A 247,793-nucleotide genomic window follows, 5' to 3' on the forward strand; every position below is an offset into this window, starting at 1 on the left:
AGTTGATTTAATAAATGTTTTTTGCCAATGGATGGGGGGCTGTGAGGATAATTCAGTAGGGAGAAAGTTGGGGGGAGGGAAGGCTTATTAGCATCAAGGCAGAAAGTTAATGATAGCAGCAGTTGTGATCACCAGAAGGGCCTCCTTGGGTGTTTTGGAAAGCTATACTGGGGAGCTAAAAGCCCAAGAAAGGATTCCCAGAGGGTTCTGGCTACCCAGTGGTGAACTGGTCCACTGGAATTTCAAATTATTCCAATCTGATTCCCAGAAAGAGGAGGAGAGGGATGAAGAGAGAGGGAGACAGAGAGACAGTGAGAGAGACTAAAAGAGAGAGAGAGTGAGTGAGAAATCAAATCAGAGAAACAAAAAGACAGAATGTCTATAAAGGAATGGATATGCTTAATTATCAATAGATATATATTCGTATATATTTGTGTTCTGTATCATCACACTCCATTTGGAGACCACCTGATCCCCCCTAGGGGGAAGGGAGATTCTATACCAACAGGTATGTCTCTACATGTAAATAGACAGATGAATAGATAGATAGATATTCACATACCCTCCTGTGGGAAGTAGGATAGGGCAATGGAAAGAATACTAGAGTTTGACTTAGAAGATCTGAGTATGAATTGCATCTTTTTTCAAATCTTGGTTTTTCCACTAATAACCTGACATTGAGCAAAACAGTTTACCTTTGTCTTTAAAAATGAGGGACTTACTTTTTTTTTTCCTTTTTGATCTGATTTTTCTTGTGCAGCATGGTAAATGTAGAAATATGTTTAGAAGAATTGCACATTTAACCTATATTGAATTATTTGCTGTCTAGGGGAAGGGGGAAGAGGAGAGGGGGAAAAGGGGAGGAAGGGAGAAAAATATGGAACACAAGATTTTTCAAGAGTGGATGTTGAAAATTATCTTTGCATGTACTTTGAAAAATAAAAAAGCTATTATTTTTTAAAATGAGGGAGTTAAATGATATGATTACTAAGATTCTTCCCTTTCAATTTCTATGAATCTATCAGCTAATAATTCCAGAGGTTATCTTGGGCTTTTAGTGATTTAGATTCAAACTCATACAATTCAATTCAAGAAACAAATATACAAGTGTCTACTATATACAAGACTCTTCTGGGCAAAGTGCTTGACATCCCAAGGCTAAATTAAAAATGGTCCCTACCTTCAAAGAGTTTACATTACATACTGTTCGCAAGGGTAACCAGCTAGATGAACTCATAGGCATTAAGTCTGTATTTCTGAGTTCCTTTGATCTGCCTAAATACTGTACCTGAACACACAGGTAATAAATTGCTGGAATTCAAACCTAGTCCTGCACCAAATTTTGCACTATCCTTTCTCTAATCCTCCCCCAGAGGGAGAAAGTATGTAAAGCAGCTGAGGAGCATCAGAGAGCAGCAGAGGACCCACAGAGAATTAGCACATGGCAGTGCATCAAAGAAAATAAGCCAGATCATCCCAGCACAGTAGACCCTCGCAGACAGCATCAGTAATTCCAAATAGGCAGCCCAAGTAGACTCAGAGAGATGTTCCAATCAGGATGTAAACCTAAGAACATGAGTTTCCCTGGCTTCTCTTATCCACGTGTGATTCCCTAGACATAATATATATTTTTTCCCGTGCATGTTCCTTCTCCCACATAATGCACCTCTGTGTATGGGGAACTTGTCTTAATAATTTAATTGATTATGTAAATTTGTTAATTAAATTGCTTTTGTTTTGAATTTATGTATCCTCTGGGCTTGGCAAAAAAAAAAAAAAAAAAAAATACTGGTAGAAATTTGAGAACTATACCCAAAATATACCTTAAATCTATGTTAACTCTTCTAGGGTCCTCTCATGTTAGGAGGCTCAGAGAGAGTCACAAGACATAAACAATAACCAATAGCCCTTCCTTTGCTCATAGGTTGTTGACAAGAGTCAGCCACAGACCTGAGGACTTTGCCTCAAGCATTAAGCCTCTCCAGTAAGGAGCATACTCAGTGAGGCCGGTTAGTGACTGTCCAAGATTTTGGACATAAGATACAAACTTAATGTATGGGACTCCTGACCTTTTTGGTGTCATAGGCCCCCTTGGCAGAATGGTGAAGACTATGAACCCTTTCTCAGAATTATGTTTTTAAAACATAAAACAAAATACATAGAAATCAATTATAGTGAAGTGGTTATCAAAATATATGGTTTTTTTTTTTAAGTTTCTGGAGCCCAGATTAAGAACCTTAGGATAGTGACAAAGGCAGTGGACTGGGATAACTCCATTTTCCACCAGCAATCCATGAAACATCCTTTCTCTGCTCTAGATAGACCCTGTTAATGGCCCCATTTTCAGCTTCCTTTTCTCATTGGCTTCCCCCATTGGATCATGAACTCCTTGAGGGGAAATAGTATTGTTTTTTCTGTTTCCCTATAACATAACAGACTTGTTACATATAACAGACACTTACTATTCTTCCCTGGCTATCAGGAATCTCTTATTGGATCCAGCTAACCTGGAGTTGCTCAGTGCACACAATAAGCCTTCCATAAATATTTGTTAAATTGTTAAATAGATAAATGGACACATGGGTGAGTGGATGCAAGCCAGGTTCCTTAATGGGCATCTATTCTCTTGCACATACTAAGTGCATCATAAAAGTTTGTTGAGAAATTCTATTCAAGGTGCCAGGGATCAGAGTTATCTTTTATCAGGTGCCTCCCAGATAGGACATACTTAACAAATGCTTACCGATGGATTCATGGTTTCCCATACTCCCCATCATCACTGGTCCCGTTCTCAGACTGCACAGCAGGTTGTTGAGTTTGCCAAGTACACAAACTCTGCAACTTCTTCACTTGTCCTTGTAACATCATTTACATGTCATGCCCAATCTACCAGCCTGCCCAAGTATATAGCTTCCTGCTTCCCCAATGGATGCTATCTTCAATTACCAGCAGTGGAAATGTTTATTAGGCTCACTACTGGGACCAAATGATTTCCCTTTCAATGGTGGCAGTAGAAGAGCTAAAATGGGCCTCCATCTGGGGTTGCCAGTCTTGCTGATTCTTCCCCTAGGAGCTGCAGGAAAGCAGTGTTGAAAGGACTTTCCTTACTTAAAAGAAAGAATATTTACAGATGCCTTCTGACCACATAGATCTGCATCATATCCGGGAGATTGATAGGGAAGTGAGGATGTTAAGTGAGTTGACAACGTGACTCAACAGCCAAAAAAGTCAATTCAATCTTAAACTACATTTTAATGTATAGTGTTCATATATATATATATATATATATATATATATATATAATGCATTCAATAGATAATATGCATATAATGTATAGTGTTTAGAAGAAGAGAAATGTTTGCCTCATTGTATTCTGCCATGGTTATATCTAAGACTATTTCTGGGAATCAGTGTCTCATACCTGGAGCCAGTTCTTGATGTAATAAATCCAGAGCCAATTCTAAATGTGATAAAGCAACCATTCTCCAGGGTAGAAGATACAAGCATGAAAGCCCTCTGGGCTTTGGTTTCTGGTTTGATCTGGTGAGAAGCTGGTGAGATGGCTGGGGAGTAAAACAAGACTTGGAATTTAATTGAATAGAAGGCTGAGGGACAAAGAAGTGCCGAGTGTACTCTCAAGATTATAATCCTGGATGACAGGAGGAAGAAAGCTGGGGATGGAAGAAAGGGTTTGGAGGTGGGGATGAAGGGGAATAAGCATTTATTGTTGTTTATCTTTTGTTCTCAAAGAGGATCAATGACATCAGGAGAATGATATCTTGACTTACAAGTGAATTGAATTTAAGTGAGACAGAGCTGTGCAAAGTCATCAGCCTCCTTCTCTCCTCCAAAGCCATCAAAGTTCAGTGATAAAACATAGGTCAAGATGAATGGTGATGACCCCAGATGCAGTGACAGACCTTGGCCTTTGTAAGCTAAGGTCTTATCCAGGTCTCAGCTTTTTTGAGGTAGCGTCCATTCAATAACTAAAACAAAAGATGGCCCAGTTTGCCTTAACCAAAGAGTCAGTCTCAGAGGGAAAGACCGTGGGAGTTTCTGGCTAGAACATAAATTACTGCTTATTCTGTGCCAGGCACAAATCTGAGAGGTAGGTGCTAGTATTATTAATAGTATTAATAATAGTATTATTAATTATTAGTATTAGTAATAATAGTATTATTATGCCATTGTTGAGTAAACTGAGGCAGACAGAGATTAAGGGGCTTGTCCAAGAGTCACTCAACTTTTAAGTGTCTGAGAAAGGATTTGAACAAGTCTTTCTGACTCCAGACTCGACACTCTGGCTATCCACTTGGCAACCTCACTCCCTCTAGTTATGCAGAGGGAAATAGGAGCATCAAAGAAGTAATAGGACTGCTGCTCACAATCAACAGCAATAAAGCAGAACTGTCAGTTCTTAGCTTACTTGTGTTTACCCTGCCAAGGAGAACAATCTTTGGATTTGAAAGAATGGAACAAAAATGATTAATCAATTGAGATCCAAAGTATGCAGGGAGATAATGAAAGAATAACTAACTGGCCTTGATAAATTCAAGTCAGCAGCCAACAAAACTGTCTCAGAGTTCTTTCAGCACTCTGAATAGGATGGGATAGGAATGCTAAACCAATATTAACAATCTTTGAAAAATCATGGAGAATGGGCAACATCTCTCAAAACTGAAAAGAAGACAAATAATTGGATTTTCCAAAAAGGAAAGACAATAGAACTTGCAAATTATAAGCTAGTAAGTTTGATTTCAATTCCTATAAAAATTCACATTATTAAAGAGATGATTAGTGGATATGTAGAAAAAATAATGATCATAAAGAGAAAACACTGCTTCATCAAGAATAGGTCAATGCCAGACTTCCCCTATTTCCTTTTTTTCACTGCCAGATCAGAGAAATACTGTAGATATGTTTATCTAGATTTTAGCAAAGCATTTACCAAGCCTTAACTTCTATTCTTGTAAACAAAATAGAGAAATGCAATGTAGACAATGCTATACTTACGTTGGTTCAGAGATATTTGAATGGAAGAACCTAAAAAGTAGTTATTAATATTTCATTTTCATTTTTTATTTTATTTTATTCTCAGTTTTAAATTCTTTCCCATTCTCTTTCCCCTCCCTCACCCACTAAAAAAAACTTTTAATGATTTTTTGATAACTTGGAGGAAAGTTTCTAGAAGAACACCCCAGTGGTTTTACACGTGGCCCTGTGTTATTTAACATTTTAATAAATTATTTAGATAAAGACACAAATGGCACGCTTATCAAATTTTCAGGTGACAAAATGATAAAAGGAATAGTTAATATGTTATTGATTGTCGTGACTCAAAAAAGATCTCAGCAAGATAGAATGATAGACCAAATCTAATAAGATGAGATTTAGCAAGGATGTAATAATGATTAATGACAACTGATATATAGTGCTTTAAGGTTTGCAAAATGTTTCACATGTATTATCTAATTCAGGGCTTCTTAAACTTCTTCACTCATGACCCCTTTTTGCCTGAGAAATTTTTATGTGACCCCATCTCAAAATGAGCCAATTTGTTTCTGGCACCATTCATGCATGCACATTGCTAAGTGTGCATGTTGTATATTCAAAACCAAAACTGCAGTTAAGTCACGTGAAACAATATGAGCACACAGTACCAGAACACTTCCAATTCAATATGTGTTTTATTTTTAATTAATTTTTGGTCAATACATTCAGAAACTTTTTACCGTTGCCAAATTTTTCATGACCTTTCCTTTTCGTGACCCTTTTCATGACCATAAAGGATCACAATCCATAATTTAAGGAGCTTTGATCTAATCTGAGCTTCACAACAATGCTATGAGATATTTAGGTTCCAACGGTCAATTTTTCCAAGTACAAGGTGGGGGAGATGTAATTACACAGCAGTTTTCTAAAAAAGATCTGGGGATTTGAGTGGACTGCAAGCTCAATATGAGTCAAAAGAATTATATAGAAGACAAAAGAATTAATATGATCTTAAACTACATTAAAAGAAGAATCCAAAACTTGGAAGGCAATATTATTGTACCATGGTTGTCTGATCACTCCATACTTGGAATACTGCAATCAGATCTGGGCACCATAGTTTTATCAGAATATTGACAGACTAGAGAGGCAACCAGGAAATGAAGGATCTCTAGAACATCTTATATGAGAGAGAGTTGCAAATACTGAGAATGAATACCTGAAGAAGATAAGAATTTTAAAAGAGAGGTACTCAGCATCTGGCTTCAAGCATTCAAAAGGTCCACATCACTGAAGGGATAATCAATTTGATCTGGTCAACCCCCATGGATAGAACTTGGAGCAATTGGCAGAAGTCCAAGAGATTTAATCTTCACAGGTGGAAAATTTTCTAAAAATTAGAGCTATCCAAAAGAAATGGGCTCCTTCAGGAGGTAGTGAGTCCTCTGTTTCCAGAAATCTTCAAGCAAAGGCAGATTTTTTTTCAGGTATCCAAAAAACCTTTTTTAAGGTTTTTTTTCAGGTATGAGGAAAAACCTTTTTAAGGTTTCTTTCAGCTTTGGACATCTGTAATATTTTGGTGTGTTAGATGTTTACAAGTTTAGAGCAGTGGTCAGGTTAGGAAAGAAAATTAGTTGCTTCTAAGATTTATTGAATTCAAGATGTCAATGAGAAAGTCAGGTAAAGATGTTGAACAGACACCTTTCAATATGGACTGCATTTATGGTAAGAAACTTGGGATGAATACTAAAACTTGGGAATCAATTGTATAAAGATCAATCAATAGTCAAAAAATATTTATTAAGCACTTATTGTGTATCAGTCAGTGAGATGGCACAGTGATTGAGTGCCAAACCTGAAATTGGAGGAGATTAAGTTCCATTTCTCTCTGAATCTACTTCTGATCCTCTGCATTTATTTCTTCATTGTGACCCAACATCCTTCTGACCCTAGAATTTCTCTCCACCTCATACATCCTCCCAGGTTCTCTCTTCCAATTGGGCAGTTTCCCAGTACTTTCATTTTAAGGAAAATTACCTAAGCTTGATATGTTCATTCTTCCTTCATAAAGGGCATTTAACTCTGCCCTTCTTTTTCCATCTTTCTCTACCCCCACCCTCCATGTAGGTACTTCTCCATGTACTTCTCTCATTTTTCAACTCCTTTGTATATATTATCTTCTCCCAAGGATTAGAATGCAAGCTCCTTGAAGAAATGGACTGTGTTTATTTTTTATTTATAATTATATTCCCAATGCCTGATGCTTATTAACTTGACTTGAATATACTGATCATCTCTCCTGGAGGCAATAACTGAGTTTATGGGAGTGGATGAGATCACCAAGAGATAAAGTACATATAGAGAAAAGCAAAAAAGGGGACCAAGGATAGGCATCAGAGAGCAGCTGCTTCTTAGGAGACAAAAAGAGTGACTGAATCTGAAAAGGAGACAGAAGGATTAGTCTGCCAGAAGGAGAGCCAAGAGAGAACAGTATCCCAGAAGCCAAAGGAAGAGGATCCAAGACTAAGCAGTCAAGGTTGCCAAATGCTGTCAAGAGATCAAGGAGAATGAGGACTTAAAAAAAGATCACAAGATTTGATAGTTGAAAAGTCATTGGTGTCCTTGGCAAGAATCTAGCAGAGTTATGAGGATAGAAAACATATTCCAGAGGATTAAGGAGTAGGTGGGTGGTAAGGAAATGGGGGCAATGAATGTAGACTACTTAAATTTCACAGAGTGAGGAAATTTTTTTTTTTTTTATTATTTTAAGGCAATGACAAGGTCACCGAAGGATTTGTTTGTTTAGGATGAATAAGAAGATCTGGACATTTTTGTAGGCAATGGAGAAGGAGACACTGGAAAAAGGAACATAGAAAATGAAAGGAGGAGAGGAGAATCAGTGATACAACATCCTAGAAAATAGTAAGGGATAAAAACATGGCCTGAGAATAAAGAAAAAAGGAGGAGAAGATGGCTAAAATCATGGAAAGATTTTGAGATGTGAAAGGAAGATAATTGAGAGAACTCACTTTGGTCTCTTCTAAGACCTCCCCTCTCACTTTAGTCACTTTTTCTTTACTAACACTTTAACAAACAATGAGCTCAGGTCTCTTCTATCCTCAAAACAAAACAAAACAAAACAAAAACCAACCAACTTTCCATTGTTCCTGCTAGTTCCTCAAGCTATTGTCATAGTTCTCTTTTTTCTTCCCCACAAAACTCTTAGGAAGCATAATCTATGTTCATTATCCACTCCTTCTTCACCCCCTCCAATCCAGCCTCCCACCCATCTACTGAAACTTCTTTTTTCACATTCACCAATGAGTAAGATTGCCAAATCCAATGACCTTTTCCTAGCTTTCTTCCTCAATGTTTTTTCTATAGCATTTGACAAGGTTCTTCTTGACCCTTTAACCTTCCTTGAATTCTAGGACACTGATCTCTCCTACTTCTTCTCCTATCTTTCTCCTTCCACTATTCTAAGTGGAAGTATTCCTAAAGTGTGGGTATTTCCCAAAACTCTGTCTTTGGCCCTCTTCTGTTAATATTCTCTCTCACCCAAACTATTGTAATGGCTTCCTACTTGGTCCTTGTGCCTCCAGGCTCTTCCCCCTCCAATCCATCCCTTACTCAATTACCAAAACGATTTTTCGACAAAGCTGGAAAAATAATGCACACATACACCTATGGCATTTCCTTGCTCAGAAATCTCCAGTGACTACCTATTGCCTATATGATAAAAAGCCTAACATCTAAGGCCCTTTATAATTGACTCCAACTTTGCTTTCTGGCCTAACTTCACAAGATTCTCTTTCACATATTACAACTTAAAATCAAACAGTTTCCTGGTCTTGTCCCATCTTCTCTCATCACTCTGCAATCTCAAAAGATGACCTCCATGACTAGAAGGCCTCCATATTTTTACCTGTTGAAATTCTTCCCTTAGGGAAGGGTATGGTACAGTGAAAATATTACTGGGTTTGGAGTCAAAGAACCCAAATCTAAATTCTGGTTCTGACACATAGGACCTTGAAACGGCCATTTAATTTCTCTGGGTCTCCATTTTCTCAACTGAAAATGAGGGGGTTGGACTCAATGACCCAAAAAGTCCCAACTCTAACCTTCTGATCTTATGAAAAGATAGGTACCACTTCTTCCTTGAAGTCTTTCCTATCTCCTAGCCAAAAGCCATCTTTCCTCAAATTTTTAAAAGTACTTCATAGCACAAAGGAATGGAAATTATGAAATATTAAGTGAAAGAATTAAAAAGATCAACCAAACAATCCTATGGGATGAAATATCTTCTTTGACAAATAAAAAACAGATATCTTATCCTTTGAGATATATTTTTATTTATATAAAGATGGAAATAGAATTTAAGCCTGTAGTTTTAGAGATTACAGGGAATATCCAGATGAGGAAATGTGTTCTACCAGTTCAAGTCAGCACTATCCCTGTAATTAATAGCCTTAGAGAATTGACTTACCCAGGGTCATAGACCTGGTATGTTTCAGAAGATGTGTTTGAACTCAGGTAGCCTTTTGAATAGAGATTGTTAACATTCATCATATTCATATATTCAATACCTAACACAGTATTCCTACTGTTCAGCACTTTCAGTCATGCCTTTGTGGCCCCTTTTGGGGTTTTCTTAACAAAGATACTAGGGTGGTTTGCCATTTCCTTTTCCAGCTCATTTTATAGATGAGGAAACTGAGATAAATGATTTACCCAGAGTCACATAACTAGAAAGTATCTGATGTCAAATTTGAACTCAGGAAGATGAGTCTTCTAACTTCAAACCTGGTATTCTATGAACTATTCCCTGATACAGTACATAATAGGAACTTAATAAACGTGTTGAAGACTAGATGTGGATCAAAGCACCCTTTTCATCTTTTTTTTTGTTTGTTTGCTTTTCTTTATTATGGCTTTTTTTTTTCTTTTGGTTTTATTTTTCATGCATAACATGACAAATCTAGAAATATATTCAGAAGGATTATACGTGTATAGCCTATGTCAAATTGCTTGCTCTTTGGGGAAAGGGGAAGATAAAGGGAAAAGGAAGAAACAATTTGGAACACAAAGTCTTATAAAAAATGTTGAAAATTGTCTTTTTGTTTATTTGGAAAAATAAAATACTATTGAGAAAAATAAATAAACAAATATTTGTTGAGTTATTGGTTGATTCCTGAATTTGAGGATAGCTCTTTAGCTGTTATGGTGCATTATCTTTCATTTACATGCAAGTATGGATAAATATAGGTATATATGCAAACATATATATTCCAGTGTCCATGGGATATATGTCAATTGATTCTTTTGCATCAGTTAATATATCTGCTAATCATTATCTTATAAAACTGTCAACATGCCCTGAATTGCTTAATGAAAAACCAAAAAACAAGAGCACTAAAGATAATTATATTTCTGTATATCAGAGGTTCTTCTTTGCCTTTCTTTCTTTCTACCTTTTGTTACTTTCATACCTTTTATCGCTCTATTACAATGGTGTCCTTTTTGAAATAAGATGTTTTGCAAACTGTGGAACATGGACATAACAAAATATTATTATTCCATAAAAATGATGAATATGAAAAATTAAGAGAAACATGGGAAGATTATATGAACTGATAAAAGGTGAGATAAGCAGAAGCATGAAAATAATAATTTACAATGACTATAACAATGTAAGTGGAGAATATGAAAAAAAAAGAAACAATATAGTGTGATTTACAATCAAGCTTGGTCCTGAAGAAGTGAGAAAATGCATTTCTTACCTTTTCTAATCAAAAGCCTATGTGTATGGAAGAATGTATATACTATTATATAGTTGGTGTGTTGGTAAAAAAAAAAAAAAGTTTGTTTAATATCTTTCTTTTTTTATTATTTGTTACAAAGGATGGCTCTATGGTTGGGGAGCAGGAATATATCTGGATAGAAAAGTAACATAAAAACAAAATGTCATTTTTAAAGTTTAAAAATAAAATGTTTTGGTTTTAATCTTTTTATACACATTATTTAGAATGGTAAACTGGTCATCATAGGTAATGAATAAAAGTCTACTGAATTTAATTAGTTATTCTTTTATTTATTCATTTAATCACTAAAATTGTGTTGTAGTTTTTAGGGTATTTGAACTTTAACAAGTCCTATGATTCATACAAAATCATATAAAATGCAGAAGTTTATTTTCATATATTTTAGGCTGCTAATTTGCAGGCCTGTATCTGTTCTGCTATGATCTAAACATTGTACCAAGTTTTCTTAAAAGTGATTCCAGGGAAATGTCAGCAGGGCACAAAACCAGAACACATTTTGATAGAATATAGCATCAGGTCCAGGCACCTGAGTTCATCATGATACAACATATAGGGTGGCCACTGAAGCTTGTTCATTGGCAGGCATGCTAAACAAAGACCAGAGATATTGTTGTTGGCAGGTATCCATAGTAAAGGCAGGAATTAGAACAAAATACCCTAGGCTTTACTTAACATTTTTGTTCTGTGCCCCAGGCTCAATTCCTTTTCAACCAGAAGGATGGTGGTTGACTGTTGAGCATCTTTATACCAACTTCACATCTCTAGAGCTGACTTTTTAAAAAACTGATTTTGTTGGGTAGGATCTCTGAAATGAGTTAAAGGGATACCAATAATTGGGATTTTCCAGGAATTAAAAGGAATTCTCTAAACATATGTCAGTTAATGGCCTGAGGCCAAGGAACTTTGATGAAAGCTGCAAAGAAATAGTCAAAAGACTAAAAAGAATTTTGAACTGAAGCTATCTGTTGGATTTTGCTGACTGTTTGTCTGGATACCACTGTTATGATCTTTTATACAGAATAAAAGAACTTTAATACTCCTTATCCAAGGAAAGGCTTACTATTCTATATCATTCCCCCACCCACAGTCTACTTTCCTCCAAGATCAAAAAATCAATGAAACAACTAGTATTTATTAAGTGCTTATTATGCTCTATGCACTATGATAAGGATTCAAGTTACAAGAGAAGGAGAGAGGGGAGAGAGGGGAGAGAGGGAAGAGAAGGGAGGGAGGGAGGGAGAGAGAGAGAGAGAGAGAGAGACAGAGAGAGACAGAGAGACAGAGAGATAGAGACAGAGAGAGAGAAAGAGAGACAGAGAGACAGAGACAAAGAAACAGAGCAATAGAGAGAGAGAGAAACAAGGAGACAGAGATAGAGACAGAGAGAGAGAGACACAGAAAGAAAGAGGGAGAGGAAAGAGAGAGACAGAAAGACAGAGAGAGAGAGAGAGAGAGAGAGAGAGAGAGAGAGAGAGAGAGAGAGAGAGAGAAGGAGAGGGAAAGAACACTCAGATTTGTAGCAGAGAGCTACAAATGGCCTGAAATGGACAAAAAAATCAAAAGATGGCATAAGGCAGTAATGCTGTGAACACTAAAGACTGGGGCAGATACCTAACAAGAAGAAGAAACATAATACTTCTCAGAGAGCAACATAATTACACTCCTAGAAGATCATGAGCTCTGAATCAGTGGAGATATAAACTACACATATGTCCTGGTCACATTTGTTCCTGTGTGTGTGCTTCTATACATACGCCCAGGCTATACACATTCCCTGAATCAAAAGTGATCACTGCAGATGTCCCTTCGTGGTATTCTCTGACCATTATGGTCCCTGCATGACCCCTTCGCTCCTGTGCTTTGACTAAGCTCTCTGCCATACATGTACTCTTTCCATGCAGGGAATCTATTGGAGAAGGCACACCTGTGTGTATGGGAGGAGGGGATCTTTGCTTGTCACTTAATCAGTCAAAATATTTAATTGAATGTCTTTTGTTTTGAGCTAATGTGTTCTTTTTTATCGGTTTACTAAAAATATACATTTTTCTGGGAGCTTATGTGTTGACTGAAAGCCAACTAATATTATATATATATATATATATATATATATATATATATATATACACACACATATTGTGTGTGTGTGTGTGTGTTCAGGGACCCCATAAGTGTCAAGAGGACTACTCCAGGAGCTAAAGCCACAAAGCCACAAGAATATAGCATCAAGGCTTAATCTCAGAATATACTGCTGAGATTAAACTCCAGTACATGAAAGGCTACATGATATAAAGAAGAGATCTGGCTTTGGAGTTAGACCTGTTGTTCAGTCATATCCAACTCTCCATGACCCCATCTGGGATTTTCTTGGCAGAGATACTAGAGTGGTTGGCCATTTCCTTCTCCAGTTCATTTTACAGTTGGGGAAACTGAGGCAGACAGGGTTATGTCACTTATCCAGTGACACACAGCTGAGATCACATTTAAACTCAGGACTTCCTAATTCCAGGCCCTGTACTCTCTCCACCAAGGCACCTATTCTGCCACTTACCACCTGTATGACTGAAAGAAAAATAGTTCATCTTTGGACCTCAGTTCTCTCAACTATAAAATGCTGTTGGAGGAGATGACCTCAAAGCCCCTTTCTGGTTCTAAATTTGGTAACAGCAGGACACAGCTCCAAGACTCTACACTAAGATCCAGTATTACAGCCCTGGGACTCAGCCCCAGGACAAAGTGCCAGGTTACAGTGATGGGGCACATTGCCAGGAGGCAACACTGGAACACAGCAACAGTATCCAGAGCCAGGACACAAAGCCAGGGCAAAGCACCAAAACACAGGTCTGAGACACAACATGAGGAAACAACACCAGGATAAAACACCAGAAAACAGGGGAAGAATATGGCAGCAGGACTTCAAATGAAACATTCCCAAGACAGGACACTGGGATATAATAACCTTCATATAGCATTGTAAAAATTGCTTTATAACTGTTTTCTTATTTTACCCTAGCAATAACCCTTGGGGAAGTAAATACTTATTTTCCCATTTCACAGATATGAAAAGTGAGGCAGAGGTGAGCAGCTCATCCAGAATCACACCACTATTAAGTGTCTTGAGACAGGATTTGCACTCGAGTCCCCTGATTCCAAGGTGTCTTGCTCTATTCATTGTACTAATTGGCCAGGATACAATACAAGAGAACAACACAGCATTAGCACTGGAATACTGCACCATAATACAACAAAGGTACTGAACCAGGATAGGAAGGCATAATATAAGCATTCCTTTATAATGATGTCCCATTATTTTGTTGATTCTCCCAATTTTCTCAGTCTACTATCCTCCACCTCTTTGCACCCATTTCACTCCATGATATCTTCTCCCGCCTCCCCCAATTTGAAACAGAAAGAAAAATCAAAAAACAGGGAGGGGAAATTCATAAATTAAGTAAACACACACACACACACACACACACACACACACACACACACAGTAGGAGTCCTGATCTTCCGTGTGAGTCTTAGGGGGTAGGTGATGGGATGAGAAAGGGCAGGCAGCAGCTTGGAGGCAGAGTCCTCCGGGTTTAGATCTGGTTTTATGGATCTGCAGTAGCTAGCTTCTGAATGCATGTTCATGAAGTTGTGATGGCCGCTTTTTCCTGGACCAAATCTCCAAGCAGCTGTTGAGCCCCCAGTAATTTCTACCATGATCCAACACTGGCCCCTTCTGGACTTTGGTGGGACTACCACCTGGACTGATGTCCAGTGGAAATCCCTAGGATAACATCTTCAACTGGAAGCCACAAGGAAGAACCCAGGAAAAAGCGAAAGGGTCCCATACTAGGGGGCGAGGGCACTTGGCAAAGCATAAACCCACCTGCTCTCTATCGATCAATCCACAAATATTAATTAAGCACATACTAGGTGAGAGATGCTGTACCAAACACTGGAGATAAAAAGGAAAAATGTAAATCAGCCCTTGCCCTCAAGAAACTTAGATTCTAATGGGAGAGATTACATATACATAAATAGATATATACAGGGAACCTAAAAAATAACCTTGGATGGGAGGGAACTGTCAGTGGGGAAACTGGGAAAGCTTTCAGTAGGAACTATTGCTTGAGGTGAATTTGGAAGGAGCCAAAGGTGAAAAGAGAGTATTCTTGGGATATGGAAGATAGGCAGAGTGAAGGGAAATGGGGTATTTTATGGGAGGAATAGCAAGTAAACTGGTATGATTAAACCAGAGAGTGCACAGACAGAAATAATGTGTACAAAAACTGGAAAGATAGGAAGGGATCATATTGCAAAGAGCTTTTAAAGACAGAAGGAAATATTTTCTCCTAGGAAGGTACTGGAGTTTGTCGAGTTGGAGAGGAAGGTCACCTGTTCTGACCTATACTTTTGGGAAATCACTTTGGCAACTGAATGGAAGACAGACTGGAGTAGGAAGACTTAGGGAGACCAATTAGAAGCCTGTTGTATCATCTAAAGGAGAGGTAGTGAGGATGTACACTAAAGTGGCAGAAAGGTGACATACTAAACTAGATCTGAAGAGTGTCAATCATGATTGGCTTATTATGGGCAAAATAAATAGCTGGCTAATGATATGGTTCAGGAATCTGGAGAGAGCCACAATCCTTACCTATTGAGTTCATATCTGAAATTGCTTTCATGTCAATTCAGTCCACTGTTAGAGAGGAGGAGTAAAAGATTACTGACCCTTGGAGAAAAACCTAATGACTTCAATCAAATCTTTTCATACTAGTAGAATCACAGTGTGTTGGAGATGGAAAAGCTCTTAGAGATCATATTATCCAACACTTCTAATTTTTACAGATGAGAAAACTGAGACCCAGAAAGGGAAAGCAACTCATCAAAGTTCATAGATAAGGTAACAGCAGAAGCAGAACCAAAACCCAAGTTTCCCAAGTCCTGATCCAGTGTTGATAGATTCGTAATTAGGCATCCATGCATCCTGGATCAATTTTGGGAGGAGAGTAGGTCTATGAACTTAGATGAGAAAAGAAAATTACTTCTTTATTTTCACTAACTTCTAATTGAAATTTAGCATTTCCTTTAATCATTTAAAAAATAATTCTAAGAAAAGATTCATAGGCTTTACTAGACTGTTCAAAGGGTCCAAGACATAAAAATGGTTAAAAAAAAAAAAAAAAAAAGTTCTGCACTACACAACATTTTGCCTAGAAATAACTCTGATGTTTGCAGAGTGACCAGAACACTTAGACTCTTTTCTGTTGTTTCAATTCTGTGGCCTTCTGGAGCCTCAGGATACTGAGTCATTCACGGAAGACTTAAGAATTCATACTGATCAACTGATTTAGAGCTAGAAGGCACATGAGAAGCTATCTAATCTAACTACCTCATTTTACACTGGAGGACACTGAGGAGTTTAAATGATATAACTAGGGTCACACAGACAGTAAGAGACATCAGGGGTAGGAATGGAACTGGGCCCTCGGATGCCAAGGTCAGAAGAGCACTTAATCATGCTTCCTTTCCTAGGGAGAACCTTGAGGGAACTCTCAGCAGCAAATACTTTCCTTGACAGAACTATACCTCTTACCTTCCCCACAGTACTCATGCCACACACAGACATTTCAGAGATAGGTTTTATTACTAGAGAAATGTCCAAGAATCACAGAAAAATGTAGTCATCTTCCTCATTACCGAGGAAGGGGCTGACCATGAGACTCCTACAATGCAAGAGGCCCCCCCCCCACTATTTGCAGGAAGTGGGTACAAACTAAGAGATAAGGGAAGGAAGAAAAACCCTGTTTTAGGGTGACAGTTCCTGGGGGAGGGGAGGAAAGAGGAAGAGGAGGAGGAGGAGGAGGAGAGTAACTGGGTGTGGCTCTTTCCATGGTACCCTTCTTGCTTCAGGATGTTGAGTCATCCTGAAAATGCTGGATGATCGGAGCCTAAAGAGGAATTTTCTGTTCTCCTAGGGTGGGAGGAGGGTCTTTCTGCATCCAGGAGGGGCCACAAGACAAGACTGGAAGAGAAAGAACCAACTGGACCCATTCTTCCCCTTTCCCACCCCTCAGTTACTGCTGCCACCATGATCAAGGCCCATGAGCATCCTGAGGGCCAGACTCACTGGGTTCTCTGTCTTCCATCACTTTAGGTTCCTTTTGAGGATCACATTGTCATACTCGGCTCCCTTAGACCATCCAGACAGGGCAGCCCCCAAGAAGTCACCCAGACCAGCCTGATAGGGCCGTGAGGGACCATCGTCGGCCATGGCCTGTGTCCTCCAGGCCTCACCCTGGGGTTCCTGGGGGCTGTCATAGAGGGAGAGGGCAGCCACTCCTTCAGGTTCATCGTAGATGTGATCGGGGTGATGCGACAACCGCTCCTCAATGCAGTCATAGAGTGGGTCCCCCGAGGGATGAGATGGGGGAGCCAGTGCTTCTCTGGAGCTTTTCCCCAGCAGGGCCCTGGCCACGGAATCAAAGGGAACAGCATACTCCCCTTCTGGGGCTCTGGGATAACGGGAGGAAGATGGAATGGTTGGGGATGGTGGGGGGATAGAGTCATGAGGCCGGGAATATGGGCTTTCAAGTAGTGGTAAGGATGATACTGCTAAAGTGGGTTGAGCAGAGGTTCCAAAAGAGGCAGAGTTCTTCTGGGCAGAAATAGCATCCTCCAGAGCCAGAAAGATCTCATTGCCCTTACGGGTTTCAAATTCAAAGTTCCCTTCTCCTGAGGCACAGCGCCGGCCTGCCTCGAAGGAAAATGTGACCTAGAGTTTAAGGTGGGAGCAAGAGCACAGTTATTGGTTTGCCTCTCCAATCTGCCATTTCTCATCTCCCTATAAGATCTGATCTCCTTTTGTTTTGCATGCCCAGAGCAGTTACTAGGGTAAATTGGAAGATGAGGTATTTTTTCCAGCTTAGGGTAGAAATTTAGAGTAGTATAGAAACAACAGGGTTTAGGTCAGTGGTTCTCAAAGTATGGTCTAGAGAAACCTGGGGATCTCCGAAACCCTTTTAGAGGGTCTACAAATTCAAAAATAGTTTTTATTTCCAATATGGTAAATGCCTATAAATATAATCCAGATAAACAAAACCACTTTGGAGAGATCCTCAATAATTTTTAATAGGATAAAGATACTGAAAACAAAAGTTTGAGAACCACTGGTTTAGATGGTTCAGTGGACAGAGCACCAGCCCAGAGGTCAGGAGGACCCGAGTTCAAATCTGACCTCAGACATTTAACACTTCCTGGCTGTGTGATCCTGGGCAAGTCACTTAACCTTAATTGCCTCAGCAAAGAAAAAAAAAAGAATAAAATAGCTCATTAAAAGAAAAGACTGCCAGATGGACCAGGATGAGCTTCTGCCTTCATCCCCTTTGCAGCCTTGCTTAGAATGGTCTCATACATGGGTCTGGGGTGTCTGTTTTCCCCATACCAGGCAGTGTCCTGGTTTCATCCTTAACTGAGGATGCTATTTGTCCCAAGTGGTTTGTAGTGGTTGGCCCAGAACAAAAATGACTACTTTTTGTTCTGCCCATACCCCCAACATGTGTACTCTCTTCCCTGAACTCCCCATTCTTCTATAATAGTCAAAGACTTCCTTCTTTCCAATTTTCTCTCCCTTTACCTCCTCTATCAGTCCTAACTTTCTACCTCTCCCTCACTTTCTTGTCCTCATCTTCCTTTCCTTATTGCTTTCCATACATCTGCCTCTTCACATTCTCACTTCTGCTCTCTTGCTTATTCATTCTACTCTTCTCACTCTAGTACTTAATTTCCTGCCTCTTTTTCCTCCTTCCTTTTTTCCTTCTCCAATATATTTTTATTTCCCTCACATCTTTGCCCATCCTTCCTATTTCTCTAATCCTCCTCTTCCTTAAATTTTCTGTAATCCTCAATCAATTCTCTTCTCTCACTTTACGTCCTTCCTCCCCAAAATTTCTCATCATGTCCCATCCCCCTTCAGAGAGAGAGAAAGAGATCCTTCTATTACCTTATCCCTCCCAAATCGTCGAAGGAATCTATAGGGCCAAGTATACAGTACGTTGCCTGGTTCGGGGCCACTCCGAAGCTCTAGGGCAGTTTCTCCTGTCCGAAGTTTATAAGACCCCTGAAGTCGGCACCGCTCACTTGCTTCTGTGCGTCTCACAGTCACAACAAAATCCTTCTTTGAGGTCACTACTGAGAGTAAAGAGGCCATAGTGGAAATGCTACAAAAAATGCTACTAATCATCCTTAGCCCTAGAGAAGAAATATGACAGGTGCAGAGGAAGTGGGAATCGCGAATGTGGAAAACTACACTTAATATTAGATGTGCGAGATGTGTTGGGTTAGTTTTGCTGAATCACTTTTTAAATGTTTTTTTCTCTTATTTTGCTCTGTTATAATGAATCACTCCCAAACAAGGAGATAGATATATTGATAAATGCAGATGTTGTTAAAAAAAAAAAAACAACAAAAAAAAAAAACAGAAGAGAGGACCAAATTTCTTTTAAAATAAAGGTGGTATAAAAACAAATGATATCAAAAAATGATGAAAAAAGAGGATATTGGGGATAAACTAGTCTTAGTCACCTCTACTCTAAGGGACACAGAAGGTCCTTCGAGCAACGGTCTTCCCCCAACTCTCCTGAAAGAAGAATCTCTCTGAACAAGTCCACATTTCCCGGCTCTTCCAGAAGAGTCCCTCTTCTCAGACTGACACATCCACCCCAGCAAGCATCAAGCCCAGCCACATCCACTCTAAACTTCAAGCCCACATCCTTCCTGCAGCTGCTGCCACTGATGCTGCCAGAACCCCCAGTGGTTTAAAGCCTTCCAACTCCCATCCCTGGGGCCCAGCTGCAAGTACAGCCCTTGTCCCGAGCTCTGCTCATTATAGGTACAAGCTGGTGCCTCCCTGGGGAAAGCCTGCCACAGGGAAGGTGGAGAAGGGGTCTCCACCTGTCCGCTTCCAAGTGCCCTCATTTACTGGGTGAGAGAGGGTGTGTGCATTGGGGAAAGGGAAGAAGAAAGAGGGCTTGGGCTTTCATAGACACTTCAGGGGTAATACAACCCCCCCAAATCAGGAAAAGGCAGGGTTTCAGAATGACCCCTCCACCCTCCCCGTGACCTTCCCACTAGGCTGGGACTAGCAGAGCCCGGTGGAGAGGGCCTGGGCCAAGGTGGAGGGACTGCACCTTGGACTGATCTTGCTTCTGGTCCCCACCCCCACCCCTCCTCTGGACCACACCCGGATGTGATGGGGAGCTAAAGATAAGTGGGGCGAAGGGGAGGGTGACAGAGAGGCCAAGCAGAGGGCCAAGCCGGAGAACCACAGGGCCGGAAGCCTGCCCCGCCCCTCCCCCAATCCTTTGACCCTTGGTCCTCACACTCGGGGAGCATTCTAGCCCTCAGAACTCCTGGGGGTCTCCCTCTCACCTGAGGGTGCACTGCTATACAGGACATTCTCTTCCATGCATGGCAAGGCATGCTGCTTTGAAGCCGCGTCTTCCTGCCCTACTGGCTCCCTCCGCTCTGTTCTCTGCAACTGCAGAAAAGGGGCAAAAGTTCACCAAGAGCCACTTCAACCTGGACCCAAACCGCCAAATAATCTCAATTTCTCTTATTTGGGCCCATTTCTCCCCACCCAAGCTACCCACACTAGCTATCCCTCTAATCTCCCAGACTGTCCCCGATTTAATCCGCTACCTCCCAGGGCATCCTAGTCCCGTCTCCTCCTCCCCAGTGTTCCTGGGTGGGACACCGAAATCGCCCTCCTGTAGCTCCGAGCCCAGCGCACTCAGGACCCAACCTCGGTGCTCCTCACCGGAAAAGCCAGCTGACAAATGGCTTGGAGCCATTCGCTGCGCTCGAGAGTGGGAGCAGCCAGAAGGCAGAGGCGCTCGGTGGTCTCCAGCAAGAAGGGGCTGGTGTCCTTGGGGCTGCCGGCCTCCCCGCCAGCCTCCGCTGCCCGCAAGCAGTCGCTGAGTCGGATGACTTTCCGAGCAGCCTCCCCTCGCCGGGGTTTCTCTGGGCCTTCCTGAAGCTCCAGCCGGGCTAAGGAACAGCTGGACTCTCCATACAGCACGGCCCAGAAACGCCGCCACTTCTGAGGTCGGGGTGAGACAAAGAGGGACAGGTGAGGTAGGACGCAGGAAACAGAACCACGGAAGCCAGGCCCGCCGCGGTGATAGCAGGACTAAGACTAAGGGACAATTTTCCGAAAAGAGGCAGAGGAGAAATAACTCCCCCAGCAGCCGCAGCCGCCACCAATAAAAGAGATGAACAACAGGGGCTGTGAGAAAGACACACACAGAGATCAGTGGGTTGAGGGCAAAACCAACTGAGAGGCAAAAGTCAGCTTGAGACACAGTGAGGAAAGCAAATGGAAAAATCTTCAGACACACACCGAAAGAGAACCCACACAGATAGATCATGGCTCAGACACAGAGAGAGATCAGAACCGCAGCAAAAAAATCCGGAGCCATTCGGGCCCCAAGCTCCAAGGAAGAAAGGAAGAAGCGGAGGGAGAACCTAGAGTCGAACCCTCCAGTTCTGGGCAGACTCCCACAAAAGCATGCAGGTTCAGGGAACTTTCCTCAACTCTCCTGGATCCATCTCTCTCTTCTTTCCTCAATAATCACTGAAAAAAGGAACTTCTGGGAATCCAGGCACCAAGAGGAGAATCAAGATAGAAATTCCTCTCCAAGGTAGTGAAGCCCCAAGCAAGACTAGTTGGTTCTAGGGAGAGAGATGCTATCCCTAATCCCAATTACCCCTGAGGCAGCCTGTCCCCCCACCTTCCAGCAGAATAATTGACTAAGAGGAGGAGGGATCCTTGGATTTACCCTTTTTCTCTCCACTAAGGTAGCTGGCACTCACACCACAACAAAGGAGACGAACTGGGTCAGAAGACTTGAGAGAAGAAAGTGACCAACTCCCTAAGAACTCCATTCTGGACGCTAAGACCCGGCTGTGCACATGGGGTCTGGGGCACCCAGGGAGGCCCCCTGTAGCAATCCTGCACCCAAACCATTCCGGGACCCCTCCTTACCTTCCCAAAAGTCTGCTGCTGCTGAAAGTACAGGAAACCTTGCTTGACTATCACCTCACCCATCTCTCCACCATTGCGATGTCTCTGTCTACCGCTTACTTCTTTTATTACAATTCCTTCTTGTCTCTCCTTCTGGTTCCCCCTTTTCTCTCGAATTTGTTTCCTCTCTGGAGTCCCTGGCCCTTCACTGGTCTAACTCGATGACGACAGGCCGTGTGGTATTTTCGATGACTTGGGTTTCACACTTGAGCTTCCTGTATTCTTAGCTTAGAAAGAAAAAGTGCATGAAAGAAGATTCAGCTGTACTAAGCCCCAGCTCATACATCCTTTGGGACTCAGAGACAGATAGTAAGAGACTCAAACCTATACAGAAACCAGGAGACGGATGTAGACTCCCTCCCATGCTGACATACAGACCCACAGTAGCTGACTTGTAGAAACAAGGAGACCCAAGGCCAGCAAGGAAATTCAGCAGTGAAAGCAGGAAAAAAACACCCCCAAAAACATTCCCAAATAAAACCAGAGAATGCTGGCCTAAAGGGGAACTTGGAGAACCTCTCATGACATTTTGCAGAAGAGGAACTGAAGAACTCCAATGAGAAATTGCTGGCCTGAAGTAACATGAGGAGTTGAGTATCAGTCTTGGAGATACAGAAGGGGCCTCCTAAGGGCATTGAATCCAATCTATTCAATTTATCAATGAGCAAACTGAGACTCCATGGGAATTAACTTGTTGCTTCTATGATCAGGGATACTTAAGTCAATGATAGGAATTGACTTGTCACTTCCATCACAAGGGACACTTCAGATTTGAACCCAGACAGCACACTTAGACCTTCCTGCACAAACATATAAAGATAGTGATCAAGGATTTTTTTTTGATATTTAAATTATTTCCTGGACCTCTCCTACCCAAGACAAGAATATACAAATATGTAAAATATATGTGAATATAATAATATATGAATAATATTCATATATTCATATAAATTCATATAAAAATACATGTGAATTGAAATCTTGGAAAGAGCTAACTGCAGGTTACTTTAGAAGGAAGCAGATAAGGTGATGGGCTTTAGAAGGAAAAGGGTCTTTAGATATCATCCCATCCCATCCCTTTATTTTACAGAAGATTAAAACATTAAAAAAACACTACCTGACTTGCCTATTGTTACAAAAGTAGTAAGTAATGAAGCTAGGAATCAAACCTAGGTACTGTGACTCAATCCAGCAAGCCTTCCTAGAATAGTTTTCTCCAATGAAGCAGAAAAAATCCTTTGAGTCCCAGGCCCTCTGCTACAGATGGGATTTACTTGTATAAGAGGAAAACTAAACTGAGGTTTTTTGATAGTGAAATTAGGCCATTAATCCCAAAGCAATTCCACAGAATTCCCTATCTAGATCCTATATTGAAAGAAATTGTGAGTGCTGTTGTGGGTAAACTATATCTAGAAGTGGGTCAGAGTACAGAATTGTGTTGTGGACTACTTTTTTTTTCTCCCTGTCTCCACTACTTCCAATTTTTAAATAACCCAAGGAGAATGGAGCTCATGTGAGAAGTTTCAAATTCTTTCCCAATCCTTAGCATGTGCTCTCAGATCAAAAATAGAAGGGTCATTGAATGATAAATATAATAATAGTAATAACAATAGTAATGATAATAGCTAGCATTTGTACATACTGGCTTTTTTTCCTGTCTCCTCCCTACTCCCAATTTTTAAATAACCCAAGGAAGATGGGTCTCATGTAACAAGTTTCATGTTCTCTCAAATCAAAAAGGGAAGGGTTATTGAATGATAATTATAATAATAGCAACAATAGTAGTAATGATAGTAGCTAGCATATGTATATACTTTAAGGTTTGAAAAGTGCTTTAACAATATTATCTTTTTTTTGGTCTTCAAAACAACCCTGCAAGGTAGGTATTCTTTTTATGCCCATTTTTTTCAGTTGAATGGAGTGTGGCTTTTAAATGTGGAAATATAAACTATATGTCTTAGAATTGTCATTAGTAATTCAGTAGCTCTAAAGACAGACTGAGGTAGAGCGACTATGATGTGATTCTAAAAAGCAAAAAACTAAAAAGAGTAGTTACACTAAAGAGGAGTGAGAGTAAGAACTGACACACAAGAATTAGATGGGGCAGGAGGGCTGGTAGTCCTGGAACCCTGTTCTCATTGGAAAGAGGGAACTATATCTGGAAGGGTATAAAAGTCTAAATTCAAGAAGAAATAAGAGGCTAAGGAATTAGGGAGGAGGAGGGGATAAGGGAGGGATTTTTAGAGGGACCCTCTAGAAGGTTAAGGAAAGAAAAAATAAACATTTGGAAGAGAAACTTAGGCAGATAGGAGGTAAGGGACTTGTCCTAAGTAGTAAACTAGTAAGTGTCTGAAGCTGGATTTGAACTATGATTATCCTGACTTCAGACCCAGTCTCCTATCCTCTGAGAGAAGAATCCCAGTGAATCACCATCACCCACTCACACGCGCGCGGACACACACGCACAGAGCATCTCCCTCCCTGCCTTATCACTGCCTCTGCCCCAAGCTGTCAGCTAGAACCATTCCACTCAGAACCACAGGAGGGCATCTGAGCTTACCCTTTTCCTAAATGGAGAGCCGCTGGGAGCCCAAAATGACCCTGAAATTCCAGACGCCCTTCCCACTTAGAAAGGCAGGTGGAAGATTCTTCCGTCTGGCTGGAGGGGGCTGGGAGGACAAGGACCTGCCCTCCTTCTAAACCTTTCTGGGAAATGCCCAACTGGCGGGCGTGTTGCCTCTGGAGACAAGGACCTTGCCCAGGTGCCCCCACAGATAATGAAACCCACCGGCAAAGAACTTAAACGATTCCAGGCTTCCCCAGCTCAATATATTTTATACATTGCCTCGTCCATAATATATGATTGGAGACAAGAAGCAGGTCTTAACCTGGATTCCACAGATCCTCAAAGCATTTATGGATACGTGTCATGGAATCCCTGGATTTGGATAGTAAAAATAATTACAATTTTATTTCTACTTAATTGATTTCCTTTTGCTATCCTATATATTTTAGGAAAGAAATAAGTATCTATTAAATGTGGCAGGTGCCTATTATGTGCCAGGAATTGTGCTAAGTGAATTCCAAATAATCTCATTTGATCCTCACAGGACCTTCAAAGGAAGGTGCTATTGTTATTCCCATTTTGCAGTTGAGGAAACTGAGACACAAAGGTTAAGTTATTGCCCAGAGTCACCCAGCTTGTTTGTGAGGCTGCAGTTGAGCTCAGCTCTATCCACTGCACCACTTAACTGCCTTTTATTTTGTGCATTCAAAAACAAAATTCTGAGAAAGGACATACAGACTTCACCCAATAACGAAAGAGAGCCATGATTTAAAAAAATAATAATAATAATAATAATAAAAAGGTTCAGGACCCCCGCTTTAGAGGATAACATCCCATCAAGCAGGAGTAGTAGTGGGAGCTGTTAGGGAAATGACAATGAAGACGATAGTGAAGGATGCTATCCACCTCTAGCCGGAGGACTCGTGGAGTCTGAATGCTGATCAAAGCATACTTTTTAAAAACTTTATTTTTCTTGATTCTTGTCTATATTTTCCTTTGCAACATGGCTAATATGGAAATATTTTACACAATTAAGATTGCTTTCTTTAAAAAGGGATAGGGAAAGAAGGGAGAGAGAATTTGGAACTCAAAGTTGTTGTTTTTTAATTAAAAATGAATGTTAAAATTCTTCTTACATATAATTGGAAAAAATACAATTTAAAAAAAATTTTAAATACTAATAATAAGCTAGCGTGTATACAGGTTGTCCTAAAGTCAGTGCAATTTTAAGTTATTAAATCTTTTTTAAGATCTTAAATGTTTAATATTGGATTATTTGCCATCTAAGGAAGTGGGTAGGGGGAAAGGAGGGGAATTTGGAACACAAAGTTCTGCAAGGATCATTGTTGAAAAAATTTCCATGCATATGTTTTGAAAATAAAAAGCTTTAATTAAAAAAAAAAAAAGATCTTAAATGTTTAATTTTTTAATCATTAAGATATCTTATATCTTAAATCATTTTTAAAAAATCTTTTTATGGTATCTTAAAAGATTAAATAGCTTAAAAATACACCAAGACCTTTGGAATGTCCTGTATAGGACTTTATAAATATTATCTCATTTTGCTTTCCCAACTCTGGGAGGTAGGTGCTATAATTATCTTAATTTTACAGATGAGCAAAATACAACACAGAAGGGTTAAGTGATTTACTCAGGCTCACACAGCTAGTGTCTGAGGTAAAATTTTAACTTAGATCTTCATAGCATGTTCAATGTTCTATCCATTTTGCCACTTCTCTACCTTTTAGTTCACTCTTGTTCATTACAATCTTATTTTCTACCTATTGTGTCTTTTTCTTATTTTCTCAGCCAGACTAGGGGAAATTCTTTTTTGTTATTGTTGTCATCTCAAGTGTTTTATTCCCATCACAGTTTAACTTACACTGAATAGTTTTAAAATATTGTACATGAAACATAATAAAATTCCAAAGACAGTATACTTTGCCCAGTGAATGCAATATCACATAGTAATTTAGTGTCTTAATTTCCTACCCATTTTGCTTACTTTTCCATTTGTTTTATGGTGTCCCTCTCTATTCAAAGGACTTAAATGTGTGTCAGCTTGACTCTATTAATCTGGAGCATTAAGACAAGTCTTAGGAAGATCACATTTTTGAAGGGGTCTTTGCATACTGGTTGTATTTTCTGGAGGAAGTTCCTTGAGACAGGTGACTTTTGTATTTCCTAGTCTGCAGAAAGCATCCTGCACAATCTTGAGAATAGAAAGCAGGTATTATTGATCCCATTTTGTATATGAGAAACTGAGGTCCAAATAGGTGAAGGAGAAATATGCTTCAATTAACTGATAGATGATCTGAGCTTAAAAATAAAAAATCTCACACATATAAGTGAAATTTTAATTCAATAATATATTAGGCCTCCAACTGTGTGCTCAGAAGTGAGGATTGAAGGACGAAATATATATTGATTGAGTTTCAGAGTGGAAGATAAAAAATATTAACGCTGATTCCTAGAACTCCAGTGTTCAGAAAAGCTTGAGTTTTAGTGCACTTGCTTCTACTTTCTCCTGCCATCCTTCACTTCAGTGAGAAGCAGGACAGTGTCCTGGACTGGGCCAGAGCATTTTAGTTAAAACCTTTGTTCTTATATTTAACAGCTGGGTGACTGGAGGTAAATCATTTCATCTTTCTGATCCTCAGTTTCTTTATCTGTAAAGTGCAGATGATAACATTCAAATCACTTTACAGAAAGTGTTCTTTAAACTATGAAAAATTATAGAATGCAAATAGTCATTTTTAGTGCCTAGGTCTGGCTGAAAATAATAAAAAAATTCCAGAGTCAATTTTGTGGGCTACCTTCCTTCCCACCATGTTCTTCCTTGCTTCTACTATTTGCTAAAAGATAATTTCCAATTTCCCCGAAATTCAATTTTTTATTCAATAAAACTGGAAGAGATATATCTGACCACCACATTTCCATCACTGGTAGCAATCTAAAGCCAGTTTATAAACTGCAAACAAACTGTAGAGATTTTGTAAAATCTAATTTTTAAAGTCCTAAATTGGAATTAAGAGCCAGATCTTATGAAAAAAATAGCAGTATTACCCATATATGAAATATATATATATATACAGTTTAACCTAGCAAACAGTATATTGTAAGAGAAATAAGAATTCAGAGGATTTCACAGCATATCAAGAGTTGGAAGAAATCTCGGTGACTATCTACACCAAATCAGACCTGAAAAAGAATATCCCATAATTTAACAAGGATGACAAGTAGCTATCTAATCTTGGTTTGAAGACATCTAATGAAAGGGAACTCGCTGCCTTTCAAAGCAGTTCATTCCAATTTGAATTATTTAAAAATTTGATTACCAATTTGTTTGGAGATTTTTTTCCCCTTATATAAAACTTACATTTAAGGCTTTTCAATTTCCGTCTCTTTTTCCTCTACTTTAGCTTAGTCAATGCTGTCAAACTCAAATAAGAGACTTAGAAAACCACTTATTAACATCATTTATCTAATCTAATATTATCTGTCTATATCATTTAAGTTTCATTGTATTTTTTGGTTTTTAAATATTTTACATTTACATTTTAACATGGTTGAAGCCACATAGGAGTGTTGCAGGCCATAATAGATTCTTCTGCTTGCCTCTTTTAACATTTTGGTTTTAGAGCCAAAAAGAAGAGAAATCTGCTTCTACCTAACAATCCTACCAATACTAGCAATCAGAGCTAAACACTCTCTGTTCCTTCAACGAACCCTCACATGCCACCCATTATCCTGATTGCTCTCCTTTGGATGCAATCCAGTTTATCAATATTCTTTCTATAATGGGGTGCCTGATAGTAAACTTAATACTCCAGAAGTGCTCTAAGATAGCATGTAGCAAGACTATCATGACTTTATCCCTGGAAGCCTTGGTTGCTATATAACACTGTTGACTCATGTTAAGTTGGCAATTCAACTAAAAGTCCTAGATCTTCTGCAGATGAATTCCTCTTCATCAGTCCTCTCCCTTCTTAACTTGTAAATTTGATTTCTTTTAACCCATTTGAATTCAAATAGAAGATTTTATGTTTATCTCATTAAATTTCTAATTATTAGATTTGATCAAAAATTCTAGCCTGTGGGGTAGCTAGGTGGTGCAGTGGATAGGGCACCAGCCTTGAAGTCAGGAGGCCCCAAATTCAAATGTGGTGTCAGAAACTTAAGACTTCCTAGCTGTGTGGCCCTGGGTAAGTCACTTAACCCCAATTGTCTCAGCAAAAAAAAAAAAAAGGAGGAAGAAGGAGGAGGAGGAGAACTATCCCTCCCATTTTTGCATAATCTGCAAGTCTGCTTAAACCCCTGATTAAAGTTTTTATAAGGAACAAAGGCTTTTTCTTAGTCTTCATTCTTTGTAGCATTTGACCCTGGTGATATACTTTACCTCCTAAATAATCTGATTTGTTAATGATTTTACTTTCTTTAGGATCTAACTACTCATTCTCATTCTTTAGATAAAGGAATTATACCTTCTAAATATAGGTATGCCCCTAAGGTTTTGTCCTAAAGCCTCTTCTCACCTCACTCTTTCTTGGTGAACTTATTGGCTCAATTTTTACCACTATGAAATTATTTCCCCATATAATATACATGTGCAAATACATTATATATTTATGTATGTATATTTCTCCAAAATATATAACCAGCCCTCTTCTGAGGTCCAGTTACACGTACCCAATTACTCTGTAGACATTATAAGCTAGATGGCCTCTTGCTGTCTCCAACTCAAAGCACCCAATGAGAATAGAACTCATTATCTTCACCAAAAAACTACTTTTCCTGTCAAGAGAACTACAGTTTTTCCAATCAGGTTCTTAACCTCAGTCATTTTCAACTTCTTCACTCTCCCTCATTCCACATATCCAATCAGTTGCTAATTTATGTCATCTCTACATCCCCAACATCTTTCACATCTGTTCTTTTCTTTCTACTCACAGACACCTATTCTGGTCCCTCCTCCTGTTTCCCTGAACCTATTGTCCTGTTCATTGACTCAAGCCCCTCCCCTCTCCAATCCATCTTTCTCAAAGCTTCTAAATTGATATTCCTAAATCATAGTTAAGACCATTTCATACCTTTGCCCAACAACATCCAGTGGTTCCCTGGCACAAATTTCTCTATTTGGTATTTAAAGCTCTTAACAGATAGCCTCCAACCCACCTTTTCAGGCTTACTATACATATATATACCTTCATTAACTCTACAATCCAGTAAAACTGACTCTTTGGCTGTTCTTCCTCACATAGTACTTTTCTCTGTAATTTTATACTGGCTATTCCTCTATGCCTGAAATATATATTTTCTCACTTATGCTTCTTAACAGCTCTACTTTCCTTTAAGTCTCACATGCCAACTTCTCTGCCCCTTCCTCAGTTGTTATCACCTTTTCCAAACCTTTGTATATATTCAGCATATATTTCTATATATACTATCTCTTGTTTTTGTATCTCCAGCAACTAGCAGAGTATCTGATGTGTTTTAGGGTTTAGAAACCCTCATGGTCCCTCCCTTCCCTGAGAGAGACCTCTGAAGATTAAATCAGATTATTAATGTTTTAAGCCCAGGGTATGAACTAAGTGCTTAGGAATACACATACAAGCAAAAACAAATATACTCTCTTTATTCAAGGAGTTTGCACTCTGATCCAGAAAATAAAATGTAAAAGGAACTGAAAAAGAGGGAAAAGGAAGAGTCAGGAAGGAAGATACTGAGAGCAAGATACAAAAGGCCACAGAAGGGAAGGATTCTGGGCAAATAAATCAGAAAATTCCAAGATCTCCAGATTTCCCCCACATCAAAACAAAATTGCACCTCAGAGCAAAAGTAAACTATGAAAAATAAATAAAACATGGGACAAAACAAGGGTGCTACAGAGACACAGGAGAAGAACCAAAGAACAATAAGGGATCCCAGGTTGGGCCAGGGTGAAGGGCACACACCACACACCAAGCTGGGCCTCCTGGGGAGAGCTGTGCTTGGCTGGAGCCTCAGCAGTCTCCTCCCTGACAGTGTGGAGAAGGGGTAGGGTGGGGTCTGAGTCTCAAAAGATTGAGGTAGCCCCAGGCCTGCCTGTGCCACAGAGACCTGGGTGAGGAGCCAGCACCCCTGAATTCAGAGAAGTGGGGCAGAGAGACTGGAAGAGAGCTCTAGGTTTAGGGTTCAGAGGGGAGAGCTGAGGTGAAGCCAGAGGCCCCATCCTCTCACCCTACAATGAGAGGAGTTCACACGAATGCTTCTCATTTTAAAAAAAAGTGAATTGGCAAAGAGCTTGGCATAGAAACTTACTAAGGAATAAGGGAAGACCAGGGGATCATCTTCCCTAAAGAGTCTTAAAAAAGAAAATGGTTCTTTGGAAATTAGAATTGGGCAAGGAGAAGCCAGTGAAACTATGAGACCAAGAAATAACAAAACAAAATATAAAGAATGGAAAAATAGAAGAGAATGTGAGACATAAAAAAAGCAACAGAACGGGACAACTAGATGGCACAATGCATAGAGTACCGACCCTGAAATCAGGGACCCGAGTTCAAATCTGATCTCAGACACTTAATACTTCCTATCTGTGTGACACTGGGCAAGTCACTTTACCCCAATTGCCTTAGCAAAAAGAAAAGAAAAGCAACAACTCAAGAAGAGAAAACATAAGAATAATTGACTTATCTGAATACTGTGACCAAAAAAGAACCTTGAATCAATAATACAAAAAATAACCAAAGAAAATCAAACTGAAGTGATAGAACAAGAGGAGAAAGTGGAATTAGAAAAAAAAAAAAAATCAACTGATCATCCACCTCAAAGCAATCCTACATGGAAAACACATAGGAATATTATTACTAAATTTTGAAAGCCCAAAAACTCCTATTCAAATATGTTGGAGTTACAGTGAAAATTGTACAGGATTTATCAGCAAATATAATAAAAGATGGCAGTTCTAAAATAATATATATTGACAATCAAAATAACTAGGCCTGTGACCAAAAATATTATATCCTGCAAAATTAAGCATAAAGTTGATTGGAAAAAAATGGATATTCAACGAACTCACAAATTTTAAGGATCTTGTCTCAACCAAACCTAAACTCAATAGAAAAATTATAAGAGCCAATATCAAAGACTAATTTCAAGGGACTTAATAATGACAAATTGTTTGTTTTACATATGTCTAAGATTAATATTAGTAATTTGGTAATCCAAAAGGAAGGCTAGGGCAGAACTGAGTATGATCTGACTCTAAAATGCAAAACTATCTAGGAAAAGGTAAAAATAGCACTTATTCTATATGAATAAGGTATAGAAGAAGAACTGATACGGACATTAGGTGGGGGAGGAAGGTTGGAAGTTCTGAAAACCTACTCACATAAGGATTGGTTAAATAAGGAACTATATACATTATAGGAAGGAAATTTATAGATATAAAATATATGTATATATGTGGGTGTGTACACATACACAGATATACCATGAAGGTATAGCATCCTTCAGAAATCTATAAAGAAATAAGGGGAAAGAGAATAGGATAGGGTGGGATATAGAAGGGTGTATAGATTCATAGCAATAGGACATGGTGTGTAGATTAATGGGAATGGGGACATAGAGGTAGGAAACAGGAAAGGATGCATGGGGCAGGCGGAGGTTAAGTGATAGCCAAACAAGTTAAGGAGTAGATCTAAAGTAGAAGAGTTAGCAGGGATAGGAAATAAGAGATATACACAAACATAATAACAAGGGTCAAGAGTAAAATTTATTAGGAGAAAAAAAAATGGGTTGTAATCCTTGAACTCAAAGTCAAACAAAGATTCAATCAAGAAAGAAATATATATTATATGTCATTCATATTAATATTATTTTAGATGCATGTTTATGTATAAATGCATATATACATGTGTGTATGTGTCTGTGGATATGTATATAGGTATGCATGTAGGTGTATGTATGTATACATAAATATATCTGTGTTTTACTGTAACCTGCTTAAGGAAGGGGATGAAAGGGAAAAAAAGAAAAGTAAAAAATGTACAGCAGAGAACAAAAGAATAAGGAAGCAAAGAAAAGAGATAATCGTGTAACGTCTTCTATTATTATTATATATGCTTTCTTAACGTAGAATTTGTTACCTATTTTGAATCCTCCCTGATGTTTTACTGAGGACATGACAATGTTTTGTTTGGTTTTGTTTATTTTTTTTCCTTTTTCAGTCTATCTTTTTCTATTCGATTTTTCTTATTTTGTATTTAGTTTTACATAAATTTTAAAAAAGGTTACAGAGTCAATGGTTCAATTCCTTACAAGTAACAATACTAACAATAGCATAAAAGCCTCTAGTGATGGATTTTTGATAATCAGCCAGAGGACACAATTATTTCAATACAAAGGTATTAATTATGTAGCAAAAATCAGAAACTTTGCAATCTAATGTAATTTAGAGAGTGCTCTTCCTGAGAGGGAAGGGAGGATCAAAATTAAAACAGTATTCTAAGTAAATGGCCTACATGCTTTTTCAATTTCCTATGGGTTTAACTAACATCTTTCTACAGATGACTTTTAGATTTTATCCAATCTCAGTGTCTTCCTTGAGCTTCAGCCCCACCTTATCAATTGCCTATCAAACAATTCAAATTGAATTTCCTAGAGATCTTTTAAATTCAAAAAATTCAAAATCGAATTCATTTTCTCAACACACATCTCCAAGCTCTTCTAAACTTTCCTATTTCTGTCAAAGGCAGCACCATCCTTCCATTCTCCCAGGTTTATAACGTCATTACTATCATCAATTCCTAATTCTCCCTCACTCTAAATATTCATTCTGTTGCCAAATCTTGACATTTCTACATTTAAAACAGCATCCATATCTGAGCTCTACTTTCTACTTACAAAGGTACCACTTTAGTTCAGGACTCCATCACCTCTTGTCTAGATTATTACCACAGGCTTCCTAACTCAAGACTCTCAGTATTCTACTACATTCTTTTGTTGACAATTTAATTTTCCTTAATCAAAGGCCCTGATGTCAGTTAATTTGAGGGCCTTTATATTGGCTCTAGCATAAATTATAAACTCCTCTTTTTTTAGCGTTTACACTTTATAAAAGAGCTGGACAGATAGGAAGAGAACCAAGAGTAGCTTCATGGAAATCAAAGGAAAGGAAAATATCCAAGAGGAGCTAGAATGTGGCTGGCAGTGTCAAAACGTGTAGAAAGAGATCAAGCTAAATTTAAAAGGTCATTGGATTAGTAATTGAAAGATCATTAGTAACTCTGATGATAATAGTTCCCGTCTAGATATGGAAGCCAAAATCCACAGGACTGAGAAATGTGTAGGAGAGATAGAGAAATAATGATAGTTCATTGTGACTAATTTTTCCTAGGATTTGAGCAAAAAGAGCTATTAAATGAAGCTTGAGAGTTTGCAGCTTAGTGACTAGTGTTGAACCTTGGGTCAAGATGACTTGAATGTATTCAAACCCTGCTTCAAGTATTTAATAATTGTATGACTCTGGGCAAGTAATTTAATTTAACCTTACATTTTTTTAATCAGTAAAATGGGAATGATAATAGCACCTACATCATAGGGCTTTTGTAGAGATGAAATGAGATAAAAGCACTTTGCAAACTTTAATGTACTACATAAATGTTAATAAACACTGCTTTCCTTCCTTTCTTTCCAGCTAAAATCTCATCTTCTTCAAAAACCCTTTCCCATTCTTCTTTAATGCACAGCCTTTTATCAAGGCCCATAAAATGATATCCAGCATATACTGTTTGCTTATAATTTGTTTATATTGTTTGCATAATATTTTTCCTATCAGTGAGTGTTTAGAGAACAAGAAGAGTTAATTTTTTTTGCTTTTTTTTTTTGGTTATCCCTAGCACTTAGGAAAGTGTCTTTCAGTAGTAGATGCTTAATAAAAACTTGTTTATTTGATTTGATTTGACACATTCTCCAATTAGTTCAGATGGAGAACAAGAGAAAAGTGGATTCAAAGGTAGTAACTCATAATTCTAAGTTTCTCAAAGTCCTTTTTTTCTCTTAGAGTTTATTTAGGAAATTCCCCTTAGATGTGTTGTAGCTTTTGGCTAAAGTCTCAGAAAAGAAAACAGATCTAATTGTAAAGGATTTATCCAAGGAAAATAATTCCTGAACCTAGAATTCATAGAATTTTTGTTTTTTTGCTAAGGCAATTGCGGTTAAGTGACTTGCCTAGGGTCACATAGGAATTCATAGAATTTACAAAACTTTTAAAGAAATTAGTATCCTTAGTTCACCAATTATTCTGAAAAAATATATATGAGAGAAAGAACCCTATCAGAATTTTTTTGACTAGTATAGTCCTAATAACAAAAACAGGGAACAATAAAACATTAAAAAAAAAAAAAAAAACAGAGCAATATCATTAATGAACACAAACTCAAAATATTTAAACAGAATACCATTAAAACAATTACACTGATTTATCCAAGAAATTGTGACCAAGTAAGACTTTTATGCAAGTCAGGTTCCACATCAGGAAAACAACCAACCTAATTAATTATATTAAAAACCTCATGATTATCTCAATAGATTAAAAAAAGACTTTGACAAAATATCACACTTGTGTGTTAAAAAACATACAAAATATAGACCTAGAGATATATTTTTAAAAACATCAAAAACAAGTATCATATACAATGAATATATATTAGAACCTTTTCCAATAAATATGAGACATAAGTGAGGATGCTCACTTTTCCCATTATTATTTGGTAGAAGTCTGGAAATGCTATCAAGAGCAATGAAAAAAGAAAAAAGAATTAAAGAAACAAAAATAAGTAAAGAGGAAATAAACTAAACCTGTTTGCTTATAATATCATGGCTTATTTGGAAAATTCCAGAGAATCAGCAAAAAATATTGAGATTATAACTTTAATAAAGTTGTAGACTAGGAAAATAAATCCTCAAAAGTCAATATCATTATGATATAAAAATAATAAAACATAAGAAGCAATAAGAGAAAGGGAAATTCCATTCCACAGAACTAAAAACTGCATAAAATATTTGGGGAAGAATCTCCAAAGCACACTAAAGACTTATATGGATCCAATTACAAAATTCTCCATAAAGAAATAAAGAACAATCTAAATAAGTAAGAAAGTATTCTGTGTTCATAGCTAGGCTGTGCCAATATAATAAAAATGACAACACAGCCAAAATTAACTTATAATTTTAATACTATGCCAATCAAAAAACAAGGGGATACTTAAAAGAGCTTGATAAAATAATAACAAAATTTATCTAGAAAAATAAAACATCTAGAATGTCAATGGAATGATGAAAATAAATAAGGATGAAAGAGGAAACAATACTTCCAGACTTCAAACTATCTTATGAAGCAACAGTCATCAAAACCATTTGGTACTGGTTAAAGAAAAGAGAGATAAATGTGTAAAATAGACTAGACAAGGAAGATTCAGTAAAAAAGAGAACTCAGTAATCTAGTGATTGATAAAATGGAGAATACAAATTAGCTGGGGGAAACTCCCTATTTGATGAAAACTGATGAAAAACTGGAAAGTATGCTGGCAGAAATTAGGCTTAGATAAACATCTTAAACATGTATGTGGCTATGTTTCCTTAATATTAAAGATCATACTATTAAAAAAAAAAAAACTAGAACAGAAACAAATCATTTACAGCTATGGGTAAAAAATGTATTAACTAAATAAGAGAGATTACATAACTCTGATTACTTAAAACTAAAAAGCTGCAATTCATATTAATGCACTTAAGAAGGAAAGTGGTAGAAAGGGAAAAAAGCTTTGCATAAAATTTCTCTGAAAAGGTTTTGGTATCCAAGATATGATATTTTAAAACATACACATACACATAAATATATACACATACACCCATATGTGTGTGTATTGTATATCTGGATACATGCGGGTACATATATGTGTGTGTGCATACACAAACACATATATGACTAGCTATTCCATAATAAATAAGGCAGCTAAGAGGACAGTAGATAGAATGCTGATCCTGAAGAGAGGAAGACTCATCTTCCCCAACCTTCAGACATTTACTAACTGTGGCTCTGGACAAGTCACTTAGCCCTATTTGCCTCAGTTTCCTCATCTATTAAATAGGCTGGAGAAGGAAATAGCAAACCACTGCAGGATGTTTGCCAAGAAAACTCCAAATAGAGTCATGAAGAACTGATCACAAATGAAAAATAACAAATCAATAAGTGGGTCAAAGGATAGGAACAAAGAATTCTCCAAATGCTCAATGGTAAGAGAAATGCAAATCCAAAAAACCCTAAGGTTTTACCTTGCACTCTGAAAATTGACAAAAATGACCCCAAAATATCAATAGTTGACATTGGAAAGGTTGTCCAAAGATAGGTATTCTATAATACACTGCTGATGGAGAAATATGTGACGTGCTACAATCATTTTGGAAAGCAAGTTGGAATTAGGAAAAAAAATGTGACCAAAAGGTTCATAACCTTTGAAGCAGAGACTCCACTACTGGGTTTATAGCCCAAGGAAGCCATCATTGGGAAAAAAGCCCCCATATACTCCAAAACATTTACAACAGCATTTTTGTGATAGCTAAGAATTGTAAACAAAGTGGAAGCCTGTCAAGTGGAGAATGATATGTATGATGAATGAAGAGAAACATGGAAAGATCTATATAAAAGGATGTAGAGTGAAGTAAGCAAAGCCGAGAAAATAACAGACACAGTAACTATAGCAATGTAAAATTAAAAAAAAAAAAAAAAAAGAAATACCAAAAAATCAAAATATAAGTGAAACAAAATTATAAAGATCAAGCAGGTCTCAAAAGAGATATGAGAAGATACCCTTCCAATTATGTCCTTTTGTCAAGACGGGAGATCCATAGGAATTATAAACACTGCACATGTTTTCAGACTTGTTTCAATGTATTTATCAGTTGTGCTGAATTTTTTTTCCCCTCTCTTAAAAAATACTATTTGTCATATGAGGTAATGCTTCAGGAAAGAGAAGGGAAGGGATACACGAAATGGTATGATGATATAAGAAACAAAAAAAATCAATAAAATTATTTTTAAAAAATAAAAGAATAGATTTAGTGATCTATAGGCCAGTGAAATTGACTTTTTTTTTTTCTGGGCAAAATTATAGTATATATTATTTAAAGGCTGATTAATAAATACTTAGAAAAAGTAGTGATCACTAAGTGTCTGCATGACTTCTTCAAGAACAGATAATGCAAAAGCCATTCCCTAAGAGATAAAAGAATAAAAGTTCTCAAAAGAATTAGAAATCATTAACAGCCATATGAAAGAATGCTCCAAATCCCTATATAATAAGAAAAATGAAACCCAAACACTATCCAGGTTTTACTTCACATCCTCCAAATTGACAAAAATGATCAATGATGAGAGTAGTCAATGCTGGAAAGATTGTGGGAAGATAGGTACCCTGATGCTTTGTTGATAGAACTATGAAACAAAGTGATCAAAATTTGGAATTATGTAAATATTAAAATGTCCATATCTTTAGATCCTGAGGCAATACTACTAATAGACTTTTATTCCAAAGGGAAATCACTGATTAGAATAAAGTCCCATATGCAACATAATGTTTATGGCAATACTTTTTGTGACAGTAAAGAATTTGAAACAAAGTAGATATCAATCAGCTAGGGAATGGCTAAACAAAATATGATAACTAAATGCAGTGGAATATCACTGTGCTTTAAGAAATCTCAAACTAAATGAATATAAAGATACAAGGTAAGATCTGCATAGAATGTTGCAGAGCTAAGTGAACAGAATGAGAAAACAGTCAACATAATGACTACAACAATGTAACAATTACAGAAAACCCAAAAAGTAAATTTTGTAAAATAATAGAACAGACATGACCCCAGTAAAGAGATAACAAGAAGGTATTCATTCATACATAAAACAAGGGACATCAATAATTTTTTTAAAGAAATGATACTAGATTAATCTTTTTTTCTTTTTCTTTTTTCTTTTTCTTTTTTCTTTTTCTTTTTCTTTTTTTTTTTTTTTTTTTGACAGTGTTACCAGCTTGGTGAAGAAAGAACATGCTGTGAGTTTGAGAATGCTTCTCATATTATTTTTTTGAAAAAATATGGAGAGATATAGCTAAAAAATGGCATAATGAAATGCACTAAGAGCTCAATGATTAGCCCTATCCAAAGAATAGTTACTAATGGTTCAATATCAATTTGTCTAAGATGTAGCCAAGATAGAGTAATAGAATAGAAGTCATGGAATGGAATGAAAGACATGTGCCAAAATCCCATAAAATGCCCATGGCATTTGGAATAAATGGAAAAGGATTTATTAATCCCTTAGTTTATACCAAGTATCATGCTCAGCGATGCAAAGGGTAAAAGCAAGATAGTTCCTGCTCTCAAATAGCATGGAGTTATGCAGGTTGGTGAAATGTGAGAACAGGATATTCAAAGGATCATCCACATGAATAATAAAGCCACAAAGAAGAAGTAAAAAAGAAAACTGAAGGAGATACTATCCTTGAAGAGAAAAAATGATGGCTCTCATGAGTCTAACCTGGATTGCCCAGAGGTATTTCACCACTGCTCCAAGGCATGGTTTTGGACTGGTGGAATGATTACTTTCTGAATGTCTTTGTGAAAGATGAAGTTAGGTTTGAGAGTTTGAAAGAGGACAGACTTCTTCATTCCTGTGCTGAGAAAGGTCACATGTAGTTCTAGACTCTTCAAGTAAAGACCACAGAAAGAGATAACCAATTTTAGGAAACAGTTGACTTTTCAATATGGTTGATTTCCAGTTCACCTTCCTAGAAAATTTAGGAAAAGATTCCTTGAAATTTAGAATAGACCAAATAAAAGCCAATGACTCTTTAAAATAAGAAATATTTAAAACAGTTCAAATAACTGAAAAAAATGTATAATAAAGTATCTTTTACCTAAAATAATCAACCTAGAAAATAGATGAATGAATAGATGAATAATTTAAAAATCACTGGACCACCTGAAAGACATGACCAAAAAAAAATTATGCCAGACACCATACATCAAAAAATGATAAAAGGAAACTACTCTGATTTGTTAAAGTCAGACAGCAAAGTGAAAATAGAAAGAATCTACCAGTTATTTCCTGAAGAAAAAAAACTTTAAAACTCCTGGGAACATTAGAGACCAAATCCAGAGTCTTCAAGTGAAATAAAAACACGGGAAATAACTAGAAGGAAATAATTCAAGTATCTGAGTCAGAGTAGCAATCATATAAGAGTTAGCAATTCCAATTTTAATGAAGTGAAAAGCTTGGACTATAATATTCTAGAAAGCAAAAAATAAAAGCTTACAGTCAAAAATAGCTTACCAAATAAAACAATATAATTCTACAAGGGAAAAATGGATCTTTAATAAAAAAAAAAAAAAAAAAAATTAGAGGGCTTCCAGGCATTCCTGATTAGGACCAGAATTGCTGTATTGAAACTTTGAAATACAAATGTAGGAATTAAATAAGATAAATATGAGCAAAACACTGTAAGAAGCTAATTAAGAATGAACTTTTAATATTCTAATATGAGGAAACGATGCTGTATGGGAACTCTCAGAACCCTATTATCATCAGAGGTCATAAAAATAACCTAATAAGACAAATAACCTTGGAGTTTTGTTTTTAACATTTTGATGATCTAAAAGAAGAAAGAAAAGGGAGATTTAAAAACAAAATAAATCCCAAGAGGGAAAAATGAGAGAAAGAGTGAATGAAATTACCTCATATAATCTGGGTGTGAAAGCAGAAGATGCCCCTCAAAAAAGAAGAGAGAGATGGTAGCAGCCAACACTTGAACCTCACTTTCATCTGAATTGGACAAAGAAAGGAAGACTAAACCCATACACACATACAGTGGGTATAGAACTGCATTACAATCCACAGTGAATAAGGAGGAACAAGGAAGAAAGGAGAGAGATGAATAAGTGGAAAGGTATATTAAAGAAGGGAAGATTCAAAAGCAAAATCAACTCTAACATGGAAGTTGGTCTCAACAAGAAAATTAAAAGGAAAGGAAAAAAAGGCTAAAAATCTGTAATAGAGCTCTGGGTGAGAGAAAGAAAAAAAAGCAGAAGAGCAAAAATAGACTACATCAAACATAAAGCACTGATTTTAAATATACTCTTTCAGTCTAGCCATCTTCTTTTTTATACAGAGGGAACATTTTTATCAATATAGTGATTAACCATTTCAGAGACTCATAATGAAATGTGTTATTTACCTCCTGACACAGAGGTGATGGACTCAAAGTATAGAAACATATTTTGGGGGGACATAGACAATGAGGAAATTATCCTTGAGAGTACATTTTTTTCTTTTAATATTTTTCCCAATTGCAGATAAAAAACATTTTTAGCATAATTTTTTTTAAATTTTGAGTTCCAAATTCTCTCTCCCTCCTTCCTTTCCCACTTTATTGAAAAGGCAAACAATTTGATATAGGTTATATATTTGCAGTCATGCAAAATATCTTTCAACATTAGTCATACTGTGAAAAAAAAAAACACAAACAAAAAATAAACAAATGAGAAAGCAAGAAAAATAAAGTTTAAAAAACTATATGCTTTGATCTGCATTTAGACTCTATCAATTCTTTCATTGGAGCTGAACAGCATTTTTCTACATAAATCCTTTGGAAGTCTCTTGAATCATTGTATTGATGAGCATAGCTAAGTCATCACAATGGATCATCATACCGTGTTGTTATTACTATTATAATGAATGTCTTGGTTCTGCTCATTTTACTTTATATCAGTTCATCTAAGTCTTTCCAAGTTTTTCTGAGAGCATCATTTTTATAGTACTATGCATATACTATATATATAGTATATGTATATGTATATATGTAGGATATATATACTATATGTAGTATATATATATAGTAATTATATATAAATATATGTATGCATATATATATATTTAGTACAATAGTATTCCATTCCAGTCATATACCATATGTTCAGCCATTTCCCAACTGACAGGCATCTCATAATTTCTAATTCTTTGCCACCACATAAAGAGCTACTATAAATACTTATGTATATATAAGTCCTTTTCCTTTTTTAAAAAATCTTTTTGAGTTCCAGACCTAGAAGTAGTATTGCTGGGTAAAAGGTATATACATGGTTTTATAAGCCCTCTGGAAGAGTTAGATAAATTCACAACTCCACATTAATGCCTCAATTTTCTCAATCCCCTCCAATATTTTTCATTTTCCTTTTCTGTCATATTAGTGGGGTGTACCTTAGTGTTGTTTTAATTTGTTTTAATTTTCAATTCTCTAATCAATAATGATTGGGAGAATTTTTTCTTGTGACAATATTATTTTAATTTCTTTATCTGAACACTGACCAATTATCATGACTTAGGACAATGCATATTTATTACAGAAGGTTTGGTGGGGTTTTTTCTCTTTAAATGGGGGTAGAAGTGTAAAAAGAAATGAGAAAAATATTAACAGTAATAATATAGTTAACATTTATAAAGCACCTACTCTATGCCAGTCACTGTTCTAATTGCTCTACAGATATTATGTCATTTGACCCTCACAACAATCCTGGTCAGTAGGTGTGATATTATACTCATTTTACAGGTGAGAAAACTGAGGCAAACATTGATTAAATGATTTGCCTAGTCATATAGCTAATGAATGTCTGAAACTAGATTTGAACTCAGGTCAGAACAGAAAAATAAGCTTCAGATTGGAAAATAAATGCTTGTTAATTGAAAAAAAAAAGATTTAAGCACTATGAAAAGAATGCACTATTGAAAAAAGAAAGAAAAAAAGATTTAAACACAATGATTAATCACGATATCATCAGACTAATGATCAATCATACTTCCTACTTCTTGACAAAGAGGTAATTATCTAGAGGTACATAATGATATACATTTTTAATAATGAGCAATTGGGATATTTGTTTTATTTGAGTATACTTATTTGTTGAAGCAACTAGGTGGTACAGAATAGTGGCAGACCTGGACTCAGAAAGACTCATCTTCCTGAGTTCAGATGTAGCTTCAGATACTTCCCAGCTGTCTGAAACTGAACAAGTCATTTAATTCTGTCTGCCTTGCTTTCCTCATCTGTAAAATGAGCTGGAGAAGGAGATGGCTAACCATTCCAATATCTTTTCCCAGAAAATCCCAATTGGGGTCATAAAGAGTCAGACATGACTGAAAAATGACTAAACAACAACAAAGAGTTATTTGTTACTTGGAAAGGCTTTTTGGGAATAAGGGGGTAGGGTACTGAGTTATGGCAGAACAGCATTTCCTTCCCCCCCCCCAAAAAAAAAAAAAAGTGTAGATGAAGAATTAAAGAATACACAGAAAAGAAAAACAGGATATTTGAAAGTTAACATTCATAAACAGGATAGTATTGTGAAGAATTGAGCAAAATTTAATATGTCCTTTTATAAACCAAGCAGTATGCAATAGAGATATTGTCATATACAATCCTCTTTCGTTATTCTTTTTATGAGGAAATGTTCTTGTTTATTTGTTCTTGTTTCTCAAGTTCATAATAAAAAAAAAAAACAATTTTGAAACTTAAAAAAATATAGAATTGCACTGTTAAAAGAAAAATTCTTTATTGGGATATACTTATATAAGTATTTTTTTTAATACTCTAGGGTTTGTTTGCTTGTTTTTTAATATCCAAAACCTCCTGGGTTGTCCCTATCAGTAAATTCCTTTTTTTCTTTGGTAATTTCCCCATTGTTTGGTAAGAGCCATTATATCATAGATAAGGCACCTCATCCTGCACCTGGGTAGATAAAAAAATCTTTTTATAGATCCAGATTTAAGGAATGCTAAATTTGGCCTCTGACTTCATAAGTCCATGTGGTATATGCTGTAGAAAGGAAAAAAAGATGATAGGAACTTCATAGTGAAATGAGGAAGCAAGTCTCCTTCCTCATATAAGGGAAATCCAAAGACTTGCCAAAGTTGTCCCAAATTGTGTGTCTGAACCCAAAGTTAGAAATCTACCTCCCATATCTATAATGCAAATCTGGAAAAGCATACCCTGAACAGGAAGTGTTCTGAAATCCCCCTGAAAATTAGTGTTCCCAATCATTTGAAATCAAGGATCAGCTAATGATACCTCAAAATTCCATCCAAAAAATTTAGTTTTAAATGTACATTTTGTGTGCAAAATTTTTATTTTTCACTTTGGGATATGGCTATCAACTATCCATAAAAGGTAACAATTTCTAAAACAATTGCTAACAGATGGAGGAAATCAATAAAATTAAGAACCCCTCTGAATCTCAGTTCAACTTAGTAGGTAAAGGTCTGTTTTCTTCTTTACAGTCTCTCCCTTGGTAATCTCCTTTACTCCCATAGGTTCAACTATCATTTCTATACTTGTCAGTCATTTTTCAGTCACATTTTACTCTCCATGACCCTATCTGGTGTTTTCTTGGCAAAGATACTAGAGTGGTTTGCCATTTCCTTCTCCAGATCAGTTTACAACTGAAGAATTGAGACAAATAGGGTTAAGTGACTTATCCAGAGTCACACAGCTCGTATCTGAGGCAGGTTTTGAAAGCATGAAGATAAATCTTCCTTTTTCCAAGGTCAGTGTTCTATCTACTGCTCCACCTAGCTGCCCCACTTCTATACAATTGGCTCCTAAATCTGTATCTCCAGCCTTGATCTTTCTTTTGAGCTACAAGAGTCACATGCACTTGTCTGCAGGCTATCTCTATCTTGACCCCAGATAGACATAGGAATTACGCCTCCAGTAATAGTGTCCCTAACAAAGATGCAGGAACTTTATATTTAGAAACCATCTAGTGTAAACTCCTCCTTTTACAAAAGAGGAAAGCTTTATCTTACATTACAGGAAGCTCTATCTTACATTAGTCATACCTAGCAGCGGGTATCTAATTCCAGATTATTCTTTTCACTGTGGTTGATAGGAATTTATTAACCTGGAACCTTTAAACTAAAAAGGAAGAGATAAGAAGAAAAGTACTTATATGTATCCACTAAACTAGATATCATAAAGTAGCTATAGTATAAGATAGAATAGCAGTAGAAATGTCCAGAAATTCACTTGAAACAATATCCATGAAAGGAATCAGAAATGAAATGAATGGCCTCAGATGCCTACACAGAAAGTTTGGTAACAAGCCAGATGAACCAAGGAGCATAAGGAAATTTGAATTCACAAATATCAACAGTACTTTACAGGGAGAGAATCATGATTAAAATATGACTCCAGAAGGTTATATCATATATATATTTTAAAAAGGATATATAAATGAATATGCAGTAGAAAATAATATTGTGTACTAAGACAAGATTTTTTTGGGCACGTGAAAAACATTTGTGGGGATTTCCAGCAAAGTGAGCAATATAAAAAGTAGCAGCCAAGCCCAGCTCACCCAAAAAAGCATTTGTATGATGATCATCAGAGGCAAAAATAGAAGGGATATCTGCAGATTAAATGAAAGAAAGAAAAAATAGATTAGGAATTCAGGAAGCAAGTCACAAACTTGAGTCATTGATTCATGATAGTCACATATATGCAGACATATAGCATTCATATATATAGCATTGTCATGATATAGTAGTGATGAGAAATTTCAATTACCCAGATATATGCTACAGCACTTTCTCTTTGCCAAATGTAGTTAGTATTTTCTTCATTTGCAATATTTTTTTTCTTCAAAAAGTAAAGGAACTATTAAGTTAAAATTATATTCTGAATTGAATTCTCAGTCAACAAGAAGGACCTAGTTGATGGGATGAAATCATAGGAACTTTGGAGGAAGTGAACATACCATTTTAAAATTGGTGACACATGATAATAATAATAATAATAATAAAGTAAAATTGTTGGTGGTTGGGGAAGAAAGAATATTCTGATTGTTTTTTAATAATAGCTTTTTATTTTCAAAATACAGTCAGATAGTTTTCAACATTTACCCTTGCAAAAAAATGTTCCAAGTTTTTTTCCCTTCTTTCCCCTAGATAGCAAGTAATCCAATATAGGTTAAGCATGTGCAGTTCTTCTAAACATATTTAAACATTTATCGTGCTGTACAAGAAAAATCAGATCAAAAAGAAAAAAATGAGAAAGAAAAAAAGCAAGCAAACAACAACACAAAAGGTGAAAATATTATGTTGTGATCCACATTCATTCCCCATAGTCCTGAAACAGATTTCAAAAAAAATTTTAATTAAATTTTATTATTTTCAATCAATAAAAATCTTCCTCCCCCCACATTGAGAATGAAAGATAAACAAAACCTCTTTAACAAATATTAATACAAGCAAAGCAAATCTCCACATTGGCTACATCTAAAAAAAGAGTTATATACACACATAAATATATATATATATCATCTCTATCACAAGGTGGGTAGCATGTTTCATCATTAGTCTTCTTGAATCATGGTTAGTCATGGCAATGATTAGAATTTCAAAATCTTTCTTAGTTATTTTCTTTACAATATTATTGTCATTGTATAGATTATTCTTTTAGTGCCGTTCACTCTACATTATTTCATAAAGTTTCTTCAGGTTTCTCTGAAACAATCCCCTTCATCATTTTTTAAGACACTGTAATATTCCATCACATTTATTATTCAGCCATTCCCCCAACCCTGGATTCCAATTCTTTGCCATTTCAAAAAAAGCTATAAATATTTTTGTACATCCTCAGTAAGAGTTGCTTTTGTTTAGAACTAATCCCTCCATTTATCAGTAGTCTCTAATTTTTCCTTCTTCCTCTCCCCCTTTCTTCCTAGTTCCCTATTGAGTGAAATGTAATTTTATACCCAATTCTAAGTATATGCATTCTTCCCTCCTTTGACCAGTTCATATGAAAATGAGATTTAATGTTGGTCATTCCCCATCCCTCCCTCTTTATGTTTGTAGCTTTCTACTTATACAACCTGATTATATAATATACATGTATCTCCTATATTGAATTGCTTACATTCTCCATGGAGGGGATGAGGAGGGATAAAGAGAGAAAATCTGAAACTCAATGTCTTAAATACAAATGTTAAAGATTGGTTTTACTATAACTAGGGAAAAATAAAATACTAAAAAAAAGAAAGAAAAGAAGAAAAAGAAAGAAAGAAAGAAAGAAAGAAAGAGTCATATAGAAGAGGAACTAGATTGATGCTTCCTCCTACCCCTAAGAAAACAGAACTAGTAGTAATGAATGGAAGAAACTGAGAGGTTGATTTCAATTCTGTCAGGACAATTCTATTAACAAGTAGAATTATTTAAAGAAGACCTGGCTAGTTCAGGACATTTCCTGAGACTAGACATATTCAAGCAAATGATGGATGACCAGTAATTGGTTATGTTTAAATAATTTTTTACTTACAAGTTAGATGAAATGTTTCTTCCGTTCCTTCCAACTCTTTCATTCTGAGATGTCTTCCCACACCTCCAAATCAACAAAGTCTCAGAGTGAACAATCAATAATTTTTCCTTAGCTTGGCCTTAAGTTGCCATTTCTTTCTGTGTTACATTCTGTATCCTTTCTCCTATTTTGTGCTATTTTTGGCTCTTCTCTCTCCCTCCCCTTTCATATATAATTCATTATCAATTTTTGTTGATTCCTCTTCCATGACATATCCTGAATCTGTCCCCTTCTCTCTGTTTGCATTGCTATCATCTCTTACCAAATCTTTATTGCAAACACTAACCTCCCAAAAAAATCTTCCCAGAAACAGTGTTTCATACTGCTTTCAGAATAATCTTTCATTAGAAATAGACCTAGTAGACTACCTGCCATCTAGGGGAGGGGGTGGGGGGAAGGAGGGGAAAAGTTGGAACAAAAAGGTTTTGCAAGGGTCAGTGTTGAAAAATTGCCCATGCATATGTTTTGTATATAAAAAACTATAATAAAAAATAAAATTAAAAAAAGAAATAGACCCAGTAATATCACTCTTCTGTTTTTAAAAAAAAAAACAATAACAAAAAGAATCACAACCACAACCACCCTCACTGGTTTTGGTGTACCATCTCCTGAAGAGAATTTAAACTCTTTTGGTCAAACATTTAAAACCCTATCCAATCTCATGCCATACTATTTTTCTAGCCTTAACTCAAAATAAACGTTATTCTGTTAATACTATTATCTATATCTGGAAGACCTTCCCTTGCTTTCTTCACCTAGCAAAATTCTTTAAAGTTCAATTCAACATCTACCTATTTCAGAAAGCCTCATCATCAGTTTAAAAAAAAAAAATCCCCATTCCTTAGACTTCAAATAACACAAATAACTATTTAACCCAATTTAATTTTAGTATTAGAAATTATAGTTAGTTGAGACATGATGTTTTTTGTTTGTTTTTATTTCATTTTTAAATTATAGCTTTTTATTTACAAGTTATATGCATGGATAATTTTACAGCATTGACAACTGCCAAACCTTTTGTTCCAATTTTTCCCCTCCTTCCCCCCAGCCCCTCCCACGGATAGCAAGTTGACCAATACATGTTAAGTACGTTAAAGCATATATGTCCTAACAGTTATTTTGCTGTACAAAAAGAATCAGGATTTGAAATAGTGTACTATTAGCCTGTGAAGGAAGTCAAAAATGCACGCAGACAAAAATAGAGGGATTGGGAATTCCATATAATGGTTCCTAGTCATCTCCCAGAGTTCTTTTGCTGGGTGTAGCTGGTTCAACACTAGATGTTTTGCCCATCCTCACTCCATGGCAGCAGGATAATATTATTTAAACTTTATCTGCTTTGGAGCCTAGTATAGTGTTTACCCAGGTGAATTTCTAACAAATCAATGTTTTTTAATGAATGACTAAGACAAACCAAACTGGTAAGATGGAAATTATCTTTCCTAATTGTTTTATTATAGGCAATAACAATGAATTAAAAAAACTCAAATAAATATATAAAACAAATGATAAAAAAAAATCACAAAATTCTTAGCAGTTAATATATTGAAACCAAAGGAATTCACAAATAAGATAAGTGCTTTATATTAACATATTATATATTAAATATAAATCATTTTAATTTCTGCTATTTAAGATCAAATTTGAGAAGACCTCAAAGCCACATAGGTCCTCTTTCACAGATCAGAAAGCTGAGTCAGTCATAAAGGTAGCAAACACTAGAACCCAAATCTTCCCAAAGCCAATGTTCTTTCCACTATCCCTACCACTCTGCCTCTTAATCAATAAATACGGTGCTATACTAAATATGAGAAGCCACCTAGTTTACCTCTTCTTGTCCTAAGAAAACAGCTTGTAGAATTTCAATGATTTGATCAAGGTTACATAGTTTAAAAGTGACAAAGCCAGAACCTGTGATGGACATGGTTCTTTTCAGTTTCAATGGACTTGTGATAGAGAGAGCCATCTGTATCCAGAGAGAGGACTAGGGGGACTGAATGTGGATCACGACATAGTATTTTCATCTTTTTGTTGTTGTTGTTTGCTTGCTTTTTTTCTTTCTCATTTATTTTCTTTTTGATCTGCTTTTTCTTGTGCAGCATGATAATTGTAGAAATATGTTTAGAAGAATTGCACATATTTAGCTTATATCAGATTACTACTTGCTGTCTAGGAGAGAGTAGAAGTGGGGAGGAAGAGAGAAAAATTTGGAACACTATGTTTTGCAAGGGTGAGTGTTGAAAACTATCTTTGCATGTATTTTGAACAAACAGAAATTTATTATTATAAAATAAAAATATAAAATTAAAAAAAAGAACAAACTCATCTGTCAGTCAACAAGGACTATGGGATAGGCAATATGCTAAGTCCCACATAAACTGAAAAAGCAAAAACATGGTTCTTGTAAAGAATTCACTTTACAATAGAGAAGAGTATCATGCAAATGCCTATGATCCATACAAGATAGAGACAGTATAAGTGGAATGTAATATGAGAGGAAAGGCACTAGCATTGAGGAGGACCAGGGGAAAAAATGTCTTGTAGAAGATAGAACTAGAACTGAGTCTTGAAAGAAACCAAGTGATACTAGATGTATGACTGTAAACAAATCACTTAACCTCTTCCAGGCTCAGTTACTTCATCTCTTAAAAATAGAATTAATGATAGGTGCAATAAAGAAAGAAAAGAAGATCAACAAGATACAAAAAATACACAGAAAGAGAGCAGAAGGAAGTTCAGAAGGGAATACAGAAAAACTAAATTTAATTCTCACTTCAAAAAACCCCAGAACCAAGCTGTACATAATACTCACAATTAGAAACAGCTAAGTGATGCAGAATACCTTAAAGACAGAAAAACCTGTATTCAAATCTAATCTCAGAAATTGTGTGAAAGAAGAAATCAAATGATCCAACTGGAACCTTATGGGAACTAATCAAAGGAAAAAGGAACTTTTAGCCTAGAGAAGGGAAGATTTAAGTGGAAGATGCTAACTGCTTTGAAATGTTGGAATGGCTGGCACGTGGAAGAGGAATTAGCTTTGTTTTATTTGGACAATGAATGGTAGATGTAGCAAGAAGATATTTTTGGCTTAATGTAAAACGGCCTGGAGGAGGAGATGGCAGAAGGGCATGTGGCATATGAGAATTACAGCAAATCCATGCTTGCACCTATACTAAAACTGGAAAGATACAGAGAAGATTACCATGGCCCCTGCGCAAGAAGGACATGCAAATTCATGAAGTGTCCCATATTTTTTGCCTCCACAAAAAAAAAAAAAAAAAAAAAAAAAAAAAAAAAAAAGATCAAATCCAAAGTAGAATGATCTACTTTGAGAAAAAATGAGATGAGAGGCACACAGATATGGAACTAAAAACATTAGTGATCTTAATCTAGTCCAACTGTCTCATTGGAAAATGGGACCTAGACAAGTTAAACCACCTGCCCAAGTTCACATAAGGATTAAGTGACAGAGCTGGGATTGGAATCTAGTTCCTCTGATTCTAACAAATACTTATTAAGCATCTACTATTTGTCAATCACTGTGCTAGGCTGTGGGAAGAGACACAAAAGACAAGGTCATGGTAGTCCCTGCAAAAGACAAGGTCATAGTAGTCCCTGCAAAAGACAAGGTCAAGGTAGTCCCTGCAAGAGACAAGGTCATGGTAAGACTTGCAAAAGACAAGGTCAAGGTAGTCCCTGCAAAAGACAAGGTCATAGTAGTCCCTGCAAGAGACAAGGTCAAGGTAGAACCTGCAAAAGACAAGTCAAGGTAGTCCCTGCAAGGTCAAGGTAGTCCCTGCAAAAGACAAGTCAAGGTAGTCCCTGCAAGAGACAAGGTCAAGGTAGTCCCTGCAAAAGACAAGGTCAAGGTAGAACCTGCAAAAGACAAGTCAAGGTAGTCCCTGCAAGGTCAAGGTAGTCCCTGCAAAAGACAAGTCAAGGTAGTCCCTGCAAGAGACAAGGTCAAGGTAGTCCCTGCAAAAGACAAGTCAAGGTAGTCCCTGCAAGAGACAAGGTCAAGGTAGTCCCTGCAAGAGACAAGGTCAAGGTAGTCCCTGCAAAAGACAAGGTCATAGTAGTCCCTGCAAAAGACAAGGTCAAGGTAGTCCCTGCAAAAGACAAGGTCATAGTAGTCCCTGCAAAAGACAAGGTCAAGGTAGTCCCTGCAAGAGACAAGGTCATGGTAAGACTTGCAAAAGACAAGTCAAGCTAGTCCCTGCAAAAGACAAGGTCATAGTAGTCCCTGCAAGAGACAAGGTCAAGGTAGAACCTGCAAAAGACAAGTCAAGGTAGTCCCTGCAAGGTCAAGGTAGTCCCTGCAAAAGACAAGTCAAGGTAGTCCCTGCAAGAGACAAGGTCAAGGTAGTCCCTGCAAAAGACAAGGTCATAGTAGTCCCTGCTTTCAAAGGGCTTACAGTATTTTTTTTGTGGGTAGGGAGAAGTAAGTAATCAACAAGCAAATATAAAACATATGACAAGTAAATCAAAAGTAACTTAAGGTTGGAGGATCCTAATATCTGGGTGGATCAGGATTGGCCTTATCTGTTAGTCAACAAGCATGATAGGCCCTGCAATATGCCTACAGATACAAAGAAAGCAACAACATGTAAATAATGATGTGCATACAAGATACAGATGATATACAAAGGGGAGAGTGCCAGCAGTAAGGAGGAGCAAGAAAAAGACTTCTTGTAGAAGAAGTTGGATTAGAACTAAATCTTGAAGGAGCCAGGGGAGCCATAGTAAGGTGAAAAAGCAGAACATTCTAGACATGGAAAACAGTAAAAAGGCATGGTCCTGGGGGGAGGGCGGGGTGGAGCACTGCCTGTGAGGAACCGAGTCCCGTGGAAGGGAGTAAAGCAAACCTGGAGAAAGAGAAAGGTCAGATCGTAAAGGGTTTTAAATAGCAAATAGCATGTTATATCAATCCTGGAGATAGAACATTCTGGGTTTGAATGGGGGGAAGGAGAGAATGACACGATCAGACCTGCGCTCCCAGACAACTGAGTAACGTGGGGAGAGAGTGGAGGCCAGAAGAGCAAGCGCTGGTTACTGCAAAGGGCCGAGAGCTGCATCCCAGGTGGGGGAAAGGAGGTGGTGGGAGGGGAGAGGTGACAAGATTGGGTAGGTGAAGTAAGTTCTGGTGAGGAGCTGTGTTTTCCAGCCTCAATAACTGAGGGGGCCCTGGAAAACTAGAGAGAGTGAAAGGCTCAGGGAGAAAAAAGAATTCTGAATGTGTGGAGTTTGAGGTGCTGAGGAGTTAGACCACGGGTAATGTAAGGCAAGAGCGCAGGAGACAGACCAGTGCTGGACAGAGAGAGCTAGTAATCACTGGCTTAGAGATGATCCACTCATGAAAGTTGATGAGACTACTAAAAAAAGATAGTTTAGAGGGGAAAAAGAAGTGGAGCACATCCATGGTTAATGAGTGCAACCTGGAGAGAAAGTCATCAAAAGAGACTGAAAATTAATGAGAAACAAGAGAGAGCGGTATCTTGAAAACCCAGGGAAGAGAGAGTATTGATGAAGAGAAGGTGATTAACAGTGTCAAAAAATGGACAAAGATTGAGGATTTAGGAAAACCCATTTATTAAGAGATCACTGGTAACTTTACAGAGACTGCAGTGAATGAGGAGATATGGGAAACATCATCCAGGTAATATGAAATAAGGGACAAAGAAGCATAGGGCATTGTCAGTAAATGGTCTAAATGTTTTCTTTGAATCACAAAAGGAGGTCTTCAACTGAAAGACGGGTAGAAGGAGTGCTATGGAAGGCTTGAGGGAGGATGAGAATGTCTGAAATACATATTTTGCTGAGAGGGAGAGTGAATTGATTAGGGTTTCATGTAGGAAGTAACACAAGCTGAGATATGAAAGAAGCTAGGGATTTCAGAAGTCATAAATTCTAGATACAAAAGAAAACCTATGCAAAATGATGGAAATTAGGAGATGGAATGCTGTGTAAGAAATAAAAGGGAAAGCACTTTGGCTGGATTGCAGAGTACATGAAGGAGAATCCTCTACAATAATTTGGGAAAGAAGGCTGGGGTCAGCTTGTGAAGGGTTTTAAATGACAAATAAAGGGGCTTGTATTTGTTTTTAGAAACAATGAAAGTTTCTTGAGCAGAGAACTTGGTCAGACCTGAGTTTTAGTGGGGTTTCTAATTAGACAACAGTGTGAAGGGTGGAGGAAGAGTGGAGATAATTGTTAACTGGGAGACCAATTAGGATGCTATTATAATAGCCCAGATAAGAGGTGATAACTGATTGGAGAACAGGGAACTAAAGAAAGAGATGTTGTAGAGAAATAATTCTTAAGTTTTGGTAATTGATGAGATATGAAGAAGAATAAAGAACAGAAGATGACTTCAATGGTGCAAACTTAAGTCATTCAGTCAATAAGTTTTATTAAAGGTTAACTGCATCGGGCACTGTGCTAAATACTGAGGGTACAAAGAAAGCCAAAAAACATAGAACACACCTGCCTCAAGGAGTTCAGATGACTGGTGAAGACAACATATAAACAACACATATATACATACATATATATGTATAGTGAGGATCATCCCCTCACATATAACATGGGATATTGTTTTAGAGCTTAAGGGGAAACAGAATAGATATCTTCTTTCCCCATCCTCTTATCCAAAAAGTCTTTAATTCCTACTAGGAGAAAAGCAAGAGATTTGGGACAGATACTGGGGCACTCTTTTTTGTTTGTTTGTTTCACTATTTCTCTTTTTTATTAAAGCTTTTTAATTTCTAAAACATATGAATAATTTTCAACATTCATCCTTGCAAAACCTTGTTTTTCCTCTTTCCCCTATCCCCTCCCCTAGACGGCAAGTAATATAATATATATTAAACATGGGGCACTCTGCTTTTCTTAAAAGAGGAGTATCAAAGAAGGATAGAATTATATCTATCTGCTCCCTCAAATATTACTAGTCTAGGGCATGTCATTTTCAGATTCAAGCTAACTTCTAGTGGTTATTTCATTAATGAAGGAAGCAAGACTTTAAGTACTCTACCTAAGGTTTAACCTCCTTTCCCACCAAATAACCAGTCCACAATAAACACATACATCAAATAGTAAAGAAACACATTTATTCAAATTGGTGTAAATATAAATCAGAGAAAGTGTACAAAGGAGAGTTATATATCACACAACACAGAGTGAAGGAACTCTACCATTTGGGGCAAGATAATTCAATCAAGACAGATTCCTAGATCTCATCTGAGGGGAAGTTTCCCAAAGTCAAGTGCAGTAAAGCTGGGGAGAGGGACATGATGGAAACTGTGAGTTCCTCTCATGACAGCTTTTAATTGGAGGTTTTTCCTTTAGTAACTTATGGGGTTGGTATCATCCATCTTCTTTCTCAAAACTGGAAAAGAGAAATACCTCAGAGTCTATTGAATCCCAGGAGACTTGAAAAGACTGGAACGCTCATTTTTTATTTTTTATTTTTTTTTTTATTTTGGAACGCTCATTTTTTATGTTCTAGCCAACTTTGTCCTGCCCCATACACAGGCACTGGCTATTGATCTCACCAACAAGAAGAGGGTACCATACTAATAAGCTTGGGGACTTCATATTAAAAAATACGTGTAAGACAAATGAGAAGTACTTTTAGAAGAAAAGTACTAGCAGGAAGACCTTTCTGAAAAGGTCTTTTGCATAAGATGAGATTTGAGCTGAATCATGAGGGAAGGAAAAGGATCTAAGAGGTAAAGACAAAAACAAACAATAGTCTAACCATGAGGAACCGTAATGGAAAAGCCATGCAACTGAGATGTGGAGTAATCTCTGAAAGAAGCAGCAAGATGGGATTGTAGAGATGTAGAGGAGAATAAATTTTAAGAATATAGGAACTGAATAGGTAGGAAGCAGCTAAGTTGTGATAGACTTTAAAAGAAGGATTTTAGATTAGGCCCAGGAGGTGATAGCGAGTCATTCATTAGTGTTTAAATAGGGAGGTAACAAAGTTAGACCCACATTTTTGGTATATTTCAGCAACAATTGATTACAAATAGGATTAGGGAAGAGATGAGGCAGGGAGACAGTTTGGGTGGCTAGTAGTAATATTTCAGAGATGGGGCAAAGGCCCACGAGGGAAAGAACAGGACTTATACAAGAGATGCTGGGAAAGTAGAAATGAAAAAATTTGACAGTGGATTGGATATGTGGAATAAGTTTAAGTGAGGAATTAAGGAGAACATAAAGGTTGCAAGGCTGGGTGATTCAAGAGGACAGTGATATACTTGTCCAGTTAATAAAGAAGTTAAGAAGAAAGGAAGGTTTTGGGGGAAAGAAGTCCTGTTTTGGACTTGTTGAGCATGAGATGTCTATAGGACATTCAATTTGAGATATTCAAAAGGCAATTGATAGTCTGAGAGTAGAGGTCAGTAGACAGATTAAGGCTAGATAAATAAATCTGAGAATCTCCATAGAAATTACAGTTAAATGCCCTGACTGATGAGATCATTAGACATAGAGAAGAGGGCCCCAGGACAAAAGCTTGCAGGATTCCCAGGATATGAATAGTGTGACTCATATCATAATCCAAGAAAAGAAACTAAGAAGCAACTGACAGGTGGGATGAGAATGGGGAGAAAGCAGCATCCTAAAAAACTACTGAAGAGAACTATCCAGGAAGAGAAAATGATAAACAACAGTTATTAAATGCTTCCTGTGTGTTAGACACATGCTAAACACTGGGGATACAAAAGAAGACAAAAGAAAGTTCTTGTCCAATCTTGTTAGATTGTAAACTCTAATGGCAGATACACACACACACACACACACACACACACACACACATATATAGATTGTATATATACGCCAAAATGTTTGTGGCAGCCCTGTTTGTAGTGGCTAGAAACTGGAAAATGAAGGGATGCCCATCAATTGGAGAATGGTTGGGTAAATTGTGGTATATGAATGTTATGGAATAGTATTGTTCTGTAAGAAATGACCAGCAGGATGAATACAGAGAGGCTTGGAGAGACTTTCATGAACTGATGCTGAGTGAAATGAGCAGAACCAAGAGATCATTATATACGTCAACAACGATACTGTATGAAGATGTAATCTGATGGAAGTGGATTTCTTTGACAAAGAGACCTAATTCAGTTTCAATTGATCAATGATGGACAGAAGCAGCTACACCCAAAGAAAATACACTGGAAAATGAATGTAAACTTCTTGCATTTTTGTTTTTCTTCCCAGGTTATTTTTACCTTCTGAATCCAATTCTCCCTGTGCAACAAGAAAACTGTTTGGTTCTGCACACATATATTGTATCCAAGATCTACTGTAACCTATTTAACATATATAGGACTGCTTGCCATCTAGGGGAGGCAGTGGAGGGAGGGAGGGGAAAAATCGGGACAGAAGTGAGTGCAAGGGATAATGTTGTAAAAAAATTAACCTGGCATGGGTTCTGTCGATAAAGTTATTATAGTAAATAAAAAGAAATAAAAAAAAAAGAATATAGACATGCATGCACACACAAATATATATGTGTATATATGTATACACACACTATATATATATACATATATATATGTATATATATATATATATACATATATATATGTATATATATATATAAATAAAGTGAGCTATATACAGGATAAATAGGAAATGTTTAAATGTTGGAATTAAGAAAAGTTAGATAAGACTTCTTATAGAAGGTGGGATCTTAGTTGGGTCTTAAAGGAAGCCAGGAAGGTTGGTAGTCAGAGCAGAGGGAGAGTATTTCAAGAATGGGAGAGAATCAGAGAAAATGTGCTCTGTAGTTCTGCTCAGATGTTGCTTCTGTACATGCTTCTTGGAGTCATATGGGAGAACTGGGTGAAGGAGGACAAGCAGCCCTAAAAGGGGCTCAGCAAACCCTAACATCAGAGGTTATCCTCCCTGGATACTCCTATATACCCTCTATAGTAATAGGGAAGGTAGGAAGAGGATTTAGGGGAAAAGTAAATTAGTTCTATTTTGGTCATATCAAATTTAAGAAGTCTACTAGACATCTAGTGTAAGATGTTTAGAAGGCATTTGGAGATGTGAGATTAGAAGTTAGCAGAGAGATTGGATCAAGAAAGGGAGATTTAAGAATCAACAGCATGGAGGTGGTAATTAAGTCCATGGGAGATATATAGATATATGGCAAATGAAAGAGTATAGAGGGAGAAAGGGGCCCAGAATAAAACAAAAAAAGGATACCTATCATTAGGGGGAGTAATCTGGAGGAGGATTCAGCAAAGGAGACAGGAATGGTCAGATAGGTACAAGGAGAAGTAGAAGGAATGGTGTCCCAAAACCTAGGGAGAAAAAGAGCAGCAAGAAGAGAGTGATCATCATTGTTAAAGGGATGCAAAGGTCAAAGAGAATGAGGATGGAAAAAAGGCCATTGGATTTGGCAACTAAGAAATCACAAGTATCTTTGAAGAGAACAGTTTTGGTACAATGATAAGATTGGAATACAGACTGTAAGGTGTTAAAAAAGACAATGGATGAAGAGAAATTGGAGGCATCTATTGTAGAAGGCCTTTTCAAAGTGGTTTAGTTACAAAAGGCAGGAGATTTATAGGAAGAGAATAGGGATGAAAGGATCAAGTGAGGGTGTTTGTTTTTTTTCAGGACAGAAGAGACATTGGATTGTTTGTAGGCATGTTGTAAGAAATGAGGGTCTGAAAATTAGTAAAAAGATAGGGGTGACAGAGGCAGGCAATCTATTGGAGGAAATGGGATGGAATGGGAACCCTTGAAGAAATAGAGAAAGGTCATTTCATTATGTAAAACAGGGATGAAGGAGATCATGGCAGAACATGAGTGGTAGGGAGAAGAGAAAAGAGGGTGGTCACAGAGAATGGCCTCTACTTTATTTCTGTAAAATATGAAGTAAGGATCTCAGCAGGGGGTGGGGAAGGAGAGGAAGGTAAGACATGGGAGATTTGAGGTGAGAGAAAAAGATTTGAAGAGTCACTGAATAGTGGGATAGAGAGTTGATAAGGGAGGTATAGTAGGATTTCCTAGCAGCAGTGAGGGACCATTGAGATTCTGTAACATAAATTTGTGTACCAGTCAGAATAGTCCCTGGTAGGAAAATTCCAAGGCTGAGGTTTAGCTGGGTACAATTGGTGATATGATAAAGCAGCTAGAGATTCAAGAGAAGATAGTGTAGAATTAAAATGATTTATCAACAGGTTAAGATGGGGAGAAGAGAAGGGAGAGGCCAGTGTAAGAGAGATGAACTGGGAGAGAGTTGAGGGGTCTAGGGATTGGAGATCATGGTTGGGACAAAGTGTAAATTTATGTAATGGAAGGCAGGAGGAGTGAAAAGCCAGTTGATTATGGTTAGATAGGAGATTTCAGATTTTTTTTTTAACATGGGAGGTGGTATATTTGTTGGTGATGACAAGTAGAGGATATGACCACTTTAAGGTGTAGTTGAAGTGAAGTGGAAGAGAGTAGGTGGAAGACTGAGTGGTTAAAGTATTTGAGAGAGAATTAATATGTTAGTGCCAATAGAAAAAAGTCAAGAAAGATGAAGAGTGATAAGACCATTGGATTTGGCAATTAAAATATCAATGGTAACTAAGTAATATTTTATTTTTCCCAATTACTTATAAAAATAATTTAGAACATTCATTTTTTTTAAATTTTGAGTCCCAAATTATCTCTTTTCCTCCCCACTCCTTGATATGGTAGGTAAGCAAGTCTATATAGATTATACATGTGCAATGATGCACATCACAAATGATGACATTTCCATATTAGTCATATGAAAGAAGACACAATTCCCACCCCAAAAAAAACCCTCACCCACCCCATCAAAATAGTAGGCTTTGATTTGCATTCACATTCCATCAATTCTTTTTTCTAGAGATAGAATTTTTCATCATGAGTCCTTTAGAATTGCTTTGAATCGCTGCATTAATTAGAATAACTAAGTCATTCACAGTTAATTATTATACAACTCCTAGTTGTTTTTTTCACTTTATATTAGCTCATATAAATCTTCCCAGGTTTTTCTGAAAGCATTCTGTTTATCATTTCTTATAGCATAATAGTATTCCGTTGTAATCTATACTACAACTTGTTCAAACATTCCCCATTTTATAGGTATCTCCTCAGTTTCCAAATCTTTGATACCACAAAAAGAGCTTCTTTAAAGTTTTGTAAAAATAGGTCCTCCCTCATCTCCTTTTTAAAAATCTCTTTGGGATACAGACTGAGTTGTGGTATTGCTAGATCAAAGGGTATGCACAGTTTCATAGCCTTTGGGAACAGTTCTAATGGTTGAATCAGTTCACAACTCCATCAACAATACATAGCATCCTAATTTTCCCACATCTCAGCATGTGGCTAATATGACAGAAAAGGAAAAATGACAATCTGATAAGTGTGAGGTACTCAGTTGTTTTGATTTCCATTTCTTTAATCAATTTAGATGATTCAGAACATTTTTCATATGACTACAGATAGTAATTTTGATTTGCCTGAAAAATCGCTGTTCATGTCCTCCCACCATATTATCAATTGGGGGATGACTCCTTGTAAATTTGCCTCAATTCTCAAATGACAAATGGTATCTATACCAAAGATACTTGCTGTAAAAAAAAAAAAAAAAAAAAAAAAAATTCCCCACCTTTCTGCTTTCCTTCTAATCTTGGTTGCAGTGTAATTTTAGAGAAAAAAAAAAAGTTTCATTTGAAGCCATCAGTTTGGAAGCCAGATTATGGAAGCGTTTAGAATTTCCTGACAAAAGAGAACCTGAAGCGGCTAGTGAAAATAGCTTTCTCAAGAGGTTTAACCGGATGATAGGATTTTTTGAGAATTGGGGGGGGGGGTCTGAAGGGGGAGAGAAACACCTATTCATAAGCAATAAGGAAGCAGGCAGTAGACAAGGAGAGTTGGAAGATTTCGTGAGAGTGGGGTTGATAAAGGGGACATTCTGCTAGGGAAAATGGGGGAAAAAATGGTAGATATAGGGGGATTTTGCCTTGACAAGGAAAAGGGTCATCTCTTCATGTAAAACAGGTGTCAAGAAGGAGATTAATGGTTGAAGGCATCTGAGGGGTGTGAAATAAGAACAGGGCAATGAAGGAGCTCTCTGCAAATGATCCTAGTTTTTTCCCCATGAAATCTTAGTACAATTCTCACCTTGGGGGGGAGATACGAGGAAAAGCCCGAAGCGAGTTTCCCTATGCCCTCTAAGGTGCCATTCCCCACAAATGACTTTTTCCTGTCTGCCATCCTTACTGCATTACAGTAAGCCAAACGATGTTCGGGGGCTCCTATCTCAATTAGTGTCGATGCTTTCTTTCCCCATTCCCAACCCCCCAAATGTGGCACCTTGAGCTATATACAGTAGGCGCTTAATATTTGAATGAAATGGTAGATTATTCCTTTATTCCCTGTGGGAATTTTTTGGTAACTACTGAATGCCTGCAGAGAGGGCTACCTCTCCAACCCCACACCTTCCCCCACACACAGACACACACCGGCAGTCAGGAGGTTGGTCTGACTGTTGGCCCAGAAGGGGATGCTAAGTGGGTGCAGACCCCCCCTTGGCTCGGGGACACACAGACAAACCAAGAGGAAGGCACCAGGGAGACGCTTTGCAAAGAGAGAGCGCGCCAAAGAGGCTGGATGGGGAGGGGGTCTCTAATTTCGGGTTCACAGAGAAGAGCCGCTCCTCCCACGCTGGATGCTGGGCGCAGCGCAGGCGGCTCCATCCAGTAGCCTACACTTGTCCGCCCGCCCGCTGCGGCGTACGCTCGGTCCCTTTAAGAACCATGTAAACAATGCTTTGTTTCCCCCTCCCCCTCTCTCGCTCTTTCCTCCTCCCGGGGCCCTCCCTCCCTCTCAACGCTTTCTCCGGGTAGCTGACGTTGCGCGCGTTTACGCCGTCCCACCAGCGCTGCGTATTCTGCAACGGGGTTGGCGGCCGCGGTGGCTCTCACAGTTCGGGGTGGGCTACGCTACAGGCGTAGGGGGGGGTGCGCCCAGTGCGCAGGCGCGTCGGTGGTGGTATCGGCGGCTACGGCGGCGGCGGCAGCCCCGGCCGAGGTGCGCGAGGAGGGGGGGAAAGGGGGGACCACAGAGGAGCATGAATGGAGCAAAATGGCGGATCATGTGCAGGTGAGAGGAGCCGCGGGGGGGCGGACCCGGGGAGCCGAGGTGGAGGTGGAGTGGAGGAGAAGGAAGGAGATGGAGGCGCGCGCGGCCCTGGGGGCTCGTGCCGGCGCCGGGGCCCGCGCGGCCTCCGGAGCCTTACCCCCCCTTGGCGGGCCGGGGCCCTCGGCCGGTCGGCCGGGGCCTCCACCGTCCCAATCCCTTCCAATCCGTCCCGCGCCCTGCCTGAACTCGGCTCTCCCTTCCCGGGGGACCCGAGGCGCAGGAAGCGGCGGTCAGCTTTAGCTCGAACCCGATCGATCCTTCGTCAGGCCTGGCCTCCCCCTCCTTTCCCTTTTCTCTTCTCCCCTGCCCTCCGCGCTGAGGAGGGAGGGGGGCGAGAAGCAGCCTCCCCCGAGGGGGCGCGCGTGGGGTGGCCCCCTCGCCCACCCCCCATCCCCGCGGGGCCTCCTCCTCGCCCGCCCCCCGCCCCCAAGGGGCATCGGGCTGGCGGACTGGCGGGCTAGCCTGCCTCCGCCTCGCGAGAGAGGACGCGCCAACCCTTCCCGCGCGCCCCCGCCCCCACTCGAGAAGACCCCCTCCCCCTTCCCCACCCTGCACGGCCTCTTCTTCTTTCGCCTCCAAAATGGGCGCCAAGCCCCGAGGCCCCCGCGAGCTCAGGTTCAGCACCCACACCCCCCTGGAAACGAGGGGTGTGTCTGACTCCAGTGGTGCAGTGCGAGCTTCCGAGGCGCTCATTCTGGAGCAATGGGAGGGGGGAGCGAATAGCGTCCTTTTCTTGGCCGGGGAAGGGGGCGGGGGTCTTGGATCTGCCCCAGGTGTGGCTCCCTCCCCCTCCCCCTCCCCCAACCCCGCCTCTCATTGAGTACCTGGGCCTAGGCTACCTTGCCTCCCGGCTTCCCTGCCTCCCGGCCCTCGGGTCCATCCCAGAGTCGGGGGGGAGGGGCGGGGGGGGAGTTTGCCTTTTCCCCTTTTGATGTGGGCATAAAAATGGTGCCCGGAGCGTGGAAGGCGGGAGGGATTGTGCTCCCAGAGCGGGCTCTAGGTAAGGCCTAAATCGGCCGTAGCGGTGCGGAACTTGATGGTCGAGTAAACCCGGCGCTCAAAGCCCATTTCCCAGAAGCTCCTGTGGGGAGCCCACGCCGGCGGTGGCCGGAGGAAAGGGCAAAGGAGCGCGACCTGGACTGCTTAGCCGGCGGGGAGGGCCGGCCGGTGCCTTCACCTCGCTGACCTTCAGTGTCCTCATCTGTGGAATGGGCATGAAATGGGACTTTTAACTGCTTGTCTTGTGGGAAATGCAGCCATCACGTTTCTTAAAGAAATCTTGACCAAATCTGGCAGGAGCACGTTCAAAAATTTTTCTCTTTTAAGCCGATGGGACTCCTGTAAAGAGTGTGGAAGTCTCTTGACTTTGAGCCCAGTACCAAGTCACTGGAAAATAGTAATGATGTCCAAAAGGCAAAGAACCAAAGTGCTTTTCTAAATGTATTATACACATACACACATCCTCTCTTTTTACAACAACAACAACAACAACAAAAAAATATATATATATATATATATGAAATGCCTTCATTGTTAGAGATTCAAAGATAAAATCAGCATCTTTGCCCTTCCGAATTTGTGCTGAAGGATTACACTTCTATAGGAGAAATGAAATCAAACTGATTTGTGGAGGGAGAATTAACCAACCAGCATTTATAGTGAGCAGCTTTCTGCTTACTATGTGCTAGTTATTATTAGCTGTGCATTTTAAATGTTGGGTTACTAGACAAAAAAGTAAGTCTTTTAACTGCAAGGGTTGGAAAGCAGAAATTTGTGACCACTCATTTATGTTAAGTAACTAAGCACTCCAGTAGCTTGCTCTGTACAAACAAGGCACTATTGCCAGTACCCACAATTAGTTTACATGCTCCCACAGTTTAAACCAAAAGAGAATCCTGGATGGATGAATGTCAAAGAATCATTAAAATGTCTTCTATAGTATTGTTGGCTTAGAAAATTTACTATTTATTTATTTATTTACAATTTACTTTTTACTAAATAAGGCTTTTTTTACTCTGGTAATTTAGTTTTGAAAGCAAAGATAGATGCATCCAATACTTCTGCTCTTTACTTTTTAAAGGTTTTTTGGTATGTTATTCCAAAATAGTGCGTGGTATTTAGTATTTATCAACAGAATTTGAGTTTTACAGATTACTGCTTTTTTTTCTTTGAACCTTTTAAGTGATTATGTAGTATGTATTCTTAACAAACGTTTAGGTAAGGTCAAAGAATAATTTTTGATAATGTTGAAGCTTTTTCAGGAAAGACACACGACACTATACTCAAATGATAGCAATAGATTAATATTACTTAATGAAAATTAAGTCTGAAACAGCCTGGTGTATTAGAGAGCTGCCTTCACAACCAGAAACACTGAAGTTCAAGTCCCATTTCTATCATTGTGTTGGTTCAGTGACACTAGGGAATCACTTTACCTCATAGTGGTTAGGCCACTTTCAAGACTATAAATTGAGGAAAGCCGTAAAAGGAGAGGGCCTGGGAGGAGGAGGAGGTGTATAGATGAAAGGAGTTTCCTCATTTGGATGTTCTCTCTAATCTTCAGTCTTAAATGCAGTGTGATGAAGAACTTTTACCATAATATTGTTGGAGTTGTCATCATAGAGTCATGATTATTAGTATTTGAAAGTTGAAGATGTAGTACTATAATTCTTGGTTCATCATATATTTGGTACCTCTATGGGCCACCAGGGTGAGCAGTTTATTAAAACTAAGCATATTCCATGAATTCTGGTGATTCTTGAGTTAGCTCTAGGATAAAGTCAGGGAAAGTGTTTTCTAGGTTTCCTTTTAGAATAATAGGTATTATGGAAGATTTTAAGTGCTACAAAAATTATAATATTTAATTTGGCATAGTGCTGTCATATTTAACATTACTAAAGAAGTAACTTAAGTTTGTCATTTCCTCACTGTAAAAGTAGTGATTAAAGAATATGATTGCAAAAAAATAAACCAGTGTAAGATTCTATATACTTATTTTCATTTGCTTTCTTTTTTTTAATATTTAGATATGAATAATGTACTGTTTAAGAAATTTTTCTCAAGTTGGAATTCAATTTTTTTTTTTTTAGATTAAATTACTATTAAGCATAAATGCATTGTCCTAAATAAGGGCAGAGATGAAAAAAATCACATAATCCCTACCCTTAAAAGTTAAGTTGTGAGAATGACATTTAATGAATAATAGTAGTAAGAAATTAGAGATTAGATGTTAGACTTGAAATTGTGTCCATGGGGGGGGGGGAGGGGGGGTTGATTTAGGGTAGTTGAGAGGAAGAGGTGAAAGATTGTTGTTTTTCATTGTTCTAAACCTGGACCATATACACTTTTCTAGAACATTATTTGCAAACAAGACTTTAATCCTTAATGAAGGAGACACTCAAATTATTTTAAAGTTTTCAGTACAGAAATTAAATATTGACTCTTAGTATAACTGGGGAATCGTGAAGAATATTTAAAACAGGAAGGTTAAAATTTAACAGGATGTAAAAATGTAAGCCTAATAACTAAAGCAGTCAGAATTGAAAGACGTATAATTGGCTTTAAAAATATGAAAAGATAATGAAAGTGGGAAGCCATGGGGGAGGGGGGTCCATTTATGAAATCATCTAACTAGAGGGTATATATAAAACTTGCATATATTTTGTTAATAAAGAAAACTATAACTTTAGTAATTCGTTCCTACCTAAAGCAAGATTACTAAGTACAATTTCCTGATGCTATTATCCAAATAGCATGTCAGAACTATCATTAAAAGTATATGAAAGAATGGGATAGTAAGAGATGGCAGTTGGGGGAAATGCTAAATTTTTTGTTATGTGTTTGAATTTAGAGAACTTGGAATGGGTTCACTTTTCCACCTCTCTTCCTCTTCTGTGGGTGTACCTGGATCTCTGAACCATATTTATATCCTAGGATATCTAAATTCAGTTTCCCACTTGTAAGAATGAGCTTCCTAAGTGTGGAGAAGAGAGTACCTTTACGCTCACACAAATTATGATTCAAGGTTTTGGGAACAGAATACCCAAGAAATTACATAGAATTAAATTTCTAAAGATATTAAGATTCCTTTTCTTTGTTTCATTAAGTGCTCTTTGCCTTTTTTTTTTTTTTTTAATGATTCAAAAAATTACATTGCTACTCACCAGCTTTATTTTCTTAGTAGTTTTAAAAGGAATATTGTACCGCAGCCCTGAAATTTTTTTAAAGTCATTATAACCAACCAATAAAACCAACTTCAACATCTAACTCCTAAGACAGATTTTCCTCCTTTTAGGAGTAGTAAGATCAAGAACTACATGTTTTGTTAGGAATCACTTAGAAATCACTGTAGTGGGCTGTGTCTGTGTGTGTGTGTCTAACATTTTCATTGACTTTTAAATATGATTGTGGTAATTCACCTGAAAAAAGCATGCTGTTACGTAAAATTTTTAAGCCATAAGAAGAGGAACAATACAAAGATGGAGGAGGAGGAGCATCTTTTTAGATGCATAAGCAGCGATATACATTAACATAACCAACTTAATGTAATAGCATTATGGTGTTAAGTAATCTCACTCCCATATCTCCTTCCTCTATCTCTATTGTCATTTCATTTTTACTTACTTGCCTAATTTATTCAGCTATTTGCATTTAGAATTATGTTCAATTATGATTAATTTAATAAACTCATAATCACAGTTTTATAAAAGATTATCTAGATTTATTTTCTATAGCTCCAAGTCTTGGGGATTTGATATTTTGCTTTAGAACTTCAGAAGCTGAGAACATTGTACTGCCCCCAACAAAGGAGAAAAATGTATGTTTTCATTCGTTGCACTATTAACATAAAAAGCATTCTTTAAATCAACTATGCCTAGCTGATTGATTAATTAATCAATATGTTAATAATTGATATTGATATTTAGGGAACTAGACATACTGGGAAAATACCTACTTCTTCAGTGAGAGAGTTTGAAGTCCATTTACCATATAACTATGGTGGATTTAAAAGAAGGCTATAACTCTGTGATTGTATGCAAACTATGTAATGGGCTTCTTGTATGATCAGGTGACTTAAATTGAGTGGTTTGAAGTGTGTCATAGTATAGTGGAAAAGATTTTGGAGTTAAACCAAGCATATCTGCAGAAAAATTTAAGTCTGGAGCTGAATATTTGATTAATATTTGAGGGTTATGAAAAAAGGAACAGGATTTTCTCAGAAGCTTTACAAATTATTTAAAAAATAATCGTCATGTCCTTAAAATAAGTATAATATCATTTTATCTTAATAGTAAGAAAAGGGCCCTATTTTCCTTATTAATTAAAAAAAAATTCTATATATTTCTCCTAATTCTTAAAAAAAGTATCTTGTTTGACTAGTAGTTTTTCATTCAACTCTTCTCAGTGGCTCCTAACTTTTAAAAATTTTTGCATTCCAAAAGGATGTTTATATTCAGATACAAAATTTAGTTTACTTAAGAACCTACAACAGTGTTTACCCAGAAGCCAGATAAGTGGATCATACTTGCTATAGTGTTCAGCCAAAAGTTACTTAGAATACTATTTTGGGGTTTTTTTAAGTAATATTTTTACCTTATACTGTTCTTAGCTAATTTTTTTTTAACAAAAACTTTGAAAAATTTTAGAAATTGAATGTTGGCTTCCACATAGGGTGGAGAGGGTGCTAATTGAGGTTTTGTCATTCATTACCTTTTTGCTATTGTTCATTTTTTGACTTATTTATAAAATGGATTGTGAGGAGTTTTAAGATCCCTTCTAACTCAACATCTGGGATCTTAGGAGCCCTTTTATTCTTTTGTCTGCTGGTAACTGTTTTAAACTCGAAGTAAATTTATACTATCAGAAAAGCATAGAATCACTGATTTAAAACATGCTTTAAAACCTCTTAATCAGATCCTATAATCCCATACCTCTTTTCTTTCTCAATCAAAAACTCAAAACATATGTGATGTGTTCCAAGCCTTTGCTAAATGCTGGGGAGACAAAAAAGGGTAAAAGACAGTCCCTGATCTGTGAGAGCTCGGAGTCTACTAGGAGAACAACATACAAACAGTGATGTACAAATTAGCTATAGAGGGGGTTAATCAAGTACTAAAATTAAGGGGAATCAGGAGACTGGGGATTTGCTTCCTGGAGAACAGTATTATCAGACCCATATAGAAATGGAAGCAACTAAACTAAATATAAAGATCTCTGGGGGTATATAGAAAATCACACATTAACAATTTCTATGCTTTAGAAGTTTTAATTTATTTTGTTAAACAATTTCCAGGTAAATTTTAATCTCGGTTAGGCCTACATTATTGAGAATGTTGGCCCTATGTTTGATGTCTTTTATAGAAGATGAGATTTTAGCTGAGAATTGAAGGAAGCTAGGGAAAGCAGAAAATAGAAATAGGGGGAACATAACAGATATGAGTGGACAGCTAATGAAAGGGAGAGAAATATTTTGTGTAGGGAATAGTAGAAAGGTCAGCTATCTATACTACTTCCCCTTTTTCTCCTCTCATAAGTTTCTTTATTCTTTGCAATCTGGTTTCCAAACTCATTCAACTGAAACTACTAACTAAAAAGTTACCAATGATGATGTGATCACTAAATCTGAAGTTCTTTTCAGGCCTCTTCTTGATTTGATAGTAATCACCCTTTTGTCCTGGACAGTACTCTCTCCTATTTCTCTTGATCAATCCTCAGATTCCTGTGATGGCTTTTCAGTCACATCAATCTCATCTCCTAAATGTGGATTTTCATCAAGGTTGTATTCAAAGCCCTCTTCTCCCTTCTCCCCTTCCCTCCCATCATCTCTTCTCTTTTACTGTTGTCTCCATGTAGATAACTCCCAGATATATCTCTATATATGTATATAGATATATAGAGCGCACCAGCCTCTTCCCTGAGCTCTAGTTCCATGTTACTAATTACATATTGGACATTTCAGACTTTTGTGTCCAGAACCAAGCTCATCATCTTCCCCTCCAAAAATCCCTTCTTTCAGACTTCCCTATTTCTAATCAAATGCACCATTATCCTTCCAGTTTCCCAGGATTTTAACTTGGACTCCTTGACTTCTCACCAATCTTGGCCATTCCCTTTCCTCTCATTCCACAAATTCAGTCATTTGTTAGATCTTGTGAAATTTCTGTCTTAATAACATCTTCCCATCCTTTTCTCTACTCACACTGTTACTGCCTTAATTCAGGCCCTCATTACTTATTCAGCAACCTCCTAATTGGTCTCCAGGTTTCAAATCTCTTTCCCACGCTGGTTCATCCTACAAACTGCTATCTTTACTGCCAAAGAAATTTTCCATAAGTGCAGATCTGACAAACATGACTCCCTTCCTCATTTATATCCAGTGGTTTCCTCTAGATATTTTAAAGCTCTACATACCTAATCCCAAGCTATCTTTCCAACCTCATTGGATGTTACACTCCCTCTGATACACTTGGAATCAGCCACACTTAGGTTTACCTAATTCCTCACATAGGTATTTGCATTGGTTGTCTTCCATATCGGGAGTACACTACTTCCTTACCCCTGCCCTTTGAGATTCCAGTCTTTTAAGATAGCTCAAGCAACATCTTTTGCATGATTGTTTCATTCTTTGTACTTATATTCTTAGAACTTAATACTTTTTGATTGATTCATTGACTTAGAAGGGACCTTAGAGATCTTAAAAATAGGAAATTCATTAACATAAATGAAAACCAAAGTTTATCTGACTTGAGTTTTGTGGTTTTAGAATCGTGATTTGAATTTTTCTCATTTGAGTCTTCATTTTTCAATTTTTATTTTAGTTCCAAATTCTCTCACCCACCTATTGAGAAGGCAAGAAAAAACCCATTTCAAATTTGGATGATCATGCAAAACAAATTTCTTTATTAGTATATCTGTTTAGGGGGAGTAAAAGGGGTTGGTGAGCACTGACAGAGGGAGGATGTGTTAAGGATTTTCTAGTTCATCTTGAGAGGTGATTTTGAGGAGTATTTTTCTAGGCTTCTAACAAGTAGATTAAAAGCATATCTTAAATCAGACTTCTAAAAAGAAGGTTGCCATCTTTGGTCACCCCAATTCAAGAACTTCAAGAAGATTAAAACAGCACAAACACATATTTATGCATTTTTAGACCAGAGGAAGCAACTCTCTTTTAAAAAGAGCACCCAAGTTATCTCATGCTAATCCAAGAAGTAACTGATGATACTATGAATAGAGTGCTAGGTCTGGAATTAGGAAGGCCCAAGTTCCAATCCAAGCTTTTAAACACTTAAATTAGCTATATGACTGGGCAAAACACTTGCTTAAGCTTCCTCAATTGTAAAATGAAGATATTACTAGTACCTACCTCCCAGAATTCTTGTGAAGAACAAATGAGGTAATATTTGTAAAAAGCATTTGGCACATAGTAGGCATTATATAAGTTGTCTATTTCCCCTCCCCAAGTCTAGGTATGCTTTAATGAAAAGAAGCTGATAAATCACCTTATGTGGCCCTGGCTCTACAAAACTCTTTTGGAGTCATGTGCTGGCATTAGCTGTGTGTAGGATTATTCACCTTCAGTGGTGTTGACCTTGGGCAAGTGACTTCACTTAAGTTGTTGTAAAGGAGAATAATAATAGCTGACTACCTGGTGGGGTTGTTGTGATAATCTTACTTTATAAAATATAAAGCATTTTGTAAATAAGTCATTTTTATTGCTTGTAAACAGATCCTAAGAATTATTTGATGTATTTGATTGATCTTGGTAATCCAACCATAGCAGATACTTCAATCAATTTGATAATGATGGTTTAATAAATAAAATCCACAAGAATGTTGGATCTCCCTCTCCTCCCCCTCTTTAGAATCTTAGAATTTGGAAAGAAACCTTAAGATTTATTTATCTAATCTATATTGTAATTTTTCTGACAAATGGTTATTAAGGCTCTGATTGAACTCCTGATATAAAGAATCCATTATCAAGTATAGCATCCCATTTCATGTTTGAAAATTGTTAAATTCTTTTCAAGTTAAATCTTCCTGTCCTGATAGTGGTCCTTGTTCTCCTATGGCTAAACAGAATAAATATGATCCTTTTTCCATAAGAAAATTCCTAAGATATTTGATGCTAAAGAAAAAATCTTCACCTCTCGATTTTCATTTTCTTCCTCTCTATCCTCTATGAAGGGGATATAGACTGCATAGGACTTGATTTTGAATCTTCTGATTGTCACAAATCTTTTCACATTGTGGGGATCTTCTTTAGGTTATCACTGTTCCTAAAAGGTCAGAATTGAAATCTCAGATTCTGAATAGGGCAAAGAACACATCTCCTTCCAGCCTTAAATAAAATCAAATTGCTTTTTTTCCCTTTTTTTTTTTTTTAACTATACAGTCACTTCTGCTATAACACGTTTTGAAAGTGCGAATTTGTTCTAATACAACTGATGTATTAGAGAACATTTTAAGCATAACTAATTTGGAGTTTACTTCTTGAAGATTTCTTATACAAGAACAGTAAGAATGCAGAAAAATGCACTATACAATAACTTGAAAACTGCAAACTTTACGACACTCATTTTCTTTTCTTTTTTTCTTTTCTTTTTTTTTTAATAATTATAACTTTTTATTGACCTATGCCTGGGTAATTTTTTACAACATTATCCCTTGCACTCACTTCTGTTCCGACTTTTCCCCTCTCTCCCAGATGGCAAGCAGTCCTATACATGTTAAATGTCACAGTATTTCCTAGATACAATATATGTGTGCAGAACCGAGCAGTACAAGACTCATTTTCATAAGCATACTTCAGGAGTTTTTCAAAGTAAAGTGCCATATGTGTTGTTTGTCTTGTGATGTAGCAGGAAGATTGAAAAGAGTAGAGTACCAGCTCCACTCCTATCCTTTTCACTTTAGACCATGGACTCGGGCCTCCAAGTCTTAAGTTGCTGAGACCTGCCATTATTTAATGTAGAATTTAGTTAGTTATTAGCTATTCAACATGTCTAAAATTGTGTTCCTGGTTTTTATTAATTAGATTCTTTGGTTTGTGCGATCACTAATGACACAAAGTTTTTGAGCCTTTTCTCCCAGCCCCATTTTTCTTTAAGCTCTCTGGTTTTAATTGTGCAATTTTGTGTAAGTTGGCACTTTGGGAGAATACATATGTTGAATTATAGCAGAACTGAGCTATACTTTTTCTTTCATATTATACTTAGTTTACCAAAACTCTGATTTTTTTTCTCTCTCCCATCCTGTTCTTGTACGGCAGTGTTTAAATTTCATCTCCTTAGATTCCCACCATTTTTCTAGTTTCAGAATTTATTCTCTAATATATTAAGTGTCCCTTTCAGCTTCATGCTAGCTTCTGTTTCAATAAGAATGCTCATGACTTTATTGAAGTTGTTGATAAAAGTTTTTGAATAGGATAAGCCTAAAGGCCAAGTTTTGTACCATTCCATTAAAGATTTCTCTTTAGGTAAATGTTTATTTATTTATTTTTGATAGCTTTTTATTTACAAGTTATATGCATAGGTAATTTTACAGCATTGACAATTGCCAAACCTTTTGTTCCGATTTTTCCCCTCCTTCCCCCCATCCCCTCTCCCAGATGGCAAGTTGACCAATACATGTTAAATATGTTAAAGTGTAATTTAAATACAATGTAAGTATACATGTCCAAACAGATATTTTGCTGTACAAAAAGAATCGGACTTTGAAATAATGTACTATTAGCCTGTGAAGGAAATAAAAAAATCCAGGCAGACAAAAATAGAGGGATTAGGAATTCTACGTAATGGTTCATAGTCATCTCCCCGAGTTGTTTCGCTGGGTGTAGCTGGTTCAATTCATTACTGCTCTATTGGAACTGATTTGTTTCATCTCATTGTTGAAGATAGCCAGGTCCATCAGAATTGATCATCATATAGTATTATTGTTGAAGTATATAATGGTCCTGCTCATTTCACTCAGCATCAGTTCTAAATGTTTATTGTTAATCACCATTCTTTGGATTCTGTGTTAAACCAATTCTTAATTCTACCATTATTCCCTCTATCTCTTTCTCCACATGGTGCTATAGAAAAGGTTTGGAGTCATGAGAACCTCTGGATGATGGTAGGCAAGTCACTGAATCTCTCTGGATATGCTGCCTTATCTGTGAAGATTCATTCTAGCTTTAAATTAGTTATCTACAAGAATATTATCAGATTTTGTCAAATACCTTGTTGAAATCCATGTGTATTATAGTTGACAGTATTTCCCTACTCTGTTCCTCCCATAACATCAAAAAAGAAAATGAGGTCAGCTCAACATGACCTGTCACTATTGTTAGTGCCTGTCTTCAGTGCTCTCAAGCTATATTTTTAAGCATTCATTTTAGAATTTACCCAGAATAACAATCAGGTTCACCCTGTGTATACAATTTGAAGAAGTTATTTTGCTTTCCTAAAGAAATTGAGAAATTAGGGTTACCAGTCATCATTTATTATTTATTATTATTAGTCATCATATCTACAACTTCAGGATCCTGAGTGGATAGTTCATCTAGATGACCAGGTGACTTGGAACTCTCTCTCTCACTTAACTCTCTTCCTTAAGTTCTCAGTCTGAAGACTTATATTCAGTAAAGAAAACAGATGCAAAATTAATTTTTTATTAAAGCTTTTTATTTTTCAAAACATATGCATGGACAATTCTTCAACATTAGTCCTTGCAAAACCCTATGTTCCAATCCCCCCCTTTCCCACAACCTCCCCTAGATGGCAAAAACCTGTGTTCCAATCCCTCTCCTTTCCTACACCTTTCCCTAGATGGCAAGTAGTCCAGTATATGTTAAACATGGTAGAAATATATGTTAAATCCAAAAATGTATACATATTTATACAATTATTGTGCTGCATAAAGGAAAAAAAGCAAAATAAAATGTAAGCAAACAACAAGAGTGAAATGCTAAGTTGTGAACCACATTCAGTTCTCACAGTTCTTTCTCTGGGTGCAGATGTCTCTCTTCATCACTGAACAATTGTTACTGGTTTGGATCATCTCTTTGTTGAAGAGAGCCATGTCCATCAGAATTGATCATCATATAGTCTTCTTGTTCCCATGTATAATGATCTGGTTCTGTTTGTTTCACTTCATGTAAGTCTCTCTGAAATCATCCTGCTGATTGTTTCTTACAGAACAATAATATTCTATAACATTCATATGTCATAATTTATTCAGCTGTTCAACTGGTGGGCATCCATTTAGTTTCCAGTTTCTTACAAGATTCATTTGTTCTGATACTTTTCTTACAGGATTGCAAATTTTGTTTTTATTCTTTTAAAAAATTTTTTATATTTTTTAAATATTTTCTTCAATCTTCGATATTTTGCTTTTCTTTTTGTAAATAACATTGTGAACTTAAACTAAAACCTTTAAATTTACAACTATTTAAACTTAAAATAACTTCAATATATGAATATTTACATTAATTTAATATCTGGCTTTACTGATATTACGTGTCCATCCCCTTTTTAACTGAATCATTTGCAAAATAGATATTCAGAATTTGTCCTGAAATCATTCCCGTCTTGATCCCTTCAGCCATAGAATTCAGGCCATAGAATTCTATCTTTTTATTCAGTCTCTTCAAATTCTACTTTCTCAACATCTTAGATACATGGCAGATGATATAAGTAATTCCCTTTTTATCTGTCATAGAGGTTTCTATCATTTTCAATTCACTGATTCATCTTCTTTTAGTGATTAAAGTGAGATTCAGAATAATCGTTTCTTTCATCTCTTCCTCTACTTTGTGAGGGATAAAATTCTTGGCAGTGTACAATCAAGAATTTATCATGGTAAACTTTGGTGGTACGATGACAGGGCTTAAAACCAGACAACTTGATCTTAGACTCTAGATGTGTGAACCCCTGAACAAGCTGTTTGACCATTTGAAATTACCTCAGTTTTCACCTGTAAAAAGGAGGATAACAACACCATGCTCACAGGGTTGTTGTAAGTTAACATATATAAAGTACCTTGCAAGCCTTAACATGCATTATAGATGTTAGCTATAATTGTATTGTCCAGAGAAATTTTTAGCAGATGTTTGTATATTTGAAGTTCCCTAATAGAATGATATCCTGCCTTTGGTGACAGCTTTGTGTTTTATAGCAGACATTTTTTGTCATTTTCTTCATTTGATCTTTTTGTGTGTGTGTGTATGTATATGTGTGTAGATAGATAGATATAGATATATTTGACCTTTCTCCAAATGTTCTTCACCATGCTTTTCCTCCACAGGTTAGAGGATTTCTGCACAGGTACATTCTATCTTACCTAGTCTGTACTTTATGAAGGAGGTATGAAAAATTAACCTCATAACAAGTACGTTAGTGTCCCAATTTCCCCCCATCCCCTCCAGCATTTGTCATTGTTTTTTTGTTTTGTTTTGTTTTGTTATATTAGCCAATCTGATAAGTGTGAAGTGGTACCTCAGTTGCCAAAACCCCTTATTTTTAAAATGAGATAACTTGGTCCTAAAAAGGTCAAATTATTTGTTCACTGAACTAAATGAGTGTACTTAAGACCTGACTATGTTTGTTGGAGTGGTGATCGAGGTGGGGGTGGGGAGAACTTCCTATTGCCTCCAGGAACAAAAACAAAATGCTCTGTTTGGCATTCAAAACCCTTCACAAATGTAGCCCCCTCTTAGCTTTCTGGTTTTCTTATATCTATCTCCCAGTCATAAAGTTGTTACAGTGGCCCTCCTGCTCCTGGCTGTTGGACAAACAAAGATACTAAAGATACTCCATATTTCCCAGCTTAGCATTTCCTGGTAGCTGTCTCCCGACACCTTCTACATGCCTCACCTTTTCTATGAAGACTGCTGAGCCTCCTGGCTTCCTTTAAATCCCGTTTTCTTTTGGAAGCCTTTCCTAACCCCTCTTAATCTCAGTGCTTTCTCCTTTATTTTGACTTATTTTATACGCAATTTGCTTTGTATCTATTTGTTTGCATGTTCTCACCCCCATTAGATTACAAGCTTTTTTTTTTTTTTTTTTTTTTTTAAGTTAGTGCATGTACATTCATTTATGTATTTCCATATGTATTATGTTGGGAGAGAAAAATCAGAACAAATGGGGAAGAAAAGTGGTGAAAATAGTATCTGGAGTTCTCTCTCTGTATGCAGATGACATTTTCCATTCAATGTTTATTGGAATTGCCCTTGGATCAATGAATTGCTGAAAAGAACCAAGTCTATCATAGTTAATTATCGCATATAGATTGTCAGCTTCTTTGAGGGTAGGGGACTTTTGCCCTTTTTTGTATTGCCAGAATTTAGCATAATGCCTGGCACATAGACACTTTACAAATATTGCTTCTTTGAAAGTTTTATTTAAGAATAAACTCCAAATTAATCAATAGTCTTCCTCTATATTAGAAGCAGTAGGAAACTGCTACCAATGCAAGTTGTCATAAGGGAATTTCCAGGAACTCTTGATAAGTTATTTGTCTAGTTTTACTGAGCCAGTATGTGCCCAGGGTCAAGACTTGAATCCAGTTCTTCCTGACTTTAAAAGTAGTTTTCTCTCTACTACTTCATGTTGCTCTTCTTTCAATTTCTGCCTCTGATTTATAAGATGGTTGGTGAATTTGGGCCAGTCAGTGCCATAGGCAACTCAGAAAGTGTTATAAAAGAATTGCTAATCTATCTGCTTTAAAAAGAGAATTTCCATTCTGAGAATTCTCTAGGCTTGTGAAATCACAGATCCAACCTCTCCCCCCTCCCCCCAAAATTAATAGTATATCATTGTTTTCTGTACATCCCAGTTGTTGCTTGGTTTGTCATAATCATTGATCATCACATATTTATGACTGATGTGACTGAATGACAGTTACTTAGTTATAAATAATTTTGGAATTTGTAAATGTTGCCAGAATTCCTGTGGCTTCCAAAACCTGTTTGAAATAATTTACTCACATGTGCCATCATAGCTGAGATTCTCAATTAGAGGTCCCTGAACTTTTGTGTGTGTTTACATATATGTGTGTGTATGCATATATACACATGTTAATATTTTTCAGTATAATTGGTTTACTTTTTTCTTTTTGTATTTAAAAGCATTTTGAAGAAATCATAGGCTTCACCCAGACTATCAGAGGTGGTCCATGATCCAAATGTTACAAACTCTTGCTTTAATGGCGTTTTCTGTGTTCTTGTTAGCAACTCCCCGAAGAGAACCCTTTACCAGAGTACTCTTACAGTTTATAGTCAGCATCAAGAGAAAATATTTCAGTCAGCTTCTTAAATTGAAATTCAAGTCAATTGACTAAACACATTTTGTGGGATTAATGACATGTCCTTAATATAAGGAGGAAGGAGTATATTCTTGGGGATTTTTTAATTAAACTGGTAATTTTGAAGACTTTAAGACCATAAACATCTTTGAACAACAGTTGTAAAATTCTGAAGTTTTGCCTCATGGTTTAAGATTAATTGAATGATTCTGCATAATCATTATCCCTGGTTATTACATTTTAATTCTTTCATTCTATATGTTGTCAAAAATAACTCCAATTATGAACTGTCTGAAAACAGGAAGCATGTTTTCTAAAATATTTTTTATGCTCTATCACCTGTCACAGTGCTAGTTAGTTAGAATCAATATTTAATAAACTTTTAATGAATGTTAATGAAATGTTCTATAGGTAATTATTGCTTCATAGAGTCCTTTTTCATTGCTTTTGTTTCATGAAGGAGCCTTATTAAGGGCCGATAGTTTAGATTGTGAGACATGTGAGCACTTTTTGAAACCATAGAGGATAGTTTGCACCTAAGGGGCAGAATTCTGGGCTTGGAATCTGAGTTCAAATTTAAACTCTGACACTTCTTTGCTAACTGACTCTGGACAAGTCACTTAACCACTGTTGCCTTAGTTTCCTCAATTGTAAAATGGGGATAATAACGGCACCTCCCTTGAAGAGTTGTGAGGATCAAACAAGATGTAGTAGTATTAAGGAATCAATTATAAGGCAGGTGTTTCACTCCTCTGATTCTGTCTGAGGTTCTACCTTTGCTTCTTTTTTTTTTTTTTTTTTTTGGCTATAAATACTTGATGAAACTTGTAAAAACACTTCGAATAGTGCCTGGCATATAGTAGGTGCCATATAAATGAATTTTCCCTTCCCCCCACTTTAGAATCCCAGAGAATCTGAGAACCACTTCTGGAGGAGAAGGGGATGTCTTGGCAGCAAAATTTTGGGTTGAACAGAATTCACTTATTTAATAGAGGTCGAATGTAGTAGTATTAAGGAATCACTTGTAAGGCAGATGTTTGACTCCTGTGATTCTGTCTGAGGTTCTACCTTTTTTTTTTTTTTTTTTTTTTTTTTCCTAAAAATACTTTATTTATGAAACTTAACAAGTTTGTGGTTCAGTCTAATAAAAGAGTGCAGCACTTGGGATTTTCTCCTTTTGGATACTTTTTCTGAGTTTTCATCGCATTACTTTTTCTTGATTCTTGTACTTGTCCTCTCTTCAGTCTCCTTTGATAGATTTTCTTTTGTGTAACAGCTCTATTGTCCTCTTCTCTTTCTATACCTTACTTAACTCAGTGACCTCATCAGTTTTCCTAGATTTAGTTATCTCAAAGCAGATAAACTCTCAAATTTTTCCAAACTGTCAAATCAAAAATAAATCCATACATCTGTTAAGCTCCAACTCTTTATCTTCAATTGCCAATTGTGTATTTACCAACAAATCTGCCATAGACATCTCCAACTGTATATGTGGAAAATAGAAGTTAATTTCTTTCCCTAAAACTTTACCCTTCATTCTAATTTCCCTCATTTTTTTGGTGATACCATCATCCTTCCAAATTTAGATATGCAATGTTATTCTCAACTTCAACATTCACTCTCCTTTACTCTCCCATTCAGTGCCACGTCTTGTTGAGTGTGCCTCCAACAGCTCTTGGATCTAGCCCCTTATCTCTATTTAGATAGCTACCATACTTTTGTCTCCTAATTGATCATCTTGCCTCAAATCTCTAAACTCTCTTCCATCCATTCCCTATACAAAAGATCTACAAATTACAGTCATAGAACTAAGAATGTTTCTTCCTTTTTTAAAAACAGCTTTTTATTGACAAAATATATGCATGGGTAATTTTTCAACATTGACCCTTGCAAAAACTTCTGTTTCAACTTTTCTCCTCCTTATGTCTCTCCAAGCCTCTCTGTATTCATCCTGCTGGTCATTTCTTGCAAAACAATAATATTCCATAACAAAGAACGTTTCTTAATGCAATAAAACTTGACTTTCTTTTTTAAATTTAATTTTATTTTTATTATAGCTTTCTATTTACAAGACATATGCATGGATAATTTTTCAGCATTGACCCTTGCAAAATTTTCTGTTCCAACATTTCCCCTCTTTCCCCCTACCCTCTCCCTAGATGGCAGGCAGACCAATACATGTTAAATATGTTAAATGCAGTATATGTATACATATTTATACAGTTATCTTGTTGCACAAGAAAAATCAGATTTAGGAATAAGGTAAAAATAACCTGAGAAGGAAAATAAAAAAATGCAAGCAGATAAAAATAGGAGTGGAAATGCTATGTTGTGGTCCACACTCATTTCCCATAGTTCTTTCGCTGGGTTCTCTTCATTATTGAATAATTGGAACCAATTTGCTTCATCGCATTGAAGAGAGCTATGTCCATCAGAATTGATCATCATATAGTATTGTTGAAGTAAATATTGATCTCCTGGTTCTGCTCATCTCATTCAGCGTCAGTTCTCTCTCCAAGCCTTTCTGAAATCATCTTGCTGGTCATTTCTTATAGAACAATAATATTCATTCATATACCACAATTTATTCAGCCATTCTCCAATTGATGGGCATCTATTCAATTTCCAGTTTCTAACCACTACAAAAAGGGCTGCCACAAACATTTTTGTACATACGGGTCCCTTTCTCTTCTTTAAGATCTCTTTGGGATATAAGCCCAGTAGTAACAATGCTGGATCAAAGAGTATGCACAAAAACTTGACTTTCAAATGTAAAATCCATTCTTACTGTATTTTACTGGCCCAACAAAAACAGGAAGTAGATCAGATTTGGCCAATTTTACACAGCTGTTAAATGAGTGTCTCTAAATCAGGGTTCTGAATTGGCTCAAGAAGTTCTAGGATAAAAGTTTGCATTTGACTCCAGCCTCTCTTTCCAGGTTTATTAAATAATAGGTCTTGGGAGGGAGAGTATCACTTTAAAGTTTATAAGGTAATTACATATGTTATCTCACTTGATTCTCAAGGAAAATGAGACACCAAGAGGTTGTAACTTGCCCAGGATCATTTAGGATAATAAATATCTGAGGCAGAATTGAACTCTGTAGTGTCTGTCCACTATATTTTATTTACTAGCTAAACTGACTTAGTTGTCCTTCATGTATAACTCTCTGCCTTCTTGGTTGGAATTCACTTTTACCTTTGCATAAATTGTTAGCTTCCTTTTGCCTGGTGTTCTTTCTTGTGCTGTAGATTTCCTTTAGCAGTCCGATTAGCCTTCGCTCAGAATATTATTTAAATGTGTAAAATAAAATACATAGGATTACATGTGAAACCAATTATATCAAAATAGTTATAAGTTCACAGATTAAAGTTAAGAAACTACCTTAGAACTTTTTCACATGCTATTTTATAGCTTATATGCTATCTTGAGCCCATCAATTAGTTGCTAATATACATAGCCCAATTTGTATTGATTTTAAATATTGTGTGTGTGCTCTCCAGGGTGCTCTCTAGCTGTTCTCCTATCTCCTTCCCTCAGGGGAATTAAATGCAAGGATTTTGTTTTTGCTCTTTTATCCCTAGCTCCTAGTACCAGGACTAGAACATCATATCTTAATAAAAGCATCTAGACTTCAACGTGAAGGGAGGGGGGGGGGAGGCTTTAGACCCTTCATTTTGAATCTTTACAACACAAATGGATCTTTTATTTCCTAGAATCACAGAAATAAGGATTAAAAGGATACTTAGAGATTATCTAGACCAATCCTCTTATTTTACAAATTAGAAAACTGAAACCCTGAGAAGTTAATTTGCCCAAGATCACGGCAGAATCCAGCCAGTTCTCTTGTTTCCAAGTCTAATGCTTATTTGTAAAATATTCTACAAAATTTTAAGATATTGAGAGTTGGAGGGAACATGTAGAGGTCACAGTGCCATCCACTTTCCCACAGAATGAGTCATTTGCATAAAAGAAGTATATCTTTTATCTTGATATCAAAAAGTGATAATCATTGTCAGTTTTCTCTTAGTTTCCAGCAACATTTTCTTTGTGTGGACAAGAATAATATTTTTTTTAAAAAAAAATTTTATTAAGGCTTTTTATTTTCAAAACATGTATGGGTAATTTTTTCAACATTAACTCTTGCAAAATCTTGGTTTTCAGTTTTCCCTCCCTTAGATGGCAAATATTCCAATATTGTTAGACATGATAGAAGTATATGCATATGTGTGTATGTAGTTATCTTGCACAAGAAAAATAAGATCAAACAAACAAAAAAAGAAAAGAAAATGCAAGCAAACAACAAAAAGAGTGAAAATGCTATATTATGAGCCACGTTCAGTTCCTACCCTCCTCTCTGTGGGTGTAGATGGCTCTCTTCCTCACAAGATCATTGCAACTGATCTGAATCATTGCATTGTTGAAGAGAACTGCGCCCATCAGAATTGATCATCCTATAATCTTGTTGCCTTGTACAATTATCTCCTGGTTCTGCTCATTTCACTTAGCATCAATTCATATAATCTCTTCAGGCCTTTCTGAAATCATCCTGTTGGTTGTAAGAATAGTATTTTAAAAACCAGTTACTGTTTATCTAGTATCAATTTGTTTAACCATTAACTAAATATTTTGGCTACCCTTTTAAATTTTTTTTTTTAACAATATCATTTTCATGTTAAAATAATAGCTATTAGAATAAAAACTGTATCTGGGCTTAGAAATATAGCTTAGAAACATAAAATTTCTAGAGAACTAGATAAGAATAGTTAATCTAATGATACATTTCAGTAATTTTCTCCCTTTTCTGGAAGATTTTTTTTTTAAACTAATTTTCCTTTGCTATATAGCTTGCTGTCCAATTTAACATTTCATTTTTGTAAGAAACTGAACTTTTGTGTTTCTTGTGCTTGCAGCATAAACAATTCTTAAAATTTTTTTCTTTCCACTATTAGAAACAAATATTCCAAAATCCTGTTTTATAAATTAGCAGTCAAGTAATGTGCATGGTAAGATTCAAAGTTATGAAAGGACATTTAAATTTGAAAAACCAATGACTGCCTATAAAGTTGCCATAATAAGAATAAGCCCTTGTTTCTAGATCTGTCATCTTAAAGTGAGGGAGATAAAGATTTTGAGTTTCCTTCCAACTTTAAAATTTTGTGATTTTGGCTTAAAGCATTGACATACTTGAAGATTCAACTTCAATGAACAAAATTTTGTTCCAATAACCTCCATTTCCTGAAAGAATTTTACCATTTAGGCATACATTTGTGTACGCGCGTACGCATGTGTGGATACAATCCCATTCAGAATTCCTAGTGCCTTTCCTTTTAAAAATTAATATTTTTTATATTTGCTGTTTCTTATATCATCACACAATTCCATGAATCTCTTTCCCTTCCCCTCCCAGATATCCATCCGGTATGACTAATGGTGTTTTTTTTTTTTTTTTAGAGAGGAAATAAAAAGTCTGCACAACTGAAAGATCAAATTAAAAAAATTCAAGAACACAGGCAATATATAAGCCTATGGACCTCCTACCTCCACAGAGGCTTTGGGTTGAGGGTGTTTCTCATATCTTTTCATTTAAATCCTACTTGATTTTTATGATTTTATTACATTTACTTTTGATTTTTTTGGTGTCTCTCTTCTACTTACATTTGTTATAATTTCTATTGTTGTTTTCTTGCCTCTGTTTACCTTACTCTGCATCAGTCAATATAAATCCTGCCATGGCTTCTTTGTAGTCACACACTTGATTTCTTATAGCACAGTAGTATTCTATTCCATTGACATATCACAGTTTGTGTAGCCATTCCCCAGTTGATGGGCAACTACTTTGTTTCCAATTCTTAGCTATCAGAAAAAAGTGATTATTTTGAAAAACATGAGGACTGTTTTCTTATGGATGGCTTCTTTGAGGTATAAAATCAGGATTTAAATCTCTGATTCAGAAGCCGGGGACATTTTTGTTTATTTGCATAAATCCAAATGACTTTCCAAAACGTTATTACATCTCCAAGAATGTATTAGCATGCTTCTTTTTTTTTCCAGCCTCTCCAATATTAAGTTGCCATTTTTGGTCATTTTTACTAATTATCAGGATGTGGTGTGAAACCTCAGAGTTGTTTTGATTTGCTTTTCTCTTAATGATTTAGAACATTTTTCAGTGTGGTTGTGAATAGCTTGCAATTCTTATTTTGAGAACTGTTTGTTCTTATCCTTTGACCATTTTCCTATTGGGGAAAAGATTAGTTTTAATTATATTTATTAATTGTTTATATATCTTAGTAAACTCTTATCAGAGAAATTTGATGCAAAAGTTTTCTGCCCCCACCCTTACCCCATTTCCACCACTTCTACTTATCCTAGATGCATTAATTTCTGTGCAAAAGCTTTTTAGTTCAGTTGCCTATTTTATCTTTTCTAAATGCCCCTATCTTGTTTAGTTAAGACTGTAAAAAAGAGCAGGTTAAGTGGCATTGTAGAAAGAGCACTGATCCTAGAGTGAGGAGGACCTGAATTCAAAATCCTAAGAAGTGCTTAGTATTTTAATCTATACAGGGTTTTTTTTTTTTTGTTTGTTTGTTTTGTTTTGTATCTACTGCCTTCCCTTTTGACAGGGTTCTGTCCTATTTGAATTACTGACAATATGTTTCCATGTGGTGATGATATAGAATATTACTATGAGATTAGATTCTCTTTTGTGGAAATTTTTTTTACCATTTATATGGAACAAAAACCATTATCCTGCTACTATAGAGAACAAACTGACACTGATTATTGAGGAAATGGCAAAAAGCCTCTTGCTCCTTGGCATTTCACAATATATTTTTTTTTAATGACACTTCATATAGTATTAAAGGATATAAGACTATACATATGTGATTTGTCATTCAATCTGTCATCTTGAAACAAAATGACTGTTGCTGGCAGTATACAAATGAGCAGATCTTTGTAATTTAAAAAATGTTTTTAATTTTAAAAAAAGTATGCCTAGAATCAGCAGCAACATATCATAGTAAGTAGATCATGCAGGGTTTGCAATCTAGACACCTTGATTTAGATCATACCTTTGATACTTGATCTGTAGTCCTAACATCATGTCAGATGATTCCCTGAGCTAGATCTAGACTGGTAGTAATCCATATAGGTGGAATGGGAAGCCTTACTGAAAATTCTCCATCCCAGAGAAATCTCAGCTTCTTCACAGATTTGTGTACCAGTCATAGAGGTTAGAGAAATATATTATATTTGCCGTCAAAAAACAGCAAATGTTTTAAATGCTTCTGTGTTCCCGGCACTTGTTAGTTAAGTCCCTCAGAATGTAAAGAAAGGCAAATTACAGTGAGACCTCCACTTCATAAAATCACTAGTATTTATTAGGAAGTTACTATAATGGGTTGTATATTGCCTGAATTTGAAATTTACCAAACATAAAATAATACAAGCTTGTCTGTAAACTATAAAATAGTTTAATTTATTAACTAAATATCAAGCAGTAAACATTTATTATGCACCTACTGTGTACCAGGCATTCTGCTGATATTCTTGATGTCCAAAAGAAATAAAGTTTCTTAAAATTATGTTTTAAGATGACTGCTTAATTAAAACAAACACACACATACACACAACTACAGTTATGATATTGTGAACTGAGTCCTTTTGGATAGCTCTTCCCAGTGCCATTTTTTAAAAAATGAAGTAGCAGTATTCAGATAACTAGAAAAACTTTTTGTTGCTAGGCTTGCTTTTCTTCATTCATTAGGGTACAAGATTCAATAACTGTCGATTTCCATGAGTGTTTGAAATGTCTTTTAATCACTGTGACCCAGCTTTGAGCTGCTGCTGAAAAAAGTATTTTTTGTGAGCTTATTTAACTGGAAAGACCATTACCTAACCCTGCCTGGAAATTAGTAGCTTAACAGATCTCTCACCTTTGGTATAGTTGGTGAAGCATTGAAGAATTGGCTTGGCTTTTGCATGTTTTGTCCCATATTAAATTGTAAACTTCTTGAGAGCAGGCAATGTTTTTGTCTTTCTTTTGCCAGGACTAAGCACATTGCCTGGCACATATTACTTAATAAATGCTTATTGAAGTGACAGGACTTTTGTGATGAAAAGATGTTCTTCAGTACCAATATCTCTACTCACTTTTCTAGCAGATTGCTCCCAATATCATTCCCTCTCTAATTTTTAATCTCTTCTTATATACTGACTCCTTTTCTGCTGTTTTACAAAACATCCATGTCTAAAAAAAACACACTATCCTTAAAAAATCTTCACTTGCTCTATCTCCCCACTAAATATTTCTTTTATTCCTCTTTCCCATCTACATTTAGAGGTCCAGCTTTCAGCCTCAGCATTCAACTGAAACTGTTCTCTCCAAAGTTACCAGTTATCCGCATCCATCTTGGCCTCTCTGCATCATTTGACACAATTTATCACTTCCTGAATAGTTTCTGTTCAGTTTCCTCAACCATCTCAACTCATTTCTCTAGGTTCATTATTTCTTCTACATAGATGATTCATTCATCCTGCTCTTGGACGTTTAAAACTGGACATCTTATAGACATCTCAAAATTAATATATCCAGAAAAGAACTTGGAATCTTTTCCTGCCAAGCCTTCCATTTTTCCAGACTACAGTTGAACTGGGCTTGTTCGGTTTGTAATTGTGGACAAGTATCCAGAATGGACAACAAACTGATTTGAGAGCAGATTGGATTCAACTTTGCCATGTTACCAGTTATTTGATAATCACAGAACCTATTTAGGATCAGTATACATTGGTGTATTTTTTCCTTACATGGGAAGGATATCATTTCCAGAATAAAACAGCCCTTATGGAGAAATTGACTAGCCTTCCATAGCAGAAAATATAATATAGATCACAATACAGAACTCCAGCCTCTCTCCTCCCCCTCTCAACCCCCCAGCTATGTATGCTCAGCAAATTCTGAGAGAGAGCTAAAAGTTGAGGAAAGACCACATCAAATAGAAGGGCTGCAGTAATAACTATGTTCAGGCTACTAGTGCCCAATTTTGGCTGACCTCCTTCCCAAAGTGTCCTTTTCTTTATTTCCTTATCTTCCTTATATTATCATATTTCCTCCTCTTATTTACCTCCTTAAATCACTGCAAATAGCATTCACAAGACTGTAATTCTTAGATGGGCGGGACCCATTCGGGGTAAATGAAAATGTTATTTAAAAAAACAAACAAAAAAAAAAAAACTTTCCCAATACTGTGGACGTTACCGCCATTCTTTCACTCACCCTGGCCTTCAACCTCATTGTCATTCTTGATTGCTCCATTTTACTTTATCCTTTTTATTTAATATGTTTACCATGTACTTCTTGGTTTTTAATGTTTGAATGTAAATTCCTTGAGAGATTGTTTTCATTGTTGGTTGGGGGACATTAAATTTCATTGAGAATGCCTACAAAAGGTGGAAAGAACATTCACATCCAAAGAGAGAACTATGGAGACTGAATATGGATCAAAGCATAGTTTTTTCACTTTTTTTTTCCTCTTTTGATCTGATTTTTCTTATGTAGCATGACAAATGTGGAAATACGTTTATAAGAATTCATGTTTAACCTATTTGTTTGCTTTCTGGGGGATGGAGGGAGAAAAATTTGGAACACAAGGTTTTGTAAAGGTGAATATTGAAAACTATTTTTGCATGTATTTGGGAAAATAAGGCTATTTAAGAATTTTTAAAAATAGCTCTAAAGTACATGGAAGTCAACCTGTCATCTAGTCTAAGATCCCTCCATTTAATAGTTTTTTTGATACCCCATTATGTAGTTCATTTGAGTCAGGTAATGGTCAGGTGTTTTTGTTATACTGTCTCTCTATATTAGTTATCAATTCCCTATTCATCATTTTTTATTTTGACCTTTACAGTCCAGAGACACTACTGGGAGAAGTTTTATAAGAACTGCTGACAAAACTGGACAGCAATTTGGGAAAAATAAGATTGAAGACTAGTTTTTGTTTAGTTGTATCTAACTTTGTGATCCCATTTAGGGTTTTCTTGGCAAAGATACTGGAGTGGCTTGCTATTTCTTTCTCCAGATCATCTTACAGAGAAGGAAAACAGGTTCACACAGAGGAAGTGTCTGAGGCCGAATTTGAACTCAGGTCACTGACTCCAGGCCTAGCACCCTTATCTGCTGTGTACATAGCTATTCTAGGACTACAAGTTTGCACCTTGTGCCATAATATTTGCAAATGGTTATATGATCAAAGTATCAAAGGTCACATGAATATCAGAAAATGAGTTTTCTTCCACAAAATGATTATTGATTTAACCTGAGTCACACTAGTGTCTTAGGCTAGATTTGAACTCGGGAAGATAAACCTTCCTGACTCCAGGCCCATCACTTTGTTCACTGCATAACCTAGCTGCCTTTAGCTGCCTTTAAGATGACTATAAGACATAACTTTAATGACACATTTTTGGTCCATGACAACCAATAAATAAAATATAATTTCATTTTTTTTTCCAGGCAGAACTCTGTGTGTCTTTTTTTAAATAGCTTTTTAATGATAAAACATGTGCATGGGTAATTTTTCAACATTGATCCTTCTCTTCCAACTTTTCTCCTTTCCTCCACTCCTCCTAGATGGCAGGTCGTCCCATACATGTTAAATATGTTAAAGTATATGTCAAATACAATATATGTATACATATTTTATACAGTTATCTTGCTGCACAAGAAAAATCAGATTTAGAAATAAGGTAAAAATAACCTGGGAAGAAAAGCAAAAATCAAGCAAACAATAACAGAAAGTGTAAATGTGGTCCATACTCATTTCCCAGTGTTCTTTCGCTGGGTGTAGCTGGTTCTGTTCTTTACCGATCAATTGGAACTGATTTGGATCCTCTCATTGCCAAAGATAGCCACTTGCATCAGAATTGATCCTCATATAGTATTGTTAAAGTGTGTATAATGATCTCCTGGTTCTGCTGATTTCACTTAGCATCAGTTCATGTAAGTCTCTCCAAGACTCTCTGTATTAATCCTGCTGGTCATTTCTTACAAAACAATAATATTCCATAACATTCATAAACTACAATTTGCTCAGCCATTCTCCAATTAATGGGCATCCATTCAAGTTCCAGTTTTTAGCCACTACGATAAAGGTTGCCACAAACATTTAACAAAATATAATTTCAATAGAGAGGATATGTCACTGCCCCTTGGTTTGCTTATTTTTTTGTTGTTGTTGCTTGGAAGGATTCAATGGGAATATAGAATAAGTTAAAAGAAAAGATATTTATAAAACTTATAAAGAAGAAAATGGACAAAAATAGACTTTTTTCCATTTTTTTGGTATAAGGCGTTCCTAGGTTAAAAAAACAAAAATAAAAACGCCTTCTATAATTAGGCACTTGATTTTCACCTAAGTCTTAGAATTGTCTGGAGCATTGATGACTTGCTCTAGGTCATACAGTTTCTCTGTGTCAGAGAGACCTCTTGGACCTCAATCTTCTTGACTCTGAGCCTGGGTTTCCATCCACAACACCTTGCTGCTTTTTCAACATTGCTTAAATCAGTTTCTCCCAGTCATTAGAACAAGGAAGAAAACTTCAGAAACTGCGTGCCAGCTATACCCCAATCCTCAATCTCTTTGTCAATGAAGATACATATAAACAAGTGTTTGTAGTACAAGCTTGTTTGCAAAATATTACAAAGAATAATAGAGATTTAACAGTATCATTTCAGAAGAGTGAAAAGTAATTAATGAATAATAGACATCTTGTTCTGAGAGACTGCTAAGCCAGATCATCTTCAAATCATTTTTGAATATAACTAGAACAACTTTGATGTGAAATGCAACATATGATTATTAGAATCCCACAACGTTTGGACTTTTGTCACCTGGACAAAGTGAATTTAAAAGAAAAGAATGAGCAAATACAGAGAAAATAAAATTTTAAATGTACTCTGAAAAAAGTTCAAAATCACTAAAAATGGGAAGATTTTCCTGCACATAGCAAAGGTCTATGATGGCAATTAAAAAAGGTACAACAATTATCAGTTACTGTGCCTCTTTTTTCACCTCTGTAATCTTTATGAGATCTACATGCTAAAAATAGTAAACCAAATATAAATTGTGAAAAATAAAATTAAAAATTTTACATAAGTAACAGAGTAGAATTATATTCTTTAAACCATGGTCAGAGTATGAAAATGTAATTCTACTCTGTTAATTTCCCAAAAGGTAGTGCTTGATTTGGTAGAACAAAATTAATTCTTATGGTCTTTCCTCAAATAAATTGTTTCCTCTCATCTGTTACAATTTTATGAGATCCTGTCACATGCAACCACAGAGATAACTTCACTAATTTGATTTTCACCATAAAATAGGGAACAGAGACTTTTGAGCTAAATTATTTATCAGAATATCCATATAGTATACAAATATGAAAGATTTTCTTATTGATGGAAGTTGCTGCTTCACTAAAGTCCTCATCTCAATACTTTGTTATGGCATAAAGATGACCTTAGATTTCCCCAAAATTGTGTTACTAGACTACAAGGTCTTTGAAGGTCCTACTAATCTAGGACAACTTTGAAACTGGCCCAGCAACATACTGTGTTGTCTTAGAACCTAGTTAGCTAAAGTTAGCTTTTATCTGATGATTCTTCTGGCAACAGCAGGCTCTCTTGAGATTTTCTATTCATTTATACAGGGGTTTATATTTGGCCAAAGGAAGCATCCACATTGGTAAGATTGAAAATCTTTTCAATGTTGAAGACAGTTTTCAACCAGATCTTTAATTCCCAAATAATTTAGAAAGAAAATATACTTTAGATTCCTTGAAAGGAAGTTAAAGGTTTAAAAGCTTTTGTCACTGATGTGTTAGATATTTATGATTTACTTAAAGCCTTGTTAACATGTTATTTAAGTACTTCATTTTATTTTTGGTGTTAATGGAGAGAGTACTGAATAAACATAGCAAATTATTGTCAGTAATTGAAACATGATAATTATATGTAAAGTATTTATACCAATAATATATTTGCTTTCTATTACACCCTAAATAGCTTATATCTTAAGTAGTATAAAATAATTCCTCTCTTCCAAAAAATTCTTTTTTACCTACCCTGAATTCTGATAATTTAGCAAATAAATAATTCTTTTTCTTATAGAAGATTTCAGTAAGCAGTATAATCAAATCATACTCTCACTGTTTTTAAAAGTAAATATAAGGTAAACCTAATATAAAATTGAGCTTCAGGTGGCCAGGAGTGAATTGTTGGAGAATTGGACAGTCTAAGAAATTGTTAATCCATCAAGTTTTGTACTTGAAAACTGTCAAAAATGAAATACTCTGGAAGTCATCCTTAATAAATTGGAACACTTTGCAAACTAGGCAGTGTCTGCAGTTTTATAGATAAAGAAAAACTGATCAAATCAACTTTTATATTTTGCATTAGATCTTTAGCAGTTCTAGAATAAATAGACTTAAGTAGAACATTAAGTAGAATATTCTGTACTATTATATTTTGGGAATTTCGGTTGACTTGTTTTGTTTTATGCCTTGAATTTTGATTGACATTATGTTTTTAACAATGTTGACTGTTTTAATTTCTGTTAAATTGGGAGTAGAAATATTTGTGGTGGTTGAATTGGCATATCCAGAAATTCTGTCATAGCAGTGTTCTGAATTAGTTTTTTAGATAGGTAGGGGCTTTTTCCTTTTAATAAAAGTTTGAAGTTTTAAAAGCTACCTTGTTTGGTTAATGGCCATGATAAAGATTGACTAGTTAATTTTATTTACCAATTTTGTAAATACCAGGTTTTAAAGAAAAAGCTTATTTTCTGAAGAAGACCTCTATTGTTTCATGGGTTAAAAGCTAGAGACGGATGATATTAAGAGCATATTAAGGATTTGTAGAAGGATATGAACAGGCTAGACAAAATGAGATAATGTCAATGCTTTGCAATTTGTACTTCTGAGAGAATGCCTACTTTGATTGATTGCTATTGTTCATACTCAAAGTGGACCAAATGGCATCACTGTGCAGGAGTCAGTGTACCTAACTATAGCTAATCTAACCATAGGATAAGCACAAGTAGTCCATATAAACATTTAAAATGGAGATATCTCTAAATTTGCACATCTGAATCACAGTAATCACAAATCCACTATGGTGTAAAAAAAAGTGGCAAAAAAGTTCTTTTCTTTCCATTCATAGCCACTTCCCATATTATCCTTATTACATCTCACCTGGACTATTGCAATAAATTTTTCCTTTGTTTCACTGCCTTAAGTAAGCATAGATCTGCCCTTGTGTCTCACACACACGAGAGAGATTCCAGTGGCTCCATATGACTTCCCAGATAAATACTGTCTTTTTCTTTTTTTTCAAGCTCTACTATAACTTGACCCTGACCCTTTCCTCCCATTCCACTCTTACATTTTACTCCTTTCTATCTATTCTGCAATCCAGCAATACCAGGCTACTTATAGTTCCTTCCCAACATTTAAATCCTCTATGTCCTATCAGTTGGAATTCTTGTTATAATTCTACTTCCACATTTCTAATTCCACATTTCTAACATTTGTCTTTTTTTTTGGATCCTTAGAGAAAACACTGGATTTTGAACCAGAAAGCTTAAGGTCAGCTACACACCTCTTATATTGTCTAAGATGATAGGAAAAGATAATGATAAATGTTGAAGGACATGTGGAAAAACTGGGACATTCATACATTATTGGTGGAGTTGTGAACTAATGTAACCATTCTGGAGAGCATTTTGGAACTATGTCCAAAGGGCTATCAAACTGTGCATACCCTTTGATCTAGCAGTGTCTCTACTGGACTTATATCCCAAAGAGATCTTAAAGGAGGGAAAGGGACCCACATGTGCAAAAATGTTTGTGGCACCCTTTTTGCAGTGACAAGAAACTGGAAACTGAGTGGATGTCCATCAGTTGGAGAATGACTGAATAAGTTATGGTATATGAAGTTATAGAATATTATTGTTCTGTAAGAAATGATCAGCAGGATGATTTCAGAAAAGCCTGGGGAGATTTGCATGAACTGATGCTAAGTGAAGTGAGTAAAACCAAGAGAACAAGATGATTATATGGTAATCAACTCTGATGGATGTGGCTCTTTTAACAGGGAAGTGATTCAAACTATTTCCAACAATCTTGTGATGGAGAGAGCCATTTGCACTCCAAGAAAGGACTGTGGAGACTGAGTGTGGATCACAACATAGCATTCTCACTCTTTTTGTTGAAGTTTGCTTGCATTTTGTTTTCTTTCTCATTTTTTTTCTTTTTGATCTAATTTTTCTCATGCAGAAAAATAATTGTGGAAATATGTATAGAAAAATTGCACATGTTTAATATTAGATTGCTTGTTGTCTGGGGAAGGAACTTTGTACTTGGAGAGGGTTTTACAGGAGTGAATGTTGAAGGCTTTTTTTGCATCCCATGTGTTTTGAAAATTTAAAGCTATTAAAAAAATTTTAAATGCCTGGGGGGGGGGAGGGGAGAAAGAAAGCTTAAGGTCAGATTTGAGGTTACTACTGTTGTAACCCCAAACAAGTCACCATTCCTTTCTGGTTTCAGTTTCCTGATCTAGAAAATAAAAGAATCATACTAACATCTCTTGTAGCTCTTAAATCTCTGATTCTATCTTTCATAGATTAATTCAAACCCTTGTCATCCCTTTTCCTAGATTATTGACAATCTACTAACTGATGATCCCTATCTCCCCCCCTTTTTTTAACAGGAAAAAAGGGGCATCCTAGTCTCTCAAAGTTAAAGCATAGCATACAGATTTCAATAATCTAGTTTTAACTTACTTTGTTTCATTTACCTCCTTCATGTGTTGGAAATACATGAAGTTTGTATTTCCCAAACTCTGCATTCAATTCAACAAAAATTTGTAACACATGCTTTATAACATTAGTTAGATACTGGATATAAGAGAAAAAATAGTTCTATCCTTCCATTTCTTGTCTCTATGACTTAGCACCAGTCTATCACAGTATATTTAAAAATAGTTTTCTCATGAATGTTTCTCTTTGAAACTAATGAACATAAAAATGAGTTTGAGTAGTCTCAAGTTGAGGGGGATGGGATGGTTAAAAAATTTCTTCCAATTAGAATTGACTTAAATTTATTTTAATATTGTTTTTTACTAGTGAGTTTTTCCTTCACTTTTTTTTTTTTTTTTTTTTTTTTTTTTTTTTTTTTTTTTTTTTTTTTTTTTTTTTTTTTTGGTGGCTGAGGCAATTGAGGTTTTCCTTCACTTTTAACAAACAAAAAATAGTGCTGAGTACTCTTAGTTTTTTGAAATGGAATTCAGTCATTCTTAACAGATCAAATAGTACATTGTCTCTTTATCATTATAGATCTGGTATTGATTTCTTTTATGGCATCAAAACTGAAAAAATCAATGTATTTATTGTCTCCTGAAAGTCTCCCCTGCCTTCAATCACTTTTCTATACAGATTGGTGGCATCTTTCTAAATAACCCAGTCTTGATCTTGGAGCTATTTTTTTTGACATTTCCTTTACCTCAGATCTGTAATCAGTTTCCTAATTTTAGTTCTGTAATACCTAAGCTTTCTCTTGCCACTCTACTGCAACCATTCTGGTCTAAACCCTTATTACTTCCTTAATCAGTCTTTTTGAAACTGGATTCTTAATCTTGAGTCTGGAGACTTCCCCAAGGATCCATAGAGAGACATGAAGAGAGGTGTCTGTAAATTTAGATTGGGGAAAATGTTCTTTATTTTCACTGACCTCTAGAGTTTTGCCTTTGTTTCTGTTATGAATTTTAAAATGTGTGTATATTTTAAATTTTATGTTTTTATATATACATGTACATAGTCACATACATACATACATACATACGTATGTACGGACTCTCTCTCCCAAGAATAGTCTTTATCAGACTACCTCAGGGTCTATGATACCGAAAAACTAAGAACTCTTGCTTTAGTCTATTCTCAATGCAATCCACCTCCCATACTAATTGGTGCTCTAGTAATCTTTCTAATGCATAAGTAATTATATTATTCTTTTTTTTAAAAAAACTACTTTTAGTGGCTTTCTCTTATTTACTTAGTAAATAATAGTCTAAATTTTACATCCTGTCAAAGCCCTCCACAATTAACGTCTACTCAACCTTCCATACAATACTAATATTTGGTAGAGTATTCATAAGTTTATTAAGAAAAAATTTTGAGACAGCCAACATTTTTCATTCATTAAAATATGAGATTATGCATTTTCTAAAAGTACCTATTTGTTTCTAATTTTGGCATGAAAATGGACTTAATTTTCTTAATTTCTATTGATAACATTTTATTTTTATTTCTTGGTGCCTTTTTTACTCTTTTTACAGAAAGAAAATATATGAGCTTTAATGTCATTAATTTGGCACTAAGGTCCATGGTATTTCAGTCTTATATTCTCTAAAATTTTCTCAGCTCTCCTTGATCCCAGGAGTATTAGAGGCCCCCAAACTTGATGGGGTCACCAGCATTTATGTATTCTTTCCACATAATTCAAGGTCTAAATTGATCTATAGCCAGATTAGGTTGGTATACTCTAGTCTTAGAGAAAACATCTTGCAAGATATTTTCAAAACAAAGTGCTGAAATGTATTCACTGACCATTTGGGCTATGTTAGAGTTAAATTGATTTAGTATTCCACAGGAGAATTTTCTTAAATCTATTCTATCAGTCTTTAAAGCTATTTTCAAAGAACACTTTCCTCTCAAAATTTAATTAGCTTTAGTAACATTCATTGAAGGTATATTTTATATTGCTAAACTTCAGAGGCTGATTTTTATTTCCCCTTCTAACTTATGAGAAATAAGATTGTTCTCATGAAATAGCTGAACTTTATTGGTGAAATGTGTTGACGTTTTAAAGTACTATTTTGCTAGTTCTTCAGAAAGTTGTCATTTCATTTCAGGTTTTACTGGCTATTTAGATGGAGACTATTTTCCCCCATAGAACAGATACTAATAAATTGAATTTCAAAATCAGTTTAGGAAATGTCTCTACAGACACTGCCTTTTGAACCAAATTAAGCTTAAAAGGGAATAAATCTTTTTCTCTAAATTTAAGTGATACTTATATGCTATATGTCCTTTTATTTTCTTATATTTAATAACCTCATATGCTACAATTTTTTTTTTTTTTTGCTTTTCAAGCTGAAGTAGATTTTGATAATTTTTTCTGCAGAGTTTAGTCCAAAACATTTATTAAGCAGCTATGATTTTCAGTATACTGTGCTAGTCATTGGAGGGGGCAACACCTGCAATTTCCTAGTTATAGAACATTCAGTAAGGAAATTCTTCCTATTAATGTAGATAGCAACAATTCTTCCAACTTCTAGTCTCAATTGGGGACATTAATAGGGAATCACATAAACAGTGTGTGTCAGAGACAAAATTTGAATCCAGGTCTTGGTTTTTGAGGCATCTCTTTCCAATCTGTCTCATAAAGTGGGGCTATAGAGATAAAGGGTCAAAAAAAACTAAAAGCTCCTACCCTCAAGGATCTTAAATTTTTACTCATAGATACAACATATAAATGTGTAATCAAATAGAAGTAATTTAAAAACAGAGTACTAGCAACAGAGTAAATGAATAAAGGTTTCAGTTGGGAGGTATAATAGCTGGATCTTAAAAGAAGTTGTGAAATAATTTGGCAGTTCGGATTAATTTGATGCCCATTTGGCAATCACACTAAGGATAGATTGGAAGGGACAGAAACTGGAAATGTGGATATGACTAAGGAGGCTGTTGGAGTATTTCAGGTAGAGGTGATAAAGGCCTGTATTTTATGAGTATAGATATGAGAATTGACTCAATCAGTAAGATGTGGCAATTCACTGGTTAAGAGAAATGGAGAAGTAGAGGATAACTAAGGCTATAATGCCTAGTTTCTGGAAAGATGATAAAATCATAAAAATAGGGAATTTGGAGGGAAAAGTAAGGTCTGTACAGGGTTGTGATAAAGAGTTAAATTTTTGGCATATTAAGTTTGAGCTATTAGGGGAGCAAGATACCAACTCAAGATATTCAGGTGTAGTTCAGTTAGTCATCAGATAGTTATTAAATGCCTAATCTGTGATGGGCACTGGGCTAAGCTCTTGGGACACAAAGACAGGCAAAAAATAGTCTTTACCCTTAAGGAGCTTAAAATTTAACAGGAAGACATATCATGCACACAACTTTAAATTTTAATAGTATGTTATTTTTCCAAATACATGCAAAGATAATTTTGCAACATTCAACTCTACAAAATGTTGTGTTCCAAATTTTTTTCCTTCCCTTCCCCCTCCCCAAGACAGCAAGCAATCCAATATAGATTAAACAAATGCAATTCTTATAAACATATTTCCATAGTCATCATAATGCAGAATAATCAGACCAAAGGGGGAACAGGAATAAAATAATAACAAAGCAAATAACGACGACAAAGGTAAAAATACATTAAATCTTCATAGTTCTCTCTCTGAATGTGGGTGGCATTTTCCATCTCAAATCTATTGGAAGTGTTTTGAATCACCACACTATTGAAAAGAACCAAGTTCATCACAATTGATTATCATTAACATTCTTGTTACTATATACAGTGTTCTCTTAGTTTTGCTCACTTCATGTAGCATCAGTTCACATAAATCTCTCCAGGTCTCTGAAGTCATCTTGTTGATTGTTTCTTATAGAACAATAATATTCCATAACATTCATGTACCATAACTTATTCAGCCATTCTCCCATTCTCCAACTGATGAGCATCCATTCAGTTTCCAGTTTCTTGCCACTACAAAAGGGGCTGCCATAAACATTTTTGCACATGTGGGTCCCTTTCTCTCCTTTAAGATCTCTTTGGGATACAAGTCCAGTAGAGACACTGCTAGATCAAAGGGTATGCACAGTTTGATAGCCCTTTGGACATAGTTCCGGAATTGTTGGATCAGTTCACAATTCCACCAACAATGCACTAGTGTTGCAGGTTTCTCACAATGCCCTCCAAAATTTATCATTATCTTCCTGTTATCCTGAAGCTGAGGGGTGTGTAGTGATACTTCAGAGTTGTCTTAATTATGCACACAACTTTGAACTAAAAAACTGTCTATACGGGAAAAGTAGGAAATAATCAACTTCACATAAGGATTTAGAAAGGTCTTTTGGAGAAGGTGAGAGTTTACCTGGGACTTGAAGAAAAGCAGAAAGTAAAGGTGAGGAAGGAGAACAATCCAGGTATGGGGAGAGTTAATAAAAATGCCTGTGGCTGAGAGGTGAGAGAGTTAGAAGAGTACTTGATGGAGGGGGAGGGTGGGGTGTGCTAGAAAGAAGTGGGTGGAACCTAGGTATGAAGGGGCTTTATAGTGTAGGAATGAAGTTCAGAAGAACCATTCAGACCTTTGAGTTAACAGCTGCCTATCTCAGCTTCCCCTTAAAGTAAAGCAGGCTAAAGGAATATTTGTTCAAAGATTTCAAGAAAAAAAGGGAAAATTTGATTTGTTCCAATACAGTGGAGTTAGCCAGTAAACATTTATTAAGTATTATGTGCTAATCACTGACTTAAGGTCTGGGAGTGCAAGAAAGGGTTAAAAAAAAAAGGTCTCTGATCTCAAGAAGCTCTAAGCTTAATAGGGGGAGAGAAATGTAAAAAAACTGTATAAGCAAACAAAACAGGATAAATTGAGGATAATAAGTGGAGAGAGGCAGTAGAATTAAAGGGCATAAGGAAAGAAGAAACTGTTTTTAGCTGGGATTTGAATTTGAAGGAAGCCAGGGGGACAGAGAAGAGGAAGGAAAGTATTTCAGGAATGGAGGCCAGCCAGTGAAAGTCAAGAGATGAGTGACTTATTTGAAGAAAAGTAAGAAGTCTAGTATTGAGTACATGAGTAAGGTTGTGGGGCACAGAATATAAAGTGTTAAGATTATTGGAAAGGTTGGGAGGGCTCAATTATAAAGGCTTAGAATGCCAAATAGAAAATCTTACATTTGATCTTAGAACTGTTAAGGAACTATTTGACTTTATTAACCAAGAGGTCACATGGTCAGACGATATACTTTTTGAAGATCACTGACAGCAAAGTGGAGGGCAGAAGTTGGAAGAAACTTTTGATGGGTAAAACTACACTGTTGCAGTAGCCTGAGCATGAACCAGAGTGATAGCAATATTAGAGGAAAGAGGCATATTCAAGAAATTTACAAAGGTAAAGTCTACAGGCACCGGCAAGAGAGATTAAATATGTCCAGGGTATGAGAAATTGTGGAGTTGAAGATGATGGTATATACTGTCATAGGGAGGTTTGGCAAAGGAAAAGGTCACCAAGTGAATGATGTAGAGGGAGAAAGAAGAGAGAGCCCAGAATAGAAGGGACACTCACTTCTAGAGAGTGAAGCCTAAGTGAACATCCAATAAAAGAGACTGAGAAGAAGTGATCAGACAGGATCGGACACCAGAATAGTGTAATGTCACAGAAACTTAGAGGCGAAAATATCAAGGAGAAGATGATAACCAAAGGTATCAAAGGCTGCAGAGAGGTCAAGAAAGATGAGGATTGAGAAAAGGTTATATTTGACAATTTAGAGATAGCAAATAACTTTGGAGAGAGTAATTTCTGTCAAAGGATGAAGGTTAGAAGCCAGACTGTAGATTTTAAGAAGTGAGAGGAAAGGAAGCGGAAACACTTTGTTTGGAAACATTGTTGATGACCATGTCAGAGAGATTAATTTCCAAAGAGGAAGAGAGAAAAGGGGCAGTTGCTAGCAGGGGTGGATAGATCAAGTGAATGATTTGTGAGAATGTGTGGAAGACTTGAGGGAAGTAACCAATAGGAAGTGATTGAAAGTAGATGAGAGTGGAAATGAGTTAGGTAATACCTAACAAGAAAAAGGCCGAAAAGACAGGTTGGGAAAGAATCATATGTACCTTTGAGTTTGCCTTGTCAAAGAAAAGGGTACTTCATTTGGTTGACAAAAGAGTGAAAGAAGAGATACTGGCAGAAATCATCTGGGTGATGTGAAATGGGGAAGTAAGAGGAAGGAGGTCTTAGTAAATAGCCTCCTTTTTTTTTTTCTGGAAGACATGATTCTCAGCTGAAAATTTGAGGTGAGCTATGGTAGGTTTGAGGAGGAATGAAAAGATTTGGAAGAACTACTGTGGGAGTGGGAGAGTGACCTAATTAAGGAAGTGGAAAAGGAATACCTTGTAATGGTGAGGACCCCATTGAGGCTGGGTAAAACACACATGTGTTTTGGACATGTGTTTGGTAAACAGTTTTGGACTTGGGAACAAAGGCAGTTGATGGTAGAAGTGTAATCCAAGGCTAACTTGGCAGGGCAGTATCAGTGATATTGGTGTAAGGAGTGAGTTTAGCAGTTCTTGAAATTAGTTTGAGACTAGGAAGGAATATATGGGTACATTTGCAAGACCTGTATAAGCATTCCATTTAAACCTAATGGATGATCAGAATTGGGGAATCCTAAAACAACAGAAACAGATTGAAATATAAGGCTCCATTAATTATATTGGGAAGCTTGAAAAGATAAGAAGTCAAAATTGTAATAATCAGATCCCTGTTAATTTGTATTTCAAAAAACTGGTATAAAAAATTTTGTAGGGTAGCTAGGTAGTGTAGTGGATAGAACACCAGCCATGTAGTCAAGAGAACCTGAATTCAAATCTGGCTTCAGACTCTTAACATTTACTAGCTGTGTGACCGTGAGCAATCACTTAACCTCAATTGCCTCAGCAAAAAAAAATTAGTACATATAGGATATTATTCTTCTTTGATCTCTTTAGGTTAATAGCCTTATAGGTTAGAGCAGTTGTATCACTGGGTCAGAGGACATGTATTATTGAGTAATTTTTGGTGCATAATCCCAAATTTCTTTCCCAAATGATTGGACCAGTTCTGGACCAATTCATATTCCCTATTACTGCATCAGTGTGAATGTTTTCTCACAGTTCATCCAGTATTTTTTTTTAACCTTTTTTTTTTTTTTTTTTTTTTTTTTTTTTGGTCAACTATGCCCATTTTATGAGAGAATTTTCATTTCTCTCTTAATTGAAAGCTTGGAAGAGTTTTTCTTTTTTTCCATGTCTTAAACACCCTGGTTGTCTTCTCTTGAGAACTGCCTGTTCAAATTTAGACTATTTATCAATTTATCAAAAATCTTATTCTTTAAATTTAAATCAGTTTCTTATATATCTTAGAAATTGAGAACTTTATCAGAGAAACTTGCTGCAAATTATCTAAAAAGACTAAATAAATGGTAATAAAATGAATATAATGGAATATTACTGTGTTATAAGAAATTAAGAAAAGGATGGTTTCACAGATACTTAAGGTGACTTGTTTAAAGTAAGCAGAGCCAGAAAAACAATTTATACTATAATGTCAATATTGCAAAAATGAACAATTCTGAAAGACTGGGGGATTCTAACTTAATGATCATTTGGGATTCTAGAGGACTAAGAACACTACCCAATTCAAAGAGTTGGTATAGTGATAGTGCGGAATACAAAACAAATTTTTTTGGACACTGTAAACAATGTTGTTCGGGAGTTTTTTGTTTTTGTTTTTTGCTTGACTATGATGATGATACAGGACTGCTTTATTTCTTTATTTATAACTCCCATGAGTTTAATTATCAGTCAAACAGATGATTACCAGATCCCAACTTCACTTTAACTTCAAGCTTCAATCCTACATCATCAATTGAACATTTTAAAAATGAATGTTCAAGAGGCATATTAATATATCTAAAACTGAATTGGTTATCTTTTCCCTACATCATCAATTGAACATTTTAAAAATGAATGTCCAAGAGGCATATTAATATTTCTAAAACTGAATTGGTTATCTTTTCCCTAAGTCCTTTTTTATTTCAAAATGTCTGCATTTCTTTGGAAGGTACCTCCACTTATCCAGTGTCTTACGTTCATAATCTTAACTCTATCCTCTACTCTTCACTTATTTTCATGTCTAGTCAGTTGACAAATCTTGCTGTTTTTATCTTCACAATATTTTTCAGGTTCGACCTCTGTCCACTCAATTACCATTGTATTTCAGGCCCTTATTATCTCTCCTCTAGATTTTTGTTGTTGTTATTGGTAAGGCAAGGTTAAGTGATTTGCCCAGGGTTACACAGTTAGTTAGTAAATGACAAGTGTCTGAGGTTGGATTTGAACTCAGGGTCTCCTGACTGATTCTAGGAGTGAATGATACATCACATAGCTACCCCTCTCCCCTAGATTATTGCCAAAGGCTCCTATTTGGTCTTCCTGCCTTCAGTTCTTTCACCATTCATACTACTGCCCAAGATATTTTTTTTCTTTAGCACAGATCTGACCATGTAACTCCCCTAGGCAGTCAACTCTAGTGACTTCCTATTGTCTTTAGGAAAAAAAATAAAACTCCATTTAGCTTGTAAAGTAGACATACCCTAACTTCAGCCTGTCTTTCAAGTGTTATGGGACGCTGTTTAACCCAGTGGTTCTCAAACCTTTGTTCTCAGTATCTTCATATTGTTTAAAAAAAAAAAAAAAAACTATCGAGGATCTGTTCAAAGAGTTTTTGTTCACATGGGTTATATTTATAGCTATTTACTATATTAGAAATAAAAATTAATATTGAATTTGTAGACCCTCTGAAAGGGATTCAGAGACCCCAACAATTCTTTGGACTACACTTTGAGGACCACTGGTTTAACCTTTCACATATTGTGGTTCTGTCAAACTTGTCTTCTCTTTGATCTTCACACACTACATTCTATTTCCTGTCTTCCGTACCTTTACACTGGTTGTCCACTATGTCTGGCATCCTCCCTTCCTGCCTGATAGTCTCTTTTTTGCTTTAAGGGCATCATCTAAACCTTTCCTGAATCCTACAAATTCTACACAAAGTCAAAGTACTTTGTTTATTTTGTATTTATTAATGTATATTCGTATGTGCACTTGTCTTCCCCATTATCCATTAGAATATAAGCTTATTTTGGGTAGACTGTTTTATCCTTTGTATTTATGTCCCTAGGGCCTAACACAGTGCCTGCCACAAAATAAGTGCTTAATAAATACTTGCTGATTGATAAAAAATAGTAAGTAGTTTAGTCCCACATACAATCACCAAGTACATCTTATAAGTTATCCAGTTACCTTTCAAGTTGAAGCAAAATCATTGAAAATTATTCTATTATTCCCTTGATTTTATATAGTCTTATGAACTATGTCCAAAAGTGGGCATAAGGTTAGTTTGGTATGACCTATTTATATTAAAGCTGTACTATTTCTATGATTACTTTAATAGATGTTTTTAAACCATGTTTTACTAATACATTACAGAATTTTGCCAGGAATTGAAATCAAGTTTATTGATGTATAGATCATAATCTGCATTTTCTTCCCTTCCTTAAAAACATTTGCCCCTCTTTTCTTTTTTTTTTTTTTTAATTTAATAGCCTTTTATTTACAGGTTATACCCATTACAGGTATGGGTAACATTACAGCATTAACAATTGCCAAACCTCTTGTTCCAATTTTTCACCTCTTACCCTCCACCCCCTCCCCCAGATGGCAGGATGACCAGTAGATGTTAAATATATTAAAATATAAATTAGATACACAATAAGTATACATGACCAAACAGTTATTTTGCTGTATAAAAAGAATCAGACTCTGAAATATTGTACAATTAGCTTGTGAAGGAAATAAAAAATGCAGATGGGCATAAATATAGGGATTGGGAATTCAATGTAATGGTTTTTAGTCATCTCCCAGAGTTCTTTCTCTGGGCGTAGCTGGTTCAGTTCATTACTGCTCCATTAGAAATGATTTGGTTGATCTCGTTGCTGAGGATGGCCTGGTCCATCAGAACTGGTCATCATATAGTATTGTTGTTGAAGTATATAATGATCTCCTGGTCCTGCTCATTTCACTCAGCATCAGTTCGTGTAAGTCTCTCCAGGCCTTTCTGAAATCATCCTGTTGGTCATTTCTTACAGAACAGTAATATTCCATAATATTCATATACCACATTTTATTCAGCCATTCTCCAACTGATGGACATCCATTCAGTTTCCAGTTTCTAGCCACTACAAAAAGGGCTGCCACAAACATTCGTGCACATACAGGTCCCTTTCCCTTCTTTATAATCTCTTTGGGATATAATCCCAGTAGTAACACTGCTGGATCAAAGGGTATGCACAGTTTGATAACTTTTTGAGCATAGTTCCAAACTACTCTCCAAAATGGTTGGATTCGTTCACAACTCCACCAACAATGCATCAATGTCCCAGTTTTCCCTCATCCCCTCCAACAATCATCATTATTTTTTCCTGTCATCTTAGTCAATCTGACAGGTATGTAGTGGTATCTTAGAGTTGTCTTAATTTGCATTTTTCTGATTAATAATGACTTGGAGCATCTTTTCATATGACTAGAAATAGTTTCAATTTCTTCATCTGAGAATTGTCTGTTCATATCCTTTGACCATTTTTCAATTGGAGAATGGCTTGATTTTTTATAAATTAGAGTTAATTTTCTATATATTTTTGAAATGAGGCCTTTATCAGAACCTTTGACTGTAAAAATATTTTCCCAGTTTATTGCTTCCCTTCTAATCTTGTCTGCATTAGTTTTGTTTGTACAAAAACTTTTCAGTTTGGTATAATCGAAATTTTCTATTTTGTGATCAGTAATGATCTCTAGTTCTTCTTTGGTCATAAATTCCTTCCCCTTCCACAGGTCTGAGAGGTAAACCATCCTGTGTTCCTCTAATTTGTTAATAATTTTATTCTTTATGCCTAGATCATGAACCCATTTTGACCTTATCTTGGTGTACGGTGTTAAGTGTGGATCAATGCTTAGTTTCTGCCATATTAGTTTTCAATTTTCCCAGCAATTTTTGTCATACAGTAAGTTCTTATCCCAAAAGCTGGGGTCTTTGGGTTTGTCAAAGACTAGGTTGCTATAGTTGTTGACTGTTTTGTCCCTTGAACCTAACCTATTCCACTGATCAACTAATCATACAGTAAGTTCTTACCAAATGGTTTTGGTAACTGCTGCTCTATAATATAATTTTAGATCTGGTACAGCTAAGCCACCTTCATTTGATTTTTTTTTTCATTAATTCCCTTGAAATTCTTGACCTTTTGTTTTTCCTGAATTTTGTTGTTATTTTTTCTAGGTCATTAAAATGGTTTTTTGGGAGTCTGGTATAGTGCTAAATAAATAGATTAGTTTAGGTAATATTGTCATCTTTATTATATTTGCTCGCCCTATCCAAGAGCATTTAATATTTTTCCAATTGGTTAGATCAGACTTAATTTGTGTGAAAAGTGGTCTGTAATTTTGCTCATAAAGTTTCTGATTTTCCCTTGGCAGATAGATTCCTAAATATTTCATATTATCAGTAGTTACTTTAAATGGAATTTCTCTTTGTAACTCTGAGTGTTGGATTTTGTTAGTGATATATAAGAATGCTGATGACTTATGTGGGTTTATTTTATAACCAGCAACTTTGCTAAAGTTGTGGATTATTTCTAATAACTTTTTAGTAGAATCTCTGGGGTTCTCCAAGTATACCATATATCGTCAGCAGAGTGATAATTTGGTTTCCTCATTGCCTATTCTTATTCCTTTAATCTCTTTCTCAGCTCTTATTGCCAAAGCTAGCATTTCTAATACAATATTAAATAGTAACGGTGATAGTTGCCCCTCTTTTCCTATGGAACTCATTCCTCATGAACTCTATTATTTCTAAAGATCCAATCAATATTCATGCCTATCAATTCTTTAGTGTCTTCGTGTGGCAACCATCTGTTCCTTGTCCCTTGAACTTTCACTCAATGCCCATTTACAATTTTCTTATTTATCATGTCTATCAAGTCGCAATTAGTCATTCTCATCTTCTCCTTGCGATTCAAAAATTCTTTTCCTTTGCTGAGAAAAGAGAAACATTTCATCCCAAGAAGCAGAAGTGGGATTTTTTTTGTTTTTAATCTGTTTTTTCAGTGAACAAAAATCTACACCTTCCATTGAAAAACCAAACAAAGCACTTTAAAAATATTCTTGATAAAGCAAATGTTCCAAAAATGTTTCATTCTAATTTTATCAGGAGGGGGCTAGCAATCTTAACATTAGTCATTAAGAATCATGGTCATTGCATTGATCTGAGATCTAAAATTTTGAGTTTTTTTGTCTTTAATAAAGTTAAATAAGTTGTTCTCTGGGTTCTGTTCATTTTATTCTATATCCATTTATACAATTTTATCAGGTTTTTCTGACATTTCATAATTTCTTAATCTACAGTATAAATAGTATGTTATATTCACATGTTATTTGTTCAATTGTTCCTCAATTGATAAGACATAGTTTCTTTTTTTCCCTTTCCTTTTTTTTTTTTTCCAAATGACTTATTTTTTCAGTGAGTAAATTATTTTCTCCTCAACTGAAGGGGGGTGGAACAGAGTACAAAGAGAGAAAAACAAAACCTTTGTAAAAAATATGAATAATGAGACAAATGTGGGAATCGTTGGCTTAGTCCTTTGTCAGTGCCCATCAATCTACCCCTTTGGAGCTGATTATCTGACTTTATAATCAGTTCTCTAGAATAAAAGGTTGATTAGCATTATTTCAGAGGTACATGCTTTTTTAGTGGGGTTTTGTTTGTTTTGGTATAAATTGTTCTCCTTGTTCTTTCTGCTTACTTCAGAATTCAATAGTAGTTCATAGAGATTTTCCTATATTTCACTGAAACTATCCCTTGCATTATTTCTTATGATTACTTCCTTAGATCTTGGCTACTATAAATTTGCTACTACAAATATTTTTGTAGATGTTAGTCTTTGTCCTTTTTCTTTAATCTCTTAAAGTCCTAGTGTTGTTATCAGTAGGCACAGTTTAACAATTTCTTAGTCATAGTTCCAAATTGTCTTATATAATGGCAGGACCAATTTACAACTCTACTAATATTGCATTAGGGTACCATTTTTTTCCCTCTATAGCTCCTCCAACAACTGTTATCCTTTTTTCCCCTCAATTTTGCTAGTTTTACAGGTTGTAAAGTATGAACTCAAAATGTATTTAATTTGTATAATTATTAGTTATTTGGAGCTTTTATCTTTTTTTCCCCCTTTCATATGGCTATTGATAGTTTGGATTTCTTTCTTAGAAAATTGCCCTTTACATATATATATCCTTTGATCTAGCAGTATCTCCATTGGGTCTGTATCCCAAAGAGATCATAAAAAAGAAAAGGACCCATATGTCCAAATATGCTTGTGATAGCCTTTTTTCTTTCTTTTTAATTGTAACTTTTTATTGAAAGAACATATGCCTGGGTAATTTTTTGACAACATTATCCCTTGCACTCACTTCTGTTCCGATTTTTCCCCTCCGTCCCTCCACCCCCTCCCCTAGATGGCAAGCAGTCTTATACATGTTAAATATGTTACAGTATATCCTAGATACAATATATGTGTGCAGAACCAAACAGTTCTCTTGTTGCACAGGAAGAATTGGATTCAGAAGGTAAAAAGTAACCTGAGAAGAAAAACAAAAAATGCAAACAGTTTACACTCATTTACCAGTGTTCTTTCTTTGGATGTAGCTGCTTCTGGCCATCATTGATCAACTGGAACTGAATTAGATCTTCTCTTTGTCAAAAAAAATCCACTTCCATCAGAATACATCCTCATACAGTCTCGTTGTTGAAGTATATAATGATCTCCTGGTTCTGCTCATTTCACTTAGCATCAGTTCATGTAAGTCTCTACAAGCCTCTCTGTATTCATTCTGCTGGTCATTTCTTACAGAACAGTAATATTCCATAACATTCATATTCTCCATTTGATGGGCATCCATTCATTTTCCAGTTTCTAGCCATTACAAACAGGGCTGCCACAAGCATTTTGGCATATACAGTACCATTTCCCTTCTTTAGTATTTCTTTGGGATATAAATCTAGTAATAGCACTGCTGGATCAAAGGGTATGCAGTTTGATAACTTTTGGGGCATAAGTCCAGATTTCTCTCCAGAACGGTTGGATTCGTTGTGTTAGTCCTTTTTGTAGAACCAAGGAACTAGAAACTTGAGTAGATGCCCACAATTGGGAAATGGCTGAATAAATTGTGGTATATGAATGTTATAGAATATTGTTCTACAAGAAATGATCAGCAGGATGATTCCGAAGAATCTGGAGAGACTCACATGAAGTAAAGTGGATAAAATGAAGACAACATTGTACACAGCAACAAAGAGATTATGTGGTGATCAATGGATGTGGCTCTTTTCCAAACAATGAGGTGATTTAAGCCAGTTCCAGTGGTCTTGTAATGAATAGAGCCATCTACACACAGAAAGAGGACTTGTGGGGACTGAGTGTGGATCACAACATAGTATTTTCACTTTTTTTCTTGTTCGCTTTCTTTTGTTCTCATTTCTTTTCTTTTTGATCTGGGTTTTTCTTGTTCAGGGTGATAAATGTGGAAGTTTGTGTAGAAGAATTGCACATTTAACATGTAGATCAGTGATTCTTAAATCATTTCTTCCAACTGTTTAGTTGTTTTTAGTATTACAAGCCTTAAATTTTTTTCCTTCCCCCTGCCCCCCCAATATTTTGACTTTTAAGATTTCTCATATCATGGAATTACTTAATTCATTTACTGTCTATATTTTATATGTACATAGCTTCTATTTGTATATGAATAGCATTTTACTAAATGACGAGTATTTATTAAACATAACTATATGCTAGGCTATCCTAAATCCTTGGGATTCAAATTCTGATGGAAGAGTTTGTAAGGGTCCATTAGAGAGGTCTGGCAAGCCCAATTGGCATGTAAGGAGGCCAATGGTCTTGAGGTCCCTGGATGTGATTGGGTATGAGTACATAGGGACCTCCTTTGTGGGTGGGACCTTCAGCCACCACAGGAATCCTAAACACTCTGAAACTTACTCAGGCACTGGAATTAATCTCCATTTTCAATTGTCTTGTGTCTGTGACCTCATAGACCCTATATAAGCTCAAGAGGAGGAAGGTCTTGACCTCTTTTCCATCCCTTTTCCACCTTCTTCACCTGGAGCTTGGCCTTGGGGAGAGATAAGAGAGTGCAGGAGGTCATAGAGTGAGGTGTAAACTACGTGAATAAAGTCTAAGCTTGTCTGTCAAAACTCTTGAGTGCTCTGTTGTACTCAAACTGTGTCCATATGAGATATCGCCCTGAGCATTCTGGAGACCTCAAAGCAGAGTTAAGATTTGTAGTATTAGAGTTTCTCTGAACAGACCTAAGAATCAGGATAGATTAGTGGTAGTTGAGTGCGAAAATAGCTCTTAACAAGAGACAATGTACAAATAACTGAGATATAAATGATATAAGTAGAGAGATAGTATAAACATACAGGTCTTATTTCTGCTTTCTAGGGATATTGAATAGTATGTTATTCCATAGTCTCAGGAACAGTTCAGGCTAGAGACATAAAAGATTTCAGTGCTGCCAAAGTGGTTCTGAATCGGAATGAAATCCCCCACCTCCTTCCAGTTTGAGTGCTGCATGTTCATGACTCGGATTTACAAGCACCGTGGTGTGTAGCCTTATCCCATTTAGACTTTTCAGTTGGATTACCCTCTATTAGCTAGCTGGGAAAAACTGATGGTTCATAGTGACAGCTGTAAGTTTTATCTTTGGTCTCGGATTTCAATTCTATTCTTCTTTCAAGAACTCTTGTCCATCATTGCCAATAGTCTACTATATACATGTACCTTGAAGTCCTGTCAATCAATATCTCAAATTTAACATGTTGAAACTAGAATTTATGTTGTCCTCAAACCCATCTCCTTTAATTATTGATCTCTTCATTAACTTGTTTTGTGTTTCTTAACAAAGACACTAGAGTTGTTTGGCATTTCTTTTTTCCAGCCTATTTTACAGATGAAGAAACTGGTGAATGAAGTTAAATGACTTATCTAGCTAATAAGTGTCTGAGGCCAGAATTGAACCCATGAAGATGAATCTTCCTTCTTTTCCCGAGGCTGGCCCTCAGCTAGCCTACTACCTATTTCTCCTTTAGAATTCTATATGTTTGTCTTCCTCCTATCTTGTCACCCAGGTTCATATAGCTGGAGCCAGCCATACTTATTATCTCCCATCGCATTCCTTTATATTAAATCACTTGCTGAATCCACATAGTCTCCAGTTTTGTCTTTTCCTTTCTTTAAACACAGCCACCACTCTTTTTTCCTCTTTTTCACTTCTCACCTGGTTTAATTTGATAGTGTCCTAATTGGTCTCTGTTGTTTCAAGTCTCTTCGCTTATCCATTTTGTTCTTCACACTGCTGCTGGTATGTGTTGTTTCTTGAGTGGAATGTTAGCTCTGAGTCAGGACCATGGTTTTGCCTTTCTTTTGTATCCTGATGACTTGGCATAGTACTTGGGACATAGTAAGCAAAAGCACTTAATAAATTCTTGATGACTAATTGTTTTTCGAACCTTAGAGATAAAGAAGGACTTGACCTGAGATTCACTATTATAGAGGACTCCTAGATGAAAGTTCTACCTTTGGAGAACTGGGGTTACTTAAAAACACTGAGAAGTGAAATAACCTGAAATAACCTCCCTCATAGTAGTCAGAGATAGAAGTTGGATAGGTCTCCAAGCTAGCTTGATCTACTACCCTTGCTTCCTGAAAGCTCTCTATAAATGTCAGGTTATTTTCCAGGTTTTACATAGGCTTTCTTAAGAGAGAGAAAACTCAAAGACCAGTGAAGAAGGTATAATGCATCCAGAGTTAAATCAAGACCCACAAATTTCTCAGATATATTCTATACAGAACAAGAATTGATTTGTACAAAGTACTATTGATTTAGCATTTAACATCTCTTTGAAGGGGTTTGTCCATTTCAGCTTCTAATTGTTTCACCACTCATGTTCTTCCTGAGAAGGGACTAAGCTCATATCCTAGTGATATTAATTTGACAGTCAAAAATGTGAGAACATTTAAATAAGTAACTTAATCAGTAAATCATATAGATGTTTGACTTCTGGAACAACTTGTTTTGGTTCTTTATTTCATACCCATAATTCACTAGTCATATACATGTTTATTACATTAAAACTTGATTAGAATTTTGGTGTTAACTTTAGAAATTTGCAGTTTCATGTGTTAGCCAGCTTGTTGGCCTTATCTAAAGCCTACCAGACTCCTGCTTTGCATTATCACTTGTTGAAAGTGTCTAATTTTTATCTTAGTTGATAACTTGTAGACATTCCCTAGAAGCAAAGCAAAATAAGGTCTTGCTTTTTTATTCTCGGCAACAGAATATCCCCAAGTGACTCCTAAAATCTTAGTTTAACGATTTACTAAAAGTGGTTTTTCTATTCTATTAAAATTCCATTATTCTGTCATTCCAAGAACATGCATTAGCAGAAGATAGAGTTTTACAATTCCAAAATAAAATTTGCAGATTATTGATAAACTTCTTTTTTTTGGAATTAAAATTTTTCCATTTAAAGGAAAAATTATTAAAAGGACATTTGACTTTTTTTGAAAGGGGAATAGAAAGAATTTCAGAAAAATATGGTTTGTAATTATTGTGATATTAGCAGATTAAAGCAAATACTTTTACCTTCACTTTGGTTCTACCCTAAAATAAATCCATATCCCTGAGTGGTATTAAAATTAAGTTGACTTAACTTGTTCCATCCAGACCCTTTTGCTTAGGGGATGAGCTTGAGTCAATATAACCTGGACAAAAAATTCCTGCTACCATTTATATTCATTTTCATCTCAAAGTCTAATCATGTTTAAAGGTTTAAAGGCTAGATTTTGAGGACTGCTAAAAGCCTGTTCCCATATTCACATGTCCTACTTAAACATTGAAACTTTAGATATGAAAAGTAATGCTAAAGAATGATTTTTTTTTTTTTTGATCTGTCACTTTGGAATTAGTTTGACTTAACAAGAGTTAAGATGGAAAGGTGTCTACCAGTCTTTGTATTAAAACATTCTCTCTTCCAACCATCTTTACACTTTGGTTCTGTTATATCTACTAACTTCCAAGAAATTCCCTGATATTTGTGTATAGACAAGGTTGTCTTGTCCCGATGGGTTACTATAAAGAGAACTTGAGGGAGATGGGGGAGAAACCATTTAATTTCAATGGTTTTTTGTCTTGAGTCACGTATTTATTAAGAACAAAAGTGGTAATATGTGGAGTGTAAAAAAAATGTAAAAAATATAAATCAATTAAATAAATGAAATCTTTTTTGATTCCCTTTAAATGATAGTGCCTTCCTTCCCTCCTCAAATTATCTTTCATTTATTTTGTGAATACTTACATATGCATATACATATTATCTCTCCTGACAAACATTTAACTTTCTTAAGAATCAAGAACTATTTCACTTTCAGCATTTAACACAATGGTGGCATATAATTATATATGTTGTTGATTAATTCATATTTACTTATAGCAAGAAGATTAAATCAGTCAATACTTAAAGATATTCATTTAGGGTACTCATTGAAAGGTCAGATACTGACATTGAAACTTAAATACTTTGGCCATACAATGAGAAGACAAGAATCAGTAAATGGAAAGGACCCTGGTGTTGGGAAAGATTGAAAACAAAGGACGAAAGGAACTGCAGAAGATAAGATGGAGCATGGAAATAGCAAATTTGATTTTTGGGTAGACTTTGATAGATAAGAGGAGAATAAAAAGACCTGACTTGCTATTGGCCTATTGGGTCATGAAGAATCATATGCTATTAAACAGCAAAAGTATTTATTAGCCTTTGTATTAAAAATTAAAAAAAAAAAAACTTCATTAAATGTGGACTTGAAAAGGCCATTCAGAATCATTTGATTCAGTCCCAACAGTATGCATTGATGCAGTATGGTATAGGCACTATACCATAGTCCCTCACTCTGCTACTAACTAGCTAGCTTACATTGTGATCTTAGGCTTCTCACTTTCTCTGCAATGTATAAAAATTAGTCTAATGAACTAGACAAACTTAAGTCTCTTCTCAACTTTAACATTCTTTTGCTCTAAGTACAATGTTTAGGTTAATTAAATTAACAAAGTTTTGCAATAAGAGTTTTTTAAGTAGCATTTTACTGAATGTATAATTACCACATCAGTTGGTGTCTTTGTGTTACTTGTTTCTAAGTGCTTAAAAGTGGTTGATTCTCAAGTTGGTTAAACAATCTTTTCTCATTTATAATTTTCATAGAAAAATTTGTGAATGCAAAAATTTTTAATCTTACTAAATAAATGACTAATTAATGAGTTCTAGATTAATAGGGTTATGTTCTGAGTAGAAATGGCTTTGTTTTTGGCAACAGTACCTTTTTTTTTTTAATACTATTTTATTTTTCCAAATACATAACAAATTCACCATTCACCTTCCCAAAACCTTGCATTCCAAATTTTTCTTCCTTCCCTCTTCCCAAGATAGGAAGCAATCCAGTTCAGGTTAAACATGTGCAATTCTCCTAAACATATGTCCATATTTGTCATAATGGGGGCGGGGGTCAGATCAAAAGGGAAAAATAACCCCACCATCACCCTTTTTAAAAAAAAAAAAAAAAAAAGATGAACATACTGTACTATTATCCACATTCAGTTTTCTTTCTGAACATGGGTGGCATTTTCCATCCCAATTCTATTGGAAGTACCTTGAATTACCTCCTTGTTGAAAAAAGCCACATCCATTAGAGTTGATCATCATATAATCTTAAAGCTATGTTCAGTATTCTCTTGTTTCTGCTCACTTCACTAAGTATCAGTTCAGGTAAATCTTTCTAGGTCTTTCTGAAATTAGCCTGCTCATCATTTCTTATAGAACAATAGTATTCCATAACTTTCATATGCCATAAATTATTCATCCATTCCCCTAACTTGATGGACATCCACTCAATTTCCAGTTCCTTGCCATTACAAAAAGGGTTGCTACACATTTTTGCAGAGGTGAGTCTCTTTGCCCCTTTTATGATTTCTTTGGTATACAAACCACTGGATCACAAGATATGCACATTTTTATATCCTTTTGGGCATAGTTCCAAATTTCTGCAGTACCTTTTAGATAGAAGGCATCCTAAGAAATGGAAATATTTACAAATATGCACATTTTTGTCTTTTAAAAAAAGAATTCCTCTATATGAGCCTAAACACAGATTTTAATAGTTTCATTAAAAAGATTTGAGATTAGGTTGTTTTTTTGTTTTTGTTTTCCAAAGCTGTATTAAATATTTTATTCAGCTAAAAACTATTTCCAGATCAGTACTATGTATTGTTGGCAGTTCCTATCTTATCCAACAGAGTTTGATAGCAACTAGTTGGAAAACTAAAGGGAACATCTGATTTTTTTTTTAACTATATGTTAAAGCTATGTAATATTGGATTGATTTTTGAGGAGCGATAATTTTCAACATTTTCAAAAAGAGGGTGTTAAAAAAAAATTAGTGTTCCTTTATTTCCATTTGCTTTGAAGAATGTAAATGATGTTAAAAGTCTCCCTTGTAATATAATTCATCTTCATCTAAACTAAATTACTGTTAAGATAGTATTACATACTAGAGGCTGTACTTTAAAGAGGTCATATCTTACATTAAAGATCAAAATAGCTGTGGCCTATATTCTTTTCACCCAGACTTAAGAAACTTGATAACTTAGTGACATTAAAATCTGACAGAAATGTAAGTTAACTGAATTAGTTTTCTGTTGTGAAGGTCATTCCTTTATTGTTGACCAGACCAGAATCACCCGAGTGATTCTGGAATTTGCATTTAAATAGGTTGAGCTATACGTATGCAAGAGCACTTCTTTGCTAATTAGAAAATCTTCTTCCAACAAGAATAGATAATGACGAATAATTGGAGATGTGGGGAAACTGGGACATTAATATATTGTTGATGGAATTGTGAATGGACCCAACCATTCTGGAGAGTAATTTGGAACTATACCCAAAGGGTTATCAAACTGTATATACCTTTTGACCCAGCAGTGTTTCTACTGAGCTAATATTCCAAAGAGATCATAAAGGAGGGAGAAGGACCCACATGTGCAAAAATGTATGTAACATTTTTAAATTTCAAATTAAATGCATTTATATGTATATATATTTAAATTAAATATTTTTATGGTGGTAAGGAACTGAAAACTGAGTGAATGCCGCAAGGGTCCCCAAACTTTTTAAATAGGGGGCCAGTTCATTGTCCCTCAGACTGTTGGAGGGCCGTACTATAGTAAAAACAAAAACTATGTTTTGTGGGCCTTTAACTAAAGAAACTTCATAGCCCTGGGTGCCATATCTGGCCCGCGGGCCATAGTTTGAGGACCCCTGCGTTGGAGAATGATTGAATAAGCTGACATATGAATGTTATGGAATATTATTCTATAAGAAATGATTAGCAGGATGATTTCAGAGGACTGGAGAGACTTATATAAACTGATGCTAAGTGATTAAGTGAAATGAGCAGAACCAGAAGATCATTGTACATAGCAACAAAATTATGTGATGATTAATTCTGATGGACATGGCTCTTTTAAATGGCCAGATGATTCAGCCTAGTTCCAATAGTCTTGTGATGGAGAGAGCTATCTGCACCCAAAGAAAAGACTGGGGATTCAATGTGGATCACAATAGAGTATTTTTGCTTTTTGTTGTTGTTTGCTTCTTTTTTGTATCTGTCAAGCATGTGACTCAATATAGAATGACCGGGTGAAAACTCAGAATGGCAAGAATCATCTTCCGAGCAGTCTTTTCTGACATCTTTTGTGACTTCACTGCAGTCTGTAAAGGAAATGTACCCAGTAAATATAAAATGATTTGTAAAGCTCAAACAAGAGATGAGGTAGAGTTAATTGATCGTTACTCATTTAGGTGTGTAGTAGGAGTTATGGTTTAGATAGTGAAATAATTTAGCCTGAAGATGAGTTGAGGAAATTTTGGTTTGCTTAAGGAATTCTCAGATAACTTGTTTAGGAGGAAGGAGAAAGTTCCTTGTGATCTCTATTATAGCAGGAGTTCTTAACTTGGATCCAGGGACTTAAAAAAAAAATTTCGGCACTTAAAAAAAAGCAGTCCATAGCTTTTATCACTCTGCTAAAAGAGTTCAAAATCTCTCTTCTCTGGCTCTCACAAACACACACACACACATAGCTCTTGCTTTAGAGGATCATCTTAGTATGAAGAGCCTCAAAAGTTATGAACTCTCTTACTATTAAACTGCTGTATTAATTTGTTAGAAACCAGAATTGTGAGCTTCTAGAGACTAGGTAATAGAATTAGATCTTTACACTCTGCATAAATGGTGTCATTGACTTTATTTTTTAAAAGCTTGTATTGTTTGCTAATCCTAGAACTCATTATCAAACTTTACCTTGCAGCATTTTGTCAACTGGATTTTTAAAAACTTACCATTAACCAGATGTATGAAACTACTAACAGATGCTTAGCCAAAATTATTATGTCAACAATGTAGATGTAATACACATAAATGAGATGTTTACAGATTGTTTCTCAAACAATATGACAGTATGGGTGAATATTTAAGTATGTTCAAGGTTATAACTGCTAAATATTTGATATCACAAACAAATTTTAAAGATTAACTTTTAGGTTTTAATTGTTGCAGTTTGTGATATAGAGCTAAAACACATTTGAAATAATACCTTGTGATAGAGATTTATTTAATCTTTTATTTAGAGTGTCATAAAATGTATTTCAGAATTTGTATATGCAGTGGTTCTTCCTTGTGAGAATTTTGTTTTGAATTTAAAACTTGCTTGTTGTCTGATTTTATGTACATATATAGTTTTTTCACTTTTCCTTGCTCTCAATGGAAAACTTAATAGGGCTCTCAGAAAGTCAGAGGAACAAATTAAATAAGTCTAATCAAAGTCCCAAGGTATGTGCATCTCCCAGTTGAAACTTGAATCTTATGTGCTGTAATGTCTTGCCTGTTCTCTTTCAAGTTGATATTTGAGCTTCATTAAACAGGTGGAGCAAAATAGGAAGTAATTTTCATGGCCTGCAGGGTTTACTGCTTAGTAGAAAAGCTATGATTGTTAAAGTCATAGCATAATAAAGTGAGGTAATAATGAAAAGTTTAGGGCACATTGTGTAACTGTATTTATAACTTCAACACTCAGTTTAAATTTTGCTTCTTCTATGTGAATGGTACTTTATGATGGCAAGATCCCCGTATTATTCAGAAAGTAAATCCTGTTGCTACTGAGAATAGTCAGATGTCTTTTAATTTCAAGCCATTACCTTAAAATTTTTACATTTATTAATAGTTTGTTTTTATTTCAACTAAAGGAATTTTAACTCCTTCCCCAGAACCATAATTCATATGTTATGTAGCATACCTTAGTCGTAGTTATGTAGCAATCCTTTTTATTTTGTTTTATTGTCCTTTTCAATTTACATGTCCTGTCCAATTCAATATATGGGTATATTGACATCTTGGTTTTGCTTGCTTTACTGTGTTAAATCATGTTTTCTCATGCTCGTTATTTTTAATATGTTTTACAATCCCATTACATGTTTGCTTTTCCTCATTTGATAGACATCTATTTAATTTCCAGTCTTGTCAAGACATACATTTTAAAAGACAACTTTCTTTATCCCTATCATGAAAAACAAAAATGGGATAGAGGTTTTCATTTGTGGACAGAGTTCTTGTGAATAGTCCATATTTTTTTATATGTATTAAGCATTGTCATTTCTATCTTTATTGTCAACAAAATGTGTGTGACTATAATAAACATAACTTCTGTAAACTGAATATTTAACTTTTTTCAAATACACAAGTCTGTGCTTGTTGTAAATACAGTAAAAATTCATTAAATTCATTAAAACAGTTGCCAAATCCATAGTAACTTGTTTTATGCTGATAGTACAAGTAACCATTATAAAAATTCTCAATTTTTTTCTCTCAAAGAGAGGAGAGGAATCTCTATACTTCAAAAGGTTAGAACAACACTGGAATACCAACACAATAGAATAGATATAGATCAATTTTAGGTCTTGAGTCCTATATTTACATCATCCCTGCTTTTCTGGAATTAGTTCAAGATTTGGAGAGAAGGGTTTGTTTGGGGGAGTTTCCATGTTCTTATCTCCAAGTAAACATATGGTGCAGCTGGGTTTAAATTGCCAGGGTCATTTAAATGTGTAGCTAACTGACCCAGAAGTTTCGTATACAACAGAGGAGAGAGACACTGTTCAACTTGAAACATGAGGTACTTGAGGGAAAAGGTACGTAAATTTTGGAGCTTCACTCTTTCTTGATCTAGACCTGTGATTTCATTACAACTTACTTTTTAAAAACTCTCTTAGAGAATAAATCTCTGAGAGAGAGAGAGAGAGGCCAAGAAGTAGATGTGCCCATCTTATAGCTAGTATGTTTGTAGAAAGAATTGAACTGGATCTAATTCTAAAGTTGGCTTTCTCTACTAATTACATTTACTGCTAAGAAAAGAACTTTTAAGTTTCAGTCACTGAAATTTACTGCCTTGTATTTCATTGTTAAAGACGAATGGAACATTAGCGATCATATCTGAGTCCCAGCAAAGTTAAATGAGCTGTCCAATGTAGCATTTTGCAGCAAAGTCAGTAATAGAAGTAAAATTGGAGCCACAATCAAATGGTCTGGGAATTTTTGTTTGTTTAATGAAGTTAATCAAATGGGTCTTCGTGGGGGTTTTTTGTTTTATTTTGAAGGGTCACATGAAAGGAGGAGAGAAATATAATTCAGAAAACAAAATATGTTGTATGCATATAATGATTTATATGCAAAATGACAAGCCAGGAATGCATTTGATTCATCTTTGATAAAATCATTGGACGAAATAAATTCTGGGGTTTTGTTTTAATGACATTTAGAAATGGCTTGGGGATACATAAAAAAAATTGTGCTGTAAGATTAAAGGGGGGAGGAAAGTGTGTGCATAATCAATGTAAATGTGATTGATAGATGTAGATAGATTGATCTCAGAGTGTTCAAAAGGTTCGAAAAGGGTACCATATCCTCTGGAAATTTAAAATGTGTGATACGTGAATCATCTGAATGTGTAGATTGGCCTCTTAAATATAATATCCTTTAGTGGACCATTCTTTTGAAATAGTTTATAGACAAAAATGCAGTTTCAAAGATAGTTTCAATGGAAATGTATGTTAATACATAACTTTCAAAATCTTTTTTTAAGAAAAACTGAATACTTTCACACTATTCAAAAGTGAGAAATAATCCTGTTGTCATTGAGTTTTTTTGTGTGTGTTTGATCTCTTCTAGAGCCTCGCCCAACTAGAGAACCTGTGCAAGCAGCTCTACGAAACTACCGATACAACGACTCGACTCCAGGCAGAGAAAGCCTTGGTTGAATTTACCAATAGTCCTGATTGCCTGAGCAAGTGCCAACTGCTCCTGGAAAGAGGGAGTGTGGGTATTATCTGATGATTTCTTAATAGTGGAAAGCTAAAGAAAAGCACACAAGGCTGCTTTAATTTAGGGAAGGGATGGAGTCAACAGAATTTGGGATGATAGTTGGAGCCACCTGTACTGGTTTTTTTAGTTTTCTCTTTGATTTGGTGGTGTTTTCTCATGCATTCTCTCCATCATGACCTTGTTGGTTGAAAAAATATTAATCTGACTTGCAGTAATAATAACTATACTCTGATTTTAAAATACATTTGTTTTTCTCTTTCCATGGAACTTGGCTTTATAGTGAATATATCATAGAGGCCTGCCATGAGGAAAATTATTTTTAAAATCAAATTTTTAATTTAAAGTAGTTTTTTGAAACTCTTCAGTTTTTATACTTAAATTACTTGTCTATGTCTATATGTCTCACAGTTAGGAAAGACATACAGGGAGTAGAACACTAGGAATGAAATCAGAAGGACCTTAATAAGATTTGTCCTTTAAATTCTTAGTGTAACCCTGAGCAAGTCACTGTTTGCCTCCATTTACTCATCTATAAAATAAGAATAGTAATAGCACCTGGCTGCAAGGTTGTTGTGAAGATCAAATGATCAAAATTTGCAAGGTGCTTACCCCAGGGCCTAGCACATAGTAGGCACTATATAAATGATTACTCTTTCCTACCCCCATTGATTTCCAGTTTTTTTCTTTTTGTGTTCTAGACTTAACTTTAAAATAGTTCTTTAATGAAGATTAATTTATAAGTGGCCTTGAATTAAGAAATATAAAGCCTGGGAATTGTAGCTGACAGTGACAAGCTAGTAGTCAAAGAACATGTACTACTTTGGTCTTCAAAGAAACTTTTTTATATGTCATTTTAAAATATGACATATCAAACAGCATTAAGGTATCTGAATATAATGCCTAAAACTGCTTGGTCAAAACACTGTGGTTCTAATGACACATGATCACCTCATGATGTCAGTAGCCTTCCTCAAAATGAAGAATGAACAGTGTGTATTCCAAGAAACCTTAAAGAACCTCTGAAGTTAAATTTACCTCCTTGTATTAACGGCTGTAGTTCATTTTATTGACCATATTCTGTACATTTGTTTCTATGCATCTGAAGCCATTAGTACTTAATATTCCCCTGGCATATGACCTTTTGCAAATGATTGGGCTTCTCCACTCTTTTTCCTTTGGTCATACCTACAAAATCTGTATTTGGTTTAGTAGATTTATGTGAGCACCTTCTTTGCCTTCTTTCTTTCCCTACAATTTTCTGTTCAAACTCCTCTTTATTAAGAACAAATCTCCAAAGAAACAAAGTTTACCAGTCCTTGTAAGAGATATTCCATCCCTGGCCAAAAAAGCCCATCATTTTTATATCTAAAGTCCCCAAATCTAACTTCCCTTCTTCAACAATATCTTCTTAACCAACTCTTCTCATTTCCATGTCTTCTTTTCTCTTCTGAAACATTAATAATGTAATTGAAAATAGCACCTATACCCATGAGATCTTTAGTTTCTTGCCTAAAGTTTCATGTTTCCCAGCACTGGTTTCTAGGGTCCTTTTCCTGATCACACATTGATGATCATGCTTGGTCCAAATCAGAAATATAAACTATAATTGTGTCATGGTTACAGCTTTATTTAGTTTTTCATTTTGGATACATAAGTTTTTGTTTTTATTATATTTTAAAATTATTTAAAATAGCCCATTGGCATAAAAATGCACTATTTTCACGTAATTATTCATGGATCTTTATTAAATTACTTTTTAAAATGACTTTGAGTCTGTTCCCTGCTTACTATCATGTTATAACCACATGGAAGAATCCTTACACAGTTCTTTCAAGTGAATTATAATTAGGTGGAATGCTTCCTTTTCCCTGAGAGCAGTTATTCATTAAAAACTATACTCAAGAGTACAATAATTCTACTTCTTATCTCCAGGGATAATTTTTATTTTTTACAAATTAATTTTATTAATTATACTTTAAAGCTCATTTGATAATGAATAGCATATAGAATTTAATTGATCAATAACCATACCAACAAAATTCATTTTGGAATTAGGTGTACATCTTACTTTCTAATTTTTTACTCTTATGCTATATATATATGGAGAGAGAGAGAGTGAGTGTGTGTGAGAGAGTGTATTCTAAGACAAAAGTCATGAAACTAGTGGGAATAACATTTATTGCTCCCACCAGTTTAGATATCCTTTCATACTTTTTAGTATGGCTTTTATTACTTTCTTTTGCTCAATGATACTATCTATCACTTCATTATCTAAAAGATACCTGAATTGGGTTCCTTATGGTGAAGCTTTTTGGTTTTTAAGTGTTCACATCAATTGTTTGAATGTATTATATTTCCATATTGAAGCTTTATATATGTGCTTGTCCTTAGCATGTTGTATGACATGTGATTCTCCTTAGAATAATGGGTTATATGAGTTTTTCTAAGATTTAAATGCACCGAGACTGATTACTGCGCTTTTAGAACAGAATTTGAACAATAAGTAAATAAACAATCTTCTGATTTACTACGTGAACTCTTCATTTTGCAACTCACACTTTGTTGATTTGTTTTCACAGTCATCGTACTCCCAGTTACTGGCAGCTACATGCCTTACAAAGCTTGTATCACGTACAAACAACCCTTTGCCGTTGGAACAACGGATAGACATTCGTAAGTACAGAATTTTCCATTCTGAAGCAAAGAAATTGATTTTATTAGTACTATTTTGAATAAGAATTAATTTCATATTTTTGCTTGATAGTGTTCTGAAAATTGCTACATGTTAAGATTATAAAGACCTTTATAAATGGTAAATTATAAAAAATAACTGTAAGATGTGTGTTTGTGAAATGCAGTAATGAAAATCTAGTTAATTTTGTAGGTTCTTTGTCTTTTATTTATCTGGACTTTTCTCCTTTGAATCTTTATAGGTACTAGTAAATAAGAAATATATCAGTAAAGGTTTCCTCAAGGACATTTTTTTAAACTACCTAGGAATGCCTACCTTTTGGCATTATTTCCCTGCATATAATATAAAACTTGTAAGATTTATAAATAACAGGGACCATGAAATTTTAGAATGAACAATTTCGTATTCATAATTCTGTGACCTTTTAGTTAGCAGTTGTAAAGTATGACACCTATTTGCCAATATCTCTTATCACACATATCATTTCTATATGTAGGGAACTATGTGCTCAACTACCTTGCCACTCGGCCAAAACTGGCTACTTTTGTGACCCAAGCACTTATTCAATTATATGCTCGAATTACAAAGCTGGGTTGGTTTGACTGTCAGAAGGATGAATACGTCTTCAGAAATGTAATCACAGACGTCACAAGATTTTTACAAGTAAGTTTTATTTTTATTTACACACACACACACACATTTTGCCACTTGCCACTTCTCCTACATTTTCTAAAAATCAAATTATTTAACTGCCTGAAGTATCAGCAGTAGCATTCTCAGGATGAGTCTAATACATTACTCTTTTAGAGTATTTTTTTATATTAATGTTGTACCTATGCAGACCCTCTGCCCCAAATAGAAAGTGAAAATGATATGCACAAAGCCAAAACTTGTTGCCTTCTATTTCCAGGATAGTGTTGAACACTGCATCATTGGAGTGACAATTCTTTCTCAGCTAACCAATGAAATTAATCAAGTAAGTGCTACAGCCTTCCTCATTGAAGTAAGTGTTCAATTTTTTCTTTAGTATTGGTGTTTTCTGCTGTGTGTGGGATGATTTTTTTTGGCAGTTGTGTGCTTTTGCGGTAAGTGATTAATATCCTTTCTGGAACAGAATTGGTTGGTTGGCTTTTTCTCTACATGTACAACCCTCCTTATTCCTATTGCCACATTCTTCTTTCTGTTTCCAAGTATTTTACTCTGCTTTTCCTGTTTTCTTAATGACATTAATGTTCATTGTAAAAGATAAGAGCCATGATGCTGAAGCACACTATTCTATGCAGTATTTTGCCATTAAAGGCAATTTATACCTCTCTATTACTGTATATATTATTACATGCTTATATTCATTTTAAAATCTCAACTACCTTAGCTATTTTTAACATTATTGCCCAGAAGTTATCTATTATGTACCATGTAATTTTAAAGATGCCACAGGGAAAGGGGCTAGGCTATTCTTAATTGAATTTAACAAATTAGTTCAAAGGAAATGTTTTTTTGCCCTTTACCTTGGGACCTAGCCAGATTTGCTAATAGAATATGAATTCTAAATCTTTCTGGTTTTTCCATGTTAAATAGGACAATATAATTAATATTTAATTATACCTCTCCTTTACGTTGTCAGTAGATTAATTATATTAATCATGCTATTGCTTATAATTTTGCACACATTTTTTATTAACACTGGCTCTGAGAAAATCTAACTTAATGATTTAGGTTTTGCAGTTTGCAGTCTACTAAAGTCCATATCATGTTGTTTTTGTTGCATGCAATCCCTATTACAATTAAGTAGTAGGTGATCATGAGTTACATACAAATTTTCCTGGGATCTTCACTTTCATTTGAAAGTAGTAGCTCTAAAATTGGTAGTGTAAACTTGAGATTAAGTAGCTCAACCTCTCTGTAAAAAGGTTAATAACTCTCTGGGGCCCCTTTGAGCTTTAAATTCTATGAATTCATGAAATACATTTTTGATATTAAAGTGTTTCCACAGATTTTATTGTTTTATCCTTCAGAAAGGATCAAGTCACACATAGTTTGTATTTCATTTAGACATATGATGCACAATAAATTTCTGACTCAACATTTTAAAATAATAAATTATTTTTATGGATAATCCCAGCAATATATTGCCTCAAACAGACATAGAAGTTATATATAGACAAATATATAGACATAGAAGTTGATACTAAAGCAAGCTCTGAAGAGTATTTTCAGCATCAAATGAGATAATAAAGTGCTTTGCTATTCTCAAGTTGTTATTTTCCATTGTGTTGTAATTGCTGGATGTAAGACAGAAGATACAATTCAGTGTTCCTACCACTACCCCACTTAAAATAAGCTAAAGGGAGTTCCAAGACTTGATTTTCCTTTTCCCAAAAAAATTGCAACTAAAAGGGTGAGCCAAAAGAAACTGGTTTCTTTAGGGTTTCTTTAGCTAATGTAAGTATTCTGAGCTTCTAGAGCAAATTTCTAGGAATACAGTAAGTTGCTGAAGAAGTACATAAGTACTATATACTTGTCATTTGATTAGTGTTGCATATTCAAAAGGTATAGTCCTCTTCTAAATGAAGTTTATATCTAGTAGAGAAATCAAGACTCATGAAAGAATCATACAAAAAAACATAATTAAGTGATAGAATGTGGGATATTAACCACTAAAACAACATTCCTACTTTAATACCTCATTATGCCATGGAAGGAATGGATCCTAGGCTTAAAGAAACATAAGTTCTTTTGCGTCCTTCTGCCAAGCTAGTAAGGTTTTGAGTATGGCATAGTGACAAGTTTTATGTCTCCTATCTGAGGACCAGCCCAGACAACTTATAAAATATCATGAATTGACCAAACTACATTAAAATTATTGGCCTCACTAATTCTCCAGGACTGTACTGTCTCTTAAACTTTTAATAGGATTTTGGGCTGAGTTTGAGGGTAAGAAGAATCCTTACATTAATCACACATTCTTAAGTTATTCAAGTACTATGTGTATATGGTAAGCTTTATTTTTAAAATTAATTAGAGCATGAATTATTAATATGCTGAATATCTGTTAATTTAGTAATATTACCTGGTTATGTTGAAGGAATAAAAAACTTTTTTACCTGACAAGTTCTTCATCTCAGCTCTTCTTAGGTGTGTTTCTTTATAAATCTAAAATGATTTCCTTTTTGATTGCTGGAAGCTCCATTATTTCCCCATTTGTTCCATGTGATAAAGGGCTTATACCTATTTAAAATAGTATAAAAGATTGTAATTTAAAGTCTTTTACATGGAGCATATAGGGGGAAGTTGGTATTTTTTTTTTTTTTTTAATTTAGACCTCTTTTTTGTTTTGTTTTTTGGTAATGAATTCTAAACTTGCATTGGGTTTATTCACTTTCTGTACAGGCAGACACCACCCATCCTCTGACCAAACATAGAAAAATAGCCTCCTCTTTTCGAGATTCATCATTATTCGATATCTTCACTCTCTCGTGCAATTTACTAAAACAGGTGAGACTTAAGGTTGGGAATTACCTTGTTATATATTTGGGGAAAGGAAAAGTAATTTAAGGCGTGTTGATGTATTAAGTTATCAATCCAATCCCTCAAAAATTTATTAAATATATACTATATGCAAGGAATTGTACTTAAGTAATGGGGATATAAAGACTAAACCAATTTCCTTCCCTCAAAGAGCTAACATTTTCTTCTGGAAAGAAACTTAGGCATCTTCTTTCATCACCCTCGTCTTTTACATCCTTGACAAGCACTGTAATATAGTGGAAAGTCTGCTGGATTTAGAGTCAGAAAACTTAGGTTCAAAATTCGTTTTTATCACTTACGAACTTATGATCTAAGAGATGACACTTACCTTCTCTGAATTTCAGTTTCCCCCATCTATAAAATGAAGGGATTGAACTAAAGCTCAAAATCTGTGAATCTCCATAGTACTTAGTTTAGAGGATTTTTAGGATACCATGCCACATTGATAATTATTACCGTCTACCCCTTCTTCCTATTCCCCTGAAGCAAGCACTGAGCAATTAATTGGCTACCTGTCTATCCTATTTTCTTTTCTTGAGGAGATTTTGTTTATAACCAGAGTTTAAAACGTTATGCCTTTTTTGGAGTCTTTCTTGCCTAGGCTGTGGAAGTTCAGCACTACTTGCCTAATCCTACTGCTAACTGGTATGGAAATTTAATCTACTCCCTTTTCCCAGTGTGTGCTAGTTCATCCTTCCTTAGGCAACCTGGTGGCTCTCTCTCTCCTCAGGAATTCATTTTATTAGTACCACATTTATTAATAAACACCCAATCGGTTTTAGCCGCTTACAACTCAAGAAACTGATCATTGTCAGCCTCCCTCAGTGGCAGGGATTACAGGCTTGTACCACCACTTGAAGACATTTTTGAAACCAATAGAAAGAGTAAGCACAATGATACTTAGCTTCCTTATACTGTGGGAACAGATTTAAGCTGTACTGTGTTAATACACAGAAACTAGGCTGGTTTGAATATCCCCCATTAAGTGAAGTATAGTAGATAAACAGGCAACATCTGTAAGAAACAGGAGTTTTAGTGTTTTTTAACATCCATTCAGATTTATTAACCTGGAGGGAGAGCCCATATTAACAAGGAAATTACTTTTTTAAAATAAGAAAGTTGATTGACTAAAAGTTGTAATATTGTTGGAAATGACTTAGTGAGAGGCATGTCTGCACATCAGTGACTAGTTACTCCATTTGAGCACTTTGTCCCCTGTCAAAGCTAAATGGAATTTGCATCATCATAGCTAAGGAAAGAACTTAGCCTCCAGTTTTCTGTTCATTTTGGCATTCTGTTATCATTTTCCAGGATGCCCCAATTTTTAGAAACAAATCGGCATTCTTGTTCCCTTTTTCATCAGTTATTTCCACTGCTTCAGAATTCTCAAAACTTCCACGTCATACTACTTATGGGAAAAAAAAAAAAAAAGGTTTTTTAGCCCACATTATTTTTCTTTTTGAAAGGGAAGCATCTTGTATGCCTGGGGAAAAGACATAAAACACGTGCACACAACTTTGCTAACACTAGCTGCAATTAGCTTAGTACATCTGTACTAAGATGTATGGATACCATTACCTTCATGAACTTTAGTAACAACCTTCTTCTTTAGTTGTATATCTTGAACTCAAAACTTCCTCTCCTTTTGGGGCATCAGTAGTATTGATTTTTAAAAAAAATGTTCTTGTTTTCCTTATCAGAAAAGGATGTGCAGTAAGCTGAAGAACTTTTTTTTGAGACATGTTCACAACTCTAGCTCCTGCTAAGAGCTGACTGGCTTTTGGCCTACAAAAGAATTCACTTGGTATCATACTATGATTTGGAGTTTTTCTGGTTCATTATGGTAACAGGAAAATCTAGTGAGTTTGGCACTTAAAAAAAAATGTATCTGTAAATTTTAGCTTGATGTAATATTGCCTAACACTTCCTTTTCTGCATGGATTTATTAAAGATGCCCATGAGTATAAAAAAAAATTTACCAAACATGGAAAATTCTCCACCGTTCTTCAGACACAGTATGAGTTCCCTTAGTCAACATTTCATTATTCCTTCCCCTCACTCTCATCCTTTCTCCCCATGACAACACCTGCCTGTTCTTAGAATGGTAACTCATGTGGTTGGGAGATTACCACAGCTTTTGGCTGCTGGGTCATTTTTCTTAGCATTGACATCACTTGTCTTGCCTGTGTAAGTAGTTACAGTGTAGCCCACAAAAAAGGTTATTTGCCAGATATTTATGTAAAACGGAATGATTATTTATCTATATACAAATGTTTTTTATGTAGAGAAAGCAAGTTTAATTTGCTGAAATGGAAATATTCTTTCATTCTCGACTAGTTTTTCTCTATTCTGAAGGAGGGTTGTTCTTATTTTTCATGTTTGTGTTTAAAATCTCCTGATTCTTACAGGCTTCAGGAAAAAACCTGAATTTGAATGATGAAAGTCAGCATGGTTTACTCATGCAACTGCTTAAACTCACCCATAACTGCCTAAACTTTGATTTTATCGGCACATCAACAGATGAGTCCTCAGATGACCTGTGCACAGTACAAATTCCTACTAGTTGGAGATCAGGTAACAATCAGAATTGGAAAGCAATCTCATCACCTGAAATGGATCTGTTCTGAAACATGGCACTGACAAAACCATTCAAATACCATTTTATTTTGGAAATCCTTGTTTTGAGTTTTGAGGGGGTGGAATTTGGTAACTGTAGCTTCTCACAGAGAACAAGAATTATGTCAGCAGAAAAAGCCAGAGATGGCTTATAAAAAGGAAACTTTTTTAGTGAGGATTTCTTTTAAAGGGTGACCACTCTAGCAATGTTTAACTAGCCTTCTACATTAATCATCTTAGGAATTTATGTTAGTCATTTTTTATTTTGTATATCTTTCTTAGGAGCTTCCTCTATTTGTACTTCTGAACATATGAAAATTCTTTCTCTTCCCATCATTTTACTAAATCCTTAATACTGTTTTATTCTTTTATTATCGGAGGCATAAATCTATTTCTTACAGAGCTGAGAGTTCTAATTTAGAAAGAAAACACTTTCTATGGGAGTAAATATTTCTGCACTCACACTTTTTTTAATATCCTGAGTAAGCATAAGAATATGTTTACTTGGACATAATGCCAGAAGTATTCCAACAGTGATGCAGACAAAGTGAAGTACTTTTTTTCTATTTGTTTCAGCATTCTTAGATTCTTCCACCCTGCAGCTGTTTTTTGACCTGTATCATTCCATCCCTCCTTCATTTTCTCCTCTGGTGAGTCAGTATAACAGTCCCTAAAAGCAAAGGTATCTCCAGCATTAATGTATGAGCATTATTCAAATATCTTTCAAGATGTTGCTTCAAAATGATATATTTACACCAGATAAACTATTGAGAACATGTATTTATTAGAAAGATTTGAGTAACCTTACTTTAGCCCAGTTAAATTTGAAGGAGTATTTTAAAATATTTTCCTTATTAATCAGATACTAAAGTGTGCTGTTTTTATTTTATTTTTTTGTTTGTTTGGTTTTTAGAACCATTTTTTTTTAATGTGCACCCATGTGCATATTAATGTGCATTAATTTAATGTGACCTATACTATATACTGTCGTAAAGGAAAGTACCTCATTTCATATAGTTGTACTTTTAAAAATCAGATGAATTCCCTCAGGCACACATTATAGAAATAATAAGTGAAAAGTGTAATGTGAACTCAAATTGGGATACCTATCCATAATACTGTATGGAAGTTGCTTGTAAATGGCACGGTGTCCTTTTAGAATGATCCTTAACCTGGAAAGACTTCTTGAAATACTATTGTAGTTCTATTTGTTCATATGTATGTATACCAAATAGTAAAGAAAGGAGAGTTTAGGTACTATTTTTAATTATTCCTACAGTGGAATTAAGGTTTCTAGATACTGTAATACTTTTCCCGGTCACTGAAAAGCAATTCCTATAGCAGAAATGTTAATTGAGTGTAGGTAGATAAATAATATGCTTTTTTTTTTTTTTTTTTAAGATATTTCTTTATACTGCAACTTAGCTAAGGCTGATAAAGTACTAAAAAGGTTTACTAAAAAGAAAAACGGAAGCCATTAAGCAGAAATCTAAAACAATTAAGCTATTAATTGCTTGGCATTTTAAGACATTAAATATGTATGTTGGCAAGAACAAGAGAGGAATCTTTAAACAGGGCAGAGAACAGTGAATCTAACTAGCAACTATGATATACATGATTCTTATGGTCTTCCCTCATAATAAAATTGCCCAGATGCCTGGAATTATACTTTTCTTGATCTTTCTATATCCTTAAAATTAGAGCCACTGAGGTATAAAACAGATTCCATTTTAAGAGATGAAAAAGGCTTCTTTAGTTGAGAGTATGTGGGTAAAATAACCAATTTTACTGTTTTTAACATTTTTTCTCTCTTTAGGTCCTATCCTGTTTAGTGCAAATTGCTTCAGTCCGCAGATCCCTGTTTAATAATGCAGAAAGAGCAAAGTTTCTCTCTCATCTTGTTGATGGTGTTAAACGAATACTGGAAAATCCACAGGTGAGAGTGTAGGACTCAATCTTTGTGATACAAAGAGAGAATCAGCCAGTTAACATGAGGATTAGCATATGCCCACATCAGAAACAAAAAATCAAGGAAAGCCATGTTTGGTAGTATACTAGAAAAGAGTGAATTTTAAATTCTCTATTGTATTGTCAAATGTAGATAGAAATGGGCCAACCAAACCGCATATATAAGAATCTCTGTGGGCTGCATATTGGTTTTAAAAAACCACAAATTAGGGGCCGCTAGGTGGCGGCACAGTGGATAGAGCACTAGCCCTGAAGTCGCGAAGACCTGAGTTCATATTTGGTCTCAGACACTTAACACTTCCTAGCTGTGTGACTCTGGGCAAGTCACCCCAGTTGTCTCAGGAAAAAACAAACAAAACCATAAATTAACAATCTTTGTTTTAATTTATTTTGTTAAAATTTCCCAGTTTGATTTTCATCCGGTTCAGGAGTGTTGCAAGCCAAACTGTATGTTTTGCCCCTGTTTAAATATGTTTGCGTCCAAGCATACATAAGCTTGAGTTCTTTTACTCTGTGTGATGCAAGGAACTGGTGAGGGAATGGATAACTTTGGTTATTGTAGTAATTGATGATAATGCTAGATTTTAAAGGAAAAATATTTTAGCCAAAATTGAGTTTATTAACATAATAATCTCATATATCTATATCTGTCTATAAAACACTTCATGATATAAATGACTTTATAAAGGAACTTTGGATTTGCAGAGTTCCTTACTCATTGAGTCCTTATTATTAACCCCCATATGGTAAATATTACTGACTTTATTAACTTTGTTTTATAGATGAGGAAACTAAGACTTAGAAAAATTAAATGACCCACAAAGGTCAGACAGGATTTCAAGCCCAGTCTCTCTTAACTCCGAATCCAAACAGCCCTTTCCCATTGTATTATGTTCTTTTATTAATATTGCTATTTTCATTTGCTATCAGATAGGCTTTTTCTTCAGTCCTAATCAACTTTAACTCAAAGTGTGCTGGAAAGCAATATTTAAAGGCTTCATCCTAAAATACTAAACTCTGTTCTTTGTCTTGTTGGTGAAATATTTTAGTAACTTTGTAATTGTTTGCTATGCTCAATACTTCACTTGACAGATAATGTAAATTATTTTTGACTCAGAGAAACGGTCCTGTATCCCAAGTATGTCATTAACAATCATTTATAACTTCAGACAAGCCACCTAATTTCAGTTTAAGGGAATAGGTTTTTCCTCATCTACAAAATGGAATTAGTATGTTTTTCATACATCTGAAGGTGGTGGTGGGTTTTTTTTTTTTTCTTTTGAGATAATTGATATGAAAGTCCTCAAAAGATTTTTTTTTTATACATTGTAAATTTAAGGAGTTTCGAATAAAAATGCATCTCAGGAATAAAAATCATCCTCTATCACTTCCTACACTTCCTATCTGTCCTTTTCTCTCTCTCTTCTCTACACCCCCCCCCCCAAAAAAAAAAAAGAAAAGAAAAGAGAAAAAAACTACACCACATTTACTCTGTATGATACTAGGAGGAATTGAAGTACATAACACTCAAAACTTTTTTTTCCCTCTCTTCTCCCTCTAGAGTTTATCAGACCCAAACAATTACCATGAGTTTTGCAGGCTTCTGGCCAGATTGAAAAGTAACTACCAACTTGGAGAATTGGTTAAGGTGGAAAACTACCCTGAGGTTATCCGGTTAATAGCCAACTTTACAGTGACAAGCTTACAGGTTTGTTTTAGTTTCCTTTCCTTTCTTGCAGTCTAGGATGTTCTTTTTTCTGCTGTTGATTGGCTTTACATTTGTAGGAACAATAACCATTTTTATACCCACCCAGAGACTCTAGGCAGCCCGAGGGCTGCAATGAACTTCACAACTATAATTGATTTGGAGGCTTCAACTAAGTTGCTTTTTTTAGAGCCTGATAATCCATTTTGGTGGTTATTTAATCCTTTTAATATTCCTCATTTTCATTTATGCTTCATTTCCTGGTAGGATTTCCAGAGAATGAGCAGAGAAAATGAAGAAGACACCCAAATTAATTTCAGTTTATTGTGTGTGTGTGAATTATGAAGAGGTTGAAGATACTTAAATTTTGACCATATCATTCATCTTTAAACAATAATTTAGAACTAACTCCATGGACATTAAAACAATTTAAAGAATGATCTCTAAAAATATAGTGTGAGAAACTGGCTTTTATAAAATATTTTTGGCCATCCAATCCAACAAACAAATATTAATTTAATCTATCAGGGATCAGGCCTGGTGCTGAGGTCCGGGGATACAATTAAGAAAAAGAGATGGTTCCTATCCTGAAGGAGCTTAGAATCTAATTGGAGAGTTAGGGGGAAGACAATACACAAAAGTAGAAAAGAACGGGGGTCAGGGTCATTTTATATGCAATTGAGGCCATGTGGACAAATCAGCAGATGCAGAAAGGAAGGAGTCAATCAGAAATCCAGTTTCTGCTTTCTGTAGAAGGCCCTGGGATGAGTTTATAACTGCCCTCTAGCCTTCGAATTAGATGGGAGAAAAGGCTGAGAGAGTTGCTGTCAAGCACTGCTCCAGTGAGCAGGATGGCCACTTAAACAGGTAAACATTAACTAACAATAAGAATTTATATTCCCATTGTGTTCTCCAATCAAGAGTAACCTATTTGAAAATGACTACTGTTAATTTAGTTGTTCCTTTCGTTGTGGAGCCTTGCATCAACTTTTTACTTAATGCTAATTTTAATTTTACCTTTCTCATTTGTAAAAAATTATAATAATTAAATCAGTAATGTTCTTTGTTGTCTCTAATATTATTAGTCTTGATTTATCCAGGTTTACTTTGAATAATAATAGGAAAACCCTATAATTCTCTTAATTATAAGTTCATATATATGTCCCCAAAGAAAAACAATTGGTTATAGCGTACGTGTACATATAATAATAATATTGATAAATTAACTTGCAGCAACATAATAACTTTTATTTGGACATAATATGTTAGAATTTTTGTTTTCCCATATCAGCACTGCAAATTATTAGTTAAGTTTTTCTTAACTGGAGATGGTATGTAAAGAGTGATGGGGAAATATTATTAACCAAAGAAGTCTCTTTTGAGTAGGGATTTAAGCTTAAGGTAGTGCCTTTTCTGAAAGAATCTTAACTATTATATCATTTTATCAGTATCATGATTCACATAATCAAATGTGCAGTATAGCAAAGTGAGAGTGAAAAAAAAGGACTGAGTCTTTTAAGGATGTGCTTTAAAGGAGTTATATATTTCATTTATTTTCTTAGTATTCATTAGGTAAAATACCCATTAGTAACCTTTTAATATGAAAAATATTTATGATAATTTTAAAGTGAAATCCTTATTTATATCTCCTTTGAAGTTTTATTTTTATTCCTTTGGAAGTGCTACATATAGACCGTGGAGAGCTGAGCAAAGGAAACACCGCCTAACTGATATTTTTTTTCATCAGCAAGTGCTTTATTCTGGAATGTAGTATATAACATTAAGTGCCATCTCCCTAATTATTCCGCAAATTTATTTTTGATAAGTTTTAATACTTAATTTATATTAAGTAATTGGTGGTACAAAGTTACTCTTTTTAGCAAAAGTTTTCCTTTCAGCTATGAAATAAGAAACTTTAAAAAGGTTTTAACCTTAAAAAAAAAGATTTTAACAGAAATGAAACTTTAGTTTTACTCCAAGATTATCGTGTAATACATATAGTAACCTTTAGATCAGTTTCATTTTTATTCCTACTAGTTTGCTTAACAGCAGGAAATTCAGGGGATAGGAACAGAAACAAAACATAAAAATATATCTTTTGAACTATTTAAGATAGGTTTTCCTCACATCCCCAAGGTATCAAGATTAGAGGATTTTAAAAAGAAGAATTTCCGAATGAATTAGATTGTCACAGACAAATTAGTTAACGAGTATAAAACACCTGCTCTATACTAGGCACTGTGTCAAGCATTGAGAATACAAAGAAAGGCAAAAACAATCCCTTCTTTCAAGTAATTCAGTCTAATAAGGCAGATATATGCAAACAATTACAGGCAAACAAGATACAAGATAAATAGGGATGGAGTGTTTTAGGCAGGAAACAGCAAGAAGGTCAACATCATTGGATCATGAAAAGGAGTAAGATCATAGGAAAAGTAGGAAAGGGCCAGATTATGGGGGCTTTAAAAAAGATAAACTCGATTTTATATATAACCTCAGGGATAACAGGGAGCTAGCTATTCAAATTGATTATGAGGATACTATAATCAAAACCATCTTTTAGGAAGATTGTTTTTAATAGCTGAGCAGAGAGACCAATCATCAGGATACTTCAGTAGTCCAAGTGCAAGATGATATGGATTTGTGCCATGGTTCTGATAATGTCAGAGGAAAGAAGAGGACATAAAAAAGATGTCAAGAAAGGAGAAATGATTGATAGGACTTGACAGCTGATTGGATATGAAGAGTGCATAGTTGAAAATCATACCTAAATTTTGAAACTGATTGGTTAGGAGAATGGTAATACCCTCAACAGGAATAGGGAAGGTTTGAGGAAAATAATAATGAATTCAGTTTTTAGATATGTCAGGTTTAAGATTCCTGAAATACTCAGTTCAAGAGGTCTAATGAGCAATAAAAATGTGAGACTGGAGGTCAGGAAAAAGGATCGTTCTAATAGATTTGAGTATAGCTAGCCTAGAAATCTTAATTGGGTCCCTGGAAATTGGCAAGATCACCAGATTGTTTATAAAGCAGTTTTTTTATTTGTTTTTGAGGGCAAATGATATTTTTTCATCTTTGTATTCACAAAACTCCACACAATGTGTATCACCCAATATTATGCCTTTTTGTTGAAATGAATGAAATTATTAAACTGTATACTGCACAGAAAGCAAAGCTTGAGAAAGGAGTATCCTTAAAAAAAACAACAACAACAAAAAAAAAAAACACCAATCTATATTCCCTTTGTTGCAGTCAGTAGCATGTGGCCAATCTGTTGTTTCTTTCCCCCCTTCTCCGTGCCCCCCCCCCCAAAAAAAAAAAAAAATAGAAATAATCCCTCTTCCTTTTGGTTCTCCATAGCACTGGGAATTTGCCCCAAATAGTGTGCACTATCTCCTGAGTCTGTGGCAGCGACTGGCTGCCTCTGTACCATATGTCAAAGCCACAGAGCCCCACATGCTGGAAACCTATACTCCTGAAGTCACCAAAGCCTACATCACATCACGCTTGGAGTCTGTGCATATCATCCTAAGGTAAGGGAGTTGGATCGCCTTGATTATCTTCCCCAGCGCGCTTTATATCACTGTTACCTAAGGTCTTCTATATCCAAAAAATAAAGTGCTTTGGTCATGATTATGGCTAATACAACTAAAGGTTATTTTTCCTTTATTCTAAGAAAAAATGGAACTAAACCAGTATTATGACATCATGGATTTTGAGAGAACTATTTCTTCTTCATTAATCTATTAGTTATTTCACTTTCACCAGGCATAGCATTTTGTTTGAATATAAAAGACATCAAGATGATCTTCTACAAATTCTTTTTTTGTAGTAGAAAAAGATTTAAGGCAAAGACAATATAAAATATTTCATATGTACAATATAAATATAAGCTACCAAACCCACAAAGGTCTTAAATTTTTTAAGATTCAAGTAAAGCCTTTGTTTCCTCACAAGATCTTACACCACTTGTAATTCCAGGATCACTGAAAAACATTAACACATGGGCCCTTATCTAGATATTTGATTGAAGTGAGGTGATTGAGCCCATGGCACTGATCAAAGATTCAGAATGACAGTTTATAAAATGAAATGGCGCTTCCTCTGGAAGAACCTTCCTCTTATATTTGGAGCCTTTAATCATTGCTACTAAGTAGAATTCTTATTTATTTTGGTGTAGCAGATGAGGTTAAAGTAACATGCCCAGTTAGTGTTAAGTGTCTGAAATCGTATTTGAACTCAGATCCTCCTGATTTCAAAGCTGGTACTCTATCCACTTTGCCATCTAGCTGCCTACAAGTAGAGTTATCTTGGATTCCCAAGGCTTGCCTTTTGATTTTCTGTTGATCAGTCTCTTAGTTTGTTCAGGTTCAAATTCAATTAATTGCTACATAGATATGGACTTGGTGATGATGGGAAAGGGAAGGAAACAAACATTGATTAAGTGTCAACTGTTTGTCAGGCACTATTCTCAGCACTTTTACAAATATTATCTCATTTGATAGGATATGAGCAGCAGGAGGATGGGATTAGGGTCTGGTAAGGTGTTAACGGTCTTGTTACAAGCGAACAGAGTCAAGGGGTTAGGATAGGAACCAATAGGTCAGGGATCTATTAGTTTATTATTAACTGAGGGCTAAAAATCTCATATTCCAGTGGTTGAGTCCTAGTCACTAAGATTCTCTTAAGAGTTGAAAGGACCTTAAAGATTTATATAATTCAAACTCTTCATTTTTACAAAAAAGGAAACTAAGATGAAATGATATACCCAACTCGCAAAAGATCACAGAAGGCAAGAATAAAGTCAAGCTATTTGTTATCTTTAAAATGCATGGCTTCATATATATGAAAAAAAATGGCCCTACCCCACTCAGTATTGAATATATTTTGCATCTTTTTCAGTGTATTAATTAGTTTTTCAGGGAAGAAGTTTCATTTTTCTTTTCTCTTTTTCTTTATAAAATTTTTTGTTATATGGATTGACTGGTAAAGAAAATAGAGGGATACCAAGGGAAATTTGGTGATGCAGAAAACAAATAGAAATAAAAATCTTATTTTGAAGCTGGGAGGGATGAAGGGGAGGTGGAAGTATTGCACTAAATGAAATTTCTTGCAGAGCAGAGACTATTTGCCTTCTTGCTTTTCACTCTTTGTATACAGAAATGTAATTTAATGATTAGGACCTCAAAGTATGAAAAAAATGACTGCAGATAGAGAATTAACATTATGTGGGTTATTTTCCCTCTTGTTTGAGTACAGAGATGGTCTGGAAGACCCACTGGATGATACAGGCCTGGTCCAACAGCAGTTGGATCAACTATCTACAATTGGTCGCTGTGAATATGAGAAGACATGTGCACTCCTTGTCCAGCTATTTGACCAGTCAGCCCAGTCATACCAAGAGCTGCTCCAGAGTGCTAGTGCAAGTCCCATGGACATCGCAGTGCAAGAAGGTGAGTGCTCCAAACAACGTCCTATAAAACTGGTTGCATGACCTTTGATGGGATTGAGCATGCAATCAAGACTCTTTTACTAAAGCCCTGTGTTTCAGAAATATTTTTAGTTAAGTGAAATATAGACTCTAGAGAAATTTCAAGTCTTATTTGACTAAAGCAAGGCTTTTATAGTCCCTAAAATAGTATTGTTGGTTGAAAAAACATTTCTTCCCATAGTCAATTCAATGTCAGAGATTAGTAAAAAGAAAGAATATGGTGGGAAATCATTTTGGCCCTGGTCACTTAAAGAAAGAATGATGTTAATATTGCTCCTTTCCATTGCAGGACGACTAACGTGGCTGGTTTACATTATTGGTGCAGTGATTGGGGGCCGTGTTTCATTTGCAAGCACAGATGAGCAAGATGCTATGGATGGCGAACTGGTCTGTCGGTAAGTGTTTCTCCAGACTCCCGCTTTAGTGGCCTCTCTTCTGAGTCATAAGACTGCTGTGATAACCTGCTTCTGCTATACCTTTCTTCCTTACTTTTTGAAAATGGATTAATAAAGTACATCGCATGTGAAAAGAAAGTCTGAATGGTTCCCAACCACAGCATATAGAATAGATACGGTGTTATAAGGAACACATTTGAAGTAGTTTAACCAGCAACCTGTAAATATAGTATTAGAAAAGCCAAAATGGAACCTGGCTTCTAGATACTATTTAAGGACACCATAAAACGTTGGACAGAGTTGATGCTATATGGACCTGTTAATGGATTGGCATAAAATACTAGTAGGAAATAATTTCCAAGAAATTGTCACTCTTCTGAGTGCCTCTACAGTTAAACTTAATGGCTTATCTATTGATCTGTAGCCTCAAATCCAAACCTTTGGCCATAGTTTCCTATTTATTCCTGATGATTCTGCTTAATGGGAATTCTCATTTTACAAATAACCACTGGCAAGCATTTTTAAATGGCTTCTCCACTAAACTGAGGCAGAAAGACATTATATTATTGACTTTTTGAAAAGCTGTAATAAAACAGAGACTTAAACATCCTGGAGTGCCCTAACTACTGATTTCATTGAAGAGGACTATGTTGTAACATGGTTTTTTAAGAATTATTTGGTCTCAATATAGGCTCATTAAACACCACACTTCAAAATTCACTTTGTAATTCGAGGTGCTGTCTAGAAATCTCCCTTTCTCCCTTTATACCCACAACTTATTTTTCACATGCACTTTTATTTTACATTCAGCTTCATTAATATGACAAGTTCAATTTTATTATTTTGTGATACTTTTTGGAAATTGGGGAAGGCAATTTAAGGTTGGAAATCGATATCTTTCTGATTTTGTAGGCAAATTGAAAAGATACACATAAATGAAAATTTAGAGGTAGACGAAGAAATCTTAAAAGGTGATTTTCAGTCTACCCACCTTGTTTTTATAGAGAAAAAAAATGAGATCCAAAAAGAGGAAAAAGTCTTAACTTAAGAATAGAATACTAATTAGTAGCCAAAATAGCTGATCTGGTAGAACCCAAGTGTCTTTGACCATTATTCATTGTTTTTTCCCCCCATTATACTACAGTGTTTTGCTCAAAAGTTTGTTTTTTAAAAAATAATCAAGTATTTCCAATTTTTTTCCCCACATCCTTGATTTTATTGGTGGAGAGAATTCCCATTGAGGAAACAGTACCAGTCTTCATTGGCAACTCCTCTTAAGTGACTTGCCCAGGTTCACACAGTGTGTGTCACATAGACCTTGAACCTAGATTTTCTTGATTTATAGGGCAGCCCATATTTACATATCATGCTACCTCTTAAATAATTAGAGATATTAGTATCTGGTTGCTTATAAATTCTTTGTCTAAAGTACCTACCTATATGGCACAAATGGAGAATTTACTTCCCTCAACAGAGCCCAAACTCTGAAAAATATGTGTTTTAAGAGAGGCAAATAATCTAAGGTATTTCAGAGTAGATTAGATGTCATAGAACGTCAAAGATTTACTGCTGTGGAGAAAATCATTGCTTTTCTACCTCTAGGGTTCTTCAGCTGATGAACCTGACAGACTCTCGCTTGGCCCAGGCAGGGAATGAGAAGCTAGAATTAGCCATGCTGAGCTTCTTTGAACAGTTCCGTAAGATCTACATTGGCGACCAGGTGCAGAAATCCTCCAAGGTAACCATCACTATCCACTAGCATAGCCTCTCCCTTTGAGACTCCCAGTTGAGGTGAGGGCTGGTGAAATCCTCAAGACTTAAGTCTCAAACTGAGAGCAGCCTTCACTTCTAAGGTGTCTGAATTCTGGAAGTCTGATCAGCATTCTTAGCTTCTATCAAAACAGATGTACTTGGCAAGCCCTCAAGTATGGGGATTTTTATATATCTGGGTGGCAAAGAATAATATTTGAGCAGGCCACATTCAGAATATAAAGGGCATTGTCACTTTGGATAGGGCATTTCAGTGCTTCAATGCAAAGATCTGCTTGCCCTTTCAACAAGGGATATATTTCAACATATCCCATTATGTCCTTCCCATCCTTAACTCTAAAAGAAGGTGTTGGGGTGAATATTTTCATTTCTTTCTCTCTGTTGCCCTTTTCTTTTCTCATTCTCTGTAATAACCAGCTATATCGCCGACTCTCAGAAGTCTTGGGTTTAAACGACGAGACCATGGTCCTGAGCGTCTTCATAGGAAAAATGTAAGTATTGGAGCTTGCCAACAACAGGAGTCAGGCCAGTACACTTCTATTGCAACAGTTAATTTGTGATCCTAGCAATGTGCTTCCAGTGCTTTGGTCTTTCAGCCTTGATTGCTTTGCATTAAAGTATCGTGCAATTGAGTGTATGACAGATTGTGTTTAGAGATGTGGCCCGGCCCCAGAGCATTCCAGGGTTTCCCAGAAGGGAATTTAATTTCATCCATTATCAACTTTCACTTTGGCCTTAGGGACAGAAATGAAAACTTTGTCGTTGTCATTACTAAAATGGACATATATCCAGTCAGTGCTTATTGTCTTACCTATTACAGTGCTGCTTGGGGAAGCCTTTACCAGGGGTTCACACTTGCTGATTTTCAACTAGTTAAGACTCACCCCAAAATGGGCCTCATTCTCTGAAATGGAATACTGTTAATTAAACCATCCCTGAAGTGGAACTTCATTGGCTATTTTCTCTACATTGAAAAGCAACTTTGCTTTTGTGCCCTTTGGTGGCATTTCTCCCTTCTAGTAGCTCTTTCTTATAACATACACTAGGAGTCAAGTATCACACCCAGGGCTGTGTGCAGGATGGCATTTTGCCTTCTTCTGTTTTTCCCATCCCCAAACCACACTCAAACCCAAGTGCTGGTTCAGATAAAATTAAATCAAATAAGGGGGGTCCTAAAGGACACTCCCAATCAAGAATCCAGAAGCAAGGACTACTAGAATTCTGCAGCTGACAGTGGATGGTGCAGGTGTAGAATTGCATACGTCTGCGTGTTATCACTGCCGCAGAAATCTCTTGCCCTTGCTGCAGAAATCAGCCCTGGAGTGCCCCAGAATTCCAAGGGCCTGGGTATGGGCCAATATAGCTTTGGAACCAAGTAGTGAAGATTATCTGAAGGATAATTTTCTAGTCAACAAATGTAAGTACAGTGATTTTTATACCCATATTTTGTGGTTGTGATATTTGTGAATTTGGAAGAGACTTTTGATGGATAATTTCCCCATAAGCTACTCTTTGCAAGCACCAAATAAAGTTTAAAGATTTGTGTTTTGTTTTGTTTTTAGCATCACAAACTTGAAGTACTGGGGCCGCTGTGAACCGATCACCTCTAAGACACTACAGCTTCTCAATGACCTCTCTATCGGATATCCTTTTTATTCATGGCTCTGATGCCAAAGTTTGTGCACCCAACACAGACAGCAGCATGCCTCACAATTATATAATTGTGGCCATCCAGTCATTTGGTCCTAATTGAGATTTAGTGAAAACTTAAATAATTCTCTTTTTTATAAAAACAAAAGATTATAGCTAAACAGAACATAAAGAAAATTCCATCTCACAAAAAGAGAACAAAACCTATTTACTGTAGATGTATTGCCATGACTATGGCCTTCCCTAGGTTGTTATTTTTCATTGGCAGAATCTCTGCAGGAAATATCGAAAACTATCCAACCTTTTTAGATTTGAGACCATTACAGCTTTTAAGATTTACTTTGAATTGATCAATATTCTTATAAAAAAGCAGCCATGCTTTTCCTCCCCAAAGAAAGTTAACAATGAGTCTTGTCAGCATCCTGTCTTTGAGCAATAAAGTTCTGAATATACATAGGCCAAGCAGCCTGGAAATTTTCTGTTTGTACAGTGATACAATCAGAAGATATTTTAGGTATAGGACTTCATTTTATCTAGTTTTCTTTACCCTTGCTCCATTCACTCTTTCCTTGACTCCTCTCCCTCTCGTCTCTACGTACAGTAGTGTGAGGAAATTGGTGAAACTTAGTGCAGTACAGTTTATGCTGAACAATCACACGGTGAGTATCTTCTTTCCTTCTTCCAGGTCCGTCTGACCTACAAACCCTTATACACACACTGGAGCCACCTTCAGAGTGGAGTTACTTGATGCTATACTGCAGCAATAGTGGTTCCTAATTCATATTCCCAAATTATAAAGAATTTTTAAAAGGTGTGTGTAATCCCTCAAGAAGCATTTATTAAGCACCAATGGTGTGCTGGGGTTACAGAGATGAATATCATTGCCATCACCACAGTAGAAAGCCCCTGTGTAGTACTACTCAGAGATGGTAAATCTTAAGCACACAAACAATTTCTGTCATATTCACAACTCTCTTCTAATAAATTAGCTGCAAGTAGCACAAAGTAACAACCACCGATTCTGTAAAAATGTTTAGGTGGCTGTCGGCTGCAAAGATCTCAGATTCCAAGGCTCTTGGCTTGTAAACTGTCTTAACTCATGCAACTCATCTATTTGATTTGTTCCTTTTCTTTAATAGAGCGAGCACTTTTCATTTTTGGGTATTAACAATCAGTCCAACCTGACAGACATGCGGTGTCGAACTACATTCTACACGGCACTTGGGCGCCTCCTCATGGTGGATTTAGGTACTACAGTTAATCCTAGGGGTTCCTTAAATACGCATTGTTTTATATTGTGTTTTGGATATAGGAAGCACTGGATTTGTGAGGTGTTTTCTATCCACATTAATTTAACAGTAAGAACAACTTCCTGAAATGACAAGATCATTTAGCCAGAGGAGGAAGGAAATTTGAAATGCTATAATAGCTCTTTGTAACTGAAAGATAAACATGTGTCCTTGAAATTTTCTTCTGATGAGCAATGATTTTTTTAAAAGTCTTTTATCTATAGGGAGGCTAGGAGTTTTGCAGGCAAGATCTGGCAGCTTTTCCCTTTATATTCCACATAGACTTTGCTTCTTTGATTGGCACCAAATCCTATAGGAGTGTCCTTCTGAGAGGTAAAGGACACCTCTAAAGATAGCCTGAGGCTGCTAAGTTCTCCCACCCCATCTTGTTTTTTAATGTGTTCATGACAATGAAGGATTAAATTATTAGCAGGTGTCTGACACTTTTGGGTTTTCTTCACTTCTAGGGGAGGATGAGGATCAATATGAGCAGTTCATGTTGCCTCTCACAGCAGCATTTGAAGCTGTTGCCCAGATGTTTAGTACTAATACTTTCAATGAACAGGAAGCAAAGGTGAGTCTTTTCCCAATGATCAGTTGTATTTCAAAGTCTTCCTTGGAAGGGACTAAATTAGGTATCATTGTAGATCCACCTGTTGATCCTTTTGTTTAATCTATGACCTAGGATTTTTCTGTGACCAGCACATATTTATTGTATATGAATAATGGCAACATTCATATTAAATTTTGCTACTTGAAATCATAGAGAATTATCCTCTTAATTTTTCTTTTTTATTTTTACTTCTTACCCACCTTTTCCCTTACCCAGAAGAACCTCAGCATCCCAGTTTAAACACTAGGACCCTACCACTTTAAACCAGTCTTGACTGGTTTCAAATTCTAGCTCTGGCAGTATGACTTTTCACAAATTTACCATCACTCTAAACCTCAGTTTTCCTCTCTATAAAATGGAAATAATAAACATTTTGGCCTTGTAAGATTTTGTAAGGAAAGTGCTTGGTAAACCTTTAAAGCACTGTATAAATGTGAATTTGTTATGTTACTATCTTTGATATTTCAGGTGTCAAGATTAAGCATAAGTAAGCTATGGTCAAGGAAAAAGATCATTTGCTTTTTCAAAGATATCAAGTATTCCCTGATATTCTCTTTCTTGTTCATACTCATAAGGCCATTTCATTTTATTCATCAGTGATAGGATTGTACTTTATATTGAGATAGGGACTTAGCACTGCCTGAGACTGAATACTAATCCATTGTATTAATATTTACAATAACAATCTATCCCAGTATTAAAAATATTACTAAGGTCATGTAAATGAAATGACAGTGTTGCTGCTGTAGCCCCAGTGGATAGAACAACTCTTGTAATGCTGGAAAAGGAGTGGTCTAAAGATTATTATCTACTTCCTTCCTACAAAGAATGTTCAGAACTACCTGGCTGTTCTTTTTATCTTTTCACTCTTTCTGGCTAGTCACTTAGCTTTTAATTTGGGCCTTTGGCATAAGCCTTGCCTACCTATTGTTTCCTTAAATCTAATATAGCCAGATCCACCTGAAGAAAATTATTTGGTTTGAGTTATTATGCCTCAGGGTTATAGTTCCTTCTAGATTTACTTTTGATGTGCAAAATTTCTTTGGAAATTTTAATATGGGGGCTTCAGGATCCACAAATAAATATCCACAAATAGCCATACAACATGGAGGAGCATAAGAATAAGAACTAATTAGGAGACCTGATTCATTCCAGTACTGTCATTAATTAAATGAGGACTCTTGAACAAGTCAGTCATTCTTTATCTTTGAGCCTCAGTTTCCTGGTAAATAAGAGAATTGGGAAGAGCTTGAAGATCCCTTCTACTTCATGTCTTTTCATTATGTAAATTTGAATATACTCAGATAGAAAACACTTCATCCTACTTTGCTTTCAAGCACATATATTTAAAAGATGTAAACCATTTACTTTTAACACATTTAACTCTTCCATGAGGTATAGGATGGCAGGTGCCTTATACCATTATGTAGGCCAAGTTTGTAAAGTATATAGCTTCTCTACTCTTGTAATGAATTGATTGTTTAACTCTCCCAGCTTCATACACGGCACATTCATTTGCAGTCTTAAAATTAGTATTATTTTCAATTAAAATAATTCATTTCACCTCTATTGGAATTTAGAATTACCCTGTTTCCTAATTAAAATTAGCAAAAACACAAATGCAGATAAGTTCTTTAAAGCCAGAAGACTCCATGAAAATAATGGGGGAAAAGGAATATTTAGGGTAAAGAATTTGACTCTGTAAACTTTAAATCCTCAATGGTTTTATCTTTATTAAAAATAATAATCATGCCTCTATCTTTTGCTACAGCGAACTCTAGTGGGCCTAGTGAGAGATCTGAGGGGCATAGCTTTTGCCTTCAATGCGAAGACCAGCTTCATGATGTTGTTTGAATGGATGTATCCTGACACAGAAGGGAATTGGTGTACAATGAAAATTGGCAAGAGTCTATTTCTTCCATAGAATAGAATTGGAATAGATTTTATGTATCAGTAATGAGAAGGTGGTGAGAAATTTTCATGTATTCATAGGAAGCATACTATATATCTTTCATTAAAGAGTAGGTCAGTAAGGTTGGAGAGTAGGTAAATAAGGCACTTAGACTTCTCTTAGTGTCTAGAAGAATAAGACCTCAGTGGTCTTACTTCCAAAACTAAGGCACCTAGACTTGAAATCAAGAAAGTAACTGGATTTTTTGTTTCCTCACTAAAATGATACCAAGATAAATGAGAATTTAAGGACTTGGAACTTGTTGGGGGAGAAAATGTGTAAATAACATTTTGTAAATTAGTTATCTTTAATCTGGAACAACCACCCCTTATTCTGGTAGAGTAGTACCCCTAGAAAAATTTTTGCTGTGTTTATTGTCCACAAACCATAGAAAAGTGAGCATGGAGATGTTTATTATTAGACAAATGCTTAGAAAATTAGTGTAAACCTGGGACCTTTTGGAATACTGCCCAGAGGGGCTTCCTTAGCTTATTACTCACAGGTACCCATCTTACATGCCAATCCTTCAGAGGGCAATTGAACTTTGGTACCATGACCCAGCCTGTACTACACCTGTGCTCAAACTGATGGCTGAATTGGTACATAACAGGTAAGCTTGAAAAAAGAGTCAGAGGAAATCTCAAGGTAATTTGCTTCTTCTGATGCTGCAGGCAGATTTGGTGTATACTTTGGAATTCATTCTCTAAAAGGATAACCTATTTTTCCTGTCCCTTCATCTGTACTATCCTTTACATAAAAGAAAAACATCCCGATAGAGACATCAGCAAAGACATAAATATCTCTATCCTAATCTACCTACCCTAATTAGGATATTTCATTAGGGCAGCTTTTGTTGAAAGAAGCCAAGATCAGAAACCTCAGTTCAAGAATAGAGGTTTGGCCAAACAGAAAAACAAGAGAATTTAATTATTAACCACCAAATATCTCTGAGATCATAGGCAATCCATAAATATAAAGGATATGGTCTTCTTGTGACTTGAATCAGAAGATCATTCACCATGATGTAAAGCAAATAATAGAAAAAATGTAGTGTAGTGATTAGTTTGGAATCCAAAGACCACCCTCTAGTTCTATTAGGAATAGTATCTGGGTGAAAGGCAGTGGTCTAGTATTACATCCTTTTACATGCAAGTAGCATATCTGGTTCCATAATATTAAGCTTATTAAACAACTTTTTCTTTGGAGGAAAGAAAGAGAGACCTAAATTCAGATTCTTTAGCCTGTTGTACTAGTTTAATCTGTTGCACTAGTTTTTTCAGAGCATCTAAGATCTGGTAAGATAGAGTCGGGGTGAGGAATAGCAAGACTTCTTAAGTCACATTGACCGTCTAGCACCATATTTGACTCAGCAGTCTTCTGTATTGTTTGCTCAGGTCCCAACGACTTCAGTTTGATGTCTCTTCCCCAAATGGTATCTTACTTTTCCGGGAAACCAGCAAAATGATAACTACATATGGTAGGTACAGTGGAGCAACTTTGACTATTGAACAGGATTATAGTTTGACTACAAAATAGCAGGAAGAAAATAAAAGTTTCAGAGCTCTCCTGACAAAGAGCTAGACTGACAATTCTTGGAATTTATCTAATTCAATTTGTCAAGTATTTCTGAAGTGCTTGCTGTGTGCAAGAAATTCTGTATAACACAGATGAATAGGATTAACTCTTAGGAATTTTCTTAAATAATGCCTTGTGGCATAGGCAACAAACTGGGTGCATAATTATTGTCCTGTATTCTGAATAAGAAAAAGAAAGTACAACAGGGCTTACTTTGGGGAAAAGTAGTACCCAGTAACATTGGGTTCCTAACGATTAGCGGAATGGAAGAGTGTAGTGATTTGGCAAAACTATCTGAGCAAGAATCCTCCCTCATTCACAAAAAGTTTAATGTCTGTGTGGCTAGATACTGATTGCTTTACGATAATGGAGTCAGTAGTAGGAGCACAAATGGAGAAATGTTCCATGAGTCAGATATGGAAAAAAGAGAAAGACTGTGCTTATTTTACTCAGCAATATATCCTTAGCTTAACCTTTATTATTAGATTCAGCCATGCATTTTGGATAAAGATACTCAGACTTTGTAAAAGCTCTTCTCTTGATTTCTGGGACTGTCAGGTATTCTGTCTTACATATGCCTTATGTGTCTGTGCACTCAGGAAATCGCATTCTGACTCTGGGAGAAGTCCCAAAGGATCAAGTCTATGCGCTGAAGCTCAAGGGTATCTCCATCTGCTTCTCCATGTTAAAGGCTGCACTCAGTGGAAGCTATGTTAACTTTGGGGTCTTCCGACTCTATGGAGATGATGCATTGGACAACGCGTTACAGACCTTTATCAAGCTGCTCCTCTCTATTCCACATAGTGACCTCCTGGTAAGGCCTGAATTTATACTAGTATAGTGTAGACTTTCCCTTTCACCTTTCTCTACCTAGGGTAGGATTGTTTTCATTTGTATTCATTTAAATTAACTATGCTTTGTGTTCTTTATACATGTGTAATTAAATATCAGCTCATAATATCTACTGATGTTTCTCTTAATTTTCATTTTTTACCATCTAATCCTAGTCCACATCATCACTTACCACAAGTTTATTCAGCCATTTCCCAATCAATGGAAACCCATTTTGTTTCCAGCTTTTTTTTTTTCCCCCTACTACAAAGAATGCCTCTATAAATATTTTGATATACCAGATGCCTATCTGTTCTTTACATTCTTGGGGAATGTGCCCAAAAGATCCCTGGACCTAAGAATGTGAGCAGTGTAGTAACTTTCTAAACATAATTCAGAATGATTTTTAGTTCAAACTAACAGTTCCACCATTTCTGTCTTTTTTTGCCTTTTAATTTTTAATGCATATGAAATAAAATCTGATTATGATGTTATGGGGGAAGGTAATTCACAGTTCTCTAATTCACATTTTTTCTTTTGAAATCTGTTCATAACCTTTAATAACTTAAACCATTTAGAGCACTTAATGAATATTTGTTGATTGATGTATTGTGTGTTGTATGTTTTAAATGCTAGTCTGTACTTATTTTTTTGGCCAAACTACTCTTTTCTTCCAGCAGTTCTTGTCAAATAGGAACTCTTTCTAGTAGTTTTATCTTTGTGGGTTTTACTTTTTTTTTTAAACTGAACTACTCTGCTTCTCAATCTTGACTTAATAATCTGTTGCACTAATTTTTAAAAATAATCATGATTTCTGAAAACAAGTGATTTTAAATTGATGCTTTGTAAGCTTTAAATCAATTAATGCTAGTTACATCTTTGTTCCAATATGTTAATTTTGATTTGTTGATATATTTTGTAGTTATTTTAAATTGTATTTTTTTTTCTTTCTAGGTTTTTATTTTGAAGTATGTTAGTATAGAAGAATTGATGAGGATTGTATTCTGCAATTTTATTGAAATTATTCTTTTATCTTCAGTTGACTTTTATCTTTTCTTTTTGCCCACAGGATTACCCCAAGCTCAGTCAGTCATATTATTCTTTACTGGAAGTCCTCACCCAGGACCATATGAACTTTATTGCCAGCCTGGAACCCCATGTTATCATGTATATTCTTTCTTCCATTTCTGAAGGACTTACTGCACTAGGCAAGTACCTGGGGTCTCTCAACAAGATTGCACCTGTTCTTCATTCACAGCCCACATTGTATGGTTATAGAATGAAAAATTTAGTAGCCCCTCTTGGAGTGGAAATCATTGTAATACTTAAAAACTTCTTAAGTACAAATACAAAGTTTCATGAAGGTAGAACAAAGAAATGAATGTTTGAAGGATTAATCTCATCTATATATATATATTTAACAAAGCAGAAAATGCTTATATAATAACAGGATCCAAAAAAACTTAGCCCTTTGTGATATTGGCTCAGCCTATCATTTAGTTGTCATTGAACTTTTTTAACCATAAATTTCTTTGAATAAAAGACAAAATAGAATGAAATTCAATTAAAAACTTTTTAACATTTAATGATCTCCTATTGTGTGTAGGGCATTTTTCAATCGAAAAGCCAACCATGAATGGTTTTTTGAGTTGTATGGTATTTCAAGATTGCCACACCCATCCCTATACTCTTTCATTCTGTTGGACATTGATGACTAGTTTAGTTAATTTTTAAACGATCTAAAGAGGGTGTTTTAAGTATTTTTCTTGGTCTTCAACCATTTTTTATATAACATTAAGAAGTGGAGAATTGATAACATCATGAAGAAAGTACTTATTCTCAGCTGGTAACCCCTTGGCTGACTAATTTAACTGCTCCAATTTCCTCTTCTGTAAAATGGATAAAATAATCTGTTCTTTCTCTGTTAGAGGTGATTTTATGTTATCTATAGAACACCAAGGTAAATATGTAGCAACATCATTACTAGCTAAATTTGCGTAGAAAACATATTGCTTTAATTTTACTTTGTAATGAATTTTTCATTTCCATATAGCACTTAAGTCTTAGAACTAAATTCTTAATCTCACTTACAGGATTGGTGATTTAGCTAGACTGAAGTATTAATATGACCATGGTTCACTAATTACTTAAGAATTTTATTCAGTACTATATGCTTTTTGACTTAACGTTAGGAACTGTGCCGTCTTACATGGGGAAAAGAGGCTAATGGGAACTATTGTCCTGGTAGAAACTACCATAGATCATTACCTGCTGTCAGGAGTTAACTACAAGTAACCTCTCTGCCCAGGAATTTGAATGAATAGCATCTTGGCTCATTTTTCTCCTTTTTAGACACCATGGTATGCACAGGCTGCTGCTCCTGCCTGGACCACATAGTGACATACCTCTTCAAGCAGCTGTCACGTAGCACCAAGAAGAGAACCACCCCGCTGACCCAGGAAAGTGACCGTTTCCTGCACATTATGCAGCAGCATCCAGAGATGATCCAGCAGGTGAGCAACTTAAGAGTAAGGACAGGGAATTGAATTCTATCAGGAAAGCAACTTCTGGGAGAGTCCACACAAATGTTTATTTAACATCTAACACCCTAATTATGAAGATAAGTCGGTATCATTTTAGCAAAAATATTACCATATACAAATAAGTTTAGGACTTAAGCTTTAGGGTAACAATTCTTGATATACAGCTCTATCTTTTTTTGCCCCAGTTATAAAGTATTGGGAATAAACTAACCGGGATCCCTCATTTGATCTGGTTTCCTTTCTGGGTTACAAACATATTTTTAAGACGGCTGATTGGGGTTAGGATATATGTGGTCTTGAGACAATATGAAAACTGTCCCGTGAACATCAAATTTAGTACCTTGCCCTCATAATCATGATGCTCTAACCAACTGAACTAGCTTTTTATTCTATCAATAGAAACAATTGATACCTTTGGAAATTTTGTTTATAATAAAGATGAAATGAAATTGTTTTTTAGAGGCAGGTGTTAGAAATAAGGATAGTTAAAGCTTGGTAATACCACCAAACCCCAAAATAAATCCATAGTAACTATAAATAGCTTATAGACAGGATATCATATAGTTCCTGAATAGCAAGATCTCATAGGCATATTTTTGGGTTTTGTTACTTCCAGATGCTGTCAACGGTGCTGAATATTATCATTTTTGAGGATTGTCGGAACCAGTGGTCCATGTCCCGACCTCTACTTGGTTTGATATTACTTAATGAAAAGGTAAAAAAGTCAGGCGCTATGGTTTTAGAATTCTTTGAGAAGATACTATACAGAAGCTAGCTACCTAAAATACAAAGAGAAACACAAAGACAGAGACCTTTTACTGGCAGTCTCCAAAGCACTGCCAGGTTGTCTTATATGCACAAATTTAATATTACTAATGCCTTCATTTGGCTCGTTGCCTACCAAATAAAAGACCAGGCTTCAGGAAGTTTTTAAATATAGATACACACCTGTCACTTTACCTCACCTATGCTTATATTGTTCCCTATGCCCAATATGGCTCCCTCCATGTCCACCTCTTGAAATGCTACAAATCATATAGTAGGGGCATGATCCAAATCATAAAACTAAACCAAAAGTACTTAACCTTTTCTTGTAGTATGTATGGATCCATCAGGGAGTCTGCAGGAATGTAACTACGTACATAAAATTAGAAAGGAATCAAATTATAGTGAAATAAAGACTTGTATCTTTTTCCCATCTAAATTCAAACTGCCTGAAATCTCTCCAAGGGCCCAAAGCACTACTAGCAGAGGTAGACTTAGGAACCTAGTCTTTGGTTAGGTGATATAAACGCTGAGATGTCTTATCAGGCTTTGGGGAGAAAAAACACTTATTTTTTATAAATTGATGGACAGCGGGACCTCAGACTATTAACTATTTCAGCTTTTAACTTACCTCTCCCATTAGATTGTGAGCTCCTAAAAGGAGCTTTAAGAAGGCAGGAACTGTCTTTTATCTTGATATTCCCAGTATTTAACACAAAACCTTGTGCAGAGTAGGCTCTTAAATTTTTACTGACTACACCTACAACTTGAATAACATTTCCTTTTATATACTTAATGTATTTACTTTAGATTGTCAGCTCCAAAAGATCTTGTCTTTATTTGCATATAGCAGTTTTTGTACATACTTTTTAAATTAAGATATATAATGAGAAATTAGTACAGCATTTAAGAATCTGAACTGCTCTTTCCCTTATCTTGTCTTACTTTTACCCCTCGTAACAGTATTTCTCAGATTTGAGGAACAGTATAGTGAACAGCCAGCCCCCTGAAAAACAGCAGGCAATGCATCTGTGTTTTGAGAATCTGATGGAAGGCATTGAACGAAATCTTCTGACAAAAAACAGAGATAGGTGAGTATATAGTGATAACATTTTCTAATGGGACAACATGGCTACCAAATTTACAACCCTTTTACGAGTCTTTCCTTACTCAGAAAATACTATAAATAATAATATTTTCTGATGGAAACTAACCTCTTTTCCTTATCTTAAATGTTGAGTAACTAACTATCCTGCTTGTCTACTGGAAGCACTATCATATGGAAATATCTCTGGAAGCAGATGACTATGTGCTTCTCATAGTTCTGCTGTCAATTTCACTGTGACCTTGGATTTTTATAATCTAGTTTCCTTAGTAAAATGAGAATGTTGGGAAATTCCCAAAGTTCCTTTGAACTCAAAGATTTTGAGTTCTAACTAAAGTAGCCCTTAAGAATTTTACCTAGAAGCAATTAGATAGTGCAGTAACTGGAACACTGGTTCTGGGGTCAGGAGGACCCGAGTTCAAGTCTGCCCAAAGACACTTAGAACTTACTAGCTTGTGGTCCTGAACAAGTCACTTGACTTCAGTTGCTGCAAAAAAAAAAAATTTTTTTTTTTTTTTTTACTAAACCCTACCTGCAAATTTTCTTCTTTATTGTGAACCTGTGGCTTAATTAGAACCCTACAACAGAGCCTTCAAAGTGGAAAGAGAGAATATCAGATGGTCAGTGTTGGTTTTCATGTTTAGGTAGGCAGCATTTCACTGAAATGGAGAGAAACATTCCTAAGACAGAGATTCTCCTTCCTGCAACCTACATGATTTTTCTCTGCAGGTTCACCCAGAACTTATCAGCGTTTCGTCGGGAAGTCAATGACTCCATGAAAAATTCCACCTATGGCGTGAATAGCAATGACATGATGAGCTGACACCTTACCGGATTCCATCTGTACAGAGCAGTGTCCCTTTGGTCTGGCCCAGAGGGTTGAACAATTCTGAGGGGGAGAGGGTATGGCTGACCCTTGCTCCTCCCTCTGGGGGGGGATTACAAAGGTCAGTTTGGCTGTTTTCCCAGGGAAGAGGGGTGTGAGCCTGTGCTCACCAGGGGGCAGGGCACTGCTTGGTTCCTGGGAGGTGGGGTGGGGTTGGGGGAAGTGGGGATAGTAAGCAGGAAGGTGTGAGAATCCAGCCCCCTCTTCCTAGTGGAGGGGAAGAACCCCAGCGTCCTGACACAACCTGCCTTGTATAAACATGTACATTTTTTCATAACATTTTGAACAAGGTTTATATTGACTCAAGTTTAAAAAAAAAAAAAAGTGTGATTGAAAAATTTTTACAGAGTCTAGTGCACCAATGCTGAAGTGAGGGGTTGTGTATGCAAGTGATGAAAATGTGTATTCTGGTGGCCTGAAGCTTTACTGGATGAGGGTGTGTGAAAGTGCAGAGATATATTTAGTGACAAGCGTAGAGAGAGGCAAAAAAAAAAAAAAAAAAAAAAAAAGTAATTCCAAAATGTATATTTTTTCTTATTGTCCGTCCCTTCACTTCTCCCTGAAATTACCACTTCCTGTTACTGTCTTAACCCTTGTTATTAGGAACTCTAAGCCATGTCCAACCAAGCACCATCCCTCCTTTACTATGTTTTAAAACTTTCCCCCTCCCCCCTCCACCACTGACAGATACTCCAGCTAAAGTGTTTTGTTCCTTTCTCCCACTTCCCTGGACAAAGGCCTCTTGCTCTAAAGGCAGTGTGATTTTTACCAGAATGTTAAATGATTTCTTGGGTCTCTGAACTATGGAGACAAATAGGAGCTGAAATAAAAGCTTATTGCCCTGGGGCTGAACAGCTCTGAACATGGCTACTTCCGGCCAAGTTCCTGTGGCCAACAACTTTTAGTCTTCCCCAGCCCTTGAGGCAGAGTGTGTGTGTGTGTGTGTGCGCGCGCGCGTGTGTATGTATGTGTGTGTGTGGATATTTATATATATCTATATATACCCTGCACTCATGAATGTATGAGCTGGAGAAAGTTACCACAATGGAGGGGGTTCTTAATAACAAGGTCTGCCTAGCATGAAATATTTAACATCCTTCTCTTGTCCCTTTTAAAAAGACATTTTTTTCCTTTTTAAAAAAAAAACCCACCATAGTAAATGTTTTTAATATTGAAAACAAAAAATACCTACAGAGTAATTAATAGAAAAAGCTGTTTGCCTTGTACCTTTCCCAGAATTGTTGCTGCTAGTTGTGTGCATCTCTAGTTCAGCTCTTGCCCAAGGAATACATCAATTAGGTTTTATTTTCATTTCTCTTCCCTTGCCCACCCCCCCAACCCAACCCTGTTTAGTTTCTTGTTTTTGTTTCTTTTTGGTTTTGTGTTTTCGTTTTGTGTTTTGTTTTTTGTTCTTTCCTCTGGCGATTGTGTGTTGGGTCCTTTCTTGCGTGGTCAGATTGACGGTTGACTTGTAAGGGTGTTTGCTACATACAGTGTAAGCATTGTGACCGCCAATAAACTTCAATGGTTTCTACTGAATTTATTCTCATCCAGTTGTTTAAGTGTTCTAACCATAAGCATGGATATTAAAGCATATAATGGTTGGTATATTGCCAGTAGCTAGCCAATTAGCATTATAAACAAACCTACTTCTAGCCACAAATGTACAAGAGATATAGCAAAGTTGAAATTTGTTTTATAGTTGCCTTACAAGTTAGAGCAATTAAAGAGCACATGTTTCTGGAACTATTTGGTTCTGAGAACAATGAGTAAGATTCAGAAAGATAAAATACAAAGAAAGTCCTTTTTATAAAAGTTTCCCCGCATATAAAGTTCACCAAAACAACATGTCTTGTATTTTTGTATTTTTTTTTTTAAAGGTATGGCCTATATCCATACCATTCATAAGATCAGGTTTTTTGTTGACTGATTGCTCCTTGAACAGTTCTGAACACTGCCTCTTTTGTTCAACTACGCCCTGAGAAGTTTGTGTGACAACTCCAGTGGTCGAATCAGGAAACTACACACAGCAGATGGCAAATCAAATGATGATGCCTCTTTAATCCACAAAGGTTTCTGCAAGTTCCCTTGGATATTAGATTCAGTGATCTGAAAGACTGAGGGCTCCTGCAGCCTTTACCTGGGCATAGTACTGTCTTTTTCTGATGCTCCATTCTGCTGACCACCGTTGTAAACAGCTCTATTATAACCTTCCCTGTTCCGAGCTATTTCAATAGCAAAAAACTGTATCCTGGTAGCTGGAAAGCAAGGAGAGTTACATTTCAGATCACCTTTTCTTCTGACAAGAACTTCTCCCAGCTCAAAGGTTTTTATCCACAAGAAAACTGCAAAAGGCATAGGAGAAATTCTAACAGTAAGTTCTCAAATAAGAGACTATCTGCAGACAATACTCACCAAAGATAGTGTTTTCTTCACTATATCCCTGAGTACAATCCAGCCGCAGCAGTGTACCATAATTGAAATCTTCAACAATACCATTGAACTTCATGCAAAATGGTCTCCACTTCTAAGAAAGAAAAACCCCAACCAGAAAAAAACAAACATACTTAGCTACTATAGTCCTCCCTATATTGCCTATTGGAGGCAAGTTTACACCAGGATTAAAATTATTATTCACTGTCAGGACAAGAATTTAACAACTAGTAGATCCAAGCAGTGTTCCATATAGGTCAAAAATTTTGATGCCCCTGGTCCTAAAGTTAGAAGAATAGAGGTAGGCCTGATAGTGCAACACAAGAAGCACTTGCTACTGGGGAAGATAAAACTGGTAGATTTGCTTAAGATTAGGAATTTTGAGCCTAAGTCAGACATTGTCAGTTCTAGGAGCAGGAAGCCACCAGGTTGTGTAGAAGTGCAAACTAGCCCATTATAGCAAGATACAGTTTCCATGTGTATGGACAGTTGGGCTGGGACATGAATAATCACTGCACTATATTAGCCTGGCTGAGACATGGAAAGAGATGCAACATTACTCTTCTTCCTCCCTCCCCCGCCCCCCCCCCCAAAAAAAAAAAAAAGGAGGAGGAGGGGGGGGAAAGGGAAGGCTGGAGATTGGACTTTCTTGCTTAAAATGGTTGAATATGTAATAATTAGGATTAATGATAGTAATGCTTTATTTAAGTAGAAAAAAGTCAATCTTTTCTCTAAAATTACAAATTAAATTTTTAAAAGTACATGCCAATTTTTTAACAGTTTATAGTTATGAGATAAAACCTAAAATGCCTCATTGTAACCTTTCTTTAAATATCCAAAAGGCAAGAAACCCCACATGATCAGAAAACATCAGCCCCTGAATATATATAATCATTCACTCTTGATACTTCATATTTCTATGTTTCTATAGATTCTAATATTAAGCACGGACACTATTAAGTGTCTGAGGCCAGATTTGAAGTCTTCCTGACTTCAGGGCTCTATCCACTGTGCCACCTAGCTGCCCCACGTTAAACCACAATTTTAATGTAGTTCTTAAAAGATCTTTCTTACTTCTTTAGCTGGTTCTGATTTGAGCTCTTCTGGGTCCAACACATCTATCTTGAGTTTTCCAAAACTCTCCCGGAACTCTGAATAGATCTGGTCATCCACTTTAGTGAGTCTTAGGAACAGGGGGTCAACTGAAGAAATTAGCTGCCAGATAAAGGAAAGGGAATATTTCAAAGAAAAGTCTGGAATTTCTCATAACAATTATTATTATAAAGGATATTGCAATTCTCCTGACCTTGGTCTACTCTTGTTTCTACTATACAATCATAAATCTGTAGTGGGAAGGAAGGAACGTTTAGTCCAAGCCCTTCATGTTACAGAAGAGGAAACTAAATGATATGTCTTAAGGTCTACAGGTAGAAAATGGCAAAAGTGGAATTTGAACTCAAGTCCTTTTCAAAATTATCACTTTCTCTACTACTGTACCACTGTCTCTTAGGAATTAGAAACTTTTGTTAGTCACCCAATCTGAAAAAGAATAAGAAATATATACAGCAGTTCTTTTGTTGTGCCAAAATAAAGTTCTCCTTAATTTTTTTCTACTTTTTAACCCCAAGCTGAATTACCACCCCAAGCCTCCCAGAAGACTGTAAAATGCCTGGCGCTGTGAAGGGTCTTCTTAATTCTATTTGAGTAATTGAAATAAAAAAGACTCACATTGTAATAAACCTCAGCATGCTGCATAGCCTTCATGGCCCAAACCATCTCAATGTTAGGCTGCAATATAACAACAACAACAAAAAGTTATCTCAGCACTGCTGTTGGCTTGTCACAAAAAGCAAGCAGTCTAAACTGAAGGGAACATGAGGAAAATCATTCTGGGCAGATAGACAAGATGAGTGACAAAGAGATTCTCGAGGACACACCTGAGAACAAGTGATGGCACCCAAGCTGTGCTGTGTTTGGCATCTCTAACTGCCAGTTGTCAAAAGTTAACAAGTAGGCTAGATGGATCATGAATCTCAACAATTACATTGCTCTCACAGTTGCAAGAGATGCTGTTGGAGATAGTCATGTATACTCAGATCTTTTAAAAAACACTGGATTGTAGTCAGGTGGAGTATTTGCTTATTAATTCCTTAGCTCTTAAGATTGATTTGTTTGTGTGCCTTGAGTCTTCAAATGTAAAATGAAATTAATCTATGCTCCTATAATCAAAGGCAACATACAATGCAAACAAGATGTTTTATTTTTAAAAGCTCTTTGTATTCATGTTCCATTATTAAATGCCTACTATATACAAGGCATTGTGGAATATTACACATTATTCTAAATTAAGTGCATAAGGTAAGATAAAATATCATTTTTAGCTATATAAAATCAAAGAAGTTAGATGGGGATTCCAAATTAGGATTTCAGGGACAGATAATGGTTTAACAAATGACACTGGAGGTTGAAGCATGTAAGGACAAAGATCAGAAATGAAAGTTCAGGTGTCTGGTGTCTGTCTCTTTTAAAAGGAAAGTAGAGGGAGATAAGTCTATAAAGGTAAATTATAGCCAGTTTATAGAAGGCTTGAATACTAGGCTAAGGCAGCAAGGTGGCACAGTGGATACAGTATCAACCCTGGAGTCAAGAGGACCCAAGTTCAAATCTGTCCTCAGACACTTAACACTATCTAGCTATGTGGCCCTGGACAAGTCACTTAACCCCAATTGTCTCAGCAAAAAAAAAAAACTTGCTTTCAAAAAATATTGTCAAAAGTCTAGCTAATACTGGAGAAAGTTATTACCATAAAACTGACTGCTACATGTACATTTTTAGCCGCAGCAATCCATGAAATATCTAAGGTATAGAAGTTGTCATATGATACTGCTCAACTGGGTGAAATTACAGAAGCCAACTCTCCACTAAACTGTTTCCTTCCTAAGCCACTGTCATCTAAAACAAGCCACTACATACCTTCTTAAACCTTGGTTTATCTGAAGGGAAAGGATAAAAATCCAAAATTTCAATAGGTAGAGCATTACCAGTATGTTACTTTCCCTCCCTATCAATGCAGGTCAGTAACACATAAGCCACTTAAGTCTTTAGACTTGCCTGGTGAATCTAAGTTTAAGTGATTTGCTGAAGTTCAGAGAGAGGATTTGAACCTTGATCTTCCAGACTCTTAGAGACCAGTCCTCTATGAACATGTATACACCACTTCAGTATTAATCCACATGCATCTTTTCTAGCCAGACTAGTATTCCTTTTCTAAAATCTACCATAGCATGTATTCTAATACTCATTTGATACATTCTTCTCTTTGAATACCTTCAATAAGCTCCCTTTTAGCCTAGAAAACCAAGTCTCATTCAAGGTGAGCTCTAACCTACCTTACTTCATTTCTCTGCACATATGCAATATAGTTTTTGGCTTATACTTTAAATGCAATCAGTTTATACTGAAGTTCCTAGGATCTTCAGCTATCTAATCCAAGGCTCTCAATTTCCAAAATGAGAAAACAGGACCAGAAAAGTTAAGTGGTAATGCAGATATTGAGTGGCTAAGTTGGAATGCAATTCCAGCTTTTCTCAATTCCAACTGTAGGGCCCACCTCTATGGTATCATGCTGCCTCCATTATTGTATAAGTTCCCATGGGGAGAGGGGTAGGGATATCTAATTTCATCACATTTCCCCAGAGCGGAATACAGCACCTTTGCATATACTTTTCCTCACTGTTGGCACTCCCTCCATGAAGGTAAAGAGTAATACTTTTATACCTAGATAATCTCTATGATCAAAAACCTGGCTTCTGTGACCAACCTGGCAACATTCTCCATCTTAGCTTGGGTGTTCCTTTGCCCTAATCAACAAGCCACTTATTATTAAACACCTAACAACAGCAAGCTGAACACTGCTAGGTGCAATTATACAAAGAGAATGTAATGTATATTCCCTCCACTTTGGTCTGTGGAGGGACCCAGAGATAATTTGGGAGAGTAGACAGGGTAATAGCAGCCAGGAAGATCAGGAATGGAGTCGTGTACAAGTTAATACTTGAGCTGAACTTTGAAAGATGCTAGGTATGGATTCTAAAAGGTGGGGATGAGGAATGAATGCATTCTAGGCACAGAGATAGCCATGGGAGTATCTCATGGAAATGGTATGTAATACTGAAAAGATAGGATGGAGTCATTGTTAATGCCTTCTATTCAACCCCAGAGGCCATAAGGAATCACTAGTTTACTGAAAAGGAAAATAACACCGTCAGAGCTACAATTCAGAAAAATGTCTTTGGCAGTTCTCTGTAAGATAAAACGAAAGAGACCACTGAGGAGGACACTAGAATAGTCCAGGCCAGAAGTGCTGGAGGCCTAACCCAGGAAAGTTTGTGAAGAGAAGGGGCCAGGCATGAAGATAATTTGGAGAAAAGGATGTGAAGATTTGGCCACTGATTAGAGGAGGGACAAATGAGAGCACTAACACCAAGTTTCTAGCTTGACTAAGATGGTGGTATCCCCAACAAGCAAGAGAATCCATGGAAGATCCAGTTGAAACGTTCAGAGGACGCGGGATCACTCATCTGGAGCTGGAAAGAACCTTAGAGGCTGGCTAAATGCCCTTCTCTGGCAGGTCTGAGAAGCCAAATCCTTCGACTGCACGTCAGACCTCCATTCTGCTGCGGAGTTTTTTTTTTTTTTTCAGAATGTGAAACGTACAGAATGAAATATGTCGGTTTACAAAGGAAATCATGGGCCCCGAAGTGTAAAGACTGGGGTAAAAAGGTGCGGATGGCAGGAAACATCTGGGAGAGAAGAACTGAGAGTCCAGGAGGCGGGGTTATGGTGTGAACAATCCGCCCCAAAAGACAAGCGGACCGGGATGCCAGGCGCCCAAGAAGCAGCAGGGGGCTGGAAAGAACCAAGAGCTCGGGGCTTGGGGCTTAACGAGCCCAGAGGAGCGCTACTTAAAGCTCGACGCGGGCGCCTCGGGGCACGTGGGGGCCGGCTGGGGTTCCGGGCGGGAAAGGGGCCCGGCCCAAGGAGGGGAATCTCCAAGGCTGGAGGGGGCTCGGGGCTCCGGCTGGTACTCACGTCGTTGCCGTAGGCCTCGGCTGGCAGAGAGAGGGCGTGCGCCGCCGACAGCAGCTCCCCGGGGCCCTGCGGAGGGAACGAGAGCAAACTACAGGTCAAGGTCCTGCCCCGCTCCATCCCACCCCACAGTCCCCGGCGCTCGCGCAGAGGAACCGCACTCACCAGCGCATCGAGGCAGCTTCCCCCACTTCCCGCCGCCATCGCTTCCCTCTAAGCCCCCTCGCAATTGCCGGTTCCGGGCAGCCACCGGAAGAAGTTCCTCGCCGGCGAAGGGAAAGCGTGGAAGAAATAGGAAAAGCGGACCGGACGGCCACTGTGACTGCGTCTGCGCACGCGCCAACCTCCCCAACACAAGCACAAAATCGAAACGAGAGAAGAAATTGCCCTCGTCGCAGCAGGCGGCACTATTTGGCGCAAGCGCACCGGCGAGACTATCTGGCGGCACTTGGACTTCGGAGAAAGGGGGCAGTAGAGGTTGGAGTAGGCGGGCCAACCTAGGGCACTTCGGAACCATGGATGAGGAAATACCTGTTCATTGGCTGGGGCGAGGGGGCGGGGCGGGAAACCCTGCTTTTCAAGACCAAAGTTCAGTGCCCCGGAAGGACTTCTGTCTGAGGCTGCCTCCTAGTTTAGCTGCGCCTCCTTGCTGCGTCTTCAGCCGGACCAACCGACCCGCCGACCCCTTTAGTACAGCATACCTCCTTCTTCCTCTCCATACACATTTAGTTCTGGAACCAGGAACGGTGATTGGATTTGCTCCTGGGTGAGGTGCGTCAACCTCCCGCTCCCCCAGCACCGACTCCTTTCGTTTCCTGCCCCCCTCCCAACCGCCCGTTACTCCCCCCAGTTAGAGCGTCCGCTGCTTGCGGGCAGGCTTCTTGTGCCCCAGGTGGATCCCAGGGTTTGACACGGCGCTGTTTCGTTTTTAGACTCAAGGCGTAAAAGGTTGCGTTCAAAACTGCCGATTTTCCCCCAAACCCAAGAGCTTCTGTTGCCAGTATCGCCCCCCTGCTTTGCAGAGAGGAAAACACTGGTGTTTAGTAGCTTGCCGGTGTCATTTACTACGTTAAATATTTCCCAATTAAATTTATTTATTTGTTTATTTTCCTGAGGCAGTTGGGGTTAAGTGACTTGCCCGGGGTCACACAGCCAGGAAGTGCTAAGTGTCTGAGGTCACATTTGAACTCGGGTCCTCCTGACTTCGGGGCTGGTGCTCTGTCCACTGCGCCCCCTAGCTGCCCCTAAATTTATTTGCTTTTTTAACTTTGAGTTTTATAAATTGAGTTGCAAAATCTCTTCTTCCTCCCTCCCCATCCTTTGAGACGGCAAATCAAGGAAAATCTATTTTCATTCTAAACATGTTACAAAAGATAAAAACACCAAGAAAAAAAGTGGAATTCCAAAACATGCTTTAATCGGGAGTGTAAAGAATCTTCTATTAAATCTCAGGAGGCCCAACATTAACTATATGACCCGCAAATATAATCGTAAATCATGTAACCTGTCAGTTTGTAAAGTGGTAATACTTCACGGTTCTGTGAAGAAAGTGATTTTTAAATGTGCCAGATGAATATGAGCTGTTACTACAACTCTCCCAAAGATGTATATTTCCCTGATAATCCTTAGCTCTTTGCTCCATCGTTATTTCCCCTCTGATCTTTTCCTTCAGGGTTTTAAGATGATTCCTTGAGTTTTCCGACACCCAAGTTTCCTCAGAGATTAACTGCTTCCAGCATTTGGGAGTGGGGTGGGGTGAGGAAGGGGTGTCATCAGTTGTTGGTTGAACTTATTCTTATTTAATATTCCAAATCTTTAAGAAAATGACGTTTTTATTTAGCTCAGAGTCCAAAGCTCTCATCTGCTGAGTTAAAAATTAGAACCTTATACTTTGTCTAGTACAGCACCAAGCAGCTCTACTTCCCATACACATCCAACACATTATCAACACGATCTTCTCTGACCTCCTGAGTTCAATAACCAGATAGACATATTTGATACCTCAAATGGAAATTTCCCTGAAAACCACAAAATCTTTTAGACTTTGGATAAATTCAGACAAATTTGGACATTGAGAAGAGAAGGAGCCTTACTATACGGGGATTAAAATTATCCAAACTACAATGAAAGAGACTTGAGGCAGAGTTCTGGACACACAGTATTATTAAAAGGGTATTGAGCCAGGCTTAAAAGTTGCAATATTTTTCATTCAAGAGCAAATTTCATACTAGAAAAGTTGGCTGAGGAGAATTTTATGTCAGCCTATTCCAAAAGTCATTCCCCAGAAGCCTTTCCCCATAAGAACTACACTCGTAGTTTATGGCTGTCAACCCCACCCTGGTAACTGACATCAAAGGATTCCTTGATGATCACAATCTGGAAACAGATTAATATAATAATATAAAATATATCCCATGAGTTCTAACAGCAAGTTGCAATAATCGTAGCTTCCTAGCTTTAGGTGACTTCAGCTATTAAGGATCACATATCCTTGATGTAGATGAAAAAAGTTCATAGCCTATAATTGTATGTTTTTAATATGAGCCATATATTCTCAAGTCAACTCTAAAGAAACTTCTTCCTTAGATTTGTGTCTCAGGTGCCAAGACTTAACACAAACAATATTAAATAGAGGTACAAGACACAATTCTTCTGAAACTTGAGAGAATTTTAATTGTTGCATCATGATAGACTGAACTGGAAAATTAGTCTTTGTCTCTTAATATTATTAGACATTTCATACAATGTTACACATAAAATTCTTAATCCAATTTTGAAAATTGTGTCATATTTTTAACTGACATCTCCTATTAATCATATTTTCACAATAAAAGAATGTTACAGGGTGATTTTTTATTAACTAGATAACTTACCAGTTATAAGGCTTGACAGTCTCTATTATCTGATTCAAATAAGAATTCAAAATAATCCCTCACTATATTAGCATTTATTATTACTTAAAAATCACCAATAGGATTCATATTCTTTTATATCTGTCCTTATCAATGCAGTTTGCTATGTGAAGAGAAATGCAAAAATATAGCCGTATTCTGTTTGATTTCAGATATAAGTAATACCAATTGTATGACTCGATATCATAGCCACTTTCAAAATTAATTAGGTAAGAAATTTTCCTTTTTACTAAGATGGGGATAAGCTCAAGAGAATGCTACCTTCACCTTTGCAAGGTCATTCTCTCAACTTGCCCAAGAACATTCTCCTGTGGGTAGGCCTCAAACAGGGACACACGGCATTTCCCTTGAATGATGAACCAGCAGTCTTAAAACACTTACACCTGGATTCAAAACTAACTAACAGATTAACAGTAAACTGAAGTTCCAAGAGACTTCCTCAGGCAGCAAAATGTCACTAATTACAGCTCAGAACTAGATAATTGTTATTTTTCTCATATATTAGCCTCAAAATCTTATCTAGAATTTTTCAACTATGCACAAATCTCATCTATTTACAAATCTCATCCCTCTTCTCCTTCCTAACCCCTCCCTCTCTCTCTGTCTCTGTCTTTGTCTCTCTCTCTCTCTCTGTCTCTCTCTCTCTCTCTCTCTGTCTCTGTCTCTGTCTCTCTGTCTCTGTCTCTCTCTCTCTCTCTGTCTCTCTCTCTCTCTCTCTCTCTCTGTCTCTGTCTCTGTCTCTGTCTCTCTCTCCCCCAAAAGTAGAATATCACCATTTCCAGAATACAATGGGGTAAAGCATGAGAATGAAATTCACCCAGCAGAGTCCATGTAAACAAGTGGAACATATCTGGGCACAATTTTAAGGACTAACTTGGATTCAGTACTAATCTTCTGTAAGTACCTAACAGATAGACACCATTGGTTTTGACTTGAAAGACAAGCTAATTAAAAGCTACACAGGTCAAACACATGGCTATCCATTAAGTTGCCATTGGTGGTATCTGGAGTAACCACTCTTAATTCTCTTATCCCTTGTTTGCCACAATGACACAAAAATTCCAACCATGAATTTAAAAAGTATACTTGGCAAAGAGTAGCTTGCCTTCCTTAGTCATCCAGACCTAAAAGACATGATGCTACTGTTTTTACTTCCTCACCACAAGTTGATACACAATAAATAGTTCAAAATAGTAACACTAAAAGATATAATTACCTGAGTTTCCAAATGATCCCAAATGACCCCCACTTAACTATTCAAAAGTTTTAAGTTTTTCACTTTGGGTGGGAAAGGCTTCAGCTCCTCAAATGGCAATGTTATCAAGTTTCACAATACCCTGTCAGCCAGGCAAGGAACCTCATGGATAAAGATCTCCTAAGAGGACTTCATCATGCTTTTCTCCCATCAGTAATTTACTATTTTCTAGTTTTAAAAAATGTGCATACTAATGATCATAACATTTATAATGTAATAACAGTATTTAGATTAAAAAGAAGAAGAAACATATTTCCTTAAGCAACATTATCCCTTCTTCAACTTAAGTTTTCTAGTAAATTGCTTTTTGATTTTGTTTGTTGAGGCAATTGGGGTTAAGTGACTCAGAAAACTGAAGTATCCGAGGGTATTTCTAAAATATTAACTCACCTAAGAATACCAGCTATGCCCCAATTGATAAATGGCCGAAGGATAAGAACAATTTTCAGACAAATTAAAGACATTTCTAGTCATTTTTTAAAAATGCTCTAAATCATTATTGATTAGAAAAATGCATGAGATACCATTTCACACTTCTCAGATTGGCCAGGCTAGCGGAAAAGATAAGTGTTGGAGATATGGGAAAACTGGGGCACTAATACATTGTTGGTGGAGTTTGTGAAATGATCCAACCATTTTGGAGAACAATTTGGAGCTACGCTCAAAGGACTATCAAACTATGCATTATCCTTTAATCCAGCAGTATCTCTACTATTCTGTATATAAATATATAATGTATATAAAGGAGGGAAAAGGACCGACATGTACAAAAACATTTGTAGCAACCTTTTTTATAGTGGCAAGAAATTGGAAATTGAGTGGATACCCAGCAGTTGGGGAATAACTGAATAAGTTATGGTATATGAATGTAATGGAATATTATTCTATAAGAAATGATAAGCAGGCTGATTTCAGAAAAGCCTGGAAAGACTTATACAAGTCTTTGATGCTGATGATGCTGAATGAAATGAACAGAATCAAGAGAACATTATACACAGCCACAAGAAGATTTTGTGGTGATCAACTCTGATGGACTTGGCTCTTTTCAACAGGGAGGTGATTTAAGCCACTTTCAACAGATTTGTGATGGAAGCTGTCACCTGCATCCAGAGAGAGAACTATAGAGACTGAATCACCTTTTTTGTTGTTTTGCTTGTTTGTTTTTTTCCTTTCTCATTTTTTCCCCTTTGATCTGATTATTCTTGTACAGCATGACGAATATGGAAATATGTTCAGAAGAATGGCACATGTTTAACCAACATCAGACTATTTGCTGTCTTGTGGGAGGGGGAAGGGAAAGAGGAGAGGGAGAAAATTTTGGAACATAAGATTTTGCAAAGGTGAAAGTTGAAAACTATCTTTGCATGTATTTGGAAAAATAAAATACTATTAAAAATTTTTTAAAGAAAAAACTATCTGAGGCTAGATTTGAACTCAAGTCTTCTTGAATGCAAGTCCTCCTGACTTCAGGGAATGTACTCTATCCACTATACCATCTAGCGGCCCCCCTTTTTGATCCTTACTGTTTATAAATGCACAGTTCATACCAATTTCTTTAAGGACTTTTGGGCAGTTAGAATTAGTTAAAATCATATAGTTTTTATAAGTGCATAATAGAATACAACACAAGATCTCCATTGTAGGATGTCACAGATTTTAATAAGCAGGATGCTTGGAAGAAGAAATTGTCCATTTCCTTCACAAAGTTAATTTCTTTTATGCTGGAAAATCGTTCATTTAGCTATTTAGGCAATGCCCAAGAGGACAGGCCAAAGCCTAACTATATTGCACCAGAATGTCACAGATATTAAGAGGTTCTTCGCTATTCTCATAATCATGTTACTGTTGTTACTCTATTATTCACTTTTATTGAAACACTGAATAGTGTTCTCAAAGGAAACATCTATTTTGGTGCTTATTTATTGTAAATGATCTTGATTGCCTGTTTTTATTTTGTTTTGTTTTTACAAAGTTTTGATAGTTTCTAAAACTGTATTTTCCCTATTAGGAATTTTATGTTTGATTCTCATCAAAAGAGAAGCTTATTTCCTAATAATTATAAATTAACCGAAATCCATATTGCACTAATTTAACTTTGAATTCACCCAAATGAAACATAGTTCAATAATTTAAAAATCTTAACTTCCTGCAAAGGCCATTAACTGCCAAGGTTTCAAATTTTGGGACCCAGTAGCATCAATATTCCCATGCTTTAATACATATTTGACAATGATTTGAATTAGAATGAAACTTTTATTTATACTAGAATATCTTGATTTAACCTTTCTATTTTTATTATTATTATAGCTTTTTATTTACAAAACATATGAGTGGGTAATTTTTCAACACTGATCCTTGCAAAACCTTCTGTTCCAAATTTTCCCCTCCTTCCCCTCACTCCCTCCCCTAGATAGCAGGTAGTCCAATACATATTACATATATTAAAATATATGTTAAATCCAATATATGTATACATATTTATACAGTTATCTTGCTGCACAAGAAAAATCAGATCTAGAAAGAAAAAAGCCTAAGAAGGAAAATAAAAATACAAGCAAACAATAACAGAAAGAGTAAAAATGCTATGTTGTGGTCCACACTCATTTCCCATAGTCCTCTCTCTGAGTGTAAATGACTCTCTTCATTACTGAACAATTAGAACTAGTTTGAATCATCTCATTGTTGAAGAGAACCATGTCCATCAGAATTGATTATCGTATAAGTCTTGTTGTTGTGTATAATGATCTCCTGGTTTTGCTCATATCACTTAATCAGTTCATGTAAGTCTCTCCAGGCCTCTCTGAAATCATCCTGTTGGTCATTTTTTACAGAACAATAATATTCCATAACATTCATATACCATAATTTATTCAGCCATTCTCTAGTTGATGGGCATCCATTCAGTTTCCAGCCTCTGGCCATTACAAAAAAGACTGCCACAAATATTTTTACATATGTGGGTCCCTTTCCCTCCTTTAAGATCTCTTTGGGATAAAAACTTTCTATTTTTATTAAAACATAGTTTTGACTTCATATAGAGTTAACGGAAATTGCTTTACTTTATCTGATAGATATAGTTTTCTGAAGGGCTCAGAGTATGACTTTTTCTCTATTTCCTTTTAAATCACTCAAAAAAATGTTTGTTTTTTCTTAATTTATATTATAAGATCATTTAGTAGAGACTCCAAATCACTTTGGTTTTATGATTTTATGATTTATCAGCTTACAAATGATAAGAATTTCTTTTATATTGGAAGCTTCCTCATTTCATCAAATAAAATATTTGTCTTGAAATAATTTGCAAGTTCTGCTTTTCCCTCTCAAAGAGGTTTCAGTATTTTATAAGTCATATGTTCATTTTAATTCAATCTTTTGTAATCTGAGCATCCTTTATAAGATGTGTATACACTTAATTTATACCTATATCTTTTCTTTTTGTATTTTTGTTTAATTCTATCTTCAATAATTCTTCCCCTAATTTATTATGGCTTTATTTATACAACTTGCACTTATTTTCTTTTTTCCCTCAATAGTATTTTATTTTTCCAATTTACGTGAAAAAATAGTTTTCATTATTCATTTTTGTAAGATTTTGAGTTCTTAACGTTTTTCTCCCTCCCTTCCTTATCTCTTCCATCCCCAAGACAGTGAGCACTCTGATATAAGTTATACATATACGTTCATTTTAAATATTTCTATAACTTAGTATGTTGTGAAAGAAAAATTAGAACAAAAAACTATGAGAAAGAAAAAGCAAACAAAGAAAAAAGCTGAAAATACTATGCTTCAATCTACAGTCTCCATAGTTTGTTCTATGGATGCAGATGGCATTTTTTTGTCTTAGAATTGTCTTGGATCACTGTGTTGCTGAGAAGAGCTAAGCCTATCAGAGTTGATCATCACATTATCATGCTTTTATGGTGTAAAATGTTCTCTTAGTTGTACTCATGTCACTCAGAATCAGTTCATGTAAGTCTTTTCTGAAATCAGCCTGCTTATTATTTCTTATAGAACAATAATATTCTATTACATTCAGATACCACAACCTATTTAACCATTCCCCAATTGATGGGCATCCACTCAATTTTCAATTCCTTGCTACCACAAAAAGAACTGCTACATATATTTTTGTACATTTGGGAACTTTTATAATCTCTTTGGGATATAAGTCCAGTAGGAACACTGCTGGATCAAAGAGTATATGAAGTTTTATAGGCCTTTGGGCATAGTTCCAAATTGTTCTCTAGAATGGCTGGATCAGTTCACAATTCTACCAACGATGCATTAGTGTCCCTGTTTTTCCACCTCCCCGCATTTATCATTATCTTTTCCTGTCATCTTAGCCAGTCTGAGAAGTGTCAAGTGGTAGCTTATGAACTTGTTTTCACTAAACAACTGTTTTCAACACAAATTTTACTGTTTTAATTTACCTAAACAACTATTTTAAATCACTAGTACCATTAAATCGCACCTTCAGTTGCTTTGCCATTTCAAAATAAGCTTTTCCTTTTTTGGGAGCATTTTTGGATTCACTTTCAATCAGAAGTCCCAATTAGGATTTAGTACACTCAGGTTGGCTGTTTTAAGGTAATAAACTACAGAATGGTAAATGAATTCTGATTCTACCCACTTTAATTCTCTTATGAAAATGGTCTAAATTTTCTTATTCTGCCTACCAATAAAAATTTCTTCCTATGACAAACATCCCAATTTTAAGTATAGTTTTTAAGTATACTATTATTCTGTACTAAAATTAAAACCAATTTCATAGATTGATACCCTGACTTAGAGGTTAGCTAACTGAAGTTTCTTAAGCCTAAGTGAATGTTTTTAAATTCTAAGTTGTAAAATTATTTAAACTTACAAGAGTTTTAACCTAATTTCTCTTATACTATTTCCCACGTTTTTATTTTAAACATTTCTCTGTATTCCTATTTCATTGAAGCTCTTCTGAATATATCTAATAATTAATAAGACAGTTCTTAAAATTAAAACTTCAGCTTCAAATAAATCCCTAATCATTTTAAAAGTCCCATTAAGGAACATCTGATATGTGATTTTTTTTAATTGTTGTTGTTTTCATTAAATTTTACTGAATCTGCTAGTACCCCATAAACTCATCAAAATGCTTTATAAAGCCATTCAGGTTATAATCTAAAAATGAAAGAAATTTGATTATTATTTTTTCACAAATTTGATTTCCAATCGATTTTTAATTAGTCTGTATATGTCTTTCATCTCAGCAATCTCCAATATGGACAGTGTTGGAAACGGGTGGGGGGAGGGGAGACAGATTTGCCTTTTTTAAGGCTTTTATTTTTGAAAATTTACTTTTTTTTTTTTTATTTTTTTTACATTTTGTTTCTTTTGGTTGATCATGCCAAAATAAAAGACATAATTAGCACCTATTAGCTTGGTGTTTTAACTTGGATTATAATGCACAAAGCACAAATGGTATAGCAGATAAAAGAGACACTAATTTCCCATTCTCTTAAAAGATTTTCCTGATTGTATAAGTTCTTTTTTGTCTGAAATAAAGAACCCACTATTCCTAAACTTAGTTTCATCATTTACAAAATGAACACACATAGAACATATGATATTAAATCAGGCCTGAAATTCTAAGTTTTAGAAATCAAGATATACTTGTTTCCTCTGTCTTATAGTTGAGTGCTGCTATCAAACTAAGATAATTCTTCCGTTTCCTAATAATGTTAATGCTTTTAGAATTTTATCAATTAAAAAATGTAATCTTCTTTGGTCTAATTTGCCAATTGAGTTTGCCCATTTAAAGTGTAGTTTATATTTATAACAAGCCCTTGATAGATAGAAGAACTCTTTAAAGTTCCATTTCCCTAGACTTTTTTTCCCCCACAGGAAGAAAAATTGAGAATTATGAAGAATTTCATTATTTCATTTGTTCTAAGCTAATTTGGGGAGATTGTTCAATAAAATTCATAATCCTCTAAGAAACCAAAAGTTACTTGCTTTAACCAAAACAATCTCCTAAATAAACCCTTTGTATTCTCAAATCAAACTTTACCCAACTTAATAACTCTTTCTTCTCACTATTTGACAAAGACTACTGGGAAAACTGGAAACTAGTATAGCAGAAACTAGGCATTGACCCACACCTAACACCATATACCAAGACAAGGTCAAAATGGGTTCATGATATAGACATGGAATGATATAAGCAAATTAGAAGAACATAGGATAGTTTGCCTCTCAGATCTGTGGAGGAGGAAGAAATCTGTGGCCAAAGAAGTACTGGAGATCATTATTGATCACAAAATAGATAATTTTGATTATATTATGTTAAAAAGTTTTTGTACAAACAAAACTAATGCAGAGAAGATTAGAAGGAAAGCAATAAACTGGGAAAAAATTTTTATATCCAAGGAGTCTAATAAAGGCTTCATTTCTAAAACATATAGAGAATTGACTCAAATTTATAAGAATTCAAGCCATTCTTCAATTGATAAATGGTCAAAGGATAAGAACATACAATTTTCAGATGAAGAAATTGAAACCATTTCTAGTTATATATACTATTGATCAGGGAAATGCAAATTAAGATAACTCTGAGATACCACTAGATATCTCTCAGATTGACTAAGATGACAAGAAAAGATAATGAGGAATGTAGCAGGGGATGTGGGAAACCTGGGACACTAATACATTGTTGGTGGAATTGTGAACTGATCCAACCATTCTGGAGAACAATTTGGAACTATGCCCAAAGGGCTATAAAACTGTGCATACTCTTTGACCCAGCAGTGTTACTCCTGGGCTTATATCCCAAAGAGATCTTAAATGAGGAAAAGGGACCCACATGTGCAAAAATATTTGTGGTAGCTCTTTTTATAACTGAATGGATGAATGGCTGAATAAGTTATAGTATATGAATGTTATGAAATATTATTGTTCTATAAGAAATGACCAGCAGGATGATTTCAGAGAGGCCTGAAGAGACTTACATGAACTTATGCTGAGTGAAATGAATGGAACCAGAAGATCATTGTGCACTGCAATATCAATTCTGATGGACGTGGCTCTTTCCAACAATGGCTTAAGGCCAGTTTCAGTGATCTTGTGATGAAGAGAACCATCTATACCCAGAGAGAGTACTGTGGGAACTGGATGTAGTTCACAATATAGCATTTTCACTCTTTTTGCTATTGTTTGCTTGCATTTTATGTTCGTTCTCATTTTTTTCCGATTTGATTTAATTTTTCTTATGTAGCAAGATAATTATATAAATATGTATGACTATATTGGATTTAACACATATTTTTACCATGTTTAACATGTATTGGACTACTTGTCATTTTGGGGAGGGGATGGGGGAAAGGGGAAAATTGGAACACAAAGTTTTACAAGGGTTAATGTCAAAGAATTATCCAGACATGTGTTTGAAAAATTAAAAGTTTTAATAAAGAAAAGAAAAAAGAGCCAAGTCTGTCACAGTTGACCATCACATAGTCTTGCTGTTGCTGTGTACAGTGTTCTTTTGATTCTGTTCATCTTACTTGGCATCAGTTCATGTAAGTCTTTCCTGGTAAAGCAGAGTTTCTTAAAACCTTGTGTGTATGTGTGTTGGCTCATCTCAAGATAATGCTTTTTAATCCATAAAATGCATAAGAATATGAAAGAAAAGAGATCAATTATATTTAGATAGTTACTAGATTTGTTAAAAAATTGTATCCCACATTAAAAAAAATATTTCTTTAGTCATCAGGAAGAGGAAGTCCACCCTGGTTCCAATGTGAATCATGTAGGATGCTTTGATCCTCTTTTGCTTGACTCCATCTCTCCTGGGGGTATCAGGAGTGGCACTTCTTATAGAACTTCTGAGAGAATTGGACTAAATTCCCCAGATAACCTACCTTTTGGCTTTTACCATCTGAAAGGTTCCCCCACTGAAGACTCTGGAGATCTTCCAACCCCCTCCCCCACTTTGATTATGGATCTAATGTGAGGCAATCTTCTAATCACCTGACTTCTATCTATATAGATCTTTTCTTATAGCTAACACAGTAACATTCAGGGATTCATTTTGGCAAATTCTTCAATACTTCCAATTCTTAATCTCTGAGCTTAACTTCTAGCTTCCTAAAACCAATGAGGACTTAAAGATCTTTTATAAGTGAATATTCAGCAAAATTTACATCTACTTCCCTTGAAAACTTCCTAAAAATTTAGTTTTGATTATCAATAACTGACTTAGTCCTAAGAATGTAAGTGACGATAACCTCATTCATTAAATGAAAGAGAGACTTCTTTCTTCACCTCTTTAAAATTAAAATGTGCTTCTTCTCTGAAGAGGTTGGAATTGTTTCCACAAAGGTCACATGACAATTTACCATTGATGTCAGATTTAGCCCAAATTATTGCTCCTTCAAGATGTTTCAGAGGATTGAAATGAGGAATCACTCCCCCAAGCCCTACCAATCACGGACTGGTCATAGAGTCTTCAAGTAGATGGGGGTCATGGTCCTCTTCAAGAATGAAGGATAAACAACAATCCTCTGTGAGCCACTGAAATTATTTTCCCCTCAATTAGTTTGATATTTTTTCTACTGATGACAAAAATTATTTAATTACTCCTTGATAAAATAATTTAAAGGTTAAAAAAATCTATTTTAACCCTGTCAAAAAGAAACTTTAAAATTAATCTAATTGGCAAATTAGACCAAAGAAGATTACATTTTTTAATTGATAAAATTCTAAAAGCATTAACATTATTAGGAAACGGAAGAATTATCTTAGTTTGATAGCAGGACTCAACTATAAGACAGAGGAAACAAGGCTAGATGGCTAAAAATGAGGAATTAGCAATTCTACTGCTGAATCTTCCTAGTCTAAGGAAAATAAAAGTAAAGAAAATGGAGGGAAAGATGGGGAAAAAAACAGTATCCTGTGTACAAAAAGCTAGTATAGCCATGTAACTTTAATAAAAATAGTATTTGAGTGCTCCAGATTAGTCACAAATTTAAATAGTTCCTCTTAGTCCAATTGGGGACTCTTCTTAAAGAAATTGAATTTAGGATAAATCTTGACAGACTTACCAGTCTTGAAGAGATGTACCGCGGGTTCAGAGAATTTGGATGCACATAGTGAGGGGAATCCTACTTCCCAGAACCAGTGTCTGTAGAGGAGCCATTGGTGAAAATTCATCCTAATGTATGCTTCCTTTTAGGGTCCTTTGCTGGAGCTGGTCTAAAAAGACTGAAATCCACACATCACTGTCCCATCTCAGGGAACCAATAATGTGGGGATTTAAATTGTCCAATAACGATAAAAGAGACTGAGGTAGATCCCTGCGCCAATGGCATTTTATTAAAAGAATTAATGGTGCTTTCTAACGAAATGGACTTCAAATCTTTCTCATGATGCCCCTTTTTTTTTTTCAGGGCCTTATTTTTATAAAGTTTGATGCCAAATTGGATATCTGGACACTCTAAAGAAGCTATACAAAATACAGAAATCCTATTGGTTGATAGGTTCAAAAATTTTGCTTTGAGATCCAAAAAATGATGCATCAGCTAGAAATGGTATGTCAGCAGGGATATCTTGGATTGGGTGAAGCATGAATCATTTACATTACATCATAAGATGGTCACCTGCTTATGTTTGACAAGAGAAAGTGGTCCAGAAGTACAAAAATAAGTTGGGAGATTTTCCATGTAATTGAGATACCTCTGCCATGCTGGGCTTGGTCACCATAACAAGAAAAAATAAGAGTGGAGGAGAGCCTTTAGCTAACTATCAGATAAGAGAACTTAAAATTGGCAACACACAGCTCTGGGACCTAAGAACTTATAATCACTATCTCTATGGAATTATAACTGATAGAGCTCCAAATGAATTATTTCTCACAAATATTTGGCACCTTTGTAAATCATAAAGTACTATAATAAATTTGAGCTGTCATATTTCCTGCCACTATCAGTGGCAATTAAATGTCAATTGTTTTAAATTCATATAGGAAAAACTAAGAGAATAAAGAATGACTATTTCCCAGATCATGACATGTAATTTTAATATACAATCCACTGAGTTAGTTCTCCCTCTCTCTTTGTATACCTATATGTATGTGTGTATCTTCATTAGGCAGGATAGGCATTACAAATAATGAACTGGCCCCAGGATTGAATAGAAGAAAGTAATCTGCATTGTGCTTGAGAAACTGTCCATCATTCTCAATGATCCCAAGATGTTCTCTAAAACAAAAATTAATCTTTTTAAAACACCACTATTTTCCAGAGATTTTAAATAGGGGAAAACTATAAAATGCTGCAATCTCCAAAGAATTATAGTTTCAAGTTACCCAAAGAACAATGAATAGGTGAGTACTAAGCATAACTAGATTGTAGTATATTATCAAATATAACTTGCACACAAGGAGAGGCATAAAATACATCATTCTCGAGATGTCATATTAGCAAAAATGAGGAATCACCAAAGGCTAGTCGACTTATTACATCAGCAGCACCTAACATTAAGTAACTTACTGGAAGGCCCCCTATTGCACTGGGTAGATTTCTTACAGAGTATATAAATGGATATAAGTATAGATAGGTTGTGATTTGCACCACTGGAAAGAGTGTCTACGTATTGAAGTATTATCTGCCCTGATTTTTGACATCTAGGATGCTTTCTTGCCTTTCTCGATGCCTATGGTACATCACCCTTTCAGATACCCTTTGCCATCACCCTCAGTATCTGGATGACTTTTCTAATGCCAAAACTCAAAGTTCCTTAACTTCCTTGTTTTCTATGACCTTCATTGTCTACTCTACTTCAACTATTTAATGTGTGACCCAAAATTGTCCAATACAAAAAAAAAAAAACAAAAAAAAAACTGAGGAAGAACTCCAAGCCAATAACACTTTATTAAAGAGTCCATGACCCCCTCTAATGAAGTGGACTTCAAACCTTATGATCTGAGATGCTCTCTGCCTTTAGTTTCATAGTGTCTGATACCTTTATGTTACCGAAGAGTCACTGTGTAAAATGCAGAATCTCATTGGTTGATAGATCTTGACCCTGATCCTCCAGGAGCATTTACACAAAACACAGAATTCCATTGTTTGACAAATGATCTGATGAGCAGACCTTGACAGACCTATCTTGATCTTTCAGGAAGTCTCATTGAGCAGACAAGCAGACCTATGGGCTGGATTGAAAAACATAAATCAAACTTCTGATAGAAATTCATCTCATGGGCTGATAGAAAAGCAGCTACAAGCTCACAAACAGGATTACTTATCCTGTATCACATAAGCCAAATGCTTATGACCTTTTCCCCATGTTGGGTGACAGATGGGCAAAAATGGTTGGGGGATTTTCCATTATCATCAAGTCACCTCTTCCACTCTGGGGTTGGTCACTATAATAAGGCAAAATCAAGGGTGGAGGGCCTCTAGTTAGCTTCCTATGATTAAACAAGTGAACTTAAAATCTGCAGTTCACTGCTCTGGGGCCTAATATACAAGACATAATTATCATCTCTATGGAATCAGGGGTCTAATAAATTATCTATCACACTTAGACTCACCATCACTTGAAACTACTCCATTTCCAAGATCTCAAACTCTGACATTCCTCTGTCAGTCTAATGAGTATGAAGTAAAACCTAGAAATTGTTATAAATTACATTCCTCTTGTTATTAATATGGAACATTTTTCCCATGGCTTTTATAATTTGATTTTTTTCTTTAAGAATTATTTTAAACCATTTATCTATTGAGTAACAGCTCTTGTTCTCCAATATGATTTTTAAATATATCTTAGATATCAGAATTTTATCAGAAAAATTTGCTGCAAAGAATTTCCTTAGTTCATTATTTCCCTTCTAATTTTAACTACATTGATTTTGCTTGTGTAAAAGCTTCTCAGTTTAATGTAATAAAAATTGTATATTTTATTTTCTGACATCTTTACTATCCCTGGTTTGGCTATGAGATTTTCCTCCTAATCATAGCTTTAAAAGTTATCTCCTTTCTTGCTCCAGTTTTTTATGATCTGACCTTTTATATCTAGGATATGTGTTATTCTGGCACTTATTTTGGTATTTGGTATTAGTTATTTTTTCTATAACTAGGCAAAGCATTATACTGGAAGTTGGAGATGGAAACCTAAAATGCTGAAATACGGAATAAGAATTTGCTGAATGTGTGCTAGTTTTATTTCCAAGAAGAAACTGTGTCCCAAGGACTTATCATTCTCATGTTTCTTCCTTATTTCCTAGCACAGGACTGAACAGACTCTAAATCCCCTTAAATACTTCAGAATTTATTCAGAAAAGAGTGGTTTATGGAAAAGGGTTTCTTCTGCTTTAAGACCTGCAACCAGTAGGTTGATTGGACCTAACAAGCTTCATAAGAACCATCTGTGGCTACCCTGCCCCATGATAAAAGGAAAATGAAGTAGGGGTGAGCATAGAGGCAGTGTAGTTGAGGAAGCAAGGGCAGAAACACAAGGCAGAATGGAATGACTAGGGGTTAAGGAAGACCAGAAGGCTGGGACTGCAAAGGTGAGGTCAGACAAATAAGAGCTAAAGCTACTTCCTGATCCTTGGTTTTTTTTTTTTTTTTTTTTACCTATAAATTTCATAAAGCCCCAGGAGTTGGGCATGATGGTTCCTATGAGAGGAAAGGTGACCTATGAACATTAAAGCCTCATAGTTTAGGATTCAACTTGACTTGACTCGACTCATTCATTCATTCATTACTCCTTGTGCCCCATACCTTAGGTTTTTGGGGGACTACAAAAGATACCCAAGAAGTTTATGTGAAGATAGAAGGTCTACACCGGTAACAAATAGTTATATGACAAAGCAAGGTGGATAATTGGTTGAAGGAGGGGCATAAATGGAGGCTAGAGTAACTGGAGTTCAGAAGTCTGGAAGATCCCTGGGGGCTAAGATTGTCTGGACAACCCTTATCTGTCTCCCCTCCTCTTCTCACAGCCTAAGGTGCCTTTAAAACTCCCTCCTCAAGCATCATGCCTTTAACCAGAGTCAGAAGTAAGGCTGAAAAGTCCTTGGCCCTGCTCTGGGGTAAGTAAAGTGGAATTCTTTTTCTGGAAGAGTCAAGGATTTGGATGGTATTCCTAATATAGATATTGAACTCTTCTTCCCTTTCTCTTGTTATTTCCCTCTCTACTCTGTCTTAATAGAAAGCCTTCTCTAGCAAGAATTGTTGATTGATGGCTAGAGTTCCATCTTTGCTAACCTAAAATGCTAGAGAAGAAGGCATGGGGGAGGGCAGAGAAAAGGGGAAAGTATTCTTCAAAGCCATCCTTTCACAGTCTCTCCTTCTTCTTCAGGCTGTGAGTTGAACTGGAGTAATCGCTCATATACCTTTGACCCCTTGGAAAATGGGAATGGTGATCATAAATTGATGCTGCACCTGGTGAGTGAACCCTTAGGCAGACAACTAAATTTGACTAAGAAGTAAGAGGAGAGAGTTGTCCTTATGCTAGGGAAAAGTGAGGAAAGAGAAGAATGAGGAAGAATTCTAAATAGGAAAAAAAAAAAGTGTTCCTGAGACTCATTTAGGAGGATGCCCTGGGCAGTGGTTGATAGCTAAGAGGAAACTTGAGTTTGCTTCCATACTCCCTTGCAGATCTGCCTAGGAGAGAAGAGCAATGATGATGTGACCATAGTGGAGATCATATCACCTCCTAATGAAGATGGCAAACAGAGACCACCGGTTCCCATTGCCACATTGAAGCCCTCAGTCCTGCCCATGGTAAGCTACCCCATGACCCATTAACTGAGGGTGAGAGATGAGTAAGGACTGAGACAAGTTGCTTTCTCTGAACTTCCACTCTTAGAAATTTATACTTTTCTGTCAAATATTGCCAATCTCTTTAAAATGCAAGCTTTGAAGATTAGAAAATAAACAGAAAGTTGGAAAGAAATTTTTACAACTAATGTTTCTGATAAAATATATAGACAACTGATTTAAGTTTTTAATAATACAAGTCATTCCCCAATTGAGAAGTGGTCAAAGGACATAAACAATTTTCAGATTTCGGATGAAGAAATTAAAACCATTTCTAGGCATATGAAAAATGTTCTAAATCATTATTGATTAGAGAATGCAAATTAATACAACTCTGAGTAACCATTTCATATCTTTCAGATTGGCTAAGATAATAAATATAAAGATAAATCTTGGAAGGATGTAGGAAAACTAGGACACTAATACATTGTTGGTAGAGTTGTGAACTGATCCAACCATTCTGGAGAGGAATTTGGAACTATGCCCAAAGGGCAATAAAGCTGTCCATACTCTTTAATCCAGCCATGTCTCTACTGGGCCTGTATCCCAAAGAGATCTTAAAGGAGGAAAAGGGACTCACATGTGCAAAAATGTTTGTGGCAGCCCTCTTTGTAGTGGCAAGAAATTGGAAATTGAATGGATGTCCATCAGCTGGGGAATGGCTGAATGAGTTATGGTATATGAATGTAATGGAATATTATTGTTCTATAAGAAATGATGAGCAGTTTGATTTCAGAAAAGCCTGGAATGACTTACATGACCCATGCTGAGTGAAGTAAGCAGAACCAAGCAAACATTGTACACAGTAACAATAAAAATTGTGTAGTGATCAAAGTGTGATGAACTTTGCTATTCTCAACAATATGATGATTCAAGGCAATTTCGATAGATTTGGGATGGGAAATGCCATCCACATGAAGAGAGAGAACTATGGAGACTAAATATGGATAGAAGTATAGTATTTTCATGTTGTTGTTTGTTTGTTTTTTCTTTCTTATGTTTTTTTTTTACCTTTTGGTTTGATTTTTTTTTTTTTGCATATGACCAATATGGAAATATGTTTAAAAGAATTGCACATATTTAACCTATATTAGATTGCTTTGTGTGTTGGAAAGGGGAGAGATAAGGGAGGGAAGAAGAAAAATTTGGAACACAAAGTCTTACAAAAATAAATGTTGAAAACTATCTTTACATATATTTGGAAAATAAAATACTATTGAAAATTAAATTCAAGGCTTCTGGGAGGGCAATACCTTCATTTATTCCTACCTTAGTATGACTAAATATCCATACAGGTAATAAGAGGGATATTGGGTATTTTGAGAAAATAGAGAGGCTGAAGAGGATAAAGGAAAAGAGAAGAAGAAATAATTATTATTAAAATTACTCCTGACTTTCCTTTTGGCCCGAATATAGGATCATCTTAGTACAATGTTAAGCTTTCATGGCTATTTAGTAATAGTTCAAGTTTAAATAATAAAGTGAGCTATTCAAACTAAACAATTGTACTGACTTTTGGAGATACCCTGAAGTTTAAGATCAAACAACTTCTGCTTTTCTCCAAATCAACTTCTTAGCAAATCCAGGAGCTTCAGAGTAGTAGATAGGGACAGGAAACCTGAGAAATTCTGTTTCCTGGTTGTTTGCTTTTCAGGTCAACATTTCAGGAATGGAACTCACTCCCCCCATTACTTTCCACCTTCGGTGTGGCTCAGGGCCAGTCTATATCAGTGGCCATGATCTTACTGGTAAGCCAGACGGGTAGAGTATAAAATTGCAATGCTAGGTACGTAATAGGCAATGGCAATCTATTTTTTTCCTTTGTCCAAGGAACCAATTTGGTCTGGGATTCTAAGCTCTCTCCAATCTGACTCCATCCTGCCTTTCCAACTTTATCTCTAAACTGATTCTCTGAGTCCCAACTTCCCCAACATACCTTTTAAAATTTTGCCTACAAAGTCTTCATTCTTACTCTTTCTCCTTCCTGAAAAGCCCTTTTCCGTACGCCTTCCCTTCTCCTCCATATATCTAACATATAGAAATATATATATATATATATATATATGTACACATACATACACAGATATAAATAGATATGCAGATACACACACAGCCTTTCTCCAGGAAACTTTCCCTAACTTCCCTCTCTCAAAAAGCTATCTCACATAACAAAGAAACTTGAAAAGAAAAAAAGGAAGGCATGGGGGAGATATGGAATTAGCAAAATTTATCAGTACATAAAAAAAATCACAACATAGGCAATATTCCATACTGATAGAACTCCATACATATTAGCAAAGGTCTGGAGAGAGGCAGCTTTTTATGTCTCTTCTTTGAGTGCAACACTGTTCTTTGTAATTTTTATAATATTCATTTTCAATTGTTTTGTGGTATTGTTCCCCCATTTATGTTATGATAGTCATTGTATATAATGTTTTCTTGGTTTTGCCAAATTCATTCAAGTCTTTCCAGGCTAACTCGTTGATTTTTAACACTGAGGAAAAAGAAAGGGTTTTAGGAATACAGATTCTTATGTTTCCATTTCTGCAGTAAATTTAGACCAGTCCTGGAAGGAAGTAGAAGGGAATGAGGAAGACACAGAAGTGGTAGAGGACGAAGAGGACGAAGAAGAAGAAAATGATAATGATGACGACAATGATGATGATGATGATGATAATTATGAAGAGGAGGAGGATGAGGAAGAAGAAGAAGAAGAAGAAGAGGAGGAGGAAGAGGAAGATTCTAATGAGATAGCCCTGGATGAGATTTCTCCATCTAAGCCAGGCAAACGACTAGCTTCCGACAGGAAGACTGGTGTTGCAAAGGTGAAAACAGAATAACTGTATAATGTCTGGATTAGGGAGCTTAAAAGAATAAGGGGAGGGACTCATCACTTCCATTTTATCTTATATGCAGTTTACCGGGCCAGTGGTCTCCTTGAATAAGATAGTGTGGAAAGAGCTTGAGCCAAAGGCAAAGTTCAACCTTTGGCTCCTCTGAATTCTACCTATGTGGCACTGAATAAGTCTATTAAAAAAATGTCACATCTATAGAGAATTAAGGAATTGTACTAGAACTTGAAGATCTCATCATGTTTCAAATTCCTTTCTATTTAAAGGCCTCATCATGTATTAGGGGAAAAAATGTTGGATTTGGGGTCAGAAAGATACAAGTTGCAATACTACCTTTGACTCTGAGTAGCTTGAGGTGTAACCTCTTAGAGTCTCTGTTTCTTAATCTGTAAAATGAAAGAGGTGATCTAAAGGAAATTGAGAGTTCATTCCAGCCCAACATTCTATAATCCATATCAAATAGGACCTTTGAGGATAAGGTGCTGCTAACCCAAAGTGGAAGGAAGAGAATATCTAGTCCATTGTTTTAGAGAGCTCTTGACTGATATATAGATATAGATATAGATATAGATATCTTGACTGATATAGTCCATCATGGGTACTATTGTTTTCTTTAACTGCAGAAAAAGAAGCTGGATGAAAAGGAGAGGTGAGTCTGAGGCAATTAAGAGGTGTTATATTCTAAGAGGGAATATTCTCCCTTACCTCCCCCACTCCTCCAAATTGTCACTTCTCCTTTCCCCCAAACTGTCCAAAATTCAATTCTTCCTGGCTGGCTTTGGGAGCCCCATTAGCCTGGTGTCAAAAGATACCAGTATAAGATGTCATTCTCTCTTCTTAGAGCCTCATCCCTGAGGAGCCCTGAAATGAAGGTAAGAACCAAGGAAGAAGATGGCAGGGATTATATGAAGGTGGGGACCAATGATTTGGAGTGGAGAACGGAAAATTCTTTTTTCCTCCAATAGGCCAAAGACAAGAAGGCAAGGGCAAAATCCAAGAAATAAAGGCAATCTCAGAAGGGGGAGTAAAGGTAAGTCGGGAAATGAATGAGATGCCTCGGTTTCCCTTAGGGTTTGATGTTGAGCTGAGTTATGTCCCCAAGAAGAGGTTTGTGGAAGAATGGGAAAATGTCATGCTCTAGTTCCTGTCCCTCATAGAGTCTAAGGTGTGACTGAGGATAGGATACATCCAGAGATCTTAGTTTGGAGAACTTCTCCCATTGCCCCTCTCTCCCACAGGCTCTCTTTGATTTTTTTCAGGATCAAGAAACGGAACAGGAACTGGGCGAAAAATGATCACAATTTAAAAGATAGTTTCTCTCTGCAACTCTGGCTTCTTGGGCGACTTTCCCCTGTCCACCCCATCACCCCACCTGGCTGGTCACAGCCTTGGCCCTTCCCACTTCCAACTACATGCAGTTGACCTGGACCTCCAGCAGAGGTCACGCCTGTGCCGCTAATGCAAGCGGTCCTTCCAGGGCAGTCCTGCTCCCAATCCTGAGCAATGCCTTGGGACCACTTTTCCTCAACTCGGAGCCACCTCTGGCAGAGCAGCGGACACCTCCCAAGGTCTTCCTCCCTTTGTCTGGGAGTTCTCATCTTAAAGGAGGCCACTTGTTGGGGTTTTGTCTTTTTCATAAATTCTTCCGTCTTCTACTTTGTCTCACAGGCCTTGATTCTTTCCCCATTTTCCTTAGTAGACTTCCAGTGTGCCTACATCTCTTCTTTACAATTCCTCCCTAACAGAGGCTGATTGAAAACAGAGGCGAAGTTTTCTCCCAGCTTACTTGGGGCCGGCAAGATTTATCCCACAGGGAGCAATCTCCTATATGCCAGGTTCTGGGCCAAAGGCCCACAGATCTATAAGAGGCGATTAAGTAGCTTAAAGGACCTAGGGCCATGAATGGGAGGGAAAAGCCAAGGTAGGGTATAGATAAAGGGCTGTAGCAGTCCAAAGGAGATTTTCAGTCAGGATGGGGTGAGCAGCTTAAGAAAAGACTTAAGGGAGGAGAAGATAGTTGGAGAAAGGTTAGTTTCTGGAGAGGGAAGGAATACCTGTTGGTGAACAAAGATAGAAATGTAAACATTGTATTAGAAGGAAGAGTAGCTCTCTTTCTCTCCCCCTCTCTTCTCTCAGTGGAGGAGTTTATGGAAGATAAGTCTGGGACCAGGCTTGATTTTTTTTTTTTTTTTTTAGGTGAAATCTTAGGTCTAACTCTCTTACCTGTCCCTAAATGTGCTTTGCAGACACCTCTAACCCACTCCTAGATTTCTAGATGAAGAAAACATTGAAGCAAAGGGTGTCTTTCCTCCCCACAAACCAAAAAAAAAAAAATCTAATCACTAAAGTATCACATGAACACATCTATGCCCTTGCCCTATACCCATGAATGCAGACACAAGTAGACTTCTAAAAGACTGGGCCCCAGCTAAACCAGCCTTCCCCCCCCCCCTTCTTTCCAAACCAGAACAATCCTGAATAGGGGGACACAATAGGGGATTAGGGAGCCACGGGGACCCCATTGTGTACCATTGACCTGGTCTTGGTGCTGGCCAAAGTAAGGATTTGCTGCATGGCCCTATTGCTGGGTAGTAAAGCCGAATACAATAACAAGCCAGGTGTGTGGGGATGTACATGGAAGGGGCAAAGACTGGATAAAAGCTTTAAGGATGTTCTTAGGTGTACAGAGAAGGGCTGGAACCTAAATGAGTTCTCTTTCAATGTGAGAAGCTAACAAGGAAAATGACTAGGGGGTGGGGAGAGGAGGCATGGACGATGATTGCTTGATTACTTGGTATGTAAACAGAGTTCAGTTTGATTCTCATAACAGTACCTTGAGGAAAATAGGAAAAGGATGATCAACCCACATTTTAGTGATAAACTTAGACTCTGGACAGGAAAATGTCCAAAAATCATATCTCATATTGAGTCTGTGACCGAGTGTTCAGGTGTTCTAGCTCCCAAGTCCAGAGCTCTTTGTAGAGAATATGGGTTCTCTGGTTGATCTCTCTGTGGTGGGTGGAATTTGGACTAAGAGGAGGGAAAAGTCAAGGACTGGACATCAAATGGAATGCCAAAGAACTGAAGAATGATTGCATTGATTTTCCTACTTAGTGCAAATATTTTCACTGTGTCAGAGCCAAGATAGGATGAAATCTTTATGGCTAGGAGGGGTGGAGGTTACCATGAAGTCTTGTTAGTAAACATCCCACTTTTTTGTTGGGGGGGAAAGTAAGTGTGAGACAGTTCCTGCTGGGAATAGTGGTGTTGAACTTGGTATTAAAGATAGGAATTGACCAACACCAAGGCTGATTCTCACTTCTATCACCTCTTGGCCCCTCTGCAAGTGTAAATCTTCCCCCTCAGCCCACTTCTACTCTATGGGGAGGAGGGGTGAACATAACCTTACATTAAGGGAAACTGAAGCATCACTGACAAAATAGGTATTATCCTGAGCATTGAGGGAGAACTTTATACTTTGCCATGTCACAGAAGAGGAGGATAGAGCCAGAAGGAGCTTTGAGCATCTCCCAGAACAGCATGGGCCCCTTTCATGAGAGGAAACTGAGCCCACCTATCCTAAGGCAGCTGCTGACAGTGGATAGAGGATTGGGCCAGGAGTCGGGAAGACCATGGGCAAGTCAGTTAACATTAATTTCAATTTCTTCATCTGTTAAGATGAGGATAATAGCCCCTGCTTTCTAAGCACCTCACCTTCCTGGAGAAGATTAAATGGGATAATATTTGTAAAAAGCCTTTAGTATCATGACTATCATGTAGTAGGGGCTACAAAAATGCCTATTGCCTTCTAATCCATTTCCCTTGACTCCAGTCCTATATACTCTCTATTGTACAATATTACCTGGGCTACACAGCCACTTTCCCCATCCTCCTGACCTTTGGATGTGGGAGGGACAGAAGAGAACAAACCTAGAGTGGAGATGGGAAGGGAGGACTAACCAACCACCTTTCAAAGATGGATGAAGCTAAGATCTTGGAGACTCAAGACTGGGTAGAGGGCTAAGAGATGGCTACGGACCTCTTCTTCATGAGGAGGAACCTTGTCCATGGGCTCTTAAACCTTGGATATTTCCCACTAACTGATCAGTCAATGGACCAGAAATGGACAGGGACTGTCATTCCGTCATTTTCTTAATATTCTGACTTTTCAGTCATTGTCTCTTCTTACCATTCCTATTCACCATGAAAAAAGTAACTTCTCCCCACCTCAAGGAAAGAAAAAGAAGCAGGGAGAGAAGGAATGTATAAAATGAATATAATATTGCATACACAAAGAATTTGTGCTACCAATTCTCCAGGCGAGGAAGCCTACTGTCTACACAGACAGTAGATTCCTACCTGACAAAGGATAGTACCTGTACTATATGTCCAGTGTTCCCCCATACTGCTCTAGAAAGCTTAGAAAGAGTATGGAACTGGAACCAGAGTTTCAGTAACTGTTGATAGTCAGCTGAGATACAAAATGAGAAATTCAAAATAAAAGCACTTTAAGCTGTAAATTTTTTTCCATGATTTTTAAAAACCTCTCAGGGCATTACAAGCACACACATATATACTCCATGACTAGAAGAACAACTCCAAAGATCCTCCAGCCTTTCCCATTAAGGTAGTAGAACAAATAAAATGATGGGGGAAGGGGAATTACTGACAGCTTTGTGGATTCACTGTAGTTCAAGGGGATGAGAGAATTTCCAAAGGTGAAACAAAAGCTTCCTCCTTTCCAACTTCACATACATAAATTTATTTCCTCCTTTCTACTCTTTCTGATTGAATTTGGGAGGACCCCAGGAGATACGATGCAAAAATATCCTGAACCTGACGTTCAAGTGTGAAGATAATTTTCCCTAACCCAGAGGCTTCCCCCCTTTAATACATATACGTCACTGAGATTACTGTGCCCAAACTCAACCCTAAAACGTTGATGAGCCAGTTTCCTTAACCACCATTTCTCAGCATCTAAAAAATTTAACAAATATCTCCTGAGTATCTGTTCTCTACTAGGCCAAATATAAAACAAAGGAGATAACAATAGATGCCTTTTTTGCCCCCAATGAGTTTCTAAAAGGAGAAGGGCAAATTCAGAGAGCACATCATGGAATAAAATCAAGCACCCGATGAAAAAGGATTCTGTCATCTTGCAAATGAACACGGAAGAAGATGGTCGTTGGCTTTCACACAGCTAGCTTAGTAGAAAAGGTTACCAGTCCTGTACTCTCCCCCACCATCTCAGGCACCCCCACACTACCCTCCAGCTCTCCCTTTGAACTCCACTCCTAGGTGACCTGGGATCCTAGAGAAGTAAGTCCCTGTCCTAAGGCAGCGGTACTGACCCAGAAGGCATTAAGGACCCCACCCCCAGACCCCACTTAAAGCACCTGCTGCCACTCAGACCAGAGTTAACCCCTCCCTCCCCAGTGGGCAGACCTTAGTGAAAGTAGGAGAGAGACAGGGAGGCGGAGACAAGAAAAGGCATAGAAGTGACTGGCTTAGAGCCATACCCACCCCCCAACTCCCACCCCAGAAAAGGCTCTTCCTTTAAAGGCCTTAGAGGATTCCCCACACCCAGGGGGAAAAAGTTGGGGGAAGATGCCCTCTCTGTCCTTGACTCTGCCTCAACTTACCATTCGGGGAAACCAAGACACAACTTGGGGAAAAAGAGGAATTGGCTCTATTCTGGGTCTGTGGGAAGGATAGGAACCAGCCTGCTTACCAGGAAGGCTCTACTGGTTCCAGCCTCTGCAGAGCTCAGCAGAAAAAAGAGAGATAGAAGAGAAAAAGAGAGAGAGAAGCCCCCCCCCCCAGTTCCTCCTCCTCCCTCTTCCCCCCCACTCCCAAGTCTGGAGTTCTGCAGTCACACTGAGACTGGAAGGTGGACAGATCACACCTCTGCTCTCCCTGTGGCTCCCTCCTCCTCTCCTCCTCCTCCTCCCCTTCCTCCTCCTCCTTCTCCCTCTCCTCCTCTCCCCCCCTTGAGGACCTGTGGTTCGAAGATCCTTGGTTGTTCTGGGACTCTACCTCAGGGGCTGTCCACATCTGCTACTGAGTTTTGGGGGGAGAGGGGGCATCCTCCCCAAGAAATCTCTCCAGTGATGGGAGCCTCCTGTCTCCTGGCAAACCTCTCTCTGTAAGTCTGTGTGCTGACTTGAGTTTTGTTACCATTTCCAGCCTTGATGGAGGTTTAATCTTACCGGGACTCCAGGGCTGCCCACTATGACTAAATGGGGGGATGTGTGTGAGTGTGTGAGTGTGTACTATATGTGGGTGTGGATGTGAGCAACAACCAAACCTGCATTTATTTTCTCTCTATGCAGATGCTTTCAGCTCCTGATTCTCTGCTGCTGCCAAACCCAGGTAGGCTAGAGCTCCTCACTATCTGTTTTTTCTTCTTTGCCCCCAATCTGGATGCTTTGAGGGGGGAGGATGGCAGTGAACTATGGTATCTGACCCAACTGGAGACACTGCAGGATGGTGGAGTGGACAGGGAGGGTAAGGAGGACGGAGACGGAAGACTGAGTCTCCCTCACCCCCCTGTCCTCTCTGCCTCTGATCCCACCTGCCTCAGCCGTGTCTTCTCATCTCTCCTCTTTACCTGAATCTCCCGCCATCTTAAGGGGAGTCCTAGACTTTCGCCTTGGGGGCAGGGCGAGGAATGTGGCAAGATGCCCCCTGGCAACAGCTGCCCAAGGGGATTGATTTCATTTTGAAATCAATTTTGTTTCCCCAACCAATACCACCAACCTGTGGGAAGAAGGTAGGCCCAGGGCCCTTACCACCTGTAGAACATCTTCCTGCCTATCCTGGAAGGGGGGGCATCCATGAAATGCTCAGGGCACAGGTTGCAGGAACTCCCAGCTTACAGGGCGATAGGGTTCAAGCCCAAAGCAGTTTGGTTGGAATTGAATTCAGAATTTGTTTTATAACAGTGCTCCCTCCATCACCTCCACCACCTCTATCCTGACTATAGGTCTCCTTCTGCCTATGCTGCCCCTGCCCCCACCCCCCAAGTTCCAGCCCCTTCTCGATGCTGGGTCCTTTTTTGTGATCCTCCATAAAAGTGCAACTATTAAAATGCACTGGTCCAGAACCGTGCCGGAGAGCTGGCCTGCCTAGCATTCCCAACGCTGAGGCTGGGGGCTTCTCTTCACATCCAGTTGGGACTTTTTTTGAAGGTAAATGCCTTTTCTCTGGGAGAGGGAGAGGGGCTGCCTTTGAAGCAGTGGGGGGGTGGGAGAGAGAGACAACCCCCCCTTTTTTTCCTTCCCCCTTTTGCTCCAGCCCCATTCCAGGCCTTTTGCTTCACACATCCAAGGAGAGTGAGAAGAAAGCCTGGGCCTGACTGTAGGGGGGGCTGGGGGTGGGACCCAACCTGTTCTGGAAGGGGAATTAGCACAATGGTGCCGAGGGACTGGGCGTTTATTGCCCGGCCTGAGGCCCCATTCAGTTGGAAGGGAAGGTGGCAAGCCCTCCTTTTCCCCCTTGAAGTGCCCCCGCTCCCCCTGTGGGGGGAGGTAAGCAGACCGGACTATAGCCATGCTTGAGGGGCTGCCTGACAAGCAGCTGTCTGAGGCGGGTAGAAGGGGAGGTTCCCCCCACAGCGGGGACATTAAAGAGCTGGGCAAGGTCCCACGGGGAGAGCGGCTTGTGGGCTGTGGGCCGTGGGGGCGTGGGGCTGCCTTTGTGCAAGGGCTGGGGGGTTAGGAAGGAGGGGAGAGCTGAGGGGGGGCGGCTGATGGCCCCTCCCTCTGCTTCTGACCTGGAACGGACAGGGAGAATAAGGCTGCCTGCCAAGAAGGGCGGAGGGACCTGAACCTGAGCCAGGAGGCTTGAGGGGTTCAGGGAGAAGGGACCAGACCCAAGCCAGGGCCTGCTCCTCACAGCCAACCAGCCTCACTCCTCACAGGACAGCATTGCTGAGTCTCTCATTGCCCTGACCTCCTGGTCATCTACCTGGTCAACTTGGCAGAGTAGAGATTGGTGTGAGAGCCACACTGAGGAGCTGGAGTTGGCAGGATCGGAATTAAGAAGTAATTGGTGTTAGGGGCTGGCCCGGGGCAGAGGCAAATTGAGGGAAAGGAAGGTGTGAGCCTCAGAAACAGCATTATTCCTCAGCCTTCCCTTGACAACTTCCCAAATAGAATTCCCCTCTTCCATCATCCAGAAAACAGAAGGGATTCTCCTCTTGCAGTGACACAATCTAAATGACGGGGATTAGGTTGAAATCAGGGGATAGTGTAGAGGCTAGAGCTGACTTTACAGGTATGGGGAATTCTGGGCCACTTAGTGCCCCGGGTCACAGAGTTAGCATGTGTTAGGGGAGGACTTGAACCAGCTCTGAGGAAAATTCTTGACCTCTATATTATGTGCTCTTAGAGGTTTAGAGGGAGTCGTCAAACAGCCGAGAGAATGTTGGAACAAAACTGAGCCAAGCTTACCAGAACCCTAACCAAGGTGGGAGGAGGACATCTGGGATCTTGGGGGAACCACGTTTCCTTGAAGAGGGAGAGAAAATGCTTTCCCTTGGGAATTTTAATAAGATAGCTATAAGACTTAATATATCTAAATATATCTAATGTATATATGTATATATGTACATAGACACATGCATTGAAAACAAGAACCAAAAGATAGATGGGTCAAAAATATTGTGGAAAATGACTGATAGAATGGGGAAGAGATAGGAAGACAAGTATTTTTCATATCTGTATGTATATATGTGCACATATATACACACCTGCACACACATATACACATCGATATATCTATATCTAAACATCATTTTCCAAATAGTGGAGACTCAAAATAGAAAATATTTGTCCAAATAGTCCCAAGTAGGAATTGACTCCAGCCTTACAGTATTGTGCTGTTCCCCTTCACTTATCTGCCCTCTCCTGTCTCCCCCCAGAACTTTCACACCCCTGTCCCTAGCCTAGCCAGTCTCCAGCTATGAGAGGGTCAGGCACTAGTAACTCTGTGGCCCCAAGTGTGTACATAGGCAGGGCAGCAATGGCAGCTGGGGTTTGAAACACTTTTTGGCTGCTGCTGCTCCTCTTTATAGCCCAACAGGACACTCATATCTTAAAGTCTAGGGCAGTGACAGGACTTTTGCCAAGCTCAGGGATGGCTCAGAGATCAGAGAGCAGCAGGCTGAAGTTAAGCGGACCATCCGTGGTTCAGGATTCCTAGTCAGCTCTCTAGAAACCCACCTCCTTCTAGGGATGATTGTTTAAAACAGATTTTTAGAGGAATACTCCTGCGGCAGTCTGTTGAAATTTATGGACCCCTTCTCAGAATAATCCTTTCAAATAATTGAAGAAAATGCTAAATAGCATTTAGAGGTTACTGAAAATAAAGATATTATTGTTTTTTCCCATCCAAATGGTTGATGGATCTTCTATTTACAGACCTTTTGGGGAGTCTCTGGAGCCAGGGTTAAGATTCTCTAGTTTGAAAGATTCCAATAGCTTGGTTAGGAGATCAAGGAACCCTCATAGAACCCACCAGGATTCAATATCTTATTTTTTTTCTGCCCCTTGCCATGGATTTCAAAGGATGTAAAAGGCTAAATTTCTATTAATATATATTATATGGGAAAGGAGGGAGGAGTTTCATCTTAAATAAATAGGGTTAAGTCTGCTGAGTCCTGGTTCTCAATCCTACCTCCAGTCCTATCTCTGAATTACATATTTTCTCTTTTTCTCTCTTTCATGTTTTTCCACTGTCCATCTCCCTACCTCCTCCTGGGTTGGCGGGAGCTGCCCAGGAGCCAGGACATAGAAATGATGCCCCTTTTGTATCCAGGCATGGAAAATGGGAGGCAGGAGATCTGAACTCTGCTCTGAGCTTTAATGCTATTTAGCTGAGCGACTTCAGGCAAATCATTCACCTTCTCTGAGCCCAAACTTATTTGTCTAAAAAATGAAGAAAGTAGATTAGATTTCTTCCCTCCTCTTCAATCCTAGAAGGAATGGAAAAGAGAAGGAAGAGAGGAGCATACGGATGAGGATATAGTGTCCTTGTTCAGCCACAGAATGGATGGGGCATAGAAGCTTCTGTCCTTTCCTTTCTCCGGCTTGGGAGCACGTGCTCACATGTTTCTCACAGTTCCTGCTCTACCCTTTACCTTCTTATCCCCACCAAGACGAACCTCACCCTTTACCCCTTCTCCTTTGGGGGGGCCGGTAGTGGTGTTGCCCAAAGCAAATTGACACTATTTTTCCCTTGGTAATTGCAAAGGGGGAGAATCACCCGTCTCCTAATTTTAACCAGTATGTGAGGGACCAGGGTGCCATGACTGACCAGCTGAGCCGGCGGCAGATCCGGGAATACCAGCTCTACAGTCGGACCAGCGGCAAGCACGTTCAGGTCACTGGGCGCCGCATCTCTGCCACTGCTGAGGACGGCAACAAGTTTGGTGAGACCCAATCCGTTTTGTCCCTAGCCCCACTCCTGTCCCCTCACTTTTGACCAGGGATACACAAAATGTCACTTGGGTAACAATGACTTCTGTTGAGGGTGAGCAGGAAGGGATCAAATGCTCACACTGAGAAGGGATGGGGGTGGTTGGGGAGAGTGAACCGGACTCTGTGGTGGTGGTGGATCACGGTGATGAGAATCAAAGATAGATAAACACCTGTGCAGCCTCCCTGAAAAGTAGTTGCTTCCCACATCCCTGCCCACTTCGTTTTGAGGGGTGGAGGGCCCAGGCCGGCAGCCCCGATGGACGGATCTCTCTCTCTCTCCCTCCTTTCTTCTGCATCTCCAATCTAAACCCCGTCCTCCAAAACAGCCAAGCTCATAGTGGAGACAGATACATTTGGCAGCCGGGTTCGCATCAAGGGGGCTGAGAGTGAGAAATACATCTGCATGAGCAAGAGAGGAAAGCTCATTGGAAAGGTGAGGCGTTGGTGGGAAAGGAGGTTCATGGGGAGGAGTAAGAACTGAGCTTCATGACACAGGTCTATGTGGAGGGTGGGATGGCTAAGGTTGGAATGCATCCTCTATGGTATCCCTCCTCCCTCTGCTGGCCACCTGGGGTCAGCACAACTTGGTGGAACAGGCCCAGGACAGCAGGAGGGACAGTTCCTTGACTATTTGTTTCTTTTTCTCTTTCTCCAATTCCTACCCCCTTGTTTTTCATTTAGATCTCTAAATAAACAAGCCCACCCCTTTTCTGGGTCTCAGTAAGTCAACTCCTCTCCCCCACCCATCTGACTCCAAAAAGAACCCTTATTTTCATAGATTATCTCCTCTAGTGTTTATTGAGATCCCATTATATGTATGAGAACCTGGCTTCTGAGGTGGGTGATGGAAGTCAAAGAAAGGAAATAGTGAAGTATCTGCATACATAAATTAGGCAAAATTTGGAAATTAGTTCATTTCTATAACTTCCTTTCAATACCTAAAACTTTAAATGATTATAAAAATGACTAGCTAAATACTATTTTATATAGAATTTCCTGGCATTTAAAATGTGTGTATTCATTTTTTTAAAACACACATTTAAAAAGTCTTTCATTGCTTTCTTTTGAGTGTTAAGCCCAAGGCTCTAGAGCCTACTTCTGTCCAAAAGCTGACTAAATATTCAAGAAGACAGTTGCATTAAGACTGTAGGGAAGGGAGCAGCTAGTTGGTGCAGTGGATAGAGCACCAGCCCTGAAGACCTTAGCTCAAATTTGATCTCAGACACTTAATACTTCCTAGCCATGTGACCTTGGGCAAGTCACCTAACCCCAATTGCCTCAGGGAAAAAAAAAAAAGAAGAAGAAGGTGATGATGATGACTGTAGGAAAGAAACTGAAAATTTTCAGAAGGACCCTCTGAACCTCCCCAGTTACCTCCCCATTAGAGACCAGTGGGTAATCATCCCTCTCCTTTCCCTTTCATTTCCATCTCTGAGATCGCTTCACAAAAGCAGCTGGAAGAATATCTAGGGTGTCTGGGCTAAATGCAGAATTTCCAAAGGGTTGCACCCATAGTATCCCCATAGAGATATAATTGACTTTATTGGGACCCTCCACCCCAGCACCCCTCTTTTCCTCTTCCCTCAGCCCAGCGGGAAGAGCAAAGACTGCGTGTTTACAGAGATTGTGCTGGAGAATAACTACACAGCCTTCCAGAATGCCCGCCATGAGGGCTGGTTCATGGCTTTCACCAGGCAGGGCCGGCCCAGGCAGGCCTCCCGCAGCCGGCAGAACCAGCGGGAGGCCCACTTCATCAAGCGCCTCTACCAGGGCCAGCTGCAGTTTCCCAACCACGGGGAAAGGCAAAAGCAGTTTGAGTTTGTGGGATCAGCACCCACCCGCCGGACCAAGCGCACCCGGCGACCCCAGCCCCTCACGTAGTCGGGGGAAGGAGGGGGCACCCTGGCCCAGAACCAACCCTCCCAATCTCATTCATGTAACAAGGACTGGGTTTGAGGGAGGGAAGGTCATCCCCATCAGATCACAGAGGAGCCTCAAGGACCAAGAGGCATTCAAGAGCTCCTCCTTTTGAAAGGGGACAGTTTTGCAGCAGAAAATGGGGTGTCCTGGGGCTTGGGGAAACCACCAAGAAGGTGACCCCCCTAGATCCCAAATGGAATGAAGAAAGGGAGATAAAGGGAGAGAGGAGAGAGACAGACGACAGAGACAGAGACGGAGAAACAGAGAGACAGAGAGAAACAGAGACAGAAACAGAGAGAGACAAAGACAGAGAGAGAGAGAGAGAAAAGGCTCTCCGGCTCAGGGCAACTGAGCAGAGACCAAAGAGAGAACTCCAAGTGTCACTCTGAACGCCTGGCTCCAATCTCCAGGGAAATGGAGCAGAAAAGGCTCAGAAATGACACAGATAAGACAGGTGGACTACAGGGTTTGCAGATATTCTTGGGCAGCTCTCCTCAGATTTTGTTCCGTGTTTGTCGCTATCGCTCCCCTATCCCTGTTGGCATAAATCCTGATTGTAAGAACCAGCCTCTCCCCCCTCCCCCCCCCCTTTAATAGAAAGAAGAGAAAAAAAAAAGGCTGGCCATGCTACGTGTATTTCACCATTCTGCCAGTCCTCTGAATAAAACCTTTTTTCCTGCAAAGGGTAGGGGCTTTTTTGTTTGTTTTCGAGAAGGGTGAAGGGAATCCAGAGATGACAATAATCCATTAGCAAGAAACTTTCTTCTCCAAGAGGCCAGTAGAGAAGCGATCCAGGCTAGCTGGGGGCGGGGGGGGGGGGGGGGGGGGGGGGGACCGATAAGAGATACTCTCCCCCAGAGAGGAGGGAGCAGAGAGGCGAGATAGAGTGCGGAGGAGTAGCCGCCAGGGGCTGCTCTGGAGGCCCCGAGCCTGCAGCTCAGGGAAGGGCCTGGCAAAGTTCCTTTAGGACGCTGAGGAGGGGAACCTGAATTAGGCTTGGTCCAGTTAGTTGGTGTTTCTGCTGAGTTTTCTCTATGGGAGGCGGGGTGCGGAAAAGAAGGGGACTTGTCCCGGTTATGCGGGGACGGGGAGAAGAGAGAGAGACAGAAACAGAGAAAGAGACAGAGACCCAGAGAGACAGAGAAAGAGACAGAAACCCACAAGAGGACAGTCAGAGATAAACTGAGACACACACACACACACAGAGAAACAGAGACTGAGACAGAGAGAGTAAGGCCCCACCCCCTAGAGAAAAGAGGCAGTTTTATAATGGGACTAGTCAAGGACTTGCGTCTTCGGGGCGGGGGGGGGGGGAAGAAGGGGGGAAAAGAAAGGGTCACGTGCTATGGCGGCGAAAAGTAAACCCACCCAACTAATTTGAACAAGTGTGGGGAGGGGGGGAACCAAAGAACCGGCATCGGTGGAATAAGGGCTCGGGCAACAGCCAAGGTCAGCACAGGGGAAGAAGCTAACTCTGTCCTTCCTTACACGCACCGGCGCGCACACACCACACAAACATCGTCCCCTCCCCACCTTTGCCCGGGATGGTGCGGGGCACCCAGACCCCGGGACTGGCCCTGGCACTGCCCCAGGACTCCCCAGCGGCCAGACGGCTGAACTGGCCCAATCTCTGCAGCCCGCCTCCCAGTGGCCACCAAGCCGGCCCCCGGAACACCTGAGGCTGCGGAGGGCGAGGGCGGAAAGATCCCCCCGGGACCCGCGCTTTGCTCTTCCTACAGATCGGGTGAGGTGAACCGGGCACTGGAGAGGCGGCGGTGCAGCCCTGGGCAGAGGGGTAGCCATCCGCCGAGGCTGGCCAGTCAGTGCTGGGGACGCGACCAGACACACCTGAGTGGAAATCCCAGGGCATGGAATAGTAGGGCCTGGTGCGCGCGGATGGGGGTGGGGAGAGACCTAAGTGCGGGGACCCCCGCCCCTTCTCCTTCTCTGGGGTCACGCCTATGGCACCTTGCCAGAAACCTCTGGGTGGGTGGGTTGGCAGCGGAGTGAAGATTTGTTGCGTCCCCAGGGGAGGGGAGCTAAACCGCCACAAAAAAAAGCGGTCTTCTTTTTCCTCCCTCGGTCATTTTCCTCTTCTCGCCCCCGGCTTAATCTGGCAAGGTGTGAGGTCAGTTTCCCACCGCCACACTGCTCCTACCCCCGCTTCCAAACCCCTACAGGAGACGCGCTCTGAGGCTTTCTCCCTAGACCCTTCTTGGGGAAGCCCGACACTTGCAAAGCTTCAGAAAGCGAGTTCTATCGCCCAGAGTCGCATATGCGAGTGCGCCCACTGGCTCTGCCTCAGTTTCCTCACGGGAAGGACTCCCTTTTTCCTTCTGGTGGCTTTTCATTGGTGTGGTCAGATCGGGGGTGGAAAAAAGGAAAGACACCTCCCTTACCCTAGAATGGGGACTTCAGAAACTTGAATGGGGATGGGAGCAAACTTTTTCTAAATTGGTGGGCATCGGGAGGATGGTGCCCGCACCTCTGGGCCAAGAAAAACAAATAGCCGCTTCCTCCTTCCTCCAGCAGACGCCCCCCAGGCCTGAACGCTTTACAAGGTGGTAGCCGCAGCCAAGAGGGAGGTCTCCCAGACCCCCTTGGCAGGCTCCCCTTCCCCTTGCAACCTGTCATAATTGCTTTGGACCATATTGCATTTTTTTCTCCTCCCCTCACAAAGAAGCTTAATCCTTGCCAGGAGGCTGTGAAGCTGGTGGTGGGTTGGGGGGAGGGCGAGGGTTGGGGTGAAGGGCAGCAACTGATAACTTTGGCGTTCAATAGAACTTTCAAAGCGGAGCCAACACCCCCAGCCTGCCCAGAGGACAATGGTCTGCAGCCCCCCCAGGTGGGACAGGCTGGCTTAGGGCTCTGGGAAGGAGGTGTGTGGGGTGGGCTCCGGGGCTGCCCTGTCAGTGGCGGGCTGGGGTTGGGGGAGGAGACCGGCAGAAAGTTCACGCAATCCCTCTGGTTTCTACTGGAATTTGAGACTTTCTTTAAAACTCTCCACTGGACAGGCCTCCCCCTACTCCCTCCCTCGGGTTAGAGACAGCTTCAAAGGTGGACCCGGGGCCTTTGTGTTTCCTCCGCTTTTTTCTCTTCCTTTCTCTTGTCCCCTCCCTCCCTCCCTCCCTTTCTCCCTCCCTCTCTTTGACGTCCCCAGCAGAGACAGGCCTCTGGGGGCCAACTGGAGAAAGCTCTCACTGTTTCCTTTCTTGTTTTTTGAGGTGAGACCTGTCTGGGAGGGGCAGGGAATGGGGGGAGAGGGGGAGGGGAAGAGAGACGACTGAGGAGGAATATACAGAGTAGAGTAAAAGGTGCAGTCAAGGGTGGTATGTCAGTAACCCCATCCCCACCCCCCTACCCCCAGACCCCTGGGTCCGGGATCTGGCCAGGGTAGAATTGGGAAGGACACAGGTTTCTTTTTGATGTCTCTTGTTTCCACTTTCTACGCTCTTTTCTTTCTCCCCATTTTCTGCCTCCGGTGTCATCATTGTAGTATCCTTCATGCACTGGGGAAAGTGCCTGATGAGCATAATTATTAATTTTTAAAAATGATAATCACATAATGTTTTAAGGTTTGTTGAGAGCTTTACCTCTCATTTGATAACTTGAAAAACATTAAGTCTATTTAATTTATCCTTCCCAGGAAATTTAGAGGAGACACTCATTAATTCATACACCAGACAATTATAAAGTGCTTCTCTGCACAGGCTCTAGGAAGAGAGATGGCAAAGACCCCTGCCTGAAGGGAGCTTACACTGGGGATGAGGAGCCAGGGAAGAAAACTTGTACTAAGATAAGCATAACACAAGGAAGATGTGATAGGGCAAAAGCAACATCCGAACAAAGTGTTCTAAACAGAATTTGAGGAGGGAACAGATCATCCAAGAAAGCTGTACTAAGGATGTGGAACCTGAGCAGGATCTAGAAGGAAGAAGGAAGATGAGAAGAGAGTTGGTTTTAAGTATAGGGGCCAGTCAGTCCAATTGCACAGAGAGAGTAAGAAGATGGTACCATGTTAAACTAGCTAAAATTCCAGGCCTTCTGTACATCCATATCTTAAATGACAGTATTGTGAATGAAGGCTGGAAAGGCAGGTTGGAGCCAGACTGTGGAGGATTTTTAATTCTAGGCTAAGAAATCTATAATTTATTTGATAGAATTAGGGCTTCTTAAACTTTTCCCACTGGAGATCCCTTTTCATCTCAAAAGTTTTTATGTGACCCCAGGTATAGGTATATAAAATCCCTACACAAATTAAACATTTACTGATAACAAATCACATTGAATTAGGAGAACTACAGTTTAAGAAACTGGGTGATATGGCAACAGCAAGATTATATGATGATCAGTTCTGATGGATGTGGCTTGTTTCAACAATGAGATGATTGAGGCCAGATCCAATGATCTTGTGATGATGAGAGCCATCTGCACCCAGAGAGAGGGCGTAGGAACTGAGTGTGGATCACAACATAGTATTTTCACTTCTTTTGTTGTTGTAACAACAAATTACAATATTTGTATATTGTATATGTATCAAATTGTATATATGTATAATGAGAGAGGTTTATTTTCTCTCTCATTTTTTTCTTTTGATCAGATTCTTCTTGTGCAGCAAGATAATTGTATAAATATTCATGTCTATATTGGTTTTACATATATTTTTTTTACCGTGTTTAACATATATTGGATTACTTGCCATCTAGGAGAGAGGGTGGAGAGAAGGGGGGAAATTGGAATACAAGGTTTTGCAAGGGTCGGTGATGAAAAATTATCCTTGCATATGTTTTGAAAATAAAAAGCTTCAGTTAAAGAAAAACTGGGTGATAGATAAAGGAAATCACTGAAATGGGAAAATGGCATGGAGACGTGGGCTTTAGGAAAATTATTTTGGTAACTGTAAAGATTAGAGACGGGAAAGGCATTGGCTTGGACAGACTAATTATGAAGCTATTATAATACTCCAGGTCACAAATATAATGAGGTCATGAATTAAAGTGGTGACAAAGACAAGTGGAAAGAAGAGGATAAGTGCAAGAGGTACAAAAGGAGAGTGTAATAAATCCAAATCACTAAAGATGGAATTTCAGTTACTGTGACCAGTTTTTGAGGTTTGTTTTATTTTTGAATGAAGGCTGTCATATGTTACTAGAATACCTTGACCACTTTTCTAGGTGATTCTGTATCTAACCAAAAGGCATCCTTGCTTGCTGTTGCCTTAAGATGTTAGGCAGAAGGCATATTTGTTGCAATGGCTTTGTTTGTCTTTCTTTTTCTTCCCAACAAAGGAAGAAAGGTAGTAAGAAGAAAAGAATATATTTTTGATAGTTAAAAAAACACACTGTTTAAAAAAATTGCCAAGCAGACAGAACCAAAACTAGGGGTGAGCAAGGCAGGGATCTTCATAAGGCATTACATATGGAGTAGAGCTAATATATAGAGCCTTCAAGGAGACTTTTTAATACAATCTTTTGTGAAAGGATATTTTTTTAATGTCAGAAACTCTTATGGTAATAATCTTGGAATGGTAATAATATGGCAATATTATTGTAATAAATTACAAGAGTGACTATGATTGGTTAATTTTTTTAAAAGCTGATATTTACTTAGCACCTTGAAATTCATAAAGCACAATATATGTTAATCATATTTGAGCTACATGTGTTATATCTTTATGAAGAAGGTTATATCTCTCATATATGTCTGTGAGGAAGATGCTACAGGTATTATCCTTTGGGAAAACAATAACTAGGGAGCAGTTTTCAAAACTTGCTGAGGATGAACGGATGTTTTCTTCTAATCCTATAAATAGCTGTAGAGGTTCAGAGGCAGATAGCATGCCAAGATCAGAATAAAGGACCAGGATACTCTAGAGAGAAGAAGCCAATATATGGAAGGGGAAAACAAAAGCCAGCTATATCTGAGTGTTATAACTTTCCTATAAAATTTCAAGGAAGCAAATAGATTTGATGAAAGAAAAAAATTCCTAACAATTACAGAGACAAAGACACAGAGAGAGACCACATGTAGAAAGTCATATGGAAGTCCTAGAGCCAACTTCCACTATTTCTCCAAACAGAGATCTTGGAATTGCATACTAGTAATGATACCTAAGCAAATGTCTAAGCAACATTATTGAATGTCTACTGTATGCACAGAAGTGAACTAAACCACAGAGTAAGACACAGAAATAAATAAAACAGTACATAATGTTGAGGACCATAGCTTCTGTTGGAGAGAGAAGATACATACATACATATATATATAACTATAAAGTGATCCTATATAGTTTCTCTGTGTACTGGGGGAAATTCAAAAGATATCACCATGGACTGAAGGGGTCAAGAAAAACTTCCTGGTAGGAAGGGGAATCCAGCTGTTTCTTGAAGAATACTTTTTAATGAATGGATTTCCATAAACATATGAAAAAGGGGAGGAATAAGAAAGACCTACTAGGAGAAATAATATCAGGAACAAAGATTTGGGGACAGAATTCTGGAATAAGTATTCCCCAGTGACTACCATGAAGGTTTTATGAAGGTGAGTATGGAGAGAAAAATAGGTTATACTCAATCCTGGAGGATTTTGAGTGCTAGACTAAGGACTTTGAACCTCCTGGAGGTTTTCTTATATGTAAGAGGTCAGAATAGGTCAAAGAACCTTTGCAAAAGATCAAGATTCTTTAAATCTGTGTCTTTAACATGTTGGGCAATGAGGAAGATTTTTGAGCAGGGATACTGATATGATGAAAGTATTTTTTTTTTAAAAGATGAATCTGATAATAGTGTACACATTAGCATGGACAAGATGAGGCTGCAGTGGCCGTGGTTATGAAGTCATTGAGTTAAGTGGCTAGGAGGTGGGGGATGGTCTTGAGTTATAGTCCTCCGGATCGATTTTAGTCATGGCAGAGACTAGTCTAGTGCCTTTCTCCCCAACCCCATGCTGCCCATACCATGTATGGTATCTTGAGGATAAAATGAGATAATGGATCTTTAAATGCTCTGTAGAATGTAAAGCACTATACACATGTTTTATTAACAGCAAAAACAATGATTGGGTGGGTGAGAATAGCTAAAGCTATGAGCATATCACTGGGCTGTTTTGGAGTGTTAGAGTCATTCTAACAAGCTGTCCACATTTGGCAAACATTTAAATCCCAATTAGTTTTTGGTCTAGTGGAGAGACAATGAAGAAAAAGCACAGGATTTTGAGCCAGAGAAACTGGTTTTGAAGTTTGATTCTGATCTTCCCAATTGAGTGATCATGGGCTAGTGGCTTTCCCTCTTCTGGCCTCAGTATGCTCATCTGTAAAGTGAGACTGAGACAAGTGGTTCTCTAACTTTTTGGTTCTATCACTCCTTTACATAACTTTTCCCACTCCTTTATACTCCTAAAAATTATCGAGGGTCCCCTAAAACTTTTGTTTGTGTGTCTTATATCAATGTTTACTTTATTAGAAATTTAAATGCCCCAGTGTTATTATGAGAATAATTTTGGCATCAATGATTTCCTAAAAGAGTCTGAAGGATCGTCTGGTAGTTAGTTACTGGACTAAACAGCAGAGCTAAATCCTATAAACTAAGTCCCTGTTCCTCCTCTTTCCTTTTCACTCTTCTTTGCCAAGTATCATGGGCACTCAGAACATTTTTTTTTTCCTGATTAGATAGCACGCAAAATTTCATAGGCTCTGCCTATGACTACTACAGAGTAAATGGGCTCTGCTGTGGGGTTCTTGTATCCAGTGTGTTTTCTTCCAGTGACTGGCTGGTGAAAACAGTCAAGATTATGAGCATATCACTGGACCGTTTTGGTCTCATTCAAACCACCAGTGCTCCTTCTCAGAGCCATTCCTTCTCCTTCCTCCGGTATTTTCTGGGGAGAGGTTGCTCCCTTTCCCAGCACAATTCCACCAGCTGTTGAAATGTCCTTTTCAAAACTGTCCCTCTTATCACCTAATGTTTTTTGTCTTTAGTAAAAAAATATCCTAGTTAGGAGTCTGCCAGTAGGTCACTGGGGCCTAACCAGATACTGAAGCTACAGGTGTGTAACTGATTATTACCAAGTGCCATGACAGCAAATTTGGATCAATCTGTGATTGGAATTTTGAATAATTATTATACCACACTCACACAGGTATGTAATCATGTCCCCACTATTGAAAAAGTTGGATTCCCTCGCCCTCCATCATTCTCCATTTTCTTCCCCCCCACACACACACCCCTTTCTGGAGCCAAACCTGGTCACTGGTTAATATTTAGACTCTGTTAAGTAAGCTTCCCTCCTTCCAATGTCCCTCAGCAGGGCCCAGGAAGCCTTGGGGGGTGGAGGGGAGGCAGGAAGAATGTGTGATAGGCAAAGGAGAGCAGTGAAGTGAGACTGGGTTAGACTGAAAACCCCACTGCGCAGGCCTAGGTCCTGACTCAGGCCCCAGGCCAAGGTGAGCAGAGGGAGCCGAGAGGGAGCCAAGAAAGAAGTGTCTGGACAGCTGGCCTGAGTGACCTTCCTCCTGGCCAAAAGAATCAGAGACCAGGTGGGGATATGTCTGAGAGGGGTAGGTTCTTCACAGAGCTCTGGATTGGCCACTCCGGGATGGCAAGTGCCCTTCCCTCGATTATTCCTTTGGGGACGTTATCTGTATGTGTCTGAGGGAATATTCTCTGCGAAGGTAAACTAGGTGCCTTCACAAAATAGCTCCCAGATTCCCTGTGGGTGGAATGGGGATGGCTGAGGGTGGGGAATAGGGATTAAGGACTGACTCTGGCTCCCCCTTCCATGGGAATGTCTGTTTCCCCCAACTCCCCTGAAGACCACCCTGGCTTCTGTCGGAAGCCAGACAAGGGAGAAAAGACCAATTTGTCCTCTTCATTTAGCCAGCTAGAGCTTCCTTCCCATGATGAAGGGAGGGAGGGAAGGAGGAGCTGTTGCCAAAGACAGAAGCAGAAATGAGAGAAAGTCTTACTCAGGCATGGGAAGACCCACTCATAGCGATGAGGTGGTGGATTCTGGGGAAAGGGTATGATTACCCATTATTGCTCAGGAGCCTCTCCCCCTCACCTCCCTCTGGGAGAAAAAAAGTGCTGCTTTTCATTCTGGCAATGACCTTGACATATAGAGGCCCCAGCTGTAGACAGCAGGGGGAGCCCTGACTCTCCAGTCCCTTTTGCACCCTGACTTGGCTTGAGAGATGTGTGTGGTCTCTTCCTCAAAGGGGGACATCATTAGGTTCCTAGGTTTGGGAGAGGAAAAGGAGACTGTCTCCACTGTAACTTGCCCCTTTCCTAAGCAGGAATTGCAGATGAGGGGGGCCCATGGGATTGGGAGAGGCCTCAGGGCTCTCCCCCTATAATTGGGAATCAGGGCAGTGAGGGGCTGGGATGGGACAGGGGAGGTCAGAAGGGATCCTCGGCTTCATTTGACATTTCCATCAGAATCACTGCCCTTAACCCTTTTGTCTGTGTATCTCTAAGGTCACCGAGGGGTGGTGTCTATTTTTGATTGTCCAGTTAAGTTCTTATCTTTGTCCAAGTCTCCCATTCCCAACCATCTCCCCACTACTTTTAAACAACTTTACTTTGGGCTTTCTATCTATCCCCCATTCTCTTCTGCCAATTTTAAGCCTAGTCCTTCCCTGTCTTTGGCCTTGAAATGAGAGTCCCCTGAGACAGCCAGGAGCCCATCCCTTATCTCAAAGGAGATTTTTATTTTTAAACCAAAACAACTCCAACAAGGAAGGCAGATGGATTGCCCAGCCCTTCTATACCTCCCCTTCGCCATTTCTCTGATGCTATCCCTATCCTCCCTCCCTCCCTCCCTCCCTCTCTCTCTCTTTCTCTCCCCCCCCCCCCCCCCCCCCCCCCCCCCCCCCCCCCCTCTCCCCCCCCCTCCCTCCCCCCCGCCCCCCCCCCCCCCCCCCCCCCCCCCCCCCCCATCAGGAAGAAGAAGCAGGAGGAGTTGTCTCCTTGCTGCTGTTGCTACTGCTGCTGCTGATCTGGCCAGGAAGTTGTCGTGGCAACGGGAGGCGGGGAGGAGATGCACCGAGGGATGGAGGTCTGTGTCACCGCTGCTGCCTGCTGCACCTCAGCCCCAAGCCCAGGGGCCTTGAATTAAAGGTATCGCAAGAACCCCCCCCCTCCCTACTTCCATCCTTTACCTTCATCCCCTTAGCCCCCGCCCCCAACCCCCACCCCTCGCTTCCCTCCCACTTACGCTTCTATTGAGAGAGAAATGTACTCCCCCGACCTTCCTCTTTCCCTCCTGCCACCACCCTGGCTCCCAGTTATCCTTCCCACTCTAGGCGCAGGCTGCCCTCTGGGTGCCAGCCTCTCCCAGCCCCAGAGGAGGCTTCCTGGTTCCATTACAGAGATGGTTTTCAGGAAAGGGAAGAAGGTGGTTGAGAAGGTCCTTGGGGTGGGGTAGGGGAAAGGATTAATGCCAGGTTGCTGATGATAGACTGCGGTCTAGTTCTTATTCTCACATATAGGCCAGGATATGTGCATGTGGGTGTTTGGATTTTTCCAGGGCTGAGGTAGAAGGGGAAGAGGGAGGTCTATCCTCCCAGACTCCCAGGCAGAAGGCCACCTATTCCTGATACAAGCTGGTATTCAGGGCATAGCAAGGGTAGGATGGAGAGAAACAGAAGGCAAAGACTGAGGCTCCTTATCTTAAAACAAAGATATTGTATTGCCCATTCCCAGAGTCATCTCCACCTTTACTAAAGGCTATATTTACCTGCCCTTTTCCAAGGGCTTCATCTGTTCTCCTAAATGTTTTTTCTCCTTCCTGTTTATAGATCAGGTTTTTCCTTTCTTTCCCCAGGTTTCCTCTGTACATTTCCACACACACACACACACATTCCTTTACCTTCCCTCACCCCAGGATTACAGCCACCCTCATAAACCACCCAATTCTCCCCATCTCATTCATCTTACTACTTCCCCTGCCTAACTCCTCCCCTCTCTCACAGGCTACACCCTGTCCCCTAATCATGGCTCTAGACTCTTCTGGGTCTTCTCTACCAAATCTTCTAGGAGACATTCCCCCACCGTCCTGGAACTAGATACCCTGATATTTGCCATAAAGCACCCCAAGACCCCTTCCTCAGATCCTGGGTTTCCTGGGCAATAGCTGCTATCATTTATGACTGACTGTGGGCAGCAGTTACTCTAGGCAACAGTGGGGGGTGTTGAGGTAGACAAGTGGGCACAGGGTGAAAGGGAAGAAGTTTGGAAAACTTGGAAATCTGAACTCCTGGTCAACCCATGACCTAACTGAGCTGGCACATGGGAGAAAGGATGGGTAAAGATCTTTTCTTAGCTTTGCCTCAGTTTCTCCAAGTTTTTTTTTTTTTTTTTTCTGTGAGCCTTTGGTGGCAACCCATGTTTTTTTGTTTTTTTGTTTTTGTTTTTTTTTTAGTGTCTAAAAAGGATAAGAAGGGAGCAATTCTTATGCCCTGGCATTAACAGTATCGTGCCTGGTTTGGGTTTGGATTTTTTGGAGGCCACCCAATCCTCTGTATATAAGGGGATGTGAAGAAAGGAAAAACATACTTGATAAGTAATAGGGCCTTTCCCACTCACTTAAGCTCTCAGATCTTCAATTATGTGGGTTGGACATTCTAGGACTGCAAGGACTCTGAGACTTTCATTTTCCCTTAATTCCCAACCTCCTGAGTGAGACTTTGTAATATCTCTAGCCTTCGAGTCTCTGTTTACTGCCCCCTCCACCTTGTGCCCTGTGGCACAAGACCTGAAAGGTGGTTCCTCAGCAGTGCTGGAGGGGTGGGGCAGGAGAGGGACCCTCCAGGTGTTTGGAGGAGAAATGCACTGGTTCTTCCCTTCAGCCTTACCAGGCGCACCTGATGGACAGGCCTTCTCTAGGCCTGGAATTGTTAATTTCTTTGTAAGGAGATCATGTGCGTGTGCGTGATGGAGGGTGTGTGTGCACATGTATGTATGTATGTATGAGAGAGAGGAAAAATCGACAGTCAGATGGACAGACTGTCGGCCGTGGGAATTCTGCTTTGTCATGATGCTGAGCTAATTCTCCTCTTGTTCTGAAATGGTTAGAGCCAGCAGCAAAGCAGGGGTGGAAGCAAGCTCAGCTCAGGCATAAACTCCAATGGAGAGTGCACACACACACACACACACACACTCCCTCCCTCCCTCTCTGCTCAGGCCCAGACACATGCTATCAGCTGGGGGTGGGGGAGCCTGGAGGGTGTGTATGGAGGAAATCAGCCAGTCAGCCAGCCAGCCAGCTGCCCTGCCTGACAGCCAGATATCGGCTCCCCAGCATCAGGGGACCAATTCAAACCCAGAGATCATCCCTGAAGGCTAGAAGGAACCAGGGAAAATGGGTGAGAGGGGGCTGGGGGCTCGGAAGATACAAAGCCGCTTAGCAGAGGCTAGCCACCCCCTCTCCTGATTCCTACCCAGACGCCCACCCCCAATCTGGCTTTTTTCCTGCTATTTTTATTTTTATTTTTACTCTGGAAAAGCCAGTGCCCATTTCCCAAGAGGGACAGACAGCCGTTATTTAGGTGGATGAGCAAAGGGAGGCCAGAGGATTTGTGTGTGATCTCCCCCCATCCCTCCCTGCGATCTACTACCCAAGACACACGGCTGTCCAGGGCTCTGAAGCTTCCCAGAAGGAGGTAGGTAGCACATTTTCCTTCTCTCATCCGCCGTGGGACACCTCCAGCCAGGCAGCAAGGCCCATTCCTGTGTGTATGGAAGAAAGGAGTTGGTCCTGGAGATTCCCCAGCGTGATTGAATCAAGAGGTGGGGAGTGGGAGAGTGATTGGTTGCCTTGGTATGATAATTGCCCCTTATTGTGGAGGAAGGACTTCTGGATGGGCTGATTCCTTGAAATAAGCTGAATTGTGTCTGGATTTGGCCATTTGACTAAGAAAGGGGCAGCTTGGAGGGGAACTTAGGGCCGGGTGATCTCTGTCCTGGCCATGAGAGATCTCTCCCTCCCATCTAGATAGAACTAAACTGTTTGCTTTGTCTTGCCTTCTTTTAGGAATGAATGGGGTCACTGGGATATGGGAATGGTTGAAAAGTGTTAGCATCTTTGTTGTATAATCTGAAACTTAACATCCCTGCTCCCCCCACCGCCAACCCTCAGGGGCATCCCCAGTTAGGGAGCAGCCCAAGCTGGGTCTGGTTGCCCTAGGTTTGGCGTTTCGGCTCCCACCTTATCAGCTGTTCCAGGCCACCCACAAAGTCAGCACTGTGCTAGGCCAGGGCCGGTTGAGGAATGAGGTTTTTAGAAGGGTGAGGCTTCAGGCCCTGATCCCATTGCTACTTGTTGCATTGGAGAGCCTGAAGTACATTAAGTGGGTGGGGGCTAAACACACACTTAGGCCTAGGAAGGTCTCCAGGGCACCTCTGCCCTACCCTGTCCTTTCCCTCACCCTCTTCTTCATACACTCCTCCCCGTGACCTGCCCAGTAGGCATGGTGCCCATTCCCTGTCTGGTCTCCAGCTCGCTGTCAACTTGGGAATATCTGGAGAGCTGGGGAAAGGGGATTCGGGGACAAAGGAAAATATGTGTGCTGAAGGGAGAGAGAGTGTTAGTAAGTGCCACTTACTACATGTCCACTATGTACCGGCACTGTGCTAGGTACTAGAGAACTCTGTGAGAGAGGAGGTTCATGTGGGTGTGAGGGAGAGACAGAGACACAGAGAGACAGAGAGAGGGAGAGACCCAGAGAGACAGAGAGACAGAGAGACAGAGAGAGAGAGAGAGACAGAGAGAGAAAGAAAGACCCAGAGAGAGAGACAGAGACAGAGAGACACAGAGAGACAGAGACACAGAGAGGGAGAGACCCAGAGAGAGAGACAGACACAGAGAGGAAGATGGAGACAGAGAGAGGGAGAGACCCAGAGAGAGAGAGAGACAGAGACAGACACAGAGAGGAAGACAGAGACAGAGAGAGAGAGAGAGAGAGAGAGAGAGAGAGAGAGAAAAGGGGGAGAAAGGGAGAGTAAGAGAGAGAGTAAGAGAGGGAGCGAGCAAACGTGAGCACATGGAATGGATGGCTGAGTGGGTGGGTGCCGGTGGGCGTGGGTGGCGGGCTGAAGAGTGTGTCAGTGGGGTGCGTGGGAGAGTGCTGTGTGTGTGATGTAGCCGTGCATCATTATGTATCCCTGTGTGGTGTGTTATGCAACAGCGCATGAGTCTCGCATTGAGGGACATGAAACAACCGTACCAGCCTCCCAGGCAGCCATGCACAAGCACCAAGGTGTGCGCGGACCCCCGGGAGAAAGGCAAGGACCTTGCCAAAGTCCACCTAAGGCTGGGGCGGACAGCCCTCCGTCCCTGAGCGAGTAAGAGACGCGGGCGGATGGGACATGACTCGGAGGGAAAGTACAACATGTCTGCCATGCTCGCTTAGTGTGTGTGTGTAACACACTCCAGCGTGGGTGTAGCATGTGCACTTATGTGTGTGCTTGTGTCTGGGGGTGTCCCTTGGACCGGTGGGTATGTGTGTGTATTTACATAAAAACTAGGACCAGCACAGTTCAAAATCCCTTCTTTCTGGCTCCATCCCAGAGGTGTCCCAGGCAGCTGGATTTAGGGCATGGGGGGATCATCCCCATCTAGCCCTGGGCCCCTCCCTCTCCCTCAGCAGCAAGCAGCACAGCTTGGGCGAGTGACACTGTTAGCAGCCACTGTGCGGCTATAAATAGGGGCGGGAGGGAGGACACAGGCACAGGGATGGAGAGGAGAGGCAGGGAGCACCGTTGGGAAGAGCAGGCCCTTCAGCCGCGGGACGGGAGGACCCCTCACTTTCACTGTGGCCACCCTCAGGTGGAAAGGCCATTCATTCAGAGGGCACGGCGGGACCTGGACTGTTTCCTGCATTTCCCTCCCTCCTCTCCGCCCCATCCTGCTGGAGAGTAGTTACTAACTCTCCAGAGCGGTGGTGGCCAGAGGAAGGCCTAGGCGTCTGGGCCGGGGAATGTTCTGGGCTCCGGCCACTCCTCTCTTCTCATGGACTACGGCAAAAATGGCCTGTTGGGCCCGGGGGGGAAGGAGGGTGGGTCAGGCCCAGAACGGCCCAGGCCCAGCAGATGGGGGTGCACAGGGTCAGGATGGAAAAGAGAGGAAAAGAATGAGGTAAGAGGAAACAGCTGGGGTGCCTTCCTCAAAACGGGGAAAAACAACAAACTCTGGATGAAAGCCGGAGACTGGGGCTTAGCTCTGCATCGGGACATTTCTGGTGACAGGCGAGAGAATACAGAGAGGGCATTGGTCAGCTGCCACCCCAGAACCCCACGATGGGCCCGCCCCCACCCGCCCAGGGCGCCATTTTGGAAACCTGTGACCTAGCTGGATTCCGGCTCTTTTTTCAGGCATCCAACTGTTGCCAGTGACTTGGGGAAGGGAGGGGAAGAATGGAAGAGGGTGAAAGGGAAAATGGAGAAAAGATGGTGAAAGAAAAGGAAGGGAAAACAAAGAGGGGGAGAGGAGAGGAAGAGAACGAGAAAGAGACAGGGCTCTAAGACAGACAGTGGACGCTGGACAGGAATAGCTTGGAGCAGACACTCATGCTCGTGTGGTCCAATTCCCAATTTTTTCACCACCAGCGCGGGCTGATTCCTCGCCTAGCCTCACCCTGCTGACACTACAAGGGGCTCGGAGGGCGCCTTGTACATATGTGTGTGTGTCTGCCCCAAATTCTTCCCGGATATGCTGCTGCAGCATACTACCCCCTCCCCTGGAGAAGGCTGGGGAACACGATCAGTGGCCTTCGGTAGTCGAAGGAAAGCTGAACTAGATGACAATAATAACTAAAGTGTATATATATATGTATATGTAATATATGATGTTGCACATTCCTCACAAAAGCTGTGAGGGGAGAAAGTCATATTGTATGGGTATCATTATCATCAATCTGTTTGACAAACTGAGAAGTTATCAATCATCCAATAAGCGTGTTAAGTGCCTATTGTTTGAAGCTGAACTTACAAACACAAAAGAGGGCGTCTTCTCCTTCAGGAGACTTACTTTCTCTTAGGGAATAGGAAGTTACTGGAACAAGGTCATACAGCTAGTTAAATGTTGAAACCTGAGAGTGGGGTCTCCCAACTCTAGGACCTCCATTCCTTCTACCACACCTCCAAGACCACCATTCTTTCTATTACACCTCCCTCTAAGGTTCCTTCTACCTCTAAAATTCTAAAATTTGTGTTCTAATTAGCCTTTTGCCTCTAGTCATCTCAGAGCCCCTGATTTGGGCCTGTTCACTCCATAACAATACATTGACACCGCCCCCACCCCCCCTCCCACCATATACATCTTACAGTGAGAAGTCTGGTGTGAGAGGATGAGGGGGAAGAAACCCGGGAGGCCCATGTGGGTGGGTCTTATCAAGGCAATGTGGGGGCCTTGGAGGTTCTGGTTGCCATAGAGATGGGTGGGTGGCTTGAGGTAGCACTAAGCTGGTGTCTCAGATAAGGAGGGAGGAGGGTGAAGATGGGAGTGAAGGCTAAAGGAGGAATACAGAGTCTGTGTCTGAGCTGGAGAGAGAAGCCTGGGACAGGAGAGCAAACAAACTTCCTTCGGGGCCTCCCTTCCCTCTGGAGTGTGCCCTTCAGCATCCTGGTTCTCCTGGTCTTTTTATTCCCTGGTGGTTACTGAGGCTTTAGAGAGAAAGGGAATATGTATGGGTGGTGAGGGTGGGCAAGGGCAAGGGCAGTCCTGCTGCTGGAGGTTATGTTAATTCATAAGATACTGAGCACGAGAAAAAATGTACACCATGCATGTGCAAACAGGGCCAGTGCCCAAATCAGGCAAATCAGCTGGAGTGCGGCCATGTGGAAAAATCAGTCAAATGCTAGTCAAGAAGATCTGGTTTTGAACCTCATCCCTTAACACTAGCTGTGACACTGGGCAAGTCAAACTGAATCTTAGTATTAGTATTAGTTATAAAATGAAAATTACTTTGTAGCCACCTCACATTTGTAAAGCATTGGAAACTTTAAATGGATAAGTGGGTCACTAAACTTCTTTTTGAACCCCAATTCATCTTCCAATCAGAATGATGATACTATCTACATTATCTGCCTCATTGAGAAAGTTAAGGATCAAATGAGATAATAATAGAAAGAATTTTGTAAACCTCAAAAATCAGCTGTTATTCATTCATGAGACATTGAAATTATCTGGGGAAAGGGTATGAAAATGGGCATGTCTGGTGTATAAACAAGACTGACCAGATACTCCTAGTTGCTCACATGTAAGGGACTCTAAAACGGTTTACCCTCCAGCATCTCCTTCACAAATGTCTGGACTCCCTAAAATCAAGTCATACCTATGAGTTACCAATTGTGTTCCCCAAGTGCCTTCAAACCATGACTGGGGGTCTCCAAGAATCTTTCCGGGAGTCCATGAGATTAAAACCATAGTATTATAATAATGCAAACATAATACTCAGTTCTAATATGGTAAATATCAATAGATATACACTAAAGCTTTTGTTTGTTTATTTGTTTTATTAGAGGAAAGCTTCTCATTAATTTTCAAGAATGCTTTTGGGTACTGAGACCAAAAAGTTTGAGAACCTGGTCCTTGGTTTTTTTAAGAGTACCCAATTAAAATGCAAATACTCCTGAAAGGGCAATTCATTAACCTATCAGCAACTATTAGCATCTTAAAGGGATTAATTAATCCAATTATCTTTTCTATAGAAGGATTTGTTAAAGTCCTCCAATTTAGTCACCCAAATTTCTGAGTTGGAAGGGACCTTGACCAGCCAATCTCTAGTTCATCCAACCCATAACTGAAAAATAATTCCCCTTCTTAGTAGACATCTACATAGCTTTCAACAGGTTTCGACCACATTATCTCATTTGATCATTTCAACCACCTTCTGAGTTATGCATTTTATAGAGGCAGAAATGGAGGGTCAGAAAATTTAAGTGATTTGTTCAGGATCATACAGTTAAGAAGAAAGATGTCAGCGTAAGCCTTTTCTGACTCCAACTTTAACATTCTCCATTATGCCTCACACTGTCTACAGCAAACCTGACAAATAGTTGTCTGGACTTTGGATGGTCTCTCCAGACTGGAGCGACCCACCTTCTCCTGAGAAAGCCCATTAGTTTGGGGAGTATTTCAATCGTAAAAGAAATTTTTTTCTTCTATCAAGCCTAAATCTGCCTCTTATTAACATCTAGCCATTTCCCCCAATCCTACTCTTTGGGCCAAATGGAACTTTTAATAATTCTTTCCTCTAATGATAGCATAGCAAGAATTTGGAGATGGCTGTCCTATCCCCCTGAACTTCCTATTCACCAAGCTAAGTAGCTTGAGATCCTTTAACTAATTCCCATGTGACATCGACTCAAAAGATCTTCACTATCTCACTGCTTTCCTCTGGCCTTTCTTATTTTAAATTTGACTATATCCAACCTCAGACACTTATTAACTGTATAACTTGGACAAATCAATTAAATTCCCTCAAATGTAAAATTGGGCTAATAATAATACCTACTTCTCAAGGTTATAGAGAGGGCCAAATGAGATAATATTTGTAAAGTATGAAACAAAGCATCTGGCACATAGTAAGCACTATATATGTATTATTATTTTTATTATTCTCAACTATAAAATAATAATAATAGCACCTACTTCTCAAGATCAAATGAGATAATATGCTTAGTACCATTCTGGTACATAGTTAGGCACTATATAAAATTCAACTCTTATGATTATAGCCTTTAGCTTATTAATTTCCTTCCTAAAATATGGTGCTCTAAATGGAACATAGTATAGCAGATACTATGGTGGCGAGGGGGTGCCATGGTGCATAGGGCACTGGGCCTGGAGTCAAGAAATCAGCCTCCTGAATTAAAATCTGATCTCACTATTTGCCTCAGTTTCCTCATCTATGAAATGAGCTGGAAAAGGAAATGGCAAACCACTCCCAAATGGGGTCACAAAGAGTTGGACACAATTAAAAACAAGTAAACAGGACGAGAACACTGTAGATGTCATCTGATTGGGACTATCGACAGGCACCTTGTTCCTGGAACTTTTATTAAATCAGCTATACCCCCAGATCTTTTTAAAACAAACTGTTAAATTAACCATCCTTTCCCTCGTGTAGTCATTTTCTTGTGTAATCATTTTTTGAGCTCAATTGCAAGGTGTGATGTTGTATACATCTAAAATTTCATCATATTAGACTCAGTCTTCTAGTGTGTTAAGATCTGTTTGTCTCCTCCCCCCTGTCACTTAGTGTGCCCACTATCCCACCTTTGTGTCACCTCCAGATGTGTTTAGGATTACCTCTCTACCTTTACCCAAGTTACTGGGACAAATGTTAACCAGCACGAGCCCAGGCACAGACCCCAAGGGTCCTCCATAGGAGAGCTTTTTTTCCAAGTTGATGTGGAACATTAAAGATGCCAATTTATATCTTAATACTCATTAATATTCATACTTAATGTCTTCAATGAGACCTTGGTGCACAGTTAGGGTAATGTTCTGGGGAAAAAATTTGATGCAGACTCAAGATGTAGGTTCAGATTCTGTTTCTGCCACTTTCTACTGTAGGAGTTTGAGGAAATCACTGCCTTTCTGAACCCTAGTTTCCTGATTTATAAAGTGAAAGTGGTTAGAGTAGATGCACTCTGAAGGTCTTTTAGCTCTAAATCCAGGTTCTGATGATAATCCTCTGATATTATGGGACTTTACAGGGATTAAGATCCAGTAAAGGATTGTCTTTATGAGCATAAGGGAGAAGTAATAAGCAGAGAGGAAGGGACAAATGGGAGTACATGTGAACCACACCATCCTTGAAGGAGGCCATGGGTGCTGAGGGGCAGTTCTACACCTAACGGGGAAGGGAAAAACAAGAAGAACCATGAAGAAGGAGAGGAGACAAAGATGGAGAGAGAGACACACATACTGAGACAGGCATGTACACACAAAAAAGAGAGAGACAGAGAAAGGGAAAACTAAAGAAAAAGAGAGAGAAAGAGAGAGAGAGAGAGAGAGAGAGAGAGAGAGAGAGAGAGAGAGAGAGAGAGAGAGAGAGAGAGAGAGAGATGATGATGATGATGATGATGAGAGGGTAGGAAAGAAATCTTTCCTATTTCCTAATTTTGCCTCAAATTGAAACTTTGCGAGTATTTTTCTATATGAATGTGGGAACAAGAACTTCAATGAAAAGGTAGGGACCAGTGAAAAGATCATAGATTTAGAACTAAAAGTAACCATTAAATCCCAAGCCCTTTCTGTTATAGGGACGAAAACTGAACTTTAGGGAGGTTACCTGAATTGATTCAGGGAGGATTTGCCTGAGATTACATTGACAGTAATTGATAAAGCTAAAATTTAAACCTAAATCAAGTGCTCCTTCCAGCATTCTAATGTAGACCTTCCATCCCAGATTTCACATACTCAGTTGGAAGCATTTAGTCTGAGGCCTCAAAGTCACAAGGGTTTGGATCTATTCAGTGGGTTTAGGCTAAGTGCCAGAATGTCCTTAGCAGCGTGAGAATTCTTCCCCAGAAAGGTGGTAATTGACTGCAGGCTACTTAAAGGTGGGCTTGGGGTTGAGAGACGTTGGTGTTTCTGGACTGTCCCACAGAGATGATATTGGCCAAAGTCAAAATGACTGTGTCAAGAAAACTTGGAAGAAGCCTCATAGGTCCATAACCTGAGCTAGCCCCTTGATGCAGCTGTAGAACTTCTTCTCTGCCCTTATCTACTTCTCAGTCTATCCCCCAGGACTCTTCTACTCCAAACCTTCTCTTTCATCCCCAATGAGGATAGCTTCCTATCTCAATGAAGTAATCAAGGCTATTCAATGTGAGCTTCCTTAGCTTCTCTACTCCATTGAGCAAACCTTTCCAACATGATCAGCCATCCTCTCTGGATTACTTTCTTCTACTCTATCACTTTGGTAAAATATTTTCTTGGACCTCCAGGAGACTGCCCATCTATAGGACCCTGGGCAATCATCTCCAGTCATTAAATCCAGCTACTGTTTCCCAGTCCTTATTTTTCTCCACAGTGTTTTAAACTTTATCACCCCCTATTCAAGTTATATACAACTCCATGCATATACTTTCTCAGAAACATTGTATTCTCACCATATTTTTTGACTATTCTAGTTCCTCATCTTCTTAACCCCTTAGTGGGTGCAACCCCCAAAAGTTTATCTTTGGCTCTCATTTCTTCTCCATGAGACAATATTTGCAAAACACTTAGCATAATGTTTGGCACGTAGTAGGTACTTAATAAATGCTCATTCCCTCTTTATCCAGACTTCCTTTGTAGTCTTATTCACTCTCATGACTTTAGCTACCATGGATGCAGATGGCTCCCAAATCTAGAATTCCTGTTTCGCCTCTAGATTCATGTCTCTAGTCATCTCTGTCCACCTGTCCCACCAGCACCTCAAACTCCATGTAGCTATTCAGGACTGAGTTCTCAGCCTCGGTGCTTGAACCTGCTTCACTTCCAGACTTTACCATATCTCTCTTGGGCTAAAGAGGCAACCGGATGGCATAATGGATAGAGTGTCAGACTCAGAAAGATTTGAGTTGGAATCCTGCCTCTGACACCCCCCAGATGGATGACCCCTAGCACTCACTGAGACTTTTGGGATACCCTATAGACAAGAAGCACTTTGCAAACCTTAAAGTGCTATATCAATGCTAGCTCCTATTAGCTTTAACTCTTTCCCCTTGCCTCTCATATATAGTCATTTACTAGGTCTTATTGAGGCTATGACTGAAATACATTTCAAGCAATTCCCTTCCTTCTGTTTTCCCCACTATTACTGTACTGCAGACCATTATAACTACCCACCCAGGATGGGACAGGACTCTTGGAAGAGCTCCACATTTCAAGCCAACCCAAATGCTTAGTAGTTTCCTATTGCCTAGCAGATAAATTCAAACTTCCCTGCCTGACAAGCATCATGATGATGATGATGATGTGAAAATTTATATAGGGACAGCTAGGTAGTCAGTGGACAGAGCACCAGGGGCCTGGATTCACAGAAACTTAAGCCTGAAAGTATACTACATCTGATGAGGGTGTAGTCAATTTAATAGGTATTGATACTTGGCTAATACCTTCTAAGGCCCTATAGAGAATGAAGAAGATCTAGTCCTCTCTCCAGGAGTTTAATAATCTGATTAAGAAGATAAGTTATTTACATATATGATTTTTTTGTTGTGGGGTATAGACTGACTATAAGTGCTCTTTGTCTTTCAGAAAAAATAGAAATCAGAGTAGTTTGGGAAGATTTCAGGAAAGAGCATGGGACTTGAGCTACGCCTTAATGGATGCATCAGATTTGGGTGATCAGAGAGAAGGGAGGTAAGATGGGTAATTACATGAGCAAAGAGTTATATAGGCAGAAATGAGCAGGACTTTTTGAGGGGAACCAGAATTGGAGTGGCCTAGTAGGAACATAATAGTGGGAGGAAAGATTGGCCACACCCAGCATGCTAGTATTTCTTCCCTTATGGTCATTTAGGTCAAGGGATGGATATAGAAGTCTCAATGGCCAGAACTGTAGGTGAGAATGCTCCCCACTTACCCACGGACCTCCTGTAATTGCCAGCCCCTTTTCTTTGCTTGGTTTTACTCAGATATATTAGATCAACTATTGTTCTTTAATTAATTAAGAACACACTTGGGAAACTATAATCTGGAAAGTGGAGTTCAAGTGGAATGTCATAAGGAACAGTTGGAGGAACTGGGCATGTTTAACCTGCAGAAGATTTAAGAAAAACAGGATAGCCACAGATAAGCATCCCAAACCTTGTCATGTGGAGGGAGGATAAGACTTGTCCTTTTTGGCCTAAGCGGACAGAATCAGTAGAAAAGGTTGGAAGTTACAAGGGAGGAAAATTGAGGAAAACTTCCTAACAAATAGAGTTGCAGACAGAGTTGTCTTAGGAGATGGTGGATTTTCCCTCTTGGAGGTATTAGCACTTAACTGATTATGTTATAATAAGGTTTCCTTTATGTTTATGTTGGACCAGATAGCCACTAGTGTCTCTTCTGACTCTTGAATTCTCTGATTCTGAATCTACTCTTGCTCAGGACTGTGCATGTTGGGGGAGGCAAAGATGTCAAAACACGGTTTCTGTCTTCAATGACTATAATATAATAATAGATAACATCAATATGTGTAAATATACATGCATTTATGCATATGCACATATATTACCGTTCTTTATGGATTAGAAAGCATTTTTGTAGAGCATGAATGGAAAGCTAGATTTGCATTTGATAATACTTATATAATAGCACGTTAAAATTTGCAAAGCACCTTAGCAAGTGCCTTATACTTATTTGTTGTGTGATAATTGGCAAGTTCCTATAAAATGGAGATTAATAGTACCTGAATTTACAGGATTGTTATGAAATTCAAACAAGATGGCCACAAAGGACTTTGTAAACTTAAAAGCACTCTATAAGGGTCAGTTATATCGAGATTTGTACCCCTCCTCTCAGATACAGTCAGTGTCATAGATAGGTCCAATATTCTCAATCCCATTTTACTAATAAATCTGATCATCTACTCCAGCCCCACCTCATTTTACTGATAAGGAAACTGGACCAGCCAGGGGAAGAGATTTTTTTTTTTTTTTTAAATTTAATAGCCTTTTATTTACAGGATATATGCATGGGTAACTTTACAGCATTAACAATTGCCAAACCTCTTGTTCCAATTTTTCACCTCTTACCCCCCTACCCCCTCCCCTAGATGGCAGGATGACCAGTAGATGTTAAATATATTAAAATATAAATTTTACACAATAAGTATATTATAAATAGTATATATAAATATAACATAAATAGTATATATAAATAAGTATATTATAAATAGTATATTTTACACAATAAGTATAATATAAGTAAAATATAAATTTACACAATAAGTAAACATGACCAAAACGTTATTTCAGGGGAAGAGATTTTTAATAGGATTTAGGATTTAGAGCTGGAAGATGCCTTAAAGATCATCTAGTCCAGCCCCACTTCATTTTACAGGTGACAAAAACAAGTCCCAAGATCATAACCACAGGCATTAAGTATGTAGCAGAGGGACAGCTAGGCAGTACAGTGGATAGAGCACCAGTCCTGAAGTCAGGAGGACCTGAGTTCAAATTTGACCTCAGGCACTTAACCCCAATTGCCTCAGTGGGAAAAAAAAGTATATAGTAGAACCAGGATTTAATCCTAGAACTTCTGGCTGCTAGGTCTTATGCTTTTCCCCTTTGTGTCATGGCTGTTTCCCTATCTGATTAAGGAAATAAGACTAGCTTTTATGAAGCAATTAAAAAGCCAGATGAGACAGCATATGACTAAGTGCTAAGTGGTATGGTATTGACGATAAGTGGAATTGTAATTCCGGGAAGGGAGATATTGATGTGGGATCCTTTCATTGAAGTGCTGGGAGTTGAGTTGGCCCTTGAAGGAGATCTATGAAGCACATAAACTAGGAGTAAAGAAGGCATTTTGGACTCTGTTTTCTTGGGATTTAAGCTGATAGGAACCCTTTTCTCTCTTCCTTCTCAGTCCCGGTTAAACCACTGTGAGTGGCACAGAAAAAAATGGTAACAAGTTCTCTCGTTTCCCAGTTTGAGTCCTTCAAAAAATTCCAGAATCTCAGGGCTAAAAGAGAACACGGAGATCATTTAGTCTAATTCCTACCTGAATGAGAGTCCTCTCTTATAGAACACTGACTTTGTTTGAACACCTCCAGTAATGGGTAGATACCAGTAGTGGGGTACCTACTATCTACCAAGGACAGTGGAATCACTTTGAGATAGTTCTGAGTGATAGATGTTTGCAGTATCCCTAAAACTGCCTCTAAATAACTCATTACCCTTAGTTTTGCCCCGTAGGGCCAGAAAGAACAAGTCAAATGTCTCTTGTGCCTCTCAGTCCTTCAGATCCTTAAAGAACACCATCACTTGCTCCCTTCCTCTCCTCCTCAAGCGGTCTGTTTTCTACGCTAAAAATCCCCTCCTTCCACCTACTTTCAAATAGAATGCCCACAAGACCCTTCCCTGGTTTGCACGCAGATTATCTGGCTTCTCCATGACTTTCCTAAAATGTGGTCTCCAGAACTGAGTACTACAGAGTACGTGTGATGTGATCAGGGCAGACAGTTCAGTGCAAGCAGTGTCTCCTAGCCTGGATATGATGGCTCTCTGACTGGAGTCTAATATCAGATTAGTTTTATTGGTTGCCATGTCCCCTGTTGGCTCCTGTAAAAGGCTTTTTCAGAGCTCTGCTGTCTAGCCACACTTCCCCCATCTGTGCTTGGGAAGTTGATTTTTGAACTTCCTCCCTTGTCTGACTGACCTCTGTGGGCACTGCTGATATTCTACTGGGTTATTCCCTTCCTTGGCACCCAGTAACAATCTGGGAAATAGGAAGCAAAAGGGGGGAGGGCTTGTTGGCAGAGAGGGGTGCTGAGAGTTAGCAAGAGGAGGGCAGCTGAGGGTGAGGGTGCTATAAAGATGCAACAGGAGTAGTGGGATCCTAGGTGGGCAGCGGGAGTCTGGGGGCAGGTACCTTAAGGGCAGTAAGAAGTAGAGGCCAGGAAGCAGGACCTATAGTAGTCCTGCAGGCATTTCCTCTCCAGCCAGAGAACAATGGCTCAAAACAAGTGTAATACTCCACCCCCTACTACCATCCTTTCCCACCCCTCCCCCAGTTGTACACTTTCTCTTGGGTTGAGCCCATGGAAAGGTTGAATCAATGAATTCCCTGGCTCTCCTCTGCCGGGGGCTCTGGACCTTCCTTCCCTTTCTCTGGAGCCAGTCCTAGACTCACTTAGACCCCGGAGAACACTGCCTAGGGGTATCCGGTGCAGGGACAGCCTGCCTCCACCTTCCCTTTTCCGTCCCCATGTTTTTGCAGATTCTTCCACAGAGGAGGTCTTGCAGACTCCACACACAAACCCTTCCTTCTCCCGCACTGGGAGGGGAAACTCCTGGCTCTGCTGGCGTATGCTTTCTGCCTCCTGCCTGCCCGAGCTCCACTGAACTCCGAATTCTGGGGCTGTCAGGCAAGAGACTTTATTTATGCTCTTTATTTTCTCTTGTCCCTCCTCCTCACCACCCCAGGCCTCTGTGAGTGATCCTGTCCCCAGATCCCAGCTGCATGGAACGGCTGCAGAAGGTAGGTGGCGGGCCGTGGACTTCCTCATGCCCGGTCCCCACTCTCAGGCAAGGGGAGAGGCAGGTGAGGGAGGGAGTATTTGGGGGCTGGAGGGTAAAGGATCAGGTCCAGGGTTTGGCCAGCCCACCTGCTCACCAGTTTGACACTCGTGCCACCTGGTGGCTGCTCATGCCATAGTAGCCCAATTCCAACTTTTTTTTTTTTTTTTAAGAGGATAGAATGGGGGTACGGGGAGTGCTCGAGTAAGAGACCCTCTCCCATCCCCGCTTCCCTCACGCACACCTCCCCTCACCCAGGCCCTTTCCCCAGACCTCTGTTCACCCATGTCTCCCACTTCCCAGCAACCGCTCACCTCCCCTGGGAGCGTGAGCTCCTCCCGAGACTCCAGTGTGCCTGGCTCTCCCTGCAGCATTGTGGTGAGTACCAGCCCCAGCCCTGGTCCTCAGCCCCTGCCAGGTGTGTGTCTGGGGTGGGGTTGGTCAAGAGGGTGAGAAGTAGGTTAGATGCCCTCAGCCAAGCTGAGATCTCTGGGTTCAGGAAGCTGTGTGGTGTGGGCTGCCGTGTCTGCCTCGGGGTGAGGAGACCCAGGTATCCTGGGTAACAAGTCTGCCCCTGTCTTGTCTCTCTCTGCAGGCCAAGATGGATAATCAGGTGCTGGGGTATAAGGACCTGGCTGCCATCCCCAAGGACAAGGCCATCCTGGACATCGAAAGACCAGACTTGATGATCTATGAACCACACTTTACCTACTCCCTCCTGGATCATGTAGAGCTGCCTCGAAGCAGAGAGGTAAGAGAGAGGGGGTGATACAAAAGGAGGGAGACAGACAGAAAGGGAGAGACAGAGACAGTGAGAGACAGAAACAGAGACAGAGACAGGGAAAGAGGGGAAAAGACAGAGACAGAGAAATAAAAAGACACAGAGACAAAGACAGACAGACAGATGGGAGGGACAGAGACAGAGACACAAAGACACACAAAGAGAGGGAGAAAGACAGTGAGAGACAGAAAAAGAGACAGAGCTACAGAGAGACAAAGACAAAGACAAGAGAGGGGGGGAAAGAGAGACAGTGAGAGACAAAAAAGAGACAGAGAGAGAGGAGAAAAGACAGAGACAGAGAAATAAAGAGACATAGAGACAGACAGATAGAAGAGACAGAGAAAGAGAGACAGCGAGAAACAGAAAAAGAGACACACAGAGAGAGAAAAGGACAAAGACAGACAAAGAGAGGGAAAAAGATGGAGATAGTGAGAGACTGAAAAAGAGAGAGAGACAAAGAGACAGAGAAAAAGGGAAAAAGAGACAGAGACAAGGAAATAAAGAGACACAGAGGCAGACACAGATAGACAGATGGGAGGAATAGAGACAAAGAGAGAGAGAGAGAAACACAGAGATAAAGACAGAGACAAAGGCAGATGGGAGGGACAGAGATAGAGACAGACAGACAGAGACAGAACAGAAACAAACAGACACACAGAGAGACACAGAGAGGATGAAGAAGCACTCTTTTGGGGGAAAGAAAAAAAGTAACAGCTTTTATGTAGAGTTTTCAGCCTTATAAAATGTTTTGTATTTGTTATCTCATTAGATTCTATAACAACCTTAGGTAAATGTTATTTTTATCCCTATTTTATAGATGAGGAAACTGCTGAAAGGCTACGTGACTTGCTGAAAGTCACATAGCTAGTAAGTGTTTGGGGTTAGCTTTAAACTCAGTTCTTCCTGACTTCAAATTTAGTATCCACTTTGCCACTGAGCTTAGTGTCCTCTAAACAATAAGTTATTTAGAAGAAACTCTCATTGTATCTTGTTTAGGCAGGAGAGAGATTCAAGATGATGAGAAATGGGAAGTGTACCCAAGGAAATTGCATGGGGAAGACATGCTGGATTTGGAGTCAGAGGACCCCTATCTCTGCCATTTACTCCCCAGCCTGTCTTGAGCAAAATATTTTCTTGCCCTCTGGGCCTCTGCAACAACTAACTCTGGTTCTATGACCTTATATGATAACTAGTATTAATTAAGTGCTTAACAGTAGTAATTTACTCTTACTATGAGTTAAAATAACACATTTTAAATTTATCTTGTTCTATTAGTTCTTTCTATTAGTTGTTGTTTAGGATATAGAAGCAAACAGAATGTTGGGACTAAAAGGACTTTCAGGGCATTTATTCCAACCTCTTCTATTTTACACAGGGTACCGAAGACTAGGAGGAAGTGACTAGTCCATAGCTATAGAACTAATTATTAGAAGAGCTAGGATCAGAACCCAAGGACAGTGGTTGGAGCACTAGATTAGTGGTTAGGAAGATCTGGCCTCAGACACTTACTAGCTGTGTGACCCTGGGCAGATCACTTAACTTGTGTTTACCTCAATTTCCTCATCTATAAAAAGGGGATAATAATAGTACCTATCCCCCAAGCTTGTTATGAGGATCGAATGAGATAATTGTAAAGTGCTAAGCACAGAGCCTAGCACATAGTAACTGCTATATAAATGTTACCTACTACTAGTTATTTACTATTATGTTCAAAACAGTCTCATCTAGAGATCTAACAAATAAATAAGATGCACACGTTCCTTTAGAGTAGTTACGTTTGCCTATAAAACATTTCCTTGAGATAATATTTGTAAAGCACTTAGCAGAGTGTCTGGCACTTAGTAGGTAATGAACAAATGTTTCCTTTCTGTCTTCCCCTCGATCATTAAATTAACTTTATGAGGTAGGTTGGGCAGTTATTATCGTGTGTTCAATTGTTTTTTAGTGGAGTGTAACTCTTCATGATCGCATTTTGGGTTTTCTTGGCAAAGATACTGGAATGGCTTGCCATTTCCTTTTCCAGGTCATTTGACATGTGAGGAAATGGAGGCAAATAGGGTTAAGTAGCTTGTCCAGGATCACATCTTACTGAGGCTAGATTTGAAGGCTGGGCATTCTATCCACTGTGTCACCTAACTGCTCACAGTTATCATTATCATTCATCAAATGCAGAAGAAACTAAGGACAGGAAAATTCATCAAAGTACTAGTACTCAACAGAATTAGAATTATTTTCTCTAAGTTAGGTGCCTTGGGGAGACAGGAGTCCCTTTCTTCAGGAAGTACAAAATCTAGCTGGGGAAGCAAGATATAGATAACTTAAAAAGATATTATTTAGAAATAAATGGCTAGAGCAGGGTGACCGGAGCTTTGTCCTAGGGCTCCAAATTTAGAAGTAAGCAACAGCACTTGCAGAATCTTTTAGCAGCATTAGAAACAACAACATTTGCCACTTAGCAAGAAAATTGAGTTAAAATGGGAAACTACCAGATGGCTGCTGGAGTGAGCTTCTTCCCACCCCACCTCTGCCTTACTTTGCATTGTGACAGGCTGTTGGGGTCTCTGTCTCTCTACCACATGAGGAGGGTACCACACCCTCCTCAACTAAAGTTGTGCTTCTTGTTGATCATCCCTATTAGTTATAGCTGTAGCCTGATGCATGTCTACCTTAATCAATCAATAAACATTAAGTGCCTACTAGATACCTAGCACTGTGTTGCCCTTTACAATGACTTCTCATCACCAGGAACAGATCATAAATAACTCAGGTGAGATTCCTCATCTGTGCTGAAAATCATTGCAGCATCCATAGATGTAAGTGCACATCTTATTCAACAAGTTATTAACTAATACTAGGAAAGAAGCTATAGCATTCCCCAAGAAGAGAACATGTTAATTCATAAAGAATCTATTCCCCTCATTCCTAGTCTCAATGTCCCAGATTCTTCTTGGGATCCAGGGCCACAGCTGGAGTTCTAAGTCTGTTCAGGGAAAATTCAGGTTAAGGAAAACTAGAGGGAAGAGGAGGATTAGTTTAGCTATGATTGCAGATTTCTTCCTCTTCATTCATTCAGTCATGTTGGGCTCTTCATGACCTCATGACACATAAGGCTCTTCTATCCTTCACTATCTCCTGCAATTTGTAGAAACTCATGTTCTTTGCTTCCCTGACACTATCTATTAATCTCATCTTCTGCCTTTCCCTTCTCCCTTTGCCTTCAATATTTCCTAAAAACAGGGTCTTTTCCACTATTAAGTCTGATGTTTTCATACAGCCAAAGCTTTACCTTGAATATTTGTCTTTCAATGAGTAGTGTGAATTAATTTCTTTAAATATTGTCTGATTTGATCTCCTTGCTGTCCAAGGAACTCTTGGAAGTTTTCTCCAATGCTATAATTTGAAAGTAACTATTTTCCAATGTTCAGCTTTTCTTATAGTCCAACTCTCACAGCCATACATCATTACTGGAAAAACCATAGCTTTGATTATATGGACTTATGTCAGCAAGATGATGTCTCTGCTTTTTGGTATGCTGTCCAAATTTGCTATAGTTTTCCTTCCAAGGAGCAAGCTCCTTTTAATTTCATGGCTCCGATCACCATCTGCAGTGATTTTTGAGCCCAACAATATAAAATCTGACACTGCTTCCATTTCTTCTCCCTCTAATTGCCAGGAAGTGATGGAACCAGTTGCCATGATCTTAAGGTTTTTTTGTTGTTTTTTTTTTTTTTTACCGTCAAGCTTCTTCTCCCTGAGGCCTTCTCTAAGGAACCACTGTAGGATTGTCTTTTGTCATAATAACTGCTCAGGTGGCTAGAAAAGACTTGCTGCAGTAGGGAGTCCCGGAAGGATGGATGGGATATAAACAAAGAGAAAAAGAGAAGGTAACCTGGTTAGAAAGAAGTGAAATATAACTGTATTGTAATTTATAATAATCATTTGAGCCAGAGGCTACCTATAGGTAAGTTAAGGGAAGATAAAAGATATAAACTGGAGTCAGATTGTGAAAAGCTTTGAATGCTAGTCAAAATAATTTGTATTTTTTTCATTTTGTTGGTCTTATCTTCCTCCATTAAATTGTAAAATTTATAGGCAAAGAACTATAACTGCTCTTTAAAAGGCATTAAGGACACTGCCCTAAACCATAGGTGCCTTTAAACACTTGTTGCATAAACAATGTAACAAGGGAGCTAGAAACAGTATAACCAATGCAGTTTTAGGCTACATGGATAAAAGTATGTCTACAATGAAGGAGATGATAGTCCTGCTAATTTCCTTTCCAGTTGGACAGTTTCAAGTTCTATACACCTTCTTTTTTTTTTATTAAAGCTTTTTATTTTTCAAAACATATTCATGGACAATTCTTCAACATTAGCCCTTATGCAAGGCACAACCCTGTGTTCCAATTTCCCGCCTCCCCTTCCTCCACATTCTCCCTTAGATAGCAAGTAGTCCAATATATGTTAAACATGGTAGAAATATATATTAAATCCAATATATGTACACATATTTATACAATTATTGTGCCACACAAGAAAAAAAAGAGAAGCAAAATAAAATGCCAGCAAACGGCAACAAAAGAGTTGAGAATGTTGTGTTGTAGTCCACAATGAGTTCCCACAGTGCTCTCTCTGGGTGCATCTGGCTCTCTTCCTCACTGAACAATTGGAACTGGTTTGAATCATCTCATTGTTGAAGAGAGTCATGTCCATCAGAAGTGATCATCGTATAGTCTTGTTGTTGTCTTGTATAATGATCTCCTGGCTCATTTCACTCAACATCAGTTCGTGTAAGTCTCTCCAGGCCTCTCTGAAATCATCCTGCTGATTGTTTTTTTTACAGAACAATAATATTACATAACATTCATATACCATAACCTATTCAGCCATTCTCCAATTGATGGACATCCACTCAGTTTCCCGTTTCTAGCCACTACAAACAGGGCTGCCACAAACATTCTTGCACATACAGCTTCCTTTCCCTCCTTTAAAATCTCTTTGGGATATACAAACACTGCTGAATCAAAGGGTATACACCGTTTGATAACTTTTTGAGGCTCTATACATCTTAATGAATGAATGAAAAGGCATTTATTAAATGCTTTATATGTACCTGGCAATATGATAAATGCTAGGAATGCAAATATTAAGGTGAGAAGGTTTCTGCCCTGCAGGGGCTTACATTCTAATGGACAAGATATACATTTAGTAGTGGCCAGGGAGGGGTATTGATAAGTTTGACAAGTTACAAGGATGGTGAGTGAAGCCATAAGGGATACAATTATTATACCCTTTCTAGTAGAGATGGCAGCAGTGATTTGATTATGGTTTCAGAACCCAAAGTAGGGAGGAAGACAAGAGGAGGTTACATTCAAGACGAAAAGATCAAAAAATGATGGGCAAGAAGGTGGCCAGAGAGTAAAACGAAGCATGACTAAAGCCAGCCTAGATATGACAGATCCATCAGGAAGAATATTGAAGCTATGAGACCATGGGTCAGTCAATTAACTTTTTAGTGCCTCCAAACAACTCTTAAGTTGGTGGAGAGAATCTTCATTCAAGGAGAAGTCCACAGTAATGAAATCACATGTCTTGATCTCCCTCTGCCCCTTATAAAAAAAAAAAAGACTTAAATATGTCTAAAGATGACTAAAATTGAATGGGAATTTAAAACCATATCCTGTATGTTTGTTGTCTTCCCATTAACATATTTTCCTTGAGAGAAGCAACTATCTTACTTCTCTATCTGTAATCATAGCTATCAAGCTTTGTATGAAGCACTGTTAATAAATTAATTTCCATTAATTAATTGACTAATTATAATTTACATAAGGATAATTTGAAGACCTTGAACATGTTTAATTAAAAAAAAAAGATGACATGGGGTAGCCATGATATGCTAGCTGTCTTCAAGCATCTGAAGAACCACTTGTGGGAGAACAATGAGATTTATTCTCTTAGCCCCAAAGGATAGAATGAAGAGAAATGCATGGCAAAGAGGCAGGTTTTAGGTGTGATATATTAATTAATTAAAGCTATCCCAAAGTGAAGTTATTTTGAGAATGAATGAAAATGATTAAAGAACTTGACTTTTCATGTTTGTGTCAGAGAACTTGTTTTTCTTCTTCAGTTAGAGATAGGAGTTGGGAAGGAGAGAAGACAAATTTTTGTTGGTTGGGAAAAAAAAGAAAAATTAATTTAAAAAAAGATTGAAGGAGCAACTTCAATTGGTGTAGTAGATAGAGCACTAGTCCTGAAGGCAGGAGGACCTGAGTTCAAATTTGGTTTAATCACTTAACACTTCCTGGCTGTGTGATCCTGGGCAAGTCTCTTAAACCCAATTGCCTCAGCAAAATAATAATAATAATAAAAAGATTGAAAAAAGCATGTGCCATGAGAAGACCATAGTGATAAGACCCAGAGATACAAGTAGAAAAATGAAACAATTCCTCTTCTTAAAGGGGTCACCCTAATTAAAGGAGATAAAGGACATATAAAAGGATTGGTCTAAAGGGGGATAAAGGAGATGGTAGGTCCCTCATTGGAAGTCTTCAAATGATATCTAGATAACCATTAGCCAGAGAAGGCTACAGAGAAGGCTATTCCTCTACAAGGAATAACTGTTCTGATATGGTTAGAATAAGGACCCCATTAAGGTCCTTTTTGACAATTTGTGTTAAGGGATGAATGCTTGCCTGACAGATAGATGGGGTTGAAGATGAATGTAGTAGTATATGACAAGAAAATGCAGCTAGGTGGCACAATGGATATAGAGTGCTGCACTTGGAGTCAGGAAAACCTGAATTCAGGTCTTGCTGAGACACTTACTAGTTATATGACCCTGGGAAAGAGTCATTTAGGCTATGTTGGCTGTAGTTTTTTCATCTGTAAAAACGGGATGATAATAACACTTTTCTTCCATGGTGGTTATTAGAATAAAATGAGATGTTTGTAAATTGCTTTATAAGTTTTAAAGTTCTAGATTAACGCTGGCTATTGTTATTGAAATTATTATAGAGGAGATTATGTGAAAGATAGGCCATGGGGATCTAAGAATGAAAAAATAGATACGAAAATTCATCTAAGATTGAGGTTCTTAAATTTCTTGGCAATTAAAGAAGCCTGTGCACTCTTCTCAAAGTAATGTTTTTAAATAATTAAAAGAAATGATATTTTTTTCAGTTAGAGGTTAATGAAAACAAAAAATATATATTTTCTTTGACGTTCAAGTTTATGAACCTCCATGAAATTTATTTATGGCCCTAAGGCCATAACAGCTCCTGGTCTAAAGAGACAAGGCATGGGTACAATACTTGAAGGAATGGAGATGTGCATTTTAGCAATCCAGGAAGAATGAGCATCAGGGTCACCTCTTTAATCAATAACCAATAAATGTTTATCAAATGCCTATCATGTGCCAGACATCTCTAACATAAATCCTTATACCTTCACAGCGCTCTCTGTCACCCAAATCTACATCTCCCCCACCATCCCCTGAGGTAAGTCTGTCGTCCCCCTCATCTGGGTCATTTATATTCCACCATACTGAGGATATTAGTTACATGTTGGTACCTCATTCACATTCTATATAGTCCATGGGAGAATCATGGGACTAAGAATCTTTCTTATATGGAGACTCTAGACAGAGCTCATATCACAGGCCAGTTCTTTGTCTGTCTATATAATCCATGGGATACATTCATGGCTTGAGCCAGTGGCTCCCCTGGTCATTTCTCTTGAGATCTCTGTGTGTCATGGCTTTATGCTGAGGTTAGGGCTACCAGGGTGCTGTGGAAGGAACCACAAATAGGTCCCCATTGAGCTCATCTTCTTGTGTCCAGGTGGTCTGGCCAGAAAGCAGGTCACCAGGGACTGTGTCTCAGACCCCTGCACCCAGGACTAGTGGGACCCCCCGGAGCAGCCTGCCTCATTTCCACCGACCTGGTAAGTTTCATCATCATCATCATCAATGTTTCCTTTCCTCTAGACCTGACTTTTCCTGACACTAGGCACCAAAAGCACAATCCCCTCCTTGGCGAAGCTGAGGAAACTGGGTAGGACTACCTGTGTAGAGGAGACTGGGAGAATTACCCTAATGGTAAGCTCAGTAGAGGATAGCTCCTGAGATGGGTGAGTCAGTGTTTTTACCTCTCCCACTCAGAAAACGCCTGGAGTGTAGGTTAACACCATCCCCTCTCCCCAAGCCAATTACTGACTCTTTCTTTTGAAGTTTTCCCATTTGTGCCTTGGACTATAGAACAACTCCCAAGGAATTCCTGCCCAAACACTTCCTTTTCACCTTCCATTTGGCTTTATTCTTTTGTCATCAAGTTACCTAAGCCCTTCTTGCTTCCACATGCTCTTGTTTTCATTCTGTCTTGTTTCTTTATCAGAGACCACTCGTGCTGAGTTTAACATTTACAAGAAACCACCCATCTATAAACAGAGAGGTAGGACTTGCTCCATATTCCTTTCCCCTGTTTGTATTAGGCTTCTAGAGGCATGAGAATTAGGGGGAGGTGGGATGGTAAAGGAGTTAGGACAAAGGATGGGGTGAAGGGAGCTTGGGCAGAGGGTATGATGGACGGGAGACAGGAAGAGGAAAGAATTTGGCTATGTGCTAATTGTCTACATTGCTCTTGGTTTTATAGAGTCTGTGGGAACAAGTCCACAGAGCAAGCACCACATTGAGGACCTCATCATCGAGTCATCCAAGTTCCCAGCAGCTCAGCCCCCCGACCCCAATCAACCAGCTAAGATTGAAACTGACTACTGGCCATGTCCACCATCTCTGGCTGTTGTGGGTATGAGGGGTAGGGACTGGGGAACTGCAGGGATGTCACTCACAAGTTCCTTTTTGTTCCCACTTTTTAAAATAATTTTATGGTTAAGTTTTATTCATTCCTCTTGGTTTTATACACTTCTAGGTATACTTCCCCTTCCCAATCCACTTTCTAATTGAACCTTAATTTGTAAAACATTATTGATACCTGGACGACATTTGACATTGTATACAATATATCATGCTTATAGTGCCTGGCCCCACCCCCTGCTATTCCCCAACTCTATATAGAGGAAAGACATGTTTTATAATCTGTTTTCCAAGATCTTGGGTTTCTATAATCCTCTTCTCCTCAACACAATGCTTCCCACCTGTCTTCTTGTTCTTCTTAAAAATAGTATTTTATTTTTTCCAAATATACGTAAAGACAAATTTCAACTTTTTTTTTTAAATTTGAGTATCAAATTTTCTCCCTCTCTCTCACTTCCCTAAGACAAAAAGCAATTTGATATAGGTTATGTATGTATACTCATATAAAACATTTCCATATTAGTCATGTGAAAAAAAGGAAACAGACCAAAAGGAAAAAAAAATCACACACACACAAAATGAAAATAATATGCTTCGATCTGCATTCACACTCTATCAGTTCTTTCTCCGGAGGTAGATAGTACTTTTCATCATCAGGCCTTTAGAATTGTCTTGGATAATTTTATTTCTGAGAAGAGTGGAGTCATTCATTATTGATCATCATACAGTGCTGCTGTTACTGTGTACAATAGTTCCTTACCACCCCTTTTAAGACCTATTCTGACTACCACAACCTCCAATGATCTCCCCTTTTCTCTGAGCCCTCATAAACTGTGCCATTTATTTGACTTTTACCATATATTTCTTTGTGTTAGTGTGTTTCCTCTAATAGAATAGGAGCTCTCTTTGGGCAAGGACTGGATCTTATATCATTTTACATCTCAACACAGTATGTAGCATGCAGTAGGCACTCCAGAAAACTTGGTTGAGTTGACTGATCAACTGACTCTTAAATCTTTTCTTTTTTCAAATAATTGATTGATTGATTGATTACTTCCATTTTAAAGTTTTCCTGATGTCTTGTGTTTCTACACTAGTCTTTTCCCCATATATTTCTCCTCTCTCTGCTACCCCAATCATTTTTTATAGCTAAGAAAGAACAATTAAAGCACACCAGTCAATGTTCTGCTCCATTTTCCAGAGACAGAATGGAGGAAGCGGAAGGCATCTCGGAGAGGAGCAGAAGAGGAGGAGGAGGAGGAAGATGATGACTCAGGGGAAGACATCAAGGCTTTAAGGGAGCGACAGAAAGAGGAACTCAGTAAGGTAGCATTCCACTTTTTCCTGGGCCTCACATCCATTTTTTCCCTAACCCCTGTGGCAGGTTTCATCTGGTCCATCTTGGAAAAGTGACTCAATTAGATAGAATGTGTGAGGAAGGCTCTTTCCTGCCAAATGTTATATAATGTTCTTGAGGGCAAGAAATGACCTGAAAATACTGCCTGGACTCAGTACATTATTATTTTCTCCTGAAAAGGAACTTGAAGGGAAAAATGCTTGAACAGAAGCAGAGGCAGAGTGGGTCTCTCTAGACCAGGGCAATAGCAGCCTGACCTTTTGAAGGGATGAAGGACTAGACAGAGAAAGGGCAGATCATGGCTAGAAGGGTAGAAGGCTATTCCAGGTTATTCCAGGAATGTTGTTGTTGTTATTCAGTTGTTTGAATCATATCCAACTCTTTGTGCCCCCATTTGGGGTTTTTCTTGGCAGAGACATTTGGAGTAGTTTGCCATTTCCTTCCCCAGCTCATTTTTACAGATGAGGAAACTGAAGCAGACAGGGTTAAGTGTCTTTCCCAGGGTCTCACAGCTAGTAAGTGTCTAAGGCTGGATTTTAATTCATAAAGATGAATGGTTCTGATTCCAAGTCCAGCGCTCTATTCACAACACCACTTAATTTTCAGGGGTACAATCCAATTGAATTTGACGAACATTTATTAACTACCTGCTGTGTAGAAAAGCATCCTACCAGGTACTTGGGCTATAAAGACTAAAAACCAAAAATATCCCCTGCTTTCTAGGAGCTTATATTCTCCTATGTGCTAGGAAGCAGGGAGAAGAGATCCTTTATGTATACAAATAAATACAATGTAATTTAAAGAGGGAGAACTATTAATAATAGTAACAATAATGATTAATAATGGGGTACAGGACTGGCATCAAGAAAGATTTAGTAAGAGAGAGAACAAAATTGTTTTGAAGTAACCTAGGGATTTTGCAAGGCTGAAGAAAAAAGGAAGGAGCACATGGGGAAGCAACTGAGACAATAGCATTATAGGTGGGAGATGAGCACAAAGAACTATGCTTCTCTTATCTAATCTGTGGTTGAGCAAAAGAAGTGGCAAAGGAATGAGGTCCTTCTATTAGCCAGAGTGGAGTCTATGTCTATGTTCACAGGAATCGAAGCTATGATGTAGGAGATCATGGGACAAAAGTAAGAAAGTATTCAGGTTTTAGGAGTCCCCACAAGGATTTCTTGCCTTTGTCTGGCATGGTCCCTACTGGGCCTCCATATCTATTCCTTATAGAAATGAGACAGAGGAATCCCAAGCGTCAGTATCTATTCACAGTTTTCCTGTTACAGGTCACCTCCAACTTGGGGAAGATGATCCTGAAGGAGGAGATGGAAAAGTCCTTACCCATTCGTAGGAAAACCCGCTCCCTGCCTGACCGAACACCCTTTCATACTTGTAAGTTTTATTGAGGGAATCCTAGATCCCAAGTCTTCCACTCAACCCTAGGGACCAGAATCAATAAATCAATAAATATTTATTATTGAACTGGGGGAACTTAATAGGACTCAGTACTACTGAGTACTTTTGATCATATACCTAGCACATTTAGGTACTGATGAACATCTGAGAGAAGAGGAAAAATTGCTTTCTTTACTCTTAAGAAACTCATTCTCATTTAGGGAAGGGAGACAAGATTGACACATGAAAAACAATAGTAAACAATAAAAGATGTTATATAACTAAGGGTACAATAAGCTATAATTACTACAGCATTATAGAGGTAATGGATGTGAATGAGAGTGATCAGGAACTTATCAATAAACAATATAAAAAAATTTGTGTAGCTTTTAAGGTCTGCAAAATGCTTAACCTAAAAAAAGGAGTTTTTTTTAATGTTAAATGTATATTTGACATATATGTGTTATGTAGGATGTAAGTGCTATTATTCCCATTTTACAAATGAGGAAACTGAGGCAAAGAGTAGTTACACAACTTGCCCAAGGTGAAATAAATAACTGAGGAAGAATTTGCATTCAGATCTTCCTGTTGTCAAGTCTATTGCTTTATACTGCCTGAATCAACAAATATTAATTCATTAATTAATTTTGAAATTTTAGGCATCTTTTATATTTGGATCACCCTCATTTCTGAATATCCTCCTTCCCCCACTCCTTCCCTCCCATGAATCATCCCTGATAATAAAATATATATATTTTTAAAAAACAGTTCAGTAAAATGAATAGATGAACTAAGATTGGTAGTATATACAATGTTTCATACCCAGTTAGTTTCCTACCTCTTCTAGGAAGGAAGAAAGGGGCCCAACTCAACAGTATTTGTTTACTATGCATATGCATTGTGTTGGGTTCTGGGAATGATATAAAAAGAGATAAGACAAGGCTCTTAACAATCCTCCATTTAACTCTAATCCACAAGTCATTCCACCTCTCCCTCTGCCTCAACCTCTCCCAAAGATCTCTAATCCTTCCATCCCCCAGTACTTCCTCAAGTCATTATCTTTTTCTTATTTCACCTCTTCCCTTTCACATACTAACCAATTTAACTCTACTCTGTCTTCTATCCTCCAAACCTTGCTTCCTTGTCCACTGACCATTCATAGCTCCAAATCCCAACCTTAGTCTTACCATTTGCCACTTCTGATTCTATATACATGCTGCCGAGTAAGGCTGGTACAGGTCACAAAACTGAGCAGATAGGGCTCACTAAGAATTTATGTTATCTAACTTCAACTGGGTCCTCACTGCTGCAAGTCAGTCTTTTTATTCCCTTTCTCCACTTCTCATCTAGGCTTTCCTAAACCTTTTTTCTTCCTACAACTCCCACACTTCTCTCTCCAGTCTTGCCCTCAACTGAGAAAATAGAAACTGTCTTCTGGGGGCTTCTTGTCTCTTCTTCATTTCAAAATCTCTCAAAGAAATGGCTTGACTCCTTTACTCTGATAACAATAGAGTCAATCAAGGCCAGCCCCTCCATGTGTGCCATTTAGCTGGTCTCATTCCATCTCATCCCATTCTATTCAATTACTCTTTCAATCATCCTCCTTTTTTCTCTCCAATCTTCAGTCTTTCCTTTACTACAGATGGACATTGTCAGTTAATCTGATATCTACTAAAGACCTTAGCTTAAAAAGGCCAAGGTCTCCCACTGCATCCAAGCCATCTCCAATTGTCCTGATCCAAATCTGGCTGCTGGATTCAGATGGTTCTGGAGGAGGACGTGAGGCAGGTTGACCCTGCACAGCCTCCCTCACTTAAATCTAAGTCTCCTTGATGACATGGTCCTCTTCAAGAAGGAAGAACAAACAACAACTGGTTCCTTCCTGCTGCCTACAACATGCACAAGACTCCCTTAAAATTTTATTCAATATCAACTGCAGTTGAGTCTACTCTTCCTGTAGACCATATCTGAGGACACCCTCAGATCTTCTGACTCCCCTCCCTTTCTTTACCAAATTCTTAGAAAAAGCTGTCTATATTCATTACTTCCATTCTTCTCATTCACTACTCAGCCCTTGGCAATTTGGCTTCCTATGTCATTACTTAATTGAAATTACTCTCTCCAAAATTACCGATAGTATCTTTTTTTTTTAAAAAAATTATTTTATTTTAAAAAACAGAATAAGAAAAAAAAAAAGAAAAGGAATACAAAACAAAATGAAACAAAAGCAAGTATTGTCATGTTCCCAGCAGAACATCAGGGAGGATTCCAAATATGTAATAACAAATAAAAATTATCAGATCAAGAAAATATATGTATATTAGAAGAAATTATATTCATGAATGTCCATCTTTTCTTTTGTTCCTTGTATAGTTCTTTTGTTCTCTGCTGAGTACCTTTTTTTACTTTATTCTTTTTTCCCTCTTTCATTCCCCCCTCCAATCCCAAGCAGGCAATAGTTAAAAGAAGATAATATTTATGTGTATGTATATATCTACATATATAGATATATACATACACACACACACAAATATCCCCACACATAGACACACACATATCTTTCCTATGTCTGCTGACTGCTTTAATTCTGCTCCTAACTTGCCTTGCTATTACTTAACCTCCTTCCCACCCATGGATCCCTCCTTTGTCTTCTTCCCACACCCTTTGTTTCCTGGTCCGCCCATCTTTCCCCCTTTATTTCTTTACAGATTTTTGAGGTACTACCCTTCATGGTATATATGTAGTATTGCCTATTGAACCCATTCCTGATGTGAACAGGTTTTCAGAAATACTAGCCCTCCTCCTCCCTCTACTGCCTCTGTGTCTATTCTTCCTCTGCACCTCATTTGTATGACATAATTACTATTTTTATCTAAAACTCTACCCCAGTCTTTCTTTTGAGCTGTCCTATTGTTGATGTCAGTCTTAAACATATGGTATTCATTTCCCATGTTAAAAAAAAATCAACAATTTTTCCATGTTGTTCCTTGAAATTGATCTTTGATGTTGGTTTTTATATGCTAAATTTTCTGTTAAGTTCAGGTTTGGTTGATAGAAAATCCTGAAAATCTATAAGTTCACTGAATGTCCATTTTTTTCCTCATTCAATATTATAGATAATTTTTTCTGGATATGATATTTTTGGCCACAGATCTAGTTCTTTTGATTGTCAGTAGTTATGATTCCAGGACCTGCAGTCTTTTATTGTGGCTGCTTATAAAATCTGTATAATTCTAATTATAGCTTCAGGGTATTTGAATTGTTTTTTTTTTCTTGTTTCTTGCAAATTTTTTTCTTCAATCTGGGGTTTTTGAAATTTAGCAATAATGTTCCTATGTGTTTTCCACATAGGATCTTGTGGAGGTGGTAATTGGTGGATTTTTTCTATTTCTACTTTCTCCTCATGTTCTATCACTCCAGGACAATTTTCTTGGATTTTTTTTTTGCATTATTGTATCAATAATGCAAGGTCCTTTTTGGGGTTACAACTTTCAGGCCGTCCAATTATTCTTATATTTTCTCTTCTTGATCTGTTCTCCAGATATGTCACTTTTCTTATGTTTCACATTCTGTTCTATTTTTTCATTCTTTATAATCTGTTTTGTTATTTCTTGGTCTTTCTTGGTCTCTCACTAGCTTGCCCTTGCCCAATTCTAATTCTCAAAGAGTTATTTTTATCTTTGAGATTCTGTATCTCTTTTTTTAGTTGGTTAATTTTTTTTCATAATCTTGTTTTTCTTGGATAGTTTTTATTTTATATTTTTAGTTTTCCCTCTATGTCTCTCATTTGATTTTTAAATTTTTAAGTTATTCTATGAATTCTCTGTGGGCAGAGAGCCATTTCACATTGGCTTTGGAGTAGAAGTTTTTTGGTTTTTTTTTTTATTTCAGTGTCCTCCTCTGAAGATGAATCCTGGTCTTCCCTGTTCCCATAGTATGTTTCTATGATGGGACTCATCCTTCTTTTCTGGTTCTTCTTTTTTTTTTTTAATAAGAGGTATTGGTGTAAGCACCTCTAATACTGGGGTCAGGGGATGATGTCTCTGGCTTCCCTTCAGCTCTCCCCTCTGACCAAGAACCCCAAACCAAGAGCTCCCTCCTCCTGCAAGTACACAGCCAGTAGCATCCCTGCTCCACTGCCTTTATACTCTTGATATGCTGATTCGTTCTCACACAGGGCCTTGTCCCTGCAGCACAGCTAGGCCTGGGGTTTCTAATCAGCTGAGGTTTACATAGTCTTCCCAGACTCAACTCCACCGACAATCCCGGGGGTGAAAGTTTCTGTGGTTCCTGCTGAGGCTCCAGCTACACACAGCTCATCCAGGGGTCCATGCTTGATGTTTCTGCAGAACTAGCCAGTATCACTGGTTAACCCTGAGCCCTTCTTTCTTCGGATCTTGTAGGGCAGTCTCACTAGTAGCCCCTACTGCTATCAGTAGGAGCAGAAGACTGCTCTAAGACTTCTGGATTTTTCACCAGTCTGTGTTCACCCTGAGGCGCAAATTTGAACTATCTGTGAGGTAAATCTGGAGAACTTGAAAATCACCAACCTCCTCCACCATCTTCCCAGAATCCTCCCTCCCCAATAATATCTTAATGGACAAACTCAATGTTTTTTTGCAGAGGGGAGGAGACAAGAGTACCCTTCCTTTGGGACCTAGTAGGGGAAACCCTAAGAGCAGCCTGAGACATGGCTGGCCTGGATGCCCTCCTGAAATGAAGTTCTAGGAAAAACCATCCAATCTATACAAGGATAGAAAATACTTCCAATGTATGGATTCCATGGTTACAGTGAGGTGTCAGAGTGAAGAACTGGGGAAATCCAGTAGAGAAAAATCAAGAGTATAGCCTGAAGGTGACCTTTCCAGATCTCATGGATTTAATTATCTCCATGCAGATACTTATACATACACACACACACACATATCATGGTCTCTCTCTTGAAATATATAGAATGGAATCCCAGCTGTTTATAGACATTTCAAAATAGAGACCTATAAATATCTCAAATTCATCATGCCTCAAGTTCTCCCAACTCTTCTCTCTTCCAAACTTCCCTATTTCTAAGAGCATCACTATATTCCCAAATTCAGTGTTATTCTCATTTTCTCACTCTTACTTATCTACTATTTACAACAACATTTTATTATTTCTACTCTAAGCTATCTCTCTCACTCCTTTTCTCACTATTCACACACCACCATCCTAGCTCAGGTCTTTGTTCCCTTTCACCAGAATTTGTTCAGTGACTTCCTAGTTGGTCTCCCTGATTTAAATCTCTCTCTACTCCAATCTGTTTTCTATTTCACTGCTGGCAGGATAATCCATAAACACGGATCTGATCAAGGGAGTGCCCGTACTCAAATAAACTCAATTTGTTCCTTATTGATTCTAGATTAAAATGTAAATCCTGTGGCGTTTTTAAAAGCCCTTCATAGCCCGATCTCAGCTTTTCCATTCCTTTACCCTAGACATCTAGGTAGCACAGTGAATAGAGAGCTAGACCCATAGTTAGGAACACCTGAGTGCAAAGTGGTCTTTACTAGTTGTGTAATCTCAAGCAAGTCATTTAACTGCTGCCTGCCTCAGTTTCCTCATCTGTAAAATGGAGATAATAACAGCATCTGCCAGGCAGGGTTGTTTTAGAATAAAATGAGGTAACATCTATAAAGTGCTTTGCAAACCTTAAAGCACTATATCGATAGTAGCTTTATGGGAGTCTAGCTGAACTACCCCTCTTCTTCTTCCTCACATACTTCATTACATCCTTGGTGTTGGTGTCTTTGTAGTAGTTTCCTCCATCCCTAGAATCCATTATTCCCTCAATTCTGACTCAAGGAAACCATTTCTTCCTTCAAGACTCAGCTCAAATCACCTACTGAAACCTTTCATGTCTCACACGTCTCTTGCACACAGACACTTATTTATTTTGTATTTATTATGATATTCCTAAGTGCTTAATTATATACAAGTTGTCTTTCCATTAGAATGTAAGATCTTTTAGGAAAGGTATTATTACATTTTTAACTTTGCATCTCTAGTTCCTACAACAGACTGGTACATGGTTGTTTGTTGTTATTCAGTCATTTTTTTCAGTCATATCTGACTCTCTGTAACCCCATTTGGGGTTTTCTTGGGAGAGATACTGAATTAGTTTGCCATTTCCTTCTCTAACACATTTTACAGATGGGGAAACTGAGGCAAACAAGTTTAGATGACTTGCCCAGGGTCACATAGCTAGTAAATGTCTGAGGTCAGATTTGAATTCAGGTCTTCCTTATTTCAGGCCTGAAACTCCATCTACGTGCTACCCAACTGCCCCTGACCCACAACAGGTGCTTAATAAAATGTCTATTAGTTGATTAATTCAGTGATTCCTTTCTTCAAAGAGCTTATTGTCTTTTTTTAAATAAAATTTTAAAAATGAAAATCCACCTTTTTTCTTTCCTTCTCCCGGTCCCATTGAGAAAGCCAAAAAACAAAAACAAAAAAGAAAACCCAACCTATAAACAAGTAAAGTCACACAAAACAAATTCCTATATTAACCATGTTCACTCCCACCCAGATACTTCAGTCTATATTATGAATCTATTAACTATTAGGAGATGGGTAGGTAGTATGTTTCTTTTTGAGTCCTCTAAATTGTAGTTGGTCATCACATTGCTATCATTACATTGATCAGTATTTCTAAGTCTTTCATAGTTGTTTGTCTTTAAAATATTGTTATCATTGTAGAAAACTGTTCTTTTGATTGTTTTCCCTTTACTTTGTATCAGTTCATATATGTCTTCCCAGGTTTCTCTGAAATCATTCCCTTTATTATTTCTTTACTGAACAATCGTTTTTCATCTCATTCATATACCATAACTTGTTCAATCATCCTTCTAGAATTCATATCTCAACTATCAATACATTAATAATTTGTTTTCCTACAGCCCCTTCTACATTCTACATTTTCTCTTTTTGTCAGCTTTGCCAATCTGATTGGTATAACATGGAACTTTAGAGTTGTTTTATTTTGCATTTTTCTAGTTATTTCACTTTTTTCCCCATTATTTCCCTTGAGATTCTTGACTTTTTTTTTTCCAAGTAAATTTTGTTATTATTTTTTCTAATTCTATCAAGTAAGACTTTGGTAATTTGATTGGTATGATGTGAAATAAGTAAATTAGTTGAGAAATCATTGTCACTTTTAATTATATTAGTACAGCCTACCTATGAGTAATTAATATTTTTCCAATTATTAAGATCTATATTTATTGTGTAAAGAAATTTTTGTAGTTGTAATTCCTGTGTGTGCCTTAGGGGGTAGACTCCCAAGTATTTGATACTTAGTAGTTATTTTAAATGGAATTTCTTTTATCTCTTCCTGCTGGATTTTTGTTGATAAAATAGAGAAATTTCGATTATTTTGTGGGTGTAGTTTATATTTTGCAACTTTTCTAGAGTTGTTTTGGTCTTGTTTTCTTTTGTTTTAATAAATAACTATTCAGGGTTTTCCAAGTAAACTATTATATCATCTTCAAAATGTGATCATTTTTTTCTTTTTGCTTATACTCATTTGCTCAGTTTCTTGTCATATCATTATAGCTAACATTTCTAAAAATATACTGAATAGTAATAATAATAACAGACTGTCTTGCTTTACCCCTGATCTTATTAGAAAGACCCCTAGTTTATCTCCATTATAGGTAATACTGATTCTTGGTTTTAGATAGAAACTATTTATTATATCAAGGAAAGATTCAGTTATTCCTGTGCTTTCTAATATATTTTTAACACGAATGGATGTGTTTATTATCTAATGGAGGAATAAGATGCAAACACAGATAACTATAATATACAATGTCACACAACAAATGAATTAGTGGCAAAACAAAATGCTAATTATTACTAATATGGAGGATCAAAGAAGCCTTACAGGAAGAAGCCATTTTAGGGTAGGCTTTAAAAAATTTAAAAGATTTCAAGGCAAAGATGAGAAGGAAGACATTCCAGGAAGAGGGAACAGAATAAGTAAAGGCAAGAGAATCCAGTGTGTGTTGAGAGAAAAAAGGAGGGACTAGTTCTCTCAGCTGAATTGAAGCTTGGGAGTAGAGTCATGAGGAACAAAACAAGATAATGTTGAAGAGATATCATAATACCAGATTGTGTAAGGTCTACAGGGTCAGGCAATGGACTTTGAATTAAACAAATATTGAACTAGAATTCAACCTTATAGGGCAAGGTAAGGCAACAGCATTTATTAAGCTCTTACCGTGTAGATTTGAAATGACCAGATGTGTAGGGAAGGCTGTAGGAGATGAGATTTTAGCAGGGTCTAGAAAGGTGGTTGGGATTGGAAGAGATAAAAGGAAACAGGGCATGCATCCCAGACATTCCTCAAGAATTTCCCTCTTTTTAGTGTGGTTGGGGAGAGGAAAGGGGGTGAACATGAGATACAAACCAAAGGGGACTCCATCCTTCCAATCCCTCCCTCCTGAGTGACAGTTTTATGGCTTCTTGCTGTTTTCCAGCCTTGCACGCGGGAACATCCAAATCTTCCTCACTCCCAGCCTATGGCCGGACCACTCTCAGCCGGGTAAGGCCCCAGGATATGAAAGTTAGAAGACAAGGAAATAAGTGAGGGATCCTTCTTTACTCATTTGGGGGCAAGAGAAAACTCCCTTATTTTAATGAGTTTGGGTGAGAAACACTTGTAGATCCTCCTCTGACCCTATTGTGTCCTTTCCAGCTACAGTCCACAGAGTTCAGTCCATCAGGGAGTGAAGCAGGAAGTCCAGGTAAGCAGAGGAGCAGGTCCTGGCATTAGGGAGGGAGACACTAGCAGGCCCGTGCAATCACGAATTTCCTTTTCAGAAGAAAGTTGTGATGAATTGGGGATGGGCAGTAGAAGTTGGGGGAACCTGGGCCAAGTGAAAAATCTGGAGGGCCTGCCTGGTCCTGGGGTTCTTTCTGAACAATGACTGTTTTCTTCCACAGGCCTTCAGGTGAGTGGTCTCCGAAGGGGAACATGATCCCTGCCAGGAATCTGGAGTTCCCAGGATGTGTCAGCTGGGAGGTGGGAGGGCATGAGGGACTGAAATGCTGACTGATGAAGAGGAGAAAAGCCCAGGGTAGGGCTGGGGAAGTCTCCCCTCCCCACTCTGGCTCATGGAGGCTTTGGTCCCCTGCAGAATGGAGAGGGCCAGAGGGGGAGGATGGATCGGGGAAACTCCCTACCTTGTGTGCTGGAGCAGAAGGTGAGGGGCAGAGTCAGGGAGTTTTTGGGCCCGGAGGGTCGGGGGAATGTTAATGGGGAATAAGGTAATCAGGGGAGGTTCTGGGTATGAGCTGGGTTAGACCTGGAAGAACAACAGGGGAGATGGGTGGACATGAGGGGGAAATGGCATGAGACCCAAATATACTCTGACAGTTGATAAGAGGTTCTGGGGATTTGGGGACTTTGAGACTAAGAAAGTCCTAAGAACCCAAGAGTCTTTCTCCCTCACCCCCAACCCCCAGCAGATTTATCCTTATGAGATGCTGGTGGTGACCAACAAGGGACGTTCCAAGCTGCCTCCAGGGGTGGACAGGATGAGGCTTGAGGTATGTAGGATGGGACACACCAATTGGCGTTAGGGGAGGAGGTTGCAGGGGGGACTTGCTGGGCCTAAATGCATGACAACCCAGCTGGTTGGCAAGGAGGGAAGGAGGGCCCGATAAAGCTCTCTGTCCAGTGTTCCTTAAGATATCCCCATGTGATCTCCCCTTGCAGAGACATCTATCAGCGGAAGATTTCTCACGAGTATTTGCCATGTCTCCTGAGGAATTTGGCAAGCTGGCTCTTTGGAAACGCAATGAACTCAAGAAGAAGGCCTCCCTCTTCTGACTGCCCTCCCCCTCTCTTTGACCCAGCCCCAAACACCTGCTTCAGGGTTTTGGACATAGGAGTTGTGGGATCCCAAAGTATCTTCTTCCCCTGCTGACTAGGAGCCACCACTTCTTAGGGAAGTGGAGGGGGAGGGGGGATGAATAAGAGGTAGACATGGTACCCTAGAGCAGAGAAGAAGAAGAAGGGTAAAACTAAGACCTCCATGAGTCACGGGCCTAGGAACCAGAGACTTTCTCTCAACTGGTAATGGTTCTAGGTTGACCCTACCTCCTTTCATCACTCCTACTTTCCCACCATATAAAGCAGACCTAGGCTATAACCTGGTACAAAAAGGGTTTATGTTTGCCCTGTTTGAGGGCCCAAACCCCACTCCCACCCCCATATCTGGGTATTAAAGGCTTAACATTTGCCCAAATCAGGTACTAAGAAGTGGGCTAACAAAAGACAGGAGGATGAGAGATGAAAGAAGTGAGAAGGCAGGAGGCAAACTCTGATAATTCCAGGATTCTTAATGTGGTGTCTACAAGCTCTCTCCAGACTGCTAGTTCTCTTTCCCCTGGGACTCCCTTAGAGGCTGCTGGAGTCCTAACCCCAAGCTGAGGAGCTTTCTTCTAGCTCAGTCTATTTCTTTCCCCATTACCCCAAGCTCTGGAGTCTCTTATTACAGCCCTTTGGCTTCCCTGATGCCCCTGGTTAGCTGGGGAAATTTCTGAACACAACCTCTCACTTCATCAACAGCCTCAAGTCAGAAACTGATAGAATTCTGGTTTCCATCGCCAACCCAGCGACTGAGGACAAGCTCCAGGGAAGCTTCCAAATGTCCCTGTTCCCAGGCCTCTTACAGCTACCCACCCATCCCACATTAAGCTCTTAAAAGAATGTAATTTATTGGGGCACCCGCTAGCTGCTCTCCCCACCTAATCCACCACCTCCCCCATCCTCATGACCACTCTACACAACACTCCTGGCTTTTCATCTCTACAAATATATATATGTATATATATATTTTTTTCTTCTCGAGCTTGGGCTCTCTCTCTCCCCAGGCTGTGGCCTGCTTGACCACTCTGTACATGATAATGCTGGGGATGGTGGAAGGAGAGAGGGAGAGGGAACTCTGATTGAAATTAAATGACTGGATCAGGCCCTCGGGTCTACTAGTTCTTTATGGGACATCAATGTCCGGGGAAAGGAAAAGGGCTGGGAGTATGTGCAGTAAGAAAGGGCATGCATTCCCATCAATGCCAGGATCCAGGTAAATTGCCATAACCATCAGTGTCTATACAATGTAGTGGAATGAGCACTTGGTTGGGGATTATTTAGTTCCAGCTTTGCCCCTAAGTCAGTGCATAACCTTGAACAAAGCATTCCCCTGGGTCTCAGTCTCTTTCACCATCAATGAGGGGACTAAACTAGATGAATAATAGCTCGTATTTAAAATGCACTTTACAATCAACAAAACACTTTCCTCACAACAACCCAATGAGATAAGAAATGCAAAGACTGCCTCAGTTTATAGAAGAAGCAGAGAGAGGTGCTTCTTTTTATATAACCAGTACTTAGCACAGTGGCACATAGTAGGCACTTAATAAATGTTTATTGATTGACTGAAGTGATTTGCTCAAGGTTCATAATAATATTTTCATAAAGTACTTTAAGGTTTACAAAGAATTTTACAAATATCTCGTGTTCTTGACAACACTAGGGGATAGGTGCTATTGTAGGTTTGCATTTTACAGTTAAAGAAACTCAGGTAGACAGAGGTTCCGTGACTTGTCCAGGTTTACATAGCTGCTATGATGAACTCAGGTCTTCCTGACTCCAGGTCCAGCTCTTTCCATCCAATGGGTGGAAAGCTGCCTGTGGTCATATAGCTAGTGACTACTGGAGCTAGATATAAACCCAGACAGTCTTCTACCTCTACATTATGTCACACCAGCTGTGTGAGGTTGGACTGTGATTTAACTTTTACCAGCCTTAAATTAGGGCAACACCACCTACAGTACCTATGTCAAGGGTTTTGTCAAGGCTCAGGAGAGATAATTCATGTAAATTGTTTTGCAAACCTTCAGTCTCAATGAGCTTGAAACTGTTATTTTCCAAAGAAATGTCAATGGAAAGAGTGGAACTCTTGAGGTTATAGCAAACCTTGAAAGTCATCGAGACCAAGCAAGATGACTTGCTCAAGTTAGACAAGTAGTAAATCACAGATTTGGGAGGTAAATTCAAATCTTTTGAATTCTGTGAAGACATTATGAAGGACAGGCTAAGAAGCTGCTCGAATTAATGGAAAACTCCATCAATAATAAATCCATCAATGCAGATTTTCCCTCAATTTTCCCTCAAGTCAATTGTAGGTATGAAGAATGGAGATTTATTAGAGAAAAGTAATAACATTTCTAAAGCTAGTTCCTGTCCTTCATTCTTAAAGAGGATTAAAATGACATTACTACATTGGGATCAAAATACAGTGTGTCTGACTGTGGCTGATAAGATCAATATGAGCTGGGAAGGCTCTACCACAGGTTGGGCACAAATAGTCCATGTGAATATTTAAAGATGTTTCTAAATTTGCATATCTCATGTTTCTTTTGAGCTACTGCAATTTTATTTGCTCATGGAACACAGGATCTTCTTTGAGGAGGGCACACCATGCTAGATGGTCTTGCACCAGGATCTCCCATGTCTCACAATCAATTCCAGAATTCTTCAGAGAGATCTTGAGTATGTCCTTGTATTGCTTCTTAACACTAGGTAAGAGTTCCTGGTGGGAGCTTCTCCAAGAAAATCACTATGTGTCAGGCACTGTGCCAAGTATTTTATTAATATTATCTCATTTGATTTTCACAACAACCCTGGGAAATAAGTGCTATTTTTATACCCATTTTACAGTTAGGGACATAGGCAAATAGAGATTAAGTGATTTCTCTGAGGAGGCATAGATAATTTACTGAGACTGGGTTTGAACTCAGTTCTTCCTGATGCCAGACCTGACCTTCTATCCACTGTACCATCTAGCTGCCCCTTCTTGTTTACAAGATGCTTTTCTATACATGCTCTTTCAGAGGCCATGGGTTTTAGTGGAATATTAGTTTTGGAGGCAGAGGACTTGGGTTCATACCCTGTCTTGGCTCATTTATTAGTTATGTGAGCCTTGGGCAAATCACTTTTCTGTTCTTCTATTTCCTCATCTGTAAAATGAATCAAGGGCATGCTGGAGCCAGCAGTTCTAACCAGCTTGTTAGAGCTGATGGTGAAATTTTCACAATTTCATAATCACAAATTTTCAGTGTTCAAGATTAGCATTTATCTCAGAAATCAGCAGTTACTCGAATCAGGGCTTGATTTATCGTTTTGTTGATTGTCTTTCACTTAAGAAAGAATCATGTAGATTAAAAGTAAAAGTGAGTATGCATAGTTTTCCCCATTGAGAACCAAGTTATTAAACATTTACCCTGAATCTGCTCTCTATCCCCTCCCAGATTTGATAGTTTCTTATCCACAGCTTGCTCCTAATTCTTAATCTAACCCTACAGGAAAGGCAAGAATTATTACCCACATTTAAAGAAATTGAGGCATAAAATAATTAGATGAATCCACCAAAGCTCATTCATAATAGAGCAAAGACAAGATTTGTATTTGTTTTTTACTTCCAACTTTGGCCTTCTTGCACTTCCCCTAGGTTAAATTATCCTCCAAAAGAGAAATGAGAAGTTAGGAAGGAGAAATATGTGGTTGACTTTAGGATTTCTTCTACAAAGGAAAATCAGGCTAAAAGAATGATCTGGGATCTCCAAATATTATGGTTACCTATGACCAATCAATGTTGTTGGAGACCATCTAAGAACAGAGCTGCAGTCTGAATCCTCTGGTTCTAAAAACCCTAAGGAGACAATGTAAGGCTCTTGAGTTCATTTAGCTATTGATTCCTGAAGCCCAAATTCCAGAGACACCCTTAGAATAATTCACATTCACATCCACAACTTTATGCCCCACTAACAGCACCTTCAACCTCCAAATCTATATAGTTCAGTTCCCTAGGAAGGGACTCTAGCCCTTGGAGTGGTGAAAAAGAACAATGACCCAGGGGCCATAGGTTCTAGGTCTGGGTCTGCCATGATTGACTAAATCATATAATTTCTCTGGGCCTGTTTTCTCTTCTGGAAAATAAGAAGTTTGCCACTAAAGGATCTCCAAGGTCCCTTTCAGCTCTAACAAAAATCTGTTCTTTCGTCTTTTTCACTCTATTGACCCAAAAGCCTTGAAATGTATCAAGTAACTGAAAAAAATTAAAAGCTAGAAAAAGCAGTTAGAAAGATCCAGGACTCTTAAGGATTAGGAAGTATTCTGTTCCACATTCTTCTCCATCTCCATCAGTGAGAAAGTATTCTTCCTTGTAGGTGGTTGATAGTAACACAAATACAAAGATGACTTCAATGGCTCTTGCTGAAAGCTAGGGTCAGGTCCTTGATGAAGTACAAGTCCTCCTTGTTGTGAAATAGCTAGTCAGGCCAGGTAGTAAAGGAGATAGATTAAACCTGGAAGACCTATGTTCTTACTTGAGATAAGTAGCTGTGAGATCCTGAGCTAGACTCAGAACCTTTCTAAGCCTCTACCTATAAGTATCAGATTATACCACCTATTGTTATGATGGGAAAACACTGGAAAATAGGATTAAGAAACTTGGGTTCCAATCCCTACTCTATACTTTACCACTTGGTAGTAAAGATAGAACCAAGATAAAGACCTTGGGCAAACCCCTTTCCTTTATAAATTGGAAAATACCAGTCTACAGATACAGATATAAACAGTCCCTGACCATTCTATTAGAGTTGGGAGAACAAAGATTCACCACATACACAAGTAAGAACAATGTAAGGAAATTAGGAGGCAGCAAGAAGGATAGAATTCTGGGCCCAGAGTCAGAAGGCCTGAGTTCAAATTTGGCTTTAGACACTTACTAGTTGTGTAACCCTAGGCAAGTTGAATTAGTAAGTGCTGACAAATAACTCCAGCACCTCTGCCAAGAAAACTTCATGTACAGAATGGCCATGAAGAGTAGGATATAACTAAACAACTACAAGGAAATCAGAGATACATATGACTAAGGGATCAAGGGAAGTTTCACAGAAGATGCAGGTAACTGAATGAAGAACTGAAAGAAGACAAGTACCCAGAAAAGAACATGAAGAGGGAGTAAGTTCCAGACAAAGAGGTTGGTCTGAAAGCCTTGAAATGTACTAAAGGAACATAACATTGCTAAGACAGTGCAGTTGGATGTTTATGAGCTATCTAGAACTTTAACTGGACTTGAACATTGAGTTTACAGTGGCCCTTGAAATAAGCCTAGAAAGGTAAATAGGAGCCAGACTATTAAGGGTCTTTGAAATAACAGACTAATTTTATCCTAGATAAAATGGGGAGCCATCGAAGGGTTTTGAGCATGGGAATGACATGATCAGACTTATTCTTTTTCTTAAATAATATTTTACTTTCCCCCAGTTATATGTGAAGACAATTTTTAACATTAATCTTTTTTTTAATTTGAGCTTCAAATTTTCTCTCTCCCTCCTTCACTTTCTTCCTTCCTGAGATAAGCACTTTGATTTAGATTACATGTATTCAATCATACAGAAACAAATTAATATAATAGCCATGTTGTAAAAGAAAACACAATTATAAAAGAAGGGGAAAAACAAATAACAGAAAATGAAAAAAACTATTCTTAGATCTGCATTCAGATTCTATTAATTCTTTCTCTAGAGATGGATAGCATTTTTCATCATGAGTCCTTTGGAATTGTCTTTATAGTGCTGAAAATGGCTATTTCATTCCGAGTTGATCATGTTACTTTATTTTGTTCCTATGGACAATGTTCCGCTGGTTTCTGCTCATTTCATTTCACATAAATTCATATATGTCCTTTGAGGTTTTTCTGAAATCAGCCTGCTTATCATTTCTTATAGCATATTAATATTTCATAAAGGTCACATATCACAACTTCTTTAGCCATTCCCTAATTGATAGGCATCCCCTCAATTTCCAGTTCTTTATCACTACAAAAAGAGCAGCTATAAATATTTTTGAACAAATGGATACTTTTCCCTTAAAAAAAAAATCTCTTTGGGATACAGACCTAGTAGTGGTATTGCTGGATCAAAGGGTATGCATAGTTTTATAACCCTTTTATCATAGTTCCAAATTGGTCTCCACAAATGATTGGATCAGTTCAGGATGCCACTCACAGTATAATAATGTTCCAACTTTTCCGCATCTCCTCCAAAATTTGTTATTTTCTTTTTCTGTCATATTAGCCAATCTGATAGGTATGAGGTAGTGCCTCAGAGTTTTAATTTTCATTTCTCTAATCCAGGGGTGGAGAACTTCCAGCCAAAGGGCGTTATAAAGCCAATGAAATCAATTTGCAAAATCAACTAAAGGAAATGATGAGCTGAAAGCTAAATAGGACAACCTACCACTATTTGAGTTCTTTAAATTAATAATTTTATATGATCCGTGAATAATATTATATCCAAATGGCCCTTAGCAGAAAAAAAAGGTTCCCCACCCTGTGTATCTAATCACTAGTGATATCAGATAATTTTTCATTTGACTAAAGATAACTTTTATTTCTTCATCTGAAAATTGCCTGTTCATATTCCTTGACTATGTATCAATTGAGGAATGACTTGTATTCTTACTGTGATTTGGTTCTCTATATAATTGAAAAATGAGGCCTTTATCAAAGACGCTGTAAAATAAGCTTTCTGTTCTTTTCATCTTGATTGCATTGGTTTTGTTTGTGCAAAACCTCTTAAATTTAATATCAAAACTGTCCATTTTATATCTAGCAATGTGTGCTGTCTCTTGATTAGTCACAAATTCTTCCTTCTTCATAGATCAGATATGTAAATTATTCTTTCTTCTTCTGATTTGCTTATGGCATCACCTTTTTTGTTTAAATCATACCCATTTTGATCTTATCTTAGTATATAGTGTAAAGATGTTGGTGTATACCCAGTTTCTGTCATAATATTTTCCAATTTTTTCCAGCAGTTTTTCTCAAGTAGTGAATTCTTGTCTCAAAATGTGGGATCTTTGGGTTTATCAAACACTAGATTATGTTAATTTACAACTGAATCTTGTGTATCTAATCTATCCCACTGATCCCACCATTCTATTTGTTAGCCCATATCAAATAATTTTGATGATTACCATTAGATAATATAGTTTGGGATCTGGTACAGCTAGACCACCTTCTTTCCTATTATTTTCATGAATTCCCTCAATATTCTTGACTTTTTTTTTTGATTGGTTTAACTAAAGGAGATTTACTTAACCATAGCAAGAAAACAAAGATATTCATGATAATACACTATTGACTCAGTTAA

At 38.0% G+C, this 247,793-nt stretch overlaps 6 protein-coding genes and 1 non-coding gene across 35 annotated transcripts; 5 read left to right on the forward strand and 2 right to left on the reverse strand.

Annotated features, from left to right (window-relative positions):
• Nucleotides 1-12,941: 12,941 nt before the first annotated feature.
• DOK2 (docking protein 2) lies at nt 12,942-22,359 on the reverse strand. Of its 3 annotated transcripts, none has more exons than XM_003758051.4 (5): nt 21,850-22,359; nt 20,623-20,904; nt 20,235-20,343; nt 18,808-18,992; nt 12,942-17,580 (listed from the first exon to the last, which is right to left on the reverse strand). In XM_003758051.4, the coding sequence occupies exons 1-5, from the start codon at nt 21,910-21,912 to the stop codon at nt 16,954-16,956; spliced, it is 1,266 nt and encodes a 421-aa protein (XP_003758099.1). In that variant the 5' UTR covers nt 21,913-22,359; the 3' UTR covers nt 12,942-16,953. The 3 variants fall into 3 exon arrangements, with proteins under 3 accessions (XP_003758099.1, XP_012395477.1, XP_031806689.1); XM_012540023.3 differs by having other exon boundaries at nt 18,808-18,995; nt 21,850-22,357; XM_031950829.1 differs by lacking the exons at nt 20,623-20,904; nt 21,850-22,359 and adding an exon at nt 20,505-20,608 and having other exon boundaries at nt 18,808-18,995.
• Nucleotides 22,360-50,055: 27,696 nt separating this feature from the next.
• LOC111718639 lies at nt 50,056-50,157 on the forward strand. The gene has a single exon (XR_002769166.1). It is a non-coding gene; the product is annotated as a U6 spliceosomal RNA (small nuclear RNA).
• Nucleotides 50,158-116,571: 66,414 nt separating this feature from the next.
• On the forward strand, nt 116,572-151,740 carry XPO7 (exportin 7). The gene is made up of 28 exons (XM_003758052.4): nt 116,572-116,666; nt 117,703-117,849; nt 120,435-120,528; nt 121,044-121,210; nt 121,458-121,523; nt 123,938-124,042; nt 126,484-126,649; nt 127,268-127,341; nt 128,508-128,627; nt 130,221-130,367; nt 133,728-133,900; nt 135,627-135,820; nt 136,148-136,253; nt 137,856-137,991; nt 138,441-138,514; nt 139,586-139,666; nt 140,269-140,332; nt 140,813-140,921; nt 141,430-141,536; nt 143,347-143,435; nt 144,029-144,136; nt 144,921-145,003; nt 145,701-145,915; nt 147,002-147,140; nt 148,285-148,445; nt 149,092-149,190; nt 150,204-150,331; nt 151,075-151,740. The coding sequence occupies exons 1-28, from the start codon at nt 116,646-116,648 to the stop codon at nt 151,166-151,168; spliced, it is 3,267 nt and encodes a 1,088-aa protein (XP_003758100.1). The 5' UTR covers nt 116,572-116,645; the 3' UTR covers nt 151,169-151,740.
• Nucleotides 151,741-152,751: 1,011 nt separating this feature from the next.
• On the reverse strand, nt 152,752-159,286 carry PBDC1 (polysaccharide biosynthesis domain containing 1). The gene is made up of 6 exons (XM_003758042.4): nt 158,918-159,286; nt 158,756-158,821; nt 155,393-155,452; nt 154,739-154,879; nt 153,647-153,758; nt 152,752-153,489 (listed from the first exon to the last, which is right to left on the reverse strand). The coding sequence occupies exons 1-6, from the start codon at nt 158,954-158,956 to the stop codon at nt 153,368-153,370; spliced, it is 540 nt and encodes a 179-aa protein (XP_003758090.2). The 5' UTR covers nt 158,957-159,286; the 3' UTR covers nt 152,752-153,367.
• Nucleotides 159,287-159,336: 50 nt separating this feature from the next.
• Nucleotides 159,337-181,227, forward strand: NPM2 (nucleophosmin/nucleoplasmin 2). Of its 8 annotated transcripts, XM_031950834.1 has the most exons (13): nt 159,337-159,523; nt 172,336-172,476; nt 173,189-173,270; nt 175,680-175,740; nt 175,896-175,985; nt 176,255-176,340; nt 176,554-176,679; nt 178,370-178,463; nt 179,266-179,540; nt 180,191-180,216; nt 180,409-180,439; nt 180,533-180,597; nt 180,827-181,227. In XM_031950834.1, exons 5-12 carry the CDS (start codon nt 175,931-175,933, stop codon nt 180,569-180,571), a joined length of 732 nt encoding a protein of 243 aa, XP_031806694.1. In that variant the 5' UTR covers nt 159,337-159,523; nt 172,336-172,476; nt 173,189-173,270; nt 175,680-175,740; nt 175,896-175,930; the 3' UTR covers nt 180,572-180,597; nt 180,827-181,227. The 8 variants fall into 8 exon arrangements, with proteins under 8 accessions (XP_031806694.1, XP_031806690.1, XP_031806696.1 ...); XM_031950830.1 differs by having other exon boundaries at nt 175,680-175,985; XM_031950836.1 differs by lacking the exon at nt 175,680-175,740.
• A 5,891-nt stretch (nt 181,228-187,118) lies between these two features.
• FGF17 (fibroblast growth factor 17) lies at nt 187,119-192,637 on the forward strand. The gene is made up of 4 exons (XM_031949256.1): nt 187,119-187,229; nt 189,771-189,999; nt 190,375-190,481; nt 191,636-192,637. Exons 1-4 carry the CDS (start codon nt 187,119-187,121, stop codon nt 191,927-191,929), a joined length of 741 nt encoding a protein of 246 aa, XP_031805116.1. The 3' UTR covers nt 191,930-192,637.
• Nucleotides 192,638-193,656: 1,019 nt separating this feature from the next.
• Nucleotides 193,657-241,548, forward strand: DMTN (dematin actin binding protein). Of its 20 annotated transcripts, none has more exons than XM_031950841.1 (17): nt 193,657-193,712; nt 201,904-202,080; nt 218,095-218,149; nt 218,446-218,565; nt 218,783-218,938; nt 226,422-226,466; nt 226,809-226,911; nt 227,361-227,417; nt 227,619-227,771; nt 228,981-229,105; nt 230,423-230,528; nt 239,048-239,112; nt 239,266-239,314; nt 239,514-239,521; nt 239,708-239,773; nt 240,036-240,119; nt 240,289-241,548. In XM_031950841.1, exons 3-17 carry the CDS (start codon nt 218,132-218,134, stop codon nt 240,400-240,402), a joined length of 1,269 nt encoding a protein of 422 aa, XP_031806701.1. In that variant the 5' UTR covers nt 193,657-193,712; nt 201,904-202,080; nt 218,095-218,131; the 3' UTR covers nt 240,403-241,548. The 20 variants fall into 20 exon arrangements, with proteins under 20 accessions (XP_031806701.1, XP_031806700.1, XP_031806715.1 ...); XM_031950840.1 differs by lacking the exon at nt 193,657-193,712 and adding an exon at nt 200,417-200,501; XM_031950847.1 differs by lacking the exon at nt 193,657-193,712 and adding an exon at nt 200,419-200,501 and having other exon boundaries at nt 218,491-218,565.
• The last annotated feature ends 6,245 nt before the right edge of the window (nt 241,549-247,793 follow it).

This window comes from Sarcophilus harrisii, chromosome 2 (genome assembly GCF_902635505.1).
Source record: "Sarcophilus harrisii chromosome 2, mSarHar1.11, whole genome shotgun sequence".
NCBI classification, from domain to species: domain Eukaryota; kingdom Metazoa; phylum Chordata; class Mammalia; order Dasyuromorphia; family Dasyuridae; genus Sarcophilus; species Sarcophilus harrisii.

Bases quoted from the DNA above. Each gene is read 5' to 3' on its own strand.
- DOK2 (XM_012540023.3), bottom strand. From the start codon at position 21,912: ATGGGTGAGGTGATAGTCAAGCAAGGTTTCCTGTACTTTCAGCAGCAG. The intron at 20,344-20,622 runs GTGAGGAGCACC...CCTTTTCTGCAG, and splicing joins TTTGTCAGCTGGCTTTTCCG to TTGCAGAGAACAGAGCGGAG. The intron at 17,581-18,807 runs GTAATAGAAGGA...CTTAAACTCTAG, and splicing joins GACGATTTGGGAGGGATAAG to GTCACATTTTCCTTCGAGGC.
- XPO7 (XM_003758052.4), top strand. From the start codon at position 116,646: ATGAGGTACTTGAGGGAAAAG. The intron at 130,368-133,727 runs GTTTGTTTTAGT...GGTTCTCCATAG, and splicing joins TTACAGTGACAAGCTTACAG to CACTGGGAATTTGCCCCAAA. The intron at 143,436-144,028 runs GTATCCTGACAC...TATTACTCACAG, and splicing joins ATGATGTTGTTTGAATGGAT to GTACCCATCTTACATGCCAA.
- PBDC1 (XM_003758042.4), bottom strand. From the start codon at position 158,956: ATGGCGGCGGGAAGTGGGGGAAGCTGCCTCGATGCGCTG. The intron at 155,453-158,755 runs GTGAGTACCAGC...GTTATATTGCAG, and splicing joins CCGAGGCCTACGGCAACGAC to CCTAACATTGAGATGGTTTG. The intron at 153,490-153,646 runs GTGAGTATTGTC...CTTGCTTTCCAG, and splicing joins TGAAGAAAACACTATCTTTG to CTACCAGGATACAGTTTTTT.
- NPM2 (XM_031950830.1), top strand. From the start codon at position 175,931: ATGCCTTTAACCAGAGTCAGAAGTAAGGCTGAAAAGTCCTTGGCCCTG. The intron at 175,986-176,254 runs GTAAGTAAAGTG...CTTCTTCTTCAG, and splicing joins GTCCTTGGCCCTGCTCTGGG to GCTGTGAGTTGAACTGGAGT. The intron at 180,217-180,408 runs GTGAGTCTGAGG...CTCTCTTCTTAG, and splicing joins AAGCTGGATGAAAAGGAGAG to AGCCTCATCCCTGAGGAGCC.
- FGF17 (XM_031949256.1), top strand. From the start codon at position 187,119: ATGCTTGAGGGGCTGCCTGACAAGCAGCTGTCTGAGGCGGGTAGAAGG. The intron at 187,230-189,770 runs GTGGGCTGTGGG...GGGGGCCGGTAG, and splicing joins TCCCACGGGGAGAGCGGCTT to TGGTGTTGCCCAAAGCAAAT. The intron at 190,482-191,635 runs GTGAGGCGTTGG...CTCTTCCCTCAG, and splicing joins GAGGAAAGCTCATTGGAAAG to CCCAGCGGGAAGAGCAAAGA.
- DMTN (XM_031950841.1), top strand. The intron at 226,912-227,360 runs GTAAGTTTCATC...TTTCTTTATCAG, and splicing joins GCCTCATTTCCACCGACCTG to AGACCACTCGTGCTGAGTTT. The intron at 227,772-228,980 runs GTATGAGGGGTA...TCCATTTTCCAG, and splicing joins ACCATCTCTGGCTGTTGTGG to AGACAGAATGGAGGAAGCGG.